This window comes from Poecile atricapillus, chromosome 4 (genome assembly GCF_030490865.1).
Source record: "Poecile atricapillus isolate bPoeAtr1 chromosome 4, bPoeAtr1.hap1, whole genome shotgun sequence".
Classification (NCBI taxonomy): Eukaryota; Metazoa; Chordata; class Aves; order Passeriformes; family Paridae; genus Poecile; species Poecile atricapillus.
In genome coordinates, this window is record NC_081252.1 from 64,034,614 (window position 1) to 64,240,669 (window position 206,056).

General features: G+C 39.8%; 3 protein-coding genes across 8 annotated transcripts; 1 reads left to right on the forward strand and 2 right to left on the reverse strand.

The window, feature by feature from the left end:
- Positions 1–26,463: 26,463 nt before the first annotated feature.
- On the reverse strand, positions 26,464–94,620 carry EVC2 (EvC ciliary complex subunit 2). Of its 2 annotated transcripts, none has more exons than XM_058838564.1 (22): positions 94,310–94,620; positions 90,952–91,006; positions 83,564–83,724; positions 82,968–83,033; positions 78,962–79,148; positions 77,202–77,311; positions 76,022–76,084; positions 72,053–72,187; positions 70,457–70,608; positions 60,829–61,153; positions 58,019–58,258; positions 56,335–56,510; positions 50,150–50,309; positions 48,529–48,987; positions 45,388–45,588; positions 43,965–44,084; positions 40,904–41,131; positions 38,962–39,170; positions 37,419–37,506; positions 32,639–32,832; positions 31,650–31,751; positions 26,464–31,167 (listed from the first exon to the last, which is right to left on the reverse strand). In XM_058838564.1, the coding sequence occupies exons 1-22, from the start codon at positions 94,601–94,603 to the stop codon at positions 30,894–30,896; spliced, it is 3,999 nt and encodes a 1,332-aa protein (XP_058694547.1). In that variant the 5' UTR covers positions 94,604–94,620; the 3' UTR covers positions 26,464–30,893. The 2 variants fall into 2 exon arrangements, with proteins under 2 accessions (XP_058694547.1, XP_058694546.1); XM_058838563.1 differs by having other exon boundaries at positions 43,965–44,087.
- Positions 94,496–144,889, forward strand: EVC (EvC ciliary complex subunit 1). Of its 4 annotated transcripts, XM_058838568.1 has the most exons (22): positions 94,497–94,812; positions 97,729–97,839; positions 100,239–100,322; positions 100,838–101,070; positions 101,997–102,081; positions 104,303–104,401; positions 106,540–106,677; positions 108,601–108,759; positions 110,347–110,563; positions 114,138–114,286; positions 117,070–117,168; positions 125,531–125,743; positions 134,044–134,153; positions 134,748–134,958; positions 137,070–137,276; positions 138,050–138,194; positions 139,079–139,184; positions 141,145–141,271; positions 141,532–141,625; positions 142,809–142,920; positions 143,360–143,390; positions 143,941–144,889. In XM_058838568.1, the coding sequence occupies exons 1-22, from the start codon at positions 94,642–94,644 to the stop codon at positions 143,962–143,964; spliced, it is 2,925 nt and encodes a 974-aa protein (XP_058694551.1). In that variant the 5' UTR covers positions 94,497–94,641; the 3' UTR covers positions 143,965–144,889. The 4 variants fall into 4 exon arrangements, with proteins under 4 accessions (XP_058694548.1, XP_058694549.1, XP_058694551.1 ...); XM_058838565.1 differs by having other exon boundaries at positions 94,496–94,812; positions 143,360–144,889; XM_058838566.1 differs by having other exon boundaries at positions 94,496–94,812; positions 139,082–139,184; positions 143,360–144,889.
- A 3,885-nt stretch (positions 144,890–148,774) lies between these two features.
- Positions 148,775–198,377, reverse strand: CRMP1 (collapsin response mediator protein 1). 2 transcript variants are annotated; one of them, XM_058837753.1, is made up of 14 exons: positions 197,960–198,377; positions 181,569–181,657; positions 176,265–176,449; positions 174,610–174,774; positions 169,899–169,960; positions 168,217–168,297; positions 164,916–164,984; positions 162,794–162,914; positions 161,572–161,728; positions 157,267–157,408; positions 155,460–155,630; positions 154,061–154,240; positions 151,415–151,580; positions 148,775–149,820 (listed from the first exon to the last, which is right to left on the reverse strand). In XM_058837753.1, the coding sequence occupies exons 1-14, from the start codon at positions 198,329–198,331 to the stop codon at positions 149,729–149,731; spliced, it is 2,052 nt and encodes a 683-aa protein (XP_058693736.1). In that variant the 5' UTR covers positions 198,332–198,377; the 3' UTR covers positions 148,775–149,728. The 2 variants fall into 2 exon arrangements, with proteins under 2 accessions (XP_058693736.1, XP_058693737.1); XM_058837754.1 differs by lacking the exon at positions 197,960–198,377 and adding an exon at positions 195,182–195,578.
- Between the last annotated feature and the right edge of the window lie 7,679 nt (positions 198,378–206,056).

Consider the following 206,056-nt stretch of genomic DNA (forward strand, 5'->3'; position numbering starts at 1 on the left):
GAAATTTTGTGAAACTGCTGGACACAGCTGTTTCTAAGCACCTCCTATTGAGTTTATAACAGATGTACATGATGTAAATACAATAATGTAGTGTCAAATAGGCCAAACACTGAATAATTTCATTTAAATACCTGAAACTCTTTGAAAAAGTTGCAGTGTGAGTGTATTTACTTTGTTCTTTAACATCATGTGTTCTGCTTTGTAGTAAAAGATGTCACCATGGCCAAGTCAAAGTTTTGCTAGTGACAGTAGTGGATGCAGGATCAGACATATTAGTTGTGTATGGTAACCATGGCAATGAAAGACCTTTTTATTTGTAACAACAGGGTGACTGAGCCAGAGTTGAAAAGCAGCTTAGTAAGGAGAACTAAAAATATTAAGAATTCGCTCATATCCATAGCTAGGTCTTATAAAATGTTAAAAAGTTACACTTGTCTGTGTTTTCATGGCTCTGTCCTGGATGAAAATATCTTGAATAGAAAGAAACCTACTTTATTCAATATATTGATAACATAAAATCCTTTTCTTTTAAACAGCAGCCAAAATTTCAAACATTTATGGTATTTTCCAACCTGTACATCCACATTTTGATAATAAATGCATGTTTATTCTGTCAGATTGTGCTTTTGTTTTGAAGGGTTACCACCTGCAAGCAAATTTCATTTCAACTTTTTAAAACAAATAGATTAGGTTTCTGGAACTGAAAGAGATTTTCTTTGAAATAATCCATTTTTGCTGCATAATTTCTATTCTATCTTTTAGAAAACAAAGTTCTTTGTAATTTAATCTATTGTAAATTTTGTTTCATGTTATATGTAGTATTGGTCACAATTTTTTTTTTTTCAAATACAGATTTTTATCACTCCATAAAATGATATAGTGTTCCATATCACCAAAAACAGTTTACAAATGTACAAAGGTAAAGATTTTGTCTGTCATAAGCATGGTGTCGGTCTACTTGCTTAATTTGGTTACAGACTGAAGCAATCATAAGATCAATCAAAGAAGCAAAATTTTTCTGGTCATAAGAGAACAGATTTCATTGCCCAGAATAAACTATTACCCATCCATCCTTTCTTTATTTTATTTTATTTTTTTTTATTTCTTGATATTAATTTCCCTTGGGAAGGACCAAAGTAGATAAGATTTCATGTTTTTTCTAAAAACACCTATTGTTCTGTTCCAGTCAAAATGAATGATGATCTTGGACCTTGATCTGGATCTGAAAGAAAACCTTTTCTTTATTTGAGTAATCCTACAGCAATTAAAGTTATTAGGTAAATATCATAAGTAAATAATTGCAGGATCCATGATGTTTCAGATGATACAGACTAGAGACATGGAGTTTTATAAGGAGAACTAGTAATTCATGGAGAATTTCCACGTAAAATTTTCTAACTGGAAAAACGTGGGGGGAAAGGGCAATTGCACATTTGATTCTTTTTCTGTGATTACAGTTATTTTGAGCAAGGAGAGTTACTCTGGGTGATTTTGTACATCAACCACATAGGTGCTAGCACTTTAACTGAGGCTGGGAAGGCATTTTTGAAGTAAAAGTCCCAGCCTTAAAACCCTACTGCATTTTGGTACATATTTTAGCACCCAAATCAGATGCTTTTTGGATGATACAAAACCAGAAACTGTGTTCCAAGAGAGCACTTATTGCCATCTGCCCAGCCTTGAGCCTGTAGACCACAGGAACGGGTGAGAGAAAATCTGAGATGGAACTTCACCAAATGCAGCTCATGTGGATGTCAGGTCAGCAGAGCCTCTCCTGTCCAAGAAGCTTGGAAGCTTATAGAATGAGAAGTGGGTAGAATGAAAGATCTACATAGTGCAAGATCATCAGTGACTACATTAAAATTTGGAGGAGTTTACTGCAGATAGAATTTAATTAGCAGCAGGGTTCTACCAGATACTTGCAGTCTGATCTGTCTGTTGCTGGGCATCTTTGCCAGTGCTTTACTAAGCTGTTTTTGAGAGGATCCTGGTTATTCAGTAGATTGCATCTACTTAGATATATTTGCACAGAGTATAGTCCATGAATGCAAGCTCAGACACTTTAATTTCACGCTTGTTGCCACACGATCATTTCTCAAACTGTACTGCTTGCAAAAAAATGGAATCATGGCACCAATCAGCTTTATCCATACTACATGGCACTTCCACTGACTGCAAGCTGTACCTTATGCTGCATATCTGTGTCAACTTATTATACAGATCAGTGAATGCCCTCAGCCATACCATGGAGAACCAATATTTGATCAAAGAATCATGGAGTGGTTGGGGTTGGAAGAGACATTTAAAGGTCATCCAGTCCAGCTCCCCTGCAGTCAGCAGGAACACCTTCAACTAGATCAGGTTGGTCAGAGCCCCATCCAATATGACCCTGAAAGCTTCTAGGGATGGACCCTCATCTCTCTGGAACACCTACACTCTAATTTCATCTTTTCTTTTGACCAACGTAGTTGTAAGGATCTGTCTTGCCATGGGAATCTCTGATAACGGCGCAGAAGAAAATGAAGAGAGGGTATTTTTAACAGAATTTTTGGGGACAGAATGCTTACAACAAGAAAAGTCACAAAACCTGGGGACACACCTGAGAAATGATTGGTTGGAACTTGTCTCTCCTAATTTAGACATAAGAAAAATAAATTAGCCAGATCCAGATGCAAAAATAGAGATGAAAAAGGGAAAAAAATGCTTTTAGGATGTGGTGCATTTTCCCTGTCTTGATTGTCTGTTTTAGCAGATGTTTCTCCCTGTAGCTCTGCCTCTGTGGAGTACAACATCAGTGCACACAGCTCAGATGTGGACATGCACATTGTGCACTGACATTTAGTCAGATGAATCTGGTTTGTGATGACACAGACAATTTGTCAAGTTGCAGTCTAATCTTTATGGAAAAAATGAGATCCTTTCTGTTCTATTCAATGGGAGTAAGAGACATCAAACAGTTTCTACCCTTAAGTGCAGAAGTGGTATTAGACAGACAAGAAAATACATAAACATACACTTGTCTTGCATTCCAACAGAAATGAAAACAGGAAAGTCCTAAATAAGACATAGAAGGTGTTTGAAATGTACTCCCTGAGATGGAGGACAAAAAGTAAACAGGACAGTCATAAAACTAGAAGAAACTCCTTGAGTCTCATTTATTCTATACAGCTTTATTGTCTTGCCAAACCAGTGATCGTGACTCCCAAAGTCTCACCTGGTTTCTCCTATTCATTTAGAGGATAAAAATATTTTTTCTCATTTCTGTTCCAGGGAAGAGAGAAAGAAGTCTAACACAGCTGGAAAAGCAGTTTGCTGCTACCACAGTTTATGGCAATGCCTCTTGCTCTGTGGTGTTGCAGTTCTGATCCCATATACACATTCCCAGAGCCTCACTCCAAGTTAAACTCTGCCAGATTTACCTTCTGTTCACTTTGCTCCTTCTACATTGTGTATCAAATATTGGCACAGCACTGTAAATGTTTAATTACCAACTGTCATAAAGTACAAATGGCTCCTTTCATCTGTAGCCATGACAAAAATGATTAATGTAATATTTCCAGAAGATTTTCCTGTTGATCTGGGGGAATTGGAGGGTTGGTTGTAAGTCTTGGTGCATTATTTAAAATGACAGCTAAATATGTTATGGAGAAATTAATAGGCACTGATCCATCCATTCCAGTCATTTAGATGTTTTCTACTTGCAGGAACATGTGATCACAATTTCAAAGTTATTTCTGACTGTTTAAACTAAACCTAAATATTGCTGTAATGGGGTGTACTGAGAAGCTGAAGTTGGCTGAATCAGACCCAAAGAATTGTTCTGTTTTCCACATAGAGAGGTATGCCAAAACTTTTGCTATGAAAAACATGGCTGCCAGCATAAGAGCTTAGAGGTTTAGGATAGCTACATTTACATTTTGTGTGGGAGCTGGAAAGCAAGGAGATATTGAAAGTGTATTAATAAAAAGCTACAGATTTAAAAGGCTGCTTCTGGTAGCCTCACTGCTCTAGCACCTGCCCCAAGAGAAGACCTGGAACTGACCACTGCCCTGCAAGTAATCTTTATTTATATATTTGACCCAAACTTCATCCATGAAAAAGTGAGTCTATCTGAGCTGATTCTGATTAAGAAGCAAAGGAAGGAAGGACCCCCTGTCAGCAGTGCTGGGCTGCTCAGACTCTGCCTTCTAGTGCAGCAAAAGGGACTACAACTTACATCCCCTGCAGCAGCTGAAGTCATCAGTCCTGATGGGGAAAGCAGGAATTACTTTTTCTTACAAATCCATTGAAGTTCAGTCCCTTAGCATATTCTAGCAACACACCCTGTGATAAATTTTGAATGAGAGATAATGTAAAGCTATTAGAGATCCTTCTGCTGCCACACAAAAACTTCCATGACTGGTGTGATTTTTAAAGAGGAGCTTTGTGGTTCTTGTTCTGGAGAGCATACTAGTAGCTAAATGACTAATTTCTTATGCACATTGTGTTTCATCATCTCAGCTTTCATCAGAGTAGTTTTTGTTTATCTGTATTTTAGTGATTGAATCAGCTACGCTCTGGCCGGCAGGGAAAAATGTTTTGGTTTTTTTAGCCTTCATTTAGCAATGCAAATGAGCTTCCTATAATCATGTTTGTGAGAAAACACACGCTACAACCGAGACCTCAATAATGACTGATATTAGCTATGCTCTATACATCAATGAAATTGGCTCACAGTCACAAACTCCCTTTTTTGTCCTTTTTAATTGGAAAGGAGAAATATATCTAATCAATTAAACAGTTTTTTTTACAAAATTGCCCAACTGTCCTCATGAGTCCTTCCAAAGAATTAAAATTATAATATAGGACAGAGAGCTTTGCTATTCAATGTTTGTGGGTTTCTTTAAGTGCATTATAAACAACAAAGCAGGCATATAAAAAGTACTGTAACTTTCTATATCCATTAAGAGAAACACAACTGAGAACAATCATAAAGTGCAAGTCCTTCTAAAATGTATGCCCAAGAATACAGTTATGTAAAACCAGTGCCCTTTAAATGGAATTAGATTTAGCCAAAGACATTTTCATGGACAAAACTATGTTGGAACTAGTGCTCTTGAGAAATTTTTGTTTCTTACTATCCATTGTTTTGATGTGTGCTATAATGCAGCCCTGGAATTTTCCCACAGTGATAATTTTGTACTTGAAAAATCCCTCTTGGAAGAGTACTATACAATTTAATTAGGACTTTTCTACACAGTTTTGTAGTGACTACAATATTCTCCAGCCTCTGTGCAAAAGTATTGAGGCAATTTTGTTGTGTTTAATTAGTAATGAGAGAATGCTCTAAGTCCTGTGTCCTATCATGATAAATTCTATATCCACACATTAAGGTAAGTCAGACACTACTGCAATGAATTTACAATTTGAGCTAGCTTTGTAAAATATACCTTGGAACCAGGGATAAACTGGAAAAAGTGGTCAGGGCAGCAAGCAACCGTGAAATCATCTCAACAAATATAATGAGCACCCATATAATGCAGATTTATGGATTATTTTTCTACATTAAATTATGTCAAACATCTCCTATAAGGCCACAAACTTCCTAGTTATATCTGAACGCCCAGGATTATAATCTTGGAGAGTACAGAGAGGGCTGGCAGAGCCTGCTGCAGTGACACCAGCAGCTGTAACCTGTGCCATGTCCTCAGGCCGGCAGGAGCACACGAGGCTTCTTCTGAGCAGAGGATCACTGCATCTGCAGAGTCCAGCTGAAGGCAGATGTGGAGAGCTGAAATGAAGTATGTAAACATAATGAGAGCTGGCTTGCTGCTTCTGCACGCCCTTGTCAAGACCCCGCATGGTTCTCCATAAATCCTGCCTTCCCCAAGGTCTGGCAGGGCACTCACTGCTCCTGTGTGGGGTGCAAACATCTGTGCACATCTGTGAGCACTGCAGCACAGAAATCCACCCCTGCTCAACAACACTCTGGCTGACACTGGACAATCACTGCCCTTCCAAAGTCCAGCCAAAAGCCGCCCCAGACACATCCCCACCTCAGCCGGGAGCTGTCATCCCCCTGGGCTTCCACCTGCTCTGTTACTGCCGAGCCACAGACTCCAGGAAATAAAGGGCTTGGAAATGCTCAGTCTGCTGAAGCCCCACCGAGCCCACCAGAGTGTTTCAGAGTGTTTCCTGTAGCCAGCATTCCTCTTTCTTCAATACTGAGCTTAATGTTACATTTTTCAGAGGTGCACATTAATACTGAACAGCCAATAAAATAAAGTAAGGCTGCTTGTCTTGTGTTTTAACATATATTTTAAAGAGATTTCTGAAATGCTTTCCCCTCTTATAGGCACAGCTTTGAGCAAGTGTCATAGCTTTTTTTTTTTTTTCTTGCAAATGGGAGATATAACCACACAGTGTGGGCAGAGAAATCGGAGAAAATATATGTTGCTGACAGTGTGCTCAGACCATAGCACTAACTTTCATTGCCTTCTTATTATTTTCTTCTAGATAAAGCATCTGCTAAAGCTTGTAGCAGCAATATTGAATCCTACAGCTCAAAATGTGGGAACTACATTTTTAAAATAATACCATTTCATATTACCAGCCTTTTATTCCACTTTTTCTTTTTATTTTGAAGACAAATAGATCCAGACAACAAGCCTTTTCTGGATCCTTCATTACTTCATATTAGCCTCACTGTAATTTGTCTCCTCTTTAAAAATAAATATTCCCCTGGCAACACACACCGCAAACATATTTCTCTGTTTTCATGCTGCTGTTCTTAAAGAGCATACATATGTATGAACCAATTATTTGACTATTTTTCTCCTTGAAGAAGGAATATTTATTTGTACTAGCTGAAAAGACCAAATTAAATCTTTTCCACTTAGTACACTTCAAAAATAATTTTCTCACTTCCTATCAACTGTTTAAATCAGTTCAGAAATTAATACTATGAGATGTAAAAGATGCTGAAAATATGCTTGTGTTTTTCTTGAAGACATTTATTCCAAAACTCATTCCATTAAAATAATGCAGCCATCCTTCTGATCTTTTACACTGTGATATGCTCATTATGTGACATATACACATTAACTTGTAATTAAAAAGGGTGGATGTGAGAGAGTTCATTTGCCCCATGTTCATCAACAGCTTTGGAATATATATCCCTTTACAAATGACAAGCCACACCTACAAGAAAACATACATAGGATAACAGTTATAACACAGAAAACAGATTTTTCCTGTCCATAGATGGCAGAAGCCTCAGTCTTCCAAGCTAAATAATGTGCTGAAGTATAATGAGACATAATGCAAACACATCCACAAGTGTGTTCAAAAATAAAATCTTGTTTTCTCTCCAGGGATTTAAGAGCTGCAGATTTCCTGCCAGAAAAGTTAGAAATGTATTTAGAGTGGGCTGAAGAGAAGGGAGTGCTTCTAGAAGACAAAAAACACCCAGGCCCAGTATTTGGAATCTGATATTTTGTTGTTAAATCATATCTTCCGAAATAAGAGTGGTTTGCTTAACATAAACCAGCAAGACTAGACATAAGAAAAATCATTTAAACACATTTGTGTTGGTCCAGCCATAGCTTATTGTTACCTGGATGTACTGTATTAATAGCAAAAGGGGTTTTTGCAACAAGTTTGCAAAACTGCACATGATGAGCTTTCTCTCATGCTATGAGATAAATTTCTGTCTGTTTATATCAGAATTTAATGAAGATTTTTTAAACTTCCCTTCTGCACCTCTCCATTTTTGCCCACTTTCAATGCCCATGTATTAAAGACCCTCTTCCTCTCAAGAATTTCCACTTAACTCTGAACTTAGCCTCTCTGCTTATGTTTTATCTTCAAGTAAAATAACATTTTATTATATTTAATGACGGTAATTTTTGTGCTTCGAAAAAAGGTCTTAACCATACTGGATGCCATTTCTGCTGGGGGGATGTGAGATCATCTTTGGCAGTTCTTTGTAGAAACAGGCTCAGCTGGGTCCTTCTGGATCTTCTGGAGCAGAATTATGAGGTAGCTCTAATGAGGGATTTGAGTGGCTAAAATATTCAAGTGCCATAAATTCAGATTTAGATTTAGATTTAGATTTAGATTTAGATTTAGATTTAGATTTAGATTTAGATTTAGGCACAGAGGCCAGGGAAATCCAGGACTACGTGCTTAGAGCCTGCCCTTTTCTTTTACTCTGCAGAGACCTCACAGCCCTGCAGGGCTCAAACAGCTGTGTCAGATGTACAGAGCTCACCACTGCCATGTTCTGGGACTGGGATATGCCTACAGCTCCTGCCTTTCCTGAGGGAATGAGGTCTCCATCCTGCTCAGCTCTACTGCTGTCCTAGTGACAGTATACTCCTGCACCAGCAATTACCATGACATCTTAACACTGAGAAAATTCATCCAGAAAATTAAAAAACTTTAGTCTGAAACTTTCCAAAGCCCAGGGAACTGAAAATATGTCCTTCCAGGAGATGGGGCCACATGGTAGAAATAAACATCTTTTTTTTAATTTTTTTTTTTTTCCCAGTCTCTGAGGACTCTCAGATAATTTTACAAATCTTTAATTTGGGAGGGAATTTCTATGAAAGAAAACACGATGTCCTTACAGAGAAGACTGTAAAGAAGAGCACAATGAGTGCTGTACACACATTAAATTAAGGAAAAATCTCTAAATACGCTCTGTTAAGTATCACATCTATATTACTTGCTCTCAAGATCAACTACAGGACATAAAGTTACTGCTCTCTAATCAGTATTCATATGAAAGTGTTCAAACTGTAACTCAGAATCCTGAGAGACTGGAACGCCTCTCAGTTCCATCTATTTAAAATGACAATGAATTCCATTTCAGTGGTAGCTTTGATGTATTTCAGGCATTTCTTTCCACATCAGTTAGAAGAAAATTATTTGCTTCAACAAATCTTAATGTCTGTATGTTTTTGGTTTTGTCTTTCATTAGATGACAAACATTTTCTTATATGGCAAACATTTTTTTTAGGTAAGTCCAATCATTTTATGAAAACACATTTAAGGCATACCCTGAAATGAGGCTTGGTTTTGAATTTATATTATCCAAAACACAAATACATTGAATCCAACCCTTTTGCTGGATGAAGAATATGGCGAAGTGGATGGACTGAGTTTGAAAATAGGTTTTTTAACAAAAAATGAAACTGGCAACAGCCTTCCTTAACACTCATGCAGAATTTTGTTTTGCCAAAAGAACAGAAGTGTGTATCAGAGGGAGGATGGAGTATATAAGGCTAAGAAAATTCATTTCATTTGATGCAAAAACAAATTGGGAAGTGAACATCATTCAGCCAGCCTGTGAGGTAGTCCATCCACAAAATTTAGAGGAAAGAGAGAAATGTGCAATGACCCAAAATAAGGAGCACTATGTCCTTTTTCTTTTGTCAAGAAATCATGTTACTGAAAAGGTCTCTTCTCTGTAAAGGAAGCAAGGGAAGTCACTAGTGCTATTATAGATCCATTTCCGCTGGGAGATCAAAGCAGCAACATAAAAGCAAGTGTCAGCTGAAGCATTTTCTTCTGCTTTCAAGGTAGAAGGTAAGAGCTGCTGAATGGAAATCTATCAGAATGTTTTCTTCTGACATGCTGATGTTAATTATCCTGACTGGTATTACCCTTGTTAAATAGCCATCAGTGTGTGCTAGAAAAATGAACAGTCCCTTCCCACAGCCTATCTGAAGGTGGCCAGTAATGAAAAACTCAAATATTTTGCTTTCAGCTAAGCATGAAAAGATGTACAGACAAACTAAGCACGAACAAATGCATAGAAAAACATGACTTCTACTGGAAATAGTTTTGGTCCCTTGCCTACCACTTCATATTTTCACCTCTCAGCAACTGATGTTCTATCCAAGTCTGGTATAAGACTCGAACTGATTTATTTTCAAGAGATACAGCTCTCTCCATTCACCCATTACTGAGAAGGAAGATCGAGAACTGTATTTTTCTGTACTTCTCTTTAAGGAATCTGGCTTCACTCTAACACCTTTCTCACCTGCTGCCCCCAACACTGCAAACTGATGTAAAGAAATCATCACAGCACAGTCTGGGCTTTTGTGCAAAGGCACAGTCCAGCATACATGGCACCTGAGCACAACCCCAAGTTTACACTGTCTAAAGACTCATTTAAAATCCAGGCCAAGACAAGCAGCTCCCAGGATCCCAGTTTATCCTATTCCTGTTTTGGCATGCAATTGAAAACAAGCTACCACAAGCTACCTGGGCAGAAGAGCACAGATCACAGGTCCAGCTTGATCCCCTCCCACTGGCATTTTGCATTGAATTCAGTAAAACTCTAGGAAACCTAAACCCAAAATTCTATTAAAAAATTCTTTGGTATGTGGTTCTCTCAATGCTGCTGTGGTGTGCTTGTGACAGAGAGCTGGAGCAGTACCTGGAGGAGGAGCAAAGGTGGTGGTAGAGGCGCAGAACAAGAAAGACCCAGGCTGAAAAGCTGAACCTGGGAAAAGAGGAGAAGCAAGGAATGAGGCTACAGTCTGAGATTTCACAAGGAGATTGGGCTGGAGGTTAAGGCTGAGACACACCAAGAGATGTGGAGCCTGGGACTGCTGGCAGAGCTTGGCCAGGAAGGGCAGCACAAATGAGAGTCCAGGGATGAGCAAGTAGGGGGAAGAAAAACACAACAAGAAACAGCCTGGAGGGCTTTGGGGTGAAAGTGGATCTCTCAGGCCAGAACAAATTCTTGTGCAATGGATGGAAGAATTTCTGCCCAGTGGATCACATTCCCCTGCAGAGACTTAATTTTCTACTGTCCACAGTGTTATAAAATGATGTGAATCTTCCAGCAAAGAACATCTCACCCTCCGGTGGTTTCCCATGGGGAAATAGAGGGAAATAGGGAAAACACAACCACTGACAACAGAGGTCTGTGCAAAAGAGCCAGCTCTTTCAGACTTGCTGAGGAAACATGAGCACAAATGAAGTGCTGTACGATCAGAGCTCACCAGCTTCCATGCAAATATTTTCCAAAAGCATTATTTCAGGACCAGAAGGCCTTGAAACAATCAAAGCACACTCACAGCAGGGGCTTTTGATGGCTCCAAAACTTGAGGGCAGGAAAGCTGACACACAAGAACTGCCAGGACTCAGGGAGATAGGGAACAGGCTGGTAGGAAAGGCTCCTCTCTGCATTTCATGGAAACCAAGATATTCCTTGGAAAGTGCAGGTTTCTGCAAAACTTGATCACCTGACAAAGTATGTTCTCTTGAAAAATTTCTGCCAGCTGAAAGCAAAAGAGGAATCCTGTTTTTCTGGCTTCCTGACATATTTAGTTATTTACACACAAAAATATTATTATGATATGGTTATGGAAAAACAGTGAAAAGATAGAGAATGCCAGGAAAAGGAGGATCAGCACAAGAGCCAACAAAACCAGGTTGGAAGTCCGGAGGCAATTTATCAGATTCAGTGGACAACTTCTGATTTTCTTTCCTTTAAAGACCAGTAATATTTTCCAGAAAGATTTTGTCTCTTTACAGGGGATTGTTTAATGGCCAGAAATTATGTCAGTGTTTCTATTGTCCAAGTAATGAGAAAAGCAGTCCTATTTGTTTACGATCATGGATTATTTCAATAGTTACCATCTGGTCTCAAAAAACCCAACAGAAACCATTTGTAAAAGCCAGCAATTCCTAGACTGTAAATGCCATGGGACTTTGGTACCCTGCAACAGAACAACATTCCGCTTCATTAATGCATACTGATGGGAAACTGCAAGCTAAAGCAGAGCCCTGCCTCCCTCCCAAGGCAGCAGATGTAACAACAAAACTACACTTGCAAAATCCCACAGAACTATGGCACAAAAAGGTGCAGAGAGCCCTGTGTCTTGTGAAAATGAGCAGGCGATAGACAGAGATTTGGAGCCATTTTCTCCTGAGTAATCAGCAGCCACCTCACCACAGGGGTAGGCTGCTGCTGTGCCTCTGCTCAGGGGGAAGTGGCTCCACAGGCAGCTCAGAGAAGGGATCAGGCACCCAGCTTTGATGTAACTGTGCTGGCTGATGCCATCAGACCCTAAGTGAAGCAGGAGTACAGGATTTTTCATTCTCATACTTTTCTAATCAACATCTGGCTTCAGCAGGAAGAGAGGTGAAAGATATCCCAATTTTCTAATCTTCCTTCAAGGTGATTTCATAAGGTTTAATGAGTAAGTATTGATGGTCATTTAAGTATATCCATGTTAAGATTAACTTCTTACAGTCCTATATTTTATGCAAGTATTCAGCACCTGTCTTCCTCTAATTTTGACTCCATTCCTGAAAAGATAGTCCACCTTTTCATCTTGCTTTATTACACACTTTTATCAAAGACAAGACATTCACATGGAAAGGAGCCCACAAGGAGGACACACTCTTGGGCACTGCCAGTGTCCCAGTGGACATTGAAGTGGACAATTGCATGACCAGATAATTTTAATGTCTGAGCTGGGATCCAGGAGCAAGAATTGGAGACCCTTTTTTCTGAGCACAATATGGTCACTTGTAACAGGAGCCCCACCAGCAAGCACACAAATACTTGTGTCGTGGTGTGCAGCAGACCCTGCACATAAATGCTTCAAGACAAACAATAAGGAGAAGCTGAGGGTAGGAATAAAGCCAAGCCTTTCACCCACAGCTTCAGGAATCATCTATCCCTTTTACACACAACAGCCCTGTGAAATGAGATGTGGGGTGTCCTCCCATTGTACCTGTTGGAGATGTCTGGTGTGTGCCTGGTGAGCAGAAAATGTTGTGTGCCTGAGCTCGAGGGATATGTCGAACTTACCAAGTGAATGGTACTTAACAAAGTAAGATGTGCCCTCTTCTCAGGGTATGGCTTGAAATAAAAAAAATGAGCTGATGCTTCATAAAAACCCCCAAAAAACAATGTAGGGACTGCAGTCAAGCAGCGCAAGGGAAGCAAAACCCAGAAGAGATCCAGGGCTTCCAAGCTTCTCCTCTCCCAGGTGGGCTGATGCTGGACCCCAGCAGCACACAAGCTGCTTGGGTGGGGGAAGAGTCATTCTCCAGCCCCTGCTTCCCTACCCAGCAGGGAATAGGAGGGAATGACTCTGCAAAGCCAAGCATCTTGGATCTGATCACTAATGCTTTATTCTGACATTATGCTGTCACTGTAAGCCAATATTAATAACACTTTCTTACCTGAGCCCGATAATTAATTGCTCTAATTTCCTGAGTTTCAAAGAATTCATTCTTATCCTGTGTTCAGTTACACTTGGAAATTCAGCTACAAAGGGATTTCTAAGCTCCTTAAAGCTTAAAAAGGTTAATGATCAAGAAGTAGTTTTCTACTTTTAGTATTTTCCCAGGGTCATCATTTAAGATAGCATAGAATGCTTTGTCTGAATCACACATGCCTGCTAATCTCAGCAAAGGGAACAGATGGAGTATTGAACTCTCAGATATGTAGGTTTTTAGTGCATATGGACAGAAGTCTCAAGTCCTTCCACATACTCTAAAGTCTTTCCAACTTGCCTAGATCAGATAGTATTTCTAGTCTTTGGCTTTCCTCTAAAGTGCATAAATGGAAGCTAAAAGCAATGACAAAAAGTATTTGATTCTCCTGTACTGTTAATGCCAAGACATTATGTTTAGTATTTTTGATTCTTCCTTTTAAAATCCTACCTTTTTCATGCTATCATTTTTGTTAAGTGTCTTCTTTCCAAACAATACAGCTGTGCTGCTGTTGACCTTTTCTCCTAGCTTATTAGGGTCAACAGGAACCTAATACATTCTACTGGAACTGCTGTCTTTAGATGAAATTAAAATTCAGCTGTCATTGAAGATCTTTTGGTATTTACATCAAAAGAAGGTAACATAAAGCTGTAGAGAAGATTGTAATCCTTTTGAAATCCATAAAAGTTGCGCCACTGATTCCCATGGAACCAGGATTTCACTCTCCCTCGTGTAGAAACTGTTCTGTCCTAGTAACCTCCCCCTGAAGTCTGAGAGGTCTGGGATGGTTATGGTATTCCCTAGGAGAGAGTGATCTACAGTGCCTTCTAGAAATTGGGATAATTGTATCCAGGCAAGGATAGAAGGCTCACCTGGAGTTCAGACACATAAGCCAGAGCCCTTTAAGAACTCAGTTTTAGGAGAACAAAGCCCTTTGTTTCTTCAGGTCCAGCCACTGGTGGTCAAAGAGAAACAGGTCACCTACACAGAGAGACTATAGCAGCATCTCCATTTCACACTGAAAATGTGAAATTCACACAGTTCAAACTTGTGAAATTCAATTGCTTGTAATCTGAAATTGCCCATTTCCTATGAGATAGAGACTTCTTAATTTTATCAACTATAAAGTGTCTCCCATCTCCTATAACATGTCTTATCTACATAATATATTTTGTTTATGTTCCATCAGAGTTATGTGGTAGATGACAAAAGGTTATATTGGTCAGGTTATATTGAGCATGAAACCCAAGCAGAACCAAGAGTCAGTGTCATCACTGGGCTAGTTTGTTCTGGGAGTGGATTCTATCAGAGAATGTAATTATATTTTTTACTGCATCTTCTCTAAAGACTCCTTGGAATAGCAGGTGTCTAGTTATCAAAATTGTTCTTGAAATTTAAATAAATGTGCCATATTCTAATAATATTCATCCTTAGGCTTCACTGCAGTTAATTCTGTATTAATATTTTATTTCCTAGCAATAAAATTCACAATTTTTTTCACTATAAATAGAGATGAAAAGGTGGGAGTGAAAACCAGCTACAGAATGTACAGCAGCCTGTGGCGCATAGAATGGTTCTGAATTAAAGCTGCATTTTAATGGAAATTCCAAGTATATTATTGCTAAGAAAAATCATAGAAGAATACTGGCAGATTCAGAACTCAAAATTTCTCAGAAAAAAGTTCATTTATACTTTTAAAAAAAATAATTTTCATAATTCCTTATTATTTTTGGTAAAGAAAAAAACTTGAGTTTTGTCTTTTGGGAATAAGGAAAATCAAACCTAGGAAATGTTAAACTTTTTTTTCTTTGGCAGAGTTTTTCAAAATGAAAAACAAAAAGTTTTTGAAGTAGAAGAATATCCCATAGGTTGTAAACTATGGTTAGAAATTTCACTGTATCATCTCAATAGTTACAAAACTCCAAGTCTTTTAAAGTTATTTTATATATTTAAAGTACTGAGATTTAACTGCTTTGTTGTTTAACAATGGTCCACAGGTTCCATAAGCACCTATACTTCTGGAAAAATAGGCTCATTTTCTGTACTTCACTCCTTCAGGCTCTGTCTCAGCCAGCTGATGACAGTAACAGTTGGTATTGTGACACAATTTCAGGGGTGTGTTACACAAAACCCTACAGCAGACATGGGGAAAAGGTCTGGTGTTAGAGCCATCAGCTGAACAGTTTATACAGAGTGTGCATGAGAGCAGCTGAACAGTCCTTCAAGTACTTAAGATTTTTAAATACCCCTCCCATTAGAATATAATAAAATGAAGGTTAGAAATATCTCCAAAACTGGTTTTTGATTGTGTTCTGTATCAAGTTGTCTCCTCTAGAGGTGCCACCCAAATCTTCTGCACTGCTGACCTTGCTCAGGTGAACGCAGCCTCAGCCCAAGCTGGCCTGACAGAGAACACAGCTCTTGTTATCAACATATTTAGTGCTAAGAGGGGAAAATTTAGGATGTCAACAGGAGCATATTCATCTGGAAGCTTGTCACTGTTCCTTTTTGATCCTCCAATTGCTGTTAAATGATACTGGGTTTCAGCCACTTCCCCATATTTTATGGGAACCTTTGAACAAAAGAAAGAAAAAATTAACTTTTAGTTACAGAGAAAATCAGAACAAAATCTTGACTGTTCAGCCCAGGAACTTAAGTCTACATGGGCTAAACAGAAAAACAAGAGATGAAAGACACACCAAGTAGTCTGTGTCAAAACTGAATGGAATTACCACTTAGACAAGTTCGGAACTTGGGGACCTGGAAGAAGTAGAGAATAACAAAATATATGAACCTGGAGATTCAGTCCTCAGATCAAGGTTTTAAAATAAGCCTAAACTAATTGAATTAGTCATTTAATTAAATTAATTGAAGAACTGAAATTAATTTCCTGCTGTAATAGATCTTGTAATAGCTTCAGCTGAACAATTTATTTGCTCTGTTTGAGGTTTTTATGCAATTGATTGATTAGTGAACAATTTTTCAGTTTAACAGTAAATATCTGTAGTGGTATGCATGATTTAATAGCCAAAGAATTCAGTACTAATTTACTATGAGACCATGAAAGACAGGAAAACATTGTGTTTCAGTTGTTGGCAGTTGCTATGGCTGAGTTATATAAACACAGGGGCCAGCATCTCTCCAGGAGCAGTGGTAGCACTCATCTGTGCCAGGCCCTTCAGACTGGCTGGCAAACTGGGCTTTGAAAAGTCTAGAACCCAAATTCTCTGAACTGAATGAGAAACCTCCCAGTGTCATTAGGAAATCTGGAATCAGGGTCTTTGTTTCACTATTACACTTCAGACAATGTCTGAGGTCTATCACATTTCAGAAGGCAGTAATTCTTGGTAAACACTGATTTTGTTTCATTAGGATCATTTCTGCTCAGGATTCACTCTGCCTAGATTTTAGCACAACAAACTGCCATAAATGTAGTTTGGGTTAAATTAGTTCTGTCCCACTCTTGCACTCATTTGAAAATATATGGGCTGTATCATCCAAAACCACAGTGCCATTTAACAGCAATAACTGCTCTGCTGAGAGGTTTGCTCTCTCTGTCCATGATTGCTATTACTCCTAGCAAGTTCTGAGTATTTTATATGACTGTTTCAGCAAAATTCATCCAGGATTCCATCATTCTTGCTCATATTCCACATTGTTTGTGCTTCTCTGAAACTGCATCCAGTTTTTAAAAGGAATGCAGGAATATGTCTATGCTGCTAAAACTTTTATCACTGAATATAAATACAGGAATGGATTGTTCAGTTGAACCAGGAAGAAAAAAAGATAAAATAAGTAAATTCACAGTAATCTTGTAGGATATTTGGAGGGAAGTTCATGACACTTTAAAAATGACATCTCATTCAGTAGCCCAGAAAAAATAAATTGATTACCCTGCAAAGAAAATAAGCCACAATAAGAGCCTTGAAAATGTACCTTTCTCAGTTTGAAAAACCAAAATCGTAGAACCACAGAATAGTCCAGGCTGGAAGGGACCTTTTAAGTTCATCTGCCCAAGACCCCTGAAATGAGCAAGGACATCTTTAACTAGATCAAAAGATTGATAAAAGCCCCATCCAAAATAAGAGTTAAAATAAGAACAAGAGGACAACTATTCTATGACATTTTTTGGGCTCATACAAACCTCAATTTTACATGTGTTGTTGTCACAGAAAGCAAAAGATTACAGGATTATTTATCAATGGAGAAAACCTGTAACAAACTTAGGATACATAAGCAGAGGAAAATACAGCAGCTTACCCTAAGAGATCTACTTCAAGAAAAAAAACAAATAACAGTCTGATATTATCAATGCTTTATATTCCCACAGAAATGAATCACTGCTCCTTCACCCACTGATCTTTCATTTTGGAAACTGCACAATTCTAACTGATTGCAAATATTAAGCAGAACATACATACCAAGTGCCAAAATATTTTAATAATACATCATCTTTGAGATGTAGATGTATGAGTGAATTCTAACAAGTGAGAACACTCAAAAAAAACTGCAGAGATATTGAAAAAGAGGGAGAAAAATGGCCCAGAGGTGAAAGTACTGAGCTGTTATTCTGTTCTCAGCTCTGCCACGGACTCCTGGTTTGACCTTTAGCAAACAGGCTTGTCATCAGCTTTCTCAGGTGCCTGACCTCATGTCTCAGCTCTCCCTCCAAACAAGAAGAAAGATCCTTCTCTAGAAAGCAGTTGTGATGAGGCACTGTGAGAGGTTTAGACACTGTGGTGATAAACACCGTACAAAAACAAACTACAGCGAGATAAAACTTGTACTGTCAGTCACCAAACCGTGAGGAGGTGTTTTTCAAAGTGACATTTTCATACTATTTACTCTAAAAATAGGAAATTTTTGCTTTTCTCTTCAGCTGTACAACAGTTGCAGAGTAAGCATAGTAAACACAGACTGCTTAGAAAGCAGACAGGAGTAAAGGTGTAAACCCTGAGTGATGTCAGGTGGTGTTCAGATTCATACTCAGACCTTTGCTTTGCACGTGTGCTGAGGAGGAATGTGGCCCCAGGAGGACAGAGTAGGAGACAAAGATGGACAGACTGCAGAAAAGACTCACTTTGAAGCAACTTGGCACACTTATTTATGTCCTATGTAAACCCCTGTTTACATAGAACAAACAGAATTTTGTTTTACTTAGGAAATACACCTGTGGATCTCATTGCCAAAGGGTGCTGTAAGTGCCAACATTACATGGGCACAAGGGTGGAGAAATAGATGAAAGAGAACACAGAAAACACAAGGACACAAACACACACTCTCTTGTTACCAAGACCTAAACCAAGATCATTCATGGTGATGTGCCTAGGCTGCACCAAGGCCAAGAGCCCTTCATTCCCATTGACTGATGTTCTGCTCTTTCTCCTCTCATACAGAAGCCCCCATTTATGAAGCCATCCTCTCCCTTTAAATAAGACCTTTTAAAGTAATCAAGAGGAAATGGCCTGTTTTAGAACAGGTATGATTATCCAGTGGTGAAAATATCCATGTCATAGACAAAAATGCTGCCAGGTCACATCAGATCAAATGCACATAGCACACAACCCCTCTTGAGTTGTGTTTCTCCAGGTATCAGATTTACCTCAGGAGAGAGGGTAACAAATATACAACCTAAATCTACTGATGGCACTAACTAAATAAACAACACTGCCATCAGCTCACAAATGGAGGAATAGTAGAGAACTACAAGGAGAAGATGTACAGCTATCAGGAACAAAAGCTCTTGCAGTTAGTGGTGTTCACTCACATATCTGTGTAGTTCAACATCCTACTTCTGTAGGATGTAGGAAACAGTAGTTCCTTTTAATTCCACTGCAGTTTGTTGATGCTAACTGGAGCCCTAGCCTGATGGTGTGTTTGGAAAAGGTATCCACCTTATGCTATGACTTCAGTTGTAATGTTTCAAAATGCTATTAAAATTAATTAATTATTAAAATAGCCTAGTTTGTCCCCTGATTTGCAAACATTGCCAAGTACAGGATCTCTCATGTCACTCTGCACATGCATATTCTGAGTTTACAAAAAACTTGAGAAGTGTTATAAAAAGGCCTGCAGACCATTCTTTCACATTGTATTTATTCTGCATCTTCTCAAGGCAAAACCAAGCACACATTCTCTACCAGCTGGGGTGCACTGTGTTAATTTTGATAAAGCAAATATATCCAGACAGACAAAGATGTAAACATGTACAAGTATTAACCAAGGTTCAGAGGAGTGAATGCAGACACCTTGATATGAGCACCATAGCAACAGCTGCCAGTAAATCTTTTTTAACTCTCTTAAAGGTATAAAGGAGGAGAAGAACACTCTTACAGCATTTGAAAAGTGAAAGCCAAAGTGAAATTAAATTTAACAATGTCATTTACTTCTTTCTCTTTACCTGTACAGTGGAACTCTATTGAATGAAAAATACATCTATTTGTCACTCTTTTTAAGGGCATTAAAGCATTTAGCTGTCTCTTCTCCAAAAAGAGAGGAACTAGAATTGTCTCTATTCTTTGAGGCTGTTTTTGATTCCAAAAGGACAAAATTGGAGCAGACAAAAAAACTAACAGAGATGCTCAGTTCATGTGCAGACTAGGGGAGCACTGCAGAGAGAGCTGCTTTTGCTGCCTCTCTGGCTGTGCAGCTGCTAAAAATACCTGGACTTTTTATTTATTTTTATATCTCTCCCTCTCTCCCTCTCTCCCTCCCTCCCATTTCTCTTTCACTCATTTTCTCTTTTTTTCCCACCCTCTTTCCTAAAAGAAATCAAAAGGAGATGGAAGCTGCAAGCAGGGAACAGTGCAGGGAAGGGACAGGACATGAAAGAGGGATGATCCAGGTAAGCAGAGCCCCAGGGCTGGGGCCAGGGTGCAGATGATGGCACACAAGGCTCAAACACACCCTGCCTGTTTCAGTCACACTGAGGACCAAAATGATGGTGTGGATCACCAAATACACCCCAGAGATGGGCTTGCTGTCGTCAGTCCACCTGTCTTCTTCACACCACATGAAAGCCAATGGACCAAGGGAAAGAACTGAGACACGGAACAATATGTTTTCTCAATTTTTCTGTCAGTTAAGCCTGAATCAAAGTTTGATATTTTTTTTTTTTCATGCTGTCTTCCAGGTAACATTTGATCTTAGTTGGAGCAGTAGCCTTTTGGTTTTTTTCTGCCAAGTTCAGAAGTTTATACTGCTTGCAGAAACATTTATAGAAATAGAACTCACAATTCAGCCAGCTTGGGTTTAAGCCTCTCAAAGTCTTCTCTTCCTGGAAACCCCTTTTGTCTCACTTTGGTGATATGCACAGTCCAGCAGTGAAATGCAGTGCAAAGGCTAAAGGATGTGCTTTTCCCTGTTGCCAAGTCAGCGAGCCCTGCACAGAGCACAGAACAACAAATACAGCCCTGAGCAACAGCCCCAGGGTTCCAAGCAGACCTATTTTTAATAAAAACACTTGAAGTTTGAGCAAATGCTACTTTTGTCATCTTTCTGGAAACTAATCAAAATTTGATTCGAGAAAAGGCAACCAGAATAGCTATTTTCCTACTATCAACTACAACCAACAATTATGTTCAGACAAAACATGAAGTGACTAATCCAAACCAATGTAAGCAGTAATTCTGAACCCAGCCCCTACTCCTGCCTCAGTGATTACTTCTGCCAGGCCAGGACATTCATTGATATTCAGGAGCTGCTGTGTGAAACAGAGCTTCAGGAGGGCTGTATCCACACACGTTTTTTTCAAGCTGTTATACTCTCTGCATGCTGATTGAAACCTCTCCTGATGAGTCTATCCATGCTCCTGAATTTTAGATCTGACATTATATTCATTTAACTTCATGGCAACGTGAAAAGGTTTCTATTCACTGGCATCTCATCCCTATCTCTTTCTCTACACACATTTCACTGAAAGAGTAGTGGTAGAATTGGCTGCATAGCCTTTAACTCCAGACTAAATACTTTGCAATCATATTTTTTTAAGTGATTGCTTTCACAATAGAATTGAAAATAAAGCACTTCTGAAATGAAAATTATTCTCAAGAAATAACTGAGATTCTCAATAATAAAGGTATTCTTTTTAATGACAACTCTGTGTTATCTGAAGTGAAAGACTTTCAGTCCCTCATTCAAACTGTTGCAAGCTCAGGAAATATGTACTGCTGCTTTTTCCCCTCAATTGTTTTCACAGGCACTTGCTCTTAGGGCACTTGTGAAATAGCATCAGCTACTCTTCACCCCTTGCTGGGAAACGATGGCATCATCTACTCCTAACCAATGTTCATGGGATAAATGCCACGTGGTAGCATCTGCTGGAAAGACCACCTCTCTTTTCTTAAATCTAGTTATTCTGTGCTTCATTTCCCCCTCCGTGAAATGATAATAGCGGTATTTCCTTACCATTTTTAATCAAAACAAATGTTGGAGGAATGGAAATATTGAGAAGTCCACGTGGCTAAAACACAGCTGTTTTTTGAAAGAGTAATAGTCACTGAAAGTGAGTAAAAGGAAGAGATGGAAATGATGTTTTGATGTACTTGCCCAGAGTGTGCAGTACTAGGCTGGTAGTTGTCATTCCACCTGGAATTCTTTACGCCCTGCAAGGCTGCTCAGTGTTACCAGACAGGCTGAACGCAAAGTAGTTAGAATAGTAGTTAGAACACATTTTAGTTGTGCTGGGAATCAAATGGATGAAAATTCCCTAGTCACTGAGAGGGTATGCAAGGATGAATAGAGCCAAGCTTTTCAGGTTCAAGCATTTGTTTCCAGTTAAAATGCAGAAAGTGTGCACAGATGTATTTATTTCTTGTATTTATATGTTTATGCTAAAGCAGAAAGAGAATTTTTTCACAAACAAACAATGTAGCAGAAATGAATGAATCAACAAAAGAGCTTCAAGGGGTACCAATAACAAGACATCTGTTAACATTGGTGGATCTGTGCTCAAAATCTGGCTTCAAGTGAAACTTTCACAGACATGTAATATAACACCAGTGTTTCACCAGGCACATACACCTTCTTAGCTTGCTGGTTTTTTAATTCAATCATCAGAAAGAACTAAGGAAAAAATAAGACAAAGAACCAAACCATAAAATTTCCTGTTGGGACTGATGGAAAAATATGATCAACACTTAATTTCTGTAATGCATTGCATGGCACATGAGTAAGAATTTGCTTTTTAGCTCATGGCAGCAGCAGTTCCTGCACACAATGGCATCATCCTCAACCAAAGGAAGCACATTTCTTGTGTCTTTTCAGCAACAGAGCTGTGCACTCACTCCCAGGCAAATCTACCTCCAAGACAGCCTTGTAGGCTCTGTAGCTATTTACTGTCATGAGTCTTAAAGATTTGTTTGTGTTCATTTTGATTAACAGAAACTCTAGCAATAAAAAACAAGGCTTTCTCACAGGCACAGCGAGTTACAGCTGAGCATGGCAGCATCCTGAGAATATTTGCCTCGTAATATCCTTCAGTCTCCTGTAAAGTGTCTGTACCTGACTCCCCCAGGGCTCAGCCCCAGTCCTCACTCACAGAAGCTGGAGGAGCGAGAACTGTTGGGCATGAAAACTGGCAGCAGTAAGTTAAATGCTTTTATCAAAAACATATTTTTCAGTGTGACAATGGCAAAATTTAACTGTTTGCCAGAAAACTTCCATTCACTCAAAAATCTTGTAATGATGGTTATAAAGTGATAGGCTGAAGTGTTGCTTAGCACCAGCAGGTAAAGAGCACAGGATTTACTGAGTTTCCCTTCAGACTGACTGCTCCAAGAACAAGTCCAATGCAAAGCCCAGATAACTGTGTTGCCTCACTTTTTCCACCCACTGAAATTAAGGCACTTGAATTACTGGATTTTCAGACTTTAGACAACTACATTAAGGATTTTGGAGGATTTAGACAGTGTAAAGGCTGTAACAAAACTCAGCCTGGTGGGGGAAACACCTCTGCTTTCAAGCTTACAGTGGATGCCTCCATCCATACAGGCAGGAGAGGGCTATCAAGTTGCACCTTCGCAAAATTTCTAGGACTGTTATACATACATTTGACTGTTTTTGGAGGATGAAACATTAAAATATCTTGTTTAAAAAACACTCACCTTGTAAAGCCCTGATGACTCATTAGAAAGGCATCAGAAAGAAGAAAGCCCAACTCTTAACTAAGTACATGTACATCTGTGATTCCTCTAGCAAGTGTGATCTGTGTCAGCCACCCCCTGGCCAGTCCAGCCCCTCAAGTGACCACTACAAAATGCTGCTCTGGGAGCAGCACACAGCTGGAGAGCCTCCAATGAGCCACCCCCACCTAATTTCTAGATGACAAACATGTTTCAGGATCAATCAGACACCAAGCTAGGTAGTCCCACAGAGACTGGACTACTTTGGGACCACTGGCACATAACTGCTAATTAAAATTTAGGTAACTGCGGAAAATAACAATTCAAGGCTTCTGAAATGTAGGTGTCTTTAAAGAAGAACTCATTGAAGATCATATTTTGGATGCTGGATCATTAAATACATATCCCATTATTAGTACTAATACAAGGCCACATGATTGTGGATTTAGCCATGAAGAATTGGTTTAAAATTAACAACTCTTTTATCCAAGCATTTTGTAATATGTTTTGCCTCTAGTAAAAAAAAAAAAAAAGTCCTATTTAAATAAAAGTCTGGGAAAAAGGAAAATATTTTCAGTTATTCAAAAGAACTGAGTAAAAGAGGAAAAAGGAAAGTGGAAACAAACCAGCCTAAATGTTTTTATTTCATTTTGTTTAATATATGCTAAACAAGTTTTGTTTTTAAATGAAAGACATTCCTTCATTATAAACATTGACCAGTTCTAATTCCATATTTGTTTGAAACTGTTCCCACAGCAACTGCAGCCAAGAGCTGAAAAGTTCTTGTTTCGTTTGAAAAACAGCTTAATAGCTAGTAAAGCTCATTTGCTTTGCCCAAATATATTAATTAGTCTAATAAAACACAGTTGTTCTCTCTCTCATCCATGATGTCTGGAACTTAGTATCTCTTCTGCAAAGAGGTTCTGAGATGCACAATGAAAATACACCTCTGACCTGCAGAAGCCATACACGGCAAAAATGTCCAAGTGAAGGAGAAACCATCCTAGGAAAGTGTCTGTACCTGTCCCTCAGTTATGAGGAAATCCATGACATTTAGCTTCAATTAGACACCACAACATTTAGATGGTCAAAATATAGCAAAACAAATTGCAGCACGTACCCTGCGCCCAGAGTGTGCTTTGTCAGCCAGAACATGCTAGCAGGATTTTGTGCCACACTGAATTACTCTCTGGAAGCATATGACACTGAATCACTGTCTGCAGGGGTTGTATTAACCAAACCCTGACAACATTATTTATGTAAATAGTATCACATTCAAAGAAATATTCATATGCATAAAAATTGGAGGAGCCAGGAAGATGCTCAGTAATTTCTGCAGCGTTTTTTTTCTCCCCAAAATTTACAGAGTTTTCATAATTTTCTTATCACATGTCCTTAGCAAATATTACTTCCAAATGAAGTGCTCTCTTCATACACTTCAATTAGGAAGAAAACCTCTCAAACAGAGACACAAAGGCAGCAATAGAGTTACTCTCAGAACGAAGTAATTTCATAACCTCATTGTATTCCTTCCACAGTCTGGGCTTGGTACAAGAAATTAACTTTACTCTTAAAGCAACATACAAGATGCATTCAAAGATCTTTGTCAGCACATGCACCATTAGTGCTACAATTTCCTGCTTTGCATCAAAAACCCACTGGAAACCTGCTGAATCCACAGCTTTTCTATGCCTGTTTTGGAGAAGGCAGCCACAAATCCCCTTTCCACCACTGCACTGCTATTTGGGAGTGAATTTCCATGAAGGGCCATGTTGCATATTCAACAGCTGGCTGCAAACTGCCTTATTCCACTGCTGGTAGGATTTTTCACTTGTTCTATTTACAAGTGAAATGAAGTGCATCGGGGCCTTGGTTCCCAAATCTTTATTCATCCACCACTGGATTCACACAGGCTTCTTGTTTAACCCACTCATGGCAAAAACTAAAACTGAACGAAAGTTGACAGAAAAGCCCAGAGCTTTTCTTAGGTTTTTGGATCCCAGTATATGTGACAAATTGTCACATCTCCATTCAAAAAGACAGACTCTGTAGGGCAAGGAAGGAAATAATCTGTAGGAAATCACTTCATCCTGGGTGCCCTCTGAGCAGAGATGACACAGAATAACTGCTTGGGTTTGCAGACACTGAAGATAAAACCCAATGCTATAAGCACCTTCTTAGCACTACGCAGCTGTGACAATGTTCAGAGGTTGCAAAGTAAACCTACATTTATATATTGTCTTGTAGACCTCATTAAAAAAAAAACCAAAAAACCAAAAAAACCCCAAAAAACCCAAACACCTCTCCAAGAATTACCTTCAACTGGGAACACGGAGAGTTTCTAGAAAGCCACAGACTTCACTAGCTGCTGCACAGAGCCATTCTCCTCACACAAGGGAGAACCACATAATTCCAGCTCTGAAACCCAGACATGTCCATGGACTGAAACCAGTCCATGGAACCCAGCACTTCATTTTTTCCACTATCTATGCAACCAGGAATATATTCTACAGAAAGTACTACATCCCTTCAAAAAGACATTCATGTTAAGAGCATGCTGGTTTGTTACATAAATAAGGTGAACAGTTAGTAAAAAGAATTGTGAATCTACACTGAATCAAATTGGTTAGATGCAGCTTTTCCTCTTCTCTCTGAAAAGACAGATACATTATTCTAGAACTTGTTCAAAGGCTTTTATCTCTTTATAAAGCCACATAAGTCATATTGATAGATTCTGCAGTTTATTTGGGGTTTATTAGATTTTTTTTTTTTTTAAACGTGGACAAATACATTTGGTTTTGAAAATTGCATGCAGAAAAGCAAAGTACAGTACCCCAGATCTGCCCACCAGTATTTCAGGTAGTGACAAAGCTACCTAGTGTTTATTAAACTATCATCTAACCACATAACTAAAGAGAAAACAAATGAAAAAAATAAAAAAAAGTGGGGATTCATGTGGGTTTGAATCATCAGGGAACATCACGATCTCTAACGTATTCATTCTCCTGCAAAAAAAGAGAGGTTTAGGAAAGGATAATGCAAGGACCAAAATGGTAATTTTAGAGTGATGAATTACTAGCAGTCAACAGCAAATGAATAAAAATCTATTGGCAAATGTGACAAGATTTAATTACTAGTGATGGTCAAGCCATAAGCAGAACAACAATATATTGGAAAAATATGACAAACAATTATACATTTATCCCATTTAGTACAGACATTGCACATCTATCCACTGAAGGTATTTTATAATGGCCTTTCAGCTCATACTCCTGAAAAATATTTTACTTCTTCTGAAACACTGCATCTTTGATCAACTGAGTAACTATAAAACCGTTCACCTCTTGTAACCAGCTGTCATTCTCAACTACACAGTATCAAGGACTGAATTCTATCAGCAATGATTAAATTTACCAAGTTCTGCCCTCAGATTCTGAGTGCTATTTTGGCTTGGAATGATACCTGCCACTTCCAGGCTTTATTTTCTTACTCAGTCATCTTTTTTCAAACAAAAATGGTTGCAAGTACACAGCCTCTTTTCTGAGGTAGCTTCTCTGGAATGATTGAAGAAGATGCTCCAAAGAAGCTGACCTTTTCAAAATTCACTTCCCTGCAAATGTATGTCTTCTGCTTTCCAGAGGCATCTGTGAACCTTGGAGAAAACAAATTGCTTTTGGTCAGTGTGACTCAAGCTTCTGGATACAGCTGAGGTGAGAAAACTAACTAGTGGTTTTAGATAACAAGACCACTCAAATACAAAGGTGGACATTACCAGTTCTCATTAAATATATTAATGAGATTAAAATTAAATTTAGGTCACAGTTGCCAACATTGAGCCCACTGTATATATAGTCTTTCACAAGTGTGGCATCTGACTGACTTTCCCTGCCTTATTCCCTGTGAATAACAAGAAAATAAGTAGAACAACAGTACTAAAGACCTGAGCTGGTGGCTTTTGCCAGTCATTTTTACAAGAGATCTTGAGTGGCGAAACAGAATGTGGAAAAGGCTAGATCCTACCTGGAGCACTCAGCTAGGAGGATAATGTTCATCACTTGCAAGTATTGCTTTTCATATGAACCCACACAGCTCTCAACAGCCTGTGACAATACAGCTTTATAACTCAGCAAGGAAAATAAGCTTTTTGCTGGTACACCTAAGGCTGCATAAGCACAGCAGGGGGCAACAGATGAGTGAACCTGGAATTTGATGCTTTGAAAATCCCACTGTCAGTCTCTTGGGAAGCTGGAGCTGTTGACAAAAGGCAGTGTAATTATTGGCACTGGGTTGTACAAAGGTAACAGCATAAAAACTTAACATTCCCCAGAAGAAATGAAGGTGTTAAAATAGCAGCTGGGTAAATACCAGCTAATGAAAGAAATCAGCATGAGTTCCCCAGGTTCAAATAAGGCAGACAAGTATTTTGCAGAACTGACCTTATTAAAGAGACATTATCACTTTAAAAACAGTTACAGTAATCAGTGAAGAGTAAGAGATACCTATTAAACATAACAATTATTTCCACCAATCCTTTTACTTCCATTTTTACATTTTTCTGTAGTGAAGTGCCAGGTCCATATAGGTATTCTCACTTTTGTTTACAACAGATTGACTTTGACACAGATAGCCTCTCCCAGAACATCCAGTTACTCACTCTTGGTATGAATTATTTTTCATTAGGCTTAGCATCTGTATTCTACTTCATAATAAATTAATACACAATAGCAAGGTTAAAGAAATGAAATATAAATTTATGATCAATAATCTCAACCCATTTGTTTCACAGAAGCATTTTCACCTCAATCACTGCAGGGGACTTTAGTACATCTTCCCTAAAATATTTTGCATCATGTGGGATCCATTTTATTAAAAAAACCACCAACCTTCAAAATGTAGTATTTTATTTAAAAGCTTGACAGAGTAAGGAATATGTATGGCATGCTGATCCAGTATCCAGATATCCAAAGCCAAAAATACAGCAAGAAAGATGGGTTGTTGATAATGCTGTGGAGCCTATGTATAACTAAGCCTCCTGAAAATCCTGAAACCTGAGTACAAGGGCTGTTAGCTGCAAGCTAACATTACTGAAGTACATGTCGAAAAAACATTAAAAAGCTACAGTTTATTAGTCCAGTATGGAGAATAATTTCTGCAATAAAATTTACCATTGCCATTAAGTTGTTATTTATTGTATGGATTAAAGCATCATTGTCCAAAGATAGTTACTTTTGCTTGTTCTTTGTATGTTTTGGCTCCTTGTCCAATGGCTTCATACTGAGGGAAGACAGCAGTGCATTGGAGATGGGAGTACACAGGGAACTGTCAAGGGCAACAGGAGAAGCAATGAACTTCCACGGGAACACAACGGATTTGGACAACATTCCAAATACTGAAGAACTTGGCCTTATACAACCTCCTGTGTTGATGACTGTGAAGCCAAATGGGATGAATTTGAATGGCTTGAGAGACTTCAGCTGTGAAATAAGAACCATAATACCTATGGCACACACACAAATCTGCAGAATCTACAGCTGGTCCTCTGTCCTCTGAGCAACTCAAAGCTGAATTTAAGTCAACTTTACTGAAGCAGGCTATTTCCTATTTAGTACTTCTTTCACAAGGCACAAGAGATGTTAAGATCTGGACGTTTCTTTGAATATGTATTGCTTGATAGAAGAGTGACTCATAGCAGGGAGTAACTTTTCCTGCTAGAATAGTTACAATCACTGAACCACTTCAAATTTGTGAAGAGGTGTGACAGAGTTACAAATCAGCCAGACACAGAGATTACCTATTAAGGATAAAAAATTGCTATTGTAATCAATATTCAGATATTGCATTTTATTAGTGTACCCAATTAGAGCTATTGGCCTCCATGTCTTACCCATGATGAGTTACTGTCATTACCCTCTTATACTGTAGTAGTGAAGAGTCTGGGCTTGCAAAGAAATCCTGGAAGGGACTGACATTCAAGAAGGTACCTCAGCTTTCAAGTGCTCCTTGCAGCCATGAGCTGTCCAACTTTTCCAATTACTTTCTTGCCTAGGGGCAATTGCTCTCTTGCCTCTTTCTGAAACACTTGAGGCTCCTCCTATACAGCTCTGGCCAACTCCAAGGCAGGACAGACCCTTCTCTTCACCCACCCCTGTCTTAGGGATGAAATACCAGACAGTTAAAACAGCAACTGAACTCCCACAACCCTGGCAGACTCCTCTTTCTGTGACAGCAAATATTTCCATGAAATGACTGAAGAATGCAATCAAATAATAATAAGGATTGTCAATCTAATTACTGCATACATTTTCTAATGCTAGCAGTAACAGCAAACACTAATTGTTGTTTACTGTGGGATGAATATTTAAACTTGTCAAAGAAGTGAGGGAAAAAATACCCACTGCACATGCACATATATTGTAGCATTTTAATTTTAAAATAATATGGCACCCTATAAAAAAGCATAGAAAATCTGTACATGAAAAAATGCAAAATATATGATCACAGTGGCCTCAGAGCACAGCATTCAAATACAGTTACAACTCCTTCAAAACAGGCTTGAATAATATATTAACAAATACATATTGTTATTTTAATTAGCTTTTTCCTGTTCCTCTTTTTAAAATTCATTTTTATAGGGTTCTTTGAGTCAACTAGATGGGCTTAAAAATTAACTCTTTTTGAAGTGTAATATTATAGTCTCATCACTTTAGAGAAATTCAGGAATAAGAACTTCAGAAATACCTAAAATTGTGAAAATTGGCAAAAAATGCAATCAAAAGAGCTTCTGAAGGCATTACATGCCCATTTCCATTTTTCACTTTTCTACTGAGCAAATGTGATGACACTGTTCGCCAAGAAAAAAACTGCAACAGGTTGTAAATATTTAACAGTTTGGAACTGTAGCCACACTCACAGTTCAACTGATTTAAGTTTAGAAACAGCGAAATGCTGAAGTTACTGCAGGATGAAAGGCCAAGTACACAAGTATATGCTGAAGATCTGGCCTACCAGCTGTCACTGTAGAACACAAACTGCAGAATTAACATGCAAAGCCTATTAGGAACAAAATGTTAAACAGTAAACTAACGAAGATAACATAAAATCAGAGAACAGAGGACATGTGGTTCATCCATTTCATCTCTTCGTGTCATCTGCTATATTGCAGCTTACCACAAAAATATAAATACAAGAATAGTAAATCAGTACCTACTATATACAATAAATAACCTTTCTGTATAAATTATGAAAATACAGCTATGGTAAAATCAGTGCAAAAATGACCAAAATGTAGTGAAGGAACACAGAGTCCTGCCTGCCAGAATGTGCATCATAGTACACCCATATTTCAACTAGGGAAACAAAGCACTGACAAGAAATAAAAAATGCAAGATGCACATCACTAATTGTGCCATTCCAAAATTACATCTGCTTCCAATATCAGACAAATCAGATTAAAACACATGTGTTATTTGAACCGTACACTTCATTCTTCCTCATAAGTTTACTAACTTCCTCTTCCCTAATTGATACTTTAAATGAAAATTGCTCTTATGAGCCCATGTTTGCACGAGCAGCCTTTTTAGAATTAAGAAAGTTCTTTTTCTTTTTTCTTGGAAAATTATGCAAAGCAAGTATTGGATCACTTGGCTCACGGAACAAAAATATCTTCTCCCCTGTGTCTAACAGCTCTATGGCTTCAGCAGTTGCAGAGTTCAGAGAAACAGGTGGATCAGGCTGTTCCGGAGGAGGATGTGCAGGTGAACATCCCAGATGAATGAATGCTGCTTTCTCCAAGAGAGCAAGTTGCTTCTTCTTTATCAAGCTACATTAATGAAAAAAATTGAGTTGAAAAGTGAAAATGGAGGCAAAAAAATGCATACCTTCCTATACCACACCTTGCCACAGAAGTGGTGACTTTGGAAGCTAAAGAAATTCCTATTTCAACAGAAAGAATTGTAGTTTTTATTCTAATCCCCAATAATTCACGTATCATTTTCTGAGATACAAAATTGCACAAGGAAAGGTAACCTTATAATACATAAATATAGGGAAGATGAGCAATGTATGTGGAAAATGTGAGAATTTTGTGGATATGTACAGAAAAACCTTTTTAGGTATTTACTACACTGTTTTTTATGTGTACATATGTTGTAGGAAACACAAGCACTAAATAGAACAGTGTTAGAAAATGCATACTTACGAACTAATTTTCTGATTTCTAACAGCTCTAAGAAGAATCTTGGGACATTAAATAAACTATAAACAAAAAAAACGCAGGTATGCTTGTTCTGGCTTTCTCCTTACCTGTTTTTTCTCTTGTTTAGAGAAGGGATCTTTTCTAAACTTCTGTTTATCAGATCTTGCCTTATTTTGTTCTCCAGTGCTTGCCACAACTCTTGGCTCTTCCTGAGGGAGCAGGAAAGAAAAATTCCTAGCAGCAAATCCCCAAACATACACATTTTTATTCCCTCTCTGACTTTAGCTACCAAACCCATGACAGCAATACCACAAATGCAGTCAGTAAGAGTGTTCAAGTAGTTTTGCTGCCCTGCCACAAATCATTTAAACCAGCCATGATCACACCTCAGGGCATGGTACCAAGGACTCTTATCTGTTTCTTGACAATCCCCATCTGCCAACAACTGGGCTCAGTGCCACAACATCTGCTTCTGTCTCCTTCCCAAGTCATGGCAGGGAGCTGGGAGAGCAGGTCTGGGAGCATCCCTTGGTCTTACTGCACAGATTTCAGCTCATGTTAATGGGGCTAAAGGGTAGTGATGAAGGCCTTGAGAGTCTCTGTGAGAAAAGGGAAACACAATGGCCACTTGGAACTTCAGTACTACAAAGTGACAGACTTCTGCAAGGCTGCAACTTCCACTGTGAGGAAGGATGATCTCCTTTACATGTTTGAGTGCTATAGACACCTAAAACCCAGTGTGTTAAGAACGCTATTAAAAAAAAAAAGTGGAAGGAAAATATTTTAAGAAACTCCAATTCAAGCAACAGAAAGAAAATTATCAGAACAGGATTTATAAATCCATGAAATAACTGTTTAATTAATGAACTTATAAAAATTTTTAAACTTTGTATGAATCAATTTATTATAGTTAAAATATTTCACAAAATAAAGTAAACCATTTTGAAGTATTTTTACCCAGAAAAATAGTTCAAAAGGAAACTTATGCACCAGTGATTTTTTTCTAAAGCTGTCGATCTCATTGTCCAGCACATACATATACACATAAAGCAACAATCTTGTCTTGCAGTGGTCTACCAGAAAACATCACACCTACCTTTTCTTACAGCTGCCAGACTCATCTGCATTACTGTCACTTTCAACACCACCATCTGAATATTCACTGATGGAATCAAGGACAGAAAGAACCTCACTTTGTGAGCTGGAGGGCAGCAACAAGTTCAGGACCCTGTGCAACACCCCCATTGGCACCCTCGTCAGTTTAGCTAAATAACCTGCCAGACGGAGCTCCTAGAGGATTAAATGAGTAGAAGACAGATAAATTTAGCATTAAAAGAAATGTTAGCCAATCTTAATTACTGTTATTAAATAAATAGTCATTATGGAAACAAAAAAAATGTTACTGAAGATTATTTTAGTAGTGATAATTTTGGTACCAAGTGGTTATACTTCCATGTTCACTGTTTCAACCTACAGTGGCCCATGTATATCATGGTTGCCCATTTAATTTGTGATTTTGGCAATGCAAATGCTAAATAACTAGTTGATCTTGGCATATTTGCTTAGGGAATGTAGTTGATGCCCTTTGGTCTAAAAAATCTCAAGTATATTTATGGATTCTACTCCTATAAGGAAATTTTCCTATTTTTCTTTATTATTTTCCTAATATTCCTATTTTTTCCTATAAGGAAATCCTTTCAAGACAGCAAGGAAGCAACATGTCATTCTTTGGTCTGTAAAATTACGGAAGAAAAAATAGCCTCACAAAACTTTACACACTGTCATGGTTGATCACTTCATTGTTCAGTTTCTCTTAACAGCAGATTCTGTGATAAGCTCAGAGAACAGCTTGTAACACTTGTTAAGAGGTGAAGGAAAACACCTGCCTTTCTTTTGGTAGTATTTTTTTATTTCCAAACATCCTGCCCATTTTTGCCCAAAGGTCAGTAGTAAAGCATATTCACATAATGTTCAAATAGACTGAGTTAAAATTTAGTTGCTCCATAGACACTCAGCCAGCCCCATTTCCTGTCCCACTCCAAACACTCAAATCCCATTGCTATTTTCTGCTCTGTTGATATATATACAATGTCCCCAGGATGTTCCTGCAGACCTCTCATGTGTATCAAATATGAAAAGTCTACAATATATTGAGAACTATGTGGAAAGAAAAGAGTAAGGCAGTGGATAGCAAGTTAATTGTCTCCAAAAATGTCAGGAAAAAAAGCTATTGCTTTCTATTCAAGCCATACATGTAACTCAGGTAGCTGAAGTAAGGTAAGACATGCCAAACATGATAACTCATGACAGCTGAGTTATCACCACTCTGCACACCCTCCTCTAAGTGTTGATGGAGGAGATGATTACAAAGCCTGTGTCACATAAAACCCCACAAGGTCCCACCATGCAGGAAGACAGCCAGGTTCTTTGTCCACAGTGGTTTCAAAAAGTCACAGCAAGTGTCTGCCTCTTTTTCTGCATGACAACTTTTCAGAGGAGTGAATTCACCTAGGAGATCCCTGGATTAACTGAATCATCTTCTTTGAAATAAACAAAGCATCACCAGCAAGGCAGTCTTAAACCAAATTTAGACAGCCACACAAAATAAAGAAATAAATCAACCTCCTTTTCCCGTCCTTCAAGCAGAGCATTCTCTCCAAAAGGTAAGAAAACTAGTCGCTTTCCAAAGTTTTCTGGCCTCTTCAGTTTTATTATAGATTTTCTATGGAAACCACTGAGATCACACAGAATTAATAAGACAAAATCCTAAAACTGATGAGACATTAGTGAATCGGTACAGTTCTTAAAATATTTTCAGCCTGACCAGACACCAAAGTTGAACATGAAAAAGATGTTTGCTCAGGCTACTTAGTGAAAGAAATTATTTGATTCTTCTTTGGAGGGGAATGCTAATAACAGTTTAATCTTAATACAGACACCTAAGTCTAATTTCTACAGTACTGTATTGTATTTCTGGTCTTTAAAAACTGCTCTTCTAGAAACTTACAAAATGCAACATTAAGGGAGAATAAGCATGACAGATCTCTGAGACCTATTCTTCTCCTTCTGGCTAAATGTTCTCAGGACCTTTAAACCAGTTATTTATTATGGACGTACATCATGACTTTAGTGCTGCTTTCTTCTGTAGCAGTTTCCTCTTTAAAATGTTCTTTTCTTTGACCCTCACCTTTCTGCACCAAGTATAACTTGGACTGAGAGGCAAACCTTAATACTTTTCTAGCATAGCAGAACTGACAATCAAGCAATTCTTAAAGCTGTCAACAATGCCAGAAGTGGCACAGGTGCCCATCAGGCAGATGGACTGCCTGGTACACATACAGCAAAGGGAGTGCTGGTGTGTGAACATGCACCAGCACTGAGCACCATTTTCAGATGCTCACAGCTACCCAGACCAGCTTGCAGAAGTGGAAAGAATTGAATGTGTGTGCAAACACAGGAATGGTCAGATCAAAAGTTTGATAGTTCAGGTATATTATTGGTAAAATATCAGAAAGGTCAGGGACTCATTTTTCTACAATAACAAATGGATACAAGTGCTACTTGTGCTATCAATAGCTTCATCTGTATTCCTAGAACATCGACAAATAAAACCAGGAAAGAATGGTAGATTAAAACCAGAAGATTTTTTTAAAAGTATTTGGACTGAGCAGTATGTATTCAAACAACTGATGCAAGAATCAATGAACTCCAGACACGATGTGTTTCAAGTTTCCTGTGCTGTTTCCATATGCCAGTCTGCCTGCATCATATGTTGGATCTAAAATGCAGTTAGTGTACCTGGGGCTACAGCTATGAGTTTATTCAAAAGTAACATCTCAGCCAGAGGCTGATGATCCTGAACTCACTATCATTCAAACAAATCTCTTATTGACCTCAATCTGCCTTGATAAGGATATAAGTGGAAACATGAAATACAGCAAGTAAAACTTACCTGGTTTGGTTTTTTTTTCCAGAAAGGGTGTCATCTACAGCTCTGAAAACTACTCTAAAGGGGAAAATTCTCTTTAAAGAAAAGAATGAGTATAAGACAGCTATAGTTTCCTAACATTTGTCAATGTAATGTGTTCTATAAATTGCAAGAGAACAGGGGAAAAAAGAATTTAAAAATAAATTTCCAGCATCAGCTCACAGGCTAAGCAGATCCAAAAGTATAACTGTGCTGCATCATAAGCCTTAATAAATCAGTAAGTTAATATCCTACTAAGGATATACCTCTTTACAGTTGAATTAAGAGTAGTCAGGTTTGGAATTATAGTTGGGAGTTTTTATACTATTATTCTTGCTGAAAAAAAGCTTTGCTTTATATACCTTTATATATTTGAAGGGTTAATATGGATAGGTTTTAAGGAATTTCAATAAAGTATGTTGTAGGATATCTCTGGGCTACACTTTTTATGAAAAAAAAATACAAATACAAAAAACCAATGGTATATTTGATGAGTATTTAAACAAATAAAATTATTTCTTCAGGGAATCTTATCAACAAAACATAAGGCACAGTATCCCAAGTATATGGTGAACAGTGTACCCCATTTCTCAAGTGCAATGAGGTGACAGCAATGCTTTTCAATCTGTCTTCAACATGTCAAGACTTACAATTTTTAAGGGTCCTTGTTCACCTACTATGGTGCAAAGAGGATAGGGGACTGTGAAAATTATGACATACTCTATTTGCATACTTATGTAATCTCCAAAACAATAATTTTAACCTCTCTTACAATATACATGCCATGCTGTTGAGAAGCCCTTTCACATCTGCCTTATCTGCATCACAGAAACTTAACAAGAATCACAGGAAGAAGACAAATCGCCATAATCCAAGGGAAAATGGTCAATGAGCTGTTATACTACTCATTCACACACATCTGTGGGATTTGGTGGGATCCACCAAAGTGGATTCAGCAAACTGGCCATGTGGTCACTGGAACATTTTCTATCATTTATCAGCAGTCCTGGCCAACTGGAAGGGTGCCAGTTGACTGGAGGTTATCAAGCGGGACACCCATAAGGCCAGAAGGGCTGGAAGAAGGATCTGGGAAACCAGATGCCTGCCAGCCTGACCTCAGTGCTTGGTAAGGTTATGGAACAGATCCTCTGGAGTGATTCAGCAGAAACAAACTAAGAGACAGGAAAAGCTGAGAGATCCTTAGACTAAAGTGCTCCTCCCTTGACATGGTGGTCTCTGAAGTTCCCAATTCATGATGCAGGGGACTGTGACCACACTTGTTTCTGGGAGGCAAGATACCTGGACTCAGAAAGCTGCTCCACCAGGTCTTTTTTGATGCTAGCTACATATCTCAACCAAGATCAGCCTGCAGATAAAAACTGGGGTCAATCCGGAGTTTCATAGTTAAGGCCTTTGTAGGACTGACAAGCAGCCAACACACAGAAAATTACCTGAAGATAAGACACTCATTTTGAAAACGAGTATGAGTAATGATACTAGAAAATTTAACTACCAGTCCTGCTATCATTTAATTTTGAAACATAATCAATGCAAATCATTCTTTACACTCATCAAAATCTAATCAAAATCCTTTTTTCAATACATGAAAATCCAACTGTAAATCTGTCTGTTAACCAAAAACTCAGGCACTTCAGCTCTGCACAGAATGAAATGCAATAGGACAAGCCCTGAAAGGATTTGTAAATGAACAAACAGAAGTATAACTTGGTAAAATTCAAAAGGCTGAAAGTAGCTCAGAATTAAGTGAAGTGCCTGACACTATAGTCAAACTAGTAGCAACTACTACCAGAGAGTAAATACATCTAATGGTTCCCAAAATAGAAGAAAAGCTGATATCCAGATACAACTGCAATTCAAACTTGGAAGCTTTGTTCAATTTCATGCTTACCTGACTATAAATTGCTGAAAATGCATTCGTTTCTATATTTTCCAGGAGATCTTCAAGCACCACGCAATTCCATTGCTCATCTCTCAAGCTGAAGTGAAAGACAGAATTAACATTGAAATCTTCCCAGGTGCAATGACTGTATCATAGGAAACAAAATCTGAAGGTTACCCATTCAGGAAACATACCTGTCTGCCAGCAAATCTGCTGTGAGCAGCCTAACTTCTAAAAGATGCCAAACGCTTTTCCCTTCTTCCTTGAACCCCCAAGTAAACACCAGAGCAGAATCTAAAGCTATGCTCTTGCACGCAATTCAAATCTGGAACTACTCCAAAGCAATGTGGTTCAACCTGTCCCCATCCTCTTCCCTCTTTCCTCCCTAAATCTCATCACCACACTTTAAGGCAAGTTATGGATCTTTTTGCAGCTGAAATAGGATATTAAACAGTTAACTTCCTCATTGCTGGTGATTATTTTTCTTTTCTAGACCAAAACATGATGACATCATGTACAAATCCTGCAATATACAGAAGTGTGAAACTTGTTTCTTCCAGTAGGTTTTCAAGACAAGCCTAGTGGCAGTTTCTTTCAAGGCTTCCCTGAGAGGTTACAAGCTTGTGAATACTCTTGCACTCCTGCAGAGGTTTATCTGATGTTCTACTGACTCTTTACTTCTGCAGCAGGAAAGTTGTTCATCTAAACTGAGTAGAGCTCCAGCCTTTTCAGAATTAAAGCAGACTTACCACTATCACAGCCATTTTTAATATATCGGTGGTTTTATGGAAAACATGCTTTCTAATGGAAAGCACACTTTGAGGATGTTACATGAAGCTTGAAATGTGCTAGGCTTTTAATACTGTGCAATACACATGGCAATGACATTTCTACCTCCTGTAATCCTAATAAAAGTAATAAAATGGGCTGCAGTTTTGAAAATTATCACCCATTTTTGCTAGTCAGCCTTTATGACAAGACAGTTATTTCTATATACTTACCAAGAGTCATTTTATTTGTCACAGATATCTTTACTTAAAAACTGGCCAGAAAAAATTGAAATAGAAGAGGAGTTTATACATCTCATCAAAAGTAATTGTGTGCCAGGGAATTCAGTCTACAGTATGACAGTGGAGATGGAAATTCAATTTAAATTGTCTCAGCTACTTCCTCTGACCCCAGCAGATCATGTTGCCCTGAAGTCCCTCCTTATCTTCTTGGGAGACAAAGTAATAGGAATAAAATTATTTTCCTCCTTAATGATATACAGTATCATTATTTTTCCACTATCCCTGTGAAAAAAATGGTGACTGCCATGCAACACACAGCACAATTTATATGCTACTAAGTTATTATTATTTCATGCTTCTTATTTCAATATTCCCAACTCCTTAGTTATGCTCTGGGCCACAGCACAAGAAGGCAGCGTTCAAACACAGATGCATGGTCCCTCCCCAACACAGCAGAAGATGCCTCCTGCTGTTTCTCCGGAATATCTTAAGGTCCATATGAACTCCAGTAACACAGCAAAACCTGAGACCAAAGAACTTACCTCTTCTGGTACAGGTTTATAAATTGTTTACATTTATTCATGGCCTGTCTTAACAAAACTGTCACATGTCTTTCTGCATTCGTGTCCACAGCTTCATTTGAGAGTCCCAAACCATCCAGAATCCACCTCTCCCTACTCATTAGATGCTGCTGCGCTGACTCCTTATGCATCATCTCATACTCCAATTTCCTGTTAAGTTCTTCTATCTCCTAGAGATTGAAAATGCATGATAATAAGAAGTTAAGTTCTAACTTGAAAGAACAAATTTCATTTGGAATGAAGAAAAAAGACAATGGTATCAGATTTTCTGACATTATTAATTTCTTATTCTACCCAGCCACTTGCAGTCATTACAGTTTTCAATTCATTGCACAGCTTCGGTAAACATGACTGGCACATTCTGAATATAAGTACAATGAGGAAACCTACAACTCAATTTTCATTGTGTTTAAAGTCAATGCTCTCTGAAACCTTCCACTGTAGAGGACATCCAGCAAGTACGCTGCCAGCATGGCTGAGATCAAACCTAAGGAACACCACCATTCAAATTCATTTGCAAGCTGCATAAACCCACTGAAACAGCTTTAGAAACTTAGACTAACTAGTTTTAGTTGTAAAAAATTAACAGCTAATATCAAAGGGATTTAAGTTAAAAGGCAGTAAATCATAATTAGTCTGATAAAGTTAGGGTTAAAATAAAATGTTCTGAAAATGAAAAGGTTAAAATCCAAAGTCTTCAGGGGACTGGATCCCCCACGCTAAAGATCTAACTTTGGTCAAAAAGTCAAACTAGACACCAGAAGGAAGGCTTCATATTGCCATTTCCAATGTCATTTTTGTTGTCTCACCTCAACCTTTACGTTGCTTACTATCTCGAAGCCCCACTTCCTAACCTGTACCTTGGAGAAAATGCTGAATTTTAATCTATTCCTCTGCCTCATCAGCTGTATTTAATCCAGTGTTAGCTATTCTAGGCCTCACTTCTGCCCCTTCTTCAATCCTTTTCCTTCACTGGTTCAAAACAGAGAAGGTGAAAGCGACTTCTCTGAAAAGCCCCCTCACTCTTATGGCATACAAGTCAAAAAACTCTTCCTACATACAACTTTCACTACTTCCTACAGATCTAACACAAATTGAACCAAAACTGGAGGCCCGTAAGCATCCTAACTGCCACTCTATGAGAAACTCTGTGGAGGTGACTACATGAAAATTTAACAAGGGAAAAATTCCTTGTCCTAGCAATAGCTATCTAATGATGCCCTCTAGAAAAGAGGTTTCTCTCAAAAACCCATTTTGTTTGTTCTACTTCAGTGCTCTCTCCAAGCCTCGCTTAGATGGTTTCAAATAGCAGATGCAGAAAAAAAAGAAAGTCCTTGTGAAAACGGAGCATTGAAGTATTAAAAAAGGATTAGAAAATTGGCACATATCAACTATGTAATGATCATGGTGAAGGGAAGAGGTTTTTCCAGATTTTCTACTATTTAAACTGCATGAGTGTACCTGGAGTGAAATAGGAAGGAGGCTATATAGATAATCTCTAAAAACTTGACAACTGAAGTATATCAAGTGGTTATGGATTTTGCATATGGACAGCATTGTAACATGAGCAATTCTATACGACAGACACAACAATTCACTCTTTCAGCCATGAGTCCAAATCACTTCTCAACTTTCTTTCTTTCAATCAATAAAATATTAAATAGCCACCAAAATACTACCCTTTCTGACTGCATACAACCATAACAAAAGTAAAAAAATAATACTGCACAATCTTCCCTGGCTTTCCTCTCTATGTCTTTAATTGGATACATTAAAGTGCCCATACTCACAGAAATTAAAGTCTGAGCCACCAGAAGCTGCAAACCAGCAGCTAAATCAAAGACCCTCTAATAGCTGCTGTTTCCTAACAGGATTATTTTCTTTTAACAACTACATTACTTACAGGATTATGTGCTTCTAAAATCTGAATACATTCTAGTTTTGACAGGGTTTTTGATGTGTTCAGTTGTTCAAAGAGCAATGCTTGCACATTTATGATAGCAGTATACAGCTCCAGCATTTTAGATTTTTTAACAGTCTTTTGAAAGGCTAAAGAAGCAATATACTCTCCAAGTTTATTTTCCAGATTGTGCAGGTGACACTCTTTTTCAAGCTGCAACTCATACTTAATCTAAAAAACAAAACAAAAGAGATAGAAAGATTAACAGAAACTCTTACATACACTCTGTAATTAACAAGCAGGATTATGACAGCGAAGCAAATCGATGCCGTTATCTTATAATGTAATGCACTGTTTCAAGAAGTGCTTTTAACCTTCAATTCCAAGCTTTTACTGTAATAAAAAAAACAACTATAGTACAGTAAAATATTGTAAAGAGATCAGGCTTTCTTTTAGGATAGTGAAAACTTTAATATTAAATATTAACCCAAAACAGAGGGTCTATATAATTTTTATTATAATAAAATTAAAAGCTAGAAATACTAGAAATACTAATAAATCTATGGGTACCTATAGTTAAATGGAAATATAAAATATGCCCTTTTGCTAAGAAAATTATGAAACTCATAGAAAGATTGTATTTAGTTTCAAATTGGCAAGTGTCAGTTAATACTGACTTATGACATTCAGCCTACTACTCTTTGAGCATATAACGAAAAATCTTCTATAAAACAAATTTAAACTGTAAATCAAAAGTCTATTGGCAATGGATTTTAAATAAGATTAAAACTGGATTGGATCAACATCAAACAGCATAAAATCAAAGTGATTTAACTCAGCAACTGTTGCTGCCACACATTTGATGGAACATCCACAGGAACTATTCAAGGGTGAAAGGCAAGTGCAGCATGTGCAGGCACATGATCCAATGCAGTGTGACTGATGAGCTCTCCATGCTGTACCACTGACATTGGCAGCCAAGGACACTGCATTGTGACTATTTTTCTGTGGGACAATGTGTAGAGCAGCCAGCTGCAATTACCTTCTTTAGATGCTTCCATCTGAGCTTGTTGCTCTAAGCTCCCTTCACACTCAAAAAGGAAAAGATAGCTCTCAGTAGGTTTCATATACTAAAATATGGGTTTGCACTGACATGTAAGGTGGATGTCTAGGTTAGACACCGATGGCTACAATGAATAGCTAACATTTAGGTAGCTGAATCCTCAAATGACAGTAAACAATTGCCAGTTTGGTCTTATTCTCTCTCCCTGTACTATTCATGTGGGCCCAAATAGTTGGATTGTAAGAGGGAGAAGATACAGATAGAGAAAGCACATGAAGCCCTGAGAGCTGCAACTCTCAGGTGTTGATACCACCTGCTGCCTCACATGCCCATCTACACACACTCTTGGATATCAGAGCCCAAGGTTTTTCCTCACTCCATCTCTAAATTCTTTCTTCATCCTGACAAATCTAATCTGATAGGTTTCACAGCACACCAAAAAAACCCAAACCAACCAAAATCCTCTTCAGAAATCAGCATTTTGAGAATTTTCCAGTACTAAGTATTTTAACAGCAATGCTCAAATAACTACTGCCTGTGACAGAATGGAAGAACCACAGTCATCAAAGGAGAAACGTCAAAACCTTTTAAAGTTTTGGTCAAGTTTACTACCACTGTGGCCTCCAAGAGCAGATACTCACATTTGCATTCTACTGAAAAGCATTTATCCTATCAAGTTTGGCCTCTCTCTTAAAGAACAGGCACAGGTGAAGCTAACCTTCCTATTTTAAAACAAAATTCTAATAAAAATGTAAAGCAGTATTTACTGCCGTACATTTACCAAACAAGAATTCAGTACTTTTTTTGCCTCTAAAGCTTAGCTCATAATCTGAAGTACATTCAAGGTAATACCAAAACCATGTAAATTTTGAAGATCAGGGCATTAGGTATTGAAGATAAAATTTAAATGACTCCATTAAAGGATTAGAGCAGTCTCAAACCACTTGTTATTAAACTAGTGAAGAGTTCTAGAACACACTTGCCTTCTTGTTGCAGTCTTGCCCAAACATCTGCTCTCGCTTTCAAAGACTCGGTGCTAGACTAGACAAATAATTGCTTTTATCATCTACAACCAAAACAATGTGTTGCTTTCACATAAATGTGAAATAATTTCTGAATTAACATGTTAACCCAGTATTTTTAGTTTTTCACGATACAGTTATATAAAAGATAAGAAAGAGGTATAAAAATAGCTTTTTGTCCAAATTGGTACTAAAATTGATACCGTAATCACTTTCGAAACTATATTTTTATATACCAATTTTAATTACCAATGATACATACCTCTTTGTTGTCTGTAGTTTCTACAGCCGTGCACCACCTATGTTTAACAAACTTATCATTGCAATGTCCTCCTGACATGAAAAACTAGGACTACCCATATTATACACATATGAAAGATCTCTTGGAACATCTACTATCCGGGAAGTAAAAAGTCTTCAAAATCCCATACTAAGATTGGCTCCACTCATTTCTCAAGAATTAATTTAGACTGGGGCTGTGTGTATCTTTAAAAGGTAAACACCAGAATCAAGACTTCTTTTCAATTAGCTCTGTATAAATAAATTCAGACCCTACCCAAAAACCTTTTGGATCTAAGAATTAATTTCTGGATTTTCAGCAGCATTAGCAGATGTCCTGGAACTAAATGTTGCTCAGCTGAAGCATGCATTAAAGCACCTCCCATGTTTTAAAAGTCTTCCCAGAAAACCACAGGATCTAGGGAAGTCGTGTAATCTTGCACACATCAAGCTCCAAAACCATTGGAAGAAAAAGGGTTGAGACTTTAAACCAGTTCTGTAACTAGAATGCAAAAATAAAAATAAAGCAAAAACTATTAAGCATGAAATGCAACATCTTGATAAATGCAGCCAATAGTAGGGAGATGCATCATGCACCTTACACTTTTCTCTGCTTCTTATTCACATTGATAGAATACTGCCAATCTTTAATTACTAAAGATCCAGGTCTTGACCTCAGTCCAGAAAAGATTGTACTTACCCTATTCAAATTATCACCTTTCACTGAGTCTTTGTAAATTAAAATTTTGTCCTGTAAAGATTTCTTCAGAATATCTAATTTATTTCTATTCCTGGATCCTGTTTTTCCCATTTTAGAATGCTGCTGTAAAAAAATGAGTAAAAATTCCTTGTTAGAGGTAAATGAGGATGCTAATGTTAAGATTATTACTTGCTATTATTGGCACATCCACCAAATAATGAAATGCTGGGCAAATTTGACTTTCACTGAGAAAGTACACCTGAAATGAAGGAAGGTGCTTCCTATTCATTCAGAAGATTCATTTGAACATTCAGACAAAGTTAGAATTTTTTTTAAAAATTTATTTCAAGTAGAATTATATATTCATCCTTTCCATGAAAACTCATAGCATACAAATTTGATTTTAAACAAGCTTTAGCAGTGATAATAAGAGAAGATTTTAAGTGATACGTTGTCTCCTCAGCACAGTTAAAATGAACAAAGAATACTAATTTAAGATCTACATTGTTTTCAACACACAGTCTATGAATCACAAATGAACCATGATAATATTAAGAAGCACTGTTCCATGTAATCAAATTATTCTTGACCTTTCTATTTCTTTACAAGAATACCAACTAAGTATGTGTACTCTTGGGGAAATGATAACATCTGTTCAACTCTAAGGTTTTGCAAAGTCATTTCCCTCCTTTAGTACTTCAGAAACTGTCAAAGCTTTGAACTAGGCTAATTCCTAGCACAATTAACCCAATGTAGTTTACATGTTTAGAAAACACAACTGAAACAAAACAAAGCAAGGGCAACTCCTCCTTTTTAAGATAGTATCAGACACAACTAATACAGGAAACATTTTTTGCCCCTGTACTTTATAAGAACTGAAAACCATTTATGATTTCACAGCTTTTACACTTTACTGAAGGAATGAAACACCCCTCACAGGGTTCTTTAAAAAGTGCTAGATTTGATAGGCAGATCGACTGCTTGCTGGAAATATTTCTCTAACTTTGAGTATGCCTCATCTTCTACATATTTAAATGTGAGGAAATAACCCCAAACTGTCTGCATACACTTATATATTTTGGAAACAAGAAACAGAAATCATGCCCAATTTCTTGTCAAGAAAGGCCATCTTACTCAGGAACTTTCCTAAACAGAAAAAACAATGTAGAAGTTCCTTTTTCAGAAACTCCCAAAACTTTCACAAAAGCAGCAGAAATACAAGTGTATGTGAAAAAAACTATTTATTCAACTGCTGCCCAAACAATTATCTTCAAGTGCACTGGTCCATGCAGACAGGAAAAGTGCCCACTGCTGTCACACCTATGAAGAAGCTACAGTCCCAGATCTGCAGCCAACGCCAGCAGCCACAGGTACCCCCAGGAGCCCCTTCCCCATCCCCACACTGATCCCATGCTGCTCCCACCTGTTTGTTGGTCATTGCTAAATTCTGCTCAACTTTCAGCACCTTGGTGTCCCTCTGCTCCACTTCAAAAGCCTGAAGCAAGGTTCTTGCTCTTATCTTGGGCCAAGCCAAGCTGCTGTCCACCTGAGAGAAGCAGCAGTGCAACTCTTGCCTCATTCTAAGCAACTCCTCTTCTGAAAGTGAGAGGGGTAAACTTAGAAGCTGCCTGTTAAAAAAACACAAGAGCCATTTGCTGTTCAGTGATTTATGAAATATTGCATAAAATATAAGAGACATGCACACAAACTCTTTACTCAGCAGTGATCATCTATTTCACATATCAGTTAGTGATTCCACACAGCAATGAACTGCTCAACATGCACAAAATACCTTTGAGGATACCTTAAATTCTACAAACAGAATTTCCCAGATTGTAAAACTTCATTTTCAAAGGAAAACAGCTTTTGAATATTTTAAAAATAAATTAATATTTTTAGCACATTTCCTATGCATAGAATCCTTCCACCACTTAAGACAACACAATCCCTGAACTTCAGCTGAAATCAAGATAAAAGCTTCCCATAAGGCCTCCCTGTGCTGTTTCCCAGCACTTAGCAGTCACAGCTACAGTGAAGGAAAAAAAAATGAAAAAGTTCTCTCTTTATTATAAACCCATATGCAATCCCTTCCATCAACAGGTCACAAGGATTCCAGCTGTTATTTGTAAAAAGGCTCTTTGCAGTCTGAAAAATGCAACATATTTTAAGAGTAATCTGAATTACTCAGTGTTCCCATTTTGTAGAAATAAGGTTCTCAACACATCTCTAAGGAACTGATCATCAGGTTAAGCTGAAGTTGACTTAAAAATAAAGCATGCTCAGTTCTGATTAACCATAGACTACATTAATCTTCTTACCTTGTCTATCTTATTTCCTGAAGAATATTTCACAAAAAAAAAATAGCATACTGTTGTTTGGAATTTTCTTTTATTCCACAAAAAATGTTTGCATTTAAAACATGAAGAGCGTGTTTTTTAAAGAGTATTTTTCATTGAAAAATGTATTATACTGCATGATTCATTAGTACTGATACTTTTATTTAATGTATACGCGGCCTATACTACCTCATCATTTCACTAAAATATTCAAATTTAGAAATCCTTTTTTCTTTCTACTGATTCAGCAAAGAACATTTAATATACTTTTAATGCATGAGGTTTTTCCCTTCAAAAAGTTGTTTACTGTAAGACAAGACTACTCCAAACAATCATTTATAGTATATTTAACAATTTTTCATCTTATCTTAGACTCATGGAAGAAAATCCATGCTATAAATCCATGTATATAGATAGATATAGAGAGCTATGAAATAAAATATAGCAAATAGAGTTTTGCCATGTCTATATTTAAAAAGGACTGTGAGCATTAACAATTTCATAAATGTTTGGACTAACCCATGGTCTCTTTGATAAGCAACAAAAATGAAAATCATTCCAAATAATGCTTTGTGAACACTAGATAGCAGATGAGAACATAAGCATGAGAGCTGGCATCTGTCATCAAAATACCATAACTAACAGACAATGGACTGAAAAAAACCAGTGAGACAGAATCTAAGGGGCTATTGATAGGACAGTTGTTGCTGCATTTTTTGGTATATATTTTCCTGCATTTTACTGGAAAAAAAACCCGAACAGCCTACTACTGCTTCAAATAAAGACAGTATCTAACAAATATGACAGGAACACTGCAGGTTGAAACACAATTATTATGGAATTCTAAGTCAGAAACAGGAAAGTCTGCTGGGACATACAATCTACCTCCACATTCCTGCAGGTCTGCTCTCAGCAATGTAAACAAGAGATAGTTAAGACAAGCTAGAAAATAAATATAAATGACTCACAGAAAAGTATTTAAAATGCTGAATAAAATACAAAGCCCTCGAAATTACAATCAAAACAATGGAAAAAGTGGAATTTTTTCTTTAGCAAAGTAAATGTAATGGGTAGTTTCTTTTTATATTCCTGTTGTATGGTTTTACAACATGTGGCAGGAAAACTTACAAAGATTCTGTCTGGATAAAACTGCTCACACAAATCCATTTTGCTTTGAAGAACAGGTATAAAGGAGAAACTTTTACCAGTGTCTTTTTTTTTCTTTTTTTTCTCCCTCCCTATTCAATTTCTTATGCATGGCACATTTTATTCAGAGCCACACAGCTTATTACAGCTTTGCCTGTTCCAGTTGCTTCCCCTAAAGCTGCAATTTTATTTTTTCATGTTCCCATGTCTCTAACAATGTCTCTTATTAAATAGACATTGTATAGGAAATGTAGTACTGCTAATATTCAGGCAATGCAACAACCAGACATAAATGCACTTGAAAGCTAAGAAGAAACGCTCATGAACATTCCCTGATCTCTCAGGGACCTTGCTGCCCACTGTGAGAGGCACAACCACTCCTGGCCACAGCCATGGGCTGTCCCTGTGCAAGGTCTCCCAACTGCGGCAAGGCCACCACCTGCTTTCCCACCCCCCCAGGGTTACACTGCAGACAGCAATGGCCATAACACTTGCAGGGGCCAGAACTCCTCTCTGCAGCACTGCCTTTGCCATGATGCCTGTCTGGCTCAGGGCCTGGTGCCAGGGACACTCTGTCTGGAGTCCAGAGCAGCCCAGTCTGACATGTGGAGCCATGAGCTAGACAGGCAGATACTGCACTTTGTACTTAGGGACTATCTGTGCCCAAGCTTAAAACAAACCTCATGAGTAAGGCTTGACTTGTGGCTAAAAGGAATATATTGAACTTGGACTTGGTGCCAATTAGGTCTGACTAATTGGCATTTCCAAAGACTAAGTCTTATCTGGACTAAGAATAACGATGACAGACTGAAACAATGGAAGATGTGTAAGTGATACCTCCCATGGAATGAATGGAAGTATAAAACACTTATTTCCAGGTTTTTAGCATCAAGACTGCTACTTCCTGGGATTTCCACTGCAGTGCTCATTCACTGGTACTGCATGGGCTGAGATCTTGGAAAAAAAAATCAATTCCTAAGTGCCCAACAGAGAACTGATCATTAGGAATTACCACTGGACAGGTGTGAAAACTGCTCTCCTCTATTTGCCATAGTAACTAAGAAAAGAGTGCAGAGAGATACTTGCATGAATATTGACTGTTCCCAGCTCCTTATTGTTTTTTGTTCTGAGATGCTTGTTTCCAGCTCTTGGCTTAGCTTTTGCCTGGTGAGCTGAAGCAGCTCTTCAGCAGCCATGCTCTTGTCATGTTCCTCCCTTTCAAGCTGTGCATGCTTAACCACCATCTCTTTTTTGTGCTCCTCCACAGCTTCTAGCAGGAACAACTTTGGCACATTGAGCTTGACCATTTCTTGCACAAACACTCCACAGTGAACACGTTTAAGCTCTTCAATGGCTTTCTCTGCTAGGCTAAATAGAAGCTCCTTCAGCTCTTCACTGGCTTCATTGTCAAGCTTTTCAGTAAGTTCCTCAAATTCAATGGTGTGATCACTCAGAAGATTTTTCCAGTGTCTCAGGTAGTGAGAGATCTCAGTAGTTTTGAAGGGGTCTCCAAGTGACAGCTGCTCCTTCTGATGCTCTTTCTGCTGATTCATTTACCAAAAGGAGGAACAAAGTTAAGAAAAAGGAACAACTCAAATTCTAACTCCTTAAATATGAATTTCATAGCAATGTAAAATTTCATACTTTTGCTTTTCCATGTTCTTGAAACTGCTTTTCAATGTCCAGAGGCTTACCTAGCCCTCAACAGATTGGCTTTTGTAAGCACCTAGGAGGTCTGTGATATCTCTGACTATTGTTAGATAGAAGGGCTGTTGCTAGATAAAAGACCTAACACCTAAACAAATGCATCATCATGTGGTTTGACATAATCTTAGCTAGCTGAACTTCAGTGATCCGGCAGTATTTCAGAAGTGAATCTAGATCAAATAGCAAAGAAGGAAAAGAATTTTTAAAAAATTACAAAAAGAAAGTTTAGTGTTTTGTTGTTCTGGTGTTGTTTATTTTTCCCATCTTGCAGAATTACTGGAAAGCTAAACCAAAACTACCTACACTGAGAATAAATATAATGAATGATGTCACCATCACCAGGCCAGCTGTCTATGCTCACACTGGTATCTGTTACAGAGCACAAGGCAGTGAAACACATCCTGCAAAAGACAAAATCAACCTCACCTAACTTGGATCATCTTAAGAACTACCACTTAATCCAAAATAGTTTTTTCTACATCTTATAGGCAGAGAAAGGTAACTTTGAAGTTTACCTTTGGACAACAACTCCCTGTCAGATCACCTGCAAGTCGCCTTACATTCTGAGATGATCTATCTTTTGGAGTCAACTTTGATTTTTAGATGGCTGAGGTGACATGAGTTCTACCACAAGCAACCACAGGTAAAGCATCTTTTAAATGGTTTTGGTTAGCAGCTGAATTTTAACTGTGCTACTGAATTCACTCAGGTCACACATGGCCAGGAATATAGAGGAGTTCAGAAGCTTCAGAAGTTTCTCCAGCTAAGCTGAAGTTAAGTTACTTTCTTGCAGGTTTTTCTAAAAGGACAGCTGTGAATTACTGCATGACTAATACAGAACATGGTGGTACACAGCTAAAACCAACTGGCACTTATTTTAAACCATGCTCCTGGCAGTGCTGACCCCTGTTGTAAGAACTACATTTTATTTTTCAATTAATTCAATTTCTAATTCTTGATAAGCCCTATGAAAATAAATACATTGAAAATAATTACCTTTTGCAGCATTTCTCGCCTTCGCTTGGTAATGAGTTTCTGGCAAAGCTTCTGCTTTTCTTCTTTTAAATCATGATCAAATTTCTGCTTAACAAAATTAATTTCAGTCTCAGCTCTGTCCAACAGGATTCCCAAATCACTTTCAGGGAGATGACCTGCTCTGCAATAACAGTGTTTGAAGGCTGTTATCCCAAATTCTTAAGAGCAAAAGGGTATTTGAGGCAATTAGCACCACAAAAAGGCTCAGCAAAACAGACACAAAGAATGATCTTTGTTTCTGTAGCAGTGACACCTAGGAGAATCAAAGAAGGAAGGGGATAATCAAAGGACAATCTTAGAGAGCAGCACAGGACTGAGGCAGTCTGTGAAGGTGTATGAAAAAGAAACAGGTAGAAGGATGGATGGATAGGAAGGATTGACAGGAAGGACACATGGGAAGGACAGGCAGGTGCAAAAACAATTATGTATCAGTTTGTAATGTGACATTCAAATGAGACATTTTAAAACTTATATATTATGCAAATTTATTTTTTTCATTTAATGCCCCTGAAATGCCTTATATCTTTTACAACTCCTCCTCATTAAAAACAAATTTCTCTTTAAAGTATGTAATCAAGTAAAAAGAACAAAAAATTATTTTTAATAGACAAAGCAGTCATAACCACAAAATATTTGTATTCATACTTCCTATTAAATTTACATCATAATATTATAAAAATTACAAAATAATAGCAAAATTCAATTATTTGAAACAGCAAATTGTCAGTCATAATCCCACAGTGCTTTCAAGGGGAAGTTCATGACTGTGCTCTACCCCCAGTTGTTATCGTATTTAATGTCAAAGAGAAAACAAGATCTCAACAGTCCCTGCAACAGTTAAAAGAATCTCCCTTACCACAAACTCAAACTGAATTTCAGAACTTACTGGCTATTACATTTACACTACAAGTACCCCAACTCTTTCTTATTCAACAGAAGAATAATAATATCTTAATTCAGACCAGACTGTTGGACATTTGTGAGTTACAAATGAATGAATGAGTTATGCACAGTGGACTTAAAAAAAGTGGTGTTAAAAAAGTCAACATGAAACTTTGAATTGAAAGCACCAATTCCTGACCTGAACCTGGATATTATACACATACCTCCTAGTTTACCTATACAGTCCCCATTTTTTTCAAATACATGAACATTACGGAGTCAGGACTCAGATGAATCAGGGCTTTCAAGGTTTCATTACAATGTGATACCTGTCCCAATTCCCAAATTAAAGTAGCATCTAAATGTGGTACGCAAGCCCTTCTCCAGAAAGGAGAGTCTCATTTTGGTTTATTAGGATTTATGGCTACTGTTTACAATTTAATTCCAACCAAAATCCTCAAAATAAAATAAAGCAGATCACCAAATTAGCTTGTTTGCACTCACTGCACTGTAACCATGGTGGCCAGATCTCATAATTCACACCTCCCCATCTTCTGCTCAAGCATCCACAACTATCTGAGCAAGCCATGAAACATCACTCCTATATAATGAATGTGCTGGACAGAAACTCATGTGTGCTTTATCACAGTTATGTCAATGAAAGAGATCATCCTTTTGCAGAGCTTTTTCAAGGTCTATCTATTGCATTTTTTTAATCTGCAAAGAGGATTAAAATACCTTTTAGTATATTGAGAGCAATCCACCAAGCATCATTCTTGGCCAGGTAATTTCTGCCTTGAAGTTAATCAATGTTAAAATTCAGTTATGTCAAGAAACTCCCAAAAAACAGCACCAAGTTTTTAGCCCATATTTGGTAACTCTAAGTGCTGCTTTTTGACTGAACCTAAGGCAAAAGATACATGAATAACAGTAATTAATTATGGTGAGAAAGTAAGGAAAGATAATAACAAATATATTATTTTTTACACCTTCATCCTTTCTTCTACTGAGGAAATAAACCCATGCTTGCTGCATCCAATTAAAATCCCTGTCCAGAGCAGTGAAAAGAGTCTGCAATAGAAAAAGATAGATGTGCTGGAACCACACAGCAAATCAAAGTTTAAGAAAAGTCATGCAACACAGAATGATAGGAAGATGATATACAGCTACCTATTTTTAGGATAAAAAAAAGGGTCTACAGTATTTCAGTTGGTTTATTTAGAGATCCAGTATTTCCACAGCTGAAACTGTAGGTGATGCAGTATGCCACAAGTTTATGTGCCAATTTATACTGATTGGTGTTATGGTAATTCCTAAAAAGCTCAATCCTGGCAAGACACCTTCATTTCTGGTTTGATATAAATACAATATAAAAACAATTACAATATCAGAAATGTGTCCTAGTCTCAAAGGACTCCAAACAGAAATGCAAAACAAAAGGAGAGGAGAAAGGTAGTGAGACAGTGTAGACTGTATGATAAACTGCCTCAGGTCTCAGCATACCAGACATTTAACCACTGAATAAATGTGCAGGCACATGTCTTTGAACAAAGAGAATTTTAATGAAGGAGAATACAGTGGTAATGCCAGGGATGTTTAAGGGGAGATCCTCCCAGAGGCAGTAAACACCAAGGAAGGTACAGAGGTGGTGTGTAGCCAATAGCAGCAGTATGACAGGTGCAAGGTATCAGAGACACCTTGACTGCCCTCTACTGAACGAAAGCAAACATATTAAGGAGTGACAGCACTAAAGTGAAAGGTAGTATTTGTATTTGATGCTACAGAGAATCAACTAAGGGATGCTGGACCCCAGCAAAGGAAAACTGTTCCATGAAAGCTGGAGAAGTAACAGGAGCATCCCTAAAGCAAAAGGGAGATAGATGTGAAGCAGAAAAGCTGTATGGGCCTGAATGTACACAGAGACTGAATCACATCACCATCCAGAAATTACACAGAGAGAACTTGCGTGACTCTGCCCATGCTACTCCAGCTACAACAGGACTTCACCTGCTGAATTGGCATCTCGCTGTTGTCCACATCACAATTCATGTCAACAATTCAGAGCAATAAATGCCCTCCCTACATAGCAGAGTACTACAAGCAGAAAAGGTTTCAAGAGATGATTAGAAAACATCATATTGATGCATTACTGCTTACTTCCAGAAATGTCCAGTCAAGACACCAATGGAAAACTACTTTCTATGGACAAGGTCCATATAAATGGTGATTATTAATTAGAACAAGATCAGCATAAGGTGCTCACTTCAATCGTTTGACCACGTTAGAAACACAATACACTGGAAACCCTTGAGGTCTTAAAAAATCTAAGTTTTGGGAGAAATTTATAAAGGAGCTTGCAGCTGTTTCTACCTAATAAGCCACAAGAACTGAATTCAGTTTTTAAGAGACTGAACAAGATAGAAATTTCGTGTGAACAAGAAGATACTGGCAAAAGAATAACACAATGTTGTTATAGTTTAAAAACATCAAGAACCTTGCACCTCTGTTGATAGCAAGAACAACCCAAGATAAACACTGCCTCAAGTATTCCCCTTTTGCCCATTATTCTTTAAGAAAAAACATAAAGAGCCTATGTAGACATCCTTCAAATCCATGATTACAGATTATATTTTAAATTCTCATTTCCTGCTTTTTGGCACTGAAGTCCAGACTTGATTTTCAAAAGACCCTGAGTACTCAAAAACTAGCTCAGACAAATGGGAAATTTTATTTAAATGCAGCTTGTAAACTCTGGCTGCTCTATTTTATTTAAAATGTTCACAGCCCTCCCTAGAACTGGTTTGGTTTTTTGCTTTTTATAACACTCATTTCTAACCATACAGAATCCTTTTCATGTTAATTTGAAATTGCCTTGCAAAAACATACTATTAAAGCTTCATTTTTAGAAGACTTCTCCCCTCAATATCTATCTGCTGGTTTATCACTACATCTATCTGTGGTATATCTAATCTATATCTTTTCACTCCTCTCCATTTAAATTTTGTATTTTAGAATTCAATTTGTAACAGTAATTTTAAGGCACTCTATTATAAAGCTGGACAAAATAAATTAAGACAGAGCTGTATCTATATTCAGACAAGCAGATTCAATGATAAAGCGAAAACTAAAAGGATACCATTGCTAGAAATTTAAAGTACTATTCAGACCAGACTTCTCTTGCTGCTCAAATTTTAATGCTCCAATTTGGAAACATTCCCAAAATCACTTTCTAGTTAGAAACTGAAATACAAGCCTATGTTATGCAATTATGAATTTCTCATGAGTTATACTAGGATATTTCAGTTTGCCTGTAGAAAATAAAACATTAGCAAATAAACTGAGGTACTACATTCTCGAGTTTTATAGTCACACCACCTAAAAAATGAATTATGAGCATTTGGCCAACATTTGTCTGAGAGGAATTACTGCTACAGCAGGTGTGGGAAGTTACAGGAAAATAACAAGTTCTAGGCCCAGAAAGCCAAATGGGATTGCTTCTCTACAAATGGTATCTCTAACTACTGGCGCATGTCCTTTGTCCACAAACAAACAAGCAATGCATACTCTGAAAATTTAACAGGAGAGTGATAGAAAAATTAATTTTTCATCTTGGTAATAATGCTGCTGCTTTTGGAAGTTTGAGGGGTTTTGGATGGTTTTTCAATACATTTAATACTTTCCTGAGGATGAGATCCATGAGGTCTTGAATTAACAGACACTACGCCTTTCCTTTCTGTTTTATAGTTGATTTGCTTTGTGACTGTTAGGTGCAATAATAGGCATTATAAACAATGGGTGAAACTGATTTTTCCAGGTCAAGAAGTCCAAGTTGTTCACTGCAATGGTCACAGAGTACAGCTCTCACAGAGGCTTTTCACATTACCACATCATCTGGGAAACATCTCAGACCTTATAATACAATTCCAAAGAGAGGCATGAACTAATGGGAGTGAACCCTCTGTGAAAGAAGCGTCTGAATTATATTTCCTATTCCACGACATTTTTGTCTTTAAGCCACATGGCTGCAGACATTAGTAAAACAGCGGAAGACTACTGGATGAAGCCCTCTCCAAGCAATGAATCTCAAGACTAAACTCAGGGTGAATCAAGCTAAACTTAGGGTATGATTCCAATGAGGCAAAACATAGGACAATCAAAAAGAAAAGCAAGGAAAAGATACCAAAAAAACCTGATACATTATTTTGTCACATCCAAAGATGAAATCTTTTGTAGCTCTTAGCAGACTCCTGCTTCCTAATATTAAAATTATAGAAGAAAAAACACACCAAAGATCAGTGTTCATCTAGTTCTCTTAATGCACATTTTACAATGCGACATCAATGACATCAATACAGACATCTCAAATATACAAATAAAGCTGCATGCACAGGACCAACAGCAGCAGTGCTATGTTGTTTTCCTATACACTGACATATTTTGCTGCCTTGGCAGGCTCCTCAGTAATCTCTCCATATGCCAAACTAACACAGTTCCCTGGACAGCAGCACCTCACAGCCACACAATTTTAAATAACTACATCTCTGTGTGTCTGCTGATATAATACCTCTCTACCTTGATTCTGAGTACCCTATCACAGAGTACTCAATCAGCCTGAGTCTGGTATGATATCCTAAATAAATTTAATGTGTTTGTTACAACAGTCCATTTCCAACTTCCCTGACATCTACTTTTAATTCCCTGCAACAGGTGTATTCCCTGCTAGTCAAAATCCTACAGTTACATTATTTATAAACTTAATCTACTTTCTTTAGAAAATATTCACGATTTCCAGCTTGAAAAGAGAAACTGCACATCCAGCTCCTCAAACAAGTTCAATCACAAGTGAATCAAAACTTCTTTTCTGTTAAATCCAGATATCTGTGCATAAAGCACGTAGACAAATGATTCTCACTGATACACGTTGCAATGGCCTCTAGTATGAGTTTTCACATGTCTGATGAGTATTTACACAAACAATGTATAAAGACATTGAGAATCTTACATGAGTCTGGTTCCCATTGAAATCAGAATTACAAACAGGTACTACATATGTTTCCAGCAATTCACCTGTGCCGTACAAAGTGGACACAGATAACAAAATCTTACCTTAGCATCTACTGGGATTTAAGTACCAAAGTCAGTCACCTACAAAATATTTCCTTGGAATTCACTAAATGATAACATTTTTATGCAACTCTCCTGCTAGGTAACACAGAAAAAAGACTTTTGAAGAGGCTGAAAAAGGAAACAGTTGAGTTATTTACCTTTCTGTCATATTAATGAGACTTGATATCTGGGCTGCTGCGGCATCTATAAGAGCAGAGACACGGGAATCCCTTGACTGTATCTTACTTATAAGATACTCTCTGTAAGAAAATCTTTTATTCAGATGATACTTCTTGCAAGCTTGCAACAAATCCATTAACTCTTCAATGTCACCCTACAGGAAAGATTGTGAACATTTAATTAGATGTAATGCTAATTTCAGCTAACATCTGTGAGAATCAGACATGATTTGTTCATTAATAGGGCAAAGGTAAAGAATTCCTACAAGTGTAAAACAATAAGCTTATATCAACTTATCCCTAATGATCACATCAAATGATTATGGCTATTTCAACAAAACAAAATAAATAATTGGCTGAGCTTCTGGCTTGATTACCTCAATACTGTGTGTACTTTCCTTAACAGTTAGTACACGTTCTGAGTGCCCTGAGCTAACAGGTCATTTGATCAAGTATTCACAATTAGATAAACATGCAACCCTACCTGTGTTAGCAGAATAGTTCTTTATGATGTACTGTATGTGACATAAAGGGTCATATTTTTAAAGGTTTTTATAAGTTGGCTTCAAAGCCAACTCTTCCATGTATGTTTAGTACAGCATAGGGAAAGCCAAGCCCACTGCACACAGGCTGGCTTTATTGGACGTTTCCCCTTCCAACAGTGGGGAACAGGAAGGGCTTAGATACCTGCAGATGGGTCTGGGCAGAGACCAGAGTTAGGCACACAGTGTGCTCTACAGCAGACACTCTGCTAGCATAAATAGCCAAGACAAAGTCAGTTAGTTACATGACCCATGTCCAAGCAGCCAAAACACAGTCACAACTTTTCTCACTTCTCTACCCCTTTGACCTAGCTTCTTAACTATCTCCTGCACAAAGTGCTTGCTGCATCTCCCTCTAACACTGGCCCATGTGTAGCTTCTGTATACAATGTTGTGCATCAGGTTTTAGGAGTGGGCCTTACATGTTCTGACACCTACTTTCCAGATGTTGCTTTTTCACCTCCCCCCTCAACCTGCAGGACGACAACAATCATAGTCTTCTTCAAGAAGCAGCCAGAAGAAAAATTACCACAACTTTTGTAATCTAGAGCACTAGTTTTCAACACAAATGGAGGAAAAGCCAACCAACCAAAAAAAAAAAAAACAAACCAAAAAACCCTTCCACGAGGAAGCAACTCAAGCTATTCTGTTGCATGAGGTTTCAAATGTAACTGAAAGCAAAACCAAAGTCCTGAACATATTCTTCATCACCATCCCTTTATAACCTGGAGACACACAAGCCCTGGAGCATCCATATAACCTGGAGACACACAACCCCTCTAAGTACATAATCATAGTACTTCAGACACTCTAAGAACATAATCATAGTACTCCAGACACACTACAATTTCAATAACCTACATATTTGGATTGGGGGGCTCAGTACATCTACGGAAGTATACAAGAGTACTTAATGACTAGGGGGTTTTGAACATGTATATACACCTCAATATGCAGGTGTGCAGATGTCAAGACATGCTAATAAAGGCATTACAATTTTAAAAATACTTTCTATAAAACTAGTTATGAAAGTGATAACATTAATCCTAAAACATTTCTTGAAAGTCACTGCAAGTTTGTATTCTGTCTTTAGGTTAGGAATGGACATATCATCTTATTACCTGTATTTTAGAGTAACCTTCCACTAATGTTTTAGCTGCTTCCAACTTCAGTTCTCCCTTTAATGTGGCATTTGTTATCTGTGTAAAAAAGATAGTATGGAGCTCCTTTCTCTGGATAACAGCCAGCTCTCTATAAGCCTTTGCAAAATATTCCTCCTGTTTTAAGAAAAGGAACCTCTTCAGGCAGTCCTGTTCCAGTCTGTGAAGTTTGTCCAGAAGACTTCTGTATTCTATAGCAGGCTGCAGAGAAGAAAGAAATAAATCTATCAGAAGTGATTTTCAGAATTCAACATGTTTTAAAGTATCAGTGCTACTAGCTCACATATATTTTACAAATACTTTTGTTACTGTCATTTCAGGTTTCAGTGAAGGCTAATATTGAATCAGTGTACACTTTCCACAGTTTTCACCTGTTTGGATGGCAGGGTTGTACAGCTGCCAGTCTCTAATCCAGATACCATTTCCAAGGCATAAAGAAGTCCTTTTAGAATTCACAAGTCTTATATAAGACAAATTATATAAAATGGCATGAAATTTCACACAAAGACTATATATGAAATTAGTTTTTTAGGTTTCATCAATCCTGAAATACAGCTAAAATTAATCAGTCATATAATGCAGATCAATGAAATAATAACAAGCATAATTTAAAAACAATATAAATTAGACAAAACCCTATTCTCCTAAAAATCTCTGTAAGTTTTTCCTGTTGGTCATCTACTTTAACTATCAGTTTCTACAAATGAATCCAAGAGCATCATTTTAGATTTACGCTTATAACCATGGAGTAGAAGTAAACGGCAATTACTTCAAAAGCTTCTCTGCCAGAAATACTTCCTCTTAGCTCTCTATTAAGAATTGTATATTTACAGCTTTAATCTTAGATGGTATAAAGTCATTATAGAATCAAAACATACATGTCTCACAGAGCAGAGAATGCCTTTTATTCCAGCGGAGCTACCTAAAAGTCACTATGTCAAGTCTTGTTCTAAATTTCATACCAATTATTTTGAGGAGAACTGCCCTCCACACTTCACTTCTCATTCCTAAGAGACACAATGCAGGCCGCAAATAATTAATCAAAAAGGCAAGGAATATAAATCCTGTGTTTTGACTGAGAAGGGGAGGAGGTTGTTGCTCTAGCTGTTTTCCACTGCCATCCCCTGGGTATCAGTACACCTGCTGCCCAGGAGCATGGCAGTGAGCCAACCCCTATGCTCCAGAATGTCCTTCTGGACCACGTGCTGTGGCAAGTATTAAGGTCCTTCTACAGACAAAAAGGTGAACAGCAACATGACATGATACAGTAAATGGATCAGGACAGGTACTGGACTGACCTTAATTGTTTGCTTGTCTCCTAATATTCAGGATTTTCAGTACAAATCAGACTGAAGCAACACCAATACATTTCTTACAAAGCAATGCCACTTTGCTGCGAGTATATTTAGAGTGGATTCACACACTGAGTTTCAGTCAGGCACGTCTCTCTGCAAAGGCAGGACTTACCTCGGTGAGGTCCTGGCTCCTTCTATATGCAACAGAAAGAAAAAGTCTCCTGCAGAGTACAGTTCACCTCATGCTTAAGAAGGTGCCCACAAGTATCTCTTCCCACCCCTTGCATTTCGAGCACCTCTAGCTCAGGATAGGCATATCCTACAGGTATGGAGACCTACACGGAGTCACAATTTAAAATTCACCTGGAAACATCAAGGAAATTCTACTGGTTCACTAGCCTTGTGCCATTCATTTTCTCTATGCAACATCCTGATAGAACAAAGTTCCTCCTGAGAGCCTCAACATACTGAGTACCTTTAATGGGTCACACTCAGCAAAAAAACTCAAACTTATTGTGTCAGAACTTTAATCATGAATTGTCAAAGAAGACTTAACAATTACGGCTCTGTGATATTCAAGTAACACTTGTGGTCCAGAAGCAAAGCCTCGCTAGTAAGTAACAGACTGCACCATTTGTTCCCTCCAAAGCACCCTCTTAATAGACAAGCATGAAACATCAACTTGGGCATTTTGGCATTTTAAGCTTACAGAGATGAAATATTCAAAACTTACCACAATCCTTTCAAGCCAAATCCTTTCAGGAAGTTGTTAAAAATAATAATAAAGAAAAAGGGTAGGGGGAAATGAGTTTTATTGTAAACATTCAATATACTTGAAAAAAGACATGGAAGACTGGAGCATTGAACAGAATCATACTCTGACTTCAGTTATTTATTTATAATAAAAGGCTATTTCCAAGAGAAATCCACTCCTTGCCCTGTCTAAAATATGGATTGTTCTGCTTGCCTTCACTCATTTCAGAGAGAAGTCAGCCTTTGGTTGTGCTTATAATCTAATTTTCTTCAAAAATAGAACATAAATATCGGAAACTTTTTACCTAGACTGTAAGGTTTATGGTACAGGGAGTTTGTTCTGCTCTGAATGTGCAAAATACTTCACACAGTGTCTGAAATCTCACAAAGCGCTGCAGTAAAATACAGTAAATAAAACTACACTACTTTGCAATAGTATAAGTGATTATTAAAAAAACAAACCAACAAAACAAATAAGGTAAGACATTTTTGTCTCCAGATGTTACAGATCCTGTCGAGAAAAATTCATTTTCTGGTGAATTAAACAGAATTTCTTAATAACAACTACCCTAATTATGACATCTGAATTTGTGAACATATTTAATTGTAGATCTTTATCTTTACTCTTCCAAGAGTGTAACTAAGCTCTTGTAGCCTAAATGAGAAACCATCTCCATAAAACTACATGTGATGCAAAATATCTCAATTTAAAACCAGATTTACCTTTTCATTAATTTTTTTCATTAATTCCTCAGCCTCTTCATTTGCAGCTCTTGCTTTTTGACATTGAGCCTCCATTGTCTTCCTAGTTTCCAGATTACATTCAGCTGTTAGAGCCACCATCTTCCTTTCATACTCTTCTTGAATCTCTTTCTCCATTGCAAGAAATTGCTTTTTGAAAACTGAACTTATCTTCTTCTCCACATGAGGAAAGAGGCTGTGATTTAAGACCATGTTCTTCAACATCATAGCAATCACTTCTTTACAGATCTGTGTTCGATTGGCTTCCAGATCAGCATCTGCCCGTGTCAGGCTGGCAACCTCCAAACTGTACAAAGGTAATCAGAACTGTTAGAAATCACAGATTGTGGGAAATTTCTATGAGAAAACAAGATTCTTGTATCTAGAGCATTCAATCTCTAGATTGCATCTAGACTCACGCAATATTGGGTAATGAAATGGCAGTCAGAGATGTGCAGGAATATCACAGTATATTAATCATTATAGTAATCATTCATTAAACAGCAGGGAGAGTCAACTTCTACTACAGCAACTTTAATGAAGTATGTCCGTGCCTCCATTTCCATTTCAGACAAAAGAAGTAAAACCTTTTCTTTACTAATACTCAAAACATTCCCTCAGATAAAAGATAGTAGAAATGTCTGACCCCCTCCCAAAAAAACCTCCATTATCTCTGTTGGGAAGCAGATCAAATGGGCACCTGAATAGACTATAAATTTTACTGACTTAAAACAGATCTAAACTCACTGACCCATCTAGATTGATACAGCACTGCTTCATATTCTTGGCTGGTGTACTCCCTTCTCTGGAGGAAAGAGGGGACAGTTTCAATTACGTGCTGATACAAATAAAATAGCTGGTATCTGTCTCTTATGAACACTAACAGAGTTCTAGAAAATAGATTAAAACCAGATGGAAATACAAGAGCTTTCAGAAAATGCAGTATGTCATGCTGCATATAAATACATTCTCTTTTATCTTTAGAATTAAATTGGAATTATAATTATTCAAATTTCATATACAATGTAACTACTCTAAATTCTACACCTGAACTCAATTCCACACTGGAAAATTCAGAGAGTTTTGCTCCTTCATGACAAATTACAAGAATACACAATACTGTATTCTTCTGCCTGCAGACCATTAAATATGAATTTTTTTGTGACCTACAAAACATACTTTTAGGAGCTTAAACCCATTCATTTTTTTGCTTAGACTAAATTACTGGTCTAAATTTTCCACAGAAAAATCTCAGAATAAATTTCAAACATAGCAAAGATCTTGGTAAGACTTGGAAGAGAGTGGAATGATATCTGAATGGATACATTCAGAATCATATAAATGAAGGCATGAAAATCTAGAAACCCTTCATTTTTTTTGTCTTTCCTTTCTTTATGTAAGCAAGTCAAGTTTAATTAAAAGTAAACCACTGACATATCATCATTGCCTCCCTGACAGCACAAGAGATATATTCTCCCCATCTTGAAACTGATGGGATGGAATTGTTTTCATACAATGACTCAAACACTTGAAGTATTTGGGAGACTAGCTTTGGAATGTAGTCATCTACCACAGAGTGATTTTCTGTGGCAACTTCTCAAAACCAGAGAAACACACTGGTGATGGCTGTCCTCATCATGGCAAACTGCTGCAGGGCTGGGTGGCTGGTTGCAGCTACTAAACCTCCTCCATTTTACTCCCTCTTCCATATCTAAGGAACAGAAATTCCTGCAACTGAAGTACCACAAGCCTGAAACATTCCTCACAGTAATCTGCAGATCCTGTAAGAGCTAATATTTGCTATAATATTTGCTATAATATTCCCAAGGCAACACAAGCATCCAGCTTCTCTATCCTGTATACAGATGGACACTGCAGCTGGAGATACACAGCTTTCTTGGCTAACATTCTTCTACATTCATGGTGGAGTACCTCAGGGCACTGATCCCTGGGGAGAGTCCTTCTTGCTCCAGGACAGAGGGCAGGTGATGGCAGGTTCAAGGTAACAGGATGCTGAAGCAACACAGCAGATACAGATGTGTGTTTTCCCTTAAGCCATTTTGTTTATAGTCTTAGGACTTTTGCTGACACAGCCAGCTATTATCAAGCTGTTTGTGACAACTTGAAGAAAAGCAGTGTTTCAGAGTTGTGTAAATGCACTTAAACAAAAACAAGGATTCACAGAATGGGAGCTTTATGCTATAATATTTCTCTAATGACTGTGAGACAGTGGTAGGAGGCTTTCCTTCATAGATTCACCAATTCATTATTAGCCTGTAAAATCCAAACCACCAGATTTATTTTTCTGTTTTACTTCGTGCTTTAAGTTCAGCAGCTCTAATTTAATTGAAGCATATCTGTCTTCTGTGAGAAACATCCTGGTATTCAAGCATCCCCTAATAACAAACTAAACATTTTAATCAATTGTTCTGCTAGATAATTTCTCCAATAAATGGTAACCTCGTCCTCAGAATTTTATTAGTTACAACTTTCAACTCTCTTTGTTTGCCAGAACAAGTTCCTTAGTTATTATTTTTCTGTTCTTCAAGCATGCAATAATAGATGGTCGCCTCAGCACCTACTAACCCTTTCTCACTGAGATGTGAAAGACTGAATTCCTCATCTCTCTCCCTGGAAAGTAACACTTCACAGCTCTACCACATTGTTACATAGTTCATAACACATAATTTACTCCTTATCACAAATACAGGGGTTTTTTAAAGCATGCTTCAAAGAAGATTAAAGCTATTCCTCACCCACCCACCTGTTACTTTTCCACTCTTCTTTATGAGTGATCCCGAAAATGAAAACCAAAATGAAACACCATCAGAACATTTCCTATTATCTTTCCTTCAGTCTTCCCACAGCACTTCTACTTGCTCCAAGTCATTGTAGACTCAACCTGGTTCCATTTCAAGCAAGATTCCCACGCTCTTTTTCACTCTCAAAGAGAACTACAGTACCCCAGTAACTCCACATGATGGAAAATGCAGGAGGAGCAATGATAATAATCACCTGATGCTGGTGTGTCAGCAAGTGAATAATGAGGCTCCTAAGATCTCGGGTGTATTTAACCTGCAACTCACACTCTTCATTTTCCTGGCACCTCATTGGTGAAGAAGGCGATTGGTGAAAAAGGCAGAGAAGGTTTTGAACTGTTCCACCAAACCAAGGTCAACAGCAAAGAGAAAAGTATTTACAAGCCACAGCTCTCCCAGGTCACATCTTCAAAGATAGCAGCCACACCATGACCTTTTGGCAGTGGCAGCTGAAGAAAGGTTATGTCTGTAAAAACTTGAAAGCTCCCTTCCGTGTGATGTGCTCTACTTCTGATCCATGATCTTCACACAGCAGCCAGCAGAAATGAGACAAGCTCATCACACATATCAGAAACCTTGCTTCGATCTCTTTACTCAAAACAGAGGGGTTGAGGGCACCCCTAGCATGCTGCATCAGTCAGTAAAACAGGAATCCTGTACATATAATAAACTGAATGCTTTCATTTGATTTCATTCAAGTCCCTCAGAAGAACAATGTTTACAGTCAACCAGATTAAATGTTTCAAGTCACACAGGGAAAAAAAATGACACTCTGTGTCTCCTCAAGCCAAAGTACGTTTATTAATTTGTTTTAAATGCTCTGCACTCTGTTGTTACAGCAATTGATGTTTAAAAGGTCTTGCCTCACATCCTGAGCATATTCAGCATCATAGAAACATGAAAGATAATGAAGTACAGGTAGCTACTGGCAACCCATTGATGAAAAAGACGAAAGCTTTTGCTGGATAAAGCATGCAGAGAAAGGATGAGGACAGTACAGAAGGCAGGTGGCACAAAAGGGTGGGGGAAGGAAAGGTGAACAGAAGCATAGAAAATGAAACTTCAAACAGCAAGTGTAAAGCTTTTTCACTCACTTGAAGAGAAAGGTTTTAAAAATCTGTCAGAGAGATCTGGAAGTGGAGAATCCCAGATGTCAAACACAAAGAAGCAGAGAGAGTGTCTGAGCAACTGATGTCCTCCACAGACCTAGCGAAAGAACACAGGAAAGCAGCTGAGGTCAGGAAAGCAACTATAGTTAATTATAAAAGAAACCAAACCAAAACACAACATGCTACAAAAAAGGAAACCTCTCATTAACTACCAATTAATTTGTGTCTTTAAGCCTTATTCAAATTACAGGCCCACAGAGAGAATTTTTGAACAGAAGAACTAATAGTTGCTGACTTTAACAGTCCTAGAAGTAACTAATGGCTTTCAAACACATTTTTAAAACTAATTCTGAATTTACAAAGATAAGAAACTACTGAGACACAACTTTCTGAAGTCTAAAAGGGAGAGAAGCATTAAACAAATTCCCCTTCAGTGACACTTTCTCATCAAAACAGAAAAGCCTGTCATTCTCAGAAGGCTCATCTCTCCTCTGCCAATTAGTAGCACACATATTACAAAAGTATCCAGAGGAGACTGGAGCTCCATGGTAGCTGTTTCTGTAAAAGTATTGCTTCAAATACACAAGGCTCCTGAAAAGTATGTAATTAAGTAATTTAGAGCCACTGTTTCCACTTCAGCAATGACTCAGAGCTCCAAGGCATAGCAGCTGCACCAACTCCCAACGGAGAGGAGAACAGAAAGAAGGAAGGACAGACAGACAAGCACCCCAGCCCAGTGGCACCCACTGTTACAGCCAGAGCAGCACGTGTCCTGTACCCACAGGCACAGTGACGATGGGACAGCTGCAGTGGGGAAGGAAACAGGAGGACAACATCCAGCATTATATAGGTCCATGTTGCCCTGTCACACTTCAGAGGACTGAGGATGGAGAAAGAGTGAGACAAAAAGAATCGCAAAGAAACCAATTCCTGCAGTCCTGGCTTTAGTCACAGTAAGCAAAAGAAAGCCAATTTGAGCACAATGAGCATTAGAGGTCTCCAAAAGCTGCTGATGTGGTTTGTTTCATGAATTATCCATTTATTGAGGGGTTAGTAATACAGTGTCAGTAAGCTGGGCTGTATTTTGGTTTTTGTTTTTTTGTCTGTTTAGTTTGTTGTGTTTTGTTGGTGGTTTTTTAAAGTACCATGTCAGTGTGACCCCACTGTGCAGTCCCACACGTTCCTCCCTTCAACACTTCCCTCCTTTTTTCCTTCCTTTGCACTCCATACTCTTCTGCTGGGTCCAGTCTCAACAGACTCTAAACACTTCAGAGCAGGGATTTACACAGCTACAGCACAAGGCACAAAGCTTTGCAGGAGACTCAAACTGTACTGAAGTAGAAGCAGAGGCAATGGTATGAGGTCTGAACACCCACCAACAGCTACTGACTGCCCAAGCCCAAATTCTTCAGCCTTCTATGCCAGAGTGGGATGTGCTTTTCCCTGGTCCCTGCCTGCTGCCAGGCTGTGTTAGCACACGTCTGAAGATGCTCTGTGATACACCAGTAGCTGTACTGGCCTGCAGCCAGCTCTGAACTGGGCGAGTTCATCCATCAGTCCTGTGGCACTTACACAGCCAAGCGTGAACCCAGCACAGCTCACGCAGCAGCCTACAGAGAATACAAGACGTCAGATCAGTAAATGAAATTGCTAAGAAAGGTACATAAGGACTATCTAAGGATGCCTTCACATGGATGAGTCACAGATTAAGTTTAGTATTCCAGAAGTCAGAATGCTGACAAAACCAAAAACAGGATTCCTGATACACAGCCAAGAAATTACAATCAAATAAAAAACTGAACAAGATAACAAATTGAGCTGAGAGACCAGAATCTCTTCAGAAAACAAAGATTCATAAAATCCTGACAGAGTCTAAGCATTAGATCTGGCAGCAGTTTCACCTACCAAATTCCTTTAATTCTCCATAGCAATATAAAGAGAGTATTTAAATTCTTACAATTATCTGTTTAGAAAACATTTTAAAAATACAGCATTTAAGAGACTGAGAACCTCTGCATTGTTTGCAGAAAATAAGAAATGACAAATCAGTGATCTTCAGAAAATCAATTTTAAAAATATGTCTACCTACAATACTGCTGTTGCAACAGAGTTCAGAAAATGGCTTAGAAGAGCAACTATGCAAAAAAAGCATACGAAAGATTCTAATTCTGCTTCTGGTGAAGTCATCACACACTTCACTGATTTCAAAAACACCGGCAGCCTGAATACTAACAAAATAATAAATACTATTGCTGAATGCATTATGCATTAATGCCTGAGGACCTTCCAACTCTGCTATGATCTCCTCAGATTCTTCTGATCTATACAGGCAGGGTGAGTATTCAGATGACAGAAATGGGAGGAGATATCAACCTTCATTTAAAATTATATGGAATAAAGCATCAGGAACAGCAAAACTCTCAAAAGGACACACTCTTCTGGATGAGAGAAATTGTTCCAGATAGACAGCAGAAATGACCCTTATAATACTAAACACTTCACACCTAGCCAGCATCAAAGAAAAGTGACATTTTTAAGATGAAAAAAGATATGTATTCATCAATTTCAAATCACTTGTTTTCTTCAGCTCCTCAGTCTTACAGGCTCCTATCATACATTAAGCATTTGAGCTCTGATGAAAAAAAAAAAAAAGTATAGGTTACACACTTGTGAAGTTTCTAGTAGCATTCAGAACACAGAACTACAAATGCAGGGTTTGGAGTTCACACCATGAGCATTCACTACATCTTATACCAACATGATTATGATTTATAGTTATATTCCTGCATTGTACACATTTCACAAAAGGAGAGTACTGAATATGCTCTCCCTTCTAAAATTCCAAAATTTTAATTACGCTCTTTCCAAGTTATGAATAACAGAAATTTATCTCCTTTTTTTTCTTGTACTACCCTTGTAACTATTTCTCACCATTTCCTGTATAGCAATACTCAAGTCTAGGTGCTATGACAACATGATCATTTATACCCCATCCCTGGTGGTGTTCAAAGATAAGGCTTTGAACGACCTGGATAAGGCCTTGAGCAACCTGGTCTGGTGGGAGGTGTCCTTGCTTCTGGTTGGGAGGTTGGGAGTAGAGGATCTCTAAAGTCCCTTACAATCCCTTAAGATTCTATGATTCTTACTTTCCATTTAAATTCAGGCTTTAAAAAAACAGAACACTTGCTCCATAGCAAATCAAATTGGCAGGTACAGCAAGAAATTTAGATTTTAAAAGAAAAAGTGAACTCCTATGATCATGATAAATTGTTTCTACTTTTCTGTCAAAGCTTTTTGGAGACAGTTTAATCCTGTTCTCTAGTGCACTGGCCTCAGTGTCCTCTACCACAGGACAAAATCAGCTGCAATGTACACATATTACTTACTCATTTGCCAAAATAATTGGCAGTACATATTGTGTATCAGCAAGCAGGTTCAAATTCAGCTAGAGCTTTGAGAAACTCAAGGAAGCACAGCTGTACAAAATGAAGATTAGAAAGAAAAGATGTAGTACTGAAAAGCCATTTAAAGAAATTAAGTTCCCTTTAATGTATCTGTATCTTTTGAGACTGTGAGAATGGTCAAGCTCCATCACACTGGACACAAACCAAAACTGCTCAGCTTTCTTCATATTCTCCTGCAGACATATAGAAAAAGAGGCCCACAACATTTTGGACCATGATCTTCTAGTGTGCACATCAAATACCCAAATCATATAGCTTCCCCTCATTAGTATTCATTGCCCAGAGGCCAATGTTCAGTAATATACACAGCAAGGAACCTACTGAGAATAAAAGCCAAGCTATTTTGCTGCATAATGTACATTAAGGATATGACTTATTAAAACAAAATTCACAAAATGAGTAACCAAGAAGCTTCCTTATGAAACATTTAAAGTATGTTTTGTTCTCTATCCAATCCTCCTGACACTCCAAACTGTCTATACTCCAAAGATGTCCCTGTCCATAAATATTGAACACATACTCCTGATGTATCTCCTAAACAATCTGGCACTCTCACTTCTTAAAAAACAGAACAATTTTATGTTGCAAAGAAGAAAATAACATGTGGCTCTTACTTTTCAGAGTATTTTTCTCATTTGTATCTGAAAGACTAGAATGATTCCAACCGTGACAGTGCAATGAAAAGGATGTTACTGATTATGCTGGCAAGCTTGTACATGTGTCACATAGACAAAAATAAAACATACCTGCACCAAAACATGCAGAAAGAATTATGAAGGTAGCTGATGTTGATTACAAGCAAGAGGATGTTGGTTGGCTGAAAATTCCTATCACCCTTTCAATCATCTTTCATAGCAGGAATCACTCTAACTCTGAATACCTTTGTAGTCTACCTACTATCCTCACCCTGGAAAAAGGAAGATATCTTAGAAGGTGAAGAAGGTTAGTGAGTGTTGACTAATGGGCAACACTTTTTTCACTGCAACACTCTACCTCTTTAGAGATAAAGAAAATAGAAACTGAGGAAAGAAAAGGAAGCAAGAGACATATGCACTGACTTTGTAAAAATGTTAAAAAACTTTAGACCTGGACAGGCATTCAAACTAAGATACAAATCATGTTTTATAGGTTTAGAAATAAACCTGTTGTAAAAATAAACCTTTCTAAAGGTTTGCAAAAATATTTACCTTTTTATCCATAACGTATCTGAAAACAGTTCAGCAATTTTTTTTCAACTAGCTAGATACTAACTATCCCTGAAATAAATTAAAACTAAAGTGAGTTTAAAAAAATTTTTGATCCTGTTCTTACTAATATTCACAAAATTATTTTCAGGATAAGCCTTCACAAAGCCTGAGCTGCTATACAGATATAAAAGCAAGGACCAATGAGCAATTTACAGAGATAAGTTTCCAATTATCAGGGAAAGGCAAAAAATAATGTTGTTGGCTGCTCTTTAAGAAAGAAAATTCCACCCATGGTTTTGAAACTTTACAGCCTCTATAGATTTTATAGTTGCATAATACTGCCTTTAACCTCACTTACCAGGAGGTAATGGTAAGACTGCATCAACAACAACTGTTCATCCTCACATAGGACCTTTTTATAAAACCCTGCTGAAGAACAGATGATCTTTAACAGTGGCACATTTCTGTCAAAAAGCCTTTCAACAGTATCAGGAGTGTTTCTGCGCTCTAGCAAGTGGTCCCACCAATCACAGGTACCTGGTATCCTTCTGACAGCACTACAAAGTGTCACACCTTAGACTCTGATCCAGCTGTTTTCAAAATACACTGCTGAACAGTAACGCTGGCACTCAGCAGGGGCTCTCTTTTCTAGGACAAAAGCCACCCTTTTGAAAGTAGAATGTGTTAAGCAATAGTAGAATACTGTGTTTTAGTATTTTCTTGCACACCATGAAATTTCCCTTCATGTAGTGAACAACAGAGAGACAAAGCAAGGTGTTTATTTGGATTGGAAAACTTGCATGTCTGAGGCCTAGATGGAGTTCTGATTTCTTAAAGTGAATTGATATGAAATATGATGGCTTTTCGTTCTCATAGATGATTGTTTAAAACAGTTCAAAAGCCTAAGTTAGTGCAGTAGTATGTGTAAACAGACACTATAAAAAAAATAAAGAGGAGATACTCAAAACATATTAAAAGGTTTGGCTGATGATAAAAATAATAAATGTGATGTAATGGCAGTGAATTCTTACTCTTCTAAAGCCTGAAGCATGTTCCCAGGTTCTTCAAAGAACAGAATATCAATGATTTGGTCATTCATAATTATATCTTCACTAAAGAGATCACCTGAATTAAATTGAGAATGCTCCAGTTTGTGATTTTGGCTGAGATCAGGCTGTATCTCCTAAAAAATAAGAAGGGGAGAAAAAGCAGCAAACTTTAGATTGTAAAAAAAATAAATGTTTCATGAGTGTCTGATCTAATCTTTTTGTAGTTTAACTCTGTGCAAGAAGGTTTCTACTTATCATCAAACTGTAAAGCTGGAAAGAATATAAAGAGGTTGTGCAATTCAGGTATGTCTCTGAAATCAAATATACTACTTTTATTTCAGACTGATGTTTTTTAGTATATAACTAATCTGGAATACAGAAGAACTGGAGAACACAGAATATTTGTGAAATCATTTAGGAAGTTGTCTTCCACTTCAAACTTTCTAGGCAATTTTCAAAAACATTACAGTGGTATACAAATTACATATGGCAACATTACAGTATTATTAGGTGAACAACATGGAAAAACTAATCCTATCCATGATGGAAGTGACTCAATTCACAGAGACTTCAGACTGAGGGCTAATAATACGGTGTAAAAACCCCAATATAAATATCTGATACTAGACCAAGCTAGACCTTTTTTACTAATTCATTATTACTATTTCTGTTATAGAAAGAAGCAAGTCACATCCTTTTCATTCAAAGAAATTAATTTTTTCAGACATAAAATAAATAAAAGTTATCGATGGTGCAATTTTCAACTGCAGAAAGGCTGTAAGCAATTGTGAACTAGTCTGGTCAGTTCAGAGGGATGAGAGATTCACCACCTTTTCGGCAGACAAGGGGGATCAAACCTCTCAGCATACCTCTTTTAGGACTGCTCCAATCACTGTAATATTTTCACTAAGGTCTCTAATCTCCCTCCCAATAAAGGTGTTATACTTTACATAAATACAAAAATAATTAATAGAAGGAACAGCTGGAATTGCACCAACTCGATTAAAATTTATCAGATTCTGTATTTTCTTTCTCTGGACCAATATATACCGAAAAACTTCCTTCAAACTGGCACAGAACAATGAAAATACTTCATCCTCAATCCATTCTGATTCTTAATCACTGAAGATATTATTGCACATTGAAGAAACTAAGACCAAAATTCAAATCCCTATTCCTGATAACTGGAAAAAAATTTTGCACCCAAGTTGCTGTGTTCAAAATAAGCTGTCTACTCTCTTGGAAATTTTTAACCCCGAGACTTCCTGCTTCTAATTCTGAGGGACAGAGGGGAGGAAGAGAGGAATATGGAAAGAAATGAACAGGTAAAGGGTAATCCCCATCTGCTCTAGAGCCAACATCCACCTACTGACAGTAGGTTTTTTGATCAGGGTATCATTCTTACATTCACCTCTAAATCTGATTGCACTGAAGTTTAGAGGCTGTGGAGATTATAATACCTGTGAGCCAAATCCATCACTTGGTGGCTTTTTATTCATCTTCAAAAACTCTTCAGACAATCTTAGTTAGCAAGTTATCATCATCATCATCATCATCATACTGACAGACAGTACTCACCTGATTTTTACTACAGAAACTCCATTTTAATATTTGGGTTCGGTAAACGATGAAAAAGACAGCACATGTCAATACAAGGGAAACAAAAAAAGCAATGAAGAACCCTGAAGCACTGATGGCATGCCCATATAAAATCTGAAATTAAAAGATCATTTAATTAAAATGCTATTTTAAATACATATAAAGATCAGATCATAACTGTAATTCAAAGACTGTAACTGCAAGCAAACAGTAAATTATTTTTAAATGGCTTCACAGAACTTCAGGATTTCTCACCATTATGTTATTACTATATCTTGATGAATATTTTCAAACAAGTGTGTATTTTCAATGGGTTTCCAAGTCAGCCTACTTTGCTATGTTGACCTTGTCCAAATTCCTGTGTAATTCAAGCAAGAATTTTTTCTGCTGTGACTTTCGGGTGCTCTGTACTTAATAGCCTATTTTCCAAAGTTGCCACTCTTTTAAGAAGTCTACTTGAAATTGATGGCATTTGATGTTGCTTATTGACTCTGGAAAGTCAGTCAGATGTTGGCTTGATTCAGTGAAACTGAGTAAACACCAGAGGAAGAAGGTACCAATATGAGTTCAGAATAAACATGCAACTGTCACCCACTCAATCTGTGTGCAACCTTCTGCATTAGCCTGAGTCAGAAAAGGCTGGCAGGAGCACTGGAACCATAAGCCAGATAACAACTTTGTAGACCTTCTACTGTAGCTCTTAAATTAATCTTTAAATTGAATTGCATTAAAAATTAATTTTTATTTCATGGTCTATGTAGCAAAAGCTAGTTCAGTGTTTGTTTAGTTCTATGAGATCTTTCAATGAAAAACATATCACAGCTATTAGTGTAATGTTTCACCACAAACTGATCACTCTGCTAGGGCTAGGAACTGTAAATAATTAACATGCTGCTTGCAAGCTGGGCTTGTTTTTTCCCTTGGGGCAGAAACTTGACAGCATTCCATAGAGCCACTGGTAACCCTTCATAGGAAACAATATTCAAACATGGACTACAATTTGAAAATAATTTATTGCAATTTAACACCTATGTCACATCAGGACTCTGACTGAGATCCCTCCACTTTCAGGGAAAGTGGAGATGCCATAGATAATACTTAGGAAAAAAAAGCCACCTTGATAACCACTTCATCATTTTGTCTGAACCCACGTGCATTTGTCTAATTTCCATACACTCTGTGAAATTTAAGGATCTGTCTAGGCTTCTTTTCCCTTGCTGGGAAAGCAAGGATCTGGTGAGGCTATGGATTCAGTAAAGCTGGAAAGAAGCTGTTTAAGTTCTGAAGAAAAAGAACTGGCTATGGAATGACTCTGTGCTTTCTAATTAAAAGGTGAGACCCATGGTGGGACAATCAGTTTGCATGAGGGCAGGAAGTTTTGTCTGTGCTTTTATCTTAAAGAAAATGGGCTCTGGAAGGACAGTCCATGTCACCAGGGGGACTGTCAGTCCAAGCAGAACACAGCAGGTGCTTAATGCCATCTGAAAGCACCACAGCAGATGCTGCAGGAGAGCTGCCCCACCTCAAGTCAAGACCTGCAGATCAACCTCCAAACCATGGGTATCAGCAGGCCTCAAAAACCATTCCTTAAGCTAGCCTCTAATGCCATCCAAATAGCTGGAAGAGGCCTTACAGGCCAAACTCTCCAGAGCCAATCTGCTCCCATGATGATGAGGGAAGCAAACCTCATAAAAATCAGTGTAAAGGAATTATTATCATCTCACCCATGCCACATCCTTAGATGGGAGAATTTTCCTTTTCACCAGTGTCCCACTCAGCATCAAACTCCCCTGGCCAAGGGCAGAGGCAGAAAGTATTCACAGGCCCTGTCAGCGTGCTGACATTTGACGGACACTCAGATGAGCAACAATCATATTTTTTTCATAACCCACAAAATGACCTTGTTCCAGGCAACCAAGCATTTTCTTCCAGTGGCACAGAAGAGAAATACACAGGGTTTGTAAAAATTTAAAGAACAGCATAGTATCTAAGTATTCAAGCAAATCAAGTGAAAGCTGATGGGACCAATGTAGCATGACACTCCCATGACCACATAATTAATTCTTCACTTGTCATTCTCAAAGTCAACATCTACTGTCCACTTAGTCGCATACGTGCATTGGCTTTAACATACCTGTGAACAGCCTTAAATAATTATTTTTAACAAATAAATCTGAGATGGAGAGCATTTATGACAGCTGACAATTTAAATGAAATAAAATACATCACACCTTCTCCAGCTAATCCAAATTTCCTTGCACAAACTGGTTTCATTCCAAAACACCTTATGCTTGGCCACAGCCCAAAGTCAAATATTATGCATGTGAAACATGACGTGTTAAATAATTTCTAAGCTTTATTTTCCAAAAATTTATGGCGTTTTCCACACATCTTTACCACGCATTTTAGTTACAAAGCCTATTCATTTACTAAGTTCAAATGCAGCTGAGCTAATTTTACCTACCTACGGAATACTTCACAAGAACTTTTAGAGATCTAACTATCAAGTTAAAATTGGAAAAAATAATAGGCACGCTAAAAAGGTTTTATGTATAGTAACAGATTGCAGAAATTTTCATGGTCAGTTGAGACCAATGTAGCTTACAGTCTTGGCTTAAGACATCAGCAACTGCTGCAAATCAATTCACACTGACTTCTATAAAAAATATTAATGAAGTTATTTTTCTAACCCAGCCAGCTACTTCAGGTTTACACCTCTAAGAGTTTCCAAAAAACAGATTTATGGCAAGTCCATTTGTAATTCTTAGCTATACAAATGTCCAACCCTTTTAAATATTACTAGATCTTTATCCAGGGACAATGAGTTCTCTAGCTTATGTGTAGTTTTACTTAATATCATGTTTAATCATGGCTTTCATTTTAGCAGAATGGGCACTTGATCTTCAATTACGAGAAAGCCATGTCTAGACATGTATCTATGATGATAACAAAAGCTGAGAAGGCAGAGATGCCCAGCAGAATACTGGAACAAGAGGCCCCTGTGCCCAATCTCCAAACAGATCGCTTATTCAAAAGGCAGAGAGAAACTCATGGGACAGGTTCATGGAAGGAATAGGTGGTCTAGTCCTCAGGGCCTACTCAGGCAAGCACTATCCACATACACAGCCATGGCAAAAATGTTCTATGGTGAAACAAACTCTTTGCTTCTGCCTGACCACAAATAATCCCACTACTCTTGCCAACCAAGCCACAGCTTCTTTAAAAACGACCCCTTGCAATAGCAGCCAGTCAAGTCAGAGAGGCTGGGGGAGAAGAAAAAGTTTGGTGAAGGGATTACTCTAGCAATGAAACTGACAGATGAAGATGAGTTTTTTAATAAAAAAATATCTAGAAGAATAATATTTCTGCAATCAATGTAATTTTGAAGGGTTTTTTTGCCTGTTATAAACTACTCTTCAGAATTACTTCAGAAGCCAAGAACAGAAAGTCATATCATAAGAATGACGAGTTAAAAAATGAAAGGAAGCATAAACTCTGCCACTCTTTCTGCAGTTTTATTTCTCAGGCTGGAGTATCAGCATCATACAGAAACCTCAGTGGGTGGAGGATACCTTTATCCTTTTGGAAAAACAAAAAGCTTTCTCATGGTAGTTAGGCACAGCAGCAGATGAGAATATTCCTCATCAGAGTTTCCTGCGCCTGAACAATTCTTCAAACGAAAGAAGACGGCAAGGAGCATAATGGCATTTTTAGATTTCCATACTAAATATTGCTGGTTTAAGACAAAAAAAGATCTCTTATGTTGAGTTCTGTTTTCTTCTTTTTAAAATCTGAGAAGGCAGAATGTGTGTTTGATTACTAGCCAATTGTGTTTGATTACTAGCTGAGTGATGAGACCCAAGTACATCCTTAGCTCCTAGGGTTTACTTTAGATTGTCCAAAAGTATAGGCAAGAGAGTCAATATAATATCAAATCATAGAATTTACCTTGGTCTTTTCTTCTTCCGTTATGGTAAATGACGCTGTCAATGATACGAAATGTGTTTTATTCTGAGAGAGATACAAAAAATTATCTGTATTAAAAAAAAAGCAGAACCCACTGGCAAACAGCCCAGTCTCTAGAAAAGCCTCTCCTTAGAAGATCAGCTATACTTCTCATTAAGCTTAAAGCTGCAATAATCCTGATAGGAAAGTGCAGTGTACTTAGAGGTAACACTAAAAGACATGGAAGCAGCTGCTCTGTGGGATACACTCTCCATATCCCAATGCACAAAGTATTATATTTTTCTTTGCCTACAAAATCTGGGTTGACTGAGAATGCACAGAACAGGAGTCACAGTCAGTACATAAATCTCTATTTTTACCATGCCCTGTTTTTTAAAGTTTTCCTCTCCACCACTCTAGTACCACTCCCATACACATAGAACATTTCTTCCTCCTAAACCAAGGAAAAAGGCAATTGAAATCAAAATACGTCTGCATCTTTGACTTTTAAATTTTTTAAATCTTTTTAATCTTTTAAATTTTTTAATCTGCAGGTTACAATTACATGTAGTTGTGAAAACCACAGAAAAACCATCAAGCCATATTTAAGAATTGAAAATTGTTACTTTGGCAGAAACTACTTGTCCTGTCTCCTACTCAAAAAGCCAGGCTAATTCCAGCATTAGACCAATTGCTTCAGAGTCTGATGCAACAGAGCTCTCAAAAATCAGCAAGGATGGAGATTTCTCAGCTTCTCTGAAAAATCTTTCAGATCCAGAAAACTCTTATACTAAAAAGTGTCTTTCTAATGAGCAATGAGGTTTTCCTTTGCTGCAATTTGTTTTTCAGTTAAAATAAATTATTTTATTATAAAAATACGGCAAAACTTTCAATCTTAGACTTCAGGAATACACGTTAGTATGTGGGACACTTATTTCCAGGACAGATCAATAAACCAGAGAGAAATATGAGAAGTATAAAGAAAGGCTCCATGACAACACACAAAAAGTACTTTAGGACTTCTTAAGCTATGCTTTTATAAATTAATAGTAAACAATCAGAGAGACTAAGAGCTTCATTTCATTACATGATAATCTCATTGTTTAGGCAAGCAAGAATCACCTTGAAGACTGTTTTTTATACAAAAATTGTGAAGAGCAAAATAAAATTGTGAATAAAATACCTGTGATGAACTCTTGAAAGTTAGCTTCGCAGGCAAAGTCAAGACCCTGCCATGCCACATTTCTTCTGCATCAAGAAGTGCAGAGTAGTTGATTGCAAAGTGTTCTCCACCTATTAAAACAGGGATATGGATAGATTTGTTCTGTTTCCATGAAAATTTCTTAAAGATCCCTGGGGAAGGCTTGGGACAGCACTGGAGCTTTTCCTTCCTGACATAGCAGATGCCACACATCCAGAGTAGACAGCTGATGGCCACTTGAACTCTGCAACATCCTTTGTATCTGCTGCCTCAATGAATTCAAGCAAATTCAGCCCAGGATCTGGAAACTGCATCAAATGATGCCCTGACCTACCCAAAAACATTATTTTTTGATACCAAAATCTTTATGAGATGATTTTAAAATATTTTTTATTATAAAATGGACTGCCTACATTTTAACCACTAACTTGTTGATTCTTCCCTTGTTGAAACCAAAGAGATATCTGATGGATTTCAGGTGAATTTTCATTCACAATTCACTGAAGTATGGAAAAATCATTATGGCAAACATTGAGCGTGACAGTACATAGGCCAGTGTAGACAGAGCCTTTCTGCCCAGACCTAGTGGCAAGCTATGGGCTGACTTCAGGATTAATATAGTAATGACCAAACCTTGAACTATGAGGAAATCTGGTCTGCTGGATTTTCTTCGACATCAGTATTTTTCACACTGATTTGTCTGCAAAAGCTAGCTTCAGCTCCAGATTCAGTAATTATAAATTACGTAGCAACTCCAACTTGGTTTACTAGATCAGATATGCAAGCCACTTTTCTATTCTTTCTCAGGGACAACTGTTTCTAGGAAATCTCTGTGGAAAACCAGCAATTCCTTGACATTTCCAAAAAGACCAGTCCTGCCATCAGTACCACTGCTCACACTGGTGTTATCAGAAATAGAGTTTGGCTATCCAATTGCAACCAGACAGCAGCCCCACATCTACTTATTTCTCTTTTCTATGGGGACATCCTTCACGATAAAACCATCAAAACCAGAGATACTTCAATCATAAACGGGAATCAGTGAACACTTCTGAAGCTCCTGGAGAAGCATCGTGACTCCCAAAAGCAAGCTGCTAATTTTCGACATGCTTGTGATTAGGAAAAAGGAGATGAAGAAATCAAGAAAGATAAAATTTAATGCATATGGACTGATTGAACTGCTATCAATTAAAAAAGGAACAAACTGACTTCATAATGGGAAAATGTTTATTTCTCTATTACTTGTTTTGACTTTTTATAATTTTTTCAGTTTGGAGAGATCAGATACTGAGAAGAGCTGCCTTGTTTCTGATGAATCATTTTCCCTGCTTTCATGGCCTTTTGCAATTCCAATTCACCTCAATATCTCAGGCAAACTGAGATGCCACACTTGGCTAAAGAAGGCTCAAAATACGATTAAAATGCCTTTTGCAGAAGTTTAAAAAAATATCCAAAATGAAAAATACCATTGTAAAAGACTTTCATTTTTGATAGCAACTTTTACAAAGTACAGGAGGTTCAGTTCTGTGCCTGGAAGAAGTTCAAAGGTGGGAGTCAAAACAGTTAACAGTGAGCTGACAGAATTGGAAACTGCAGCCTAAAACCTTTCCCAGACTTTTTCACCTGTATTAAGTGATAATCAAATAATCTACACCACTATAATTTAATAAATAAATACTGTGATTTTAACAGGTATATTTTGACATTCAATATCAGGAGTATTTTACTGCAGATTCTGTTACCTTGCAAGAAACTTTTCCTGTAAATCTGTATGCCATCTGTGGTCTTATTCCCACTGTTTTTTTGAATGTGTAGCCCAGTGATGTTGTCCAGGAGGATAAGATCTGTGATATTTGTTGAGAGCAATGTGTTGGTGTTATTAATCACAAGTTTAATGTATGCAGTTTGAGGGTCATGTTCAACATCCACCTGAAAACAGAAATATTAGTATTAATGGTGCAAGATGGCTATATGTGCATCTTAACAGCAAAATTCATAGCCTTGATTACAAATAAAACTTCATTATATGTGTAAATTCATTTTCTGAAGGTATTTTGAGTGATCTGCAAATGAAACTCCACACAGTTTGATCTCACACTCCCAGTGGGATTTTAATCTTTGGTATGTCAAGCTGTTGCTTGGAGACAGTGGCAGAAAGCCAAAAGGTGGAAACACAGCCCATACTGGACCAGAAGTGTAATCAAATTCTGAATGTCCCTGTGATACTGCATACAATGCAAAACTGGATCATAACTTTATAATCAGAGTTTGAAAAATTCTTAAATTTGTACCTTTGTGCCATGAAGATGCTTCTTTTGCAAGCTGCCTCACTGCAAAGCAATTCTCTCCATGCAGTTTTTGTTTCTATTTTCCTTTTTTTCATAGCAACCCCATTCTCTGAAGGACACCGGCTATCTAGACTTACCCTTCCCATGTGAGGGCAGATGGAGCCACCAGTGAACTTGGGAATTCATGGCTCTGCTTCCAATTAGCAATGAAGGACATACACTAATCACCAATCTCTAGCAACATGCGCTCATGTGATATTATTTATTCCTTCCATTAAGCCCTTAAGTCTTACTGAGTAATTATACTCCCTAAATGAAATTACTCTTAAGCACAGAGTTGCTTACCGACCTCTCACCTTCCAAACTGCCTTCCTCTGTAACTGGTATTAAAACCAGAATTGTCTAAATCTTTACAGGCTCTATAAGAATATGGTGATGTGTAGTATATTCATGACGATTTATGAGGTTTCAAATAATGACACTAAATTAGTAGTCCTTTAACTGACAGAATTACAATTCAGGCCAAACCTTTCTCTTCTTAGATCTTCCTTTTACAGAAATGTCTACACTGTACCTGGACACCAGCAAATACGAAATAATAAATCACACCAGAGTTCATGGTAGCACAGGGTTCAATTCATGTAGCTATGGTCTCATTGTGCACTGTTCTGTGCATGTCATACTAATTCAGCATAGAACCAGATCAGAGTTTTAGAATTATATGAATCAAAGGGAAGAAACAGCTTAATGAAATTATTAAGGCTTAGTCCACATTTCTCTGTTTGAGTGACAAAATTCTCAACTATTTATTGTACCAGAAGATGCAAACAATGTATAAAAATATATGTATTAATGCATGTATAAAAATAGGCTTAGTTATATTTCTGAGGAAACCATTACCAATTTCACATGCTTATATATCATGAGTTATACCCCAACTTCTGAGAGTTAAAATCATCAGGTATTAAAAATGTATTATATTTCGGTCAGATTTTCTCTCTCCTCACTTCTGAACTGGCATGATGCAGTCAAGATACCTTTCAACATTTCATGTGCTATCACAAAGGCTAGATATTTCCTTTAAAAAGCAAAACCAAAACGTAACATGAAAAAAGTCTCAAATCCACATTTCTCATTAATATTAAATCCATGTTTTTCATTCCTTATTTTTGACTGGCAATCAGACTTAAGCTCAATTGCAAAGGGGTTGAAAGAATTCAGATTTTTTCCCCCCTGAAATCAGCAGATGAGAATCAAGCAAACAGTATGGTTTGACTGCTCCTAGAAAGAACCCCTCTATGCAGTGCTGCCACTGTGATCAGTGACCACTGGTTATCTTGTTTAAGTTGCTCCTCTAATTTACCTGGAGATGTTTTCATTTGCTTTTGGAGCAGACAGTTAGGCTGCCAGGCACCTACAGGAACCAAACCCAATGGCAGCCACTGATAACACATAAGCAGCTACTCTATTTCCTCGCTGCTGCTGAAGTGCCCTGTGTGTCATCAGCCCCTGCAAGTGATCTCACTTCAGGTGCCTGGGAGAGTGGCCTGAAAGAAGCACAGTAAGAGCATGGACACAACAGGAGGAAAGAGAGGAGGAAGGAATTGCCATAGAAATTGAAAGGAATGGAAGATCCTTGTTAGGAATAAGTTAGAACAACTAGAAACAGGAAAGGAGGGAGAAAAAAGATTATAGAATCATTGATAATCTCCAATGCACAAATGCTTAGGAGATTAAGAAACAAGACAGGTAAAAGTGTTAGAAGACAAGCAATTAAATTTAAAGATTTATTTCAGTTCTGCTAAGGATTATTGTCACTGTGAAGTACTATTACAGAAAAGGTCATGTCATACTATGGAATGAAGCTCTTAAAGAAACACATTTCTGGAAAGAAGGAAGACAGTGGATGCTGGAAGCACAGGTAAAATTTAAACACCTCAGTTTCAATAAGGCTATTCTACATTAAGATGTTGGAAAAATCCTGACTCCAAGAAGCAAATATATGATACCTTCATGCTCTGAGGAACGACTCATTGCAGGAGGAGGAAAATGTGCAAAATTCACTATTTTTCTATTTAAAACAGATAAAGAGCACCATATGGCCAGTCTGTCTCTTAGCATGAAAGCATTTGTTCACTTAAAATAGGACTGAAGCAGAAGACAAGGTAAGCCAAGGAAAATTAAATGTGAACTGCATTTGCAGGTGGAAGACAGTCACATATAATTGTATAGTTTTCAGTAATTTGCAACTAATAGCACTACAAAAGTATTTTTTGATAAAGCCAGCATCTACAATAGATTACCTTTAATCTCCTACAGAGTTATTTGGCAGCTCTTAATGAGCCTGTGTGAGGCTGTGTTGTAAACTGCAGAAAAAAGAACATGGGACTGTTTCAAAGTCTGTTTTTGAGGGGCTCTGGTATAAAAATTGGGAATCCATAGACAGAAAAGCAGATTTGTGTTACTACTTCTTATGTCTGAAATGCTCACTATTTAGCCTCATTAATCATGATATGCTGCCATTTCAATAACAACATTGGAGGAATTAGCACCACGAGATGCGATACACATTCATTCTTCTGTACAGAGCTGATCTGGTGAAGGTTATAACATCACCTCTTCTGTACTGGTTACTGAATCCTCTACCCTCATAGGCACCATTTCAGTGGCTGAATTCAGACTGGTCCTAAAGTTGGATGTGCTCTTGCTCTCTCTCTCTCTCCAGGAGACAGAGAAGATGAACTGACAGTAAATATAAAAATTCATACCTACTTCATCCAGTGCAAAGAAAGGGAAAATAAAAAAGGGAAAAAAAAAAAAAAGGAAAAATAACGGTCTAGTAAAAATAAAATGGGAAGTTAAAAAATTTCTTACAATAGAGAGGTCTTTGCTCCTCACAAACACTTACACAAGTCAAATGAAACCTTTTTTCATTAAATACTGTGCTGTAGGTGTGTCCCACTGAATATGCAGACTAAGACACAATGGCTTTTCTATGGCTGTGTGTTAGGATGCCCAAACACACAATGGGCAACACAGAGATCAGTGCTTCATCCTTCAAAAGAAGTCCACACTTGACCCAGTAGCCAGGTAGGACATCCATGGCTGGGCTAGGGGAATATCTCAGAAGATTTATCTAATCTTGTAAAATCTGTCTCTATCTCTATCCAGCCTATTGGCTGATTACTCCAAAGTTCATTGGGACTTGCCTATCTGCAGTTTCGGAAAATCACAGTCAGGTTTTTACTTCAACCACAATCCAAAATGCCCCGAAGCCTGGGAGATTTCACTGACTTCTGTTTTGAATCAACATTGCAAAAAAGACAGTGAGACCATGGTAACAGCAAAATGCACATACTCCCAAAAACTCAGCATGGGCACAATTAGGTTCCCACTTTTTAAAGGTCACTTGGGAACAAACTTCCTACCCAATTAACATGACAAATGTAAGAAAACTTACCATACCACATTTCTGAAGGGTTATTCCAAATTCAGAAGACACTGACATATTGGACACATCTTCAAGCTATGAAGGAAGGGGAAAAATCTACATAGTGTATGAAACTATAATTCACAAACTTCAGCAAAAAGTTAAATTATATAAATATAGAAATTATTATTAAAAAAATTAGAGGCACTAATCGCCTTCAAATTTCAGAGTTTTATTATCCCAACAGTTAAATCTTTTTTCTAGTCCAAATGTGTAAAAACTACTTATTCCCACAATTAGAATCTTAATTGATATATTCATCTTCTGATTATCATTATTCACAAAAAAAACCACACTATGCATGAAGTTCATCAGACTACACAGATTCTTTTCATTACTAAGTGTCTATCAGAATTTACACAGCAATCTTTCAGTAGTACCTGTCACAGTAATTCTTTGGAAGTCCCAAAACTAGTTGGTGTTGCTGAAGTCATGTCAAATGGACACAATCATCTGAGACAGAACTAGAAGTGTACTAACTGGATAGTAAATTCCCAACATTCAGTTTTTACAGAATTGCTATAATCCTTACAAATACCAAAAGCAGCGAACCATCTTCTACTGACCAGAAGGGGGCTGACGTCAGACTCTCGTTTGAACAACACCTTCTTTGTCCATGAGGGTATCAAGGCAAACAGTGAATGGCTCCATTGGCTGTCCCAAGCTGCAGAGGTCAAAAGCTGCTGAGGGGCTTTGCTTGCCTCAGTGACCACAGGAAAGGGCATTTCTGAAAACCAAGGCAACATTCAGCGTTAGAGCTAAGGCTGGGTTCTGCATGGCAGCCACTTGGTGCAGAGTCCAGCTAGGGAGGGGCTCATGGCACCAGTGCTCCGTGTGCATGCAGAGCCAGATACTCTCTATCAAGGTACTCAAAATTCTGACAGGCAACAGAGACTGAGGCCAGTCAGGAAACAGAGATTGGATTTGTCCTGCAAAACCCAGCAGGAGTCAGAACAAAACTGTCTTCTCCCTAAGGAACTCCCATACACCCCACAGAAAACTTGCCATTTAAATGTAAAGCATTTCATGCATGAGTTAAAAGGTTTAAGCCATAAGTCAACTGTTAATATTTTCAACTCAAAGAAACATTTAGCAAATTATAAAGAAGTCAAACAATCCACAATGTGTGGAGCATCAGTGCTAAAGGTGCTAAGTTCTGCTTCAAAAATACTCTTCCAATTCAGCACTGACTTTGACAATACGTATTCAGAACGGAAATACTTCTCAGCTGAGGATGGGTCTCAGTTACATTGCAGCTGAAATGCCATCAAATCAAATGCTCATAAATTTAATAATAAGTAATATGAATGCTAGCTTATACTCTTAAATTTTTATGAAAGATTAGTCAGTGATATAACACAAAGTAATAGGCATAGTTTTGAAATCACATCACTTTGATCTACAGAAGTAAAAGCACCTATGACATTAATAAAAGAAGCTTATACTAAAAATAAATAATTTAATGTTAAATTACCAAAAAGTAAATCTGCTGAATTAATAGAAAAATATGAAAATTTAGAATGTTAGCTGGTTGTCTATGTTCAAAGAAGTTACTTTTTTCATTTTTTACTTAATATTATTCTCATTTATTACTTATTTTAAAATCCATTTTCAGCAATATACATTAATATGAACAAAAACTCCCATTACAAAAGCAAGTAATTTTGTAAAATGATTTTTCTATGAAAAAGCCTATTACATATTAATAAAACATGAAAAGCTGAAGACAGTAAAATCTCATTAATATAAGAAGCAGAAGTTTTTTTGAAAAGCCACTGCTTTGTAAGACAAACAATATAGGGAAATACAATTAGTTGCAAATAGAAAAGCATGAACAGAGCATTCAGAACTGGACCCTTAAAAGGAGCAGTGATGCACACAGATCACTGAAAATAATTCTGTTCACATAATGATGAGATGCAATCCTGTTGCTTACAAAACCCAGGTGGACATGTACTTAGGGAGCTTCCCTGTCTTACCATGTTTATTTGGAAGGGAATAGTTTATACTTGACATAATTGTGGATATATGGGCCAGGGAAAGCTGATGTCTATATTTTACGAACCATTTTAATTCACTTCTCTAAGTTTTACTTAAATATTTAAACTGTTAAACAATGTGACAAACTTGGACTAATTTAGCGACTGTAACAACAACATGGTAAACTCAGTAAGAATAGTAACAAATGCCCACCTATCTTCAGGGTTGGAATTTTTTCAAGACAGTCATGCCTGGCTTTCTATTTCATGAATTTCTATTTCAAGACTAAACAGTGGTCAAAATCACTGAGAATTAAACCAGTGCTGAATTTTCAGTGCAGTACAAACCTGATAAATACCAATCTGAGCTCACCAAGCCATGACATTCCCCAGCAGATCCAAATATACTGTATCTCACCTCCAATGGTTCTAATCCTGTTTCTGACTACTGAATCAAGCATCTTTGAAGTTTTATATAAATGTATTCATACACTGGAAAAGATTCATTTTATATAGGCTGCGTCTCTCATACATTGGTGCAATTGTCACCCCATTCCTATGAAGGTGGAGCACAAATTCTCCTTTTTGTTTTCTTGCCTGACTACTCCTCTACAGTAAACAGAAACCCTGAATGAGCTTCTTTATAGGCCTTTTTAAGAGTCAAAAGCCAAAATGGCAAACTGTATGAGCAACTCCTATCTTTAAAGTGCTTCCTGTTTAGATCATATCCTTCAGAATTTTGGATGAGGTTAGTCAGCCAACAAAAGTGTGTAATTGCTTCATAGAGTATCTTTTTATCTTGTGTCCTGTGTAGTATAACATCTCCATGAGCACACCCAACTGCACTTTACATGTGATAGCAAAGCCTGATACTCCTCCTCTAGAGAGTATCAAGTCCACAGTAACCAATTTAATTAACTGATCATGTTCCCTGACTCTGAATGAATCTCTGGATTAATTATTACATAGATGAGTCTGTTTTCAAGCTGTGCTTTGTGCAAGCTTTGTGCATCACTTACAATCCCAAGACAATGTGCCCGAGTCCCAGAAGTCTCCAGGCATGTTATTTGGCTGCTCCATCAGTAGCTGAAGTAGTTGAACATTATGTTAAGCAGCCTCAGCATTGATGATGATGACAAATGTTTCTGCAAATCCACTTGTATCTTCCCAGTACGCAGTGAAAGGTTTTGCTTTAACAGATTCAACCAGTATGATGCAAATCCATACAGCAACTTGTGCCACTGCCTTTCTCAAATATTTTTCTGATCCTTCCTATTAATTTTTAACAATATAGGCTGTTCTACAATACCCTGGATCCACTGCCAGTAAAGCTGCACTTTTCTGTAGCATTCTTGTTTGTAGTGTTGACTGTCAATTAAATAAAATAACTTTTTTCTGATCCACACATATTTAGTTGTCACTGGAACAGCTAATCTACAAGAACTTAACTGCTTTTCCACATAACTTGCTGCATAGTCAACATTAGCCAACATAATTTTATTTATCAATTCACCTGCTGTCTCTTTTCAGCTATGTTCCTATAGTAGATGTAGGGTTGTAGATATCTGCAGGGTGCTTGAAGAGCTGGACTCTAAATATCTGAGAAAGGATGGTACAGGCATAATACAGTCTGTTGTTTTCACATATATACTAGATTTTTGTTCTGAAATTGTTTTGGTTTTTTTTAACAAATAGATTCATCTGACCTTGGAAAATACTAACACTTGACTGCTGAAACCTTTCACTGGGAAGCATAGAGCTTTCTTCTGGATGCTACTCAGAAATGCAATTTGTTTCCATGGTGCCAGCAACAGTACCCCTTCAGAGATGCATCCCAGTTCTGAGAGACTCTGAGGTCTCCTTGTTCCTTCCACTCTTTTCTTCCTACAGCTTCAAACTTTGGCATTTTTCTGCCTGTTTTCAGAAAAGCCATTACCAGGCTGCATAGTCATAATTTTAATTGGTTTCTAAATGGCAACGATTCTCACTCCTTTTCAAAAGACAATCTCAGGGGAACAGTTTCAACTTTCCAGGCTGTCCAAGCAGCCCCCTCTCAGCTGGGCTTGCCAGGCTGTCACCAGGCATTCCCGGACACAACGCCTCAGGCCAAAACACTTCCCAGCAAGGAAACTAGCAGAGCATGGGACTTAATCTGGGGCTTTCCTGTAAGCATCTCCAAATATGCCAAATCAAACAGTTTGTCAAAAACACACAGTACTTTCACTTTGAGATGTGAGACAATATCACAATCTTTAAGAAAAATCATTATTTTTTTTAAATCAAAATTCCCCACTTTTACAAGGTATTATCAAGATGTTAAATATTTTATCTTACTTTTAATTAGCACATTAGTAAAATGTTTAAAATGTTACTCAATTCTACATAAACCCAATATAAACAGATATGCCAGAACCCTGTCTTAAACTGCATATTCCTAGCTAGCTACCAGTGCTGGTAGGTAGACTTTATATTGAATTTTTAAACACAAAAATAAATATTAATATAGCTGCAACAGCTGGAATATTGGTGTAACATTTTACCTCTCATGTTGCTATACTATTCACTCAGTCCCCCACATGCTCATTTCACTACCACACAAAATGACTAACACACAGTTGATCAGAGCAGTCCCCCCCTACTACTAAATTCAATTTTCTTGGCTATTCTCCCTAGGTAGTTACTTGCCACTCCAGCTTTGTGAACTATTGCCTTGGGTGGTGACGTATTGCTCTTCTGGACTTCCAGCTGCCACACTCAAGGCACAGGCAATATGCTTAGGAAGGCGAGCTCCCCGCTGCCAGCCCTCACTGCATTCACTTGCTGCTCAGGGAGTGCAAATACTGAGGATCCCACCTGGTACAAAAGGCACCTGCCATGTAAAGAGTGGTGGCAGTGGGTCTGTGTTCATACAGACTGGGGGCAGAAGGATGGGTATTCTAAGAAAGAAATTGTTCCCTGATCATGGTCAGCACACTGTCCTTCACTTTGGCATTAGTTCTGTGTATGGACATGGACCTGGCACAGCACAAGCCTTGACCTCTGGACTCAAGGAGCTGAGTTCTGAGCGTGTCAGTGGCATCAACAGTCCACCACTAGAACAGCACACACAGCATCACAACAGAAGTTAAGGTGAAGGTTACTCTTGGCTACAGCAATTAAATATGATAAGAGAAAATTAAAATAGTCTTACAATAGCTTTACATCAAAAACTCCAGTATGTCCTTAAGGCTTCCATACCTTTACAGCCCATTCTAAGCAGCAGAATGCCAAATCACAGTAGGAAAGCAAAGACATGGGCAAGTTTGTGAAATTTCAAGTTCAGAATTAAAAATGAGAGCAGAAAGGGCAATTTAACTAAGACATTAATTCTAATTTATGGCTCTCAAAGGCTGAATATTTCAGTTCAGATTCCAGAGTCTCACTTGCTTACCCACCACAAATTTATTAGCAAAGCTTTAAACAATCTTGCTTTATTTCAGTGGGGAAGAAAAGAGTTAAATATACTTGCTTGGTGTATTTTTGTTGTTGCTGCTTTTCTAAATTACTCTTAGTCCTGAAAACCATCCAAGATACAAGATCCAATTTGAAGTCCCTTCAATTACACACAACAATGAACAGGCAAAGGTAGCAATTTACAGTATTCAGTTTTGAATGTTGCCATTAGCTTTTCTTGTTACAATGTCAATGAAACTATAGGCATCAACAAGAAAAAACAAATCTACTTTCCAGGTCTGTTTTGAATAAAACAGAGCAGACTCATATGTAACTCTCAAAAATCCACTGTGTTCTCCACTCACAGGAATATTCTGGGGTTGTCTTTTCTCATCTTATGCAGAAACAACTCAAAAAAGCTTCCAACAGAAACACTGAGATCAGTGTGCTGTCACAAACCATTTCACACTTCAGCACGCTGCCAGTCTCTATGACAAAGATTTTATGCAGAAGTTCCCATCTCTCTGCTTTCATCAAGAACCTCTTCAGTAAAAGCTAAATAATCTCTTACTCTGATTAGGCAAATCACTAAAACCTTAAGTTCTAAATATGTTAAAAATTGATGGTTATTAGAATAGGAGGGATAGTTTTCAGTTATAAAATCAAGCATATAATTCAGTACTCGTAGCACTCATTTAATGCCTAATTTAACACATATATTTGCCTACTAACAAAATGCCAGAATTTCACAGACTCACAATCAAGTTTGGAAATGACCCTTAAGTCCAATTGCAAACCTAGCACTGTGAAAACTAAACCATGTCTCAAAGCGCTCATCTTTTAAATACCTCTGGAGATGGCATGGTGACTCAACCACTTCCCTGAGCAGCATTTTCCAATGTTTGGTAACCTTTCCCATGAAGACATTTTTCCTAATATCCAAACTAAATCTCCTCTGACACAACCTGAGGCCATTTTGTCTCATCCTATCACTTTTTACCTGAAAGGAGAGACTGACCCCCCACTTCACTACAACCTCCTTTCAGGTAATATAGAAAGTGCTAAGGTCCCCCCCTGAGGCTCCTCTTGAGGTTAATCAACCCCAGCTTCTTCAGCTGCTCCTCACAAGACTCCAGACACTCCACCAGCTTTGTTGCCTTCCTTTGGATGTGCTCCAGCATCTCAATGTCTTTCTTGCTGTGAGAGGCTGACTGAAGACAAGATTTGAGGTGAAGCCTCCCCAGTGTCCAGTTCAAAGGGACACCACTTCCCTTGTCCTGATGGCCACACTATTTTAACCACTAACAAAATGATACTGCATGTCAAAACCCTCAGGTTTTTTTTTAGGGCCAGAAGGTTTTTCTTAAGTATAAAACCACACTCATTTCCTCTCTCAGTGGATGGTACATGAATAATCTGCAACCCATCATGAAGCAGGATGCACACAGGAAAGATGACATTGAATAAATACTGGAAAAAAACAAGCTCAGCAAATCTGAATTACTTGCTTTCATATTTAAATTAATAAACTCATTTGTGAATTAGCCATGGGACAGGGCAAAGAAATTAGAGGTATCTCACTTGATCACTGCTTCAAAGCATGTAATTTCTTGGCAAATGCATGTCATGAAATCATCTCTGGGGGAACTGTAGTGATGGAAAGGTTTATTTAACACACTGTGTTGCCCTATTAATGTGCTATATGAGGATGTCCTAACCTTTCATGTTCTCATCTCCACCACACATGGGTGAAGTAGAACACTATTTATAATACATATATAGAAATGAAAGACCAGAGACTCACAGAAACTGAGTGTTTTTCTCAAATTTACATAAAGAGCCTGTGGCAGTCAGCTCTCAGATGCAGCTACTCCAAGCTCAAAGTGACTTCTCTTAAGGGCTGGGGTACCTTGTTTCGATCAGAGTAGGCAACTACCTATGGAGATGTTCACTGCACCAGAGACTACTGACAAGAATTCTTGGTATCTGCTGTGAAGAGTACCAGCATCCCAGCAGTACCTCTAGACCCACTATATTTATCAGTCTTTAACCCATTACATCTAGCAGTCTTTAGCAATCAGTCTTCGGTCCAGGACAAAGTGTATTAGCCACTGCAGTTCCAGAGGTCTACGAAAATAGCTTCAATGGGTATTGCAACTGCTGGTAAATGCACAGGGGTTAAGCTAGCTTCTGAAAATGAACAACATCTTGATCAGCTTTAAGTGATTGGTGCTTTTCACAAACCTGGGAACTCTGGAGATCAGAGGGTGCACCCCAACACCATTATGTTTTGTACTGAAAATTATTCAGGGCATGGTATAAACTGAGGCCTTCCCACCAGGGCTTCATTGTAGATGAGACATTTAGGGAACCTAGAAGCACCCTTGCTCCTAATTTCTGTGCAAACACTCCCCTGTAGCTCAAGATTGAGAGTCCCACTGATGTCAACAGGGCACAGTTCCAGGCCTGCTCACCTTCACACCCACGCTCTGTGAGTCCTGGACTCCCAAAATGCTGAAAAGAGAGAGAAAACAGTTGCATACCTGCCATTACTAGGCATCCCATCTCTTTCTGAAGCCACAGATCATCTTCAAAAACCTGAAAGAGAGCAATCATAAAAAAGTACTTTTGAACTTTTATGCTGAATTTATGCTTCACAATTACACAGAATCCTATCCTACAAAGCCTTGAGTTTCTCCAAAAGTAACTACCAGAAGAGACACAACATGGCTCCAGAGGTCTCCCACAGCTTGTTAAGCAGTATGAGGCTCTGCTGCCCAGCATGGATATGCACACTTGGGGCTCAAACTGTACTTACACTTCATATTATCAGGATGAGTCACTGCACAACAGTGGAGCTGGGCTGCCTGTTAGTTTCCTTTCACTAAATAATCTTTTTTTGCCATTTTCATAGGCATGTTTGAGGATGCAGGAAAATCTGATCACTAGGAGGCAGCAGGAATATGTCCATATTAGATGATCAATTCCACTGACATTACACTCATTTTTCCTCCAGAGAACTACACCAAGCCTTTCAAAGGGGCCACGTGCTAAAACTGCAGCTTGCAAGGCAATCTGTGACAGCCTCCTGCCTGTGCCTGGACCTCAGAGACTGCTACAGAAAGCACAGCTCAAAACATCAATAGAAGAAACCAGTGTTTTTAAGGAGTTTTATTGCCCAATGTTTTGATCAAGATGTATCAGTCATATAAGCAAGTTCCCATTTATCAAAAAGTCTTTGCTGGAGGAGAGTTAGGAATGTGATTAACAGGGATCTAACTCCGCCTGGTGATGTCAACTACACTTGCTGTTCCTGTTTGCTACCAAGCACCGCACGTGAATAAGGTTAAGTACTGACTTATGTCAACACCACTGTTACAGTACAGCATCTTAGGGGCAATTTTCTTCTTTGCCTGCCCAGGGAAGCCATCACTGATTATTGCTAGAGCTGTAACTTTACTTACCCTTAAATGGAAGTATTTCTCACTTCAGACAGGGCACTTGCCCTCAACATAACAGACAATGCAAGGTATCTCACAAATTCAGACGCACCAGAAGCCCGGGGGTTTAAGGAGCCTCTGGAAAATATGCCCATACAGGACTGGAAGCAACTCTTTGATAGAAAGAAGGGACTCAGAAACAAACAGCAGCATGTACATGCAGCAAACTCTGAACAGCTCTGGGACACAGCTCTGGGAGATCCCAGGCACTGAGCTCTTCCCTAGAGGCTATTTTCAAATACCTTGTTGTACAGTTCTTCCTGGTCTCCAGAATTCTTATACACAAGTTGAGGTATGGTAAAGTTCTTTAATGCCATTACTTTATTTTCACTGGTTAAACAGTCTGTATGGCCATGAATTTTGAGCAACCAAGCACCTCAAGAACACAGAATAGGAAACTTCAGCAGCAAGCTGAAACAAAAAATTGCCTGGTGAATAAATCAGACAGAATTATTATACTCAGAATCAGTCCCTTCTGAGCTGGAGGGACCCTCACAGATCATAATGTCCCACTCTTGAATGAATGGACCGTAAGGAGATCAAAACTGCTGTTTGTGTGCCCTTCCATTTATGCATATGGATATGCAGCAACAGAAATCACATTAAAAGGGTATCAATACCTGCCAGGCATTTCTAGAGCAGTGTAGGGCCCTATGTGCATCAAGGAAATGTGTACCAGCCCACTAAATTGATGTAATAGCAGTTTAGAACACTGATGAAAATATAAACCGCCAATATGGTCTTTTATGTTAAAGGCAATCTTGTTTATAAATATAAATCCCAAATATTACTGTTATGCACTAAATCAGCACTTATATGAATTTCAGCGTTAGATGTCAACAGCTGCATTGTCAGCCTGCAACAAAAGTAGCCTATGGTTTAAGACCGTATAAAGATATGCTAGAAATGTAGCTTTCTAGCTAACAAGCTTTATTTCCTACTTCCTAGGAAATCAGCACACAACTGGCTCCTGATTTCCACAGGCTCCAGGTTTTTATTCCTGTGTGGTTTTACAACAGTTGATGTACAAAATCTATGGTGTTTTTATGTCCATATGTTTCACATACAAAAGATACAATAGCACTCATTGTTTTTCTTTCTGCCATATCTGACATTCAGTTCTGAGTGGAAAATGTAGCCTGAGTATTCAGCAGTTTTCCACTCTGCTGCAGAGTACATCCACAATACCAAAGGACACCACAAAGGGCTCCACATCAGCAAGTAGTGCCAATTCCATGGACCTGAACTCACATCGTGTTTCAAAAGCAATTAACTGAATGCAACAATTTTCTCAGGAAACTTTTTTCCAAGATGTATATTAATTTATTCTTCTGGTAAAGTAAGTTGGTGGGCTGTATGTTGGTTTTTGGGGGGGTCCTGGTTTTTTGGGGGGATTTGTTTGTTTGTTTTCCTGCAATACTATTTCCTGTTTATTAGTGTTTCTGTAATCCTACCACGAAGTACCATTTGTGATTCACTCTAATCCCCACTGCACAGTAAGGTTTTCTCCACATGGGCAAAAGACAACTATGACAACACATTTTGAGATGGCTTGACAGACACAAAGTTAGATAAGGAGAAAGAATGAACATTAAAGCTCCATCCTAAAAGCTATTGCAATCCTTACTGGAGACTGACACCTGTGAGCAGAGGTGCTGTGACTAGATGAACACGAAGAGCCTCTGCTCAGAAGCACAGCAAACCATAGCCACAGCATCATTAGTATTGGAAGAGACCTTTGGAGATCATCCAGTCCCACCCCCTGCCAAGGCAGTGTCACCTAGAGCAGGTGACAGGAATATATCCAGGTGGGTTTGGAATGTCTCCAGAGAAGGAGACTCCAAGACCTCTCTGGGCAGCTCTGCCAGTGCTCTGCCACCCAAAATGAAAGTTCTTCAAGTTGAGGTGAAACTTCTTGTGTTTTACTATATGGCCATTGATCCTTGTGTTGTACCCAGCTACCACTGAAAAGAACCTGGCACCATCCTCTTGAAACCCACCTTTGAGACATTTATATGCACTAATGAGATCCCCTCTCAGTCATCTCTTCCATAGACTAAACAGGCCCAGCTCCCGCAGCCTCTCCTCCTAAGAGATTCTCCACACCCCTCATCGTTTTGGTGGCCCTCTGGTGGACCCTCGCCAGTGGCTCCTTTTTTGTACGGAGGACCCTGTCCAGAACCCGTTGTTGGCTGCCTCACCACGCCGACGCCCGGCAGCTTTTCGGACCGCTGCCCCGGCCCCAGTGCCTGGGAAGCGGCCGCTGCTCAGCCGGGCCCCGCTCCCGGGCACAGCGCGCCGGGGGCCGCTGCCGCGCCACTCGGGCCCTGCCCTGAGCCCGCCATCGACCGCCGCGCCGAGGGGCCGCTCACCACCCGCACACCGCGGGCACAGCGCTTACCCCAGCCGCCGTCCGACCGCAGGGCTCCCGGGGCGGGCCCCGCCTGGTGGCCGCCGCGAGGGGCTGAGCGGGTGCGGAGGGGCCGCCGGGGAGCAGCGCCAGCAGCAGCCCGGCCAGCGGCCACCGCATGGCGGCGGGCGGACCCTCCAGGGCTGCGGACGGCGCCGTGCAGGTTTTCCAGGCGTCGCTCCGAATCAGGCCCGAATCACCGCCGCATCCACCCGCCATCGGTCTCCTCCCACCGCGGCGAGGGCGGGAGACGGAGGGCCCCCGAGCGGCGGGACCTCCCCTCATGCCCTGCCCTCCTTCTCGGCGCGGGCAGGGCCCGTGCGATGGCGGAGGTCGGGGACTGCCTGCGGGCCGTAGGGCTGCAGTTCTGGGCGGACTCAGTGCAGGCGCTGCCTGCCCTGCTGGCCCCCGCCGTGCTGCTGGGGCTGCTGCTGGGCGCCGCCGCCGCCGCCCTGCTCTGCCGCTGCGCGCTCGGGCCGCGCCGGGGCGGAGAGGTACGCGGGGCCCGCGGGGAGGGAGGCGCGGACCGGCCGCGGGACAACAGCTCGGGGGAGCTGGAGCGGTTTGCGAAGGTTTGAAGGGCGGAGGGCCCGGGAGCGCGGCTCCCGCTGCACGGGACAGCCGGGGCTGGCCCGGGGAGAGCGGCGCGGCAGAGTGCGCTCTGCGTAGCTGGGGAGCCCCGTAATGCCTGCCACACCTCTGCTGGAAAGGATTTCACTACTTCCTTTAAGCAGCTGCTGAAAGAAACGGACTAGCTCCAAAAGGAGGCCCGTGAAAGTGTTTACATGTTCTGAATGTTGTACCCCTGGCCTGTATCTCTAATATAGGTGACCTGCAAATTGCTTCTTGAAACCACCGCTTTGTGTACGAGGCAGTATTGGTTTTGGGGATAATGGAAGATGTACCTAGTTTGCAGAAGTTTTGTGAGATAATTGGAAATAAACACTAATTTCCATCCTAAACCAGTAATCTTCTTTACAGAGTATTTTACAGACTTCTCCAATGTTCATGTTACAACACAGCCCAGAGTATTAGTACTAACCCACAGCAATAACTGCACTGAGGGTGTGCACATGGTTCCCTAAAGAAATAAAGGAGCCTGAGCACTGCTAATGGTTTGCTTGATGCCAAACTAACAGGGTTTTCTAAAATGTGTGATTTTGTTAATAACATACTTGCTGCTCTCTTTTAAATACTGTGGTTCGTATATCTTTATTTCATAATGTTTGTTTGGACTCAAAGATGGCAGAGACAGCACACAGGCACACATCTACCAGGCAGATATATTTTCTGAGAATTGTTATTGATTTATGCTTTATTCCCCCATCACACTTAGACCCAGGTCATGCTGGACTGACTGGATGTAGCAGTGGCTGCTGCTGGCACAGCTGGGGGATTCGGAGCCCTGCAGGGAGTTCTGCAAGCCAGCGGGGTCTGGTCTGCCTTGGTTTTTCACCACACCTTTTTTGAGCTATAACAGCTCTGCTGCATGTGTGTATCTGTCATCATTAAACATGACATAGGAGACAAATTCTCTAGTTCCCAACTGCTTTTAAGCTGGAGGATTGAAACTCTGTTTGAAGCCAGACTTTAGCCTAGTAATGGAGGCACTTCAAGTGCTGGATCAATGCAGCCTGTGCAAGTACAAGCCTTTCCGATTCAATTGTTCATTTTCCCTGCCTTAATAGGTGTATCTTTATTGTACTGCCACTACCTACTCAAATGTAGCCATGTACAATTTTATCCTTTATGTCATATATGTCAATAGGGAGAAGCTGTCAGTTCTCCCTGGTGATCTTCAGATGCATTTAGATGTTTAAATGGCATTAAAATCAATGCTGCTGTCGTGAAAGGGTTATTTATTTTGAATGAAAAATAAACTGCTTGCTGCTGCATACAGAGCATATTGCAGCGTGGGAAGGTTGTGTCCTGTGGGTCTGATTTCCGCAGTTGAACAGGGCAACCTTAGGTTCTTCCTTCTTTTCACTATTTGCCCCACCAATGCAAGCAGGTTCTGAACTGCACCTATTGCAGCCTTCTGTAGCCAAAGTAAAAGCAGGGGTAGCTTTCCTAAGTATGATGTGTCCTATCCCAAGCAGTTAAATTATCCTTAGCATGGTAGCAGGGTAAGTACCTGGAGTCTGAAGCAGCTTTAAGCACCACAATAAGCCAATACATTTGTCACTTAGCCCCAATTAATCACTATTTTATAGATCTCAGCCTGAATCTGTGGGACGTGGATGCATGGAGGATGCATAAGTCCCTTATTTGTTGATTTGTACATAGGATACACTGGGATAGTTCTAAGTAGAACTATTTACCATGGTAACAAATAAATTACAAGATTGCTGAGAGAGATTTGTAGCTGTTCTTTTCTCATAAGTAGATTTTTAGGAATCAGCATCTGCACTTCAGCACATCTAAGAGGCTAACCCAAAAATATAATCTGAATTATTGCACCATCTAAGATCCAGAGAGGTGATAGAGACAAGTCATAAGGGATTAAGTGTGTTCCAAAGCTGGGCTGTTCTCTGTGTTCTGGGAAAATGGACTACTTTACATACCAAGTGGCCAAATAACTTAAGGTGAACCTTTCCATAAGACAGTGACATGCGTGGCCACAGCTGTATCATTAGGCTACACCAAATAGTAGTCAGTGGATTGAAAACCCGAAAAAGAATTTAAAAAGTAGTCCATGTAGTGTGGCTGCCATCTTTTCCTTCGCTAAAAAAGAAATCCTTCCGATGCTGTGTTTGGAGGGAGGCACATCACTATTGTTTTCTGATCTCTATAGTGTGTAGGGAAGATCATGTGTAGCAGGAGGTTTTATTTCCACACAGTATCTGTGTCCCTACCAGTGGCTTTTTGTGTTTGTGAAGTGAGGCCAATAATATGGATTGCTTTTGGGGAAAGGAGGTGATGAACATTTTCTGATAGTTACTTGTCCCTGACAGGAACTTCCACACACATAAGGTTTCATTTAGGAAGTTTGTGTCATGGCCAGGGAGCAAAAATACTTGGCATTCTCTTTATTGCTGGTAATTATAGAAAATTTTAGTTAAGGTGCTGTAATTGAGATGTTTGAGCTCATGGTTGACTCCATAGTCTGTAGTATGACATTTTGAGAGAGATGGATTGATTTGACATGTTCACAGCCTCTTAAAATTTTTTAGATAAAATTTCTACTTCTGGAATGACATATTTTAAAAGTTCATTAATTTTAATTATTCCTTTCTGAATATATAAAATTTTCATTCATTTTCAGATTGTATTTTTCCTAAATTTTCAACTAATACTGGAATAATTTTTATGATGGAGATGTGAACATATCCAGACTGCTGTAGAAGATGTTTCCAGTCAATCTGCATGACCTCAAGTGTTACATGTTATGTTTTCTCTTGGAATTTCAGAAAGATGATTCTCAAAGACTTCTGGAAAGCTTCAACACTGGTGAAAAAGAGCACACACTCATGAAAAGTGAAGCAGAACCCTATACATCAAAAGAGGAAATGGTGCTGGAGGTAAAGCTCTGCACTTGTAGGTGGATGTCCATTTTGCTGCATGTAGCAGTGAGAATGTTCACGGCCTGCTCCAAATTCTCTTAATTTTTGTGGGTTTGGAGAGAGACTTTAAAAAGTGTTCAGATAAAGTGTAAGATGGAGAGTGGGAATTGATTGCTGCTTATGAATGCAACCACTTCAAACACTTATTCCCCTTATGAATTCCGTTTCTCCTGGGGTACTCTTTGGATATTTTAATCAAGATCTGAATTCTTTTTGGACAGAGGCTTCTTTGCTTTCATCTCTATGTTGTCCTTAGTTTCAGAAGGCTGATGGGATAAATTAACACTATTGACATAAGAAATAGTTTGTAAATACTGAAAACTGCTGTGGTGAGCTGGGATTCAAAGACAATTAGAGAATTTGTGAAAAAAAACAGAAATACAGACTTAACAACACACCCTCAATGAAAACATCAAGTAACTTAAGAAACTTTTTTCTTTAATAATCCCAAAATAACTGGAGAACCAGTCCTACTGTGTAGTCATCAGATAACTATCTTTCACCCAAAGCTGATTTGACTGCTCTTGTTGAAGATTGTGATTTAAACTGCTCATTTAAAAATGAGCAGTTCAGCTGACTCATTCAGTCTATTATACATAAATTATGTGCATAAAATGTCAGTCAAAACCAGCAAATCTGGTGCTTAGCTTGTAACAAGAAATGATTTCAGGATTTCAAGAAAATCTTATTGTTAACATTTAAACTGTTGGTTTAAATCCTGACTGGTAATGAATCTTCATTTCAGCTTTGCGATCAGGAGTGGTGACAAAACATGCTTGGTCATTTTGCTTGAGTTAAAGCAGACTATAACAAATGAGTATGGATTAGGTTATTTTTTGAAGTGTAAATGTTGTGGAAGAGCTTACACAATTTTACATCTTTGTGCTTATTACCAGTGTTTTTGAAATGGGATCAGTCTTTTGAAGGTGATCATTCACAACTATATCCATTTCCATTAAATGGCTCATTTATAGGACATCAAGAAGTACCTTGTTATTTGGGGGGACTTTCTCCCACCTATTTCTCTAACTACTGAAGTTATATGTATTTTTTTTCCTATTAATTTGTTCTGGTTTCCAGAGGTTTTTGCTGTTACTAGAATCAAACACACCTTTTATGAAGAAGCATAGATGGAAAATGCTTTTAATTAGGTTAGAGCACTTCAGAAAAACAGGTATTTTCATTCTGAGACTTTTCACATTGCAATAATATCATAATTACTGTATTTATAATGATGGTGTGTTACTTATGCCTGCTGAGAAGCAGGATGTATTAGTTGTAGCACACTGCAGTAGAGCTTTCCAGCTTTGCACTGGCTGCTCTGCCTCCAGCCACTGAAGAGCAGTAGCTCTGTCCCTCCTGTCCTGATGAGATATTGCAGTGCTGGGATTGCTCACTATGAGCAGCAAGTGTTCTTCACTATCACTAAACCCAAAAATGGAAATAAATTAAATGGAGATTAAATGATGCAATGATAGAAGTCTAGTGAATTACATATATTATATACATTACATTGCTCTTCTCTTTCCATTCTATTTTTTAGACTCTATTAGTGCTTTGATATTTCCAAGAAAAAGCTGTATGAAGAACCCTATGTTTTGACAAATCAGAGTCTTTCGTTTCATATGAGAAAACCAAAAGAGATAAAATAGGAAATCCTAGTGCTTGAATTTACACATTTTATCTGCTATTTATAGCCAAACTTTTATTAAGCCATACCTAACCTCTCAAAACAAATGATGATCCCATTGTTCCATAGTCTAGAAAAAGGCTGTAGCAGGAAGTCAGATTATGTGATACAGAAAATTGCATTAAAAGAACTCAGTATCTATTAAAAGTTCTTTGGAAAACATTGGTTTTTTCTCTAGATTTTGAGTAAGGGTTTTATTATAATAGTTCTTCCCAGGACAAAATGATGACTGGATTTGCTTAATTTATTGTTTCTTTATTTAAATTGAAAGACAGAATTTATAGCCATGATGATATCTGTGGAGCTTATCCTTCAGTAGTTTTTATTATCAGTCTAGTTTGTAAAATCTTTAGTTGTTGCTAAGGGTATGGAGGCGGGTGACAAGACAAATGAAAATACCTTGCAAATATCAGATACTACCTATTTTCTCCTGGAGAATTAAAAATATTTTGTAACGGTGGTAATGGCAAAGGGAACTCTTTTCAAGTTTTCCTACTTGGAATGAGCCTTATCAGAAGACTTCTTGCACCAAAGCAGAGACAATCAATAAACAGGTATCAATAGGAACATTTAGGTTGTGTAACAAAAAGGCGTACATGATACTTACAGTGAGTAATTGCCTGATGTGCTGCTGTTCCCAAATGATCTTCTGTTCTTTTCCACACAGGAAAGTGAGTCTCCTCTGAACAGTAACATCACAGCATTTGCATTAAAAGCTAAAGTGATCTATCCTATCAACCAGAAATTTAGGGTAAGGTTTTAGATTCTACTTGTAAAAATTTATGACAATCATTCTGTGTCAGAGTAAATTGCAGTCACGTAATAGAAGAAAATTTACTTCCAATCTGCTTAATAGGGATCTTTCTTTTTTTTATAGTCCATTGACTCGGGGCTTATTCTGTAAGGTGTCAGCTGCTTTCAGTTCCCCCTGAAACCTGCAATGCTTTACATGGTGTCCAGTCAATTTTCACTATATTTAAGAGAGCTTTTCTGCCTCTTAACATTAATGGAAGCTGGATCTGTGTAAGGAGCCATAAGAAAAACACCACAATCATTAAAAGGAAGAGAGAAGCCATGCACCAAACAGCTAACTACAACAGAAGACTGCTTTCCTGGGCAGTGCAAAAGCCTGTCATGTATATGGAAACACTTTGCTGTGTATACTGTTTAACTTTTCCCTTAAAAGTACACACTGAAATTTGATGTGATGTTTGTCTCCATATTGTGTTGTATTAATTGACTTTGTGAATTTCCTGTGACTTCTAGCCTTTGGCAGATGGCTCATCCAATCCATCTTTGCATGAGAATCCAAAGCAAGCAGTTCTGCCTAATCAGGTGGTGGAGACATCCATGTCAGGCAGCCTGGGATCTCTGAGCCAGGGAGACAAAGAGGACTGTAGTTCCTCCACAACAATACATTCCACAACAAGCGATGACAGATTTCAGGCTCGGGCCTTCCTAAAGGTGGCAAGCTTCCCTGAAGTACTGACATGTGAAAGGTAAGCAGTAAATTTGCTCTTGTTTGGTCATTTCCTGTGTTTTTAGGACAGTCACTAAAGGTGAAAGGCTGGGCATAAATGCACACAGTCACCACATCAGGATAGTGTTATCTGCTTATAACCCTAAAAAAGTTGTTGAGGAGATTAATGCATTAAGCTGTTGAAAGTCATCCTGGTATTTGTAAAATTTTGGGAAGCAGAATTGGCCAAAAGCTGTCTCATAAAAGGTGTGTCTGTTAGGATAAGGAGATGTCTTTGTTACATCTTGTATGCTGTGTTCACGTGTGCTGGGGATGGAGTCCTCTGCGCTGAGCAATGTCACCTCACACTGCAGGTGCCTTGAGAACACTCAGTGGTCTGTTCTCTCTGTTTTAATGGGAGCTGCTCATGTCTTACTCTGGGAAAACAGTTCCTCTCTCATGCTGCTGATGAGCAGGTAGAGGTAATTAAAGTGGTCTGTCAGCTCTGATTTCTTTTCAGCAGCACCACAGCAAGGTACCCCTAGATGAATACATGCGTCTGCATTCTCATTAGAAAGAATAAGAAAATCCTATTTATGTCACAGGGACAGGGAAAAGTACTAGCTAGCAGTGAAGAACGTTTACAAAATATCCACTCTTACTCAGGCTCTTTCAATTTAAAGCCCTGTTTTCCCTTGTTGTATCCACTCATGCCTATGTTCAACTTGACTTTTTCTAGGGGAAACTGCAATGCCAACTTTATTAAAAGCACTACTTTGTTTTGTTTGCTTTTACACAGAGAAATGTTTTTTGAAAAAGGAAGCAATGTAGAAATAAAGTGACTTCACTTATGTTTCAGGGAAGTGTTTTTAGGAGAATCTACTGGTTAAATGAAACATATATTGTGTTTTCCTTTTGTGTAACTCATTTAGATTGGTATTAATGCATTTTTAATCTTTGTTTTAGTTTTGATGTTAAGCTCTGCCTTTGCAGTCTTATTTTAAAAGATCTCATGCTTCTTGATACTGAACTCAGAAAAGAAAAACATGTGGTAAGTACTTAAATCTCATTTATGGCTCATTGTTTTGAACATCTTAGTTGAATATCAGTTTAGGAAGTAGCATAAATATCTGGCTGGGTGGGATGTAGTGTAGCAGAGTTGCATTTCCACATTATTGTCCTTTTGTTTTTTTCTTCTACTCTGCATATATATGAGCTTCCTAAAGAAGTAAAATGTAATGAAGTATACTGGTCTGTGAAATACCAATATAGGAAATACAAAAATTTGGTTTTAAACATTACTCCAGAGATGCCCTTGAGGCTCATAAAAAGAGGTAATGAATTATTTAGATAAGTTTGTCCTAAGGACAAGCTTGCTTGCTTCTGCGTTGCAACTCCAAAGACTTAAAGCTTTTGGAATAAAATTGAAAATTCAGTTCAACTGAATCAGTACCATTCTGATAAGTACAATAGTTGTGATTTTGTACAACTGCGCAATTAAGGTCCCATTTAATCCACAGATAACTACCTACATCAAGTCACAGCATCCAAAACTGACAAAGGAAAAAAAAAAGGAAAGAAAAAAATAAAGTACAATTAAAGCCATGTGATACTCAGTAATGATTGATTGTGGTGACTAGCTGTGATCAAGTGCAACACCATTACTGCTACTGAGTTTTAGCTCAGTAAATATGAGTCTGGACATAAAATCTATAGCTTTCTCCTCCCCTCTTTTCTCAGGCTCTGTTTAAACAAATTGGTAATTTCTGTTACAATTTCTTAAATCCACTGAGAATATTTTGAAGGGTGGTATTGTCTGAGCAAATTTCTACACAATCCAAAGGAGGAAACAGAAAAGTAAACCTGGGAAGCAATTTCTCATCTGATGGGTTATCCACATGGGTTAGATGAGAAAGGGAGCTTGCAATCAGATTCCAGAAGGAAGTTTAGCTTGATTGTAGAAGATTGAATTTGATGTCAAAGTCAACCATCAATTTCTAAAGGAAGGTAAGTAGCAACATAGTGATGTAATCATAGAAACACAGAGAAAATGAGCATTTAACATGCTTTGGGGCCCACCACAAATCACCACAAACAATTTTGACATTTAGCTGAAGATTTAAATAGCTTTAAATTTTTGCTAGAAGGGAAAAAATAAATCAGTCTGGGAATAATTTCTTCCTTTCCCACTCTCCTTTCTCTGATTTCAGTCTTTCTTGGCATCAGGTCTGAGGAAATATATCCTTTTCTTTCAGTCTTCCCTGGAACCATTTTTTTTACTTTGTACTGTATGTGGTATCCTGGTAATGCATTCAAAACTTGCCAGACTCGTGTCCAAAACTTTTGCAAGTGAGATCCAAAACATCACTGCTATATGGTTTTCTCTTCTGTTGACCTTTAATTATAATATATTTTCCAGATTTTGCCACTTGACTTTGCTATTGGCTTCAATAACTGTTTCTATATGTAAATAAGTATTTATGTTTTTATATGTTTTAAGCAGGCAGGTTCTCCATCATCTTATTTTCAATATTATGAGGAACAGGCAGGTAGCTATTAAATTTCACATATTTTTATTTCCACAAGAAATGGAAAATGCTGCAGTAGTTAGTAATGAAGTGCATTAACCTTACACTGAAACTCTAATTGAGGCAAGAGAGGAAAAGGTTAAGCAAAAGTTTTCCCAGTGTTAAAAAAATTCAAAAACATAATTTTGAGGACATTAGTAGTACAGTCTTAAAAAAAAAAAAAGGCACACAAATGGAAAATAAGTATTTTTCTTGCAAGAGAAGCTGGCTAGAACTTGAGCTAGTTTCTTTTGGGTTGTGTATAAAAATGTTTGATGTATCATGTGGCTGACTACAGTTCAACTACTAGTTGAAGTCAGCATAATGAGTCTTTAGTATCTTCCGAATAGTTGATATCTTCCAGTTTAGGGGCTCATTAAACTTTAGAAAAATGGGCTTTGTATTTTCAAGTGATCTGTATTTTCTCCAGTCAAGAATAGCTTCAAATGTGTCTGTCTGCTTACAAGGATATATGAGATTATGTGTAACACCATCTTCCAGTATTTCACTGGAGCCAAAACCAGAGGATTTTTCACAGTGGGAGTACTGGAGAGTTGCTGGTGGTTTATCTGTTAATTTATCTGTTGTTTCACTTAGGATTTGCTATATTCTTCCTGATCTAAATCAGCAAAAGTTATCACAAAGATGTCCTTACAATGACAAACAGGCATTTAACCTGGGTTCTGTTTTCTTCCTTTTAAACAGATGTTTATTCACATTTTCAAGATATACCTCACAGACTTCCATCGTAAAAAGAAGATTACTGATGGTTTGTTGAAGAAGATCCTTTTAAATCAGGAAAATGTAAGTGGGTTTGTTGGTTAATATTTAAGACCACACAAAATGAGAGTTAACTTTATTACTCCAGCAGGCCATTTCACCTACTCCTTTTGAACAGCAATGTTATTTTAATCTATTTCTGAAGAAAATGCAAAGAAACTCTCTTGTTAGTTGATTTTCTCCATTATCTTGTATGCTTTTCCTCTTCGTTGCTGTATGAAGTGATCTCTGTAATTTGTTAAAATATTTTGTAGTTGAATCCATTTAAGTAAACAGAACATTTTGAACCTTATTCACTCGCATTAAATGATTTCTAATTATCAGGGGCTTTGTTTGGTCCCAGGTATCATTGCTGATAATAAAATAGCAGGAAATAAAGTAGCAGTATGAAGCTCAAGGCTTTCATCAGGGGTAAATACACTTATTTTCCTCATCATCCTTTTTTCTGTCATTACTTGTATCAAAGTCCATATGCCACTTCTGAGCTGGAAGACATATACAGTCAATGTGCATTTCAGGTAGAGTCACAGTACTATTTTTATGGTTATTAGAAGGAACAAAAAGCTTTACAAAACTACAGAAAACTGGAGAGCTATTGGATCCACTTTAGAGACAGAAAAATCTGGATTGAGGAGCATATCTACAGATCGTCTGTCCCAGCCTTCTGCAGGAACCTTTGTTTTATGTTTTATGGCAGTGTCCTGCCAATCCAAATCTTGAATGTTTGTGCTGAGAGCAGCCTAATCACGGTAGCCGGTTTGCTTTTCTCCCATGTCGGTGGAATTTCACATCTAGGCATTAGTCTATCAGCTCATGAGCTCTAGTTGTTGAATACTTTGTGCAGTCTCACAATCTGTGATTTACTATAAGTAATCTTCAAAGTTGTACCCTATGATTTATAGAAGAATGCATTTTGCCTTAAAGCACTCTTCTGCCTTAAATCCTCAGGTTTAGTATTAAAGCTTATTGTATTTACTAGAAGAAAAGTGAGATTAGATATGCAAAATTCTTTTACTGGTGGTCTTCTGGTAATGACTTCAAATTATAAACAGAGCTAATGTAGAATAGGCATGTTTCCTGATAGAACCTTATCCTCAGTGAAGTTTGATGGCGTCAGTGTCCTGATGCTCCTAAGATGCTGCAAGACAAGGACTAAATCTGAATAATTAGATGCAATAATTGCCAGAGAAGTCCAGATATTCAAGTGCCAGCATGGGGTTTCTATGTCCTGTATGATGGAGAGAAAGATCTTGTAAACCTGACAGTCTTAGAGGTGGGATATCATACAAGGAACAAGGCTGGTTATGACCAGCATGTAAAAGAGATGTTGGCAATAAGCAAAAGTGTTACATGTTTTATTACAGACAGCATTTTCCTCTTTTAATTCTGCATCCAAAAGATTCATGGGATTTTGATGACATGGTTAATGAAGCTTGTCAAACGCTACTTATATTTCTTTAAGGCATAAGGATGTCATGTTAATGCATTGACAGCCAAAAGTGGGTGGTATTAGAAGTCAGTGCTTGCTATGTAAGGCATGTTGCAGCAAAGAAAGAATCACCCTTTCCAGTATCAACTTACTAAGCAATGGTAGCAAACTGGTATTTGTCAGCAACATCAGCTGTCAAAAAAAACTCACCCTGGTTTCTAAAGGACTGAAAAATTGTAAAACCTCATGTAATCATGAGCAGCCTCTAAATTGTCCCTTACGAGCATTACAGGTGTGTTCATCCATGTGTGTTCATCCAGCACTCTGCATTATCACCTGCAGCTTTTAAACACAGCATGTACACTCATAGCTGCCATTTAAGATGGGACACATGCATGAAAATAAAAATATTCCTAGATAGATTCCAGGGGTTATTAGTATAAAAGCTCATGAAGCAGTTTACTAAAACTTGAATTCAGCGGAGGTGGACTACAGTCTTGACTGTACTCAACATCCGAATAGAAATATATGTATTTGTATTAAGTTTAGTTCAGAGCTGCCATATATATATTTCCTTGCTTGCTACAGAAGGCACATTACCAAGAAACAAAACTTTCTGAACACTCCTGTTCTTCCTTAGCCATCAGCCAGAACTGACATACAGATTCACTTCCAACTTTAGAAGTTACATTTGTTTTTCTGTTTAACAAATCACTTTTTTTTTTTCTCCCAGGATTTTAAAGAATTACAGAAACAACTTGACTCTAGACTCCAGAATACTGAAATGTCAGGAGCTCATAATTCAGAGTTCCAGACTCTAGAAGACCTAGAAAGGAAAGAAAGGGAGTACTCCGAGCACGTAATAGATAATGTAACTTTCTAATTTTTTCTAAAATTTTATTTTAGCGTTACTCTTTTGGTGGGAAGTTCTTTAGTCCAATGGTTTTGATGAGTAGTCCACAGTTAGTATTTTATATGTGTACAAGTCCTGAAAATATTTGTACTTAAACCCAGCAAAATATTTTCTACTACCTTTGGGTGTCAATATCTTTTTACAGATAAAGCAATTTTTGTGTTTTATTGTAAAACACTACTGTTTTATCATCTGAGAAATGTCTGGTGCTTGTCTGATGACAAGATTTATTTCAAGCTTATGTATAGCCTGACTTTTAGGAATGTTATTCTAGCACCTTGCTTTTGTCCATCCTCATAACTGAGTAAGAGAGTAATAAGAGACTACAATTTTTTTTTTTTTTCAGCTGAAAGAAGTACTAAGAATATAGTTGCTGGGAAATATTTTAGTATGTTTTGTGCATTTACTTTAGCAAAGCATTTTTCTTTAGGAGCTTTCCATGTGAGAATATATTTATATTTTTTGATGTGACAATACAGTTTGATAGCAAACATTTGATTTTCAAAGTAAAGGTTTGTTTTTTTTTTTCTCTGAAGTAGGTTCACTGTGTCAATATAGCTTTCAGGCTAGAAAACTGGTGGTTAAGAACATTCTATGTATTACTTTCCAGTAAACTGAGTAATGTTCTTCTCAGCCCTGTTTTTGAAGCTTGAGCAAATTGACTGCTGATGAAAATGAGAGAGTGATAGCTCTGTGAGCTGCCCGTGCTGATTGATCGTGACACTTCAGCCCTAGACCAAACATCCCATCACCTCAACCTTGGGCCTTTTTCATACAGGAGTTAATATTTTTTAATGTCTGGTCCTTAAGTGCTTCACTGGGAATTTTCTCAGCTTTCTTTTGATTCTCTGGGCCCTTCAATTTATAGTGGAAGTCCTGGTAACATTGGAACATCTGTGTCAAGTTTCTTTTTCATTTTAACTTTGCTCAGTGGAAAAATGTTTGTTTAGAGTTTTCCAGAGTTATTCATGTAAAAATAATTGCTGGCAACTTTGCTGAGCAACATGAGGCATTTCTTCACCAGCAGCAATCATCCTTCAGTGGGTCTGTCACTCTTGTGCCTGCAGATGCTTTTTATCATACTGAAAATAATATCCCTCTACTCAGATTTGTCTAGATCAGTACGTTGGACTAATCCAGTCTTCTCCTGAGAATATAAAGGGCTGTTTGCCATACTCACAGATGCCATAATCACATTTTTTTCCAAAACTCATGGATACTTAATAGAAATCTTGGTGATGGATGCATTTTTTACCTTTATGTGTACAAGTAATCCCACAGAGCACAGAATATTGACACTTGTGCACAATCATGTTTGTGGAATCAGAACCTAAAACTAGGGATTGTCCATATAATAATCCATCAGAATTGGCACATACACTGTGCTGACACTGCATAAAGTACTTAATTCCAGCAAGTGACATGCTTATGTAGCATCTAGCTGTGATTGTAAAAATGTTGTTTGACTAGAATACCTGCTCCTACAGCTAAATAAACTTTCCAGTATGAAAGGCATGCTGTTTATCTTCTAGGTTTTTACCATCAGTACCAAAAACATTATAGGCTCTTATGGATGCAGTATATGGAGAATTAAAAAATTCTTAGCTAGTTAAAAAGAATGACTACAATTATTTTGAAAGGTCAGGTTTGACCTACTGGTTATGTGCCACCAATAATATATTAAATATACGTATTTTTTAATATATAAAGTATGTAATAGTCTCTATAGCTTTGCAAATTGTTCAATATAACTAATACTGAGAGCTGTCTGTAATCAAGTGACTTGTATTTCAGTAGACTTATATATATGCCTCTTTCTGTAATGAAATACCACTTGATTAATGAGAGAACATGGTTGTTTTTTTGATTCACATTCCACAGATGGAAGCCTTCTGGAAGCAGACTGACAAAGCCCAGCAGGACTTTTTGGACCAATCAAAATGCTCAAGTGCCAAAGCAACGAAGATAATGATGGATCTGACTGAGAAGATGATTGCAGTAGAAAGCTTGTTAAGTGAATCTCAAGACTTGCGGGCGATGGTAAAGTAAAAAAGTAATAAAAGTTGAGACAGATTTAGTCAATCTGAAGAGAAAGAAGTTTGTCAGTGCACAGAATCTGTCAGTCCTGCCTCAGGAATGATATAGACTGCTTAATCCAGTTGTCTCTTTGAGTTTTATTGCAAAGAGCTCAATTTCCATTGCAGTTTAGGAGGACTCACAGGAGGATGAACTCTCTGCACTTGAGTTCTAATTCTCAGAATACCATTTAGGTAGTCATATAAGGAAAAAGTATTAATGCAGCTGGTAATTCAGGAGCGAGAGCACTAGATCTAATTGATCTATACTGTGGGCATTACTAAATTTCTTTTTCTTTCAAAATATTTATTCCACTTTGACTAGACAAATCCTAATTTAAATTTGAGAATGATTCTGTGTGTTTAGTGACTTCAATTGGAATTGAAAATTCTCATCAGCTCGTAGTGATATGGTCTGAGGAGGGAAGACTGTTCATAAATGCACCAGCACTGTGCTTTAAGTTGTGTTAAATCTAACAGATCTTCTATTGTTTTTTGCACAGGAGAGTGCAAAACTGAAAACACTGAAAGAGTTACATGTAATTTATAGATTAACATACAATTGTAATCACTGCATTTATTAATAATTTGGTGTCTAAACAGATACAGTAATTATTAGCTTGTTAGTTTTGCATTGCAGCAGCTAAGTAGACTGAGGTGGTCAGATATGAAAAAAGTCTTTGCTGCTTATCACACTTGACCCAAACTGGGCTGCTGTACAGTAAGTTCCTTCAGATGGGCAGACTGCAGATAAGATATCTGGATACAGATACAGGAGATATTCCTGCCTGAAGTCGCTACTGTGATGATGCTGAAATCTCATTGCAGAGGTCATTGTTGGTACATCTCTATTAATTACAGTAGGTTAGAGAATCAGATAATCATTTGTTTTGGAAAAGACCCTTGAGATCAAATCCAGCTGTTAATTTGGCACAGCATTGTCAAACCTTCCAGCATTGTTTAAATCAGCTGCACTTTCACCCAGGAAATCTTTCCCTACTGTGATCATGGGCTGCTTCTTTAATAGTGCATTGGAAGCTGCTAGGCCATAGGCAATTATACTGATTTTTAGTGTATGTCCTGAACCCTGTCTGACCATGTATTTGAAGGAATCCCAGCAGTATCAGAATCAGGTGTGTGTCTTCATTTCAAAATGAGGACCTATGCTGATGGGCCATGTAGCATATTAAAAAGAGGTCTAGGACTTACATGTTGTCATCTGTCCATTTATCCTTGAGTATTTAAGTTTATTCTGCAAGGGTGTTAATGTCTTTTCCAGACTTAATGTCTTCTTTACAGTTACAAATAATGAAAAACACCAATAATTTTAGATTAGCTCTTGCAACTGAACATGCATGAACATGTAAACCTACTGCTAGCCTGCACTGATCAAGACTTTCATAAGTATTTAAGTACATGAAGATGGTTATTCACATGGTTTTGAAGCCTCAGTGGTTTTCTTCATGGTTTGGGAATCAATAGTTCAATGAAAGGAAAGCATAACCAGAGACACATTCGTAGTTTCTTAAACAGAACTTTATGTTTGGTTTAGGACATTCAGGAAAGGTTATTCAACTGGGAGCTTATGGTGAAAATGATGGATTCACTGAAGTCCTCTATACCAGAAGAGTGTAAGGGTAGATTAAATACTGTGTCAAATATTCTGGACCACTTAACTGTAAAGAATAATCTTTCAGTCCGACAAAAGGAAGAACTTCTAACAGATCTGCACAAGGCCTTCTGGGAGCAGCTGGCATATTACAGTAATGGTGAGTACTTAGACTACAGCTTATGACTTACATGGGTTCTCATTGCTTGAAAGAGTACAAAAATTACAGCTTCAGCCATATATATACATATAGATATATATATATATGTTTTAAAAACATACTAATGAATTGACCAGGATCAGTTTTATTCTGGAGGATATATGCTTGGAATGGGAACTTTGACTTTATGCCTTTTATGTGTTGTTCCAGGTATTACTAGTTATGTGAACTTTATAGTTCACATAATCTGATTCTATTGATTTGAATATAGAAGAAGAATCACACTTGGTACAAGTATTTGTGATATTTACTGTTCACATACTGATGATACTGGATGATGTAAGACACTGTCTTAGGATTTCTTGCTGCCATGTAAAGCCAGAAGCAGTTGTGCTACCACTCTTCTGAAAAGATGATGTTAAAGCTTATGATCCTCCTATAAATCTCTCTTATGTCAGATTAAAATACTTTTAAAATGAAGTTTTTTCCTCTTCCTTTTACACCTCTTCATATTGCCTATCTGAAAAGTACACGGTTATAATAAAGTCTACACTGACTGTCCCTCTGATTTAAGATTCTCCCTCTGTCATTTTGTATGTTACCTAATGCCCAATGTGGAGAAATGTAGCCCCAGGTTCCCTGATAGGTGATGTTTCAGGGCTCAGTGCTTCCCATTAGCACTCACAGAAAATTATGGTAAACATTTAGCCCGAAGGAAAATAATGAGAACTATTTCAACACAGTTTCCACAACCATTTCTACTACTTTTAGGCACATTTAAAGAAAATTGTCATAGCAAAATGGCATTTGGTTTAGAGTTCAGTGAACTGAATGGTCAGAATGAATGCAGTCTTGTTGCAGTATGTTCTTGCTGCAGTGCTGCTGACTCACTTTGGGCTTTGTGGTGATAATTTGTGCCTAATCTCACAGTCATAAATTCACAGAATCACAAAATGGTTAAGGTTGAAAGAACTTCTGGAGGTTGTGTGGTCCACCCTGTCTGCTCAAGCAGGTTGAGCTGTTGGTTGCCCAGGATCGTGTTCAGACAGCTTCTGTCTCCAAGAATGGAGACTCCACCTGGGCTCCCTGTTCCAGTGCTCAGTCATCCTCATGGTAAAAGGAATCTCCTGTGTTTCAGTTTCTGGCAGCTGCCTCTGGTCCTTCTGTTGGGCACAATAGAAAAGAGTGTCTCTATCTTCTTTGTCCCCACTCTCCAGGTGTTTATATACATGCTCAGATAGCCCCTGAGCCTGCTTTTCTCCAGGCTGAATAGGCCCAGCTCTCAGCTTTCTCTCATAGAAGACATGCTCCAGTCCATTCATTATTGTGGCCCTCTGTTGAATTCTCTTCAGTATCCCCATGTCTCTCTTCTGCTTGGCTGTGGAGTCCAGAACTGGACACAGCACTCCAGGTGTGGCCTAACCAGAGCTGAATGGAGGGAAAGGATCCCTTTCCTCTTACCTGCTGGCTTATGTTCAACCTGTTGTCCACCAGGACACTCAGGTCCTTTCCTGCCAAGCTGCTTTCCAGCTGGGCAGTCCCCAGCATGTGCTTGTGCCTGGGGCTGTTCCTCCTCAGGCGCAGCACTTTGCACTTCCCATTGTTAAACTTCAGGAGATTTGCATCAGCTCATTTCTCCAGCTTGTCAAGTGCTCTATGGATGGAAGTACAGGCATGTACTAAGCATGCTTTCAGCCACTCCTTTTATTTTTTGTGACCTCTGCAGACTTGCTAAATCTGCACTCTGCCCCATCATCCAGGGTTTTAATGAGGCTTCTGAGCAGGATCATACTCAGTATTGACCCCCGGGGTACACCTGTAGGTGCTGAATTCCAGGTGGACTTTGAGCAAGTTTTCAGTCCATCTCACTGTCTGCTCATCCATCCTCTTCCCTGTGAGGATCTGTCAGGAGACTGCATCAGAAACCTACCTGAAGCCAAGGTAGCCAATATCCACCACTCTCCTATTATCTACTGAGCCAGTTATTTCACCATGGAAAGTGCTGCAGACTTGATCTTTCAGAGCATCTAGCTGTGTGAACAGTTTGCTGATATTCACAAATACATGTATATTATGATATAGTTTCTTTCATGGATGTTAGCTTCTAAAGCTGTCTATGCCTAGTTCATTGTTTTTGCATAGGTTCAGCCACTAACATTCTTAAAGCATAAATGGGTGTCTGCGTGATTTTTCCTTCTTTTTGTCAATTTTCACCTGTTCCAAAGCAAAAATACTTCTATCAAGGCCTTTATTTTATGCCAAGTAGGTGCTTATGGTTATATATAGCTATATATTATCCTTGGTACATCCTGTGCAGAAGAACATTATCAACCTCCTGGTTTTAGATAGAAATGAAAAGTACTTTAGAAAAAAATATCTGGAGTACAGCATTTATTCCAATAGACTCTTATGTTGGTTGATCTTTCTTACAAGCTCCTAAATACAAAAGTTAAACTGTACCTATAATTCACAAACAGAGCACAAAATCAGCAAGACTATGTTTCTAGGATACAAAACAAGGGAGTAGTAAAGAATCAATAGTGTTTAAAAATAGAACACTGCTACATTTATTTGAGTGATATTTTCATTACAAGCATTCGTGTACTTTTGGTGCATTTTCAAGTGTGCTGTCAGTGCATCATCAACCTGTGGATAAGCACAATAAATTAGCATGGAGAATAAGTAACATTCTTGGTGCTGCAGTACTGTGCTCCTTTTGTTTCTCTACAAAATAATTTCTCGTAAAGTTAAAGCAGCTTGATGTAGTGGCAGAACAGCAGCCATGGGTAACTAACTGTTCTTTTGCATTCCCCTTTAGCTGCTTGTGTCAGGAGTGAGGTACTGCTCTTGAGCAGGGCAACTGGATGAAATGAATAAAATTCTTCTTATGTGGACAGGCAATGAGACATGAAGTGTCAGAACATTTAAAGCACCGATTGCATTCAGCAGCCCAGGATGCAGATAGACTCATGAATTTCTATATCACTTGGAGCTGCAGGGGGAATGAAGCAGTGAGGAATTTAGTCCCAAATAGTTCACATTACTAGCACAAAATTGGAGGGACCTTGACAACTTTTACTGCAGGTTCTTGGATGAGTCACTTTAGAAGTCTGGTATGTATGGCTGCCTGCCAGTTCAAGCTAATCTGAACTAGCAGTGCTTTAGACCTTTTCTCCCCACCATATGTTACTGTCCCTGTCCTTGCAGCATTTGTATAACTGCAATTAGGTAATGAGCCACTTACCGACCTTCCGGAAGCAGGAGGGGGAAGTTTGGGGAATCTGTTTCTTGAAGTAACACGCTGCCTTTGTATAAACCGCAGCACCAGTGAGAGGGAGGGTGCAGGATGGTAGCAGTCCAAAAACAAAATAGCTTTAAGTGCCATGTAACAGTCTAGAAGTTCACATCTAAAAAGACCATCAAGGTAAGAAGCAAATTTCAAATCCTGCATGGTGATTACTTGTCTATTTCACTCACTAACAGATTTCCATGAGCTTATGTTGTGTGACAGTAGCAGATGCTGCTTTCTCCCCGTGGAGTTGTGGTGCCTAATTGTTTGTGGTTTATGTTCCAGAATGCATGCAACAAAGTAAAGACCTGATCTTGAAACGGCTGGAGCGCCGTGCAAAGAAGAGGGAAGAGTTCAGACATAGACAGGAAGCTGAACAAGAGTGTCTCCTTAACAAAACTTTTCTTACTGAAGATGTTCATAATTTTCTCAAGGTGAACAAGTAAAAGCTTTTTTTCCCTGTTCCATAGTTTTTAAAAGGTCAAATGTATTTCAGATTTCTCCCAGTTCCATAAAATTGGGAATTTTGTGTCTTCATGAGAATCATGTGCAGTAGCACAGGTGGACAGGGTTGGAATCCCTGTTGCCATGGCTTTTCCTGCAGTTGGTGTTGTTGCATTGGAACAGAATGCCAATGGGGTTAATGCAAAATTGCGTGTTTCGTAGAAAGCATCTTTTATTCGATACTGTGTGATTGCTTCAAGACAGGAAATATCTGGAGGAAAGTGTCTGGCCTGCATTACAGAAGAAAACAGTCTGCACTGATCTAACTGCTTTTCTATGAGTGGGGTTACTGAGGCTCAAAAGGCTTAACAAATTTCAGAGAAATAGAGGAAAAACTAATTATGATCTCTGGCAGGATGCCTTAGAGAAGGTTTGCAATTGATAATTTGATATGGTATACAATGGCAACTGTAATGTTTTCATAGTCATATTTTCTGTAGAGATTTGTTATTATTGTTCCAAATGAATGTACAAAATCAGAGTTCGTAACTGGAAATGCTGAGAGCTGCAGAATTCGAGTAACTGCTGAGAACTGCAAACCCAAGTTATTAAGAATTAAAAAAAAATAATTCTCAATTTTTGTCAGAAGAAATAATTTAAGGTGTAAGTGGTTACATCCAGCGACATTAAAATATATTGATGAAATCTAATAACATAGATAACATTACTGTATGAGAAGACCCAGATTCCAGCTGCAGCAAACTGTCAAAATTTATTGATCTTAACACTGCAACTTTGCACCATGGGGCCATATTCTTTAATTATATTGTATGAATTGGATAATGCAGTTACTGTTTCTGTATGCACACCTGCCTGGTAACACCTCACTTAAAAACAAGTATAGCACTTTATACATCTTTGGCTTTTCATAACTTGAGACAAATAATTTTGTCACACATTTTTGTAGCCAGTGTGCACTTGTGAATGTATTTTCCTTTTACACATCATTGGACACTCTTGGACACATCCTAGACTCATTGAACAAACCTTAAAATTTTTGCATTTAGACCCCTTTGCTACAAAGGTAGAGGCACAGGTTTGTGCAAGAGATGCTCTATTCTGTACACCTTATGGGCAGATCATTAATCTAGAATTTAACTAATCCTACTAAACAGCTTTCTGACAGGCTGAGCAGGGAGAGGCAACTTGCACTTCATGCTGCAGGACAGAACACAGCTGAGTTTTAGGATTATGAAATGTCTGTGTACAAATTATGAAAGTCAGAAATGTAAGCCTTTCTGCTGCACAGTGGGAGAGTCTTTTGTCCCAGAACAGATGGGGTCTTAAGTGCAGAAACTCTTCGAAGAATAAGAAAAATTTGTACCTGCAGCTCCCATGGTTTGACTTAAATAGTCCAGTAATTATTTTGTGAGAACAATCCCCTTGGCACTGAGGAGCTATTTTAAGTTTGTTACATTATTTCACAGCCAGCCCAACTATAAAGGAATTGATTCCAAAGCCTCACCACTAGCCCAGAGCTGTACCCATCAAAAACACTTCTATTCTCTGCCTTTCCCCCTTCACCTCATCAAGGGGTTTATACCACTGTGGTAGCAGCCTTGCCAGTAACTGACCTTTCTGCTGAATTTTAAATGGTTGCCAGTTATGATGGTGGATTTTGCAATAAACTTCATTCACATCAGATTGTCCTGAAGACAAGTAGGGTGGTAATGATTGAGTTGCTGCAGATCTGTTTTTTTTATTAGACAGAATGAGATATATAGTAAAGGTTAGAGTTCCTGTGTCATTCTTTCTCCTTTATCTATGTTTCCATGTTGGAAAAGAAGAATTTTAATTTTGTCTTTTACAGGCAAAGAATCCAGGAATGATCAATGAAGAACACAAACCATAAAGTGTCAGTTACAGTAATCCAGTCTGGCTCTGCCTACCCACGGTGGACATAAAAGTTATAGCAGTTAATTTGTCAAATTCTGTCATAAAGTATGACTCCGTAAGATGTGTGAACTTTCAAGTCTACCTCTACAAGAGAGGAGTTTATGGACACTTTGGTACTCTTTAGAAGAGCTCTATTGACATACATAATGAAGAAAGCCATATTTACCATGGGAGTGAAAGGGAGCACTTGGGAGATTAAATTAAAAAATGGAATATTTATGTATAACACTGTTCATTAGTCTGTAGATGGAGGTAGTCTTTGTGAAATATAATCTTCCATGAGCCTGCCAACACATCCACAGTCACAGTCCTCACTTGAAGAAAAAAATTGCATTCCTTTTAAGACTGTGACCAAGGACAAGTCAGGACCACATCACAGATCAGCCTTTTAGGAAACACCATAGGGCATGGTGACCAACTCCTGTCCAAAAGCCCTGTACAGTGTGATATAGCTGAAACTCAGTTGTCTCATCATGATGTCAGATGGCTCTTCTGCACCTCATAGTAATGGCTATGATGTAGTGATATTCAAACACTGGAAAGCAGGTTTCAAATCAGATAATTTCACATGTTTTGTAGTAGTATGTACATATTATTTAACCTCATATTCCCAAGGCTAAGGAATTTTATACTCAAGACTGGATAAACTCAAATTAAGGTGGTAAGGCAAGTTTAATTTCCCTCTGAGTCATGGTTCCAGGTAAATAATTACTGTTGTAGTGATACAAGGGAAGAGCATCAAGGAAGCAAAGGGAAGGATCACAAGAAACTTTTAAGATCTTTTCAGCTATTTACCTACCTACTATGTTTCTTTTAGGCTTACCATGAGCTGATGGAGAAACACTGGCAAGCACAGTGGGATCTGGAGGAGGAGGATGACTGTGAGAGCGCAGAGGCTGTCGCCGATCTTTACAAGGTGCCACTTCTAGTGCTAAATGTCATTTGCTACATTAATTTTGAAGTTCACCTAATGCCACTACAGTGTCAGGCCTTGGGGAAGATTGGGGAATTGCAGGAAGAATCACCTCCAGGAATCACAGCTCCAGAAAGCTAGGATGACAAAGCAGAAGATGAAGGCAGGACAGTCTTCCATATTAGCTTGCCTTTTCCATTATCTTCCCAAAATACTATGTTTCCTAACCTCATATTAGTCAGAAAACGCCTGCATGGTCTGCCCAGGTGGCTGACAAGGTTGCAGTAGTGTTGAGAGCATACAATGTCTATCATTACTACCAGGAGGAAGATTTCATTTATGTTTATATATGTGTGTATATATATATATATATATATATATATATATATATATATATGTAATTATCTCTTCTGCACCATTGCTGGATGATACTATTCTAAGTGGACTTCACTACATCTTCAAATACATTCTTTTTATTTATTTCTCACAGAGAATTTTTTTGACTCTACTTAGTTCCCTGAAATAGGTTCAGATCTTGGGTGTAAGTAATATTTTTACACTTTTTGTTCTTGATTTGGAAAATTCTAGGTGCTTCATGCTTTTTGCATTATCTTTAGTTATTTCCTGTCTATGCAAAAAAATATGATAACATGATCTATCTGGTGAAGCCCAAAACCGTAGTCAGTAGTGAACTTTAATTAGGCTGGAACTAATCACTTTCAGCTCAACAGGATCCTTGTCATGATTAATTATGACCAGATTAGGATGTTGTAGAAACTTGTGGTCCCCATCACATAAGGGTAATATACCCATACAATCTTAATTAGCAGTAGTCCACATGCACTTTTTCAAATTCATTTGATAAAAAAAAATAAAGCCACTCTATTTAGAACAAATAATTTTTCCATGGTCTTATGTAATAGTGTGAGCAACAGACAATTTGAGAAAAATTACTGCTTTGGAGAAAGGAAAGGTTTGCTTGGAAGGATATACCAGTGAATCAGAGTAGATTAAATGTGGAAAGCTATGTAATATAAGAAAAGTCAACATGTTTGCTGATATTACTGTCTCAGTACATCATCCATAGTTGCTAACTTCTCCATCCCCTTTCTCAATTCATGTGAAGTCTTGAGACTAAACCTTTTTTTTTTTTTTTTATCCTACATAGTTCCACCTTATTTGTGAAATTATATTGCTCTCCTTTATTGTGTACTCTGCTTTAGTAACACTAAGACCAGTTCTATTTCTCTCAATACTAAGCTAAGTTTTCTTTCTTACTAAAGAAAAATTGGTTTGGGTAAATTAAATTTTTCTAGAATTGCCCGGTTGCCAGGAGAACTGCACAAACTTGAACTCTGCCAGTTCACTCAGCTCTAGGCCATTATATTCCATATTACATCTGCTCTCCTATGACTAGATGCAAACACTGCTAGACATGAAAAGCTTCAAGTACTGTGATCCAACTGGCATCTGTTAAATGAGGGTCCACAAATCTTAATTTCCACCTTTTTTTCTCTGATAAAACATTTTTACTGTGATATTTAATATAATGAACAACTGCACTTTCTCTCCTTAACCCCAAATACAGTTTCTATGAACTATTTTAGGAGAGGAGGCTGCTTTTGAATATCCTTGTAAGCTAGAAAGAAGAGGTAATGCAAATGAGCATAGCCCTGCTGAAGGTAAATGGAGCTGTTCTGACTTCTACAGATGAGGACAATGCAGTGGTTTTCCATAACCAGGGCCATAAAAACAAAAGTAGACTTGCTGTGAAAGGAAGGAGGTGCACATCACAAATACAATGCCTTTGCTTCTCCCCCTGCTCCAGCACACATCCAGAGCAGAAGTGCAGCATGTACAAGCACAAATCTTCCCTGGGCAGCAGAACTTCACCTCTTCATATAGTTGCTCCAGGTTTGTCATAGGAAGAAGCTGCTGCTACTAATGGGGCAGGCAAGGTAGCAGTGGGAGGATGACAGGGATTTGAGATCTTCCACAGTGCAGTTGTGTGCAGTTCAAGTAGACTTAAACAAGCAGGTATTAACCAGCTGGTAGTCAGCTCTGTACTACAAGACCTGTGTCCCCACTGGGTTTTGACTGTAGTCCTTTGTAGAACCACCTAGTCTGGGCACTTCTGTAAGCACTGCAGAGCTTGATGTTGCCATTCCGGAAGATCTGCGCTCTCTGAAGCTTAACTGATAGTCACTTGCCTTGCAAGTGAAGAAGCTGAAACATGATCTCAGTGAAAAAGGTGATACTAAAATATAAGGAAGAGGTTACCATGTGACTGAACAGGGAACCAGTGAGTATTCTGGGGACAGAAGAAAAGGTGTCACTAACCTGTAAGTGCCACTCCCTTGTGCAAGATCTTTTGCTTGTTCTCACTCTTCTTCTAAGCCTTTATCAAATTTCTATGCCTTTTCCATTTTTTAATTTTATGCCTTTTAAACAGATCAAGATAGATTTATATAACCCTCTAGCACTAGGGAAGGCTGTACTGCTATAGTAAATGTAAGAATTACCCAAATTGTTGAATAAATATGTAAAAATACAATGATCTGGAAGCTGACTGTGTTTGCATAGAACAATCGAGTAGGTTTGTTTCGTGTATGCATGAATAAATCAATTAAAATGATTTAACCAAGGTCAATGGAATCTGTTGATGCCTGAAGTGAATGAATGAGCTATATTTGGAGGATAGTGTAGGACTTTTCAGCCACACGAGTGGATTAAAATAGTGTGCAGTAGGTGAATAGTCTGTGTCTAGACACAGACTCCATAACTAATTTTTGAAATGTGTGTAGAAGAATGGGAGAAAATTATTTTGATTATCACAATATATCATAACTGAAGGGAAAATTGTGCAAAGCTAATTGAGTGGATCAGCCTAATATTTTCATGAGCAGGGTCTGCAGAGTTACCCTGTATACAAAGGATTTTTTGTTGTTTTTATCATAATTTTCTATTACATGGCAGCAATAACACACCACCCACCCCACTGGCTGCCCCAATGTATCCAGTTCTGTTTCTCTATTAATGGCTACTTCAAGTCTGTCTCAAGTTTTAACATTTCAGATAGTCACCAACCAATCTTTTCCCTCTTTTATTTTTTGCTGTTGTGTGAACTACCTATGTATTTCAGTAGGGAAAGGAGACGTGAAGAGGTTGGGGGATAATAGTTCATTATTAAGAAAAAAGACATGCAGATTGCACAAAGGAAATCAACAACTAGAAATTACACAGTATGTGGTAAGATAGGTCTTTTTCTTCTGCCTTTATTTCAAAACCATAAGAACACAATTTATTGTCATTTACAATTCCCCTTTGCTGATAGCAGTTCACCAGAACGTTATTTCATTTGGCTTGACATGGGAATGAAATGCACGAGAATTTAGTCTAAAAGCTATGAGGTCATGAGTGTTATCAATGGGCAAGGCAGTAGACATTTCTTTTATGAATGGGTAGACACAGATGTGAGTTTGAGGAAAAGCAATTGATTTTTTCCTTTGTTAATAAAAAGAAAAATATTTTTGACAAGAGGTACAGATTCTCAGAGATTTACTCTTTCATTACTTTCCTTATGTAATTTTGTTAAATTACATTTTGTTAAACCTGAGGTTAGGTTAGGTTATATATAGGTTAGGATATGGTTAGGGATGCTGGACTGCATTTTTGGGTACCAAGAGCTGGCATCTTTTTTAGGGTAATCACTGAAGTTTGTCTCAGGTAGAAATCCCTATCAAGAGACCTACACCTCAAGGGTTCACTTTTGAAATTTTAGCCCCGTGACTTACCCCAAAAATACAGTATCATCTGATAGATTAAATCTGTGAACTCATACCATGGGAGCCCATTCTAATTCTGGGTTTGGGCACTATTAGATTTGTTTTGGTCGCTTCAGTCAAAGCTGATACAAGATGTCTGATAGGGGCAGCCTTCATTCTAAAGTTTTCTTCATTCATCAGATAGCCTTCATTCTAAAGTTTTCCTCTTCCTTACTGTGTAAGAAGATGTATTTTACCACTGTGCAGATTCACAATTGGCTAATAGTTAGATCTCATAAAGGGCATAACCTTATCCACAAAGGCATATTTCTAAAAAAGGAGTACCAAAAGAGAAGATTGAAACTGCCTCTTGAATAAATCAAAGACCAGTGAGGGGGCAAGACTGACATTTCAATAAACCTCCATTTTAAATGTGTGGAAATTAAGTAGCGGGGCTTATGTATTAAGTTGTGCTAAGGATGACTTCAATGTCACTGTGCTTTATTGATGTTAGGATGCTTAAAAGCAGGTAGAGTTTTCATTTTCCAATTGACTTTCCAGAATTCTTCACGTGGAAGAGAGAAGTACATGCAATCAGTTTTTCCCCATTTCAAGTGAGTGTATCTTCTGAGTATATGTGAAGTATCTTTTAGTGGTCAGTGGTGTGTGTGTGTCCAGTGTCCTAGAATTTTTGATGTGTTTATGGGATGTATGATCTGAGTATTTAATCCCTGTCCTTCGTAAGATGCAATATGGGTTGGGAGATGAATCTCTTACCTCCTAAGCAAGTGTCCTACCCACTGAGCTTCTGGAGGTACATGGAACAGGGTTATACAGGTTTGATCAGATACTTCAATTCCTTTAATAAAATGTTCTATCACAAGTTAACAAATAGCTGTGCAGTTGCCTCTTCGAGATAATATATACTTTTCAGTGGCTGGCATGTAAAATAAAGTACAATCAGCCTTTCTAAATAATTTTTTCTGCTTCACAATTTCACTATTCACTCATCTATATGTAGGAACCTTTTAATCATTTAGATTTAAGGGGGGGAATTAATATTGGTTTTTGAGTGAAATCTGATAAGCTATGTATTTCCCTTGGTTTTTGACAAAATTATATATTTACTGCCTTGTTTAAAATTCAGATGCACTCAGCATTTTAATCTAAGCCCATTTTATTTCCATGTATACCCCATGGTATTTCTTTATGCTTGATGTATTTCACTAGAAATTTTTTGAAAAGCTTTGAGATTGACTGCCAGGTACTACAAACAGGTTCATTCAATATGGCAATCAGCTATTCTATTAATGGAATCAATTTGAATGAATTTCATTAAGTCAAAACTCTGAAAACAAGAGATGGCATATCAAGAAGCTTGTAAAAAATATTTGTAGATGCTGTAGTCCAAAAATAAGACCCTGGAAGTGGTACTGATTTTCCTTTTCTTTCCTGTGGAAAATAACTTTTATGATATATGGTGTGCCATCCCTGCTCACAGACTTTATTGCAGTTTGAAATCAAGTACATTCCTTAGAGTACATATAGTTTTGAATTACTTGGCTATCTTGAGTTGCTGGGTAGAGTTCAATCACATCTGCAGTCTTTCCTAAATGTAGACTTAGTATTTCCCCTCCCAAATTTTAAAAGGCCATTCTGCCACATATTTTGAAGTGCATTAAACAGCATGACCACTGTGTTGTCCCTGTGGTATGGCCTCTGGGTACAGCATGCTCTCCTCTTGGGTCTGCCTTGCAAGGGCTTCCTGGGCTCTGATATCCATATGATCATCACATTAATGAGGTGATACAGATAAGTAATTTTGTAGGAGCAGGACCTAATCGCATTTTTCTTCAGTAACTGTCCCCACGTTTTTGGTAGTGCCAAAAGCATACGGTATAATTTGAATGTGCAGGGGGTACAGGGAGAACAAAATGACGCTGCCAACAGGGAACAAAAGACAATATTTTTGTTGTGTGCAAAGTATTTCATAGCAAATAATAACACAGAGCTGTGAGCATGCCAGGGAAATGCTATCAGTTCCACAGCAAAATGTGTTCCAAAGGGATTTAGCTGCCACTGTTTAAGAACAGAATTCCTTAACACCCTGCCTGAGATCTTTTGATCTACTGCAGTAGAAATTCCATGGACTCCTCTAGACTCCTTCTGAACTATTTCAGACCTAATAGAAATTCTTATATCACTGAACACCCAGTAAAGGCAGAAGAATTAACATGTCCTGAAAGGCTGGTAAAGCTCAGAGGAGAGATGGTTTACCAGAGATAGAGCCATTATTCTTTAAATGTTGTATGGGTTATGCAGATTAAAAATGCAGTATCTTTGAGGTTATGATAAATCTGAGAACTTGGAGCCTTGCTTTTTAAAATAACAGCAGAAGGGAGAATTCAAACAAGCCATTTGGCATTGCTTTTGCCAAGCTAAGCCAGGCCCACAACTACACAGATGATTAGAATGGTATAAATCATGCCTCTTGTTGTAACAGGAACTTGTAACTCTAATAATTAAGGAGTAGGGGCAATAATCCCTCAGCGAGTGTAGCAAATGTTCGCTTAATGATACTGTCATGTCTAAATTGTGACCAATCATTAGAAATGGGAAAAGTATTATCAGAAGTTAGATATTATGTTGGGTCTTTGGCTACTTATTCTCGTACTTATGGCCAGTACTCATTTTCAAAAAGTCGTAGTCCAATTTGCAGGAATTCAGAATACTTTGAGATTAAAGAAAGCCCTGGGAGCTGGATTCTGAAAATCTTGCCTTCTTTAAACAGGTAAGAGAGTGGAAAGGACTGAGACAGCTCATCACAAAGGTGTAGTGAACATGTTTTGTAGTGTTGTGCCTCAATTTTATCCATAAGAAGAGGTTACTGCAGGGAGCTGTTAAGCTATTTATTGTTTGTGATAATTAATACGGTGATTAGCATCCTAGAGGGATCATAGGAGGAAAATAATAATTTAGTACTCAGTGCACAGCTTGTATATTCTGCAATAAATGAGAAATACTAAAATATTTTTCAGAAATCAATCAGGTCAAAGGATATTCATAAACCTAAACACAGAACAGATAAAGGTATTGTGGAAACATTAAATGAACCCCAAATGTATCATTCTGGGGACACAAAACCATATTTCACGTTCAACCAAACCTCTGGTCTTCATTTCTGTGTTCTTGTCCTTGCACTTGAATATTCTCTTTTGGTTTTTGAAGAGTTTTATTATTATTTTTTAGTATTTTGTATTTTACAATTCAATATCTAGCAGTTGGAATGGGCTTTTACACCATAGTACATTATAGCAGTGTATTTCCCCAGAAAAAAAAAAAATTTCCACTAGAACTTTTGTTGTCTATGAACTGCAGACAAACATATTTGGCATCTAGATAAATATCCCTGTGTTTCTATTGAGAGGTACTAGGTTTTGATCATCTTAGAAATTGTAATTAAACCTGTATTTAGAAGAAGGCAGCACCTAGAAGAACTGACTTGTTCTTTTAACAGGAATCCTTAAACAAGTTTTAAAAATATCAGTATTCTAAATAAAATAAAGAAATATATCTGTTTTCAAGAGGGTTAACACTGGTTGCAATGAAAGCAAGCCCAGCTAGGCAGTAAAGTTTTTGGGCTGGTAGCATCATGCAGAGCTCACCCAAAAATAGCTCATCATCCTGCAGGAATACTGCAGTGTCCATGTGACTTTCCAGTGTGGTTTTGCTCCCTTTTCGGCTGAGAAAGCTACCTGTCCCCACTCCTTCTCCCCAGGAATTATTTCAAATGGCACTAAGTTTGCCAACACAGCTCCTATCACCACTGTGTATTTGACAGTGAAACTAGAACAGAGTTTTTAGCTTGGGTGGCATCTGACTAAATCACCTCAATGCTTCCTGTAAGTGAAACAGCCTCAGCAATTAAAAACTGTTCATATGGGACTAGTTTCCTTAAAATCACCAGAAGATGTTTGTTTTCAAGCCTAGGAAAACAAACATCTTCTGGTGATTTTATTCTGCATCAGAATGAATTTGAATAATTCCGTTCTTCAGGCATTAAGAGTGTCATATTTTGAAGTACCAACAACTGACATGACTAATGTCACTTTTGTCTAGCTAAAAGCCATAGCATCTCTTTTAACTCTTCCCTCTTCCTTCATTCATTTCATATCAGCACCTGAGAAAATGTGCCTGTGAGGTGTTGTGCTACACTGGATTGTTTCCACAGTAACTTTCAAAAGAGTTGTTTTCATAACACATTACCATAGCCAGTAAAATAAGATACTCTTTTCTACTGCAGTTACATGTGAGCAACAGTTAGGGCACAGGGTCTCACGTGCTCTTGCCAGCGTTGCATTTTAAATGCCTTTTGTAGCTTGAGCCAAAACATTTAAGTTGTTCCATCCACAAAACCTGGTCTTTTTAACTCAAGCCTTAGTGGCATTGGATTTTAGCTCTAGGATTTGGTCACCAGCCCAGTGTTGTCACATGGTTACCTCACTGGCATCTATCATGGAATATGCATGGAAAGAGCTCCCAAGGGCTGGGGGCTCACTTTGTCACCTGTTTCTCTCTGTCCCTCTCTGTCCCTCTGTTAGGAGCTGTACTCTAAGGCTTCCCATGCTTTAGCAGAGTTGGTGACGGAGCTGTTTCTTCAGACCCTGCCTGTGGTGACCAGTCTCTCTGTAAGAGAATGTGAGCTTCTGAAGGAGGAATGGCAGGAGAGTTTGGTCCCTCAGCTGGATAAATGGGAGAACCACCACCAGAGACGCTGGAAGCTTTTCCAGGAACAGCTATTGCAAGAAAAAGAAGTAAGATCCATGTTATATTTTGAGATCTCGGTGTCTGAAAAATGGGATACAGAAAAAAATTACCAAGCTACTTACCTGTGGGGAGTGTTTAGTGTATAAATATACAGCCTGGTCCAGACACAGCTCTAGCCTGAGGAGGAGCAGTTTTACCTGCAGCATGGAGTGAATATGTATGCTGTGCATGTAGGCTTGCATAGAGGAGTCAGAGAGTAATTACTGAACATCTGTCCACAGTGTTTGACAGCTTTGTCAGCACATAAACACTTTCAGGCAAGGCTGCTTTCTGATGTCCTCAACTCTTGGCATCTACAGAAACAGTTCGAAAAATCCTTCATCGGGTCTGTTTGGAGAGGGTACATATAAATACAGTTTACAGGCAAGGAAGCCTTGCAATGATAAATATCTCTTACTAATTTTTATGCATTAACACTGTAATAACTGGAAACATATGATACATACTTTTATAAACTTACTCTACTCTGTGAAGGTGAAAAAACAGGAAATCCAGCTTTCCTGCTCGGTGTGTGCCCACCATAGGGGGCATTGACACCAGAGGAGAGAACAAGAGTAAATGCTGAGACAGGTGTCTTTAGCATTAGACTGGGGCTCAAATATACCTTCAGTTTATTCATGCAGTGCTGTGTCTCTGTCAACACTGCTTCTAACACAGCTTAGTCAAAGAAAGACCTTCTCTATTCAAAGATATGTCCTTTCCTAAGTGTTGTGTGCTGCAATGTAGAGAGTAATTGGAGCTTTTAAATAAAAGGTTGGCAGATTTCTTTAATACTGGCAGAATCATATTTTCCCTTGCCCTCATTCTCTGAAGTGCCTAGACAATCCAATACCCTGTTATTGAAGTACTGAGCAGGTCCCTAATTATTGCAAACTGCATTAAGATGTTCACCTTTTTCACATATTTAGGATTCTGTTGTAAAACACTGTGATTCAGGATACTGTGGGTTTCCTATTAAATCTGGTAGAGTTTTTTGCTAACCAGTGGTTTTAGAACACCCTTGGAAAAACAAAAGTAAAATACTTCATTGAAAATTCTGAGACATTTCCTTTTTTTTCTTCTCTATTTTCCTTAATCTGGAGTTATGCGACATGCAACACTCCCTGATCTCTTTATATTTCCTTCATTGTAACTGACCTGTTTTGAAAAACAATTCTGTTTTTCTGTTTGGTGCCACAGGGCTATCTAGCAAACTAAACTAAACTGTGCTTGGGACCAACCACCACTGCCAGTGGGTCTGCCCATGTGCTTAGTTATATTTGTACTTCCCAGGACTGTTGGCTGGCATTTAGTGTTTGATTTTGGCATATCTGTACCTTCGGTGATTAATGAAACAATGTCTCACCTCATTTTTACTTTTTAATTATTTTTCCCCTTTTAATCTAGGATTAGATTGAATACCTGACTTGTCAAGTTTAAACCTTGCTGTTCATTTTCACATTCATCAAGGGTGCATGTAGGAGACACTTTCTGGGGTGGACAGTCTGAGACACGGCCTCTATAATCGAGTTAGGTGTTAGAAGTTTACTTCAGGTCATGGGGGAGAGGGAGAGAGAGGGAGCCTGCTATGAGCCAGCAGATAGAGCTCAAAGCAGGCTCTGAGAGAACAATACAAAAGGGGGTAAAATATGAATACATGAGCTCAAGACTTAAGATTGCTAAGAAAGAGAGTAACAGAACAGAAGTGAGAGAGCCGGGGAAAAAGAGGCCAAGCTCTCCTATTCAACCACTTATATAACCTATACCTTTGAATATTCTATTCCTTTACTAAGCAATCTTTCTAAGTATACTAATACAGTAACATTTGTGTGCGACCTATAGAAATCACTGGTTTTGCATATTTTTAGTTATTTCAGGGTCCTTCAGACCTTTCCTTATAAGGCTGGGGAGAGGGGTCTCAGCTTGGTTTTATTGCAGGAAAGAATGTGTTCTGGCATACCACCCCAGTTACTTTGAATTATTCAAACCGTGCTATCATTTGTATTTCTTCCTTAGCCTTTCTGGCTACAGAGTCATATTTCTAATTTCTTTCTAATTCTACCTTCCCAACAGGTGCACAAATTGCCTGTCCTTATATGTGCATGGCCTGAAGGATGTCTCGTAGTGCACAGAGCCCTAAGCAGTGTGGTGATATTCACTGTCATAAAAAACCACAGGGAAACAGGAGGTTCTGGTGTGCAGTTTATGAAAAATGTCATGTCAGAGTGCACATTAGGGTACCTGTGGCCTTCCCACTGTCCCATTGAACCTCAGCCATTGTTCAGGGCTGGAGAGGATGCATTTAACAAGTAAGAGACTCACCACAGAGCAGGGACATCTCAAGTCTGTCGTTTTCATCCGAAAACACTGTTTGTACATTCCTCCTGCTATCATTGGGCACGCTGTTGAGTGGAGAAAGCATACCCTGAGATTTTTTCTCAAAGGATTTAGAGGATTAGTTCATCTCCAGCACTCAGCTGCTAGATAATAGGTCTTTGGGCAGCACTGTGTGATGGATTCATTATATGTGAATTCAGGTGTTTTGGTCATGCCCAAGCATAGGTTATTTAAATTAGAAAATTGACTTTCCATCACTTTGTGTACCCTAGCATGAATAATGTAAAGCAGATGACTTCCTAGCTGGAAAAAAAATAAAAAATAAAAAAACCAAAAGGTTTTCTGACATCATTAACAGTAATTACTGAGGTATAGAGCTATAGAGGAATTAACTTAGCAATGACAGAGCTCTCCCACTGGTCTCTGACTCACCAACACTGCAGCCAGGCTTTATTCAATACAAAAATTTCCTGAGTGGCAGACAGAGATGTCCTAAGGACAAGTGATTCTGCAGGATAAATTCCAAGAAGAGATAAGAGTTTCTCTTAGTGAGAAGTTCATGTTATGATTCCTCAAGACAATATTCTGTGCAGGACCCTAAGTACCTTCTTTAACTTAATGCTTGTGGCTTTTTGGAAAGAATTTGAACTGGGAAAAAATCTGCTTTATCTCCAAAGAGAGCATGCTGGGAGATAGCTATTCCACCAAAGAAATGCTGATAAATTTTCATGAGTCTGAAAAACATCACAACCCATTATATTATGTTCAAATGCAAAGTGCATCTCTTGTCCCTTTCCTACTATAAAACAGCAGCATGAACATTTAAGCAATAAGCTGACGCTTGTGTCCTACAAAAAGGAGCACTTGGTTCCCACCTTAAGAAGAAGAGATATTGGACACTTGTGCCAGGTGATTATGTCATTTGGGAGAACCCATAGGTGTTAGAGTTCTGGGTTGCTGTAATTTCTAATGTCCCCTGCCTCTGCTGTCCGCCCAGCAGTGGCCAGGGAGACAGGGGAGATAGATTAGCTTGTCAAAGAAGAACCTAAAAACGAGCTCTTCCCCTTTGCTGAGATGGCAGTTACAGCTTTATTTCTTGGGATCCTTTGGAGTGAGGTTGCAGGAGGGAAAGAGCAAGAGGTATGGATAAGAAGTCCTTTTTGAAGACAAGGGAAAGGTGTAGAGGGAATTCACACAACCAATAAGGGGAAGTGGGGAGAACAAGATAAGGGAAAGAAACTTACAATTCTACATTTTCGGGGGTACATTTTTTGGGTCATACTATTTTTCCTATTGTATTTTGCATTACAACACTGGGTCTGACAAAAGATCCATAAATCAACAGTCATGTTGACTGGCCTTTTAAACTGTCAGGCATTTTGCAGCAGGAGATACGTCCTTCATTTCCCTCTTGATAAAAGTGCTATGCTAAGAGTTACACAGTCACCTGCTTTACAGGCTTGGGAAGTTTTAACAAAAGAAGACTTTTCACCAGGGTATTTATGTGCGCTTTTCAAAGTGGCTCTAAAAGACATTTTTCCCTTTACTTTTTTTTAGATGATCTTTCCTAGCATTTATACGTCTGGAATATGATGTCCTTGGGGTGAAAAGAATCACTTTTACAACTGAAAAGAAAAAATCAGTTTCATATAACTTTGCCTTGTAGGGTTGAGGATATGAGTGAGGAAAATTGGAGTAAATGACTAATGAAAATAAATGTTGAGCATTTTCCCACATAGTCCCTAACTCATGATTTCTGTAGAGAGCAGTTTCAGGGAGCAGCCTCCTGCACCAGGATGATACTCACTTGGCAGTCAGTGTGCATCGCACCCCATCTACAGGCTGAGACAGAGAAATCACTTTCCTTTCATTCCCTGAATAATCTGTGCTAAAGATGTCAAAACAGAAGGGAGAGACATACTCCTCACCTTTATTGCCAGAGAGTAATACTTAGCTTCAGAAGATCCTGTAATGGTCTTGTAACCAAGAAGCAAAATATTTGGAAGCCTCCAGAAAAAAAATGGGATGAGATTTCCATCCATTCCCACATCATTGCTTGAAACCCAGAAAGCTGAACTGGCACCTGCTGTGCCAGCTGTGACGTGGTGTGCATTTTACCACTTTCTCTGGTTTATTTTTTCATAGCTATTGGAATAACACTTCAAGAAGCGAGACATTCCTTAGAGCTTTACTCCCCCATTTACCATACTTCTGTCACTGGTTTTACTGGTTGAATGCAGGAATCAGAGAGCCTGAGCTCTGTTGCAGCTGCTAAGTCTGTGCAGCAGCATGAGTGTGTCCCCTCCATACAACCTGTCTTTGAGCAAAGTCTATTCCCAAGAACAAGAAAGCTTGGAGATGTGTGTGGTGACTTGACCCAACACTGGAGTATTGGTGCAAGCACAGAGCCTGACCTTGCCACCTGGCCTGAAGTATGAAGTATGAAGCCACATGCCAGCAGCCTCAACATTCCTAGAGAATCTTTGCTGTCACATTTCTGCCTCTCTGTGTGAGGTCTTCATGTATTTTTGACGTGAAAAATACCCAGCTCTGCTAGCTCATCCCAGTGAGCTGCCTAGGTGATGTTTCCAATTAAACTTACAATATCCTGTTTATTCCAGCTGATTCTTTCTATCTTGATCATCTTCCTAAATGGCCTTTTTGAGACAAAACACTGGTTTAGTATTTGGTCTAATTCTCAATCTTCCTTTTTTATTGTCTCATCATAAATGTTTAATAATTCCTCCTCTTTTTCTCTTACTACTTACCCGACTGAGGCACTTCTACTGTTCAGTTTAATAACTGTGTGCTGGAGGAATTTCTGCTGTATTCTCAGTTTCCCATTGGTCTCAGGGAGGTGCAGAGGCATTTTATAAATTCTGCATACAGATTACCTTAAATGCACTCTTAATGGGAAAGGTGACTCATTCTTTAGAAGGAACTCTTCACTACTACAGAACTAGGCTGTTTCTTCATAAACAGAAGTAAATAACAACTACTAGAAGCACTTTGTAGTCGTTGTTATCACTGACAGTGATAGGATATACTTTTGGATATGATATACTGATAGCAAGTGAGGTGCTATATTTTGGGTTCTTGGCTGCAATATTGTATCATTTACTCATTCCAGTTGTAATTCAGATATCATCTCCTGTGTTCTGTCTCTTGGTGATATATATTCTCATGTTTGACTTGCCCTTCAAGAGCAACTTCTTAGTAAATAATCAGGTCTCCAAAAATGATGGAAACCCACATCTGAACTACAGCCAATCTCTCACTGGAAATAAAATTACTTCCAGAAAGTAAAAGGTCGTTTTCAGACTTTTCTTTAACTGCTGAAAGAGACATTAAAGTACACAGTGTGATGGATCTACAAGGCATGTGCAGAGAGGTGTGAAATACTAGGAGCTATATCCACAGAGCTGCTAAAGGGAAATGCTGATAACAATTATTACTTCAAGCAAGTCTTTGCCATCTGTCATGATGATACCTGGAGACCTGATAGACCTTAATTTGATGCTTGCAGCATGCAATCAGAGAAGACACTGTGCTCAGCTGTGCTCTGTGATTATCAGACTCACCTAGACTCAGCTCAGTTGAGATCTGGCTACACAGGTACGTCTGAGGCTCTTGCTGAGAGCAGCCTAGTGGGTCTCCAGTGCCATGCAGTCTTTTGGGCTGTGCTTCTCATGCTCAGCTGCACTCTTCCCATCTGTCACTTGTTGACTGCCTGCCCATCCTTGTCAGGCATCCTGCTCAGGAACATGTGTTTTGTTAAGGTTTTCTCCATGGAGTGAGGTCAGTTAGATGTGTCACTGTGTATTCTACATTGAAGGCACTAGCCATGAAAGAAATACATTTTTATTTTGAAGCCAAAGATGACAAAGTTTCTGATGTTCTCTGCACATCCCAGGGGAGTTCATTCTATGCTCACAGAGAAAGCCTCTCTCCTGCTTCCCAATGAAAAAACACATATCCAGCAGAGAGGCCCAGTATCACTGGGCCACAGTTTCTGACACTAACAATTGTGCAATTATATATTTGTGCTGGTTTTAGCACCATATGGAAACTAAACTGCAAATGAGCCACTCCCCTTCCCCTGCCTGTTCCAGTAAGAGAGTGGCAAAAGCAGAGACTATGGGTCGAGATAACAATTTACTGAAAGTAAAAGCCATGGAGTAAGAAATGCACTATAACAACAGCAATATTAATAGCAAAGGTACACAAAAAGAGAAGGTGCTTTACCCAGGAAAAGAGGAGTTCACCACTAGGAAGAAACAAAGAGATGGCAGATGCTCCCTGTAGGTTGTGCCCACTTGGCTACCCCAGACAAAGGTAATATGGAGACCATTCCCACTCACTGCCCATGTGGCCACCAGGAACAAAGGCAGGATGGTAAAGAAACTCCCATGGCTAACATTTCCCACATCCCCCAGCCTGAAACAATGAAAGCCAGTGACAAATAAATCCCCTGAGCCAGGCTGCACCACTGCTTTGCTGTTCAGTTCTGCACAGGTGTCTGTGCCATTGTTTGTCCCTCTGCTGCGCTGGTCCTGCAGGTCGCTGCCGCTTTTCCAACCGTTCTGCCATCTCCTTTCAGCTCAGCTCAGCTGGGCCAGGCTCAGCTCAGCTGCTGTCAGTGGGGCTCCCCATTGTTGTCACTGTTGCCAGTGGGGTTTGATCCCACCAGTCCTTCCCTGTGGCAGCTTCTGCACGGGCTCTGTTGGTCCAGTCCTGCTGCTGCTGAGCGTTGATGCCACTGTCCTTTCAGCACCATGTGTGTTCTGGAGAAAATGGGATGGGGAACAGGGCTGCTGATAGGGGCTGGATCTGCAGGAGCTGGTGCTGACACCCTGCTGGAGAGGGAGAGGCAAAATGGTGCCCACTTCTGAGGGGTGTGCTCATTTTCACCCCAAAACCACCCCACATTTATGATGTGGGTAGTATAGAATAACAACTTGAATGTGCCCATACCACACTTGGCTTCACCCCCTCCTGCAACCAGGACAACATCTAATACTTTGCTGGATGTGCTGATATAGTGAAACCTACCTGTCTGCCATAATTGAAAATTTAGTCCCTCTTGTTCTGAATGACACTGGAACACAAAGTGAAACTGTCAGACACTCTGGGTATTATATTTAATTTAGGGCTCTGGATACATCAGCAGGTAACCTGCTTTTATTCAGCTGTCAGTAGCCTAAAATATACTCTTCATCTTACAGTGAGAGCTGGAACCTTGCAAATATTTCAGTTTATGACTTACTATTCCTTAAATATTGGCAACATACTAAACAAAATCCTAAGTCCATATCTCCAAAAGTTTACAATCTAATGGCAAATCCTTTAAAATTAATTTAAAGATTAAATTCTTTGATCTAAATCTCACCGTGAAGGAGCTGTAAATTTGCAGTCCATATACTTACTTATAGATCATGTAATCTCCATTTCCAGCATATTCCAACATAATCCACTGTTTACTGTGACTGAAGTGTGATGAAAGATGATGTCTTTATTTTGTTCAGTGAGAAGAAAAACTACATTCTCTACTCGTGAAAATAAAACAATTAATTAAAATAAAATTAAATAATAGTAATAGTAATAATAATAATAAAAAATAATAATTAAATAAAAGGTTTACTGCAACCTGCTGATCAGAGTCAATGCAGTATTTTGTGTCATATTGTTATCTTTTTCTTGTTCCTCTGTTGTTGAAACCAAAACATTTGTAGGAGACACAGCTCAGGACTGATGCAAACCAGTGCAAAGCTTCTCTTTTCAGTGAGTTTTGTTTTAAGGTTTTGATAATTGAAAAAAATATTCCTAAACAGAATAATTTTAATTCAGCATGAGTTTCCTTTTGAAGGAAGGAAGGGATGATTTTTTTAGCAAAATAAACCCTTGTTTCTTTATTCAGTGACTGGCTGAAATCAGAGTATCTTATATTTGTAATTATTTTTCCTGCTTTTAGCTCTGGATAACGGAGTATGCTCTGTCTGCTGTGATGCAAAAGCACCTGTCTGAGAAACAAGAGAAGATAATTCAAGGTGTCGTAAGCAGACTAGGATGCCTCAGCAATGAGTAAGCACAGTTTCATCAGTCAGCAGTGGAGTAAAACTTCACTGCTAAAAACTTGTGTACATTACATTGTGGAAAGCAGTGCTGAGGGACTATTAGCACCTTCTGACAGAGAGCCAATTGCTCTAGATTTTTGTCTGAGTATCAAAAGCAAATTAAAAAAAATGGGCATATCATGACTCCTGGAAATTAGAAAAAATAGTCTTATGTGATTTGTCCCTGGTGTGCTTTGTGAGTATCTGCTGTGTTTGTGAGTGGTTTCTAGTTTTGAACCAGCCTCGCTTGGCACTCCCTATGTCACAGTGGAGTTGCATTTTTGCAAGATAAAATGTTAATTCCAGCAACATATAGATGGTTATTTAGCTATTTTATTTCTGTTTTCATTTTAATTTAACTTCAGTGTGACAGGACTATAAGTGTAACACAGCAGTACCCATTCTTTACACCTGAGCAGCTTTCCAAGGCATGCTTTGTACAAAAAGACATTGCACAGCATGAAGAATAACTTGTCACCTTTAAGCAATGACTTTGCTGAACACAGGTGTGCCAAAGCAGCAAGCAGCTTCACTGATGAATTCTTAATGGTCCTTTTTACAGGTCTGTTAGCTATATATTGCAAAAGCACCGACTTCTGCTGTGTTCAGTGCTCAGAAGGTTAACCTTCCGAAGAGTTGGAATGGCAGCCCTGGCGTGCATGCGACTGTCCAGAAAGAAGAGCTCGCTTCAGGAGCTGAGAGAGCAGCATACCCTGCAGAAGGGATCCTCCCTGTGCCAAGATGAGGACCAGTGGCAGTTACAGAAGGCAGTGGTAGGTACAGTGTCCAGGTGCGTTGTCTCCAGGGGTCTCACATGCTGTGATATTTGGCGTTAGAAGAAACCATGGCAGAAGTAAACTACAAAAAAAAACAACAAAAAAACAAAAACAAACAAAAAAAAAAAAGCTCCAAGGAGAAAGAAAAATGTTCTCTGTAAATGTTCTCTGTCAAAAGTGTGCACATTGCTGGCATAGGAGGTCTCTGAGTGTGCCTGCTGTAGTTTGGGCAGACAATTTAAAATTCCTTATACTTCATCGAGTGTACAGCCATCTGTGATACGTGTTACCCTAGCAAGCTTATTTAGCAATTTATTGATATGAAAATACTAATGCAAAAAGGATGCCAACATGTATAAAGGACTTCTGCAAAGCTACTGCTTCAGGGTAAGAGAAGCTCCTACTAATTCTGCTGGGAATCATAATATGTACTTGAGAAGTTCTCAAGGAGAAATTCTTACTCCTACCACACCAAGCAAGTTCTTCTATAGCTGTCATAATTTTTCATTCTTTTTTCTCTCTCTTTCTGTCCATAAGAAGATCAGCATCTTGCTTTCCACTACTCCCTCTCACTTAGCTCACATGGAGACATGGATTGATGCAATCACTGGATTCCCCAATGAAAATGAAATGTCCTCAGGTATTAGTGTTCCTTTGGCTTCTGTCCATTACAATCTCTTTCCAAGTCCAGCTAATACCCATGTCATAAGGAAATGCCTAAAAATACACATGTAAGATTCTTGCTGCTGAAAAAGTAGGACATAGGTGTGGAATGGGAAGAGTCAAGAGAGAAAAAACATGTTACAACCAACCTCCAAAACTAGAATGAATCTATAAGAGAGAGTCCAGGAGGAGGTTAATTAGCAGACACTCAACCACATTTTCAGACATACTGTGTTGTTTTACCCAAATTTAATTGGCTTGGGCCAGTTTAATACTGCTGGACAATGTCATGTCTATCCATTGATTTCCTATAGAATGTAAAATGACTAATGAATCCTAGCTTGGGCATAATCACATGACATTGGGTTTCTAAAAAAGGTGAGAAACAGTTTAATGACATTTCAACTTTCTCAAAACCCTCAAAAAATATGTTTTAGCTATAAATATAACATGTCAGAACAACCCATAATTAATAAAAATATACCTACAAATGAATGTTCTTTTTCTACTTGCATTTCTTATTTCCAAGAAGGCATCAAATAGGTACTATCCCATCTCCCAGAATATTTTAATGTTATTTAGCCTTAACTGAGTATATAAATATAAGAAATACATCAGCAACAGAATAGAAGGCCCTCTGTGGCAGACTACTACACTTAAGGATGACAGAACAGGTCATGCTGGTAAGCAGATACTGCTGTTCACTAAAGAGAGCTTAGATGAAAAGTGTGCATTTCTCATGCACAAAAATGGAGGCAAGGATGGTCCAAAGACCTCAAGGGACTTGAACTCTTTATCCTAAAAAATAGGTGTCTTCTGGAATATCATAGGTTTTAAAACTGGCATCAAGTATGTGAGTAGAGAACCATTTTACATGTTTCTAATGAAAGAAGAGAGCACCTAGCAGTGTTACCAGATGTCAGGTTCAAAATTAAGAAATACATGGAGAAGCTTTAGAACTCGCCACCAGAGGATGTTGTACAAATGGTTTTCAAGTGTTATAGCACACCTTTGGGACCTGTCCCAAGGGCCATTGGTACTCCCTAGGGTGTTGGTACTCCCAAGTACTAAGCCAAGTTTTTCTCAGGTAGACCACACAAACTGCAAGTTTTCCTGGTGCATAACTGCCTTGCTCTTGTGCAGTTTATCAAGGCATCCACAATTATCTCTTACTGGACTCGGGATATTTTACATACATGTGAATACATCACATAGAAGTGACTCATGGGACAGGATGCAGCTTGTACTGTACATGTCACAACAGAGGCTATAGTTCTGTTGCAAAGGCAAATGTGCTAAATGACAGTACAAACTCCTCTGTAAATTGTATTATTATAATTACTAAAACTATGACATTCTGAATGCGTGCAGGCCTTTCTTTCAAAGTGAAGCTGACTTCAATTGTTAACATAATTAAATGGCAGTGCTGTCTCACTGATTACCAGGAGTCCCACATTCGTGAAGAGGAAGAGAAGCTTGAGGAAGAAACACAAGAAACCAATTTAGAATTTCACCAGCAGCTAGTCACAGAAATCCAAGAAGCTCTTCAGTTTCTTCAGCAGCACATGGAGCAGGTGATTGGGCAGACACTGCTGCAGTACGCCCGGGGGGAAGCTGAAAGAAGGAGTTCAGATGATGGACAGGAGTTCAAGGTATGGAAATGGTCAATAGCAGTTTTCCAAACAAAACAAGGGTCACCTTGCACAGATGGAAAGCAATTTAATGTATGCATTAGCCTATGCCTGGAAGTATTAGCAGAAGACCGTTAGGATCTGTGTTAAAACTGAGCATATTTTGCAAAGTATTTACAAGCAAACACTTATGTAGCAGTACAGTATTTGCTACAGCAGCCAAAACAGGTTTTATTAAGTCAAACACTGGAATAGGAAAAAAATTGTCACAACTCTTGATGGCAGAAGAAGAGAGAAATGGAGATGATTATCTATTGATGAAGGGTTTGTGACTAATTAATAGTGTTTGTATACTTACAGCTTAATATTATTTCATAGGTAATAAAATTAAAATTAAAATTTATATCATAGATTAATAATAAATAGTTATTTTTTTTCTTTCCAAAGTAAACATTTGGATTTTCTATGTAATGCAAAGTCAGAGCAGAGCTACACATAGATTAGCTTGCTTTGCTAGCAGTTGGCTTGGCTGTTAAAATGGGCTGTAGAGATTGGATGGATAGGGAAATGATCCCTTCCCAGATGGAGATGAGGCAAATTAGAAAGATTTTGCTGCAATTTTTCGTGTTGAAATGTTGCATGGTTTTCAGTATCTCAGTCTGCTCCATTTTTAAAGCCACATTCAATATTCAAAATTTTGTGTGTACATACCAAATTAGGTATGGGTTTTTTTAAACAGTTCAAAACACTTTTGGGCTTGGAAAATTAATTGTGACTTGTACTGTGTGATATAGGAGAAACTGGTGGAATCTGCTGTTGAAAGTGTGTATGGGACCAGCAATAATATCAGTAGACTGGTGCAAAACTACTACCAGCAATTAGGAAAAATCACAGAAGGCTATGAAGGAAAAAAGCTCCAACATCTGAAATCCTTACAAGGTTTGTATGATATTGACAACTGTAAGACAATTCTGCCTCCCAGTGACTGTGCTTAATGTAAGGCTAGAGGATTTTGCTTCTTCTGGCATCCCTTGGCCTAGGAAATCTGAATTTAGTCTGCCTGGCACAGCCACAGGAGCAAAGGTGGAGAGTACCTCTGCTGGCACAGCCAGCCCAGCCCAGCCCAGAGTACACTCAGTAACTGCTCCCTGATGGTGCAGTTGGAAGGAAAGGTGCCTGTCAGCCTCTCTGAGTGTTCAGAAAATGTTGGATGCTCCCCAGATGAAGGTTACATACCCTGATCTGTTATAAACCCATGCATTTCTCTCCTGTTTAGTTTAAAAGGAGTGATACAAGGTCCTGTCAGATGAGCCCAAGCCTTGCTGCCAGGCAGGACTTCAGGGCCAAGAGTCAGGAGCCTGGTCAGCAAATAAGCACTCAGTCACTGAGTGAGCATATGCAAAAGTAACCAGAATAGTTTCCTGACATTTGAGGGGACATCTTGTGAAGCTGGGCATTCCCAGGAATAAGACACCTCTGAGGGGAAGGTTTTCTTTATATTTCATTTGTTGTTTAGGTATTACAGTTCTTGCTTAAAGGCATCAAGGTCTTTTTAGAAAATTGCTGCTTTGAATTCCATCAGTTAGCCTAGTGGGAGAAGTAGGTAAACAGGAATTCAGTGACATTCCTATCTCAGCTAAATCATGCATAAAGTATTCTCTTTGCAGCAGATCACAGTGATAGAGTGTGTAAGAAGTTCTTGATATCCCTAAGGAGCAGTAAGTTTGGAAAGACTACCTAGAATCAGAATTAATTTTTGATGAAAGTTGTCACAACTCAGTTTTTAATTGTGAGCAAAAAAATTTTCATAAACATTATTTCAGCAGAAGGAAATGAAAGGATGAGACTGAAGAGTAAAGAGAAGGAACTGGCATTGAAAGAAAAACACACCAAAGGCCTCCTAAATGTGTCATCCACGGTCCACCAAAGGTTAGACCAGGCAGCAGCACTGCTGTCTATTTAAACTTCGTGAGTGATTGCAGATCTACATAAATGTCTAGCTGAATAAGTGTCTTGAGTTTGCATTTTATACTTGTCTTTGATAGAAAAGAAATACCTATTGCCAAATGATGTCTGCCCTTTGATCTCAGAGAATTACTTTCTTATTAAATAAACTTTTTGATGGTCATTAGTTACAGATTGAAGAACTATATTTAGGCAGTTTGAAGAAAAGAGAATGGAATACAATGCCAAAACATATGCCAAATTTTAAATGAAATTTAACATAAATGTAGGATGGGAACCAATGCAGAATGTAATTCATTACATTTCATCCTTTGTACTTTGAACTTCAAAAGTGTTTGTTAGTTTGCTGTGGAGAAAACATATACTGAAAAACATACAATGAAAATGTTTGAAGGCCAAAAAAATACTCAAAATGGAAAGACAGCTTCAGTGAATGCCTTGGAAAATCAAGATTACTCACACTAAATTTAGAATGGAAGCCCTCAAATGTTAGTTAAATAAAAATCATATTTAATTAATTACTGATTTAATGAAACTTAAAGTTCAGATGAAAAGAACTGCAGTTAAAAAGGAGTAAGTTGTCATAAAAAGCTATGGCTTGTCACGTACATGATACATTTTTGTAGTCATTTAATGTCTTTACTCTTGGTTTATTGTCCAGAAAAATACAACAGCTGCAATTTTGACATTGTAAATAGGCTAAATCCTTCTTTAGACATTCTGTTTCTTCTAAACTGAAAGATATCATTGTCCACTTTTTTATCCCTGTTTGAGTTAAAGAAATGGATTTATATAATAAAGGGTTACAAAAAAGATCTGTTAGTTATTCATTATCAAATTTGTCATTTATTCTGACATACAAATTCACTTTTAGTTGTTGTATCAGTTTTTTTTCCTCCCCTAATCTTTTCTTATATCATAAAACAAAATACACTGAAATTTGCCTTCACAAATTCTTCACAAAAAGCTTCACAAACAGAAGTGTGGTATTGAAGAATGTAACTATGCAGTATCTAAGCTGGTCTCATAATCATCAGTAATCAAACCTGTTTTCCTATTGCCATTAAGATTTCTTTCATAGTCTAGTCCTTTGTAATTAATGACAAGGCTTACATTAATTTGTCTAACTCCTATAAACTCAACATTGTTTGACTATTTTATTTCTTTTTGCCCTTGGTGCAAGGTTAGGACTGTGAGTTCAAAAAGCAAATGCTGAAAGGTAACCTCTGTAAGCAGTGACCATTACAATAGCAGCTCCATTGAGTGTAAATGGCAGAAACTATTTGTGTTACCTCCTTCCCTGAGGAATTTGATGGGTGATTGGCAGCATTGCTTCAAGGTAGATGAGGAAAGAAAACAGAAGAAACACAGATGCAGCAAAGTTGCAGCCATTTAGGTTGTACTCTGTTAATAATAATCCTTAACCAGAAAAGCAAAACAAGTGAAGAATACGGTTGTTAATGGTTTCAGTTGCCAAGTCTTGAATTAACATGTTGATGGCTCAGTCTGGTACTGAAGAGCCCTGGATGAAATACCTAATTCTTAATCCCTTACCCTCACACCTGGTCTTTGGACAGCTTGGCCCTTTGGCAACCAGAGTAAAACTGACCCTAGAAACATACAATAGTTTTGAAAGCAGGCTTCAACTTTAGAGCTGAATTCCAGCTCCCAAAGCCATGGACACTGCAAACTCCTGTAATTCCTACCTCCAAAAGGACCTTGTATGCTATGGACAGCCAAAGCAGGTTATTAAAATAAGTAAATCTAAAAATCTACCACAAAATTTTCTGTCCCAGCAGAAGCTGGCTGGGCCAATATTGTTAATGAGCTTTTCTGTCTACAAATCTTCTGAACAGACTTTGACAGGATTGTATTCCTCCCTTGCACTGGACAACATTTATACATCTACATTTCTCTTCACCAGGGTGGTGCTACAGCAAAACAAGATTTTGGCTCGGTTTGAACAGCAGCAACAAATTCGTCTGGAGTCTCTGAAACAGAAGCTGCTGGGATTGCACCACCTAGGAACTGAGTTGGAGAATCAGCTAAGGGTAAATCAGGGTGAAATGGTTCATGGATCTGAAACATTCAGTGTAAAAACATGGGACAGATTGTAGGGGTCTCTTTGCTACCCTAGTTGAAATCAGTGCTGAGACATCACTGTCTTGTAGGAACACTTCCCTGATTGTTTCCCATATTGCTTCCTGTGTTTCTGCAGTGGTGTGCCTGTTTTGTTGTGCCACATGTAATAACATAACCCAGAATTGAGCTGTGTTGTGTTGAGGGGTTGCTGCTTTGTCTTTGCATGCAGGAAGCAGAGCAGGACTTTGTGAGAGAGTTGGCTGTGCTGACCCGAGTTCCACTGACTCTGAAGAAGAAGCCTTCCAAAAGGAGCAAGCCAGCAGGTCGGTTCTATCCTGAATGTTAAAAAAAAAACCCACATAATTCCACAAATCAGTGCAGATTTTGCAGTATAACACACCAGAGTTTCAGGAGAGATTCTTCATCAGTGCCATTTCCCTAATTTGGATGTAGAAAAGTAATGAAACCTTTCAAGGTCACCCAGTTCTCCAGCAGCACAGCCACAAACAAGTGTCACCTTTCCTCACTCCAGAGCAGCCTTTAGCCAATAGATGACATTGTGTCCACTGAGGGAAGGCTTTGCCTTGCTGAAACCAAAACATTTTTCATATCTTTGTCATGTCCCTTAGAAATGACTCTGTTCAGCTCAATTGCTAAATCCACAGCAGAGTTGAATCACCCAGCTTTCATTCTCCTGGTAGAATGGAAGAATTGCCTCCCACACATGTACAATCCTACTGAATCAGAAGGTTGATCTATTTTTATGAATCTACTGTAGTTTTAACTAATTATACTAATTCATTCTTCAAGAGATACTCAGGGGCAAATTTTTAGAATAGCAGTTATGTTTCCTGGTCCACATTTCAGGTGCAGTGTACAAGTGTCATCCTTTGAGCTGTGCAATCTTTCTGTCATTATCAGAATGAAACATATGGCATTACATTTGAAAGGTGCTGGCAGGCAAGATGGGTGCCTGAAAGGGAAAAGTAGCTCACTCACCTGCACAGTTTTGAAGTGTCTCTCCCCAGCTGTTGTTTCTCAGCTATGCAGAATTGTTTGCCTTGGTAGGCACTGTGACTGCACGGACGTATGTGGAAGCTTAGTTCAGGGCCCTAAAAGCAGTGAATTTTTAACATCATGTAGTTCTGATTCGGATCACTCAAAAATATGAACTGCCTTTTCTTCTGTTTGGTGGTAATAAAAAGCCTTTTTCAGTTACTTGCTAAGAAAATTTATGATAGGGCTTTCACCTGTTGCACTACATGGAAGCTTACTTCGGTGTTAAGTGTGGCAGTTCACAGTCTGCTGTGTGAGAACTAACCAGTGGTAAAAAAGCAGTGTGCTGTGCTAATGTAAGGTGGAGTGATTTCCTTGGAATAAAAACAGGTATGTGTGAAGTGTTAGAGCATAATTTTTTAGTTTAGGTTAATCAGAACCAAACAAGCCTCTACTATATGTGATTATTATTTTTTTTTTTTTTTTAATCCACTTCATTTGACAATTCAGGTGAAAAAGCAAATTCCAAAAGGCAGACCATCCAGTCACCTGAACCAGCAGAAAAAGATGATTCTCATGAATATATTCAAGAGCCCCATGGAATAACTTCTGGCTTATGCAGGTACCTTAGAGACTAAAAATAGGGTTTGTGAAAAGTTATTTATAAAAAAATCCTTTTTTTAATATAAAAACTTCAAAATCTACTTCTTAGGAAGGTATGACAATCAAACTCAAAACATAATGCTTTCACTAGCTGAGCTTCCTTAATATTTACCTCTCATATGTACTTAACCTTTGTTAACCCATGATCTTTTTTAAAGTTAGGAAATTCATCTGTATTTGCTTGTCTGTACTGCTATGTATTTTATAAATAGCTTTGATTAAAGGTAGAGAAATGAGAAATTCTGTTTCCAAATTTCCTTTATTTAGTTTTATTTAAACCTGAGTCACAAACAGCATAAATCAGCAGAGACAAGTGAATTCAGTGGAACTAGGCTGAAATGTAGCAACCAAAATATGGTCTGTGGTATTTAGGCTTTCAACTTCTACCTTTATTTCAGGAATAAAGGCAAGCGCCGGTCTTTGGCTGATGTGAGTAGCAGCTCTAACAATGGTTTTCTTGATAGATGTTTCAGTTGGCTTATGCTGGGGTGCTAACTAGAGAAGAAATGGCTACAAACCTGAAAGATGCCAGCTGATTACTACGGGCAGATCAAACCAGCCAGCTGGTTGCTGTGGCTTGATATATTGAGCAGAGAAAATCCTGCTGACAGGCAAAGCAAACAGTTGGCTCTCAGGAGCCACAGGCCTTTGGGGAAAAGTATTTATCCCCTGAGTGACCTCAGCCTGGGACTGACTTCAGGAGATGGCTTCTTTTCCTGATGGCATCAACCCTTTTCACGCACTCCTTTCCCACAGCCAACAAGGGAGACGTGTGTAGGGAACAGGGACCCAACAAAGGAACGTTTATGTTTTTGCAACTTTGTTTTGGCAGCCTCAATAGAGGCAGCTGAAACCAGTGAGTGCAGAAGTTTATATAGCAAGCGCCTTTCTTTTACCAAAATTAATTTAGTTTAAGAGGGCAGTATAGCATTTTAAACTGTCAGCAATTTTGTTTTCCTTTTCTTATTTATCCTTTCAGAGAGAAGTCACAGAGTTCACATGAAGGGGAGACTGAACCAAGGAAAAACTCGAAGATGTTAAAAAAGAAAGGCAGCAGGTAGTAAAAGCCTTTGTCTGAGCTGTCTGAACACAGTGTACCAAGGCATTCTTCTGGGGAATCTCAGCAGCTATAGGTACTTACTGAGCTGCTTTGCTGAGGAACAATGAAAAAAATCAATAATAACCCATAAGTCTTTTTTAGCTGCAGACCAAGAATCAATCCCAACTTCCCTTAGCTGTTAATAAAACATTCCCTCTTGGTTTTGGTAAGGGGGAGCAAGGAAGTCTTTAATACAAGCTCTTCGAGATTGCTTGGGTAGTGTGCTGGAGAGACAGTTTAGATTTGGAATAAATCTGAGGAAAGTGCACTTGTAGAACAGATGTACACTGGGCCCAGGTCAGTGTATCTCTGTAAGATTTCATCACAATAGTGATGAACTGTTTACTTTGGAGCCTGAAATGTGATACATTGAATCTTTATGAATGCTACTTCGGCCTAATAAAAAGAGGTAAAAATGTAGAGAATATGTAAACAGGCTTCAGATGGTACTGATACATCAAAAGATGACATTTGGTCTAGCCTTTGTTATTTTATGTCTTATGTATGCTTTTTTAAATTTGTATAAAAATTTTTATATATGTATTTGTCTGCCTTTGTTTTAGAATTCAAATTGTTACTTTTAGAGAAAACGAGAGAAAACTGATTTGCTCTTTCACTTTTTATACTTCAGTTTCTAGTCTTCTTCCTTAAGTGCATCCTTTTGTTTCCAATATACTTTGTTATGCTCATTATGTTTCCTATGGGAAATTCATGTTATGCAAAGCAGTTGATTCTTACTGGCTGTACAGAGCACCTGTATTGTGTAATAAATTGTCGCACTTAAGCACTTGCAGCTTTCATGAAGTGGGAGTATTCTGCTTTTTTAAAAATAAACACATATTTTGCTAATGATTAGGTTGTCCTTTGTTGGAGGATGGAGAGAACTACATCAGTTACACAGTTTGCCTCAGAAGTGCTGCTGTACAAACGAGTTCACCAGGCCTGTTACACACACATGTATAATGGTTAATTTTCATCTCAGTTGTAAAAAAAAATAATTCTAAATAGTACCCTTTCAAGCATTCAATTCTGCTATTTCAGCACTCTGGTAGCTCTGCCTGCTCAGTCTGGACATTTTAGTTGGGGATTTTTCTTGGTGTTTTGGTTTTTTATTAGGTTGTTTGGTTGTTTGTTTGTTTGTGGGGTTTTGTTTTGTTTTGTTTGTTGTTTGTAACAGAAGCACGGTATTGGCGTTGGACAGAAGGCGTTTTTACCCCACAGTGCTCTGTACCCATGGCACGGGGAGCTGTCACCATCGGAGCTCTCTCCAAACCCCTCAGGACAGCTCCTGCCGCACTCGGGGTGCAGCAGAATCACCCGAGCATCTTTCTCATTACCCGAAGGGGGTCTCCCCCGTGCTGTGCTTTGGCCAGACCGGTTTGAAATGGCTTTTTCTGTGCGGTAGGAACGTCCGGACGGTCCCAAAAGCAGGGCAGCAGTGCCCTCTCCCGGGCAGCTCGCCGTGCTCGCGTCCCTCGCTGGGGCAGGAGGCGAGCAGGGAGCCAGCGGGGGGCCCTGTGCCATCCCCGCCAGTCCCCCCGCTCCGGGGGACACCTCCCAGGCTTCCATCTGCCTGACTTTCCTGGGATGCACTTTCTGCAGACCTTTCTTTTCTCCCACAGTCACGTTAGCAATCTCCTGTGAAAACTCCCACTACTCTTGGCCTCAAAAGTTACTTCACTCCCCTTGAGTTCCCCCACGGATACACCGAGTTCCTGTTTAATGTCATGTGCAGATGAGCATAGTGTGACACTTCCCATCACGTCAGTGAGGCAGATATTGAACAAGACAGGGTTTAAATGGACCAAGAAACAAGTGCAGAAAATGCCAAACAAAACTTAAAGCAGTTGCTTTGCAGTTAATACTGTTGAACTTTTATGTTATGTTAAAGAATCATAGACTTGGACTAGGGGAAAACAGGATATCTAGGCACCAGTCACAGCTAAAAACACTCAGTTTATAGTGCAGATCTATAGAGCACCCTCTCTTTATTCTGGAAAGGAGAATATGGAGGTTTGATCATGCTTTACAGGTACATTTAAAAAATGACGCAGAAATTTAGGGGAAAATGTCAAGCCTTTTTCCTTCTGTGTTTAAACATCAAGGGTAACATTATTCCATCTCCCATACACTTGTCTCCCAACAGTCCTCACTGCCATCACTGAAATTTATCTGGAAAGTTTGTGCAAAGTTCATCACAACCATGATCCAGCCTTCCCTTCCATATCACTTGATTAATGAAGATAGTTCCCAGCCTGGCCATAGGACTGGTTTTAAGCAGACTATTGCACATAGAAATAAGGAAGAGCAGTTTTAAATCATTAGAGCTACATCAGGTATTGAAAGGTCATAGCCTGTTGCAGATTTTTAGAAGTCTGACTCTTCAGAAAGCCTGAAAGCTCTGCACTGGTTACAGCTGTAGTTGAGATAACAGCAGCTCCTCACCAAGTTCACATCTCCCAGCTTGGTGTTCCTGCAAGGGAACAAACTCAAGTGCAGTTTCCTCTTCTGCAGCATGCACTTGGGATCACCAGCTAATCCACATTTTCTTTACTGGTAGTGTTCTGGTTTTTTAAGGACAGGTTAGTGAAGTAGGTGCAGGGGCATTACTATGATATAGACTCCAGGTGAAGTCTGGAGAAGCACCCCTTACCTTGCTTTGTTTTGCTGTCCATGAGCAATGGCACATGTAACCATCTCTGATGGAATCACAGTAACCATCCAGGTGAGGCCTCCTTCACTTCTCACCTGGTGAGGATCCATGTTTTTTCTGCAGGCTGCCCCTCAGCAGTGCCACAGCAAGAGCAGGCAGGCTGCAGGGGCTTAGGCTGCTTCTTCTTGGGGACATCACAGGAGAGTCACATTGACCTGACAGGCACAGTCTTGTTCATACAGGAGCACTGAACCATGAAATGCCTCTCAAAACACCCACACATATTTATTCACAGACACTTCACTGTGAAAAAATAAATGCATGTTAACAGTGAATCTTTGACCAGCTTGTAGGCAAAGGGATTTTGGTTTAAGATACTGTTAAGTGTGTAGGGAAAGTGGAATCTCAACACAATTTACACAATGATTTTTGCTACTTGCACAAAAACGTGCAAGAAATGCAATAAGGAAATTGTAACCAGCAGTTCTGAAATTTTCATGCTGTCAAATTTGCCAGGTAGCTTCACAAACCGGCTGTATTTCTGCTGTCAAGGTTACATCACCACAGCTGTTGCTGGCTGTCAACACTCATAGCAAATGGGTTGGAATAGGACAAGGCAGATGGAGATTTGGCATTTCAGGATTGCCTTACCTGCTAGGCGGTGGGTTATTCCAGGGCACACTGTCCTCAGGTTTCTCTGCTAGTGTTATTTTACTTCCTATAAAAAACCTGAACCACCAAGCGAGCAATTTATTTTAATTCATATCATATAAAATATCTGAGCCACCAAATGAGCAAGGAAGCCCAAGAATGAGGGCATGCTCCAGGCAAATAGGAAACATGAATTTGAATTCTTAGCAGAAGGGATTGTTCATGAAAAGCTTTATTTTCCTCTTTTTTTTGGAGCAACCAATTCAGTTCACTGCAGACTGAATAGCAATGTTTCTGCACTGGTTCAGCTCAAAGCCAAAGGAAAAGCTGTCTCTTCAGACCAGCTCTGCTGCTATGTTTCAGACCAAGCTGACCAAAATGGATTTTTCCAGGGTAGCAGTTCCTTTCCTAGGCAAGCTAGAGGTGACAATATACTAGTTTAGAATGACAAGTTTCAGGTAGGCTACTGCCTACTGTTATGCCTCACATTCACCTGGCATGCACCACACAAGCTGTGCCAACACAAGTTACTGCTCCATGGTGGGATGGATGGGTGTCCAGTGGTCAAAAGCAGTGCAGCTGATAGAAGCACTTCAGTGGCACCCCACTGCTGCAAGATTTTTCCTGCTGCAGCTTTGTAGTGTGGATAAAGGCAAAGTAGCACAAGGGGAGGTGTTTGTTGACTTGCTAATACCATGACACCCCACTCCCACTGCAGGCTACACCTCCCACAGCATCTGCAACACCATCAGACAAGCAAAAAGTGACAGCAAATAAGGTTTCTTTACATAGTTTGTGAGTCAGAAAGACAAGGAGAAATACTTCCTTCACTCTCAGAGAATTTATGTCCACTTCCCTCACCTTACCTGCAGCATGTTCTTTTCCTGCCATGCCTGGACACAGCTCAGTCAGCAGAGAAAACCACAAAGAAGTCAAATATAGCTTAGGTCAAACTGCAGCACTGGGTACTAGTTCTGTATTACAGATGAAGATGATGGCAGTGAATTACCCCTTTAGGCAAAGAAGATGTAGATCTGTAAGTCTTTGGGAGAAAGTTAATTTGTGTCTCATTTGGGCAAAATTGAGGCAGCTGCAATGTCATAGAATCACAGACTTGATAAGGTTGGAAAAGAACCCTAAGATCAAATCCAACTATTAGTAAGTACATTTTAGTCAACAGTAAGTACAATTTTTAGTACGTACTTTTTTACTGTGAGTACTGTTTAATAAGACATACTGTATCATGCTCTAGTATGCATATGCAGACCTATACACTTATCAATACTTGTGGTCTAAGGAGGTCTTCTGCTGCATGGTATCAACCTGAAAGACAACTTCTCTTGGGTTCCTTCATTCCAAATTTTCAGTCACCAAGTCACAGCACTGGAAAGCAGAGTAAGACGCTTACCCATCAATTAATTTCCTTTATTTCACAAGCTTTGAATTCAGAAATTGAACCACGACTAGTAGATCTTGATACGGTAGAGTAAGTAAAAATGTATGTGATTACAAAGGAAAAAATTTGTACAAAACTTTAAAAATCCGACAGCAACTTGTATTATCTGTAAGTACCAAAAATCTCATGCAGAAGGAGAGCACTACTGCCCAGGTGGAGAAATCCCTGTAGGGGTGGCAATGGCATTGGTATGTAAAAACTATGGCTCTGTCTAAAATGGAAACAAGAAGGACACAGACTTGGAATGTACCGAGTGGGAACAGACAGGTGCTACGGAGACCATTTGTCATTACGTGTCCCAATGAGTTTCTGTGTCTTGAGAGAAGTGCTTCTTGGGTTTATAATAAATTAAAGATTAAACAGAAGCTGCCTATACTACTCTACTGCTTACTTTCCAGATGGCCATTTTCTTCCTTCATTAGTGTTTTTGGTGGTGTTTCTTAAATACAGACATTAATCTTGGCATTGTGTCTAGTCAATTGTTGGCAATGTGTTCTAAAGGGACTCACTCACAGAATGCAACTTGCATAAATAACTCAGTAACATGCATTAACTACTCTAATACAGCGAAAAGGAACCATCATTCAGTTACGAGACAAAGCTAAAACCTGTAGTCACTAAAGGGGCAATGGAAGCACCATGCTTTAAGGTGACTATGGCATGAAAGCACAATTGTGAGGCAAGTAGTTCCAAGCAAACACACCACACTATTATCACCTCTTTCTATACAAAAAAAAAAAAGAAAAAAAAAGAAAAAAAAAGAGAAAAAAAAGAAAAAAAGAAGGACATTTCAGTTTTTATTTCTGTTAGTACCAAATAAAACTGTGGGCTCGATAACACAGATATTGAAGGGAATGGACATTATTCCCGTGATCCTTCATCCTTGTGTTTCTGTCCATCATTGTTTTTCAGCCAAGGCTGGTAATATTAGAGCGCCCACCGGGAGGTGCCACGATGCGGTGGCCAGTACGACGTGGGTTGTTGTCATCAATCTGAGCTCCTGCAACAACAGAAATTGAGGAAACAAAGCTATGAAAGGGATTAAGCCATCAGTACTGGGTTTTTTTTCTGGCTATGCTTCCCTCACACCACCATCAGCTGGCATCTCTTGAGCCTGACTGAAGTGCTGAACACGTTTCTGTCTTCAATGAGAAGTGTGGGATTAAATGCTTAGGATCAGACTAATGCTCACCATTCATGGAGGATTGTTTTCCACTAACTTGAAGAGCCAATGACAAGCTACAGATTGGGTTCCCTTTGTGAGATCAGACCTGACAGAAACTATTACTAACTACAAAAAGTACCCCAAAACACATACATACGGAGTGGACTTTTCAAACCTGCCTCACTGACTTAGAGTATATGTCCTTACTGAGTCCATTGGACAACAGTTCAGTAAATCTAATGTTAGCAATCATAAATCCATGAGGAAATGAGTGCTTCAAACTGCATTTTAAATGCTGAAAGGTTAAGCTTAAGGGGACAGCAAGCTTTCTGACAGGCTAAATATTGCCTGATCACACTCAATTTCCTAAAGGCAATGTAATAAATGTGTGGGGTCTTTTAAAAGGTTACTGTAGTCTCTGCTTCTGCTTAATTTTGGGTTTGCATCATTCAGATCAAATTTCTACCACTAAATGCCTTGTTAGAACCCAGATCCAGCAGTGCACTGTGAAACCACAGCTTCAGATGCTTATGAAAATCCAATTATTGGTTATTGCTAAGATGAGAACTTTCTAGGCACTTTTTTTGTTTTGTATAGCTTCGTGTATATTTGTATGGCAAAAATATACATCACCTCATTAGAAGGGCTTTTAAAATATTTGCTCTCCTAGGACTTTCTTACACAAGTTTCACTTAGTTTCTAAAGAGAAGATCTATAAAGTATGAAAACTCCACCATCAGCTCCCACAAGGGAGAAAACCCAATTACTTTCATAACATCATATGAATGCATTATTCACCACTGGGGCTGTAGACTTTTGAAGAAAAAGTATTTGACACACTTGTGATTGTCTTCAGATTACAAGAATCATTTCTAGCAACCCCAAAGGATGACTTTCCAGTCTGTTTCCTATGTACCATGGAAAATGTTTTGGGCACCAAGAGCAGAGGATAAGAAATACTCCAATCTGCTTATGAACAACTTCTGCACGTGGTTTATGACCATGGACAAGGACAGCTGAGGTTTTCAGGTCTGGCAGTTGCTGTTGCAGATGCAGCCTGTGAGATGTCTGATGCTCACAGGTTGCACCAGGACCAAGTCCCATTGGCTGTGCACGCCAAGGGGCTTCAGTCACATCAACCAGAGCACTCAGCTAATTGCAATGGGCCAGGTAAATAATATTGAAAGATTGACACAGAGAAAATTTCAGATTGCAAACATTTTGAATATTTGACAATATGTAAAATATCCCTAGGCAGTATTATATTATACTATACCTATATACTTATATATATATGTAAGTATATGCATGTATATGACTATATACAATTCTTTCATATTTGACTGAAGAAGTAATTATAATTGAAATTCATCACCAGTAATCCATACTCATGGCTTTAAAAGGTTTCTCTTTAGTTAGGCTGACTTACCTGATAAGCTGAAATTGGATTGATGGAGGTTTCTAATTGGTGGGGGCTGGTTTTTGGCAGGGGAGGATTTAGTTGAGGGTGCAGGAGTTGCATATTTTGGCGTAGCTGGGATTTCATACACAGGTCCATCATACATTCCTCTGGAGACTCCTTGCAGTCCTCCCACCTAAAACAAGAAGACAGTAAATATCCAGACACTGAATGCTCAAATACTGCTGTCTAATGATGCTGTAGGAAGAGAGCAGTGAGCACAGAGCTAAATTCTGCACTGGCTGAATTAACAACACATCTATTTTATATATAAAGCAAAGTGCAGTTTGCTTTATATATAAAGGAAATTATAAAGCTTGATCCCTCCATTTATATATATATAAATGACAAGAGACTTCCTTATCAGGCTTCCTTCACAATCAGAGGAAAGAAGTGGTATTCAAAAGAACAGGTGTGGCTTGTTTTACATAAGATTAGTCACAATCACCTCTTTCCTTTCAGCTGCCACGTCACACTCGGGTTGTAGCACAACTGATACCCACTATACCAGCTGCAGCAATTTCTCTCCTATCTGTATTTCCTTTGCTCCTCCCCTCTGTAGATCTCATTCTCTTTATTAGAGCTCATTGAAAAGGAGTGGCAATTTTAAAATTAAATTTCAAAAGGTTTTACTTCCTGTCATTAGCTAGAAAAGCAATTATACACTGGACTGTGTCAGGGAATCTATCTTACAATATTTGTCAATAAAGTAGCTGTCATTTGAGCTCTGATTTGTTTGAGGTCTCTAGATCCTTTCCCTATTTGATTCTTACAAGGAATATTAAAAAAGATAAATTCACTGGCCTTAAAATCATAGGAATCTAGGAAACAATATTTTAATAAGAAAAGTTCCAGTTTTTAGAAAAAGCCTGAAGCCATTGAATTGCAGAATGCAAAGTTCATCAAAAAGATCAGAAATCTGTGTCTTGCAAGATTATGATTTCAGATAAATTTCCCCAACAGGTTAAAAGTGAAATTAAAATTCTTTATAGAAAGACACTATTCACAAGGGTTTGATCCAGCTCTCAAAGCAACCAGTGCATTTTCCTTTCTTTTGATGACAGGGACATCAGGCACAGAAGAGCCACCGTCTTTCAGGCTGAGCCAAAACTAATGCCCAGAAGAGAGCAGCTGCCAATCACTGCAATGAATCCATCTTCCAGGGACCCACAAAGGCATGAATTTAACTGCTATCCCTGCTCCAGGGATGAGTTTATACTGCCAACTTGGGCCAGTTCAGTTTTGCAGTACCTTGATTGACAAGTTTTTCCATATTCCTCTGTTGTGCACTGGCATGTTCATACAGCAGCTGATAAAACCATCAAGGGATTTTTCTAAATATTTCCAGTGGATAAAACTTGACAGTGGGAAATGCAGGCATGAATCTGCTCTCCCTCTCGGCAGGCAGCAGAGGGAGCTGCAGGAGCAAAAATATCACTCCCTTTGTCTGCAGACCTTGCCCAAGGATCAAAGGTCTCCCAAAATCTAGATCCACTTGCAAGACACAGGTTACTTAGCCCAGGTAATTTTGTTCAAACTCCTGCTGTAAGACACTAATCTGTGACATTTGTTTCTAACTTGCTGGTTTCACTATTTTGATGACTGTGTCACTAATTTATGTCGCACTCCCAAGCACTGAAGCCTAAATTAGTAAGTGTGAAGGCCGATATTGTCTATATGGATAATGTAAAAAAATGCAATACTGATAGGCATTTTGCAAAATTTTTGCAGGTGCATTTGCTTTTTACAATACCTTTTCTTCTAAGAAGTGCAGGCCTTTCTTCTGCAGCTTGATAGAATTTGTGTAATAAATGATGAAAGATAAAAGATATCAACCTGCTTGTAGGCTTAATTTCAGCTGCCAGTATCACAGTCTACGGTATGTATGCTTAGTTGAAGAAAATATGAGGTTTATTCAATTCTTCTCATTACCTGTGCTCACACAGTGACTTTCCTGCTCAGTGACAAGAAGCAATTTCCAAACAACTCCAAATTGTTGTGTCCAGCCAATTGGTTTTCAACACATAAGCACTGATAAAATTCAAAACCAGAGGTGGCCTAGTCTTAATCTTGGTCATTTCCTAAGCTTTTTATTAAACAAAAGAGAAAAGTTTTCTAAGTCATTAATGCTGCTAATACCCAGTCCAGCAAGTGCACTAACAACAGTTCAGAAATGCACAATATAATGAGAATCTCTGGCTGACACACTTTACTTCTCTGCAGCATAGCAGTTCAGTATGCAATTTAAAATTCTGGTTTTATTCTGCGTAACCCTCCCTTGTTTACAAGAGGATTTCTCTTTTCCAGAACTTTAACTGAAAGTAAATTCTATCACTTTTCCACCTCTCCTCCAAAGACTTGACATAAGGCATTGCTGGACATAAGGCAATTATGCCAACTGGCAATTTTATGTTCTACCTGCTGAAACTCACGGTGTTAATGCTAAGTTAGATGAGTTCACAATTGCAACCAGTTTTGTGGTCATCTTTTGAGCACGTCACATATAGTCCATCTGATATGGATTCATAACAGCACAACAATATCAAAAAGCAGAGATCCTACTGTGTTTCCAAGAGGGTTTGTCTACAAAGAAGATTAAATAGGATCAGACATTACCTTGTTCCTGATTTTGATGCGCTGGTAAAGATATTCAGGGAAAGGTTTGCGAGGGATGAAGCGGCCCATTCCCTTATTTACATGCAGATTTCCATCTTCAAACACAATCTTTCCTTGGCTTATGACCACAAGAGGGGCACCATGGCACTCCATTCCTTCAAAGATGTTGTACTCAATGGCCTGAGGACCAACCAACATATTCACTGCAAAACCTCTTTCCATTAGTACTTATAATATGTACATTTATAGTCATAGGTTTAGGCAACTGCCATTAAGAAGTGTATAAAAGTGTTTTTTATGAAGGAAAAGCAATGCATTTTGATATGAAATTATTTTAAAGGATCTTTCCCATCAGACTTTCCTGGATGAGACATTTCCTTTCCATCTTTCATCTTCCATCAAGGACTTCACTTGTTTTTGAAAATTTGCTGTATCTAACCAGAGCATTTAGAAGAATGCTAGCCCTAATATGAAGGAAAATTGTGACTCAGCTGCTGGATACCCAGAGGATGTGGTCCCACTGTGCATCTGCTGTGACTTTGTAAGCAAATTTCACAGAGGCCAGCACATGTATTTCTGTCTGAAAAAGCCCAGAAAACCCCAGGAACATCTGAATCTAAATGGGAATGACAGGGCAGGTGATTTCTTGAAAATACAAAGAGATCCCAAGACAGAGAAATAGAAATTGAATCACCCAAATTAACTTTTTAAAAGTTTATAAGTGTTTTTATCTTTTTAATATAAAAATGCAATTTTCAGTAAAACTTTTGGAAGAATTCCCCAATACAAAGGGGCAAAGCACTAAACAGTAAGATAAGAACTTTGGGATAGCCAGTACGTAAGATAAAACCTATCAGAGTCAAAATGAAAGCAACTGTCAGTCACTGGTACTCTGCACTGAGGACAAAGAAATATGTGGCAAAGCTCTGGAATTAAACAGAAAATTCCATCCATGAAGGTGATTAGAGCTGTATTATTAAAACATTTAATGATTTGTCATAGTTTAGAATACTGTTAATTTAATAATGAAATTTATAATTTCATGCTTATTAGCTAAGAAAAAAAAATAAGCTGGTTTTAAATTTATCCTCACAGCCTTATTAACCTCAGCTGCAGTGCTGCTGATTCACACCTGTTTATAGGTGTGCCACAAGCATGCAAAAAATAAATAGTGGAAGGGTATGTGCAGAGAGAAAATAAATCCTTCCTGATTACAATGCTTCCAACACAGGACTTCAGTACTCTCCTGTGCTGAAACATTTACCTATTTCAGAACAGGAGGAGGCAGTTACCCCACTCCTCAGTATCCTGTGGTATTGGTGCCCACACAATTTAGGTTAACAGCTGAAAAACAACAGTGACATTTCTTTTTTCTTTCTGGTTTTCATTTTCTCCTTACCGATTTATGGCTTTTGGCTGTTATAGTCTTCACCTTATCAGGGTCCCAAATAACAACATCAGCATCAGATCCTACAGCAATCCGGCCTTTTCTTGGATACAGATTAAAGATTTTGGCAGCATTGGTGCTGGTGACAGCTACAAACTGGCTCTCGTCCATCTTGCCAGTGGCCTAAAAAACAAAGTGATATGAGCAAAACATGCTTATGAAATGAGGATTTACTATTCAGAGTGCAGAAAGGTCAGGGAGATAGCGGAAGGCAACCCTTTATAGATATGGTGATGTTGCATGAAACAGAGATTGTATCACACACGACTTTATATATGGCTCTTTACTCGATACTTTCAAATAAATGTGTGTGTTACTCCAGGCATTGCAAAGGACATCCAATGAAACCGTAGTGCATGTGATACCACCAAGGTGTTCAGCTGTCTGGGATCCTTATCTCTAAACACTAAGGCCTAAGTGTTTTGTTGCTACTACTAATTTCTATTTAAATATTTAAGCAATTTTAAATCAGACAAACTTTTATATAAAAGTGTTACATGATGTAGCAAAAGGTCAAGATTCCAATACATTTGGGAACAATTCTTACAAATTAAGTCAATTCTATTATCATTATTGTCAGATCTATATATCTAAGTAATACAACCAATTATAAAGTCCTTCCCTGGAGAAATATCATCACCAATAGAACTTGGCATATAGTCAGTGATGGTAATTGCACTGTACTGAACAGCATTTTGACTTCTCAGTACAGTATTTTGGAGTCTTCGCTGGCAATGATCAAGAACAATGTTCTAAGGAAAAACAACAGTGCCAAACCTTTTAATATTAAATAAACACTTATCTTCTGCCTGATAAAATATAAGGTTTGTAAAGTATAAGCTATACACTGCTTTACACTTTACACTCAGTGGTGCAGGACTGAATATTACCACCTGTGTAAACCCTGTGTTGCAGCCCTTCCTGCAGTTCCTTCCCATTGAGGGAGTAACAAAAGAAAAATATCAGCAGTTGGCTGTGCCTTGCTTGCTTCCCTGCTTTGCTCCTGCATGGCAGGTATCTGAAGCTGCTTCTGTGCCTGGAATCTCAATAGCTGCTCCTGAATAAAGTGATTACGAAATACAATCTGGGAGAAGTGTTCATCAGAGCACTGTAAATACTGCCACTTCCCAGTCTGCCATGTACATTCGAGCACAATGCAGCAAGTGTGTGTGAGTGTGCAGGGTGTGCACATGGAGGGAACAGAGGGAGAATATCATTATATATTAGAATCCATGGAACCATCAAAAAATTCCTGACTTACACCGGCACTCCACTGCAAAGTATGCCAGTATGAATTACGTGCAGCGCTCTCCTTCAAAGCATTTCATCATTTAGCCTCAGGCTCGGCTGCCATCCATTTGTAATTTTTCAAAAATGATGAGACACTTCCCAAATTCAAACAATCCGTTCATCACGTTTATATGAGGTCCACTTCAAAAGCATTAAATTGCTCCAGATAACACAGCTCTCAGAAGAATACGCTCTGACACAAACGGAAAATAGAGCAATGGAATCTGGGAAGCCTCAGGTCTAATACAACACAATACTATTGCAGTGTCAGAATTGAAACACAGCCCTGAATTTCAAAAATTGGAAGAGGTTTTTGAAATAAGCAATTCACCTCACAGTAGTATTCTCTCAGGGAATTCTCAGAAATATATCAGAAAGTCACTTAAGCAATGGCCAAGAGTCTCCTGGCTTTCATTATTCAGCCAACACTCAATTTCCTTTTAGTCTATAAAAGTAAGTTATTACTTACTACAGCTTTGTCCCAGACAACAGTCATCCTTTCCTCAATTCCATTGACCCCTTCGGGAATCATAGTGAAGTTGTCCTTTCCAATGGCTTTCTGGGCAGTGCTATAGGGGCAATGTCCACTTCCCGTCACCTGCAGGTCCCCACTGTGGAGTTAACACACAGAAGGTTTAGACCAGGCATCACCAAGGTGACCTTGGTCTCAGACAGGCTGTGAATGGACCTTTCAAGCCTTTCAAGATGGCACAGGCTGTAAATCATGCCAGCAGCCTTTCTGTGCTGGCTACAGATCACTGAGAGTAACAATGGCACTGGACATCTCCACTTTCCCCCGGGAGCACCCTGAACTCCCGGATTACAGCCCCCTCCGGTTCCAGGCTGCTTATCGACAGAGATCAGGCAAAAGCCCACTAACCAGGACAAAGGATTACTCCAGGATTAAGGGAATGATAGGAAGCTTGTATGAAATGTCTGCCACTCTCAAGATAAATTGATTCACAACCACATTAAAAAATAATAGCAAATTTCACAGTGCAAAGCCTTGAGCTTCAAATGTGTTCCCCTGCGTTTCTCTGCTGCACATATATTTTTCGTGCAAAACTTACATGAATACTTCTCATCTGACCTTCCAAAACAGATCCAAGAAAATAAAAAAAAAATTATCAGGTAGTTTTCTAATTAAACAACAAAAGGTGGTGCAAGTCAAACACATGGTCTGGATTAATCTAACTTAAGGGCCTTACACAGAAAAAGGCATGGAGAAAAATGCAAAAAGAGCTACCATTTATAATGCTTTTATTTGAGAGGTTGGGTTTTTTGACCTAGAAAAGAATTTTTTTGCCAGAGAGCAGAACTGGATCACAGCTGCTCACGGAAATAAGGAGGAAGAACATAATCAATATACAGAATATTACAAAAATAGAAAGACAAAAAAGAAGGTTCTCTAATATCCACAGGAAACATGATATTTTTAGCTCTTGATTAAGCTTGCTTGAGGCAAGCACATTAGAACTCACTATGATTTCTCTTGAATCACTCCGTAAGTCCCCAAGAGCCTGTCATCCTTTTCTTTAACTGATAACGTAAATTCTACCTCTGAAACAACTGAATGATTCTGGTCCTCTAACCTAGATCCAACAAACTAACAAACAGCCAAGTACAGAAGAAAAAGTGTCACACATGAGTAATTCTAATGCCATTTTCTAGGCTGCCAGCCCTAATGATTGCTGACAGAGAAGAGTCCTTGGCCTCTTTGCTGGTTCTTCACCACACTCACAAGCCATCCATCCAGTTTTTAGCAGAAGCCAAGCCCATGAATTCAGTACAGAAAAGGCTGCTATGCTTTATCCGCACCTGATTATTAATGACTGCCTGGTTACTCCACAGGATTAAGCCAATTTCATCAGTTAAGTGTTGATTTATATTAACAACAATAAAGTCAGAAGGCTGCAATGCCATTTCTTACTTTTTGATGCTCTTCTAATCAGCAAAGCTTCCACACACTGATATAACCATGAAAACCTGTCACAGCCAGGCCCTGTAACCCTGCCCACTTCTCTGAGCTTATGCTGTGCTTCTACCGCCGCACTACAAATTCCTACACTGAAAGATACAAAGGGCTTTCTTTCTTACCTCCATATTCCTCTCCTCTGACATGTAATGACATTATTGACATGAACTGCACTCCCCAGTCAAATCAATGGAAGACTTCCAAAACTGAAGTGTGTCACTTGAGAGCTTCCCATCCCTGGCTGACCCATGGGCACTCCTACAGTCTGAACACACTCTACTGTCAAATTGGGGAAAAGCATCAATTAAAAAACTGAGAGACAAGAAGGGATCATCATGAACTAAATGCCAGATCCATAACTTGTCTTCCTATTCTTCCCCTTAAACAAGGCTTTCATGACATCTTCTGTGTAGCACCAAGATCTCACATCTCTGGTTCACAGCAGTGGCACATCACAGCTGCAGTAATGCAGCAGCACACCATACAAGATCAAAGCTAACTCAAGGGCATGGCCCACAGATGACACAAGGACCTAATCTCATGAGGCAAATTCAATCTGCAAATCCCATGAGACATGAAGGGGTTTTACACATTCAGCTTTTCAGTGGAAAATCAATGCTTTCTGTGGAAAAGAGCACAAGCAGTATGCTGCATGCTTGCAAAGGAAGGATGTTGGAGGGATTTTTTAATGAATGTAAAATATTGGTATCCAAATCAACAGTGTAATAGAAATGTGAAATACTGTCTTTAACATCATCCTTGCATAAAATTCCCCATGAATGCAGAGCAGACTGATAATATATACAATTCTTTTTAGTTTCACAGTATAGATTTGAAGTATTAAAACTGAAAGCAGGCTAAGCTGCTGTCATTTAAGATCTAGGACTTTAAACCACTAGGAAAAAAAAAAGCCATTTTTGAATGCTTGGAGAAAAATGAAAACCTCTGTAAGTCCTGAGTTTGTCTTTGTGATGTTAGTTTAAAAAAGTCATTATTTGGATTCCATTTCTAAAAATGTTCTTGCTATTTTAGCTAATGTGCTTTGACCCACATACTATTATTTTGGGACTCTCTTCTACAAAGTCACTCTAACAGAAGTGAGTGTAACAGAGTAAGGAGTCAAACATTTTGATACACATTTACATGTGCCAGCTAAGAGCCTTACTCTCACACAGGGAGCTTCACCCTTTACAGTGCTGATAGTGATGAATTAGACCAAGGAAACAATTTTTTTTCTGAGTCCTTATTTGGAACAAAAAGCTCAGTTATGGAAAAAATATTTTTGCCTTCAGACTGTCAGAAGAGAACTGCTGAGTATTTTTACCAGAACCACATGTAACTCAGAGCTCAACTGCAGCATCATCTTTAGAGCATGTGAGTTAAACCCTGGGTGGCTGCACAGACTGATCCATCGTGTGCAAGGGGAGATGTGGCACTGACTGATGGCATCTTTCTGTCATTTGTGTGTGCCCACCCACCTCCCAGGCAGCTGCTCTAAAGATGATCACTTGCAAGGTTCAAATTTCACTGCTCTGTCTAGGGCATTGTAAACCTCAGAAAGGGGAAGCAGGAGGTGAGGTGGGTGCCACCACATGAAGGTAAGTAAGGATATGAATGTTGAGGTCCTCACTCCAGCCCTAGCAATCTGTCCTGGTGGGGCTTCAGCTGTGAATTTCTACATCATTTCAGAGTAGATGGTCTTTTGCTTAAGCTAAGGAAGACCCTCAGTTGGCTACAGGCAGGAAATACTTTCAGAGATGGGTTTACAGTCTGGGTTTCTGGCAAGGCACTGCTGATACCTTCTTTTCTACATGAGAAAGACACTTCTTCCTCTGCTGTCCACATTCCTTTCACCTACCTAGTGATTAAACTCTCCCTGCCAACCTGAAGGCAGTCAGTTCATATCCCTATCCTCTCAAGAGATGGCCTTCAGTCTCCAGCTGTCTCCACCTAAGTCCTTCACAGTCTCCTTTGTAATCCACTCTGGCCTCTTTCTCCTGACATACCTGCTCTTCATGTACTACCTTGCCTTCTTCCAGCTGGAGGACCCCAGACCCCATAAAGACACAAGGCAAGCTAAAATAAGAAGCCTGCAGGAACTCGACACAAGGAATGTATGATTTTGGTCCCTCTCAGATGAAGGCAAACTACCAAGTCAGAATTTTTCCATATGCAGGAGATAAGCCCACACAACTCTGCTACAAACACAAGTTAATTTAGGAAAAGCCAATTTTCAGAACTCACAGCTGAGAGCCTGCACCAACTTCAACAAAAATTGCACCAAGGAATTTTTAATGGTTCTAGGTATCTCTGCATTCAGTAATAGCCCTGATTTCAGGAGCTGTGCTTGTCAAATATGACTGGGGCTTAAAACTGAGTCCGTTCCCAAAGATGGGGATGTATCCATCAGGCTTTTGCTTATGCTGGACAGCGACAGTGCCATCCCATCATATACCAACAATTCAGCTAAAGAAAACTGAAAACTAGAGAGAGGGCTGGTTAGAAGTCCCGAAAATCTAGTTGTACAACTAGGAATCGCTTGAAAAGCAGAAAGAGAAAAAATTAATTTCTCAATAGCCAGCAACTGCCTCTCTATCACGCCAACCAGCAACTGGAATGTGCATGACTGCTCACTTGACTGACAGCCTAAGCATAAGGCTATAACTATCTCTGGTTTTCTATGCCTCTTCTCTGCTGTTTCATGTATGAGACTGGTCTAAAGGAAACCAGGCTGATCCCTAGATGCCTCATGCCATATGGCTTTTGCACCATCCTGTAAAAAAAAAATGGAAGTCTTACCATGCTAAGAGCGAATTTAAGTGGTCTGGAGTAGTAGGGTCAGGGCTCAGAGGTGGTGAGGTCACAAAAGCTGCAGCCTTGGCCCAGTTTTTGCTCCAGTAATGTGTCCCATCTGTCCCCAAGCTGGCAGTGATCGGCTCTCCAAAAACAAGGGGACCTTGGAGAAAGCAAGGATACACAGGAACTAATTACAACCCACTCTTCTCTTCAGCACATGACACTGCTTGCTGCATGCAGCCATGTATAATTCACGCATTTCTACATGGCTAGCACAGCTCCCAGGAAATTAAACAGCCCTGGCTTTGTCTGTATGATAAAAAATTAATCAGGAGTCTCTCTGAGCTCTACATGCTTTTGATCAGCCTATTTACAAATCTTTCTTTTTAATCCAGAAGGAGACAGTTCAGACCCGCTTTTAATTTGTACTGTTTTAATCACAGCCATGTTCTCTCTGTTGCTCCAATTCCAAGTGCACTGGTGGTGGATCACTTCAGCAGGCAGATGCCTTTTTACTACTCCCAGGTTGGGCACAGCACCAGCAGATAGCAGCATATGGTCCCCAGCACCACACTCCAAGTCTCCAAGAATACAAACATCAAGACAATAATTTGCTCTTTGGCTTTTCCATATTGCTCACGAGCTTTGTAGTCCCAACCAGCAGAACAGCCCTGACTTGTAAACGCAGCATCGGAAGCAGCTGCCTTCAGATTCACAAGGCCCTTTTGGGCGTTTGTAACTTGGATCCCACCATGGCCCCAGCAAGCAGGGCCAGCCTGCAGTACACATCAGAGGCGGTCAGATCCAGTAGCAAGGCCAGGAGCAAGCTCCAAGCATCTGTAACAGCAGGGTCACTGCCCAAGCCACATCTCAGAGGGTGACAACCTGAAATACTGGCATGGAAGGATGTGCCATTAGGAATAAAGTATCTCCCTCCCAAAAACAGAGATGTAACAGTCTAAGGGAAAAATTAAAGGGAAAACAGAATAGAGAATAGTTACAAATTCAGTCTTCAAGAGGACAGTTTGTGGGGAGAGGTTCTCAACTTAAAAACACAAAAAGATTTTCCCTCATCCTTCCCAGCTATAAATATTTAGTCTGCAATATTTAGTCTTTGGTAACCTCTCCCTATAGCCTGTCATTTGGGTCAAGACATACAGGTTATTTCACTGAGGTTCTATTCAACAAAAAAAACTAGTTTGGGGGAGCAAAGAAAGTCACTTACCTCTCTTCCTGGCCTGTGCAATGATATCAGCTGCACTCTTACTCATCACCTTGGTGATGTACACTGGGCAGTTTATTCGACTGGCAATTGTGATGGCACGGAAAACTGCTTCTGCTTCAAGCTGAGCAAAACAAGAGGGAAAAGTTAACTGCAAATGCAGTCTGAAGTAAAAAACAGTAGGACTGTGCCATATTTCTAGCTGCTCAGCAACAACTTTTCAGGGGTTGATTCTGCTTTTTCCATGGAGAGAGACACAGTGCTGGGAAACAGGGAGCTAACCCAACCTCAAACACTTGGCACTAGTAGTAACCACAGCCAGGCTGTACTCACTAACAGAGTACAGTTGCCCCAGCACAAACATAGCTCCCTGGCTCCCTGCACCCCAGGAGAGGTCATATCCAAGCAGCTGATGTAGTTCCTCCTTACCTTCCTGTTTCAGACTCCTACCCTGCAGCTGAAGGGAGAACAAAGCAAGAAAACTGCCCCTGCTTGGAGACAACCTCTGAGCTCCCCTTGGTAGCTTACCCTATTCTTTACATAATGGTGACAGTGAATGTAAAGAATTCTGAAACAGCAACTTCAGCACTATGGACTGAATTTAGCCCATAATCCACAGAAGCCTTTGAAGCAGTTCCCAGTAAGTCTCCTCTGTCAGCAAGCGTAAAAGCAGTCTCCTCCCAGGGAGCCATCTGGGATGTAGGCACACAAAGAAAGCATCTTCAGATGGAGGAGCAGTGTTTCCCAGCAGCTCTGGAGACTCCTTTCCCCAGCCATCAGTTTTATACCAGATACTTCCCAGATGGATTCATGGTATTGGCATTTTAATATGAAAAACCCTGTTGTAACTGAAAATAGTGGCTCAGTGGCACAGAAATTTCTGTGCAAAAGTTTCGCTAGAAAAGTTGAGCAAAGATCTTCCAAAATCTCATGGCTGGCTTAATCCTTTACAGTTTTGTAAATTATTTTTCCTTAAATGCTTCAGTTTCAGTTCTTGTTTAAGTTTATCCTAGGACTTGTATCCAAACATTTGCTCTGGAAATCCCAAATGCATCTTTAGAGAGCAGGAAAGGAGGCATGGCCTCTGCACTGCAGCACTACAGCTGAGCAAAATTCCTTTCTAGAAACTGCAAATGCAGATTTTCCTTAGGCCCTTGCTCTCATTAAAAGGAAACAACTCAATCCTTTCAGAACAATTTTAGTAGAAGTTGAAAAGCAAAATGAAAAAGTACATAAACAATTCAATAGAAGAATGTTACCAATTAAGCTGATTCCTTTTGCCTTGGGGAGAAGTTAAATAAAGATCTGCAAACCACAACAATCTCTTCAAGTTTAGCCTCAAACCCCCAGGATGTCGTCTATTTAGTCTTCTAGGAAAGCAGTCACTTCCTACTACCACCCTCCACATCCCATTAACAATTTGAGCTGTGTACTTTAGGGGACATTCTCATGTCTCCACATTTCCTTGGCATTAAATAAATTCTTTCCAGATGCCTGAGATGATCCACACCAGAGCCTAGATTTTATCATAAGGGAGCTGCATAAAACAAGCTGTGTCACAGGATCTTTCCATTCTCATGTATTTGCATCTCTACAGCCTGCATTTCTGACACCAGTATATCTGCCAGCATTGAAGTAGATCTGTATGTGGGTGTATACATATGCACAGTATAGATGTGCACATGCATCTTATAGGAGATTTTCAGCCAAAGCATTTTAATAAATGCAGTTACTCTGAGGACTAACCCTCAAGCTGCACTGCTTATTTTTAGCTTGATAAGCCCATTTTTTTGTCATCACAAATCAAAACACAAAGATCACGCTTAAAAAATACATGGACACCCATGTCCAGGGGAACAGGAGTTGAGACTCCTGAGTGTACAAGGACACTGGACTAAGGGAATGCACCTGCTGCAACATCCAAAGGGCTTTTCAGCCAAACAAACAAGTTGAAAGGATCTGGACTTTTCAGACTTTGAGTAATACTGGAAAAGACAGTGGGAGAAGCAGACATCTGCATTCCCTGATGCACCCATCCATCATCTGCACATACAGAAGCCAAGCTCTGACAGTACATGTTTGACAAAATAATTCCACAAATGACAAAATGAACAAAGTCTCCTACCTCTTCTGGCCTGCTCAGGGCATGTCCCTCAGGTCCGGTGATTCCCATCTCCAGAATGCGCTTTTGTTCCTGCAATGTAAGAGATAAATGCTGGCCCATCTCCAGGATGAGACCTGTGCACCCAGCATCTGCAGGGAGATGAACAGCCACATGATCTGACTGCCCCTTTCAGTGTCAGCTGCAAAGCTCACCGAACACTGAAAACACTGGCTCTAAACTGGTCCCATGCCATACCAGCACAGCCAGCAGTGGTCTCTGTTGTGTGATTGAGAGTATTTGTGCCCCAAGCCATTGGGCTGCACCATCAGAAACCTCCTCTGCCCTCCAGAAAGTCCTGCTCGACACCACCACACTAGCCCAGGGAATGGGCTTCAACCAATGGTAATTATGGATACTTCCAGCCTGCCATTCCCTATTTACTTGCTCAAGTTCCTCTCTGGTTGTAATCCACAAAGGACATTCTTAAACTTTCAGCATTGTTGACACTTTCAGTTTTCTATAATGCTTTCTTCCTACACAGTAAATCACTAAAATTATGCTTTTATAAAACAAAACAGTGCCCTCCAGTTGCAAGGGCACTGTGTCCTCATCAAAGAGCCCATCTCAGGACCAATGGGGGTTTGTCAGAAAGAAAATCTGTGCTATCCAGCTTCATAGCTGCGAGATAATTTTTTTCAAAATAGACAAAAAGCTTCATTTAATTTAAGGCCAAGCAGGGTTATTGGAATAAATTTCCATTTTTGCAGAAACTGGTCAACCTCTCTTCATCTGAGGTTGGTCCAGGCCTGACAGTGGTGCAGAAGTGGGACCAGAACTGCTGCTGTACCTCTGGCCCTGGCCTGCCCTGCCCATGGGGCTCTAATGAGCCCAGCTCAACGATGTAATGGCTCTGTGACACAGACAAATGTCCCCTAGAGACCAGGATAAAGTTACTGAACATATTTGAAAGTGTCAACTAATAAATATCTGATCCCAGGTCCCTGAGGGAGAAAAGCTCACACATTACCAACATACCCCGATAAAACTGAGAAAGTTAACACTAATATATACTTTAGCCTTCACTGCAATCAATCAAGGCTGAAGAGGCATTAACAGGAATGCATTACTCTGATTGTGTAAGAACATTTTGGTTAGAAAAACATAAGATTTCATAGGTATTCTTAAAAACAGCTGTTCTGGATTGTTAATGCACAGGTTCTGAACACTGCAGTTAAAGACTTCAGATAATTAAAATACAGCAATAAAATGAAGTTACAACCATGTAAAAAAATAGCAAGTTGGTACAGAACAGATACACAAAGTAAGACAGATTTGCATCTTGAAGGAAGTAATAAAACCAGATCATATTATAAATTGCCCCCTGTAAGAGAACTGGATAGTGCAAATTAAGTAGAATATTTATTTGACAAGATCAAATTTGTATTTTCAAACAGAATGTTCCTAAAAAATCTATGTGCAGGCAGCTTTCTTTTCCTTATCGAAATAATTCTTCTAAATAAAAGCATAGAGAAAGACTGATTTTATGAAACATGGCAATGGTGAACAAATATGTTGATGTATCACATAACTTACATTTATTTACTACTTCCTCTTTTCATAATAATTTTTCTGTTCAATGTTCATTCATATTCAATGGCTGTATATTAAGGCTGCTCAGAGAAAAATGTAACTGAAATAGATTTCTATCAAAAATGCAATACCATGCGTGTGCCTTGATTTTAATGGGCAATATATCAAAACACCACAGATGCCATATGATTTGTTTTATTTTATTTGTTTGATTTGTTTTATTTTATGCCTTTACTACAGTAATACTGACTTAATCATCCTTATTATTAGTTATTTTAATTCTGCTGGATATTTTATGTTGTATTAAAAGTATGAATTATGTATTTAGTAGTTTTTATTCATGCTAAACTTCATGAGAAATCAGCTTTTTTCCTCTCTTAAATTCAAATTAAGATTGTCACCTAGTTTCAGTGGGGTTAGGACACAAATGCACTGTATGCGCCTGCTGACTCCTTACTAGTAACCTTTGACTCCAGTGGTTATTTTGGTCAAATTCAAAGTTAAAAGTGAAAGGCAGATCTCAAAGGGGGTAAATTCTAAGCAGGCAGATTGAGATGTGTTTTTCCCACAGAGGGAAAAACAAAATACACCCAAGGCAAGGGTTCTTACACACTGCCCAAGAACTCAGACATTCCCTTGAGGTTCTCCCTTAGACGTGAGACAATGTGGGTTGCCTTTTCCAGATCTCAAAGACAGCTTTAGCTGCTGTAATTTCCTTGTCAGCTCTGCAGCCCAGTCCTTAGCAGATAAGCCAGCAGATAAGCAGCTCAGCAGATAAATCAGATGGCTCACTCAGAGCCTCACTGACCTAAGAGGGTCTCGATGCACGTACGAGGGATCAGAGGAGTGAGACACCTCTGCAACAGCCTTCAAAGATTCATCTGTCACAAATGTAGCGTCAAAACAACACCCACCCAAACCTGCCCTTTCTGTTTTAGAGGAGAATCTTGGCCTCTGAAAGACCAGTGGGAGATTTACTATCAGCTGCTGTCCTTGGGTTGCCTCCTTTCCATGTTTCCATGTGTTACAGCACTGATCAGAGCCATGGTACAGTCCAGTGGGGGACATCAGCTCCCAGGGCACCTGACTTGGCAAGGGCTGCACGGGAGATTCAGAGCACTTTAATGGAGCATTCTGAACTTGAGCTCAGCTTCCTGGTTCTGAGATACATCTTCTAAGAGCATGGATGATACTTGAACACAAATTTTTGAAATGTCTACAAGATCACAGTAGTTCTTATTCTCAAACTTCAGAGATTTATAAGAATATTCTCAAAAATAAATAGGTCTGTGAGCTTTAATACCCGCTCCAAACTCACTGTGTGTTGCTTATGCTGATAGCTGCAGCAGAAGACTTTAGTACAAAGCTTTCAGATCCTCTTTTGTACCTAGAATCTGTGAACAAGGCTTTACAATCTTCTGCTTCACTTCTATCTGCTGGATTCAGAAGAAACCTTCTTGTTTTCTTCTGGCCCCCTACCTAGCCCTCACCTGCTGTCAAGGCAAGAAGCTGCATGGATCACTGCCCTATCTCAAGGATGGCTCCTCCAGTTATCACAAAAGGACTCCCATTCTCTCATCCCAGGCTTTATACCAGTAGTGTGCAGGGCATCAGATTCAATTTCTCTTTCCAGGGAGCTGCCTTCTTCCTACCCATTCTCTGACTGGCCTATTCAACTTCTCTCTTACACCTATCATCTCACAAAGTGAAACAAAAACTATGGTTCACTCACCTGAGCTATCAAGTCTCCATTTTCAGCATGAACCAGGATAACAGCTCCAAGACTCTTTAGAAAGGTAAAGGCTTCATAAAGCTGCAGGTAGTAAAAGAAGGAAACACTGCTGAATAAGGAAAACACATTACTTTACACTCAGACCTCTCTCTTCACCTCAGTTTTGTACCTTCAATGCTGGTAATAATGTTGGTGAACAGCAAATGACCTCTTTTCTACACAGAATCGGAGCTCCACTGATTGGTGTTGACTTTACCCACCCCTCTACACACCAGCTGCACCAAGACAGAGTCAACAACCCTGAGCAGGGCTGGATATCCCTGGGACACAGAGTCTGCCCCAGCCCCTGCACTGCAGGGCCACTCCCCATGCCCTCCCACACAGGGCTAAGTTTAGTGACCCTCTTTTCTGTAGTTTTAGCAAATGCAAAATAGAACTATTGCCATGTACTACAGACACTTTAGTATGGCGAGAACATCTCTTTTCTGAAGTGCAGACATTTTGCACCTTCTTCTTAGAGCCATCATTGTTGAGCTTTCAGTAACATCTTTAATTCTGATATTAAAAGTTGCAATATTTTCTCTAGAGCATCTTTGGTTTTTTAATTGCTTTCTAAGATTCAACACCCATCCATAAAGAAGGGCAGTAGTTGATCATTTTGTTTTTACTGGTAATTTCTGAGCACACATTTACTGAAATACAGTTTCTTTCCCAAAAGGTATTCATCTTATGTGTCCCTTTTTTAAACCTGACTTCAGTAACATGGGAGCCCAGTTTTCAAACACAGATTAAATATGGAAGACAAAGGTTCATGAGTATCTACTTTTGCACTAGGGCACTTCAGGCAGCATTGAATGGGCTGCAATATACAGCTTGCAACACAGATATTTAAACAAGGTACATGCTATTAGTCCAGCCACACATTAAACATTTTGATGTATTCCTCTTGGCAATTCCAACAGGGAGTTGAATTTAATAGGCACTGCCTCTCAAAGAATATTTATAAATTATTATGTCTAAAATTCCAATTAAAACCACATGTATTGGTGGTGTGACAACAGTTATTTAAGAGACCAAGAGCTGTAGCTCTGGGAATAAGTAAGAAAGAAACATTTTATCAACTGAATAAGCAAACATTATTATTACTAACAGATGCCATTGTCCATTTACCGTGGCCTGATATGTATGAATGGGAAAGCTGAAGAGTCTGGAATCTGTAATGAGCTCTGGACAAACAAGCTCATTGTTATCTCCAGTCCTAATGAGAAAAGGCCACCTCCCCCAAAGACCAACTCCATCTAGCTGCTTACAGCAACCAAGAAACTCTTGAAACCACAGAACTGCCACTGCCTTGAGTGCTCCATCTTTTTCTCCCTCTCTGACCTAGAGTCCTTGAAAGGTTACTGCAAAATAAAATGAGTGAAATCCTGAGCAGAGCTGAGTAGCTGCAATGTTGGGAGACACCATAAGATCTCCACAGAAGGTGAATGTATACACTTGAAGAAACACATGCAGGTGTTCCACACAGCTCAGCACTGACCCTCCAGGGAGTATACCACCACTGCACATTTCTCCCAGTGCCACTCAGACCAGCTGGGATTCAACCTCAGCAACTCTTGAAGTGTTGGGAGACAAGAAAAGAGAGGACAGATCGCAGCAATGAAAAGCATTCAGAGCAATACCTGGCTGTCGGACATTTGGTAGAGATCTTTGTACGCCATGTAGACTTGAAAAGAGTTCACACCTGTTCCAAGACAAAATTCAAAGGTGTTGCCATGTAAGCGTATTCTTAAATTGTATTTGAACAAAAACTTCAGGAAAAGTAAGTAATAGAGTATGTCTGGACTAGGCTTTTCACTAGTGATTGCCAAAAATCAAGCATGGCTTCACCACTGCATTACAGCTGCTAGGACTAGAAGGCTGGATGCCCTCTTCTCTGGGGAAATTTTTTGGATGCTGTGGGTAGCCTGTGTTTATCCCCAGAGTAACCCAGCCACCACTGCAAAGAGGATTGCTTGTAGCCAAATCACAAACAAGCAATGGCGACTAAAGCAAGCATGTAAAGTTTCTGCAATTTAAAAAAACTCATGTAAGGTTCTGTGAATCAGTGTTTTTCTTTTTAGGCTTCCTTAGCTAATCAAGAAAATATTTCATCTTGATCTAAACTGTGCGTTTTGGTAGATAAAACTTCTGGTTAGGTTCCCCCAAAGTGGTGAGGAGGTGTAGGATATGTGTATTTGAATGTGCATACAGACTTGCTTTTTCTTGACCTTACACTCCAAAGTGCTAAGCTTAATTGATAGTAGACACTGGGAAGGAACGGAAACAAAGCCTGAAACCAGTTTTATAAGCAGCTCACCACATCTCTCCTGCCTTCCAAAGATGGAATGATTTCTGCTGGCAATCATAAAAAGCCAGGAGAAACAACAGTTTCAAATTTTGGAAATCCAGAAGAAATGCTAGTGTTGAGTGTCAATTGTCAAAACCCCCCTGTATTCAAATCCCCAAATGTGTTGCTATTTATTTAAAGGATTTGGTTATTTACACAGCTTTGTATTCTTACAGAATGAGACTTAAAAATGTCTTCTGTTCATAATCTCTGTACATATGAATTCATATTAGTGTATATATTTCTCTTACTCTTTAGTCTACTGGCAAGATCCCCAGTTTGGTCCAAGGACCAGTATCATAGTTTTCTAGTTTAAAAAAAAAGTAAATTCTAAGCTACTTAAGCTGTGTATGTTACAATTCAAAATGGCTGTGATGAAAACTGTGCTTCCTGGGGCAAGAAGAAAAAGAAAGAGATCTGTTCATGTTATTCATGTCTACACAAAATTAATAAAGCTCTCTGATGAAGATATAACTCCTTCATGAGTCTAGAATGAGCAAACACATCCTAAGGCAGAGGGCGTGACTGCTCACACACACACACACAAAGAATTTATTTACAATTACAGGACTAAAATACCCCAGGATACATGCAAGATTTTTGAAATGATCCCTGGTATTATGTCTTCCTGCTAAGTCCAGGCAGCTCAGAGAGAAACACAAAGCAGGAGCTGGCCTCTCCTTGATTTCATGCTGAGCAAATCCAGCCTGAAAGGTAGAACCCTATCAGCCTGTAAGCCCATCCTTTCTTCCTATTTTCCTGTTTATCATCTTCTCAGAAAACACATTATAGCCTCTACTAACTGTAATCCCTCCATCTATTCCTCATTACAATTTCAAAGTACTCACTATGTTCTTATTTTAAAGCCTAAGCTTGGCTGGGCCTTCCCTGAGGCCAGTGCTTGCAGCCTCATGTCCTGAGCCCCATGTCCCTCTGCCTGCTCAGAGCAGCACCCAGCACACCCACCTGACCTGCCTTAGAGCAAAGCTCAATTTTCTCCCCTCTAACCCACCCCACGTGTCAGATGTCACCCAGGAGCCACTTTCTGTGGGGGTGCCATGCACACACAGAGCAAGGAGCACAGGCCTGCTCCAAGCCATGCCGACCGGCCTCAGTGATGGCACGGGACTGAGCCTTGCACACATTTCTGTGAGCCAAGAGCTGGGTTACCTATGGCTCTCCCTCATCCACCAGGCTCTAGCCAAAGGTAATTCACTTCATCACAGTCCTGCAGGAGGTAAGGCAGATTCCTCTGAGCTCTGTGGGCAGAAGTGACTGACACAAGAATACTTATTTTCATCCTTTCTCTTTTATTGCCTGGGTATCTTCTTAGGCCTTCTCACCTTGATAAAATGACTGAGTTTTGCTCTCACTCTATTTAATGTTCTCCCTGAAATTAATGGGAGCAGAAGGGATCCCAGTAGGGATCCCATAGGATCTTGAGCCTGCTCCTTACCACAGTGCAGAAGCAGAATTCTCCCATGTAAACACCCATCCACACCCTCAGCTGCCACCAGGTACACACACAGTGGAAGAGCATGTCAGGGGCTGCCTTTACAGCTAACAGGAGAGATGGTGTGAACAATCCTGCCTTGCAAAGAGAGCACCTATACCAGATACCAAAATAAATAACACAGATTTACATATACAGGTATCCAAGATTAGACTCCTCGCTCTGGCCTGGTTTCTTGACCTACTCATTGGAATTATGCAGCTTTTCAAAAGCCCTGGTCCGTGGCCTATTGACCTTAATGCTTAACATCTGTTACACACTATATTCTTGTTAACGTCCTACTTGCTCTCACACTAGGGGTACTCAACAGAATCCTCTCCAGATTTTAGGCAGGAATACAGCTTTTTTTGAACAGTGACAAAATCAAACGAACCAGTGACATCCCTACCAGCAATTTCAGGCTCTTGCTCCTTTGCATATACTGAAGAAGCTCAATCCCAAAATAGCTGCTGAAATGCTACAAGCCTGAATGTTTATCATCAATATTTGGCTCTACAAATTCTTCAGGCCCTTCCAAAGCCCGTGTCTCTTTAAATTAGCTTTGTATTTATTTAAAAGTGATTAATTGTTCAATTACACCTCATGACAAGGCACCTCAACAGCCACTCAGTGAGCTCCCCTGTTACTCATGCTGATTGCATTAGGCACATGTAGCACTGAAACACAATGAGCTGAGCCCTGTCACTCAGCTAACTCACCCACAATCAGCCAAGAACCAATTCAATCCAGATTCCCAGCTGATGAAAACCAGGGTCACTCCACTGACATCAAGTCTATTTGCACCAGCTGGCTTAAATGTTTCCAATTATCAGGAAATATTACCCATTAATTTGAAAGCCCTTGCCGTGCTGAATTATTTCCTATTGTGCTTGTGCATTCATACTCGCCCTTACCTTGTGTCTCCTAACACGTGAGAGTAACTCACACTGCCTGCCTGAGACATATATGAGAACAAAGGTGACCTCCTCATGCTCTCACCACTGAACAGGCCACCAAGGCTCCATCATAAATCTCACTTCAGGAACCAATGAACAGATTTCTGCTTCCCCTGATGACTCAGAGGCAGGTCAGATTTATATAGAAAACTCACATTTCAATAGTTGGAGAAAACTATTAAACTATCTGTCTGCACCAGGCTTTTAATGTAAACCCTTGGGCAAATTTGGGAACACTGAGCCATCTGTGGTACAGGAGCTCTGGGAAATAATATCCAACCTTTGGAACAAGGCACGGTATTTTTGTCTGAGAGTACAGTCAGCTAATGCACAACAGCAGCTTCATGTTAATGCTGACAGGAGGGAAACAGCACAGATTTAGCACAACCTGTGTTGACAGATGTCATCACCTTGTAAAAATCACCTATACTAGAGACCTATGTAAGAGCAGCTGCATTTTCTCCAATCATGTGCAGCCTTGCTGACGGAAGTGTTCTGTTGCCTAAAATCTGGTTATACAGCGCATGTACTGTTAGCATCCTGTGACATGGAATAAACTCCCCCAGGTGACTGCACTTTCCTGGCGTCCCAGAAAACAGCTGATAGTACATTTCTCTATAAAGAAAACCTTTCACATCTAAGTCAACACTAGCTCTACACAACAAAGGATGCTGCATTTACATATCACTTAGGTTTCCCAACAGAAGAGTCATTCTGATTTGTCCATGGAAACCACATGCCATTTCAGAAAATATTTCCTAATTAATATCCATACATACATTTTCAAGGAAAGTAGAAAATGAAAAATATGTGAAAATATATGATTCTGAAAAGAAAATACATGCTGTCAGTCAAAACTTCAAGGAACAAGATCTAAACTAGGATCTTCTGAAGGCTAGATCCTATTGCCCACACAGAGGTATCTGGTGCCACAAAGATGCCCTCCATATATGAGACTGCCACATTGAGCCTGCATGTGTGGAAATGCATTTAGGAGAGATTTCATCTGTGCTATTCTGAATTGGTAGCTGGAGTCCAGGTAGGGTTACCTATAGCATCTGACATGGTAATAGGTGGGTTAATTGAACACAGTCACACCCATAGAAGTGTCTTAGATTCCTAAATAAGTGACCTTTATTTTGAAAGTGTTGAAACAAGGTATCTTCTACTAACTTCAGGGAAAGCCACTACAGAGAAGCACTTGAGAAAGTCAGGGCATTTTTCATTAGGTACCTAACTGTGCCTTTACCTATGTAATGTATGAGCCTATTTCCATATATACAAACAAGCAAGCATAAAGTGATACATTCCTTTATGACTATGTAAGCATCTTAATCTTCCAAGTCTATACTAGAGAAAATCATATATATACATATGCACGAAGTTTTAGGTCTATTTTACACAGCAGAAAGTGAAAATACAAGTTCTAGGTAGTGAAGAACCTTGGCCAGCATAACCAGCGCCTATGCATTCATTAAAATACTTCAAAATTTCACCTCCTTATGATATTTCATTAAAATAAATAAAAAAAATGCTACTACATTTCACTCACTAACCTTTGTCTTGCACAAGTACTTCCAGCTCTTCTCGAATCCCATCATACCAGCTGGTGATGTCCACATGGAGAGCATAATCACAACAGGATTTGGTATCAGCTGCCTCATGCCACTTCTCAAAGGAGGTCAGTAAACTAGATCCAGGTTCTGGAAGCACATGATCAACTGAAAAAGAGATTGAGTGTCTGTTGGCAGGACAGTATGCATACTGTTCAGATTTCCCCAAAGTGAGCAGTCTTACAGCATCTCAGCCAAAACAGCAGCCTTGGAGGCAGTCTGTGAGCTGACTGTACCTCTGGGGTGTCAGCCAGGTCCTGCTGCCCCAGGTGCAGAAGACTTTGTGAAGTCTATACTAAAGATAAGTCTGGCAACCTACTTGGTGCAGCATCAATAGACACACAAAGGGAGAGCCAAACACCTCACAGTTTGGGAAACATTTGTCTTTCCCCTTACTGCTTTATAAGAGACCATAGGTTCTGGACTTCACTGTATTTCTTGTCAGATGTGTCCATTTCCCTCTACCTCACAGTAAGCACAGTACTTAACCAGTGCCTCATAGGCACTGAACTGGCCCACTCTGCCCTACCAATACATCAGTGCAGATGTTCAATGTTTTCTCGGCAGCCAAAACTGGGAATACAGCCAAAGGTTTGAATGGGGGTGACGCTGTGCACAAACACTCAGTCACACTACAGGGTACATTGAATGCCCTGCCTCTGCCCTGCCTCAAGGCTTTCTGCCTGTAATGGTGCCACACCATCCACTGACATAAAGACATGACTACTTACACACAGGTACCTGTCTCCGCAGGGCTAGGTCAAAAGTCAGTATGAAAACAAATCAAGATGGGCTTACCAGTGCCATTTGCAAGTCTAACTCTGCACAGGAATACTCAACTGAAAAACACAGACTGACAAAAACTATTAGCAAAAGGAATGAACAGCAGTGCATTCTGTGCCTATGGCCAAAGAGTCTTTCAGCTGATGCTTGCTGCTGAACATGGGTAACAGATAACACCAAAAAAAATTCCACTGGGAAGCTCCTCTCCACAAAGAAGCTAAGACAATTTATGGCACCTGAAAAATTGCCTTACAACATCTAGCCAAAGTCAAGTCACGGTCAGAAGGAAAGAGATAAATCTTGTCCCACCATCTGTAGATAGAAGAAGGGTCTTTAACAACTAGAAACACTCCTTTCTTTCACCAACAAAGATGTTCCTCTAGGACATCTCAGGTAAGGGCTTCCTCAATTCCTCCTGCCAAATCGTCATAAATAAGCATCTTGTTATTTCCAAAGCCCTTGAAATGGCAATAGGTGGGAACAGATCTTTGTCAGATTTTCTGCACCATATACTTACAGCACTTCCCACACTGTTTTCCAAAAATCCCAAGAGTATCCCTCAGTGCTTGTTCTGTATTTCAGGGGAAAAGCCAAGAGACAATTCCCCACGCTGGTGTTTTGTTCTGAGGGTAGGTTTATTTTCAGGCTAACCCTGGGTAACAATGATGAATGGATCTCAAACATAGTGCCCAAAATTTTGAAGATCCATTGCAGAAGATTTCAGAAAATCAGAATGAAGCCTTTGGTAGCTATCCCCACACATTCTACACAGGGTTCAGCCTGGCATGGGAAGAGATAGCACTGCTGGTACTCACTGATCATGGTGGTGCCCCCTGCTAGCGCTGCTTTTGTGCCTTGATAGAAGTCATCAACAGCAGTCATCCCTTGGTAGGGCTTTTGTAGATAAGTGTTGACATCTATTCCCCCAGGAATAACCATGCGCCCATTAGCCTCTATGGTCTTGACTCCTCCAGGGACAATCAGATTCTCTCCTATTTGCCTGGACAGCAAGGAAAGCCAGTATTACTTTATTTGAACAAGCACAGAGGACAAAGCTATTTGAGGTGTGTAGGGGAGAGGGAGCCTGGGCACATACAGAAGGAGATGGGTCCCCAAAGGCAAGGTGAAGCTCAAGCACACACTCCCTCTCTCCTGCCCAGCACAGCAGAACAAAGCACAGGAGAGCTGCCTCGCCAAACTGTGAGCTTTGTTTGCTTTGCATGGCTCTAGTGGCCAATAAAGGAGCTGTAATGCACCAACATTAAAAATTGATTATTTTTTATATGATTTCTATCTTTAAACAATTCAAATTAAGTACACTTAATGCTCTCTTGGGGGCTCCAGTTTTGTATATTAAGCTCTTAAATGAAAATAGGAAAACAGAGATCAAATATGGGAACAAGCTGGAATTGTAAATAGATGACAGAAGAAAAAGGCATATCAGAAAAATTTATAATTACTTTGTCATCATGCAATGAAAATTTATCCTTAAAAAGAAATCTAAATCACCTAAGATACAGAAGTACGTATCTAAGAAACTTAAACACATTTAATCTACCATGTCCCATTTTCTTCATCCTCCTCTTGAAGTTAAAAATCAGTGAAACACTCTGCATAACTGTGTGGAAAAATTATAATTAGATGTTGCCATCTTTTTCCCTTCAGGTCGTCAAAGCAGGATTTTTTTTCACTATTAAAAATATTAATCTGTCACCCATGCCAATATCAAACTCCAGATACTTATGATCAAAATACTTTTATTATTCATGGACTCCACTACAAATAAATTAAACTTTAACTTTTTAAGGCCACACTACATTTTTATTGTCTACTTTGCATGGTGCCAAACAGGGAGAGTTATGGGTCTGTGTGGAAGCCATATCTCTGCACTGTTACACCACAATATATTTGGGCTTAGAGGTAACCATAAGGTAGTTAAAGTTCACTTAGTTTATCTCATATTACAGACACGGAGTCCTTGTCTTAATTTTCTTTTGTCTGGATAAAATAACATTTATCCACAGCTAAATAAATACCTCAGACATCTGAGCTGATGAATCTGTTTCCCCATATTAAAATGCAACTCCCACCTACAGCTCAAAACACAGCGACTGATTAACAGCTGACTGTGAGAAGGTAGAACCAGAAGTGAATATAACTGTTCATTAAAACCAGTGGGAAAATTAAAAAACACAGGGATAATTATTCATACTGGAATCTGGCCAAACTGACAGAGTTAATAAACAGCCCCAAGAGGTCAAGAATTTGTTTCATATGCTATGCAAAAATGCCACCACCAGCAGCTTCTCTCCCCCTCATCAGCCCTGTGCTCTGGCTGGAGGGAAGCACAGCCATACCATGGGCAAATTCTCCGTAGGCATCCCAGGATGGGGTCACAGCTGCCCAGCACTGTACAAACCCAGGAGGGCTTACTCATGAGAGCTGGCACCTCCAAGTCTGGCACCTAATAGTCATCAATATGTGCAGCACTGGCAGCCTGTCATAACCTGTGTGCAGCTGCGCAGTGTGAACAACACCCTGACAAACAGGGAAGCAACCTGGATGCAAAAACCAGCAGCTGCCCAGCACATCCAATTGCACAAACAAAAGTTACAAGCAGCATCTCTGTTCTAAAATGTGCCTCACAAAGGCATATCAGAAGGCATTGAGCAGATTCAATGTCTAAATGCATAAAATAGTATAGTAATGGTGCTGCACTAATTTTTGTTAGTCAAATCTATCCCCAAGATTTTAATCAGAACAACCCTCCACCTTTGTAGAGCATTTATTGAATTGAACTGGGAAAAATTAGCTATGACCCATCTCCTTTGAGTATGTCCAAGGAGTAACTGCACTCCAAGGACTAACACACCTTCTGAGAATAATATTAATGAAAACCTCCACAAAAAAAGCAATTAATTTTTATTTTCTTCCACAATCAGTATCTACCAGTTTCCTCTTCAAGAAGACACATGTCCAAACAAAGTGAAAGTGTGCTAACTATATACACTGTTTTTTGATGATTCAATGCCTATTACTTTCAGTGTATGGTTGAGTAAAATCTTATTCAGCTGAAATCATCCATGTTGAAGTGACATCAAACCAAACAGCCTTTGTGGATGATGCTGCACTGCTACCTGTCAGAAACCTGTCTCATCTCTTGTCCTGGCATCGAGATTAAGGCTGGGAGAAGTCTGAACTTCACTGGTGCTCAACGTTATTTTTATTCCAACTAAGTAGAACAGAGAGTAGGAGATAATGTGACAGGATTCCTGAATCGCTCACTCATTAATGCAAAGTGTATGTAAGAATGGGGTTCCATTACTTGTGGGTAAAAAAATACAACAGTGCAGATAACTGCATTCTAGACACTGTACAAATGACTGAGCTGGTTTCCTAATGTCAGCAACCAGAAAACTCAGACCCACAGAATGCTGATGCTGTCTGCCATTTTCAGTTGAACAAGTTGGTAAATTCCATTGTACATGAGCTGATTAAAGCACAACAGAAACAGCAAGCTTCAGCTCTTCCTAAGCTTCATCCAAGGAAGCTGAAAACCTCCCCCAGAACTCTATGGCCTTGCTTCTGCGGTTATCAAGCCCAGACCTCTTTTAGGCATCTGAGGTTCCCTCTAACTTTCCCAGCTCTGGAGACCATGTCCCCAGTCCCTCACCCTGCCATTTGTTTGTTCCTCTGGCCCAGAGGGATCCAACCCTTCCCCTTGGCAGGGATGGAGCAGAGTACAGCAAGCACCAGACCATGACCTGTCACTTGGCACAGGGCTCACTTCCTCATGTGATAACAGAGGCAGGAGAGATGTAGGCAAAATATATTATTTATATGCCAATTTAAATTACCAAATATTTAAAATACTATTTAGATACTGGAGAACTGCCTCTCATCTGCCATCCGAGTGTGAAGGGCTTAAGTTTCAGGTAGGAAAAATCCACATGCACCACTGTTCCTTGTACTTAGGGAGCCAGTTTGAGCACTGAGTGGCAGGAAGAAACATCTTCCATCCTGCAAACTATAGCTGATCTTCAGACACACTCAAGGTTACCTCTGTTTTCCTCTCTGCAGAATGATCTGCAGTAAAAACATTAAAAGACCCAAATATTTTCATTAGGCTGCAAGAGAAACCCAACCCTCTCTTTGCCAATCAGTTTTCATTTCAGAGTGAGAAAAATAACGCAGATCTTTTACAGTGCAGTTAAACCAGGACACTATTGCCTATTCTGGGCTGAGTGGTTTGGTGTCTGCTCCATTCTGTACTAGAATTCTGTATTATCAGCAGGATCTGCAGCTGGAAAGTTATAGTATCAATTGAAATGTGGATGACGGAGGTCCAGCTCCAAACAAGCTTGAGCCACATTTAACAATGATGTTAAATATTCAGACACAATGGGCAGTTCCACCTGAAGAAACAGAGATCAAACAAACCCAGAGCGTTCTTAGATTGCAAAATATATCATATTAACACAGTAAGGACCCAACCCCATCTTACAGCAGGCTGCCCTCACAAATTATTTCAGAGCAGGACTTCTTGCACAGTTTACAAAGAATAATCTTGGGTCCTCTAAATCTAGGGAGCCAGGCATAATTCAGGGTGCTAAATGGAGAACTTGTCTCCTTGGGCAAAGATAAATGCCTCTTAAAAATTAATATCGTGCCTGTCTGTTCATTATTAATCCTAATTGGCTTGGGCAGCTGAGATACTTCCTGGAGATAAGGATCCACACATGGATTTCAGAGGGAGTCTATGTACTTAACAAGGGCAGGTGAAAGCTTGGCATTGCTAACCTGCCAGCTAACTACCATTGCATTTCTGGAATCAAAGCCAAAAATTCACAGCAGTTTCAGGTTCTCAGCATCTCATGCATTTAGTTGTTTAAATAGTTCTGATGCTTACAAGTGTTACTAGAAGATTTGCATCTGAACTAACAAAACCACAGAAAATCTCAACAAAAACACCCATCAAAGAGCACAACTTGGTTAGCTGTTGCTTTTAAAATAGATAAATGTTCAAAATTTTGTATCCTCTCCACTTTTGCCATTTCGTTAATGCAACTAACACTACAAATGGAAAGGCAGAACGAAGTATTAAAAAGAAAACTACACGGTCCATGGGTGAAAGTATTCAGATTTTTTTCTGTTATAACCTGAATCATAATAACGTAAGTAGCCAGATATATAAAGAATTGGACTTTTAATCTGATGTTAAATTCTTAAAGAGCTCTGAAAACAAGTAGGCAATTAATTATTTACCAGATAACCATAATTATATTTCTTTGCATCAAATTGTAGCCTCTTGAGACCAAGCTTCTTAGGTCACTAGTGAAAATGTTTAGCAGTCATGAAAAAGGCTTTGATCCTTGTGTACTTCAGAGTGCTCATACACACTATGTAACTTTGCAAACCTTAGAGACCCTCATCTCCACTAAGCCAAGACAGGACTAGCAGAGCACATGGACATCTCTGTTACAGTTTCCCAGGCTATCAGTAACACATATTTCAAGTTTTTCACCTAACAAATACTTCCCCAGTTTGAGTATTTTATAGCCTGATAAATCAGGACTTTCTTTCTAAATGTGTGACAATGCATAACAACATTCTAGGAACAGAACATGCCGGGGTTCAGCATTAACCAACAGACAACTGAGAAGCAGCAGGTCCTTGTTTGCACCATACAACATGGCATATTTCAGATTTCTGTGCCCTACAATCCTTAAGAGCATGGCTGCAATTGAACTGACTAGGTATAGGGAAAAAAAGCTGTAGAGAGCCTTCTGCCATTCATCGACTCAAAATATTTACACTGTTGTTACCATTACTTCTTTTCTTGAGAGTGTCTACTTGCCTTAACTATTTCAGAAGAAACTGTGATTGAACTGTTCAAAAGCAAATATCTTCAATTTACCACAAAAAAAATTCTATTTATCTAATCTTAGTGAAGATAAAATGGCAGAATTTAATAATTAAACACTCCTCAACTACAGCCCCACATTTAGAGGTAACTGAGATTCTGTCCACAAAAGATACCAGCTCAGCGCTATCAAGAAATCACTATATTAGTCTATGCTAACATGCATGCAAAAAAAGCAGTATTTTATAAAACCAACTTTATAAGTCCATCTTCAAGGTATAGGTCTGCATAGAAGGAGTGGTCATCATTGATAATTCTTCCGCCTTTAATGAGCAGTCGGTCACTCTGGAGGAACAAAAAGGGAAAATATGTGTTTGTCAAAATACATAAACATAATAACATATTTATGTTAAAAATATGGTCATATTATAAAGAAAGTCATTAATATCAAGCTATACTCTATACAAAGGTGGATTCATGTGGGTACACACACAGTGGCTAGTTTCAATGACTGTTTACTCCTGACTTTTGGAACATGAGACCTCATCATCATCACAGTTCACTTTGCTCAAAGCAGAAATCGCTGCACACAGAAACACTTGAAATGCCACTACATCCCCCTTTTACCACCTCACTGCACAAGGGCCAAAAGGGGAAGAGAAGCCCCTAGAAGAAACTGCCCAATACTGCAATGGCCAAGCTGAGCTCACTTGGCACCCCTAGCACCTCTGGAAAAGTAACAAAGCTTTGAATGGGGAGGGACAAGGTCATATGAGGCTGCTTAGCCCTGCCACGTAGAAATTCCTCACTAGGGAAGCTCCTTCAACATCAGCTCAGCAGAAGCAACTCCTGTGATGCAGCCAAGGGATGCAGGCCACAGCTCGTGTCTCTGTACCGTGGTACAGAGCTGAACACAAAGTTTCTAATGGGCATGAAGAATTAATTGTAATCAATTTATGATTTCTGCAGGCCAAAGGTTGTTGATGAATTGGGGGCACTCTGCACTGAGACTGCTCATGTCATAACTCACTCCATGAATGAGAACAGAAAGCAGTCTCCAAAGTTTGATTCACCTGAAATATCATACAAAGAGCACAAAGAGCCACCACCTCCTGTTATTCTCTAAAATGCCAGGGAGCAAACTTTTTATTTTTTTCTCCAAGAAGGAGTGTTCAAAATATCAAGTCTACAAGACTGTTCACAATAATTGTCTGCTTATATTCTTCTCTATTCAAATGGTTACATTCTGTTCTCAAAAACTGCATTTAATAGAAAGCAAATTTTACCAGTGCATATTCTCAAGAACCAGTATTTCAACTCTCTCATTGAAGAAGTCATACTGGAAATGCCAGTCCCCTACCACCTACCCAAAGACAGGCAAAGTCTGTAACTTCAGTGCTCCTCTGGCTTTAGCTGGGGTAGTTCATCTTCCTCACAGCAACTTGTATGGGGATGTTTTGTATTTCTGCTGGTAACTGTATTAGTATCACAAGGATGTTTCAGTTATTGCTGCACAGAGCTTAGAGAGTGAATGTCTTCTCATCACCAGGAAGGAGGCTGGGTGAGCACAAGGAATTGGGAGGGGATAGCTGGGACAGCGGATGCCAAATGACCCAAGGGATATTCCACACCATATGGCATCATACCCAGCAATAAAACTCAGGGGGAGGTTGTTGGGGGGAGCACTGCTTGGGGACTGGTTGAGCATCAATAAGTGGGTGGTGACCAACTGTACTGTGCATCATTTGTCCTTCTTTGGTTTTATTCATCTCTTTTATTTTCCTACCAATTGCATTATTATAATTACTATTACTGTGATTATTCTGTTTCCATTACTAAAGTGTTTTCATTTCAACCCACAAGGTTTTTCACTTTTACCATTCTGATTCTCTCCCCCATCCCACAGTGGGGTGGGGTGGGGGAGAATTGAGCAACTGGTTGTGTGGCGCCGAGTTGCCAGCTGGGGTTAAACTATGACAAGTACATAACACTTTTAAAAAGAATTTTGCAAGTGACTGTGAATGCTAGAAAACTCTTAAAGCGGTCAGAACCATTTTTCCCCATTCATACATAAAAATAGACATTTATTATAAATTATTTCCTTGGCTCACCAGACAATGTCTACAAGACAATAACTCAGAATCTCCAGTCTGTCCATGTTTTATTCTACTCAGTTCAGATTCAATTCCTGCTTTAGTTACAGCATGACTTAGGCATATAAACTGTGAATGTCCTGAGTTCCCAGTTTAGAGAACAAACAACTTGACACATTCTTAATCCAGAACAATAAAACAAACAAATTTCTAAAAAATTGTTCTACAAATCACTAAGGCAGAGCTAGAGGTATTACAATGTAACCTCTGTTATACACTGCACATTTACTTTTTAGCTTGTACTTGAACAATTCTGCAGGTTCAAAACCTTTACAGCACTCTGTATCGTTCCAGGAAAAGGAAAAAGGGAGAAACAGACATTTTTAAGGGAGAAAGAAGATGAAGAAAAGACATTTTAAATACAGTACACAACAAAAGGGTATGTACACAGCAGGTCTGAAGCTCTGCACGTGCTCTATGCTCCAGCAGTGACATGACCTTGGGGGGGAACCAAGGCACAGAGCTATGATGACATATGTCCCCAGGACGTGCCTCAGACATTGTTACCCTCTCATTAGAGAATGGAGATGAATGCAAGTCCCCCCATCTGGAGGATGGAGCATCCAGAGCAGGCTCCCTGTTTTCTCCCCAGCCTCTCTACTGTCACTTGTAATTGCAGCAGGACTTGTGAATCAGCAGCCAGAATAGTAATAAGTTATTTTGCCACATGCTAGCAGTTGCACCTCCTCACTATGATGATTTACTATGCTACCTGCTGACCTGCAGAGACCACCATCTTGTGAGCTCTTTTTAAGCTCATTCAATTGCCTTCCTAAACATTAACACCATCCAATTACAAGAGGCACGAACCTACTGATATATGCAGGCGGTGTGCCCAGAGCACTGCCTTTGTCATTGCTAAGGAGTCAAAAATCTGCACCCTCATCAAGAAGTTCTACATTTCATTTATTTTAAAACAGGAGAAGATTCATACTAAGTAGAAACAGTAGGCAAGGAAAATAAAACAGACTAAAAGCTGAAATGCAGCTCCAGAAAAATAACTGTAGACATAAGGATTTTGTATTCTTTTACATATAGATATACATATGTAAGTAACAAAATTAGGTATTAGAATAAGCTAAAAAAGATACAAATACAGTCTTAAGAAAGCACTCAATTGTGGAGCCAGCCATTATATTAGGCCTCACTCTGTAAATGATTACTGAACATTCAGCCACAAAGTCTCTCCTTGCTCAGAATTTTGGAGGGTGTAATAAATTCTGGTAGAGAATAAAACCTGCACTTCATGGAGACTTCTAAAATTTTAATTCTTAACACCCCAGAAGAAAATACAAATTATGAATTGTTGCAAGAGCTGTCCTGCACCTAAGGCTAAGGTTCCCCAGCTGGGTATGGGAAGTCATGGAAGACTAGATTGCCAAAAAACCACACAACCCCAAGCAGACTGCCAAACCATTTGGGACAGTGCTGTGGAGCCTTGTCCAGCTTTCATCAGAATCTGAGAGATGTGGAAACATCTCTAACATGCTTCCATTCCAGCACATCAGCAAGTTCAGATGAAAAAGAGTTTTGCTGGAACATCTCCCAACCAGCTTAAATTGTCAAGTGTAGGACACATTACAGATTGCTGCAAAGCAGAGCACCTTGAGACAGATGGTGTCAAAGGGCACCAGCAGCCCAGGTGAGGTTTGGGTGCCCTGTGGACACCTCAGCAGCACACTGTGTCCAAGCAAACCAGCACTGCCTCAAACACCCTGCTCCAGACCAGGGCTGGCTTGTCCTTAGCCAAAGCAGCACTACCCAATGTCTGCATGCACAGATCACAGAGATACACTTCATGAATAGGCTGGAAAAAATACACAAACATAAATTACTAGAAAGGAGGCACAGATTAATATTGACAAGCAATTTGTTGTATTCTTCATGAAACAAAATTTCATACAAATGGTTGGTCCACATGGAGTATTCAATCCCTGCTACAGCCTAAGCACAGGCTTCAGGAACAGTTACTGGGTGATCCCACACTGGTTTGGGTCACTGGTTCTTGCTGCAGTGAAATCCTGGACAGAAATCTGAGCACACACTGGCTCTGGGAAATGGGTTAGCCTCCTTGGGCACGCAGAAGGCTGTGCGTGACCAGGGGCCATTTATTATTTACCAGAGGCATGATGTCAAGCAGACTGCTTGCAATTTTCTTACCAAGTGACAAATGTCCAGGTAAACTAGGGACCAGAATCATCTTCTCCCTATTTCAGGCTGGAGGAGAGACACACTCTGCAGTGCCCTGGGGAAAGCAGTGAAGGAAGGGAGGAGTGAGCTGAAGTTCCTGAAATAATCCCAGCCTGTATTTCTGCTTCCCAGCTGTAATCTCCATGAGGAAAAACATCCAGCTCCCAGAGGTACCCTCAGCCAGTCACTGACCCTCAGGTGCTGTAACAATGCAAACAGCAACAGGCTCATCACTCAGCTCAGGAGGTGACAATACTGTCAGCCTTTCTAGCCACTTATCTATTCAGCTGACAGGTGTCTCAGGCAGTGGTGCCCTGCCTGCTGAGCTCCAAGGGCTCCATACCGAGCCTTCCGTGCATTGCCTGGCACAAGAAGCTTCCAGCCCACCTCAGTGCAAGCCAAGGGAAGCTGCCAGGACCCTCTCCCCTCTCCAGGCTGCCAAGGACAGACAGCAGGAAGATTGCGAAATGGAGGGGGAGCATTACATTGAACAGTTCATGAAATGCCAAGATGCAAGGGGTAAAAACCCTGCTCTCACTGACATGGGAGATGCAGAAAGCACACTGTAAATCCATGCTCCACAGTCACGGCAGCGTGTGGGAGCCAAGGTGTTTCTTCTCCATCCATCCCTCTTGCAATGATGCAACTGCATTGCTGCAATGCTGTTTGCAGTTCTGTGCCTGGCCATGACACAGCATCAGCTCAGCCATGATGCAGATCTGCTGTCTCCCCTGTAGCTCCATTTTACAGGCACTCTGGCACCTCCCAGCTCAGCCCACTGATGAGTATGATACAGCCATTCCTAATACTCCCAGCCCGTCACCTTCCACCTGCACACTGCTTCCCTGGGAATCTTCTAATCACAGCCTAGCTTCTCCTGCTTAACCTGGCAGCAAAGCTGCAGAGCTTAGTCTCTGACATGACAGCAATTTTCATGGCAGCAGAAGGAGATGCCACAAACTCAGCTCGTTTGCTGCAGGAGGAGGGGCTGGCTGCTCAGACTGGAGGCGGTGGCTGTCGCTCCCTCACAACTATTGTTTCCACTACAGCAAGAGCAACACGAAACATCTGTAAGCTAGTGACTGGCACACTTTGTACAGAGTGCCTGTTTTGCTGGGGTTTGAATCAGCTTGGCTCAGCTCTTGTGAAGCATGTCCACATTTTCATGCACACCAATGGCAAAAGGCCCAGCAGAGAGAAGCAGCATCTGACCAACCTTCAAGGACCATGAGCCTGAGCCCTGCCCTGGTCCCAAATCCTGCACAGGGCTCCATGCAAATACAAATGACACCAAATTCCCTTGGGTGGAAAATCACTTTGCTCTGGATTACTCAAAATTGCGAACCAAATGCTAGAGCAAGAACAGTTGCAAAGAAATTTAAAATTAGCCTTTTCCCATTCACCCACTCCCCTCAGAGCTAGATGTATCTAAAAATACATGACAAAATTCAAATAGCTTTTAAACATTCAGTTCTCAAATCTGCTTCTTGGGACTACTAAAACACAGTAACAGAAAAATTAAAATTGGCATAAGATTTACTAAACATTATTTCAAATTGGTTCAGTGTGTCAAAATACAATGCAGCACAAGTTATAGAAACCACACACTTCTCTACAGCATCAATACCTATGCACTGCACCTGAAGGAACCTTTCAGAGCAGATCACACTTCTGTGATACAAGATGGAGTTAAAAAAACAAACAAAAAAGTCATTATGTATTCTAGCCATACAAAAAGGTTCTGAGAGATTCCAAGAGTAGCATTTCCACCAAATAGCAGCATCTGTCTGGCCTGAAATTGCAATATATGCTATTACATTTTTGCTTTTATTCCACAAATGGAACATCTTCCTATTACATCTTCATCTATAAATCAAATAAACCATATATTTTTAACTATTTACAGTTGCTTTACCATTTATATATAATTAACTTAAGATAACATATCCAACATACAGGTATAAGTGCTGTACTGCTTAATTCTTGATTTGGACCTTTACAATAACTGCATTGCAGCTTTTTCCAACCAAAAAGGATTTTGCAGCACTCAAACCCAGATTTTCCATGCCTAGAGGATGAGGAAACACTCAGCAGTGATTTCACCCTCTGTGTAATTGTAAGGACTTAGTAGAATATAACATTGTCCTTACATCTCCAGAGCAACAATGGCTGTTTTCTCTAAAACCCAGATTAGTCAAGAGCCCTGAAGATGACTAAGGATTTTATGCTAAATAGCCATTTGAAAACAGTTTAAATTCTAAATCCACCTGCATTTCACTTCTCAGTCTAAAAAGGCATGCGGTTTAAAAGACATCAGATCAAATGCAATAGACATGAAAAGGTATTAAGCTATGTTATCACACTTGCAGACAAGACATTACTTTTTTAGCATTTGAGAGGCAGAATTCTTTGTTATTGAGGTTTTAAAAAGCCCACTGAGAGTTGCAAACGACACATAATTCAGTTTAGAGGGAAGGTACAAGAAACACTGGCTGATACTTGTGTTCTCTTGATTATCTAAATATCCACAAGAAAACTCTTTGCAAGGAAGCCATCTCAAAGGCTGAGGATCCACTGGCAAACAGTGGAAGGAGACACTCGGGAGCTCCACTGTGCTTCCATGTGCTCCTTCTTGCAGACTTATTTCCCACAATATACAAGAGATTTACTTTTTTTGTCAGTGTGGATATATTTGGTTGTCTTTTGTCACAGCTGGTCAGATTCAGACCCAGCTGTGATACACTACAGTTAAATTACCTCGCTTTTAGCAAAGTACTTACAAATAAGGAACATTTTAAAACTTAATGGCAAAAGAAGAAAGATATCCTTCCCAAGAGGAATGTTTGTTTAATATCCTTTCATAAGGATCAAAGAGCTGTAAATGGGATTTCACGAAGTACTGTCTGCTTATAGAAGATCTGCTTTTAATCAGCAGTATCCCTCCTTTTGAATTTCACATCTAGATTACCCTCCATAGGAAGTGGCTTTTAGCTAGGGTGAACCCTGAATCAACTCTGGGAATTCATTGTAAAACACTCCATCCTTGAGGCATCATTTCCGAGAGGCCACTAATGGAGAATCCTGCTTTTAAGGTTCTTTTCTTAACAGATGCACTCTACTATATGGCAATTAATTTAAGAAGGATTATGCTGATTGTAGTAATGCAGTATCTTGGTCCGTATCCAACGTATTCATTCATCTTTATTCATTTAAAAGATCTGATGTTCTTTTGTCTCCCCTTTTGAGACCTGGCTTCCTATTCAGCTGGCAGTTTCATTGCTTAATCACCCACTCTAAAGGGGCTACTCCTACAGCAACCAACTCCATGGGGATTTCTTCATTGCAAATGTCATCTTTGCTTTGCTTTTAGAAGGGAAGCACAACAAACATCTTATTGATGACAATATTCATTGGCATCAGCAGGGGTTTCATCTAAGTAGGGGCTGGAGGGTAGAAACTATTGCATCATATGTTGCTAGACCCAACCCTTACACACAGGTTATGTCAAGTAAAGGGGATCTCAAAATCCCAGCAAGGCATTCATAGGAAAGCTTAAACTTGGGAAGAAAGTAACAGTCATTTACAGCATGGCTGACATCTCTGGACCACTGAACTGAAGATGTGTTTTATCTAAGTTCTGATCAGAAACCTGCATCATGATGTATCTGTCTTGGTACCAATCACAGCCAAAATCCAACTAAGACCATATGGAATCCCTTCTCTGACAGAGCAGGTGGATGCAAGGGAAACAGAATAGTAGAAAATGCCTTTAAGATGATGTTAGCAATGATAATTCATGATCAGCCAAATGCAGTGGATACCATGTGTATTGTTTGTATTCAGACACTTCGTACTGTCATGCTGCATCACATACCTACTTTTTCTGCCAGTGAGAGCACGTTGTGATGCTTGCTGCCTCACCTCACATGGTATCAGCTTTGGTTCCCCTTTCAAAACCTCCTCACTCTGAGCACTTCCTACTCCTCTAGCCAGCCACCTACCTGGGTCCTTACTATTACACACAGGAGATTTTACACCCAGTGTAGACTTCACTGAAGTCAGGAGGAACATTTATTATTCATAAACAGTAGCTTACACCTTAAAACTCATTAGGACATGCACTACAGATGAAAACTTTTGTCTTGTGACAAGCAAACATAATCCCAAAGTATCTCTGCTTCAGGGGACTAGGCCACCATTTGTACATGTAGCAAGATTAGAAACCTGCAAATTATTGTGCTGCTCATCTCTATTCCTTCTTCCTCATGCATACAAAAGCATTTATCTCTCTCACATGTACAAAACTCAAGTTTATCTCAACTAACTCCCAAGTGCTTCACAAGCCAGTGGCCTCTGCTGGCTCCTTCAAAGGAGAATGGAAGTTTCACACTTTTACCACTGAAATAATTCTTGATTCTGAAATGGCAGCAAAGCAGACAACAGATCCTGATCTCTCATCAGAAAAGTGGTTCATTGGTAGTGGTTGCTCTCAGCACTTGCAAGAAGATTCAAGACAAGCATTTCACGGCATCAGATATCTTCCCAGACAGACACTGTCCCCTTTCCAAACCTGCCCAGCTTCCAGCAAAGCACAGCTCAGTTCCCTGTGGTGGCACCAGCTATGATGCTGAAAACACTGATGCTCTGCTGAGGGCACTGACTGATGAACTTGCTGTGGCAGTTAATGGAATCACTGCCTCAAACCCTTCCTTCTGTCGCTCTGCCAAAGGTTTCAGTCTCCAAAGAAATGCCTGCAGAAGGACCTACTCTGAATGTAATTTAAGTCACCATATGGAACTGACATATGAAAAAGTGGCCACCTTTTCTCCTATAGAAAAAAGAAAGGAAAAGATATGTCAAAGAATCATGGAAATGCTGGCTGGAAGTCCAAAAACTTATACTGAAGCAGCTAAAGCATCTCCAGAGCTGCCAGGCTGAAGTCCAGTCCACTACACAATGTGAACTCACATATGTTCACTGACAGATGAGTAAATTGAGAGGGGACAAGTCTGTTAAACAGACACACATGGGAACATGTAATTTTGAGGATTAAGCAAATGTTCAAGAGTAAGAAGACATCCAGAAGTCCCAGGCCTTGGTGTTTAAAACAGGACAAAAAGTACTGTCTAAATCGGCCAAAATCTTGCACCAAGAGCAGAATAGTAACATGAGCCAGTGCTCCCATGCCCAGCACTCAGCAGGCTTTTCAAACACTTCTGGCAAGTGACAGAGTAATCTGAGTGCAGCTTCAAACAAACACTGTGTTAAACAAAGGTGGGTGGTAAAAACCATAGTCAGAGGAGATACAGAATAGATCCAAACCTAGACAAGGACTTTGGTCCACCATTCCAGGTACCCACCATGTCCTGCATCTGTAGGATATGTCGCCACTGGTGACCAAAATTCACTGGCTGGCAGCTCTCACACTGCTGTTGTATCACACCAAAATACCACACATTACCCCAAACATTTTTGTTCAGACCAAACAGAAAGTTTCCATCCTCAACCAGTGTGTCACACAGCAGAAATCAAGATGAATGTGTTTTTTCTCTAAGTATTTTGCCATCTTCAACTGAAGCCTACTTGCCTCTCATCTCTCTTCTTACCAATTCTAAAGGTAACAAGTAAAATTATTCTCTGTGCCCACTCCTCTGAATTTCTTCAGTCTCTTCATTTTTCTGCATCTGCTTTTTTTTATCATGTTGTGCCAGATCTCTTTTCTTATTATGCTCAGTAGTGTGATCCTTCCTCTGTAACACCATATTTTTGTGCTCTCTATCTCCCTGTGCCTTACAGTCTGTCAGTTCAGGACCAGCAGTGCCTTTCCCCTCTCATATGCCAACCCTTGGACCATACCCAGAAAGATGATTCCTTTTTTTTATCCAAAGGATTTGGGCACCATTTTCCTCTCCCAAATGCCTCCTTGCATTTGGTTTGGTGACTAGCTATTCTGCCTTTGCTCAGTAGAATTGTGTTCACACCTCCTCTTCACTGAGCTCACACAGATTATGTTTTAATGGGTGCAGTTGCTGCTGGAACAAACACATCCTGTCATAGGCATTTAACATGCCACATGCCTTTTTAAAACCATGCTACAATTTTGAGTTCATCTAAGCTCAGGCCTTGCTTGAAAATTGCTGACCACTACCAAAACACAGCAACCAAATTAATTTGTAACAGGTATTTCTGTGTCATCATCTCCATTGATTCCCTGTAATATGCTGCACAAGAGAAGTATAATAGTGATGTTAAAAGCAATGGGCTGGGGGTTATGTCCTGGAAAATCTGGTCTGCATGAGAACATCCTGCACAGCTGAAGCACAAAAGATTGCCACCCCATGCAGAAAAACACCCCAGCAATGGATGTGGTGGCTGTCCATACTATAAAGGCTGAGAAAAGTGCTCCTGCACTCCTGGCTACCCTTACGTTATGCACATCCTGCTCCATCCTCAGCCAACACTCCTGAATCAGTGGTTTGAGACCCACCTGCCAAGAACTTCAACACAGTGCAGAAGACATGACTGAAGTGCTTAAACTTACTGGTTCAATGCATTTCTGTTATACATCCCCAGACTGGTCTGGTGCTTCAAATACAGAGGTCCTTCCCCTCCCTTCCACAGCAGTTACACAAAAGGGCCCAGTTTCTCCAGTCTGACTCACAACTGAATGGCACCTTACACTGGCACAGTGCTGGTACTCCACTAACAGCAAGCCTGAATGCTGCATGGGATGCATAACAGGCAGCAGGACAGCCACAAGTGAGATAAAATGCAAGAAACATGAATCTTCACAAGCTGAAATGGAAAGGGAAAAAAAGGTAGATGAAATGAAAAAAACAAACATGTGCAGATCAGTAAATGTGAGCAGGGAGATGCTCAGTGCCAAAGAGGGCTGTGTGCAGCAGTGTCTTTACCACAAATAGTGAGAGAAGGGAAAGCAGGAATAAAGCTGTTTCGGATGAAAGAGGTGCAGAGGTTTTCAGCCAGGTCCTGCTGTCTGAAGCAGTCAGGAGGCGAGGCATGGTCAGACTATCCCAGACAGGATACCACAGGGCTGTCTTTCCAAGAGTGGTATCTGCATCCACAACAATCAGAGGTGAAACCAGCTGTTGCCTCTTCCTTCACAGCTCCTGATGCTGCAGACCTGATCCCAGAGGGAAGTTTTGGCCAGGTACTGACTGCTGACTGCAGTGCCTGTGGCTGGATGCTGTTGCTGGGTGTTCTTGTGCGCTCAGGACAGCTCCTGGCCCCTTGCAAGGAGCACAGGCTTAGTACTGGAAAATCCACAGCACCCAGGACACTGTGAGAAATTAGTTTCTCACTTCTCCAATGAACTCAGGAGCTGGTGTAGCTCCAAAAAGCAGGAGTGTGAGTGGGGGGAAATGTTAAGAACAGTAACAAATTTAATTTTTATATTATTTCGTCATCACTGTTGTTGCATACTTCAAAAGACCTATCACATTTCCTTAGAGCCCAGACGAGTTGAAGCTACAATGTATTTCCTTAGGACCAGATGAAACATCTAATTTACCACACTGGAATGGGGTGTCAGAAGATTCACACATATATACGGATCCTGTGGGTTCTTGTGCGACAAGCAGCATGTACAAGGTCTGACACAAAGTGCCTGATTTTCTTTTGCTGGAGGAGAAGGGCCAGAAGTGCAAAAAAAAAAAAAAATAAATCAAAAACCGTCCAGGCCTGATGCCTGCCAACTTCACTAATGTTAATTTATGCCTTTGATTTGGTCACAAAACTCAACAGTAATGTTAATGAATATTCATTTATAGAAGCTTCAGTACATCCCAGTTTAAAGAGAAAAGGATGAGGTTTGGGCTTTCTTTTTCACAGTAATCCTCTCTGCAGCACAGAGAAGAAATTCTGTGAGAAGTGTTGAAATTAAAAGGAACTGTTGATTCTAAGGCAAAGACTCGTAATTCTTCCAGTTTCTCATTCTACTCCAAACTAGAGAGCAAAGAACTAGCTGTGGGTGGGACCCTGTTACACTCCAGCTTCAAATGAAGATTGAGCCATGCACAAAGCACCTGACACTCACCCAGAGGGTAACCGGGGCCTCCCCAACCCCGACATGCCCTGAGTAACTCTAAATCACACATCGCATTGAGGAACAAGGCAAGAGGAGCCATCACCCAAAAGCCACTGCAGCAACCCAGGTTCGGCCTTGGCCAGCAGGCACTGCTGCCTGTTGATTGTGGAAAGCTGCATAAATGCAGCACTTTGGTATCATAAAACTCAGCTTTTAAAAGGAGGTTTTTCTCCTCCTGATCAAATATTTTGACTGAAGGACGCTTTTATTGTACATTTTTACAAGCCCTGTAACACGGGCTCCACTATTGCCGTTAAGCACCGGGTTTGCTCAGGAAGGTGCCACACCCACACGCAGCGCGCTCCTTCAGCTACCGAAACTTGCTCCGCGCCACACCGTGACAGCTTTCCAGGAAAAGCTCCACGAACCCAAGAAATCTTGGAGCTCACCCGCCTTCCGTGCTCATCTCTGCTCCAGGTGCCACAGCAGCAGTGACCCCATCATCCACTGATCCAGTCCCCCAAGAGGAAAGCAAGAACCTGGAGACCAACAGCGGTACTAGGGAAAACCTCTGCCGTGTGAGCAAGCTCCGGGTGCGATTTCCCCCACCACACCCCTATCCGCCAGCCCTGCCTGTTCTTTATCCCAGCCCCGATACCCCCAGATCGTGTGTATTAAGGGAAAGCATATACTGTATCAAAGGACCCAGGTCTTTTCTTTCTGGCTTGTGTGGAAAGCACACCCTATTGTAGCTCTTCTCGGGTACAAAAGCATCTAGCGGGAGACGGGCACCGATAGGAAGAGAATGGTTATGATTAACTCTTCGACTTCTGATTTCCACCACGCCTGATGTATTAATAGCGCGCAGAGGTGTTGGTGCCGGCATCATGGCGCTCTTTGATTTTCCACGTTTCCCCCCACGCCCACGCTCGCCCACCTCCCATTTCTCCGCACCCTGTGTCTCCCCCCGGCCCACCGCCCCTGCCCCGCCGAGGCTGCGCTGCCCCTGCCCGCTGCGGGGGGCGGTGGCAGGGGCACGTTGTGCTGCGGTGGTCCCCTCCCTCTTTTGTTCTGCCGAGCCCGGCGGCCGAGCCTCCCCGGGCCCGGCTCCTCGGGAGGGCGGTACCCCCGGCCCCGACAGCGCCGGGACGAGCCCCCCGCCGGCCCTCCCTCCCCTCCCCGCACCGGGCTGGAGCGAGCACACAGCGCTGAGCCCCGGCCGGGTGGCGGGCGAGCAAGGGGAGACAGAATACAATAAAAATAAAAATATAGCAATGAAATTTTAAAATTAAATTAAATTAAATCAGTCCTCGCCCAGCGCTCCAGCGGGAGGAGAAGGACGGGCGGCGGCGCCCGCAGCCCGCCGCTCCGGGGAGCGCCGGCCCCGCAGCCCGGGGGCTGCCCGCGGCCCCGGGCACTGCGCTCCCGCCGCACGCCCTTCCCCGCCCCGCGAACAAAGGAGCGCCCGGGGCCGCTTACCGTTATGTGGGGGATGCTCTTCTTGCCCTGGTAAGACATGTCGGCTCTCCCTAGCGCCGGGAGCACGCAACGAACCCGAGGAGCGAGCCGAGCCCGGAGGAACAACACCGGCGGTGCTGAGACGAATAATAACGCGAAGCCCGGTCGGGTGATGGGGCGGGGCGGGGGCGACCCGGCAGAGCGGTGGAATGGGGGCGAAGTTCCGACGCCCAGAGGAAGGGGAGCCCGGCGAACCCGGCACCTTTTTTTTTTTCCGGCTGCAATCAAACAGGGACGCGGCTCCCGGGGGGGTCGGCGAGCGCTGCCTGTGCCGGCGGCAGCAGCGCCCTCCCGGCTGCAGGTCGGAGCAGGATTCGCTCAGCGCAACCCAGGAAGCGTTTCCTTCCCTCCTGTCCCCCACCCCTCCGCCTGGCCCCCCTTCACATCCCATCAATCCAGCCGGAGCCTCCCTCCCTCCCGCACGAGCGCTGGGAAACGCCGCCCCGCCAGCTCCGCCGCCGCCCCGCTCGCACGCTGAGGTCACCGGCAGGATCCCACGCGTGGGTTGCCGCAGGGTGGGGATGGGGGATATAACCCCCGGCGGTGCATTCTGCTGTGCTGCACATGGCAATGGCACTGCCTGCCCCATCCCCATGGCATGAAGCCTGATGGCAGTGCTCTGCGCTGTCCCCATGGCACTGTCCCCACAGCACTGACCCTGATGGCACTGCCCTGCGCTGTCCCCATACCACTGATCCTGACGGCTTTCCCTTGCACTGCCCCTGATGGCCCTGCCTGCTCTGTCCCTGATGACACCGAACTGCTCTGTTCCTCAGCAACATCTCTGAACCCAACAGCACTGCCATGCTCTGCCATCCTTGCCACTGCCCCATTGTCACACACCTGCTCTGCCCTGTGCCCGTGGAGGTCATGAGGGATGACATAACCAGGCCAGGCCAGGTAGCTGCTATATCAGCAGCTGCTGGAGAGGTAAAGTGGATAGTTGAAACCCGTCTCTGTCTCACAGAATACCTCCCTCTAACCATGGTGCTTGAGGACAAAAGGCACAGCAAAGCTGTGCCCAAGTTAATCTCCCCAAGGGCACACACTCTGGGGCTCTTAGCACACCCAGCCCTGTGATACATACATAGATACAAGACATTAAGCACCCAGGCCACATCCCTGACACATCTTCCCAGAAATCATTGTTTGAAGCTTGTAAAAAACTCTGGATGCTACTGCACAGGGGTCACATCTATCTGCTGCTTAAAGTGCACCTTCCTAAGCCAGTGGCCAAATCTTTCCTGCTTTACCTCAACCTCATCCTCACCTCGCTTTGGTCAACTTTGCAAACACAGTGGGATCCAGAGAAATAGTGTGAAGCATGTACAGTGAGTCCCAGGCTGAACTAGGACGCAGGGAAAATGGGGAAGGCAGCACCATGGATGTGCTAGAAGATGGGGTGTGCTATGCCCTACCACTGCCCCAGGGTCCTGATGAAAAAATCTTAGGAGTTCAGGTGAGCTGGAAAAGACTGCACTGCAGCTGGCAGCCTCTGAATGCAACCCCGGGGTCGTTGCAGAGAAAGCAGCATCATCCTAGGCACAGTGTCCCACCAAGCCCTGCCTGCCTGCTCCATCGTCCCAGCACAGCGGACACCCCCTGGGCTGCACAGGAGGCCATGTGGCACCTGCACACAACCCCCAGGCCAGAGCAAACCAGCACCCCATTCATGCTCAAATTGAAGAGGGGTGAAGAGCGTGGAAACTCCCAGTTCAGCCTAGGGATAAAGCAGAGTGCAGACAAGCCACAGAGACTCCAGGCTGGGTATTAAGGAACAGGGTGTATCCATGCAGAGGCATCACTGCAAGGCCGCATTTTTTCTAAGGGGAAATCAATGACAGCCCGGGATCCCACGACAGCCAGCCCCCCGGGTCTGCCTCCAGCCTGCATGCCACCGGCAGGGCTAAGATGGAGATACACAGCCATCAGGGGCTCACTTCTTCCTTGAGCCTACATCAGAGTCCAGGCTGCAGATCCAGGGAAGGGGAACCCGGGGCAGAGGTTTCGGCCCATCCTCCCGCCTTCCGCGCTCCCTGCCGGGCGGACAATGCAGGCGCAGAGGGAGCCGGGGGAGCAGGGTCTGAGTCAGGGCGGGGGGTCGGGGCAGATCCGGGGGCTGTGCCTGGGACGGGCTCCGCGGAGATTCCCCGGCGAGCTCGGGAGTGCAGCGGGCCCGGCTTTGTTCCGGGGGGCGGCCGGGAGGCCCTGAGGGACCCGAGCTGCCCTCCAGCCCCCCGGCACGGGCAGGAAAGGAAACGGAGAAAACTCATCGCCATCACTTACAAAGAAATTTCTGGGGTCGCCCCCTCCCGCCCCCGCTAAGCTCTGCCAAGTGAGGTAGTTTAGGGGCCAGCCGGGCTCTTCCCACGGCATCAGCGTGACCGGGAGAAAGGGGCCGCGCCTCCCCGACCTGCCGTGCCGAAACTCCCCGCGAAAGCGGCCCCCAGCCCCCTGCGCGGGCGAGCGGGGCTCTGCGGCACGGCACGGCATGGCACGGTACAGCAATCTCGGCACAGCACGGCACAGCACGGCCCGGCCCGGCACGGCCCGGCACAGCACGCTCGGCTCGGTACAGCAATCTCGGCCCGGCCCGGCACAGCACGGCACGCTTGGCTCGGTACAGCAATCTCGGCACGGCACAGCACGGCACGCTCGGCTCCGTACAGCAATCTCGGCACGGCTCGCCCAGCGAGCGGGGGCGGCGGCTCCCTCCCCCCCTGCCCGGGCCCCGCTCACCTGTCCATTGTCCTGGCCCTGCAGCAGCTCCTTCCCCATGGGGTATTTGATCTCCACGCCCGGGGTCTTGTCCTCCCGGTCTCCCGGGGAACTGATGACGGAGCCGGAGATCTCGCTGATGTCGCTGGCGGTCTCGCTGTAGTTGTCCCCTCCGTCCAGCATGTCGTGCCGGCTGCCGCTCCGCGGAGTCCGGGACCCCTTCTTCCCCACGCTGTAGGCGTCGAAGTCGATGGTTTTGTTCTCATAGGCCCCCTCCACGGAGGCGAACATTCCCCCGTATTTCTGTCGCGGTGTCTGGGCTGTCGTGCCCGGCCTAGCTAGATACACAGGCAGGTCATCTTCTTTATTCCAGTTCCTCTTTCTCTCGGCCATTCTCGCTGTCCGAATCTCTCTCTATCTCTCTCCCTGCCTCCCACTTCTCTCCACCTTCCACTACCGGGATAGGCTGTTAGTGACCATAAAAATGAGCGGATGCATGCAGCAGTGGCGGTGCTGGGTTGGCTGGTGGGATCTTTCCGTTAGGGAACTGCAAACGTTAACCTCCCTCCCCCCACTCACCCCGACGGTTAAAAAAAAAAAAAAAAAAAGAAAGAAAAAAAGGAAAAAAAAAAAAGAAAAATAAGAGAGAAAGAAAGAAAGAGAGAGAAATAAATCCAAGCGGGATTTAAAAATAGCCGTGTTAGTAAAGAGCACGTGAAAATAAAGTACAAAGAGCGGAGCGGAGAGGGTGGCAGAGGCAGGTGATTGGAAAGCCCCTGACGAATGGGAAGAGCAGCAGCGATTCCCCGAGCAGGGACCGCAGTGCACAGCTCCCCCGGTATAGAATGATCCGGGGGGCGGGAGGCAGGGGGAGGAGGCAGGAGGGAGCCCGCCGCATGCACACACGGCCGGTGCCAACGGGGTCCTGCCCTGCGGGCGGGCGGGCGCCGGTCACCCGCTGCTGCGTGGCTTCGGGGCTGGAATAAAAGGGAAGCGAAAAGGAAAAGAGAAAAAAGAGAGAAAAGCTCCGAACCTCCCCAGCCCCCCCGGGCGAGCCGGAGGGAGTTTCTTCCACTTTGCTCACTCACATTGCCCCCGCCCCCCTCCGCGGGAGAGGCTGCGGCGGTGCCCGGGCGGGGCGGGGGGCGCGGCCGCGGCAGCCCCCGGTACGGGCGGGGGACGGGCCAGCGTCGCTCGGGGTCGGCCTGCGCCGCAGGGGGAGCGGCGGGGAGAAGAGCGAGGGGTGGCCGGAGTGTGGGAGGAAGCAGAAGCAGCCCCAGCCCGGGCAGGGGGGCTGCGCTGCTCCTGCCGCAGCAGCAGGTGCCCGCGGGGGTGGTGGCGGCTCTGCTCCGCCCCGCCGCCCCGGCTGCCGCTTCCCCGCTGCGGCGGCGGGGACAGGGCGCGACTCCTTCGCACGCCGCGGGGGCAGGGGGCTACAGGCCGGGGCTACAGGCGGGGGCTGCAGGCAGCGGGCGCCGGCCCTGACACGGAAGTGATCGCGCCGAGCGCTGCCTGAGCCGCCGGACCCGTCACCGGGCATGGGGCGCCGGCTCCGCGGGCCTGGGTGTGCGGCCCACGGCCCCGGAGTGTCCGCCGAGCCGGGCCGCCGAGCCCCGCGGAAGGCGGGGACCGGGGTGTCCCCGCTGATCCCCCTCGGAGCGGCCGGAGCGCGGCCCGGCCCCCGGAGCTGTCCCTTCAGCACCCCGAGAGGCTCCCGGGCCGGCACGGTGTCTGCCTGACTCGGCATCGGCAGAAATGCAAATCAGGGAGGGCTTCGTTTCACTGTGAGGGATCAAAGTTCCCAAAACCAAGGGCAGGAGGAGTGGAGAGTGTGCTCCCCTCACAGCCCGCTTCAGAAGGTCCATTTTACAGCCCTGCATTACAATCATCCTGATTTGGTGCCTGTGATCATCCACCAAATTCACAAGTCCTTGGACACTCCTCTCCTGCACATACAGCCAATCTCTGGCAATTGTCACAGGCTTTGACTACCCAGTAGTTACATAAGGGACATTTTCTGTTGCTCTGAAATATTACATTGAAACAAACTGGTCTGAGATTGATTATGTGACTAAGCAAATCTGAAGCAGTGGATCAATCACAAAGGCCTGTTTACTGATCATGTACAATGTGCTGTTTGAATACAAGCCCAATCAAACTGCACTGTTGTCTTTGGTGCTGGTGGTCCCAGTACGAGAAAAAATTGCAAATTAGTAACTGGAAATCAGGAAAAGTGTGAGGTTAAAGAGAGGGGTCCCTGGGATTTAATCAGAAATTAGTCCAGATAAATATCTTTCTCATTAACAACTACCCCTGGATCCAAACCATGTGAAAAAGCAGTGATGTGACATACCTGAGCAATGCCAAAATACATCCAAGGAAAACATCTTTCTTTTCTGCATTTATAATCCAGTGGGACCTCCTGTCTTAAATGCTGTGTGTGCATTCAACACTGTGGGTGTTGTTCACATGAAGGGAGTTAGTAAGATAGTAGAACTTTCATTTCTTTTTGGTTATCAGCACACTGATTTTAGTCAACTGACATTTCTGAGCATATACTGCCCAGGATTTCGCAGTTCAGGATTCCATTCACTTAATAAACTGTATTTCCACATTATCACATTAATATCATATGGAGGTTTCACTGGTGTGTGTGAAGAAAAATCAGTACAGCTTGTAGGACATTGCTTTGTTGCTTCCTTAAAGTCTTCTCTTGTATGGGCAAATATTGATTTTTTTTTTTGTTTCTGATGGTAATATTGAGATTTATTGGTCGTGTTGGGGGGAAAAAAGGTAATTTTTTTCCTCCACAGGACACCAAAACCTGTCAGTTAGTGAAATATGCAGGTGGTACATGGAATGTGATGCGTGACCTGTCTTTACAATTATTGGAAAAATATTCATTTTATGAGTTATTTCTTTGCAATCAAGAAATTAATTTGAATTTCCAGAAAAAAAACTTCTGAAGGTCCCATAGTAGGTCCAGTATGTTGCATAGTGCATACATCTGCTAAATGAAGAGCATCTTTTATTTATCATCCGTAAAGCTAAGAAAGATGGACTCTGTTTACACTTGGGATCTAGTTAGGTTGCACTGTTCAGGTTTCCAGAGCACTCAGGGTTTTTTAATGCTGTTTTTTAAGTATTAAGCCAGGAGATTTCATATTAATTCTGATACATAAAGAGATCACAAGACTCAGAGAACATGTCAGATCAATGCTTTAGAAGACAGCATTAAACGTTCTAGTTAGAAATAAGCATAAAATAATATCAGAGTCTGTTTTTGCTTTTAAATGTTTTGGGGTATCTTTTATACCATATCCCGTAGTTTATTAAAAACTGTTCTCAGTCACCAGATACATACTGTTCCTTTGTTCAGTAAGAGACAAAATTGCAGTTTTAGGTGCTACAGAAGCAGACCCAATTGTATCCTGATATGCTGGCATCCTGTGAGTTTGCCTAAAAACAAGTATGCAACTTTGGAGAAATATATTGCTTTGGTATATTCACTTTCAGACAGTGCATCTCATCCTGTTTTGACACTGCTTGATTAAAACTGAATTGAACTTGGCTGAAAGTACACCCACTTCCTACAGGATCTTTATTCCACATAGACTAGATGAGTGATAGCAGAAAACCTACAACATCTTGCTGGACAAAAGCCCAAGAAGGGTGTCACATACCTGTTTGGCTTCAGTTGTGGCTGAGCTCTTCTTCCAACAGCGTGAACATCATGAGCTAGAACAGGACTTCTCTGGTGCAGGGCCTTAGAGAACGTGCAATGTATATTTTGCACATATTTTTTGCTATTGTGCATTTTACAACAGAATCACCAGACCAAAAAAGTCCAAAGGGAATGCATGTGAGAGACATGAGTTCTCCTTCTTCCAGAGGAGTGACTGGAGTTGCCAACTCACTGAGTCAGTCTCCCTCTGTGCTCTGTGTGACTGCTGTATCTCTGCCAGCAGTGTCCTCCTCTCCCCACAAAACCCCATCCCATGGATTGGTGATTTGTATTCCTGATGTATAGGAACTGTCAGGAATTCAAAACACAGCTATGAGCCAGGGATGGCTCAGGTTACCCACTTCATGAGCAGTGATACAGCCCATAGTATTCTGCCAACTCATATTAATTCCACTAACTCAGCAAAAGCTGAATGGAAGCTCCTTCACCAAGAGGAGCAAGAGCTGGGGTATAACAATTTCCTTACCCAGTTAAAAGATCAGATTCCTCAAAACTGAGACTTCCTGGGTTGCTATCCATGGATACAGTTGTATATAAAACTGTATTTCAGAAGCTCTCTCACCATTTTAAAGTTAAAATAAGAAAATTATAATGTTTTTAATTTAAAATATGCATACATTTAATATACAAAATTATACAAATTATACATGTAATTAACATAGAAAAATACATCTTGTTAACAAGATAAAATGTCAACATATCTTACATAATCTGTGAGAGTTACAAATCTGTGATCATCAAGTAGACTTTGTGACTTCATTACAATTCTGTATCCTTATAGTTACACTGAATATTAATACATATGTACATTTGATAACAATGGAAAATGTCTCAGAGTGGAAATCTTTGCTGAAGGTTTTTATGTAACAGTTAAAATATGAGTGGCCTCTTTTAAACTACTGATGCGTCTCACACAGCCAAAACTAATGTGACACCCAGTGACAGGGTGGTCATGGATCAGAGTTTAAACTTTTTGCATTTATTTACAAACACCCCTCCCTCCCCAGTCTGCTACACCTGCTTAATAAGTATCACACCATAAATCCCAGACTTTTTGTGCATTCTTTGGTACCTCTTCAAACGGATCCAAATCTGTGGCCCTAGCAACTGCTCTTCATGACTTCTGGTTACCACTCCACTGTTGGCTGTGCAAAAATGTTAAACAGCTTTACAGCACTAGAGCTCAAAAGGCAGAATCTCTGTACGTTATTCATCCCAGATTACTCATAAATATCTCAGGAGGTGGGGAAATATTTTTGTTTCAGTCAACAAATGTGTGCAGTAAGTCTTCACTCCTTATTTAATTTACATGGTTTCCTTTTCCAATTCCAAACAAAAGACAGAAGCGTAATTTATAAATAAGCTATAAAAATCTGTTCCATGCTGGGCCTTGTCTTACATACTGTGAGCCACGTAATGATTTTCTTTTAACTATTTACAAATTATTTAAAACTTGCTTGTCATCACAGGGAGCAAAACAGAAGACCACCACCAGTCTGATTTTCAGGCCTTTTTTTTTTTTCTTCTTTTTTTTTCTTTTTAATTTAACTCTTTATCAACAAATTGTTCTTAATTCCTAGAAGATAAAATTCGCTCATGAGTTAAAAGCTTATTCAGCTTTTCCTAAGAGCTGCTTAGGACCATCAGTGAGTGATACATGAATTGCCTCATGCAGGCTTTTTTGGCACTGGAGTGGTTTTCATCTGTTAGTTACATTTTCCCTCTTTTTGAAAAAGACCACAGTTCAGAGAGTAGAGAAATGTAGTTGTTTGGCATCGGTTAGTGCACACTGCGCAGTAACCTCTCACATTGGAATTTACATTTGCATATTCATATTCCCAAAGCAAGATTCTATGTTACACAGAGAAACAATAGTGAACAGAGATTTATACCACAGATCCCAGCAACTCCAAATCAAGTCAGGTCTCCAAAACGAGTTATCTCTCTTTTCCTCTCCTACAACACTAAAGAGAACATGATGCCCACATATCTACCACATGTGAGAATTTCTTAAGCCAAGTAGAAGCAAGCATGAAATCTTGGTCCCAAGAAAGCCTGTGGAAATTTGCCAGTCACTTCAATGATACAAGCATTTAATCCAGTATATTTAAACTTTCTTCTGCTTTTTTTTTTCTGCCTTTAACTGCAATTTGCAACTTTCCTAGTATGAATGGGTCCCAGTGACAGAATTTGTTAGCTATATTTTTAGATGATATCCTATACAAGAAATAGTATACTCTCTTTCCTAACATTTCTACAGTGGCAAAAATTCCTGTCCATAATCCCATGGCTACTGATTTCTAATGCAAATATATTTAGAGCCAAAGGCACAATATATTTTAAAGGAATTCTTCTATAAGCAGGAAAGAGGTTTGAACAACTTTCTGTAATCCTAGGGCCTGTTACCCCTCTGCCTCCTTAAGGCACTAAAGGATTTCCAAAGGATTAGTGGCAAAACCCAGCATGCACATATCCCTCCCTCCACCCCATAACCACAGTAAATTCAAATATTAAAAAACCTTCATCTGCAAGTGAGAAATACAGGTAGATTTATGAAACACAACAATCAGAGTTTCCACTTTTCAAAAGGCCACAAGGACAAACATCAGCCATGCTTTAGCAGGTGGTTTATCCTGGGAACTCTGCTGCGTACGTGACACATTTCCCAGCAACTGCATTATTCTGAATATAACGTGATTATCACGCCAGAGTCAATCATTGTACTTGCAGCATTTGCCAACCATAGTGGTGTGAAGAACAGAATTTGGGATTTAAAGGTCGCCTAAGGAGCAACCTGTAAGCTGTACTTTCAATATCCTCCAATGCTCTATACAGTAAAATATACATAAATAAGTGAACTGCCAAAGAAACCATATTTTCCATGTAACACTGCCCATCTTGTCTATTTAGGGTGACAGAAGGAGATTGCATTTACTTACAGAACTTAGCAGCATCTTAATTTTGACTAAAGAATTTGGCCAAAACAACATTGTGCATATAAAGCAATCAGAACAAAGCACCCAATTTTTCATTCTCTGAAGGTTTACCATGAAATTACAATACCTGTAAAGCATGTCCTGGCAACTCCACCATAGACAGCACATTAAACAAGTTAACTTCTGCTTAGTGAAAGAAACTCAGCCTCTTTAACAAGTAGACAACACTTTTCACCATAAGGCAACAAGAAAATAATATCTAGGCTCTCTGTCTTAGCTAGCAATCTCACATTAGAAGTTTACTGCTTTCTTCCAGTCATTTCAGGTAAAGTTGGGGTTTTACTTCCAAATCCTCAGCCACATGAAACACATCAACTAGTCTATTAATGTAATTTACAAGCAGACTTTTCCAATATTGGTTGGCCAATTTTTGTGTGAGGAGGTAGTAGAATTTCAAGGAGATTGATGTGGTACAAACCACAAAGAATGAAGAGTGCTTTACATTCCTTGCACTAATTGTTCTAAAATGAAACCAAAAGGCAGAAAGCTTAAGATGTTACAAAATGGACATCTTCATTATCAACATTTATAATTTATGGTGGGGGAATTTGCATAAACACTAGGAAAGAGGCCTGATATTTTAGTTCAACATTTAATTCAGAAGAAAGAAGTAGGGTTTAATTGCCTGAGTGTTTTAGAAATTATCTATGTTTTCATGTGGATAGTATGCAAATGGATAGAAACCTACACATATGTCATTGCTTTATTTTAGGAACTTGTAGTTAAGCTTCACATGTTACCATGACAACGTGTCATCCTGTTACTAATTGTAATAGAAATGCACATTACATTAATCTGATTTGGGATTCCATGGTTTATTCTTCTGCTTCCTTTTAAATGATATCTGTAATTAATGGGCAACTACGCATTTTAAATACAACGCATCCTAGGGGTTAGCTCAATGTTAAAAAAAGAAAAAAGGGAAACGCAAGTCATAAAACAGTTATCAAAACTGAAAGTGCATCACAAGGTAAAGAGTTTGGAAGCAGCTGCTTCCATTCAGGTCATCACAAGTTTTGCCACTGGCTTAACAGTGCTCTGTGCCTTTAGGTACAGAATGGAGGGAAGCACCCACAGGACTCCTTATGTACAGGTCTGGTGCCTGCATTCACATCTCCCTACCTTCCCAAATGGTACTCAGAAGTGAGTAGCAGGGGTTGTGGTGTGTAATCTCTACTGTGCAGCATGGCTGCAGAATGTGTTTGTGTCATGTGTGCTGCTACCAACCAGAGTGCACAAATGTGCCTGTTTCAGGAGAAGCATGTATGCCTGCAAGTGCTTTATCTGAAAGTTAAATTCAGTGTGGCCCATTCATGCACTTGAAAAACCAGAGCACTTTGATGTTCCAAGTGCCTCTCAGCACACATGAAGATCATT

Coding starts and splice junctions, on each gene's coding strand:
- EVC (XM_058838565.1), top strand. CDS start 94,642: ATGGCGGAGGTCGGGGACTGCCTGCGGGCCGTAGGGCTGCAGTTCTGG. Junction 100,323..100,837: donor CTATCAACCAGAAATTTAGG/GTAAGGTTTTAG, acceptor TGTGACTTCTAG/CCTTTGGCAGATGGCTCATC. Junction 108,760..110,346: donor CTCAAGACTTGCGGGCGATG/GTAAAGTAAAAA, acceptor TGTTTGGTTTAG/GACATTCAGGAAAGGTTATT.
- EVC2 (XM_058838563.1), bottom strand. CDS start 94,603: ATGAGGGGAGGTCCCGCCGCTCGGGGGCCCTCCGTCTCCCGCCCTCGC. Junction 77,312..78,961: donor CAGGAAAAGTTTCTTGCAAG/GTAACAGAATCT, acceptor CTGTTTTAATAG/GTGGAGAACACTTTGCAATC. Junction 32,833..37,418: donor TTTCAGCAATTTATAGTCAG/GTAAGCATGAAA, acceptor TTAATCCTCTAG/GAGCTCCGTCTGGCAGGTTA.
- CRMP1 (XM_058837753.1), bottom strand. CDS start 198,331: ATGGCCGAGAGAAAGAGGAACTGGAATAAAGAAGATGACCTGCCTGTG. Junction 176,450..181,568: donor CTTGAAGATGGACTTATAAA/GTTGGTTTTATA, acceptor CTTGCTGTCCAG/GCAAATAGGAGAGAATCTGA. Junction 169,961..174,609: donor AGTACTTGTGCAAGACAAAG/GTTAGTGAGTGA, acceptor GTCTTGGAACAG/GTGTGAACTCTTTTCAAGTC.